This window comes from Schistocerca nitens, chromosome 7, assembly GCF_023898315.1.
Source record: "Schistocerca nitens isolate TAMUIC-IGC-003100 chromosome 7, iqSchNite1.1, whole genome shotgun sequence".
Classification (NCBI taxonomy): Eukaryota; Metazoa; Arthropoda; class Insecta; order Orthoptera; family Acrididae; genus Schistocerca; species Schistocerca nitens.
In genome coordinates this window covers 224,159,255-224,447,612 of record NC_064620.1, presented here as the reverse complement: position 1 = coordinate 224,447,612, position 288,358 = coordinate 224,159,255, and the positions used below count along the sequence as shown (strand labels likewise).

Sequence of the window (288,358 nt, the reverse complement as noted above, 5' to 3'; positions counted from 1 at the left end):
CGTAGGCCAAAATCACGGAAACCAGCGGGTTGTCATCAACTGGCTCTTGAACAACACCAACAGTTCCTGTCCCGTATCGTTACTGTGAGATACGGTGTCTTTATGCTAACACAAGGAAAAGAAAAGAATGTTTGAGATCAAAGAAAGCAGTAACTCTCCAAACAAAGATGTGCGTGTATTCCACAAAATATAATGTTATGCATCAGGTGGAACAGCGAAGGTGTGGTGTACTACGGATTGCTTCCCAGAGGTGTAGCCGTCACTGCTGTCATTTACTGTCAACAACTGAGACATCTTGTAGATGAAATCCGAGGACGACGACCAGGAAGACTGCAGTGAAGTCTACTACTCCATGATACCGATCGAGTTGGCGCATTGGTTAGCACACTGGACTCGCATTCTGGAGGTCGACGGTTCAAACCTTTACCCAGCCATCCTGATTTAGGTTTTTCGTGATTTCCCTAAATCGCTTCGGCACATGCCGGAATGGTTCCTTTGAAAGGGCACGGTCGACTTCCTTCCGTATCCTTCCCTAATCCGATGCGACTGAGGACCTCTCTGTTTTGTAGCTTCCTCCTCGATCAACCAACCAACGCACGGTAACGCCCGCCCCCGTTCTGCCAGACCGACAAAAAACACTATACAGTATAGGAGTTGTGTTGAGAAGTCATTCCGCATCCACCTGATTCAGCGCCCTTAGATTTTCACATTCTCCATGAAACGTCCCCTTTGAACAATTATACACTTTAATGATGTGTTTTGTACCTTTGTAATTGTATTCTTATGTTATAAAATTGTAATTGACACCAGTTCATCAAACTAAGTAACTTGTAAGTTCCATTTCACTGCACACGTTTCTGTTGGTCATAGTATATGGACAATATGTGAGAAGTAGGGGCTGTTAGTGTTTGCACGTGTGTTAATAATTCAGCAAGGGACTGGATTACAGCATTGCTGGTTCTAAGGACAATTCCAAAAACTTTGTGAGTGCAAGGGGTGGTTATGGACTTGCTATATTATCCGCAAGACTCTTCAATGGTGATTGTGCACCTGCACAGTCACAACAGATGGCTGCTGGCGACATTAACATAGCATTGAAAATAATATCTAGTTAATTGCAAGTGCAGCTGCGAAATACTTGGTGTAAATCTACATGCATGCCACAACTGTGTACAACAATGAAAAACTACAACTACAAAGGAAATTCTCTCTATAATTATGTGCTAGCAATAAACAATAGCTACACTAATTACACAAACTACAAGAAAAAAATCAGAAGATTCCAGGTTCATATCCTGGCAGGGTCGCCATATGAAATGTCCCCTTTGAACAATTATACATGACTGTGCTTAAACTGACACACAATATTCTTTAGCGCAACGCAGTCTGACTTTCAATAATCCCTACAAAAGAATGGCCCTGACTAACATTAACCTATACCTTTCACAAATCACTTACCTCACAAAAATCTTCGTTACTCGAACTACTGCAATACAGCGAGCGCCACTATTGCCAGCTAAATAAAAGATTCAAACTACGGAAGGCACTAACTACTGATAGGCATAGTTAGCAAATGAAAGATTTTAATAGAGAACAAACAATGTATTTACCTTAATAGTCATAATATATATAGGCGTTCATGACATCCAGTCTTACAAATTTCAAAACTCCGCCATCTCTCTCCCCACATCCACCACTGCTGGCGGCTCACCTCCAACTGCGCAACGCTACGCGCTGTTCGCATCCAGCTGCCCAACACTACAATGGCAGACAACAATGCAAACTAGCCACAGACTGCACGCAGCACAGCTAGTGATTTTCATACAGAGCGCTACATGGCGTTACCAATATAAAAACCTAAACAGCCTACTTACATCCACTCTCTATCGAACAACAATCAAGGAATTTCTTTTCCGGTAAAAATGCGTTCCGAACCTGGCTCTATGGGTTTTTCGCCTCGGAACCACATGATTTCTACAATCGTGGAATTAAAAAGGTACCCCAGCATTGGCATATTGTTGTAAATAGACAAGGAGAATATTGTTGACTAAAGCCTGTGTTATGTATATCTGTAGTGTTTATTAAAATTACGGACAAACGCTACGAACTTGTGCACCAACCCAGTAGATAGTCACCATTTGGTCAAAAGTGTCCAGACACCTATTAGTGGATATTAATATGGGCTGTGTTCACCCTTTGGCTTTATCTCTGCTGGGGACACTATCAATAAAATGTCTGTGGAGAAATGGTAGTCCATTCTTCCTCAAGAGCCGAAACCAGAGAAGATAGTGATGTGGATACCCGGGTTTGGAGCAAAGTAGGCGTCCTAACTCATGCCAAACGCATTTATTTGGGCTCAGGGCTGGACTCTCTGGATGCCAATCCATTTGAGGAATATTATTGTCCACAACCCATCCTCTGCCAGATGCTAATTTATGACAGGTTGCCTTGTCATGCTCATACAAACAATACAATCTCCGAACATTTCCCCTACTATATATAGTACACAATGCTATAAAATGTGTTTCTAAACTAAACTTCACCCAATCTGACCTCGGAAGGCCCAATGGCACCGACCGACCACCGTGTCATCCTTAGTGAGTAGGGCGTGAGGGTGGATGCGGATATGGGGGAGGGGAGGGGGCACATGGTCAGCATACTGCTCCCCGGTCGTTGTGTTTTCGTGATCAGCTCTTCAATTGGCCTCACAACGCTGAGCGCACCTCACTTCCCAACAGCGCTCGGCAGACCCAGGCGCTCCAAAGAACTACTGCAACTGACATCCTTCTTATTGTATTCGTCTCTTGATCTCCCTCTACCATTTTTACCCTCCCCCACACACTTCCCTGCAATACCAAATTGGTGATCCCTTGGTGTTTCAGAATGTGTCCTATCAACGATCTCTTCATCTAGTCAGATGGTGCCACAAATTTATTTTCTCTCCATTTCTATTCAGTAGTGCCTTGATATCGACGGAACCTCTTTAACGTGTCCAGAAGTTTTTGTACCAACGAATGCAAATGTCCCATTCTTTTGTGGCTTCCTTTTTGTCGCTCTTGCTGACGTACGAGAGTTGGAACTTCAGTAGTGGCAACTATTTATTTAAAACTAAACTAAACTCCTCCCGAAGAGGCGCAACGGTAGCGACCGGCCGCCGTGTATCCTCAGCCCGCAGACGTCACTGGACGTGGATATGGAGGGACATGTGATCAGCACACCGCTCTCCCGGCCGTAAATCAGTCTACGAGACCAGAGCCGCTACTTCTCTGCAAGTAGCTCCTCAGTGTTGACTCACAAGGGCTGAGTGCACCCCGCTTGCCAACAGCACTTGGTAGACCGTACGGTCACCCATCCAAGTGCTAGCCCAGCCCGACAGCGCTTAACTTCGGTGATCTGACGGGAACTGCGGCAAGGCCGCTGGATATTCATTTAAAACTTATACAAAATAGATATACGAGGATCACTTCGAACGTCTTGCACACTGAACATGGACGGCCGTTATGGTTGTGTGGGCAAGTTGAAATTCATGTCAGTTGTAAGCGAGACTTTAGGCGCTCCGTCGTATATGTGTTTGCTGGTTTGCGTGGCTCTGTCGTGAGTTAATTCAGTTTTAAAATGGAAGCTGAAACTGAGTCAGGTCGGATTACACGTAGTGACCAGCGTTCCTTCATGAAAATCGAATCCCTGCATGGAGAGAACCTAACAAAGCTTTGAGAGAGGTGTGTGGGAGTAGTTTAGCGGATCACAGCACAGTAGCGCAGAGATCTGCTCGTTTCCGTGTAGATCGAGTAAGCACTGAGGACAACCCAAGAAGAGGAAGGCCATCAATTGTAACATACAACTTATGGGTTATTGATAATGACACTCAGAGAGGATCGATGAAAAACATGTGAGGAAATTGTGTATGTCTGTCACTTCAATTTACCGAGACACAAGTGAGAAGTTAATGATGAGAAAAGTTGCCACTAGATGGGCTTCGCATGATCTGAGTGAAGAGCAGAAAGCAGGTCACGAAAGAATCACAGAAGACTCGAACAGGAGGACAACCGTTCCTGATGAAGCCTGGATACGAGATACTGAGACACAACTGCAGTCTCAGTCACCACAATGGAAAAGTTCCAACTCTTCATGCCTGAAAAAAAGGCCTGACGTGCTTGCAGTTGGTGTTCTCATTTTGCGCGATAATGCTACCGCAAGCTGCCCTACCAGTGACAGAAACATGTGACAAATATGGATGGGAAATACTTCCCTAAACACCGTATAGTGCTGATATGAGCCCATCAGACTTTGTTTCCCAAATTAAAGGAATTACTCCGTGGAAAACATTTTGGTACAACTTATGAAGCTTCTAGTGAAATGACCTGAGTAATCAGACAGCTCAACAATGAAGGTGCTCCATCCGGAATACAGTAATAATGAAGGCCTCTAAAGGTATTTTGTAAAATAAATTATTATTTTCAATTGTATCGTAGAGCGAGCAGAACTTTTCAAATGACCCTCATATCTTTCAAAGATTTACTATCCTTCTAAGTAGTCACCAGCGATACGGAAGTCGTAGGTCGCCCTTATCAGTGCCAGTTGAGTTGATAGTTTTAGTGGAGCAGTCTATTGCCCAATGAATATCTGTAGCTGCTCTGGAGAATAGTCGAACATAATAGGTAACGCAGCTAATATCATTTACCAACACGAAAAAGATTATTATGTCATGATACGACATTTATAAAAACCTTTCCACATAACATTGTCATAGAATCGCGAATGTGAATGATGACGTGTTATCGTGTGCATTTAGTATTGTGAAAGAAGTGAACGCGAGTCATGTGTTAGAAAACATACGTGTGGAACCAAGATCACAGCGGCACACCTGGCAGACCCCGCATTAGCCCCACGCCGGCACGACGCCCTGTGCCACCTAGCACCAGCGAGGAGTAATTACACGTCGGACGGAGGCAGGGGTGTGCTGTTGATGCAGTATGGATGATAGAATTATTCTTCTTGGTGGTAACAATGAGGAAATTGACACATTAGCTACAAATCTGAGCAGCATGCAAAAATACATTAAATTACCACTGAGGAATGTAATTCCCCTCCCCCCTCCCCCTCCTTCCTACTTCCATCTATTGTCTACATTAAACAAAGCCTAGTCCAAGTAATTAATAAGGAAAGTCTTTTATGAAGATTTGAGAGGATCGAAGATTACATCAAACTTTCAAGTTAACTTACCTTATTACGTTGAGATGTCTCGAGTTCTTCTTGTCTAGGGATCTGATTCATGAAGCTGAAGCTGAAAATCTAACATCAGGTTCTTGCGGTTGGTTTGAACTAAATAAATTGGAAGAGTGTTGTTGCAGAATTTTTTATGCTTCCCGTTGCCAACTGAATCCCACTGTCTTCCTTATATCTCTGTCCCATCTGTTTGGTGGGCTTCCTCTAGGTCATTTTTGGTAAATTGGGCTTCAGTCTAGGACTTGTTTAGACCATCTACCATCTTTTGCTCGATAAATATGAGCATCCCTCTGCCATTTCAATGTATTCACTCTCTCCATTATGTCGGTGACCTTCGTTGTTCGTCCTATTTCAACTACTCTCTTCCTGTCTTTTTTCGTGTACCGGTAACCCAACATTGATCTTTCCATTCCTCTTTGGGCTACTGTTAGCTTCCTAACCATGAACACATCTTATGTCCATGTTTCGCAGCCATAAGTAATTACTGGCAATATACATTGGTCAAAAATAGATTTATTCAGCTCAACCGACTTCTTAGATTTCAAAATTGAAGAGTGCCTCCCATAAGTTTGCCAGCCCAATTCAATTCGTAGGAATATTTCTGGTTTTAAATCTCCATTCATGTTTATCAGTTGACCCAGATGGATATATTCTGTGACTCTTTGGACTTGTGTACTTCCAACTGATATACTTCCCTCAGGTGTCCATTCATTGACCATTACCTTGGTTTTACCAATCTTCATTTTTAGTCCACCTTCAGAGCACACTAATGCAAGTTCATTAACTAATACCTGAAATTCTTGTGTATCATTTGCAAATAGTATAATATAATGGTCTGTAAAACTTAAAGACGAAAGTAACTTTTGCATGCCGGCCGGTGTGGCCGAGCGGTTCTAGGCGCTTCAGTCTGGAATCGCGCGACCGCTACGGTCGCAGGTTCGAATCCTGCCTCGGGCATGGATGTGTGTGATGTCCTTAGGTTAGTTAGGTTTAAGTAGTTCTAAGTTCTAGGGGACTGATGACCTCAGATGTTGAGTCCCATAGTGCTCAGAGCCATTTGAATTTGAACCTTTGCATGATGTGTAACTGCTAAGTAACACAGCTCGATTAAACTTGGACCGTAAATAGAAAAAAAAAACTGCTAAAGTGTAGCACAGAAGGCAACTGACAGAAACACGAAATGAGTCGAACAGAAATGACACTTTCATTCAATGACAATAATTACACTGAAGTCACCACGATTTATGATGGTCCCCTGGCTCTTCAAAAAGGCGGAACATGGTTCCTAATAGGGTGTCTGACCACCACTGACGACAGCGCATGCTCTGCAAAGCGTACCAACGATAGCCACAGACTGCCTATTGGCTTCTGTCTCGGGTTCTTCGGCCGACGTTCATCTAATGATTTTTCTGACGTTTCGCCAGCACGAGTGGCTGCCATTGTCAAAGCTTCACCCTCCATTGCCGGTGGTGAACTGGAGGCGAGCTAAAAAAAACAAGAAATGGGGCCCCTCCACGCCCGCACCAACGTGGTGACCAAACCAAAAGTTCTACTGTCACCTCCGTAAAACATGTTAGTTATCTAGTAAGTGGGTCACAGGATGCTGGGCTGTGATGTTGTCCGTGCGTCTGGGTAAGGCTACGCATTAACACGGTCCATCAGGTGATAGATAGTGGACGAAACGCGAGTGAGGGTAGCGATTTGAAGAGCAGAGGGAAAAAAGTGCCATGGCTCGTGCCGTGGGAATAAAACCTCTGCGACAGTGGGATGGGTAGTAAGAGCAGTAGTGGCTTACTAGCTGCGATAGCTCATGCAAGGTTGGATTTGTTAGTATGGGTATCATGCATCATTACCGTGACAAGCGATGGCGATGTATCCCAGTGGCTGCAGCTGCTACATTCCTGGGACATTCAAGATCGTTATACAGTAGTGGGAGATCGGCCATAGATCGTCTCACTGTGTGGGGGATGTGTGGAGCTTGTTTGCATGCGGTGTACGGTACGGCTTCCCTGTGTGGTGCCAGTTATTCGGCAGTGTATTTCAGCTGGATATCCAGTAATAGCGTCTGATTAACAGGGGCTCGCCTGTGCCGTTATGTTTGCGTATGCTTGGCCATAGATGTTATGCCCTTACAAGTATGTCTTTTGGTCTTTTATGTTTCCATCTATGGTTATGGTCGTAGTTCCCCAGATTCAGAATAAACGGGTTCTGCGAATGTCTGGAGTTTCTGTATAGTCTTGTGGTGAGTTTGTGGATTACCTCCGTGAGAGTCTCAAGTCGGTATTCCCGGTGAAGGTCCGCGATGCGTGTGTATCGTGGAGCATTGCTTATGATTTTGAGTACTTTGTTTTCTATGAGCTGCAGACGGCGCAGGCGTGTAGGCGCAGCGTATCCCCAGACAGGAGCTGCGTACGTCATCAGGGGTCGGATAAGTGTCATGTACATGGACCTCGACACCCTTCTGTTCAGTGTGCTACGCCTGTTGAGCATAGGATAGAGCTGTTTGAGCCTCGCGCTAGCTCGGTTGGTCATGTGTTGTATGTGGTCCCCCCAGAGTAATTTCCGGTCCAGCCAGACACCGAGGTATTTGACTTTCTCGCGGAAACGTATTGGACGTGCATGTAGGGTTATTGGTCTGCAGTAACGGTGTTTGCGCAGTTGCTTCGGTCTTCTAGTGAGCAGAACGGCTTCGCACTTGTCGACGTTTACTCTAACACGCCATTTCTCCAACCAAGGCTCGGCCACTCTGAGTGCAGTCTGTAGGCGTGACGTAATGTTTGATGGTTTCCAATCTTGCGCAAGGATGGCTGTGTCATCCGCGTAGATTGCCATCATTGTGTTGTGTGTGGTTGGGAGATCGTTTATGTAGAGGTTAAACAGTAGGGGCCCTAGGATGCTTCCCTGGGGGTACTCCCGCGTGTATACCGTGTCGTGTTGATTGTTTTCCCTGCATATCAGTGTTGAAACTCCTGTCTGTGAGGTATGAGTGTATTAGACGCAGCAGCCCGTCGGGGAATCCCGCGTCGCTGAGTTTGCGGATGAGGCCGTTGTGCCATAGACGGTCGAAAGCCTTTTCGATGTCCAGGAACACTGCCCCTGTAGCTTTGTTTATGTTGAAACCATGTGTTATATGTTCAACGACCCGTAGGAGTTGTTGTGTTGTGGAGTGGTGATTCCTGAAGCCGAATTGCTCCGGTCTCAGGATGTCATTTGTTATGCAGTGCCTAGTGATGCGTTTGAGAATCACCTTCTCAACAATCTTACTGAGCGAGCTCAGAAGGCTGATGGGTCGGTAATTTTGTGGGAGGCTGTGGTCTTTCCCCGGCTTCCTGAACATCAGGACCTTGGCCGTCTTCCAAAAGGCGGGGAAGTGTTGGTCGCGGCCGCAGACTATATGTACCTGGCGCGCCAACGTCCGAGGGCTTCTCCGCGGTCATTTCCGGTGCGGTTCTCCTCTTGCTACCTGCGACGGTCGTTCGCTGCAGTACGGGCAGCCAGGATCCGTTTACCTTAAGGCTTTCCTCTTTCTTGTTGAAACTGTTCGCGTGTTTTTGGATTTCTACAGCTTCTCTGAACAAGCGCGTGTGATAGTGCTTCTCTACAACCAGAATTTCCGTGTCGGCGAATTTTATTACGTGGTCGGTCTCATTCAGTGCGTGCTCTGCCACGGCCGATTTCTCCACCTGCCCCAACCTGCAATGTCGCTTATGCTCTTTGATCCTGGTGTTGATTGATCGTCCAGTCATTCCGACATAAACTTTTCCGCATGTGCATGGTATACGGTATATTCCCGACATTGCAAGTGGGTCTCTTTTCTCCTTCGCCGATCTTGAACGTCGGCCGAAGAACCCGAGACAGAAGCCAATAGGCAGTTTGTCAACAAGTGGCCACGAAAGCCTTAACAATTTTGGATAGCCACAGAGTTGGTAAGGAGTTCTTGTAAAAGGGCGTTCCATTCCTCCATGAAAGCGGCTGACAACTGCTGACTGGTGTTTGGTGGATACGGACGTGCTACAGTATGTCTTCCCATCGCATCCACACATGGTCGACGGGTTTAAGTCGAGGGAACTTTCAAGCCAGTCCTTTCAGCGAATAATCTCTCATTCCAAGTGCGCAGTTCATAGTGCTTGTACATATTGTCACCCACAAAAATGAAGTCACGGCCGAACATAACCGTAAAAAGACGCAAGTGGGGAAGAAGTACAATGTCACAATAACGTTGACCAGTGAATCTCCCCACACTGTAACTCCTGGAGGGCCAGAACGATCATGTTCGACAATGGAGGACGTACCCTCATATGGGGAAAGGTGGGAACACGTAATGAAGAAGTTTTCAAGGGACAATTAAGTACCAGAAACTTAAGACGAAGTACTGTAAACATGATTTTCCAACTCTGTCAACATATGGTGAAAGAACGTTGCTTATGGTTCAGGGAGACACCAAGGTAACAATAAAACATTATAGACAGGTTCTTTATTTTATTTAATATCATTCTACAAGTACCCACTTCTCGAATTTGCGTTGTTATTTCGGAGTCCCTGACCTGTGGGCGTGTTCTGGGCATGTTTTACAATGGCAAGAAAAAAATGAAATGAGCGAATGAGCGTTTGACATTGTTGGCCGCAATGCCCCATCCGGTGAAGTCCGGCTGCCGTGTTTCAAGTCTTATTTCAGGTGACGCCACGTTGAGCGACTTGCGGGTCGGTGGTGATGATGATGACAACACAACACCTAGTCCACGGACGGAGAAAATCTCCGACACGGCCGGAAATCGAACCCGAGCACGCTGCATGGTAGGCTACTCACCTAAGCAGGCGGACACGACGTCAAGAAATTTCCACAGCATAAGTTATTCATATCAGTGAAAAGTGTTGCAGCACACTCTTGTTAGAGGTCCAATACAAATTCTCGACTATTATTTCACAGTGATTTCTTAGGTGACCATATCTTGCTTCAAAGACTTTTCAGAATGTCCGCGTGTCACACATTACGCATCGATCGGCTTAGTGTAAACGGCAGACGCTGCGTGGCGCCCGTAACTCAGAGACTAATCGATACATAAGCGGGGCAACAGCTCCAAACACGATGATAAATCATGGGAGCGTTTCCCACGTTCATACAAAGGCACCTCTGACTATTTCTCTCCGCATCGTCAAACGGATGTTAGGATAGGGCTTCCGAGCTGTTTGGTAAAAAAACGCAAACAAATACCAGAAGAAAGAAGCGTGTGTGTAGATTCAATCTGTAATCGTTAACGTACCGATTATATGACAAATCCTTTTATTTCAAACTAATTTCGATGGTTTTAATTATTATTTGTTGTTTACGCTTCCATGATTTGTAGCTCGTCATGCTTAACTCTCCCGTGCATCCAATACCACGCTTAATATTTATGGATAACTTGCGAGCGTAAACATGGAAACCTTCTACATCTACATCTACATCCATACTCCGCAAGCCACCTGACGGTGTGTGATGGAGGATACCTTGAGTACCTATATCGGTTCTCCCTTATATTCCAGTCTCGTATTGTTCGTGGAAAGAAAGATTGTCGGTATGCCTCTGTGTGGGCTCTAATCTCTCTGATTTTATCCTCATGGTCTCTTCGCGAGATATACGTAGGAGGCAGCAATATATTGCTTGACTCTTTAGTGAAGGTAAGTTCTCAAAACTTCAACAAAAGCCCGTACCGAGCTACTGAGCGTCTCTCTTGCAGAAGCCGGCCGCGGTGGCCGTGCGGTTCTGGCGCTGCAGTCCGGAACCGCGAGACCGCTACGGTCGCAGGTTCGAATCCTGCCTCGGGCATGGATGTTTGTGATGTCCTTAGGTTAGTTAGGTTTAAGTAGTTCTAAGTTCTAGGGGACTTATGACCTAAGATGTTGAGTCCCATAGTGCTCAGAGCCATTTGAACCATCTCTTGCAGAGTCTTCCACTGGAGTTTATCTATCATCTCCGTAACGCTTTCGCGATTACTAAATGATCCTGTAACGAAGCGCGCTGCTCTCAGTTGGATCTTCTCTATCTTTTCTATCAACCCTATCTGGTACGGATCCCACACTGGTGAGCAGTATTCAAGTAGTGGGCGAACAAGTGTACTGTAACCTACTTCCTTTGTTCTCAGACTGCATTTCCTTTGGAGTCTTCCAATGAATCTCAGTCTGGCATCTGCTTTACCGACGATTAATGTTATATGGTTATTCCATTTTAAATCACTCCTAATGCCTACTCCCAGATAATTTTTGGAATTAACTGCTTCCAGTTGCTGACCTGCTATATTGTAGCTTGTCTACATTGAGATTCAATTGCCATTCCCTGCACCATGCGTCAATTCGCTGCAGATCCTCCTGCATTTCAGTACAATTTTCCATTGTTACAACCTCTCGATATACTACAGCATCATCCCTAAAAAGCCTCAGTGAACTTCCGATGTTATCCACAAGGTCATTTATGTATATTGTGAATAGCAACGGTCCTACGACACTCCCCTGCGGCACACCTGAAATCATCCTTACTTCGGAAGACTTCTCTCCATTGAGAATGACATGCTGCATTCTGCTATCTATTATCTCTTCAAACCAATCACACAATTGGTCTGATAGTCCATATGCTCTTACTTTGTTCATTAAAGGACTGTGGGGAACTGTATCAAAAGCCTTGCGGAAGTCAAGAATCACGGCATCTACCTGGGAACCCGTGTCTATGGCCCTCTGAGTCTCGTGGACGAATATCGCGAGCTGGGTTTCGCACGATCGTCTTTTTCGAAACCAATGCTGATTCCTACAGAATAGATTTCTAGTCTCCAGAAAAGCCATTATACTCGAACATGGCTCTGAGCACTATGCGACTTAACTTCTGAGGTCATCAGTCGCCTAGAACTTAGAACTAATTAAACCTAACTAACCTAAGGATATCACACACATCCATGCCCGAGGCAGGATTCGAACCTGCGACCGTAGCGGTCGCTCGGCCCCAGACTGTAGCGCCTAGAACCGCACGGCCACTCCGGCCGGCTATACTCGAATATAATACGTTCCAAAATTCTACAACTGATCGACGTTAGAGATGTAGGTCTATAGTGCTGCACATTTGTTCGACATCCCTTCTTGAAAATGGGGATGATCTGTGCCCTTTTCCAAACTTTTGGAACGCTACGCTCTTTTAGAGACCAACGCTACACCGCTGCGAGAAGGGGGGCTAGTTCCTGCGCGTACTCTGTGTAAAACCGAACTGGTAGCCCATCAGATCCAGCGACGTTTCCTCTTTTGAGCGATTTTAATTGTTTTTCTATCCCTCTGACATCTATTTCGATATCTACCATTTTTTAATCTGTGCGACAATTTAGAGAAGGAACTACAGTGCAGTTTTTCTCTATGAAACAGCTTTGGAGAAAGAGATTTAGTATTTCGGACTTTAGTCTGTCATCCTCTGTTTCAGTATCATTTTGGTCACAGAGTGTATGGACATTTTGTTTTAATCCACCTACCACTTTGACATAAGATCAAAATTTCTTAGGATTTTCTGCTAAGTCAGTACATAGAACTTTACTTTCGAATTCGCTGAACGCCTCTCGCATAGCCCTCCTCACACTACATTTCGTTTCGTGTAATTTTTGTTTGTCTGCAATGCTTTGGCTATATTTATGTTTGCTATGAAGTTCCCTTTGCTTCCGTAGCAGTTTTCTAACTCGGCTGTTGTATCACGATGGCTAATTTCCATCTCTTACGATCTTGCTTGGCACATACATCTAATGTATATTGTACAATGGTTTTGAACTTTGTCCACTGATCCTCAACACTATCTGTACTTGAGATAAAACTTTTCTGTTGAGCCGTCAAGTACTCTGAAATCTGCTTTTCGTCACTTTTGCTAAACTGAAAAATCTTCCTACCTTTTTTAATATTTCTGCTTATGGCTGAAATCACCGATGCTGTTAATGTTACCACTAGCTGGCCGAATAGGAAGATTACACGCTTCCGCAACTTTTCCTGCCTTTACGAACATAAACTGGATAACTGAACTCTCGAAACTCGATATGATCCGCGCGACGTTTCTCGGATGTGTTACGGAGCAGCATGGGGTCAGCGCGCCACCTTCCCTGCCTCTATCGGCTTTTCAAACATTAGAGCCTCTGCTTTTCATTCAAGTAGGTTCACAAACTGCTTCACCAGGCTCTGTCGATTCTATTCCAGTCCTCCCGCCGATGTAAAAAGTGCCTCCAGTACCAGGAGTTGAACCCAGGTCCTCTGCATGGCAATAACGTTGATCTTCGTATATAAAGACAAAAAAGGAACTTGTTTATATGTTACTTTTAGCGTAAGTAAAGATGAAGAATTTCTCATTTGCAATTTGATTTGACGTAGCTAAAAAACTCCATTAATTTCAAAAAGAAATGTCTCTTCTTCACATTTTAAAATTAATGAAGGCAACAAAATTCTATCCAGAACGAAAGGTCTCTTCATAATATTTTAAAAGGAATTCAAAACGTGGAAGATCTCTTTGTCAGCTTTCATAAAGGGCAACTTTTTATTAAATAAAACGAAAATGAGGAAAAATAAATCTTAGTTTATTCAGAGCGTTTTCTCCATATACATATAACTTTTATTAAGATTACGTATAGTCTCCATTGGCGCCTTGCTCCATGTGAGAGTAAGAGTTATCTTCTTGAAACTCTGCGATTGCAGTCGGACATCTGAAATTAATTTAAAATCTGGATTCGCAATTTCTCTGTGGAGACGTAATAATCAATTGTCTGTGGAGAAGTAAGAGTCAATTTGGAATAAGAACGTTTTGAGAATGTTAGACGATATTTTTCACATAATTGTCTTATTTACGAAGTTGCCAAATCTCTTGATATAATTTTTAGTTTGTGGTATGGTGCTGCGATGTTATCTAGCACGTGAAATCTTCGTTACTTTTGCTTTCTTCTGTTAGAACGTAATAGGTTGTATGACGCGAGCCGGCCGGAGTGGCCGTGCGGTTCTAGGCGCTACAGTCTGGAGCCGAGCGACCGCTACGGTCGCAGGTTCGAATCCTGCCTCGGGCATATATGTGTGTGATGTTCTTAGGTTAGTTAGGTTTAATTAGTTCTAAGTTCTAGGCGACTGATGACCTCAGAAGTTAAGTCGCATAATGCTCAGAGCCATTTTTGTATGACGCATTACGCTTTTCGCAGTTCCTGCTTTAATTGGCATAGGGTTTAACTTCCGGAGCTAAGAAGCCCGATGGCGTGGTGCTATTGGGCGAAAGTTCTACTTATCGTCGCTAATATTCCAGACGGTGTCGCAGATTCATTTGACGTTGCTACAGACGAATCTGTGCTCTTCACTGTCTGTCCTATCGCAGGTAATGCACTTGCGAGTCTGTGCAAGGTGTGTTCCATTCAACTTTAAATTAGTTGAGATTATTGTGCTGACAGCGCAGTACCAGAGAGTTCCGACTTGAATTGGAACGTCTCGATTGCTTACGTTCACCTATATTGCCCGGGGGACGGAGGTTTTATATTTCCATTAGAGATTGTTCCCTTGTCATCCTTTTATTAAAATTCCATGTACGTCTATCCCCTTCAGTATGTTCTTTTCCTGGATTCGTAAATGTATACAGCTATATTCGATAGAAAAATGTTTCTGGTGTGTAAATTCGTTTGGGATGTGGTGCACATCGACTTCTGCCTACAGACAGGCGCGAATTATTTTGTTCAATAGATGGGCTGTGGGGCTGCTGAGTTGTAGTGACCGAATCATACAGGTGTTGGTCACGTATGACATTCTTGTTTATCGATTAAATCGGCGAGGTTCAGTTCTCTTCCTTTGCCTGAAAGCGATAATGTTTCATATTTTACTTTGGTGTACGCTGTCGGACAAAGTTAAACACCCAGAAGTAGAGGAGGAAACGAAACCAAACTTGAGGTATTTAAAGGGTATGTGACGTTATTTGGGTGATTACAAAGTGTAGAAAAGTGTTAGTTAATTCAGATGAGTAGGAAAAACAGTCCTGTAGCGTTCGAATACAGCATTAGTAATGTGCTGCTTGCCACATCGATTAAATATCTATGTATAACGCCGCAAAGCAATATGAAATGGAACAAGTAACTGGTTGTTGTAACTGATCCTTGATATTCTGGGATGGAGTTGACATCCGAGCTTGTACCACACACGTCCGCTCGGGAACAGAACTGGTGAACTTGCTCGTCACGGACCTCAACAGCAGCTCATACAGACAAGCACTGTCGTATGACGTAACACGTGAGGATGCAAGATGTCTGTGACGTACCGTTGGGCCTTCGGAGTTTCTTCAGTCACTACGAATCCTGACGTGAAGTCATATCGGATGGCAACCCACACCACAACGCCAGGAGTAATACTGCTGTGTTTCGACGCCATACTCGCCGACGATTGTCGTCCCCGTTAGTACAGGTGTTTCCAGTGGATGAGAGATCTAGAGACCGTGCTGGCAAGGGTAGCTGTCTGCCAACCTCTGTAGCGACAGGTCACGACAGCATGGGCAATATGCAGTCTGGTTGAAAGACAACATGGCAGGAACACAACGCCAGCTGTGCGAATAACCAGCCCCCCCCCCCCCCTCCCCACCGAGGGGTAATCTGAAATTTTCTAACGGGTCAAAATTAAACGATTCGATTCCGTTTCAATCACAAAACTAAATTATTTTCAAAAGGATGTTACTATTATCCACAATTTTGTAAGACTGATACTGATTATACAAGGCGAGTCACTACCTATTGCCACCTGGAATAACTCCGAAAGTAGGATAGTAGCTGAAAAGTTGGTGGGACAAAAGTTGCATGGGACAACGGGGACCATAATATGACGTTGGTTTTTTGTTGCTAGGTGGCGTTGCGTCAGAGATATGAAGACCAACTTTGTTTTTTTAAATGGGATGCTATAGTTGGGTACTTATTTTATGATAGCGGCTATCGAGACGAATCCAATGATGTGTAACAGTAAGGTCTTTGAAGGTCAACGAAGGTCACAAAGGTGGCATGAACGTCCATTTACAGAAGGTGTTCGAAGTGATGACCATTGGTATCAATGCAGTGCCGCAATGTTCTTATCATGGATTGAGTGGTATTCCTTATCACTTCGGTACTTATCGAATCACATGCTCTGACAATTCTCTCTACATATATTGTGCAAACAGTAAATATTCGCCGAATACGACGTATCCATCTAACGTGCCACTGGCATGCAAACACCATTCGACAGTTCCGGAATACAACACTAATTGGGAGGTAAGACTAGTATCGAATCAAGCGAATGTGAATGATGTATTCCTTCGAAGAACAAGCCGATCTGCTTCTCATTTACAGAGAATGCCAACGAAATTCAGTGGGAGCTAGAGACGTATATGCTGAAAGATATCCTCAATGTACTCACCCTACACGTCGTACATTTAAATATGTGTATGATATATTGAGAACAACAGGATCTTTAACGCGTCGGAAGGACATCCAGCAAAGGAAAGTTACTAACGAGGAAGCGAAAATTGGTTTTCTTGCCACTGTGGTTCGAGATCCTTGTGTTAGTTCGCGTCAAATTGCAAGGGAGTAGTGTTGTTCGTGTTCTGCATCGCCATAAATATCATCCTAACCGTATCAGTCTCCACAAGACTCATCTGTACGGATTGTATGCGTCGCTTTGAATTCTGCCGACGGGCTCAACTTCAGATTCAGAGGGATGACACATTTATTAATTTGATTTTATTTACTGACGAGGCTACATTCACGAACCATGGAAATGTTAATTTGCATGACATGCATTACTGGGCAACTGAAAATCCTTGTTGGCTGCTGCAAGTTGCACACCAAAAACGTGGTCGGTGAATGTATGGTATGGGATTGTGGAGGACAGAATTATAGCCCCCTATTTCATCGAAGGAAGTCTTAATGGTAGGAAGTACACCATATTCCTGCATGAAGCATTAGGCCTGTTATTGGAAGAAATCCCTTTAGGAACAAGGAACAGAATGTGGTATCAACACAATGGGGTCCGGCACACTTTTCGCTGATGGCTAGAAATGAGTTGCAGAGACAATTCCCAAATCGTGGGATTGGACGCGAAGTGTTTCTTGGCCGGCTCTTTCGCCAGATTTGACCCCTCTGGATTTTTTCTTGTGGGGATTCGTAAAAGAGTGTTTATAAAGACGTTCCAACTACTTCTGAAGACATGTGAGAGAGAATTGTCAGAGCATGTGCTTCGATACGTGCCGATGTGATAAGGAATACCACTCAGTCCATGATAAGAAGATTGCAGCACTGCATTGATACCAATGGTCATCACTTCAAACACCTTCTGTAAATGGACCTTCATGCCACCTTTGTGGCCTTCCCCATCGGAGGTTCGAATCCTCCCTTGGGCATGGGTGTGTGTGTTGTCCTTAGTGTAAGTTAGTTTAAGTTAGATTAAGTAGTATGTAAGCCTAGGGACTGATGACCTCAGCAGTTTGGTCCCATAGTACTTACCACAAATTTCCATTGTGACCTTCGTTGACCTTACTGTTACACATTATTGGATTCGTGTCGATAGCCGCTATCAAAAAGTAAGTCCCAAACTATAGCATCCCATTTAAAAAAACAAAGTTGACCTTCATATCTCTAAAGAGACTCCCAGCTAGCAACAACGACCAAAGTCATATTATGGCCCCCGTTGTCTCATGCAACTTCTTTCCCATAAACTTCTCAGCTCGTATCATACTTTCGGAGTTATTCTTGGTGGCATAGTGACCCAACTTGTATCAGTTATCAATAATAATTTCTTCTGAGCTGGTAGCATTAATGCAATGGAGGTTACAGGTTCCTCACATAGTCTACCTATTACACACATATGTGTGCTCTGTCCCATACATTTCTGATGGTAAGAATGAGATATATACGTAACAAATGCTAAATATCTCATGAAAATGTCTTCTCCAAGTTGAAGATAGTTCCTGCAGCAGTCCAGAAATTGCTTCATTACTTGCTTCGAAACAGGTATATGAATTAATTGAGAGGACGATACAGCAGTGATTACATAAGGCGTACTATAGTGCTGTACACAGTATTATTATTATTATTATTATTATTATTAGTATTAGTATTAGTGGCTGTGGTCAGACAAAAAGCATTAACAGCCTGAAGTCTACTAATTTTTGCCAGTGCAGAAGTAAGGAGTGCAACAATCAAGTGATTTACGAACAGTAAGTACAGTGCACATCTTTTTTATATGATTGATTTTAAGTGGGGTTGCAGTATACAGTTCAAGCAGGTGCCACATTTGGAAGAAGCAATGCAGTGGAAGTATGTCTGTAACAAATGTCAAAAAATGGTTCAAATGGCTCCGAACACTATGGGACTCAACATCTTAGGTCATAAGTCCCCTAGACCTTAGAACTACTTAAACCTAACTAACCTAAGGACATCACACACACCCATGCCCGAGGCAGGATTCGAACCTGCGACCGTAGCAGTCCCGCGGTTCCGGACTGCAGCGCCAGAACCGCGCGGCCACCGCGGCCGGCAACAAATGTCTATCCTCATTGTGGATATTTAGCTTTCTTGCACACACACACACACAGACACACACACACACACACACACACACACACACACACACACATCACGCACGCACAAATCAAATACCATCCATCTTTCATCATTTTAAAAATAAAAGTGTTCCAAGAAAAGTCTTTCATTCTACAGTTTAGTTAGGTGCTAAAGTTGGTAATAATGTGTGTAGGGAGGGCAGGGTGAAGGGGGGGGGGACAGAAGACAACAGGATGGGGACAGGGGGTGGGGGGTGGGCATTAACTAAAGTCTGATTGCACTCACGGGTAATGGCTTAAGAAACGTCAGGAACCACTGGGGTAAGTGAACCAGAGACGATCATATTGTCTACCCGATTGCGTCTCATAACATCACGCTAGATGCTGGATCCACATGAAGATGACAAAGAAAAATCAGGGAATGTTTGTTATCCTAGGAGCCTCCACATACAGCTGCATCCATCGTTACGCTATGTCCGCAACTCAGGGCCTAGTGGCTGGCGTTGCTGCCTCTGGATCACGGGCTTCCGGGTTCGAATGGCGACCGAGTTGGGGATTTTATTTGCCCGGGAACTGGGTGTTTGCATTGTCCTCATCATTTCATCATCGTCATCATTCGTGGAAGCGGCTACATTGGTCTGTGTAAAGAGTGGGACTTTGTACGGGTGCTGATGACTGCGCAGTTGAGCGCCCCACAAACCAATCATCATCATGAAATTTCCTGGTAGATTAAAACTGTGTGCCAGACCGAGACTCGAAATCTGGACCTTTGCCTTTCGCGGGCAACTGGTCTAACCTGAGTTCGAGTCTCGGTTCGGGACACAGTTTTAATGTGCCAGGGAGTTTCATATCGGTGCACAGTCTGCTGCAGAGTGAAAATTTCATTCTGGAAACATTATCAGCGCCTTTACGCTGTACGTTGAACAGGAACTCCTCTGAAAATTGACGGGTGCTATTCCCCTGTCCGGTATTGTCGCTGGATGCACCGCTGTCGGTTCACCTCGCTATGTTCCGTGCTGCGCCAGGAGTCGTCACACCCTCTCCGTGTGGATACTCCTCTTGCAGCAAGAAAAGCTCATTTCCTTACTCGGGGTATGTGACACACAGAAAACAAAAAGCAGCAGCAAAATGCCATACGGGCAGAGAATAGTGGCACTGTCACAATGAAAAAGCGTTAGAGAGAAGAAGGAAAACGTTTTTGAAAGGTTGAAATCCAAAGCTTTTAGAAAATAAAAGCAAACGGCTATTATCGATAAAAGGAAGTGGCTGAATATTAAACAAAGCATTTCTGGCAGTAGCCTATGGGGCAGGCCTGATTAGTGGATGGGAGGAGAAACATAGTGTTAACTTGATGGAAGAATGATAAAGCAGAAATGAAATTCCTGGCTTGGTCTCATGTGGTTATAAGAAATAACTTTTACATTACCTAGCATCCCACAAATAGTGTGCAATGGTTTATCACACACTGACACACCTTCTTGTTGGGATAAAGTACATCTGCACAAATTGGAACTCTTAATAGTTTTACAGTGCAATACCGAAATTCAAATGTCACCCCTCTGTCTCTAGCTTGTTTCACAGTAAGTTGATGGACGAAAAATCACCTTACTCTTCTACTTCGTGACTTTGATCCGCAGTCTTGTCCTTAAACTCTGACCAACCAAGAGAATATATTGAGGTGACAAAAGCCATGGGATGGCGATACGCACATATATAGATGCCGGTAGTGTTGCGTACAAAGGTATAAAAGGACAGAAAACCCAAAGAGATTCTGGTTATATATAAAGCACAGCAGAGGCAAGACGCAATCAATACCTACACTGCGCGATAACAACGGTGAAGTCACTGATGACAGTGCCTCTAAAGCAGAGTTATTAAACACGGTTTTCCGAAACTCCTTCACCAAAGAAGACGAAGTAAATATTTCTGAATTGCAATCAAGAGCAACTGCCAAGATGAGAAACATAGAAGTAGATATCCTCGGAGTAACGAAACAGCTTAAATCACTTAAAAAAGGCAAGGCCTCCGGTCCAGATTGTATACCAGTCAGGTTCCCCTCAGAGAATGCTGATAAAATAGCTCCATATTTAGCAATTATATACAACCACTCGCTCACAGAAAAATCCGTACCTAAAGACTGGAAAATTGCTGAAGTCACACCAATACCCAAAAAGGGAAGTAGGAGTCATCCGCTGAATTACAGGCCTATATCACTAACGTCGATTTGCAGTAGGCTTTTGGAACATATACCGTATTCGAACAATGTGAAGTACCTCGAAGAAAACGATTTATTGACACATAGTCAGCACGGTTTCAGAAAATATCATTCTTGTGAAACACAACTAGCTCTTTATACTCATGAAGTAATAAGTGCTATCGACAGGAGATGTCAAATTGATTCCATGTATTTAGATTTCCAGAAGGCTTTCGACACCGTTCCTCACAAGCGTCTTCTAACCAAACAGCTTGCCTACGGAGTATCGCTTCATTTGCGCGACTAAATTCATGATTTCCTGTCAGAAAGGTCACAGTTCGTAGTAATAGACGCAAAGCCATCGAGTAAAACAGAAGTAATATCCGGCGTTCCCCAAGGAAGTGTTATAGGCCCTCTATTGTTCCTGATCTATATTAACGACATAGGAGACAATCTCAGTAGCTGTCTTAGATTATTTGCAGATGATGCTATCATTTACCGTCTTGTAAAGTCATCAGATGACCAAAGCGAATTGCAAAATGATTTAGATAAGATATCTGTATGGTGCGAAAAGTGGCAGTTGACCCTGAATAAAGAAAAGTGTGAAGTTATTCACATGAGTACTAAAAGAAATCAGCTAAATTTCGATTACGCGATAAGTCACACAAATCTGAAGTCTGTAAATTCAACTAAATACTTAGGGATTACAATTACAAATTACCTAAATTGGAACGATCACATAGATAATCTTGTGGGTAGAGCAAACCAAAGACTGCGATTCATTGGCAGAACACTTAGAAAGTGCAACAGGTCTACTAAAGAGACTGCTTACACCACGCTTGTCCTCCCTATTCTGGAGTATTGCTGTGCGGTGTGGGATACGCATCAGGTGGAAGTGACGGATGACATCGAAAAAGTACAAAGAAGGGCAGCTCATTTTGTATTATCACGAAATAGGGGAGATAGTGTCACAGACATGATACGTGAATTGGAGTGGCAATCATTAAAACCAAGACGTTTTCGGTTGCGACGTTATATTCTCATGAAATTTCAGTCACCAGTTTTCTCCTCCGATTGCGAAAACGTTCTGTTGGCACCCACCTACTTAGGGAGAAATGATCATCACGATGAAATAAGAGAAATCAGGGCTCGCACAGAAAAATTTAAGTGCTCGTTTTTCCCGCGTGCCGTTCGAGAGTGGAACGGTAGAGAGACAGCTTGAAGGTGGTTCGTTGAACCCACTGCCAGGCACTTTAGTGTGAATAGCAGAGTAATGAGGTAGATTTACATGTAGAGGCAGTGCATAAGGGAGCTGTCACTTGTACTCAGGTCTCTGATGTGAAAAGGTTTCCGACGGGGTTGTGGCCGCACGATGGGAATCAACACACTTTGAACGCGCAATGGTAGTTGGAGCTAGACGCATGGGACTTTTAACTTTGGATATAGTTAGGAACTTCAATATTCCGAGATCCACAGTGTTAAGGGAGTATCGGGAATACCACAATTCAAGCATTACGTCTGACTACGGACAACGCAGTGGCCTACGGTCTTCGCGTGATGACCGATAGCAGCGGTGTTTCTGACGTAGGGTTGTCAGAGCTAACAGACGATCAACACTGCGTGAAATAACCGCAGAAATCAATGTGGGACGTACGACCAACGTTTTCGTTACGGCAATGCGGCGAAATTTGGCGTTACTGGGCTATAGCAGCAGACGACAGACGCTAGAGCGTTTTCTGACAGCACATCGCCTGCAGCGTCTCTCCTGGGCTCGTGACCATATCGGTTGGACCCTAGACGATTCGAAAAGCGTGACCTCGTCAGATGAGTTCCGATGTCAGTTGATAAGATCTGATGGTACGGTTAAAGTGTGGCGCAGACCCCATGAAGCCACGGATCCAAGTTGTCAACAAGGCACTGTCAAAGCTCCATAATGGGAGGGCCATTTGCAGCCATTCGTGGACTTCATGTTCCCAAACAACGATGGAATTTTTATGGATGAAAATGCACCATGTCGCCGGGCCACAATTGTTCGCAACTGATTCGAAGAACATAGTGGATTTTTCGAGCGAATGAGCTGATCACTCAAGTCTCCCGACATCAATCCCATCGAACATTTATGGGACATACTCGAGAGGTCAGTTCAAGAACAAAATCCTGCTCTGGAAACACTTTCGCAATTTATTTATTTATTTAGTGAATGGCAGAGCACATCTTTTTACGCTTCTTACAAGTATTTAAACAAAGATATACATAAAAAACACAATACAATATGCTATACAAGAAGTATAAACACACAGATAATGGGAAATACAATTAGATAGAGACATCAAGATTATGTATGGTCAATACAATTAAATACAAACATCAATATTATATATAAAGTCTTTTGCGGCGTCTGTTGCCATCAGAAAATCACTGAAATTGCTACAGTGTGCTCTTCAGTCGCACTCTTGGATGATGTGGCGGATGGTGTGTCTGTTGGCTCCGCAGTCACAGTTGGAAGTTGGTGTTATTCCCTATTTGTAATGAGTATCTGCATATCTTCCGCGATTTGTGCGTATTCTGTTAAGGGATGACCATATTTTACGTCGTAGTTCATATACGGGCGGTCTCTCAGTGATGCAGGGGAGGGCTGGACAATGCTCAGGGCACACCTGTCGCCATTGTTCCCTCCAGGTCTTTATTGCATCAAAGTTTGTACTTTGCAATTCCTTGGCTGTTATCATTGTTGGATGTCTAGATCGAAGTCTGTTTTTTTCCATGTCAGGCATGTCGCAGTGTATAGGGAGCTGGGCGTTGTCGAGTATCTTCCTATATTCCCGGAGAAGAGCATTTTTCCGACGTAGGTCCGCAGGTATTCTGTGGCTTAGAGTTGGCAGCCAATGTGTTGGGGTTGCTCTCATAGGTCCGCTGACAATTCGCATCGTGCTATTCAGCTGCACGTCGACTTGTGTGTGTGTGTGTGTGTGTGTGTGTGTGTGTGTGTGTGTGTGTGAACACTGTTCATCCAGACCGGAGCGCAGTACTCCGCGGACGAGTAGACCAGTCCGAGTGCCTTTCGCAATTATTGACGTCGATAAGAGACAGCGTGGCTCAATATTTTTGCAGAGGACTTCCAATGATCTGTTGTGTCCATGACACGTCGAGCTGCTGCACCACGCCGCGCAAAAGGAGGTCCGACACGATGTTTGGAGGTATCCCGTGACTTTTGTCACCTCAGTGTGTGTGTGGAAGAAATAGTGCCAAAAAATTTTAAAATGTGTTTCACAGACACGGATAGCTTAATAAGTCTTGTAACTGCCTCAGATATTTACAATGTTATTTATTGGCGGCTCCTGCAAAATTTTGCCAGTGTGCTACAATGTGATCGCTAATAGTCTTTTGACATACAAGGGTAGTAACCATAACCAAATTGAATAAATTCATTTTACGTATATAAATGACACAGTTTAAATGTATTTAGTTTTTATAATATATGAATCCTTTAACATTGCGAGGAATAAAATAACTGTGATGGCAGCAGCAAAAATCCGATCCAAGACGACAGACTACCTTTTCGAGACCTGGTCACGGCGCCTCTCACTGTAGAGGTCCTTCACATGGACATGGTATTAGGGATTATTATTTCATTTTTATATATTTTATTTGTTCTTTTTTATTTTGTATGAAAATAAAACTTGATAGACATACATTTAACTATTCTGGGACTCAAAATAAAACAAATTATTTCTCTAGCTAGAATACAATGAGAAAAGATTCCAGAACAAGGAAAACAGAAAAAAAAGGTATCCAATTCCTTGACGATTAAGGACAAGGTCAAACATATTTGGAAATAAAGCACAACAATTTGGAAGCATCTGCAATTTCCAATGCGCATTCACCATTTATGGGCGAAGAACACGGGCGAGGTAAGTAGTCACAGCCAACTACATATTGGGTGTAGTGTCCGAGGAGCCATAAGATCGAATTAGTCTTCATCCGAGGGAAAAGGGAGAAGTCCGAACAGAGAAGAAGTTCAGCTGAGAAAGCAGCTTCAGTTGATGGGGTAAGGAAAGCAGCTTGTCGACGAATTCAGTGACTGTGTTCTCGTCCGCGAGAGACAAGCTTGTGTGGTAAAACATCAGGTCGATGACATGGTTGGTATAGACCAGTCGGACAAACATCAGTGCGATGGAGGCATTCGTTGCACGGGATCAGAGCTGAATGACATGTACCACGATGAGGCCACTTCCAACGCGAGTATAAGAAGAGTAACGTGAAACCACACTGCTTACCAGGATATCAACGGCGCGGCCATTCCAACTGGGGAGAGGGATTGTTGTACTCCCCAACGACAAAGCAAAGATCTGGTGATAAGGTGTGTCACTGATGAAATTTCGGCTAGCAGAAAATACATTCATGTACGTGTCGCACTTTAGAGTTGATCCGCCCAACAAAAGCAGGAGAAGCCAGATTGGCCGGTCGAAGACACCTGAATAATTGACACATAATGGCATGACTATCTCGAGTACATGTTAAAACATTACACCGTGAAAACAGTATTGAAGCCAAAAGAAATGAAACAATTTCAGAGACATTACTTGTCACATACAGGTATTACTTTAGGTATACAGACTGAAGCGCCGAGTGAAAAAGTGGAAGGGGCGGCAACTTGGAAGCTTAACCGACAGAGTCCCTACGCATGGTTAATGGCAGAAATTCTCTAGGGCTATCAAACAATGGCTCACGTTGTCCCTTAAGAACTTGGTTAGCACAATGGCTGTCACCTGGGGAACTAAAGCCGCTGAAATTAGCCTTTTACGATGTTCATAAGTGGATTTTAATACTGTGACACGATGCGGGCAATTTGTGTGGAAGTGTCCACTCTCGTTATATATAAAACAGATCCCTACTTGCCCTGTGTAAATTACATGTACCCAATATCCACACAGCTGCAAATGAGAGGGGATATTTCGTTTTGGGACCATGTCCACGGATCGGAAACATTTACAAATTTGTAAATGATGTTGAGCGGATCATCGTTCCCGCTGTATTTTCGTGTGTTCCCAAACGGAAACAAGACGATCTTGAAAAATTTGTCATCAACTTCAGGCAGAAGGTTAAACACATTGAAATTCGTATATTCCACCTCTGTGTTCACATTCTGTGTTCAGAATTCTTCTGTAGCACCACATTTCGAAAGCTTCTATTCTCTTCTTGTCCAAACTACTTATCGTCCATGTTTCACTTCCATACATGGCTACACTCCATACAAATACTTTCAGAAAGGACTTCCTGACCCGTAAATCTATACTTGATGTTAACAAAATTCTGCCAACACCTGCTTTCTTTAGGATTGCAGTTATTATATTCTTCTTGAAGTTTGAGGGTATTTCGCCTGTCTCATGCATCTTGCTCACCAGATGGTAGAGGTTTGTCAGTGCTCGCTCTCCCAAGACTGTCAGCAGTTCTAATGGAATATTGTCTACTCCTGCCGCCTTTTTTTCAACTTAGGTCTTTCAGTGCTCTGTCAAACTTTTCACGCAGTATCATATCTCCCATTTCATCTTCATCTACATCCTCTTCCATTTCCATAATATTGTCCTCAAGTATAGTGGCCTTGTCTAGATACTCTATATAATCCTTCCACCTTTCTGCTTTCTCTTCTTTGCTTATAACTGGGTTTCCATCTGAGCTCTTGATATTCATACAAGTGGTTCTCTTTTCTCCAAAGGTCTCTTTAATTTTCCTGTAGGCATTATCTATCTGTGTTCATAAGTTTTGTTAGCCGGCCGAGGTGGGCGAGTGGTTCTAGGCGCTACAGTCTGGAACCGTGCGACCGCTACGGACGCAGGTTCGAATCCGGCCTCGGGCATGGCTGTGTGTGATGTCCTTAGGTTAGTTAGGTTTAAGTGGTTGTAAGTTCTAGGGGACTGATGACCTCAGAAGTTGAGTCCCATAGTGTTCAGAGCCATTTCAACCATACGTTTTGTTATTGTTGATGTTTATTAATGAACGTTGTTGTGTTTTGTTGCAGGATCCCTGAGAATACCTTGAGCGTCCGTAGCATCTTCTTACGTTGAACGACGAGATGGTAGAAAAGCTGACTTTGCAAGAAAGCGCCCAGGTTGCTTCGCGATTTGAAGTGTGGGGATCTGTAGTCCTTGTTCAGCGATGGTGGTGGGGTGTTCATGGCCCTTACGTCACAACTGATGCTGAAACCGTTAGGAGTTGTCACACCAAGCTAATGACAACTAGGTCAGTTGTGGACAAACCACGAGGAGGATGACCTCTGGTGGCGCGATCCCCATCAAATGCAGCGACAGTGAATGGCATCTTCTTGCACAGTCCTGGTAAATCAACACGCCAGGCAGCTCGTGAGAGTGGTGTGAGCACGCACAGGGTGCGTGTTTTGTTAAAGGAGGATCTGATCTGAAAACCCTGGAAATCCCATTATGTCCATGAGCTATCTTCGGAAGATTGCTTTAGGTGGGTAGAGTATGGGGAAATCATGCTGTCGTGGCATAAAATTGGCCAGACTTGTTCAAGAACATTATTTGGAACGATGAGGCGGTTTTTCGAATAATTTTTTTCGAATAATTTTATATCAAAATGGGACAATGTTTCGATTATCCTTTTTCAGCAAGGCGGAGCACCACCCCATTTTGCCTGCATCATTTGTGACTGCATGGACGGACACTTTCCAGGAAGTTGGCTGGGACGGCGAGGACCCACGAATGGCCCCCGAGAAGTCCCGACTTCACCCCTTGTGACATCTTCTTGTGGTTCAAATGGCTCTGAGCACTATGGGACTTAACATCTTTGGTCATCAGTCCCCTAGAACTTAGAACTACTTAAACCTAACTAACCTAAGGACATCACACAACACCCAGTCATCACGAGGCATCTTCTTGTGGGATTGTGCCAAAGAAGAGGAGTACCGAATAAATCAACGTACTCTGGACGAAATAGAGGAGAGCATTACAGTTGTCCCGGAAATGGTACCTCTGACTTTCCAGCAGAAATCATTTGATGACGTTCCTATATTTTTACGTCGTATCGTCGACAACGCAGGAGCATATGTGGAATTTTTATGTAGTACACACATTCTCATGCGCCTGAGAACCGACTACAACTTGTTTCGTGTGAAAATATTCATTAATAAACATTAATTAATAAACTAGGGAGCGACTTCTCACCCACCCTGTATATTTTTTTTAAAAATGAAGTCCGATTATTATTATGCAAACTATTTTTCTGCATTCATAATTAACGACAACACGGTTTCAAGTCACCAAGCTCGATGTATTCCAACAACGACTTCTTAATCTGCAGCTAATTGTTCCATGAGAATCGGCACACACGCTACGGCATGCACAACGTAATATGTTCCAAATCACAGTGCATAAAAACGGAATTCTTCTGTGGCGCACACCTCGGGCTCTATTGGTATAGATTATACATTTCCTCTTGCTTAGCCGGCCAAGTGGCCGAGCGGTTCTAGGCGCTTCAGTCTGGAACCGCGCGACCGCTACGGTCGCAGGTTCGAATCCTGCCTCGGGCATGGATGTGTGTGATGTCCTTAGGTTAGTTAGGTTTAAGTAGTTCTAAGTTCTAGGGGACTGATGACCTCAGCTGTTAAGTCCCATAGTGCTCAGAGCCATTTGAACCTCCTGCTTAGGCAAGTGGAACAAATCGGTTGATTCATTTTGCTTTTGATATAGTCTACGATGAATCTGATGGAGGCATCATTAGTTCATGGGTGGTTTCTTAGAAAATCCCAAGAAAAGATTTATTACCATTTTCCGTAACAAAACGGAGCCGCGGATTCCGAGACGGGCATGTACAGCAAATAGCTGTAATTTTTGCTATATATTTTTTTAGGATTCCGATCTCTAACAACCTTGAAAATTGTCTTGATATTTTTATCCATTTGCGAGATACAGAGGTCGAGAATTATTAGTTCATGGGAAGTTCCTTAGGGAAACTAAAAGCGTTGTTTTATCATTTTGTCGTAAGAAAACCGCGCCGTGGATGCCAAGGAGGCTATGGACAATAAATAGCTGAAATTTTTACGACATATTCCTAAGATCCTGATATCGAATAGCCTTGCAAATTTTCTTGATATCTGTATAAGTTTCGAAATACAGAGATTCATAGTTATCCATTTTGAAACCTTGACATATGGCGTAGAATCCAATGTGAGGAGTTAGTTTGAAGTGACGTAGCAGGGAGGAATATGCTTTAGCAAAGCGTCTCCGTTTTCATCAGAATTGTTGTGGGAACCCAGTGTTGTAGTACTGACGCACATGCAAAATTTTTGTGATTGTAAATTCCAGTCTGAGGTGAAAAATCTCATAGTTTTGCTTTATTTCAGTTTCACATAAGTAGGCTATCAAAATTCTGACCAATTAATTTTCGTATCAGCAGCTGCTATAGCAGGGAAAAGATGGGAACCAGCGGAAAAATACTCCTATCGCAGCAGAAAAGAGGTGTATATGCTTCTGTTTAAAAGACTCTGACTGAAAAGTGGAGTACCAGCTGCCTCAAGCAATCTTCTTCGGCACTTTTAAAAAATTTTCCAAAAATTTTGGCAAGCGAACACATTCGCGCATTTTTGTACTCTGAGAGAAGGAGACAGTGGCAGAGTGGAAGAGACAGAAAAGTAATAAATACTTGAAGATAGTAGACAGTGGTTGTGGTATGAAAGAGCGAAGAAGAAAATGGCAATATGAGAGAAAGAGAGGGACACAGTGGCAGTGGAACACAATTGACTGTGACAGAACAGTGGTAGGAAAATTGTGAAGGAAACTTTGCCAGTAGGAGATAAATAAAGAGAAGGAGAAAGTTGGAATGGGTAAGAGTCAGTCATATAATCTGACACAAAGTCTGCCAACGAGGTGAGGCAGAAGCAATTGGAAGGAATGAATGGGATAGTGGCAGCAATAGAGAACAAGATGGGGACAATGAGAGGAGACAGTAGTAGGACAGAACGAAGGAGACTGCGGCTGTGTGACAGGGACAGAGACACACATCGGGATAATGACAGTGAGCAGGGGTGAATGAGTGAGTGAGAATGGGCAAGGGGGAGTCAATGGGTATGAGAGATTTACAACGGTGGACTAGTGGGTGTGAGCGAGTAACAGATAGGAGAGCTTGTGGGAGTGACAGGGGAGCTGCATGATAAAAAAGAGCGCGAATTTGTTCGCATGCCAAAACTTTTGGGAACATTTTTAAAAGTGCTGAGGAAGGTAGAATGAGCTAGCTGGTAACCTAGTATCCAGTCAGAGTCGAGTGTTGAGAATTAATTGTTTTTCTACGTTTTGTTGTTGTATATTGTGCCAGATTTTTGTACTCGTATGTTCTATGAATCGTTTTGATAAGGCTGTATTAATTACTCTTTTCTCAGACAGTTGTTTCCTTTCCAACCATGGTGTTGTGAATAAAACAAATGTTAAAGTATACTTTCTTAAATATTTTCAAATAGCGTATCATTAAAACTAGAATCTTTCAAAACCATTTTCGGATCCTTTTTACATTTTTTCAGAGGCTTGTTTGGTTCTTATTCTGCGCTGTATGTTCTGTATGTCTCTATAACTATTGGAGCCTAATAAAGGGATGGCGGTTATTGCCGAAACGACCTATTTTCGGTTACACCGGTTCTTTTCGTTTCCAGTTTAACCCGATTATTGAAACCGCTCAAAATACCGATTTCTGAGATAACAGATTTTCAGTTTTTTATTGCTGTCACATCAAATAATAAACGTAGACTTCGAACAAAGATGGAAAATGAGAGCTGATTCTCAAGATGGGGCAGGATAAGGTTACGATTGTGGATGGGGCCCTAATCAGTTACTCTCGGTTGCACAACAAATGCGTAAACTTTATTTAAAGAAATTAAAATTTTAAAACAATCTCTTAAAAAACACAACTGACTGTACAATGGCTGAAGACCTTATCACAGAAAAAAATCCACAATTTTAGGGCCGAAGGCCACCAACAATAACCTCAAACAACAAATGGCTGAAGGTCTCAATTAGAAGTCAGAAGAACAATTCTAAATAGAACTTTTAAAATAAATACCGTGCTTTTAAAACAAGTTTGCTTAAAAAACTTACTGTAACACGGCTGAAGGTCTTATCACCAAGAAGTGAAATTATTGCTCGGCTGAAGGTCACATCAACAATAATTAGAAAATTACAAATATCCTTAAAACAAACATCACAATCCAAGGAATCAGGACAAGCGGTTCTCAACAAGTGTTCCAAGGGTCTGACTGGGAAGGTAACTCAAACATAAGGTAAGGTGAGACAGACAGCCAAGAGCTGTACCCACGTAACAGGATGGCAACTCAAACTAGGGGCAGCTTGAGCGCCGACCGTCCGACTAACCAATCCACCTTACGTCCGATCACCGGTACAACGATGGTATATTTTTAGGCCAGGGCGAAGATTGGTTGGTTTGTGGGATTAAAGGGACCAGACTGCTACGGTCATCGGTCCCTTTTTCCAAAACTTAAAAACACAAACACAAAGTAAGAACGAACAATGGAAAAGACGACCGACGACACAGGACAAGAAAGACTTAGACACAGACCAGACAAAAGGAATTAAAATCACACAGAGTGTGACAGTGGTTGGCCGACCATAGAGACAAAAAAGGAAAAGCCAATCACCGAGAAACACACTAACAACTCAGACTAAAATCGTAGGCCAAAGGCCAGAATCGATACAAAAAAGACAAATACTTAGATTAAATGATAAAAGCCCCTGCCCGAATAAAACGCAAAACTAAGCCTGCCATAGCAGAGTCACCAGTTAAAATGGCAGGGAGCGTATCAGGCAGCGCAAACGTCTGCCTGAGCGCAGTTAAAAGTGGACAGGCCAACAAAATGTGGACCACCGTCAAAGCCGACCCGCAGCGACATAGAGGCGGGTCCGCATGGCGCAGTAAATGGCTGTGTGTCAAGTGAGTGTGGCCCACGCGGAGCTGACTAAGGACTACTGAGTCCCTGCGAGTGGCTCGCATGGACGACCGCCACACATCCGTCGTCTCCTTGATAGGACGGAGTTTCTTTGGTGTGGTCAGGTTGCGCCATTCAGTGTCTTAAAGTTCGAAAATTTTGCGACGTAAGATTGCTCGCAAATCAGTCGCCGGGGGGCCAATGTCCAGAGATGGTTTACTGGTGGCCTCTTTCGCCAGGTGGTCAACATTTTCATTGCCGGTTATCCCAACATGGCCTAGGGTCCACACAAAGACCACAGAGCGGCCGCAACAGTCAAGAGTATGGAGCGACTCCTGGATAGCTAGCACCAGACGAGAGCGAGGGAAACACTGGTCGATAGCTCGTAAACCGCTCAGGGAGTCGCTACAGATAACGAAGGACTCACCTGAGCAGGAGCGGATATACTCTAGGGCACGAAAGATGGCGACCAGCTCAGCAGTGAAAACGTTGCAGCCAGCCGGCAATGTATGTTGTTCGTAGTGGTCCCCTAGAGTGAGAGCATAACCGACACGACCAGCAACCATCGAACCGTCAGTGTAAACGACGTCAGAGCCCTGATACGTGGCAAGGATGGAAAGGAAGCGGCGGCGGAAGGCCTCCGGAGGGACTGAGTCCTTCGGGCCCTGAGCCAATTCGAGCTGAATGCAAGAGCGAGGCACACACCACGGGGGTGTATGCAGAGGGGCCCGGAAAGGAGGTGGAAGAGGGAAAACCCCAAGTCCGGAGAGAAGCTCTCTGACGAGGACCGCGATCGTACAACCCGACCGGGGCCGACGTTCTGGGAGATGGATGACCGACTGTGGGAACAGAAGACGATAATTAGGATGCCCGGGCAAGCTACAAATATGCGTAGCATAAGCGGCCAGTAAATGTTGGCGCCGTAACCGCAATGACGGGACACCTGCCTCCACAAGTATGCTGTCCTCAGGGCTGGTCCGGAAAGCAGCAGTGGCAAGTCGGATCCTGCTGTGACGGATTGGGTACAGCACCCGCAACGCAGATGGGGATGCTGAACCATAAGCCAGGTTCCCATAATCCAGACGGGACGGAATTAACGCCTGGTAGAGCCGTAAGAGGGTAGAGCAGTCGGCGCCCCAGCTGGTGTGGCTCAAGCATCGCAGGGCATTAAGATGCCGCCAACACATCTGTTTAAGCTGCCGGATATGTGGGAGCCAAGTCAACTGGGCATCAAAAACCACACCTAAAAACCGACGTGTCTGCACCACGGCAAGAAGTTCGCCAGCAAGATAAAGCCGTGGCCCAGGGTGAACTGTTCGTCGCCGGCAGAAATGCATAACGTAGGTCTTGGCAGCCGAAAACTGGAAGCCATGCGCTACAGCCCAAGACTGCGCCTTGCGGATAGCGCCCTACAGCTGACGTTCGGCAGCTGCAATGCCAATGGAGCTATAGTAGAGGCAGAAGTCGTCAGCATACAAGGAAGCCGAGACAGACGTTCCCATCGCCGCAGCGAGCCCGTTAATTGCAATTAAAAACAGGCAGACACTTAGGACTGATCCCTGTGGTACCCCGTTCTCCTGAACTCGGGAGGAACTATGGTAGGCCGCGACTTGCACGCGGAAGGTACGATGCGACAGAAAATTTCGAAGGAAAATCGGCAGTGGACACCGAAGACCCCAACCATGAAGTGTAGAGAGGATATGATGACGCCATGTCGTACCGTACGCCTTCCGCATGTCGAAAAAGACAGCAACGAGGTGCTGTCAGAGGGCAAAGGCCGTACAGATGGCTGACTCCAGGCTCACCAGATTGTCGGCGGCAGAGCGGCCTTGACGGAACCCACCCTGAGACGGAGCCAGAAGGCCCCGAGACTCAAATACCCAACTCAACCGTCGGCTCACCATGCATTCGAGCAACTTGCAAAGAATGTTGGTTAGGCTAATGGGGTGGTAGCTGTCCACCTCCAATGGGTTCTTGCCAGGGTTCAAAATGGGGATAACAATGCTTTCCCTCCATTGCGACAGAAACTCACCCTTGACCGAAATACGGTTGTAAAGGTCGAGGAGGCGTCGCTGGCAGTCCACTGAGAGGTGTTTCAGCATCTGACAGTGGATGTGATCTGGCCCGGGAGCTGTATCAGGGCAAGTGGCTAGGGCACTGTGAAATTCCCACTCACTGAATGGAACATTGTAGGATTCGGGAAGGCGGGTGTGAAATGAAAGGCTCCGACGTTCCACCCGCTCTTTAATGGAGCGGAAGGCCAGCGGGTAATTCACAGAAGCGGAACTGAGGCCAATGGTGGAGACATATCGTTCCCAGCAGTCCTGCTTGCGTTGGCGGATAAGGCGGCGGGCCCCCACACGCCGCCGTTTGAAGGCGATGAGGTGTTCTATGGACGGATGTCGCTTGTGGCGGTGGAGCGCCCGCCGGCGATCTTTAATCGCCTCAGCGATCTCAGACGACCACCAAGGCACCGTCCTCCGCCGAGGGGACCCAGAAGAACGGGGAATGCCAGATTCTGCGACAGTAACGATGCCGTTGGTGACCGAGTGAACCACCGCATCAACGGCGTCATTAGAAAGAGGCGCAATAGCGGCCATGGAGGAGAACAAGTCCCAGTCAGCCTTATGCATAGCCCATCTGCAAGGGCGCCCAGAAGAGTGACGCTGTGGCAGTGACAGAAAGATCGGAAAGTGGTCACTACCACACAGGTCGTCAAGCACACTCCATTGAACAGAAGGTGAGAGGCTAGGGCTGCAGACCGAAAGGTCGATGGTGGAGTACGTGCCATGCGCCACACTGAAATGTGTGAAGGCACCATCATTTAAAATCGAAAGGTCGAGCTGTGTCAATACATTCTCAACGGTGGCGCCTCGACCTGTTGCCACTGACCCACCCCACAGAGGGTTATGGGCGTTGAAGTCGCCCAGTAACAGGAAAGGCGGCGGCAATTGGGCTATCAGCGCAGCCAGGACATGCTGCGGGACATCACCATCCGATGGAAGATAAAGACTGCAGACGGTAACAGCCTGTGGCGTCCACACCCAAACAGCGACAGTCTCTAAAGGTGTTTGCAGAGGGACAGACTCGCTGTGAAGAGAGTGAAGGACATAGATGCAGACGCCACCGGATACCCTTTCATAAGCGGCCCGGTTCCTATAATAACCCCAATAGCCACGGAGGGCGGGGATTCGCAGTGCCAGAAACGAAGTTTCTTGTAGAACAATAGAGACGAAAGGGTGAAGGCTGAGAAGTGGTCGGAGCTCAGCCAGATGGTGAAAAAAACCGCTGCAGTTCCACTAGAGGATGGTATTGTCCATGGCTGAGAAAGGCGTGAAGGGACTGGGGAGGCAGTTTACGCCACCAGGTCATTTGCTGCCACTGATTCAGTACCCGTATGAGCGACATCCATTGGGTCTGAGGGTCCGGCGAGATCCAGGTCTTCAGCAGACGCCAGAATCTCAACCTCATCCTCAGACGCTGAGCTTGTGGGAAGCGGTGGGATGGGTTCCACCGCAATGTCGGAATTCTTGGGAACCTTTTTCTTCTTCTATTTCTCTCGCTTTGCCTTCGGTGGTTCAGGCTGGCAGGGCTACCCTGGGTCAGTCTCAGGGACGGACGACGACCGTGAGGCCCTACGACCAGCGACTGATGGTTGTTTCAGCCACTTGCGGGTATCCGCTTTACCGCTGGTCTGAACTTGTGAAGGGAGGGAAGGGAGGTCCTCAAGGGACCGCTTCCTGGCGAGAAGAGCCGAAGAAGTCTGATGCTTCTCCAGCTGGGAAGGGGGAACAGATGTCCCCGATGGGGTGGTGTTGCTCCTGAAGGAGATGAAGCAGGAGCAACAGGGAGTGAAGTACCCCCACCATCAAGGGGGGAGGTGTGGTCCTTTGACTCTGAGAGCTGACTGGATGTATTGCAGCTGATGTAACTGTAGCATAAGAAAACATCATGCGCACGGGATGAAGCCGGTCAAATTTCCGCTTAGCCTCCGTGTAGGTCAGTCGGTCCAGGGTCTCGATTTCCATTATTTTCCTTTTCTTCTGTAGAATCGGGCAGTCCAGCGAGCAAGGGGGATGGTGCTCTCCGCAGTTGACACAGATGGGAGGCGGGGCACATGGAGTATCAGGATGGGATGGACCACCACAATCGCGACACATCGGGCTGGAAGCACAGCGTGAAGACATATGGCCGAACTTCCAACACTTGAAGCACCGCATTGGGGGAGGGATATATGGCTTTACATCACAGCGGTAAACCGTCACCTTGACCTTCTCAGGTAATGTGTTACCCTCGAAGGCCAAGATGAAGGCACCAGTGGGAACTTGATGATCCCTCGGACCCCAGTGGACGCGCCGGACGAAATGGACACCTCGTCGCTCTAAGTTGGCGCGCTGCTCGTCATCGGACTGTAAAAGGAGATCCCTGCGGAAAATAATGCCCTGGACCATATTTAAGCTATTATGGGGCGTGACAGTAACTGAAACATCCCCAGCTTCTTACAAGTGAGCAAGGCCCGTGACTGCGCAGAGGATGCTGTTTTTATCAAGACTGAACCGGACCGCATTTTGGACAAGCCCTCCACCTCCCCGAACTTGTCCTCTAAATGCTCTACAAAGAACTGAGGCTTCACAGATACAAAGGATTCACCATCAGCTGTGGTACAGACGAGATATCGGGGCGAATACGTTTCACTGTCATTCATAGACTTTCGTTCCTCCCATGGTGTGGCCAGGGAGGGGAACGATTTGGGGTCATACACATTAGCTTTAAAATGAGCCCTCGAACACTTAGAGACTGCTGATGGCTGGCCACCAGCAAGAGATGATGTGCCACGCTTCATTGCATGTTATCCACCCTGATGCCACCTACTCCGACCAAGGGCCCTCCCCATGGGCGCCACCCAGCCACAGCAAGGGCCACATGGCAGGATGGCCATTGTCGGGAGTCCTGATGCCCCAGGGAGATGGGCATCTACTCCTTGGCATACATGAGGAGTAAATGGCGCAGGCATCAGTAGAGCGATCCCTGTGTTGTCAGGGGGCTACAACCAACAGGGTACATGGCGGCCCCACCACAACGGACTGGCTACCGTGCTGGATTTTAGGTGACATGTAGTCCATGGTCGTCGTCAGTACAGAAAGTGGCACTGCACATCACATGGTGGAAAGTGAACGCAGGAACGTATCCACGCCCAAGAGATGGAGAGCGGGCAGGACTGCAATGCAACGACGAATAAGCTGGCGAAAGGTCTGACCACAAGATGGACCCAATGCACCAAGTAAGGCGCCCTTCCCCAATCGGCTCGCTCTTCAGAAGAATTTTGAGATATGGAGGTCAAACCCGACAGGGGACCATCACAAGGCCGAAACTTTTGAGACTCCTTTTAGTCGCCTCTTACGACAGGCAGGAATACCGCGGGCCTATTCTTACCCCCGAACCTGCAGGGGGAGCAAGGGCGAAGAGACAGACAGCACTACATCTTCAGAAAATACCTATCGCCGAAGGAAACACTAGAACCAAGGTAGACCTCCCAAAAAATATATGCACAGTACAACACAAGAGGCTGTCGAACTATACGCCGTGTCAGACAGCATCAACATGACGAGGAAAGGTACACTGCCGGAAAAGTACGCTAACCTCCAGGACAGGTAACTGGGGCGTTAGTGGCCACAAGGCAGAAAATCCCGCTGGTTGCACTTCACTAATAAGAATAATACTAAATTCAATGATGAATAACAAATAAAAGAAGGATGCAATATTTCACTGCCTCGAAACACTTCACTCGTTGCCGCCAGGCTCAGTGCCCTGGGAGCAACAGCCCGCCGACCAAAGGCGAGATCTCAGAATAGTCGAGGTTGCTTTAGCAGTTAACTCTTCACTCAAACGTCCAGTGTGCAACGAAGTCGTCGCTCTCGCAGCTACCCCTCCTCGGTCCGGCAGTGGCAGCACGCGACCAGCGGCCTCGTCTTGCCCTCTCGCTGCACGGACCTGCTCGCTGCTGCGCCCCCAACCGCCCTGATGTCCATTCGCCACTCCCCAATAAATCCAGTATGCAGACAGCATTAAAATAACTGCTCATTCAAAACGACAAGATACACACGGATCCGGGAAAACAATTCACCAACAACTCAATACTAAAACCAGTCGCTGTGAAACAACACAGACGAACTATAAGTCGGCACAAACACAAAGAAGGCAGAAGCGGTCGGAAGACCAAATGCACGTCGTCCGCTGCGACGACCGACCGAACGACCAACCAACGGTCGTCCCCACTCGAGTCAGGCACGGGAAAGATCCCAGTATAAATTGTCGACTGACAACTTATTGCCATGAGGGCACTTGGACGTGCGGACACACACACACACACAGGGTTAGATTAGGTTAGTGTTGTTTAACTTCCCGTCGACAACGAGGTCATTAGAAACGGAGCACAAGCACGGGTTAGGGAAGGATGGGGAAGGAAATCGGCCGTGCCCTTTGAAAGGAACCATCCCGGCATTTGCCTGAAACGATTTAGGAAAATCACGGAAAACCTAAATCAGGATGGCTGGAGACGGGATTGAACCGTCACACACACACACACACACACACACACACACACACACACACAAGTGAAAAGTTGCACTACTCGAATATCACGGTCCATTCAACTAAAACTCGCTGAACCCTGTCCTTGACGTGGTCGTGCACTCTCGAGACCACATCCTTCCCTCGGACAATGCATGTGTGTCGCCAGCGATCGGGCGAGTACTGGCTGTCTGGACTTCACTTCTGCTCCGTCTGATCTCCACTCAACTCTACACACGACGACCCGGAAAACTAGAGGCCGCTCCAAAGATGGTACCACAGTACGCGCAATCGATAAGCGCTGCTGCTGCCAGACAAGGAGAGCAAACGTAATGGCGCCAGTGGACACACTAAGAAAACGAGACACCACTATCGCTATTACAAGATGCCGAGCTATGAACGGCATCAACGCGACCCTCACACGGCTCATAAAATTTTACTGAAGGTGAAACAGTAGGTGACCACTACCGATATGTGGTTGAGGTTGTGGCAGAAATCGGTCTCATTTGTCTCCAGGAAAGACAATGAAGGTGAAGGGGATGGTTGCGGAGACGGCGTAAGAGAAAGGTCACACGTTGCCGACTTCTGTGCATCGTCAGTTTTGGTTGGTATCATTTTCTCACTCTGAAGCAACCACAACACTAAGCGCTCAATTATTATCCCTTGTTTATAGCGCGCAAATAAAATTACATGTGTAGCAATCAGATTTACCTGTTCTTCCAAGTAACGCTGTGGATGTTTTCTCCTTGTATGATCTCGCGAGTTCGTTATGCCTCCTCACGCTTTTAACGTATTAAAGCAAGTTCCTTGCTAACGCACTTTGTAAAATACACACATCAAAAAAAGTTTTGCATCACCCCGATTCCCAGAACTCCTGAAGACAGATGTTGACTGTGGATATTCTATAACAGACACAGTCCCTTTGACTGTTCAGGGAAGTCACTAAACACGCCCAAAGATGTAAACAACCATGCATGAGCAGCGTCAATTGGACGGAGGTGGTCCGACAGCCGTTCAGTTCCAGTCATTCCATCAGGAAGGAGGTACACGGCTCGTGTTGTCTGTATTTCAACTATGCCTAGACGGTCAATACCGCGGTTCGATCGCGTCTGATTGTTACTTTGTGCCAGAAAGGGCTCTCAACAAGGGAGGTGTCCAGGCGTCTCGGAGTGAGCCAAAGCGATGTTGTTCGGACATGGAGGAGATACAGAGAGACAAGAACTGTCGATGACATGCCTCTCTCTGGCCGCCCAAGAGCTAATACTGCAGTGGATGACCGCTACCTACGGTTATGGCTCGGAGGAACCCTTACAGCTACGCCACCATATTGAATAATGCTTTTCGTGCAGCCACACGACGTCGTGTTACGACTCAAACTGAGCGCAAAAGGCTGTATGATGCGCAACATCACTCGAGACGTCCATGGCGAGGTCCGTCTTTGCAACCACGACAACACACAGCGCGGAACAGATGGGCCCAGCAACATGCCGAATGGACAGCTCAGGATTGGCATCACGTTCTCTTCACCGATGAGTGTCGCGTATGCCTTCAACCAGACGCAACCCAGCCAGGCTGAACGCCTTAGACACACAGTCCAGCGAGTGCAGCAAGGTGGAGGTTTCCTGCTGTTTTGGGGTGGTATCATGTGGGGCCGACATACATCACTGGTGATCATGGAAGACGCTGTAACGGCTGTACGACGCGTGAATGCCATTCTCCGATCGATAGTGCAACCATATCGGCAGCATATTGGCGAGGCATTCGTCTTCATGGACGATAATTCACGCCCCCATCGTGCACATCTTGTGAATGACTTCCTTCAGGATAGCGACATCGCTCGACTAGAGTGGCCAGCTTGTTCTCCGGACATGAACCGTATCGAAAATACCTGGGATAGATGACAAAGGGCTGTTTATGGACAACATGGCCCACCAACCACTCCGAGGGATCTACGCCGAGTCGCCGTTGAGGAGTGGGACAATCTGGGCCAACAGTGCCTTGATGAACTTGTGGATAGTATGCCACGGCATGTACATTCATGCATCAATGCAAGACGACGCGATATTGGGTATTAGAGGTATCTGTGTGTACAGCAATCTGGACCACCACCTCTGAAGGTCTCGCTGTATGGTGGTACAACATGCAATGTGTGGTTTTGGTGAGCAATAAAAAGGGCGTAAATGATGTTTATGTTGATCACTATTCCAACTTTCTGTACAGGTTCCGGAACTTTCGGAACCGAGGTGATGTAATACTTTTTTTGATGTATGTACTTCCAAACTAGGTCTGCTGCCATTCTCCAATACAGCTGATGTCCGAGGACGACAGCAAGAAACTACCTTCCAGACCATGTGGGGGCAAGTCTTGCACACTGCACATACACGGGTACCATCTAATAGGACATGCAACACGTCAACAGTTACGAAATTTCAAACAGGTTCTAATGAGATGTGGTTGTTGCTGTAGGCGTTGTTATTAAAACAGTGCTGACTGCTTTTCCCAATTTCTACAATAACCCAGTATTGCGAAGCAATGGAAATTTTTATTTAAAAACCAAAAATTTTGACACTGCTGCTGTGACACGTTGATATGACGGGTTGCAATCTGTTATTGTTAAAAAATGAAATGAACCTGTTACGTCCGAGATCACAGAAATACCGAAAAATATTGGTTATTAAGAACTAAAATAGCAGTATCGGTTTTAACCGATCGGTTTTTCCATCTCTAAGCATATATCCATTTGAACCTTCTAGCTGTCGTCAAGCCTTATTTCTCCTCTACATTTTTTTCCTCTGACTATTCCATTACCAAACTGACCTTTCCGTGATGCCTCAGGTTGTATCCTATCAACGGATCTCTTCCTTCAGTAAGGCTAAGCCATAAATTTCTTTTCTCTCCATTACAATGTTACGGACAAACCATCAACTTTGCCGGCCTCTGTGACCGAAAGGTACTAGGCGCTTCAGTCCGGAGGCGCGCTGCTGCTACGGTCGCAGGTTCGAAACCTGCCTCGGGCATGGATGTGTGTGATGTCCTTAGGTTAGTTAGGGTTAGGTAGTTCTAAGTTCTAGGGGACTGATGACCTCAGATGTTAAGTCCCATAGTGCTTAGAGCCATTTGAACCATTTTGAACCATCAAGTTTCTGTTTCTTCTTTCCAAACCTCTGCTTACTTCCTTTCCCGCTTGCCGAGCATACAGACTGAATAACGTAGGGCGTGGTTAACAATCGTGTCTCACTCGCTTCAAACGCTTTTCTAAATCTATAAATGCGATTATGTCTACGTTCACTTTATCTTCCACGATAAGTTGTAGCGTTCGTACCCTTCTCTGTAACCCAGATTTATAATTTTCGAGGTTGGCTTCAACCAACATTTCCATTTTTCTGTAATTCGTTACTACTGCGTTTTGCGAGTACGACCTACCAAACCGACGGTTGTCAACAAAAAATAATTCAAAGTAAACATCTTTACGAAACATTTTGACAATAAGCTGGCGAAAGGTCTGACCACAAGATGGACCCAATGCACCAAGTAAGGCGCCCTTCCCCAATCGGCTCGCTCTTCAGAAGAATTTTGAGATATGGAGGTCAAACCCGACAGGGGACCATCACAAGGCCGAAACTTTTGAGACTCCTTTTAGTCGCCTCTTACGACAGGCAGGAATACCGCGGGCCTATTCTTACCCCCGAACCTGCAGGGGGAGCAAGGGCGAAGAGACAGACAGCACTACATCTTCAGAAAATACCTATCGCCGAAGGAAACACTAGAACCAAGGTAGACCTCCCAAAAAATATATGCACAGTACAACACAAGAGGCTGTCGAACTATACGCCGTGTCAGACAGCATCAACATGACGAGGAAAGGTACACTGCCGGAAAAGTACGCTAACCTCCAGGACAGGTAACTGGGGCGTTAGTGGCCACAAGGCAGAAAATCCCGCTGGTTGCACTTCACTAATAAGAATAATACTAAATTCAATGATGAATAACAAATAAAAGAAGGATGCAATATTTCACTGCCTCGAAACACTTCACTCGTTGCCGCCAGGCTCAGTGCCCTGGGAGCAACAGCCCGCCGACCAAAGGCGAGATCTCAGAATAGTCGAGGTTGCTTTAGCAGTTAACTCTTCACTCAAACGTCCAGTGTGCAACGAAGTCGTCGCTCTCGCAGCTACCCCTCCTCGGTCCGGCAGTGGCAGCACGCGACCAGCGGCCTCGTCTTGCCCTCTCGCTGCACGGACCTGCTCGCTGCTGCGCCCCCAACCGCCCTGATGTCCATTCGCCACTCCCCAATAAATCCAGTATGCAGACAGCATTAAAATAACTGCTCATTCAAAACGACAAGATACACACGGATCCGGGAAAACAATTCACCAACAACTCAATACTAAAACCAGTCGCTGTGAAACAACACAGACGAACTATAAGTCGGCACAAACACAAAGAAGGCAGAAGCGGTCGGAAGACCAAATGCACGTCGTCCGCTGCGACGACCGACCGAACGACCAACCAACGGTCGTCCCCACTCGAGTCAGGCACGGGAAAGATCCCAGTATAAATTGTCGACTGACAACTTATTGCCATGAGGGCACTTGGACGTGCGGACACACACACACACACAGGGTTAGATTAGGTTAGTGTTGTTTAACTTCCCGTCGACAACGAGGTCATTAGAAACGGAGCACAAGCACGGGTTAGGGAAGGATGGGGAAGGAAATCGGCCGTGCCCTTTGAAAGGAACCATCCCGGCATTTGCCTGAAACGATTTAGGAAAATCACGGAAAACCTAAATCAGGATGGCTGGAGACGGGATTGAACCGTCACACACACACACACACACACACACACACACACACACACACAAGTGAAAAGTTGCACTACTCGAATATCACGGTCCATTCAACTAAAACTCGCTGAACCCTGTCCTTGACGTGGTCGTGCACTCTCGAGACCACATCCTTCCCTCGGACAATGCATGTGTGTCGCCAGCGATCGGGCGAGTACTGGCTGTCTGGACTTCACTTCTGCTCCGTCTGATCTCCACTCAACTCTACACACGACGACCCGGAAAACTAGAGGCCGCTCCAAAGATGGTACCACAGTACGCGCAATCGATAAGCGCTGCTGCTGCCAGACAAGGAGAGCAAACGTAATGGCGCCAGTGGACACACTAAGAAAACGAGACACCACTATCGCTATTACAAGATGCCGAGCTATGAACGGCATCAACGCGACCCTCACACGGCTCATAAAATTTTACTGAAGGTGAAACGGTAGGTGACCACTACCGATATGTGGTTGAGGTTGTGGCAGAAATCGGTCTCATTTGTCTCCAGGAAAGACAATGAAGGTGAAGGGGATGGTTGCGGAGACGGCGTAAGAGAAAGGTCACACGTTGCCGACTTCTGTGCATCGTCAGTTTTGGTTGGTATCATTTTCTCACTCTGAAGCAACCACAACACTAAGCGCTCAATTATTATCCCTTGTTTATAGCGCGCAAATAAAATTACATGTGTAGCAATCAGATTTACCTGTTCTTCCAAGTAACGCTGTGGATGTTTTCTCCTTGTATGATCTCGCGAGTTCGTTATGCCTCCTCACGCTTTTAACGTATTAAAGCAAGTTCCTTGCTAACGCACTTTGTAAAATACACACATCAAAAAAAGTTTTGCATCACCCCGATTCCCAGAACTCCTGAAGACAGATGTTGACTGTGGATATTCTATAACAGACACAGTCCCTTTGACTGTTCAGGGAAGTCACTAAACACGCCCAAAGATGTAAACAACCATGCATGAGCAGCGTCAATTGGACGGAGGTGGTCCGACAGCCGTTCAGTTCCAGTCATTCCATCAGGAAGGAGGTACACGGCTCGTGTTGTCTGTATTTCAACTATGCCTAGACGGTCAATACCGCGGTTCGATCGCGTCTGATTGTTACTTTGTGCCAGAAAGGGCTCTCAACAAGGGAGGTGTCCAGGCGTCTCGGAGTGAGCCAAAGCGATGTTGTTCGGACATGGAGGAGATACAGAGAGACAAGAACTGTCGATGACATGCCTCTCTCTGGCCGCCCAAGAGCTAATACTGCAGTGGATGACCGCTACCTACGGTTATGGCTCGGAGGAACCCTTACAGCTACGCCACCATATTGAATAATGCTTTTCGTGCAGCCACACGACGTCGTGTTACGACTCAAACTGAGCGCAAAAGGCTGTATGATGCGCAACATCACTCGAGACGTCCATGGCGAGGTCCGTCTTTGCAACCACGACAACACACAGCGCGGAACAGATGGGCCCAGCAACATGCCGAATGGACAGCTCAGGATTGGCATCACGTTCTCTTCACCGATGAGTGTCGCGTATGCCTTCAACCAGACGCAACCCAGCCAGGCTGAACGCCTTAGACACACAGTCCAGCGAGTGCAGCAAGGTGGAGGTTTCCTGCTGTTTTGGGGTGGTATCATGTGGGGCCGACATACATCACTGGTGATCATGGAAGACGCTGTAACGGCTGTACGACGCGTGAATGCCATTCTCCGATCGATAGTGCAACCATATCGGCAGCATATTGGCGAGGCATTCGTCTTCATGGACGATAATTCACGCCCCCATCGTGCACATCTTGTGAATGACTTCCTTCAGGATAGCGACATCGCTCGACTAGAGTGGCCAGCTTGTTCTCCGGACATGAACCGTATCGAAAATACCTGGGATAGATGACAAAGGGCTGTTTATGGACAACATGGCCCACCAACCACTCCGAGGGATCTACGCCGAGTCGCCGTTGAGGAGTGGGACAATCTGGGCCAACAGTGCCTTGATGAACTTGTGGATAGTATGCCACGGCATGTACATTCATGCATCAATGCAAGACGACGCGATATTGGGTATTAGAGGTATCTGTGTGTACAGCAATCTGGACCACCACCTCTGAAGGTCTCGCTGTATGGTGGTACAACATGCAATGTGTGGTTTTGGTGAGCAATAAAAAGGGCGTAAATGATGTTTATGTTGATCACTATTCCAACTTTCTGTACAGGTTCCGGAACTTTCGGAACCGAGGTGATGTAATACTTTTTTTGATGTATGTACTTCCAAACTAGGTCTGCTGCCATTCTCCAATACAGCTGATGTCCGAGGACGACAGCAAGAAACTACCTTCCAGACCATGTGGGGGCAAGTCTTGCACACTGCACATACACGGGTACCATCTAATAGGACATGCAACACGTCAACAGTTACGAAATTTCAAACAGGTTCTAATGAGATGTGGTTGTTGCTGTAGGCGTTGTTATTAAAACAGTGCTGACTGCTTTTCCCAATTTCTACAATAACCCAGTATTGCGAAGCAATGGAAATTTTTATTTAAAAACCAAAAATTTTGACACTGCTGCTGTGACACGTTGATATGACGGGTTGCAATCTGTTATTGTTAAAAAATGAAATGAACCTGTTACGTCCGAGATCACAGAAATACCGAAAAATATTGGTTATTAAGAACTAAAATAGCAGTATCGGTTTTAACCGATCGGTTTTTCCATCTCTAAGCATATATCCATTTGAACCTTCTAGCTGTCGTCAAGCCTTATTTCTCCTCTACATTTTTTTCCTCTGACTATTCCATTACCAAACTGACCTTTCCGTGATGCCTCAGGTTGTATCCTATCAACGGATCTCTTCCTTCAGTAAGGCTAAGCCATAAATTTCTTTTCTCTCCATTACAATGTTACGGACAAACCATCAACTTTGCCGGCCTCTGTGACCGAAAGGTACTAGGCGCTTCAGTCCGGAGGCGCGCTGCTGCTACGGTCGCAGGTTCGAAACCTGCCTCGGGCATGGATGTGTGTGATGTCCTTAGGTTAGTTAGGGTTAGGTAGTTCTAAGTTCTAGGGGACTGATGACCTCAGATGTTAAGTCCCATAGTGCTTAGAGCCATTTGAACCATTTTGAACCATCAAGTTTCTGTTTCTTCTTTCCAAACCTCTGCTTACTTCCTTTCCCGCTTGCCGAGCATACAGACTGAATAACGTAGGGCGTGGTTAACAATCGTGTCTCACTCGCTTCAAACGCTTTTCTAAATCTATAAATGCGATTATGTCTACGTTCACTTTATCTTCCACGATAAGTTGTAGCGTTCGTACCCTTCTCTGTAACCCAGATTTATAATTTTCGAGGTTGGCTTCAACCAACATTTCCATTTTTCTGTAATTCGTTACTACTGCGTTTTGCGAGTACGACCTACCAAACCGACGGTTGTCAACAAAAAATAATTCAAAGTAAACATCTTTACGAAACATTTTGACAATAAGCTGGCGAAAGGTCTGACCACAAGATGGACCCAATGCACCAAGTAAGGCGCCCTTCCCCAATCGGCTCGCTCTTCAGAAGAATTTTGAGATATGGAGGTCAAACCCGACAGGGGACCATCACAAGGCCGAAACTTTTGAGACTCCTTTTAGTCGCCTCTTACGACAGGCAGGAATACCGCGGGCCTATTCTTACCCCCGAACCTGCAGGGGGAGCAAGGGCGAAGAGACAGACAGCACTACATCTTCAGAAAATACCTATCGCCGAAGGAAACACTAGAACCAAGGTAGACCTCCCAAAAAATATATGCACAGTACAACACAAGAGGCTGTCGAACTATACGCCGTGTCAGACAGCATCAACATGACGAGGAAAGGTACACTGCCGGAAAAGTACGCTAACCTCCAGGACAGGTAACTGGGGCGTTAGTGGCCACAAGGCAGAAAATCCCGCTGGTTGCACTTCACTAATAAGAATAATACTAAATTCAATGATGAATAACAAATAAAAGAAGGATGCAATATTTCACTGCCTCGAAACACTTCACTCGTTGCCGCCAGGCTCAGTGCCCTGGGAGCAACAGCCCGCCGACCAAAGGCGAGATCTCAGAATAGTCGAGGTTGCTTTAGCAGTTAACTCTTCACTCAAACGTCCAGTGTGCAACGAAGTCGTCGCTCTCGCAGCTACCCCTCCTCGGTCCGGCAGTGGCAGCACGCGACCAGCGGCCTCGTCTTGCCCTCTCGCTGCACGGACCTGCTCGCTGCTGCGCCCCCAACCGCCCTGATGTCCATTCGCCACTCCCCAATAAATCCAGTATGCAGACAGCATTAAAATAACTGCTCATTCAAAACGACAAGATACACACGGATCCGGGAAAACAATTCACCAACAACTCAATACTAAAACCAGTCGCTGTGAAACAACACAGACGAACTATAAGTCGGCACAAACACAAAGAAGGCAGAAGCGGTCGGAAGACCAAATGCACGTCGTCCGCTGCGACGACCGACCGAACGACCAACCAACGGTCGTCCCCACTCGAGTCAGGCACGGGAAAGATCCCAGTATAAATTGTCGACTGACAACTTATTGCCATGAGGGCACTTGGACGTGCGGACACACACACACACACAGGGTTAGATTAGGTTAGTGTTGTTTAACTTCCCGTCGACAACGAGGTCATTAGAAACGGAGCACAAGCACGGGTTAGGGAAGGATGGGGAAGGAAATCGGCCGTGCCCTTTGAAAGGAACCATCCCGGCATTTGCCTGAAACGATTTAGGAAAATCACGGAAAACCTAAATCAGGATGGCTGGAGACGGGATTGAACCGTCACACACACACACACACACACACACACACAAGTGAAAAGTTGCACTACTCGAATATCACGGTCCATTCAACTAAAACTCGCTGAACCCTGTCCTTGACGTGGTCGTGCACTCTCGAGACCACATCCTTCCCTCGGACAATGCATGTGTGTCGCCAGCGATCGGGCGAGTACTGGCTGTCTGGACTTCACTTCTGCTCCGTCTGATCTCCACTCAACTCTACACACGACGACCCGGAAAACTAGAGGCCGCTCCAAAGATGGTACCACAGTACGCGCAATCGATAAGCGCTGCTGCTGCCAGACAAGGAGAGCAAACGTAATGGCGCCAGTGGACACACTAAGAAAACGAGACACCACTATCGCTATTACAAGATGCCGAGCTATGAACGGCATCAACGCGACCCTCACACGGCTCATAAAATTTTACTGAAGGTGAAACAGTAGGTGACCACTACCGATATGTGGTTGAGGTTGTGGCAGAAATCGGTCTCATTTGTCTCCAGGAAAGACAATGAAGGTGAAGGGGATGGTTGCGGAGACGGCGTAAGAGAAAGGTCACACGTTGCCGACTTCTGTGCATCGTCAGTTTTGGTTGGTATCATTTTCTCACTCTGAAGCAACCACAACACTAAGCGCTCAATTATTATCCCTTGTTTATAGCGCGCAAATAAAATTACATGTGTAGCAATCAGATTTACCTGTTCTTCCAAGTAACGCTGTGGATGTTTTCTCCTTGTATGATCTCGCGAGTTCGTTATGCCTCCTCACGCTTTTAACGTATTAAAGCAAGTTCCTTGCTAACGCACTTTGTAAAATACACACATCAAAAAAAGTTTTGCATCACCCCGATTCCCAGAACTCCTGAAGACAGATGTTGACTGTGGATATTCTATAACAGACACAGTCCCTTTGACTGTTCAGGGAAGTCACTAAACACGCCCAAAGATGTAAACAACCATGCATGAGCAGCGTCAATTGGACGGAGGTGGTCCGACAGCCGTTCAGTTCCAGTCATTCCATCAGGAAGGAGGTACACGGCTCGTGTTGTCTGTATTTCAACTATGCCTAGACGGTCAATACCGCGGTTCGATCGCGTCTGATTGTTACTTTGTGCCAGAAAGGGCTCTCAACAAGGGAGGTGTCCAGGCGTCTCGGAGTGAGCCAAAGCGATGTTGTTCGGACATGGAGGAGATACAGAGAGACAAGAACTGTCGATGACATGCCTCTCTCTGGCCGCCCAAGAGCTAATACTGCAGTGGATGACCGCTACCTACGGTTATGGCTCGGAGGAACCCTTACAGCTACGCCACCATATTGAATAATGCTTTTCGTGCAGCCACACGACGTCGTGTTACGACTCAAACTGAGCGCAAAAGGCTGTATGATGCGCAACATCACTCGAGACGTCCATGGCGAGGTCCGTCTTTGCAACCACGACAACACACAGCGCGGAACAGATGGGCCCAGCAACATGCCGAATGGACAGCTCAGGATTGGCATCACGTTCTCTTCACCGATGAGTGTCGCGTATGCCTTCAACCAGACGCAACCCAGCCAGGCTGAACGCCTTAGACACACAGTCCAGCGAGTGCAGCAAGGTGGAGGTTTCCTGCTGTTTTGGGGTGGTATCATGTGGGGCCGACATACATCACTGGTGATCATGGAAGACGCTGTAACGGCTGTACGACGCGTGAATGCCATTCTCCGATCGATAGTGCAACCATATCGGCAGCATATTGGCGAGGCATTCGTCTTCATGGACGATAATTCACGCCCCCATCGTGCACATCTTGTGAATGACTTCCTTCAGGATAGCGACATCGCTCGACTAGAGTGGCCAGCTTGTTCTCCGGACATGAACCGTATCGAAAATACCTGGGATAGATGACAAAGGGCTGTTTATGGACAACATGGCCCACCAACCACTCCGAGGGATCTACGCCGAGTCGCCGTTGAGGAGTGGGACAATCTGGGCCAACAGTGCCTTGATGAACTTGTGGATAGTATGCCACGGCATGTACATTCATGCATCAATGCAAGACGACGCGATATTGGGTATTAGAGGTATCTGTGTGTACAGCAATCTGGACCACCACCTCTGAAGGTCTCGCTGTATGGTGGTACAACATGCAATGTGTGGTTTTGGTGAGCAATAAAAAGGGCGTAAATGATGTTTATGTTGATCACTATTCCAACTTTCTGTACAGGTTCCGGAACTTTCGGAACCGAGGTGATGTAATACTTTTTTTGATGTATGTACTTCCAAACTAGGTCTGCTGCCATTCTCCAATACAGCTGATGTCCGAGGACGACAGCAAGAAACTACCTTCCAGACCATGTGGGGGCAAGTCTTGCACACTGCACATACACGGGTACCATCTAATAGGACATGCAACACGTCAACAGTTACGAAATTTCAAACAGGTTCTAATGAGATGTGGTTGTTGCTGTAGGCGTTGTTATTAAAACAGTGCTGACTGCTTTTCCCAATTTCTACAATAACCCAGTATTGCGAAGCAATGGAAATTTTTATTTAAAAACCAAAAATTTTGACACTGCTGCTGTGACACGTTGATATGACGGGTTGCAATCTGTTATTGTTAAAAAATGAAATGAACCTGTTACGTCCGAGATCACAGAAATACCGAAAAATATTGGTTATTAAGAACTAAAATAGCAGTATCGGTTTTAACCGATCGGTTTTTCCATCTCTAAGCATATATCCATTTGAACCTTCTAGCTGTCGTCAAGCCTTATTTCTCCTCTACATTTTTTTCCTCTGACTATTCCATTACCAAACTGACCTTTCCGTGATGCCTCAGGTTGTATCCTATCAACGGATCTCTTCCTTCAGTAAGGCTAAGCCATAAATTTCTTTTCTCTCCATTACAATGTTACGGACAAACCATCAACTTTGCCGGCCTCTGTGACCGAAAGGTACTAGGCGCTTCAGTCCGGAGGCGCGCTGCTGCTACGGTCGCAGGTTCGAAACCTGCCTCGGGCATGGATGTGTGTGATGTCCTTAGGTTAGTTAGGGTTAGGTAGTTCTAAGTTCTAGGGGACTGATGACCTCAGATGTTAAGTCCCATAGTGCTTAGAGCCATTTGAACCATTTTGAACCATCAAGTTTCTGTTTCTTCTTTCCAAACCTCTGCTTACTTCCTTTCCCGCTTGCCGAGCATACAGACTGAATAACGTAGGGCGTGGTTAACAATCGTGTCTCACTCGCTTCAAACGCTTTTCTAAATCTATAAATGCGATTATGTCTACGTTCACTTTATCTTCCACGATAAGTTGTAGCGTTCGTACCCTTCTCTGTAACCCAGATTTATAATTTTCGAGGTTGGCTTCAACCAACATTTCCATTTTTCTGTAATTCGTTACTACTGCGTTTTGCGAGTACGACCTACCAAACCGACGGTTGTCAACAAAAAATAATTCAAAGTAAACATCTTTACGAAACATTTTGACAATGGTAGCTGAAATGAATGTTCTTGAAAGTTGATAGGCGTAACTGAGTTTGTTGAAAATGATAAACGTTCATTAGAACTTACTTCTTTTCACTGCTTCGCTGCAGTTGATGTTCCCTGTAGGTAGTAAAAACGGGTCAGAGAACACCATGGCTCTCAAAAGACCCGAAACTTCAGTTATTGTTTCAGGTGTACAATTTATTGCGTCACAGAGTTCTGATCAAGATCTTACATCGTGCTAAACCTCCCACACATTTACTAGCGGGTCTATTTGCTAACAACTGGTGTATTGTTGCGTATTGTTAATTCGCTAACCAGTATTACAGAAGTTGTTGATAATTACAAAAAGTGTTATCATCCGGTGGCTACAACTGAAATGTACGGAATGTGATACAAAGACGTTTACATATCTACGGTATTCATTATCGTATTTATCTGCCGATACCGGCCAAGCGACTTTCAAGTACTACGTCTGCCTGTACCGGAATCTACGTAATGGATGCACGAATGAAGGTTGTAGGCGCACAGTTGAGACATATGGAAGTTTGGGTGTGGCCGTGAGTCATGCACGGATAGCCAAATGGTATGACGACCGTTCGTAATAAGCAAGAAAACCGCGTTCCAATCCCCGTCCGGCACTAACATTCATTGTTGTCTTTCCATTCTACAGCTGATGCTTGTCCTTATTAGCAACTGCGAATGCGTTTAATCGATTACATATCTCTTGTTCTCTTGGAAAAATAAGTGAAATGGTAGGAATAAACCATGCTAATTGCATGTTTGTTAATTACACTGAAATTAAATTATACCAAGCATTTTTACCGTGTGACTTTTCATGCCTTTTCGACGGATTTGTTGCAAATACATTTCTCGGGTTTGCCGTCAGATCGTATTGTGTAGCTCGCACAATATTGCATCGATGCAACTGCTCGACGTCATCAGGTGGTGATACACTATATGATCAAAAGTATCCGGACACCTGGCTGAAAATGACTTACAAGTTCATGGCGCCCACCATCGGTAAAGCTGGAATTCAGTATGGTGTTGGCCTACCCTTAGCCTTGATAACAGCTTTCGCGCTCGCAGGCCAATCGGGTGCTGGAAGGTTTCTTGGGGAATGGCAACCCATTCTTCACGGAGTGTTGCAATGAGGAGAGGTATCTATCTCAGTCGATGAGGCCTGGCACTAAGTCGGCGTTCGAAAACATCCCAAAGGTGTTCTATAAGATTCAGGTCAGGACTCTGTGCAGGCCAGGCTATTGCAGGGATGTTATTGTCGTGTAACCACTCCGCCACAGCCATTGGGTTATGAACAGGTGCTCGATTGCAATCGCCATTCACGAACTGCTCTTCAACAGTGGGAAGCAAGATGGTGCTTAAGACATCAATGTAAGCCTGTGCTATGATAGTGCCATGCAAAGCAACAAGGGGTGCAAGCCCCCTCCGTGAAAAACACGACCACACCATAACGCCACCGCCTCCGAATTCTACTGTTGGCACTACATACGCTGACAGATGACGTTCACCGGGCATTCACCATATCCACACCCTGCCATCGAATTGCCACATTGTGTACCGTGATTCGTCAACCCACACAACGTTTTTCCACTGTTCAATCGTCCAATGTTTACGCTTCTTACATCAACCAAGACGTTGTTTGGCATTTACCGACATGATGTGTGGCTTATGAGCAGCCTTTCGACCATGAAGTCCAAGTTTCCTCACCTCCTAGCTGTCATAGTACTTGCAGTGGATCCTGATGCAGTTTGGAATTTCTGTGTGATGGTCTTGATATATGTCTGGCTATTACACATTAAGACCCTCTTCAACTGTCGGCTGTCTCTGTCAGTCAGCAGAAGAGGTCGGCCTGTACACTTTTGTGCTGTACGTGTCCCTTCACGTTTCCACTTCACTATCACATCGGAAACAGTGGACCTAGTGATGTTTAGGAGTGTGGAAATCTCGCGTACAGACGTATTACGCAAGTGACACCCAATCACCTGACCACGTCCGTGAGTTCCACGGAGCGCCCCATTCTGTTCTCTCACGACATCTAATGACTACTGAGACCGCTGATATGGAGTACCTGGCAGTAGGTGGCAGCACAATGCACCTAATACGAAAAATATGTCTTTAGGAGTGTCCGGATACTTTTGATCACATAGTGTAGCTGCTGCTGTCACTGTTGCATGGCCCGAGGCACGATCTGGCGGCAGTCCAGAGAAGCGTATTTGCATTTTACCATGTTTCCTGTTTCAAATATGAGTACATTAATTTTGAGTTTGAACCGAATTTCAGTATGCAGGGTGTCACGTAAGATGTAACACCCGTTTTATTTCCTGAATGGTTACTCATATCGAAACGCGGTTTTCGGATAATGTTAAAGCGTCGAGGCCACGTACTTTTTTTTGTTTGTTTGGTTTTAGCCGTGGTATCAACGGAGACACTGAAATAAGTACTTTAAAAAAAATGAAACCGTATACTTTTTATAACTGCGTTCGATAGCTCTTGAGAAGACAGTTTCAGTGATACAGCGTTTGATAATGTTGATATTGAAAACTGTCGTAAAAAATTCGTGAAACTTTCTAGAATTTGAGGGCACTGTGGCCGGAATCGGCATTAGCGTTGCAAAATTCGCCAAGCAGAGCTCTCGTGTTACACTGTGTCAAATTCTCAACACATTTTCCTGTTTACTTGTCTGCATTGCAGGCTGCTCATTTCTGCTTCGACATTCGTTGCGTGCAGACATGTACACCAATGAGGAGAAGTTGGATATACTACTTTTATATGATGATGTAAGAGAAATATTGTAAAAAATGAAACGTCCCCTTAGAAAAATTATACATGACTGTGCTTAAACTGACACACAATATTTTTAGCGCAACACAATCTGACTTTCAAAAATCCCTACAAAAAAAAAATGGCCCTGACTAACATTAACCTATACGTTTCACAAATCGCTTACCTCACAAAAATCTTGGTTACTCGAACTACTGCAATACAGCGAGCACCACTACTGCCAGCTAAATAAAAGATTCAAACTACGGAAGGCACTAACTACTGATAGGGATAGTTAGCAAATGAAAGATTTTAATAGAGAACAAACAATGTATTTACCCTAATAGTCATAATATATATAGCAGTTCATGACATCCAGTCTTACAAATTTCAAAAATTCCGCCATCTCTCTCCCCACATCCACCACTGCTGGCGGCTCACCTCCAACTGCGCAACACTACGCGCTGTTAACATCCAGCTGCCGCTGCCCAACACAACAATGGCAGACAAGAATGCAAACTAGCCACAGACTGCACACAGCACAGCCAGTGATTTTTATACAGAGCGCTACGTGGCGTTACCAATGTAAGAACCTAAACAGCCTACTTATATAGCCCCCATGCTCCCCACAAAAAATTTTACAAATTGTTTTGGGCAGTGGCCAGTAATGATTTGATAAAATTTTTCATAATTACAATAACAAAGATATCAAATGCACACACTTATTGATACAATGTTGGTCAAAAGCTAAAATTTTCTCACAGTCCCATAAAGACAGTCCTGATCATTCATCACAGTAAAATTACATTGTTTTTTTTTTCAATGTCTGAGCAGTAAAAGAGAATGCACACGGAAGTGGTGGATTTACATGCAATCTTGAAGAAGTAGTGTTGTCCTCCCAACGGAAAGACAGTGATGACTCTTGACATGCAGACAGGTAATGGGCCACAACAGAGCAAACCAGCCGCAGAGTCAGTCGAAGTTTTGAAGAATATTGGTAGGTAGGTCATCACAGAGTAGACCCACTGTAGTCCTGGTAGAGATTATGGTATTGGTGGGCCACCAGAGGTGCAGACCCACTGCAATCCTTGTAGAGACGGCCAGCAGCCATCTGTTGTGACTGTGCAGGTGCACAATCACCATCGACGAGTCTTGCGGACAAATTAGCAAGTCCATAAACCACCACTTGTGCACGCACAAAGTTTTTCAATTGTCCTTAGAAGTCTTGCAGACAATATAGCAAGTCCATAAACCACCACTTGTGCACTGACAAAGTTTTTGGAATTGTCCTTAGAACCAGCAATGCTGTTATCCAGTCCCTTGCTGAATTATCAACACACGTGCAAGCACTAACAGTCCCAACTTCTCACATACTGTGCATATATTATGACCAACAGAAACTTGTGCAGTGAAATGATACTTAATTTGAAGAACTGGTAACAATTACAATTTGATAACATAAAAATACAATAACAAAGATACAAAAAAATCATTAAATAACATAACAATACAGATAACATTTGTGGTAATGCAGGCTTTACAGAAGAATCGAAATAACATATACATCAGTGTTACAGGAATTATGACATAAGTAAATACATAAAAGATCAGAATAACTTTCGAAACAACAACTTCACACATGAGCATTAAAACAGAACAGAATAAATAATATCTAAACATCTTTACAAAGAAAATAACATATTATCAGAAAAATTCTACAACATAACTCTTATTAGCCAAACACATTAAGACAGGAAAAACACTAATATACAAGAGTACACAAATACATAGCAGAATAACACAAGAGGAAAGGGCAGGGTTTGTTTTCAGTGTAACATTTGGTACTGCAGTCCAACCGAAAACTTCATTCCATAGATCTTTCGTCTTATTTCAACCTTTGTTTCCACCAAAAAAATTCTATCCAAGCATGCTTTCTGTATTTATATGTTCACACATTCCTTACCTCATTATTTATTTTCCATTATCTTACCTCATCATTTATTTCCAAGAAAATCCTACCTAAACCTGTTGTCCCTAAACCCTACTTTTTTGGTTCATATCCTCTTTCAAAATACGTTTTTGGCCAAACCATTTTCTTATATCTCCTCACTGCATTTCTTCCAATTCATCACAACTTGTTCTCTTATATGGCCTACCCCATCTTAAGCTAACTTAAATCTACTGAGCTCAGATGCTAAACTAAGGGATGAGGCAATGCAGCAGCACAAAACAATTAACACAAAGAGCAATGACAAAAAAATGCAAATTGCAAAGGAAGCAGCATTATAGAAATTAGCAAAAGAAATTCCAATATTACAACTAATATAAGGCAATGTGCAGCAAACAAGAAAAATAAATCTGGCTTAGCAGAGTAACACAAATTAAAATTCAGTAGCACTATGCCTGGTAAGCAGCAGCAAATGCAATAACTAATATCTAAACATGACAAAGCTCAAGCAGAAAAAATACTACACTAAAGGCAACAATTCAGATAAGGGAAATGTATATTCACATCTTAATGTCTATGTAATTAAAGTGGTGCACCACAAAAACTAATTCTACAAAAAATTACCAAGTACTTGAAAAGAAAATTATATATGCAGTTACTGTTATTAGTCCCTTCTTATTGTTCTTTCCATTCCAAGAGCTCCTTTTTCGAAGAATGTGGATCAGAAAATAATTATTTAATAGATCTGTTGACAGAAAGTGTTCACATTAGCAAATGCATTTAATTTTATTTTATGAAACCAGTGCTGCAAGACAGCTGGAAACCAGATATCAAATGAAATAAGCAACTATGCAAACCAAAGCATAAAAACATCATTTAATAGCTATGTGGCATTTCGTAAGTCAGTAGCTCGCAACTCTCGTAGAAAGACACTTGTCATAATCAGATTTGCAGATGTAAGAATATTTCCCATCAATTCATAAGCATTTCAGTAAGTAGCACAAAGTACGATATGTTTCCATATAATGAGCGTGTCGTATTTGCGATGCTTTCTACAATGGAATGTCAATAGCGAGGATAATGGCCTCCTTTTTTCTCCACCTGTGCCTCTGAAAGGCACACACTAATGGCTTTTTTTCCAGGCGTCTGTCGCGCAGCTGGTTGCCCACGACGCATTACGTGAAGGTGGTCACTTAACTTTCTTACCGCAATATTTACGACAGCAGTTTCCGCTACAGTGACAGTCTCATATAAAAATATTTCACAGGTCAAGAATTTGCGTTACAAATCTGTAGAAACAAAATCCTATTGATATAACAGTGTCCAAAAATTTTTCGTGGGCATTGTAATACATTCACGCATTTACATACATTTCATAACTCTTAAAGTACGATTCTTGTTTTCCAACAACCTTTTTCACAAACCAGAGTCCCTAACCACTACTCATTATTCCTTACCTTATTCGTCGACACTTCTTCAATATTTCATCATAACAGATACGTAGCATAATCAAATGGTTCAAATGGCTCTGAGCACTATGGGACTCAACTGCTGTGGTCATAAGTCCGTAGCATAATCAAATAACTCATATAGCATCAGCATATTGATCATAAACATACCGCAACAGCATAATACACATAGTCATCGTAATAATAACATCATAACACCTCAGTCAAATCTCAAAAACGTTGTAGCTTTCTGCAATAATGTCAAAACCTAAAAAAAATTCTCTGCTCATTTCAATAGTGTCATCTACCTCAAACGTAATTTAAAATCATGCTCCCTTACCAAATACAACATTCAAAGCTCTCATAGTATCACAATGGTTCCGAAAAAATATTAACAGTTCACAAAGTACAGACAAAATACAATTTCATAAGTGTGAAGTTACCCAACTGTGTAATTGCGTAAACATCTGTCACTGATGTAGTAAAATAAATATTTGTCTCTCTCCGTTAAATGATCAGATAGCTGTGTAATTCTGTGTTAGAGAAATATGGTACCGATGTGTAAAGTTGTATAAGCAAATACCATATTAGCTAGAGCTCCTTGTGCTTGCCAGACACATGTACACAAAGTAGGCGTGTACCCCCAGAGGATTAATGTAATTATACCCTCAGGTGTTACAGGTTACAGCAATGGAATGAAATGTATCACGGAAAACCTTTGTAATTCAAAAATCTTGAAAAATAAATGGTTCAAGCACAAAATTAATCACCCAAATGCGTGTCCTGTAGCACTAAATGTGCGTCTTGTTGTAAGATAATTCTGTGGAAGTGTCGTAGTTGTCGTCCTCTGTAAGCAAAGTTCTGCTGAAGGCAATGTACTTACCTCGTAATAAACGAAGTGAATTGCTTTGCGTATAGATATCTTAGTTATTACGCTTATTGCCGTGATGAAGGAAGTACTGTGCTGTAACGTATTGTTGTGCTACGGAAAAGGCTGTCTCATTGTAGCTATACCACAAAAGTTACTACTAAAACATGTTTTACTTTCCAGAATAATTCAGAAAAATTGTGCAGATATAAGACAGATACACCGCAAAAGCAACATTGTAAATTGTCACTCATTAGTAGCGTCGTGATAAAATCGTGTAGTTGTCACATAAACTAACCACTGTGTCATCTGGTATCTCACAGAAAGTACTTTAAATCCAGAATGTATTTTCAAGTAAACCAAAATGTTGCATTAAAATCTCATTAGCAGTACTGGTAAATGTTCTAAGTATGTGAGCCTTATAGTCGTTACGTGATCGTGCAACTAACAAGCAAGAATGTACACACACAGTAACACTGTGTCGTCTGTTCACTATAACAATGCACTCATAACTACTGTATAAATATGTATCCTAGGTTCTAGATTGGATAGTTAACTTCAAACACTGTTGCATGTTAACAGTTTCCAAGTCTAACAAAGCATACTAGTAATGTAAAGTGAAAAATTTTATGGCAAAGACTAAGTTAAAAAGCAGATTATCTCTCAGTAAGCGGCTTTATATGTGAAGTGTGGTGAAACCCTTCACTCTTCATAGTACTCAGAGTTTTAACATGAATGCTATTGTCATGCGGTATACGTCGGTAAAGAATACTGGAATTTTTCTCAAGGTTAGCGTCTATGTTATTTTTCTCTGAGCCAGCCAGCACACGTGGGTGCCTGCTGTCCGGATCATTGTCTGTTTCTTTGTTGGCGCGTGTCGTTATTGGGATTAGGAGACCTAACTTCTACAAATTCACCTTGACGAGAAGGCCCTGCCCTGTTGGAAGCTCGCCAGTTCTGATGGAATTCAGGTCTGTCGTTTTGTAGGTAGTTTACATAGTTTCTTGTTTGTCGGTCATGTGGTGGAGAATTTCTCCCGGAATCGTAACTGCGTGGTGGACTGTTGCGTCTGAAGTTATTCTGTCTCCCTTGATAATAATTATTTTGGTTCCCATATTGTCTGATTATATGATTGTCTCTGTCATATTCATTACTACGGAAATGCGATCTTTCTCTGTAACTATTACTTTGCCAGTGGTTGTCATACAGGTGGTGTCTCTTTTGGTCACGATTTACATTGTGAGAATAGCCTTGTCGTGTCCAGTTATTATTTCTTTCATCGCGGAATTGCGACGGATGTGACCTGTAATTGTTGTGTTCCTGTTTTCGCGTTCCGCAATTGTCAGTGTCAATTTATAATTCTTGTAAGAGTCCCTGAAAAGCTTCAATGTCGTCTTTGCAACGTCCTGCCAAAATAATGTGTCGTAAATGTTCAGGTAATTTGATTAAGCAAATGCGGATGAGTTCTGAGGGGCTGCATGGGTTTGACAGGTACTGATTCTTGTGCAACATGTCTTCAAAATATTTCACAAGACTGGAGAATTCAGATTGTTCGAAATGTTTCATCATTATGATGCTATGTTTTACTCGGTCTTCTGTAGCTTGAGACCAATATGCTGAGAGGAAGGCATGATAAAATTCTCCTTCACTGTGGCAATCGTGAATGACCGATCGCATTCTTACAGCTGGTTCATTCTCTAAATAGCCACACATAAATTCTAATCTGTGCTCTAATGACCAGTTGGGAGGAAACCAATGAGAGAATTGATGGAGCCATGCTTGTGGATGAATGTCGTTGCCAGAATTCTTAAATGTTTTGAATTTACGTGTAGTAATGAACAGCTTATAGTCAAAATCATCATGTCGGCGAGTCGCATGTCGGTCATTTTTACGTCGTTTCGGCGGTTCCATCTCAAAATTCGGTGTACCTTGCCAATTTCTTTCATAATTTCCAATGTGCCCTGAGTTATTATTTTGTGGCTGTTCCGTATTTCTATGTCCCTCTTCCCGTATTGGAATGCGAGTGTCCTCTGAAATACGTAATTCTTGTATTACCTGTGTCAGCTGATCTTGTACTTCCCGGATTTCTCTTTGGTGTTGCGTATTAATTTGATTCAGATTTTGTTTGAATTTCTTAATTTGTTCGCACTCTACTGTGTCATTCAGATTGTCATCTACCTTCGTAGATAATTATTTAGCTGATCCGAAAGTTCAACTACTTTCTCTGATAATGAACTAAATTCCTCCATGTGTCTTTCTGAACCAATTTTCAGAGTATCTACTGTGTCCTTTAAGTTTTCTTGAGTTTTTGCAAGTTGCGTAACCGAATCGGTAGATGCAACTGAGTCAATTTTAGCTTGCATGGTCTCATGATTTTGATGAACAATAGTTTGCAGTTCTTTTATGGCTCCTTCGTGATTCTGTAATGCATTTTCATGCCGCGAAAAAATAGGTTGGAAATGCTCAAAAATCTGTGTTTTTACGTCATTACAGACTTTTTGACATTTCGATTCAATGTTATGTAACTCAGTAGTTAAATCTTCACATGTTTGTTCAAGTGAGGTCTCTAACTTTTGAAGCTTTTGCTGTGTTTGTCTCTGATTTTGTTCCATTGTGTCTAACTTTTGAAGCTTTTGTCCCATTTGTTGCATTAATTGTAATAACAATGCAATGGTGTCTGAAACATGTTCCTCAGTGCTATTCGGCAATGCATTTGAACCGGCAATATTCGCAGTTTGAAAAGCAGAAAATGTGTCTTGACTTATTTGAGAAAACGGTGAGGACGCAAAACCTGTATCTACAGTATTTGCAAGATTGTGTCCTGTCATTTCGGATTCCTGAGGCAAGCTGTTGACGACCGATCGATCGATAATGCTTCCCTGTTCACTAATTGTTTCACTGTCTACACCATTGTTTGCAGACCGCTCCATTTCCCTATGTACAATTACCAAATTACTACATTGAACATTAGTTAATTCATTACTCGGTGGCGCTAACACACTGCTTTCGTCTTCACTGTCATTTCTCAGTTTACTTTGGAGCCTAGTATTACGTTTTTCACACGCCATTATTGTCACAATATTTCACACGATAACACAGAAGAGCACAATTTGAAGAGCAAAAATAAGAGAACACATTAACGTAGCACTGAAAATAATATCTCGTTAATTGCAAGCACAGCTGCGAAATACTTTATGCAGATCTACATGCATGCCACAACTGTTTTACTGTACAACAATGAAAAACTACAACTACAAAGGAAATTCTCTCTACAATTACGCGCTAGCAATAAACAAAAGCTACACTAATTACACAAACTACAGGAAAAAAATCAGAAGATTCCAGTGAGGTATCCTCGACTAAGGGTCGACATATGAAACGTCCCCATAGAAAAATTATACATGACTGTGCTTAAACTGACACACAATATTTTTAGCGCAACACAATCTGACTTTCAAAAATCCCTACAAAAAAAATGGCCCTGACTAACATTAACCTATACTTTTCACAAATCGCTTACCTCACAAAAATCTTGGTTACTCGAACTACTGCAATACAGCGAGCGCCACTACTGCCAGCTAAATAAAAGATTCAAACTACGGAAGGCACTAACTACTGTTAGGGATAGTTAGCAAATGAAAGATTTTAATAGAGAACAAACAATGTATTTACCCTAATAGTCATAATATATATAGCAGTTCATGACATCCAGTCTTACAAATTTCAAAAATTCCGCCATCTCTCTCCCCACATCCACCACTGCTGGCGGCTCACCTCCAACTGCGCAACGCTACGCGCTGTTAACATCCAGCTGCCGCTGCCCAACACAACAATGGCAGACAACAATGCAAACTAGCCACAGACTGCACACAGAACAGCCAGTGATTTTCATACAGAGCGCTGCATGGCGTTACCAATATAAGAACCTAAACAGCCTACTTACAAAAAGTACAGCGGTCTAGGGCCATCTATGTTGATCGCCAGTGTCCGACGCCCCACACAGTTGCACGAATTATTAAGACGCTAGTGCGGACAGGCTGCTTGAACGTCAAAAAGAGGACAAGAAAGAAGCCTGCAACTGACAGGGGATCAAGACGAAGAGGGTCCTAACTACGACGCTAAATTATTCCGCATCGTGGAAGAGACTTATTGCCAAGGAATGTGTAATCAATCAGACGAGTCTCATTCAAATCCTGCATCGACAGAATTTTCATCCCTATCATCTTTCACTACAACAGGCACTCGAAGACCATGATTTCGAACGTCGTACAGAATTTTGATAGTTTGTCCTTCAGCAATGGAGAGATCTAAGGTACGTATGTAGAACTGTAAGAGGATCCTAGCCAAGGCTCGACATACTTTACGTACCATGAATAATGGAGATGTAACCCTTGTGCGCAATTTCTGGTTAAGCCACCTCACAAGGACAATTATAAACTGAAAAATTATAGGGTCGCCACCAAGTCAAGCCCTTCCTAACAATTAAGAAAAGTCCGACCTGGAAATTATCAGTTTAATTAAATTAACAATTTAATTATAAGAATGCAGTTTTTCAAAGAAACTAACAAGTTGAAGAGCGTTGTATGTCGTATATCAATGAGCTTAATTAAATGTGATAATTTCTTAATTTTGAGACAGTACACCGTTCACTTAGATTTTTTTCCATTTTTGATGATTACAAGCAAGCAGATTAACTTAAAAATCAGGGAATAGACAATTAATTTGAAAACTGGCATCAATGAGAAATATAAAGGACGCAGAGATAATCTTTTGCGTAGCATATTTATTTCATTGCTGAATTTGATGCACATCCTATGAATACACACGACTGGTGCCTGACTAAAAAAGTTTAATTAAATAATTCGCAAAAAATTCTAGAATCGCGCAATTAAAAAGGAAAAACGCACAAAAGGGAAGTGGAACACAATAATTTAATCATTCAATCTACATACCCACGATTGTCCGAAAGGAACAAAGCAACTTCCACACTTTTAATTTCAACCACCCTCATCGCCGATTTTTAACTAAATATGCCACATTCCGAAAATACGTAACTACACACGCTTCAGTTCAGCTGAAGTACTTAAATGTGCCATGAATTTAACATTGGGAGGTTCTAATTCGACCTACTTCCTATCAGCAGAAACCTTCTCTAGGAGCTACGTACTCACCAACCGCTAGCTGCAGAGTCTCTTTCTCCACCGAGCTTCGCCTAACTACCGGTGCAACTGAAGCTACCAGAGGGCTAGGCTTCCGCCACCAACCTGACAGACAATCCAACCTCAGATTAAAAGGGGCAAATCTCTCTGTCCAGGTACTGGGATCCTAAGTTGGTCATCTTCTGCTACCCTCCAAACGAGAAGCAAACATCACCTGCTCCTAGCAGACGACAACCAACTAAGCGTCCCCCACAAAAGAAACCCGAAACCACTCGCAAAAACATTCAGTCACATCTACACACACATAGGGTATGATGAAGGGAAAAACGTAATAAATACAGGTCGTGATTTCCTATGGAACACAAAAAAATTAAACATAATATCATTTAATAAGCCTTAGTTTGATTGCTCAGTCTTTTTGGAAGGGTTAATAAATTAAACCGCCATCAGGCGGTGGACAGAATTGGATGCACAGAATCCAGTGAGACGAGCGTCTATGAAACGACTCCACAGAGACGTTTCCGAGGCGACCCAACTTTTTTTTTTTTTCAAACGTTTTCTGTTTACCTATGAAGCAAAGTTTACTAATCACGCTAATGTAAATTTTCATATATGCGCTATTGAGCGGGTGAAAATCCACGCTGACTTTGTCATGTGCGACACCAACGTCCGTGGAGCGTAAACGTTCGGTAAGACATCATACGAAATTACACTGTGGGACCTTACTTCATCTCAGGCGTCCTAAATGGACATTCAAAAGGATATTTTCTGAGAACATTCTGCCGGTTCTTCTGGAAGAGGTACCACTTGATATTCGGCAGTGCATGTGGATTCAACGCGACGGTTGCCTAGCTCACTCGTCCCGAGTTGCAACGCAAATACGGAGTGAGAACTTTCGTGGAGGTTAGATAGGACAAAATTCTATTGTCAAATGGCCTACGAGGTTCCCCGATTCGATTCCTCTTAATTTCTGTCTTTGGAAGCAATCAAAAATGTAGACTGTGACGAAGCACCAACTACGCAAGATGAAATGTGTCGTTGAATCGCCAGTGCATGCCCTACCATATCATCCACTGTAATTACATCTGTTCATTGTCCTTTCGAACACGTTCTTAAATAAACGATAAAGCCATTTTTGTGAAAAATAAATTTATGTTATGCGATTTGAGTGATTACGAATTCGCTGTTAGTAAATTATTTATTTCATTTACATGTGCACGAGACTTCATTGCAATGTCAAATAAGTCGACAGAGTGTATTGTGCGTAACTGGTAACACAGTCATTAGGCTCTTACGTTCAACATGAAACGACATTTCGTTAAGAAGAATATGTACACTCCTGGAAATTGAAATAAGAACACCGTGAATTCATTGTCCCAGGAAGGGGAAACTTTAGTGACACATTCCTGGGGTCAGATACATCACATGATCACACCGACAGAACCACAGGCACATAGACACAGGCAACAGAGCATGCACAATGTCGGCACTAGTACAGTGTATATCCACCTTTCGCAGCAATGCAGGCTGCTATTCTCCCATGGAGACGATCGTAGAGATGCTGGATGTAGTCCTGTGGAACGTCTTGCCATGCCATTTCCACCTGGCGCCTCAGTTGGACCAGCGTTCGTGCTGGACGTGCAGACCGCGTGAGACGACGCTTCATCCAGTCCCAAACATGCTCAATGGGGGACAGATCCGGAGATCTTGCTGGCTAGGGTAGTTGACTTACACCTTCTAGAGCACGTTGGGTGGCACGGGATACATGCGGACGTGCATTGTCCTGTTGGAACAGCAAGTTCCCTTGCCGGTCTAGGAATGGTAGAACGATGGGTTCGATGACGGTTTGGATGTACCGTGCACTATTCAGTGTCCCCTCGACGATCACCAATGGTGTTCGGCCAGTGTAGGAGATCGCTCCCCACACCATGATGCCGGGTGTTGGCCCTGTGTGCCTCGGTCGTATGCAGTCCTGATTGTGGCGCTCACCTGCACGGCGCCAAACACGCATACGACCATCGTTGGCACCAAGGCAGAAGCGACTCTTATCGCTGAAGACGACACGTCTCCATTCGTCCCTCCATTCACGCCTGTCGCGACACCACTGGAGGCGGGCTGCACGATGTTGGGGCGTGAGCGGAAGACGGCCTAACGGTGTGCGGGACCGTAGCCCAGCTTCATGGAGACGGTTGCGAATGGTCCTCGCCGATACCCCAGGAGCAACAGTGTCCCTAATTTGCTGGGAAGTGGCGGTGCGGTCCCCTACGGCACTGCGTAGGATCCTACGGTCTTGGCGTGCATCCGTGCGTCGCTGCGGTCCGGTCCCAGGTCGACGGGCACGTACACCTTCCGCCGACCACTGGCGACAACATCGATGTACTGTGGAGACCTCACGCCCCACGTGTTGAGCAATTCGGCGGTACGTCCACCCGGCCTCCCGCATGCCCACTATACGCCCTCGCTCAAAGTCCGTCAACTGCACATACGGTTCACGTCCACGCTGTCGCGGCATGCTACCAATGTTAAAGACTGCGATGGAGCTCCGTATGCCGCGGCAAACTGGCTGACACTGACGGCGGCGGTGCACAAATGCTGCGCAGCTAGCGCCATTCGACGGCCAACACCGCGGTTCCTGGTGTGTCCGCTGTGCCGTGCGTGTGATCATTGCTTGTACAGCCCTCTCGCAGTGTCCGGAGCAAGTATGGTGGGTCTGACACACCGGTGTCAATGTGTTCTTTTTTCCATTTCCAGGAGTGTATTTTGCAATGTGCAGGTAGTCACCAAAGTATTTTTGGTAAAACGTACAGTTCAGTGAATGTATCCCATATGATATAATTTAGAGCAGTGTAGATAAGAGTCAGCTGTCCGACAGCATGTATTTTACTTCCAAGCACACAGCCACATACAGGAAAAGATAGGTCAAATCTTCCTTCTAACATTCAGATATTTCAGACAGTGGTTGCTTTTTGTAGCATATAAGACCTCATTATTTTTTAATAATGAGCAGTTGGTTTCTCTGTTTCAGTTCACATAAATCTGGGAGGATACACAAATGTAAAATTGGTTTCCCCAGCCCTTTGTGAAACGCTAGAGTCTAGCCTATATCGCATTTCCATATATAACATTCGTAGGTGAACCTGAATCTAGGGCATAAATTGGTTCAAGGGGGAATAAAGCTTTATTCTCGTAATGCGGTGCTACCTTACGGTATACAACTGCGCAGCCTGGCCCGAGATGCCTGCTTGGCAGGGTTTGCACCGAAAATGCCGTTTCCGGCCACCGCACTCTTACATTCTAGGGTAATTCTCGAATTTTTGTTAAAGGTTTCAACGGCAACATTAATAAATGCTACAGCATTGTAATTTTGTCTTCTAAAGAGATATCCCCCCCCCCCCCCCCATGAACCATGGACCTTGCCGTTGGTGGGGAGGCTTGCGTGCCTCAGCGATACAGATGGCCGTACCGTAGGTGCAACCACAACGGAGGGGTATCTGTTGAGAGGCCAGACAAACGTGTGGTTCCTGAAGAGGGGCAGCAGCCTTTTCAGTAGTTGCAGGGGCAACAGTCTGGATGATTGACTGATCTGGCCTTGTAACATTAACCAAAACGGCCTTGCTGTGCTGGTACTGCGAACGGCTGAAAGCAAGGGGAAACTACAGCCGTAATTTTTCCCGAGGACATGCAGCTTTACTGTATGATTAAATGATGATGGCGTCCTCTTGGGTAAAATATTCCGGAGGTAAAATAGTCCCCCATTCGGATCTCCGGGCGGGGACTACTCTAGAGGACGTCGTTATCAGGAGAAAGAAAACTGGCGTTCTACGGATCGGAGCGTGGAATGTCAGATCCCTTAATCGGGCAGGTAGGTTAGAAAATTTAAAAAGGGAAATGGAGAGGTTAAAGTTAGATATAGTGGGAATTAGTGAAGTTCGGTGGCAGGAGGAACAAGACTTTTGGTCAGGTGAATACAGGGTTATAAATACAAATTCAAATAGAGGTAATGCAGGAGTAGGTTTAATAATGAATAAAAAAATAGGCGTGCGGGTAAGCTACTACAAACAGCATAGTGAACGCATTATTGTGGCCAAGACAGACACAAAGCCCATGCCTACTACAGTAGTACAAGTTTATATGCCAACTAGCTCTGCAGATGATGAAGAAATTGATGAAATGTATGACGAGATAAAAGAAATTATTCAGGTAGTGAAGGGAGACGAAAATTTAATAGTCATGGGTGACTGGAATTCGTCAGTAGGAAAAGGGAGAGAAGGAAACATAGTAGGTGAATATGGATTGGGGGGAAGAAATGAAAGAGGAAGCCGCCTTGTAGAATTTTTCACAGAGCATAACTTAATCATAGCTAACACTTGGTTCAAGAATCATAAAAGAAGGTTGTGTACCTGGAAGAATCCTGGAGGTACTAAAAGGTATCAGATAGATTATATAATGGTAAGACAGAGATTTAGGAACCAGGTTTTAAATTGTAAGACATTTCCATGGGCAGATGTGGATTCTGACCACAATCTATTGGTTATGAACTGCAGATTGAAACTGAAGAAACTGCAAAAAGGTGGGAATTTAAGGAGATGGGACCTGGATAAACTGAAAGAACCAGAGGTTGTAGAGAGTTTCAGGGAGAGCATAAGGGAACAATTGACAGGAATGGGGGAAAGAAATACAGTAGAAGAAGAATGGGTAGCTCTGAGGGATGAAGTAGTGAAGGCAGCAGAGGATCAAGTAGGTAAAAAGACGAGGGCTAATAGAAATCCTTGGGTAACAGAAGAAATATTGAATTTAATTGATGAAAGGAGAAAATATAAAAATGCAGTAAATGAAGCAGGCAAAAAGGAATACAAACGTCTCAAAAATGAGATCGACAGGAAGTGCAAAATGGCTAAGCAGGGATGGCTAGAGGAGAAATGTAAGGATGTAGAGGCTTGTCTCACTAGGGGTAAGATAGATACTGCCTATAGGAAAATTAAAGCGACCTTTGGAGAGAAGAGAACCACTTGTATGAATATCAAGAGCTTTGATGGCAACCCAGTTCTAAGCAAAGAAGGGAAGGCAGAAAAGTGGAAGGAGTATATAAAGGGTTTATACAAGGGCGATGTACTTGAGGACAATATTATGGAAATGGAAGAGGAGGTAGATGAAGATGAAATGGGAGATAAGATACTGCGTGAAGAGTTTGACAGAGCACTGAAAGACCTGAGTCGAAACAAGGCCCCGGGAGTAGACAACATTCCATTAGAACTACTGATGGCCTTGGGAGAGCCAGTCATGACAAAACTCTACCATCTGGTGAGCAAGATGTATGAGACAGGCGAAATACCCACAGACTTCAAGAAGAATATAATAATTCCAATCCCAAAGAAAGCAGGTGTTGACAGATGTGAAAATTACCGAACTATCAGTTTAATAAGTCACAGCTGCAAAATACTAACGCGAATTCTTTACAGACGAATGGAAAAACTAGTAGAAGCGGACCTCGGGGAAGATCAGTTTGGATTCCGTAGAAATGTTGGAACACGTGAGGCAATACTAACCTTACGACTTATCTTAGAAGAAAGATTAAGAAAAGGCAAACCTACGTTTCTAGCATTTGTAGACTTAGAGAAAGCTTTTGACAACGTTAACTGGAATACTCTCTTTCAAATTCTGAAGGTGGTAGGGGTAAAATACAGGGAGCGAAAGGCTATTTACAATTTGTACAGAAACCAGATGGCAGTTATAAGAGTCGAGGGGCATGAAAGGGAAGCAGTGGTTGGGAAGGGAGTGAGACAGGGTTGTAGCCTCTCCCCGATGCTATTCAATCTGTATATTGAGCAAGCAGTAAAGGAAACAAAAGAAAAGTTCGGAGTAGGTATTAAAATTCATGGAGAAGAAGTAAAAACTTTGAGGTTCGCCGATGACATTGTAATTCTGTCAGAGACAGCAAAGGACTTGGAAGAGCAGTTGAACGGAATGGACAGTGTCTTGAAAGGAGGATCTAAGATTATCATCAACAAAAGCAAAACGAGGATAATGGAATGTAGTCAAATTAAATCGGGTGATGCTGAGGGGTTTAGATTAGGAAATGAGACACTTAAAGTAGTAAAGGAGTTTTGCTATTTAGGGAGTAAAATAACTGATGATGGTCGAAGTAGAGAGGATATAAAATGTAGACTGGCAATAGCAAGGAAATCGTTTCTGAAGAAGAGAAATTTGTTAACACCGAGTATAGATGTGAGGAAGTCGTTTCTGAAAGTATTTGTATGGAGTGTAGCCATGTATGGAAGTGAAACATGGACGATAACCAGTTTGGACAAGAAGAGAATAGAAGTTTTCGAAATGTGGTGCTACAGCTGAATGCTGAAGATAAGGTGGGTAGATCACGTAACTAATGAGGAGGTATTGAATAGGATTGGGGAGAAGAGGAGTTTGTGGCACAACTTGACTAGAAGAAGGGATCGGTTGGTAGGACATGTTTTGAGGCATCAAGGAATCACAAATTTAGCGTTGGAGGGCAGCGTGGAGGGTAAAAATCGTAGAGGGAGACCAAGAGATGAATACACTAAGCAGATTCAGAAGGATGTAGGTTGCAGTTGGTACTGGGAGATGAAGAAGCTTGCACAGGATAGAGTAGCATGGAGAGCTGCATCAAACCAGCCTCAGGACTGAAGACCACAACAACAACAACAAGAGATATCGAATGCAGTTATAAAGAGTTTACGGTTCCATTTAAAAAACGTACTTGCGTCAATATCTCCGCTGACAACAGCGCTAAAAACATAAACCAAACAAAAACATACGTGCCCCTCCACGCTCTAACATTTGCGGAAAACCGCGTTTCGATGTGTGTTACCGTTCACGAAATAAAAGGGATGTTACGTGTTACGTGTAATACAGTAGCACAAATAAACATTTTGTTTACATTGTTAATCTGGTTTCGTTTTCTGAATTACAGTAATTACTACGTAATTAGATGCTGTTATGTTAGCAACAGTACTTTAGCGACAGTATGATAAACATAGTTGTTACAGGTTTCAAACATAATACACTGAAGAGCCAGAGAAACTGTTACACCTGCGTAATATCGTGTAGGACCCCGCAGTATCCTGCAGGGATGTCCATAAATGCCGGACGGAGTGGCCGATCGGTTCTAGGCGCTATAGTCTGGAGCCGCGCGACTGCTACGGTCGCAGGTTCGAATCCTGCCTCGGGCATGGATGTGTGTGATGTCCTTAGGTTAGTTGGGTTTAAGTAGTTCTAAGTTATAGGGGACTGATGACCTCAGCTGTTAAGTCTCATAGTGCTCAGAGCCATTTGAACCTTTTTGTCCATAAATCCGTAAGAGTACGAGGAGGTGGAGATCTCATCTGAATAGCACGTTGCAAGGCATCCCAGGTATGCTCAATAATGTTCATGTCTGCGTAGTTTGGTGGCCAGTGGAAGGGTTTCAACTCAGAATAGAGTTCCTGGAGCCACTTCGTACCAACTCTGGACGTGTGGGGTGTCGTATTGTTCTGCTGGAATTGCTCAAGTCCGTCGGAATGCACAATGGACATGAATGGGTGCACTTGATCAGACAGGGTGCTTACGTACGTGTCACCTGTCAGAGTCGTACGTAGACATATCAGGTGTCCCATATCACTCCAACTACACACGCCCCACACCATTACGGAGCCTCCACCAGCTTGAACAGTCCGCTGCTGACATGCAGGGTCCATGGAGTCTTGAGTTTGTCTCCATGCCCGTACAAGTCTGTCCTCTCGACACAATCTGAAACGAGACTCGTTCGATCTGGCAACATGTTTCCAGTCGTCAACAGTTGAATGTCGGTGTTGACAGGCCCAGGCCCGGCGGGGTCAGAGATTTTCTCTGCCTCGTGATGACTGGGTGTTGTGTGACGTCCTTAGGTTAGTTAGGTTTAAGTAGTTCTAAGTTCTAGGGGACTGATAACCATAGCTGTTAAGTCCCATAGTGCTCAGAGCCATTTGAACCATCTGACATGCCCAGGCGAGACGTAAAGCTTTGTGTCGTGCAGTCATCAAGAGTATACGAGTGGGCCTCCGGATCCGAAAGTCCATATCGATGGTTTTTCGTTGAATGGTTCGCACGCTGACATTTGTTGATGGCCCAGCATTGCGATTTGCGGAAGGATTGCACTTCTGTGACGTTGAACGATTCTCTTCAGTCGTTCCTGCAGAATCTTTTTCCGGGCGCAGTGATGTCGGAGATTTGATGTTTTACCGGATTCCTGATATTTACAGTACACTCGTGAAATGGTCATATGTGAAAATCCCCACTTCATCGCCGATTATAACACGTTCAAACTCACTTAAATCTTGAGAATCTGCCATTATACCAGCAGTAACCGATCTAACAACTGCGCCGGACACTTGTTGTCTTATTCTGTATAGGCGTTGCCAACCGCAGCGCCGTATTCTGCATGTTTACACGTCTCTGTATTTGAATACGCATGCCTATACCAGTTTCTTTGGCGCCATTACAGTATATTTATTATCTCTTTTGTTACTCGATTGTTCGTAAATGAAAAGTTGCAATTGCAACTAAATGAATCGACAATACGTGTTCCTTCCAATGGATGGAAGTAATATTAGCGAGTATTTCGACATGAAGTTGTTGAAAATTAAAGTAAAGAGCTCAAAAGGCGAAATTACATGTATGAGTCCTACGTAACTACATAACAGTTAATCGTGCAATCCAAATTAGCTTCGAAATCGTATGAAAAATGAGCTGTTAAGCTTCATACTGTTTCCTAAGAATGTCAATACTTCTGAGGGGATCCCATGTAATCATGGCCGGTTCGCGGGATTTTACTGCCAACCCCCCCCCCCCCCCCCCCCCCTCCTCCGGCCAGACCGCTCCTTGCTCTTTACACACAGTCAACTTTTTTCTCAATGTCATTCATACATGGTGTCTTATTTTCACGTGTCACACTTACTCATCCGTCTTTTTGGCTTGAATACGTATTTAAGACCAGAGCCAAGTAAGGGGCACCAGTCACTGAAACAGAAATGAAACGTGTGCAGTGTAACACATTTTGATTTATAACATCAAAATCAATTATTCAACCAAAATTATTTATGTCACTCTCAGAACATATAACTAAAATGTGTTCACTCTTTCTCGTTCCCTGAGCAGGGGTGAGCGTGCGTGGCGAATCTGTGATAGATAAGATCTTTCAACATCGCAGCGCGTCAGCAATCGTTGATTAATACATTAAAAAACTAGAAACCCGAGGTGGGTTTCTAGTTTTTTAATAAACTTGTGATAGATCTTATTTTGATTTTGCCACGAAGTATACAGGGTGATATTTCGCACCATGTAGAAATTCTAAGGACTGATCGATGAGAGGATACGGAGCAAGAAAGGTCTAATGAACTTATGTCCGTAAATGCATGGTTTCCATGCTAGAGGCCATTTAATCACTCATACGTTGTTACTTCTGCCAGTACCGCGAAAGGCAAAGGTCCCGAGTTCGAGTCTCGGTCCGGCACACTATTTCAATCTGCCAGGAAGATTCGTATCAGCGCACACTCCGCTGCGGAGTGAAAATCTCATTCTGGAAACATCTCCCAGGCTGTGGCTAAGCCATGTTTCCGCAATATCCTTTCTTTCAGGAGTGCTAGTTCTGCAAGGTTCACAGGAGAGCTTCTGTAAAGTTTGGAAGGTAGGAGATGAGGTACTGGCAGGAGTTAAGCTGTGAAGATGGGGCGTGAGTCGTGTTTAGGTAGCTCAGATGGTAGAGCACTTGCCCGCGAAAGGCAAAGGTCCCGAGTTCGAGTCTCGGTCCGGCACACAGTTTTAATCTGCCAGGAAGTTTCATATCAGCGCACACTCCGCTGCAGAGTGAAAATCTCATTCTGGTATACAATTAATAGTTTCGTCCGATTGTCAAGTATGACCTCTACTCATACTATTAAGCAGGAACTATCTAATTCAGTTTCACTGCAAGGTAAACTACATCTGACAGCAATAAATACTCCCCCACCAACTGTATTTATTCTATCCTTTCTGAACACTGTTAGGTCGTTTGAAAAAATTTCAGCTGAACTTATTTTCGCCTTTGCCAGCTTTCTGTACCTATAACTATTTGAGATTCAGTGCTTTCTATTTCTGTCAAACCGTCTTCGCAAATATAAAAGAGACTCTCCACAATGCAAATATATGAGTTATCACAAGAGTTTTGTTTAAGCACTGACTGGTCGTGCGGTAGCGTTCTCGCTTCCCGCGCCCGGGTTCCCGGGTTCGATTCCCGGCGGGGTCAGGGATTTTCTCTGCCTCGTGATGACTGGGTGTTGTGTGATGTCCTTAGGTTAGTTAGGTTTAAGTAGTTCTAAGTTCTAGGGGACTGATGACCACAGATGTTAAGTCCCATAGTGCTCAGAGCCATTTGAACCATTTAGCACTGATGCATCTTTGCAGGATCTGAGGGAAAGCCTATTCCAAATCACTGAGACAGATGGACAACAAAAACCCAAGATTGTTCTTTTTACGAGTAGAACTCTTACTGAATGTGAGCGATCATATTCAGTAAGAGAGCTTGGGGCTCACCCCATAGTCTGGGCTTTTAAGAAACTCGGATATTATTTGTGGGGAAAACACACCAAAGTTTTCTGTGACCATGAAGTGCTTTCTTTTCCCTTGACATGAAAACTGCTGTCCAGAAAATAGCTAGATGGTGTTTTTATTTGCCAGAATTTAGTTTCAAGGTAGTGTACGTCGAAGGTACACAGAACGTAATTGCTGACACCTTTTCGAGGCTACCCCAAGGGTTAAATAAATTTTTAAAACTCACCAAACAAAACTCTGAACTCCGCATCCCACTTATGCAAGACAAAACATAACAACTCCATCACGTAAAAATTTGCAATAGCCTGGAGCAATTGCAATATCCACGCTGGAAAAAGGTATGACTCAAACTACGTGAAGCAGATGAGGATAATAACTTAAAAATTTTTATGCTATTTATAAAGGAGTACTGTTTCACTGAAGTACATCTATTTTTACCTGCAAAGTTTGTAAATGAATTCATTATTTACACTCAGGATGTATGGGATCATTATGGTGTTTTTAAATGCACCGATAAGATAAACATGTACTGCTACTTACTCAACAAGCGGCGCCGAATTCTCCACCTAATTCGAAAATGTACTACATGTCAGAAGACCAAACACTCCAACAAATCAAAATTAACTGAACTACATCCAATAGTTCCCACAACACCTTTAAAATTAGTATCATACGATGCTGCCGGTCCTTATACAAAAGCAAAAGAGAGCCCTAAGTGTGTAATTGGCTAATATGATTATATATGACGGTAGTATCTGTTCCCGAAAGAACAGTTACCGTGGATGACCATGCAGCTTTGCTAGAAATGAAATGATAATTAAATGGACACCCTAGCTGCAAACAGGCGTTGATGTACTTCATTGGGGACCTCCTGCTTACATGGCAGACGCTCTATCCATCTGAGCCACCGCGGGCACAGAGGATAGTGCGGACTTATCACTTGCACGCTCCCCGTGAGATCCACATTCCCAACATGTCCACACCACTACATCTATTAGGCGCACTACGAATGTAGTGGTGTGGACATGTTGGGAATGTGGATCTCACGGGGAGCGTGCAAGGGATAGGTCCCTGCAGACGCACTATCCTCTGTGCCCGCGGTGACAGATGGCGCCGGCACGGTAGCTCAGCGTGTTCGGTCAGAGAGCCGGTTGGCCTCTGTAATAAAAAACTGAGTGGAAGGATCAACCACCGAACTTGAACAGGATGACTTGCGACGTCCACAACGAAAAAATAAATAAATAAATAAAAAAAGAAGAAAAAAAAATAAAAAAGAAAAAAAATGGATAGAGCGTCTGCCATGTAAACAGGAGATCCCGGGTTCGAGTCCCGGTCGGGGCACACATTTTCAACATGTCCCCAATGAAGTACATCAACGCCTGTTTGCAGCTAGGGTGTCCATTTAATTATCATTTCGTGACTAATATGATGTTTTTTTTTCTAAGTGTGTTAAGTTGTATGCAGTGAGGCCAGTGACCACAGTTTCTGTTATTAGAAAAATTACAGATGACTATCTCCCGAGAGTAGGGAAGCCGCAGATACAGTTTAACTGGTAATGCATCGTACTTCACAGGTAACAGATGGGAGGAATTCACGACCGCTAATAAAATAAAACACATACTCGCATCACGATTTCATACCATAGCAAACCCCATAATAAGGGTGTTTAAGGAATCTATTAGATCTGTACGCTGCTACACACTAAAGAAACATACAAAATGGCTCGAATTCGTCTCACCATTTCAGCAAATAATTAATAACTTACCACATAATTCGACAGGTTTTATACCAGCTGAGTTAATGTTTAAGAAATGAGAAATGGACGAGTGGGAGAGACCACTATCTAAAGTACCCAAGGAAGATATGTCATTTGAATAAAAAATATGCCAAGCCTTGATTAATCCCAGAGAAAAGCCCGAGTATAAAGACAAAAGTCTTCCCACAAAAGACTATGGTGTACTGTACAATTCCATATAGGACAAGAAGTAGTGTTGTGAATGAATCCAAAGCCTTCCAAAGACGGAAAACTTAACCGCAAATGGCAACTTTTATACACTGGCCCATTTGCAATTACACTAATCCCTCATCCAGGATCATGTAAACTAGCTCACCCTATAAATGAGAAATACAAGGGTCATTATCCACACAATGATCTAAAGGAATATGTACATGGAATGGAGCTGACAAAAGGTTAAACCGACTCATGAAGTTATTGTACTACGTTATTGTGCTCAAGCGCAGTGAAAATATTTCACTATAAATTATGAAAAATGTTCACTTGGTTCTGGGATAAGTTTCTCTATTGTTACTTATATTTGTGTAAACAGAAATACGGTAAGCCATTCGTTATTTAAAATTTTGTTTCTGGACAACGCTGATGTGAAATACGTAATAAGCTGAATTTAATCACCGTGATGCGAATTCACTACTAAAATGTATACACCTTCAACCACAAACTGATAAATGTGTCAGGGAAAAATTTATGATGTAGCATTGTGAGAGACGCAACGTGTAACTGCAGTAGAAAGCTCTGTCACAGGACGGGGTTAACGGCGCATGCGTGTAGGCAAAACGAGTCCAACACACTACTCAACACGCCAGACAGCTAACACCAAGAAGAATATACCCGAAAGTTTATGAATATAAACTGATTACTGAAATAAATATTAAGATCTATACTGTAATAATAAAATAAATATAAGGAAAGAGAACTGAGATAAGGAAATATTTGCATGGAAGAAAGAAACATGAACTACATATATACATATAATAGTACACAGGAGCTATATCCCGCAGTGAAAAGCATACATTAAGTACAATTATAACAGGGACTTTTAAGCAAATGACCTTAATAAATTTGTATGACGCAACGATGTTAAAATTTTATCTATAGTGCTGCAAACACTGGGCAAATAGTTTGTTACAAAACACAAGGAAGTGTTCACAGAGTAATGGTGCCTTTACTGCATCATATCTCAAAGCTACCCAATCGTCTTTTATTGTGTTCCTTTCTCCTGTTTCACTCAATATCTGTCTAATGCCCCCTTTGACACCTTCAGCAACTTCTGTTTCTTTCAATTTATCTAAATCTCACCTTCTTAATTTCCTACACGTTTGCAATTTCTTCAGTTGTAATATGCAATAATTGTGTGTAGAGTCCACATCCATTTCTGGAAATGTTTTGCAGCTTAAAATCTTGTTTCGAAATATCTGTCTTACGATTATATAATCTATCTGAAACCTTACGATGTTTACAGTTCTCTTCCACATACACAACTTCTCTCATGATTCTTGAACCAAGTTTTAGCAATGATGTGCAAAATTCTGTCAGGCTGCTTCCCATTAGGGCTACATTCCTTTCCCACAGTCGACGTTCTCTTACCACTTTTCCTTCTCTTCATTTTCCTGCTGTCGAATTCCTGTGCTTCACCACAATTAAATTTTCGTAATGACTCGAAGTTCTTCAAATTCTAACTGAAAGTGACGGCGTTTCTGAACCGATTCCCATCAACTGAATGACATAGCGATCGAAATTGTTTAATTATTCAACAAAATTGACTTTAATCTGTTAACAGGTCATGTACTTCTACTGACAACTGTGACATAGTCGGAACTACCCTCTGTAAAGCATTTCAGAATGGTCTGCAAAGCTTGGGTGTAGATGTTGACACTACTCTGTGTGGACAGCTACAGGCAAAGTCCAAAGGATTCATACCTTTAACAGCTGCCCAACTAATTAAATAAATTTCATCCACTTTTTTGCGGGACGTAAGTCCTTAGCAAGCATTTCCTAAGGAATCTCTTACATGTGTCATGACGAAGGTTAGAGTACCGCACTATTACTGTGAGTGCCTAATAAGGGCGATGGATTAGTTTCTCTTCACGTGGACTTTTAACTAACATGTAGTCTAGTTCCCCACAATCCGCCTATCCACGCAAGGCTATGTAGTTGTAGATTACTGAAAAACCCAACTGCAGCTTGAGCGTGAGCATTTGTCATATTATTCTGCACAGAGTGAGTTGCGCATAACTATGACCAAGTAAACCTGCTCTAGTGGCGGATCAATCTCGTGGCAGTCATAGTGATGCATTCACTGTGACAATCCTTAACTAGTTTTAAAGACATGACACGCATTTTCAGTTGTATTGGATTTTATTGATGTAATTATCGCAGTTACATAACACACATACGAACGTAATGAGAGTAAGGTCATCGCTATCACTAGTGTGTCCAACTTCGTCACTTCATGGGCACCTTATCGCTACGACAGAAGACTATGTTTGAATTACGCTAATGAAGACTATTTGTTTGCAATATGCCAATGAAGTTATCCGAAATTGAAAAACTAAGAGAACTGATCAGTTACGACGATACTTCGTCTCGAGAAACGGAAAGTATCTAATTTGGTTATTTCAAACTCATATGCACTTAAGAACGAACAATGGAAACTGTGAAGTGTGGGTAATAACCAGTTGTCTATCATTGCGAAACATTTACATGTATATGCATTTCCCTTTATACCACACAGTTAAATGTGTAACAAACTGCCTCAATTATAGTTCCCGGCAAACTATAAATTATTGATTAAAGACCACGGGCAATTTCCCACTTTGTTGTGGTATGACTGTAATCACGTCTATCACTGCTGACAAATGTGATCTGTGATTTTGCAATGAAAACACAACCAGAGATACTGTACTCGATGCGACATCTATGAACTGAAAGTCGAAGTATCAGAGTGGTCAGAGACTCGCTCTAACTGCAAATGGGTGTATCAGTTGAATGAGTTTTGCTAGTTGGCGAACCTATTTCCCAGGTCCTTGTATATGACGTCACAATCTAAACATTGCTCAGCTGTAGGAAGGTGTAGTGCTGTCGGAAGAGTGGTTGACGTTGGATTCACACTAGATTTCTTCGGGAAACTGAGTGTGTCTCCACAAATTTCACCACGGCGACCCGTTAGCAAGCCTGGCCTCGAGCGGAGAGTCGGACGACGGTGGACTTGCTCCGCCACCGCGAAAGAAATCGCGTACTTTGGACGCTACAATGCAGCAAGCAGCTAATGGCTGTGCGCAACGCAATGGAGTGTCCGAAGACCATTCAGATACTTTCAATCAACAAAACGGTGCCGAGATCTCGCCCGATGACATCGCTGTTAATGGAGGACCAAATGAGGAAATTACTCCGAAGATAATGGACAAGACCACTCAGGACATTGTGCGACTTATTGGGCAGCATTTGAAAACAATCGGGCTTGAGTATGTTTCACTCGAATTTATTTATTTAGGCGTTTCTTAATTGCTGTGGTTGTAGTAACAGTTTAGAAATATGTTTATATAAGAAGGAGTTGGTAGTGGAGAATCTTCATTACACATGTTTATTAGCTGACCTATAAGTGACCTTATTTAGGCAAGGTGTACGGTGCATTCAACACAGCTGTTCGCCCAAGGTTTAGCTGTCAGCCTGCCTTTGTGTTGTCATCACACTATTGGTTGACCCACCCTTACGTTTGTTTACTGTGTTAATGTTTTTCACTGTTAGCAAGAAAGCCATTAAATGACTAGTGCATGAACTACATCAAGAAGAAAGAAAAAAATAGTATTACTAAATGTTGTAAACAGACAATTAGCCACCAGTGTTAGCGAAAGATAACATCATCGACTTTTTTGTTTGACCAAATCTGGTGATACTTTGCGAAGTATTCCGTTGCATTTTGCTCGTTTTGCGCAAATAAGTTCAACGGACTGTTTATAATGTGGTGAAATTAAAAAAAAAAATCGTTCCACGTAATGACGTTGCAGACTCTTATCCAAGATTGAGGATTTTTTTACAAAATTAACTTTACAGATCAATCGTTTCTAAATGACAGCGTAATAAATAGTTTGAAAGGTTATGAAAAGTATGATATTGTGAAAACGGCATAAATTTCATAGGCTGTGTAAGACGGACGAGACAGGAGGGAATACATAATTACGTCCATGGAAGACAGTACATCAACGAAGACAGGTTATTTCATAGTAACTGTAAAAAAGAAAAATGTTACGTCCAGTTCTTGAAATTATTGTCATTCTTTATTAAATGTTTCGAAGTTAAAGCGGAAATATTGTTCAGGAATCAGCGTTTATTTGTGCCATTTTTCCAACCTCAAAGATAGAATAAACTTTTGTATTGTAATTTACGAAGAGATTTAATTTTTGAACACACTTTTTAAGCCAAATAAAACATTGCTTTTTTTAATGTTTTGCATTTGAAATATTTAACTTGAAGAAAATTTTCTGCTTTGTATTGTTTTATTGTGTGAGGAGATTGACAGGCACTACTTTTCAGTATTGTTTCAAATCTGGCATTCTTGTAAACACTGTACAAAACAGCAGCAAACAGGCAGGTTTACAATTTTATACTGTACCTGATATCAAAATTATATTGCATTTATCATCCATGTGTAATAATTATGCCTCATTTCTTGTTCAAGCTCAATCATTCTCCAACAGTCTTGAACAATTATAAATTTTATGAAGAAACAGATGTCTCTCATCAAATAATATGATACTTGGTTTTTGGTGAGGCTTAAGAAATAAATAGATGGATTTATCCTCACGCACTAAAACTATTAAAACATTGTCTTAAAGTATCGGACATGAGTGTCAGTATGAATATTTTTGAACACTTCTTTGAAGATAAATTAAACATCATTGTGTAATATTTTTGTAGTTATCTCTCATTACACCCTTTTTGTTTGGAAGCTGCTGGAAATGCAAAAATCATCTATACCCTCACACTGGCTTTGGTCAAATGTCCCTTATTGACTGACATATTCCTGGTGCCCTGTAAAATTCGTTTGAGGTGCTAGCCCAAGTAATGTCCATGAAGAGGAATGTGTTTGGAAAGCTGTGTAACTTTACTGTTTCCCAATTCTTTACAAAAAAAGATATTACTTTGGCTTATACAAAAGTTAATTGAATTTGTTACTTAAGGGACATAGTTGCAGTCCATTACCATTGGGTGTCAGTTACTTGTTATTTTTGGGTGTTTTGTGTGTAACTTTAACTCCTTGAATAATTCACTACACTCATGGTACCAATACTGTACAGTGTACTTCTGAAGACACAGTTCAGTGGTTGGTTTGTGAGATTCTCTTTATTACCATACTGGCCACAAAGCATAAATAAAAACAAATTTGCTCTAGTGCCAGTTGCATACATTCATTGGCTGCCTACTACAAATGATTCTTTACAGAGTATTAACTATTGTTATTTGGTGAATTGCAGTACAAAGAAGTGTGGAGTACTGCTGATAAATAGAGAGAATTTCAAATGAACAGCTTTTTTAATCTATAAAAGTGTCTAAGCTTCTATATGTTTAAAAAAATGTATATTGAAGCTATGATTTTGCAGCAACAACATAACCACCACCATGAAAAATATAGAAAAGCTTTAGAATTTTAAGCTCGGTTCATTTATTGTTTCTCATTGATGCATATGCCAAATGGAAAAAAATAAGGGCTATTCCTGCTGTTAAATTATGAAAGCACCAACAAATTCATTGGCTGATAAGCATTTGTTAGTCAATATAATACTGAAAAATCTGTTTCAGAATGGTGTTTTCCTATAAAATTTTGTTGTTGTAACATGCCATATCCCTCATATGGTTCAGACGCAAATTATTCGGAAAGATCGGTCTCCAAGTTAACAAATTATGGACATAAATATTTTTTTTAGATGGACCGTTATTGTTGCCCATGTTTGGTTCTACTTTCAGAAGAAAACATTTGAGAAAGTAATGAACATTGTGTGAATGACTAAGAGTTATAGCCTGGCACATGTTGGTATTCATTGTTATTTTCATCATTCACATTCTTCAACGAATCCCATACCGAATGTGAACCATCATGGATGTGGAATGAGTCAGAATGTAGCTTACCACACAGGTGGGATTTTTGATTAACTGCTGCTGTTTTCAAAATAAACAACTATGGTTGACAAGCAGGCTTGGCTCCTTATTAGACACTTTAGCCACACACCTTAAAAAGTTACAAATTAACATGTTATATAATTAGCAGAAGAGACATTATTTTGTAAAACATGCTTCAGAAAACCACTGTAACTACACTTTCATAAGTTTGTGTTGATTGCTAGTAGTATAGACTAGTTTTTGAAAACATTTAATAGTTGATCCAGAAGCTAACGGTTTCAATAAAATATGAAAAATTTGTTGACTTATGTATTCTCAACTACATTATTCCCTTGTGCAGTATATCCATATACTCCACAGCATACTATTTTAGTGCTAGTGGGTATTAAAAATGGATTTATATTGTTAGAAAGGGCCTACAGGATGAATTTTTCGTTTCCTTTGTGGTGAAATGTGTTAGTTGTTAAATGTCAGTAGAGCTGAGGGCAGAAACAAATGGTGATGTTATGAGAGAGAAAGAGAATTGATGATGAGGAACAACAGTCATAATCCCCAGAGCTAATCTATTTAGAAGTTACAAATTGTGGTCAAAGATCATAAGAATTTTTCAGTTTTGTTTGGATGCTGCTATGTAGAAGTATAACAACTATATTTCTACACTGTATTCATGGGCTAGTATCAGTGGAGACAAATGTTTTGTATGTGGTTGGCCGTATCTTGTGTGCGCTTGAAATTTGATTTTTTTAAAAAAGGAAGCTTGAAGATGTAGTTTTCTGCAGGCATAAATTGCTCTGTAGGTGTTGGAGGAAACGATGACATGTGAACTGTTGTTGGATTGCAAGGGAAATGTTTTCAAAAAGAAATGTATTGTTTTCACAATACTTTCTGTTCACAGTTTAGGATAATATAAAGTAACAGCTGTTAATTTTTATGTATCATGTGATACAGATGTCACGGGGAACAATGTTCTTTCCTGTGTACTAGTATGTTGTTCACTGATTTGAACAATGTATATTTCTCTACCTGCCAGCTACTGAGCCACTTTTGAGGAACATTTAAAGTGAGGGAAAATTTAATATTAGACTAATGTTGGGAAATAGTAGACATAAAGGCTTTTTTTCTGGGTGTGATCTCCATAATACTCTGTCCTTTGCTAGAAGTTATTCACCCAAAAACAAAAGAACTGAGGTGATAAGCACATTTCATTTACTGTTTCCATCAGTTGTCAAAAATTCGTGGTTAAAATGAAGTTAATACTGCATGTTGCTAAAAATAAAATAACAGTATAGACGAGGCATTGAATCACAGGCAGGCACAATAGAAAAGACATCTAAAGTATTAAAGCTTTCGGTCAAAGTCGTTCTCCTGCTGCAGCAGAAAGAAAACACACACCCGCATGACCCCCCCCCCCCCCTCTCTCTCTCTCTCTCTCTCTCTCTCTCTCTCTCTCTCTCTCTCTCTTTTGGACTTTCCATTGTTGGGGGGGAAAAAAAATTATTTCTGTGGCAAGCAATTTTCTTTCACATTTTTATAACTGTGTTTGTAGACATATTTCTGTAATGTCCAAGGCTTTTATTTATTCATCTTTGTATCCAGACTCATGACAACGTATACTGACACCTATCAATTTTCTGTTCCTTTCCATATGAGACAAAAGATTAAATGCACTGTAAAGTGTTTTGCCGTGGCACAATAATCAGTTCTGTTGTTAGTTTTTCATCAAATAGATTAGTTAGATGTCAAGAAATTGAGGACATAATGTCAGTTGTATTGCTATAGATAGAGAACCATAAATTATAGGTATTCTACAGTTGATTATTTTCTTGTAACAGATTATTTGTTATTTTCTTTTCTATACATTTCTCCATCTGTTGTTTTTCCATAAGAAACCTTTCTCATTAGCTGACTTTTTTGTCACCAAGCAAGTGTAGCATAGTGGGGGTAGTAGCACTACTGCCTGTTCTAACAGAATCTTAAGCTGAGAGAGAGAAAGAGAGAGCAAGAACTGTATGATGATGACCAATACGTTAAAATTCTTTTAGGGTTAGTTCTTTTGAAAAAGACTTAGCCAGTGTTGTTTCCCACTTGTGTTCTGTCTGAGCTTACACTCAATTTCTAGAGACCTTATGGTTGACTGGATATTAAACCCTTTTTTAAAGCTTTTTTTCTGTGTGTGATTTGCGCAATAGAGGTGGATTAGTGCCAGAGTGGTGGAGCGTAACATATTCACTATGAGGGCTGATGGATATAGCTCAGCATTGCAGTCCTCCATCCTTCTAAAATTCGTAAAATTTACTAGCTTTATGGGAAGGTTTATAATTTTGTGTACATGAGCCGTAGTATGTAATATGGCCAATAACAAAAGCTGTAAATTAGTGTTTAAGATTCCCTTAAGTCATGTAAAGTGCACAATGCAATGGTTTCTTCTATAAGCTGTTAGCCAGCTCTTCATTCCGTGCACGTGAGCTGTTGCTCTTACTCTTGATAATGATTTTTCAGTTGCTGCTTCTTTTTTGTGAGGAACACGGAAAAAATGATTATGTAAATAGTATCTGAAATCAAATGCCATGCGTTTACTGTTAGGAACCTACTAATATTTTTTTCAATATCTGTTTATGTTAGATCATTAGAAGCACAATATGATTTGCAGGTGTTACTGAATGTGGGTATTTTTATTTTCATACCGTTCATTACAATATGGAATACACTTTACTTGGTTTCTGTTTCTAAAATAGTACATTTTGTGGAAATGTATGTCTTTCTTTTAATGTTATACTGTGGTGGATATACTGTGAAGCAAAGTAAAGATTTCAGCATTTTAAGAGACAGAATGTATCTTTTACAAAAAGTTTCAGAATACTTGGTTTCAGGAATTTGTAAGTATAACACACATTTTGTTACTTCAGGTGCATATTTCTTAAAAACCTATGTTATTTTCATCTGTCATGGGTAGATTGTCTCATTTACAGTTATTCAGTCCATTATTTCTCATTAAATGGAATCACCTGTTTAAGGTATCAGCGTAGGCTATAATTGTCTCATAATGAGATGGTGTTCTGTCTGTAATGACAACGTTGTTAAGCTTACAACATATTCATTGCCTGGTAATGGTGACTTAATGCGTCTGCACCTGAACAACAAGTTGATGTATTCTGAGTGTCTTATATAAAAAGACAAACTGTGAGTGTGAGTTACTCAATTTGAAATAGTTAATCACAAATGTTCCCATTGGGATTGTTTTTAACATAAACCAGTGGTATCCATATGAATTGAAGTTAATGAAAGCTAAAAAAGATTTGGGGCTAGATAGTGATAATCCAGAGGATTGTAAGTGACAGAATATTTTTGTCTAGTCAGTTGTCTGCAGCCTTATTTGTCAAGGAGAATCCAGTCAACACCAAAAGTTTAGGGGGAGAATCTTCAGTGGTCTTATAAGAAGAATGATCAACAATGTCTTATATAATATGAGGACAATGTGGCAATTGTAAATCTTTGATCCCATGTACTGCAGCATATAAGGGTGAGGAAGAAACTCAACCATGGCCTTATCAAAGGAACAATCTCAATATTTCTGAGGTGATTTAAAGAAAACGTAGAAAACCCAAACCTGAACTGCATGATAGGGACTACTACTTACCTCCCAAATGTTACTATAGTGCTATAAACAATGTGTCAGCAAGCATTATAACCAGAACTTAAGATACATTGGAAACATTATGTGGAAGACTCCTTAAATGGATCTCATTTTGAACATTGAAGATGTAGTTGTGGTGAAATTGTCTTGTGTTCAAGAGACAGATGACTGTCATTTGATAATGTAAGACTCAAATTTCAATACGTGTCATTTTAATGCAAATTAAACATAGCACCTATTTTATTGTAAATTTTTGGTTGCTATGAAATCAGATGGAAACATGTTCCTTTAGAGCTAGGACAAATATGGAGAGTTGTTTAATACTGTATACATGGTTTTTATTGGACCAATGACATATCTTGTTTAGTAACACAAGTGCCTATGATGGTTTATTGTCAGCTATTTTACTGCTATTTTTATTTGAATAAAGGTAGTTGTGGTTAAGTTTAATCAGCATACCACAGGGACAACAAAATTTCAATTGTTCTGGTATATGTTGCTTTTGATTGTGTGTACTTGGATAGTAGATTTTAACAATTTAACAGAAGCTATAAAGTGTCTTTGGTTACATGAACTAATAAATGCATGCATTCTTTCCTACAGCCGGACTGCGGACTTACTGATGCAGGAGTCTGGGTGTCGCCTTGACCATCCGGCTGCTGCCAAATTCCGACAACATGTTATGGATGGAGACTGGAATAAGGTTTTTTGTTATTAAATTGGTTTACTTGACAAGTGGAACTGGTATAAAGTTCTTGGGTTTCCAAGTGGTGTCATCAAATAGATGTGACAGTCTAAGATTCACTGCCTTTATTTTTTGACAAAATGTCAGTGACATCCCTTTCCTCTTTGTGTAACTATCACTGTGGAGTGACATGCCCCCTACCCCACCACAAGGTCGTTGCATGTGGTGGTGGGGTTATGTGGGTAGCATTAAAGTCACACCACTAGCATTGTGCTTCTGATACATCATCGAGATACAGGGTGTTTCAAAAATGACCGGTATATTTGAAACGGCAATAAAAACTAAATGAGCAGCGATAGAAATACACCGTTTGTTGCAATATGCTTGGGACAACAGTACATTTTCAGGCAGACAAACTTTCGAAATTACAGTAGTTACAATTTTCAACAACAGATGGCGCCGCGGTCTGGGAAACTCTATAGTACGATATTTTCCACATATCCACCATGCGTAGCAATAATATGGCATAGTCTCTGAATGAAATTACCCGAAACCTTTGACAACGTGTCTGGCAGAATGGCTTCACATGCAGATGAGATGTACTGCTTCAGCTGTTCAATTGTTTCTGGATTCTGGTGGTACACCTGGTCTTTCAAGTGTCCCCACAGAAAGAAGTCACAGGGGTTCATGTCTGGTGAATAGGGAGGCCAATCCACGCCACCTCCTGTATGTTTCGGATAGACCAAAGCAATCACACGATCATCGAAATATTCATCCAGGAAATTAAAGACGTCGGCCGTGCGATGTGGCCGGGCACCATCTTGCATAAACCACGAGGTGTTCGCAGTGTCGTCTAAGGCAGTTTGTACCGCCACAAATTCACGAAGAATGTCCAGATAGCGTGATGCAGTAATCATTTCGGATCTGAAAAATGGGCCAATGATTCCTTTGGAAGAAATGGCGGCCCAGACCAGTACTTTTTGAGGATGCAGGGACAATGGGACTGCAACATGGGGCTTTTCGGTTCCCCATATGCGCCAGTTCTGTTTATTGACGAAGCCGTCCAGGTAAAAATAAGCTTCGTCAGTAAACCAAATGCTGCCCACATGCATATCGCCGTCATCAATCCTGTGCACTATATCGTTAGCGAATGTCTCTCGTGCAGCAATGGTAGCGGCGCTGAGGGGTTGCCGCGTTTGAATTTTGTATGGATAGAGGTGTAAACTCTGGCGCATGAGACGATACGTGGACGTTGGCGTCATTTGGACCGCAGCTGCAACACGGTGAACGGAAACCCGAGGCTGCTGTTGGATCACCTGCTGCATTAGCTGCGCGTTGCCCTCTGTGGTTGCCGTACGCGGTCGCCCTACCTTTCCAGCATGTTCATCCGTCACGTTCCCAGTCCGTTAAAATTTTTCAAACAGATCCTTTATTGTATCGCTTTTCGGTCCTTTGGTTACATTAAACCTCCGTTGAAAACTTCGTCTTGTTGCAACAACACTGTGTTCTAGGCGGTGGAATTCCAACACCAGAAAAATCCTCTGTTCTAAGGAATAAACCATATTGTCCACAGCACACTTGCACGTTGTGAACAGCACACGCTTACAGCAGAAAGACGACGTACAGAATGGCGCACCCACAGACTGCGTTGTCGTCTATATCTTTCACATCACTTGCAGCACCATCTGTTGTTGACAATTGTAACTACTGTAATTTCGAAAGTTGTCCGCCTGAAAATGTACTGTTGTCCCAAGCATATTGCAACAAACGGTGTATTTCTATCGCTGCTCGTTTAGTTTTTATTGCCGTTTCAAATATACTGGTCATTTTTGAAACACCCTGTATATGTCTCTCAAGAAACACTCTCTTGGTATATGGTTGCCACTATGAATTTCATGCATTGAGTTGGTTCATAAGTTCATAGCATTTTTCCATAAGTTTATTAAACACAGGAGACATACATAGACTTTAGTGATCAGTAATGTATTATACTTCACTATTTACAATAGTCTACCAATGCTGGGATAACTTTTCAATTCTGCAACATACAAATCATGTGGTTTGGAGGTGCAGAATTCATCAAGCCATGTTCAGAGCTCTTTTTCATCTGGAGAGGAAGTTCCTTAAAGGATGCTGAATAGAGAGTGGAAAATGCGAAAATCTGAGGACAGATGAATAAGATGGGTGTGGAATGACTTCCCGACCCAACTCCTGTGTTGTGTTTTTTATCAGTCTAGCAGAATGTGGGTGGGCGTTAGCATAGAGCAACATCACTTAGTCTTCCTGGCCATTGTTCTTATATTGTGTTTGCAAGATGTCTCCGTTGTTCATAATAAATGTCAGCAGTGATGGTTACACCTCAGGAAAGCAAATTGTAGTACATAGTACACGAAACCATTGCTGTTCTACCAGATGCATAACATTATCTTTTGTGGATGCATGCAGGCTTTTGTATGGGGAGTTTTGGACTTGTTTGGGCTCAGCCATTCATTTCTCTCCCTCATGTTAGCATAAAGACACCATTTGTCATCACCAATAACAATACAGAATAGGAGTAGTCAGTTGTTTGAGCCAGTTGATGAGCAAGCAGAGATGCACATATGACCACCTAATGATTTTTGTGATTTTGGCTTAGAGCATGCAGTACCCATTTTTGAACCTTGCCCATTGCCTGAAAATGTGGCACAATGGTGGAAGGATCACAGTTCATCACATTTGCCAGTTTTTTAGTACACTGACATGGATCATTGTTGATTAAAGCATTAAATGATCATCAAACCCCGAAGTGCTCCTGGACGTGGAGAGTCACAAATGTGAAAACAATCCTCTTTAAAATGAGAAAACCATTTTCTTGGAATGCTCTGTCCATTGCTGTTATCCCCAGACAATGTGTAAATGTTTCTGGCTTCCTCCACTGCTGTCACTCGGAAATGTTCAGATTTTTGCACTTGGCATTTTCTAGCATCCACAGCTCCACTCACTATCTCCAAATGACAAAATGACTGTATGTAAACTCAAATAGCAACAGTTAACTACAAATATAAAATGACAATTGATAAATAAACCCATAGCAACTGAAATATCAAAATGCGAAACAAAAATGCTACGAACTTAAGCACCAACCTAATACATAGCCTTAACCTTGAAGATGGCAAAAGGCAATCACATTAAACAAGATGTGTATTGTGAACATTAAGTTCAATTTGGATCATTTCCAGTGACAGTACTCCAAAACTGCATCAAACCGAGACATATACAGTTGAGCCGTGGATTGGAACCTGAATGACGTCAAGATTTGAATGTAGTCCCTTGCCATGCCAACATCAGTGAAAGGTGGTAGTGGTATAGGAGGTGAGCCACTTCATGCCAACAATCTAAACAGGGATCAGGCTCCTGATCAGCAATATGCCAGAAAATGAAAGGAGTGAATTTCGTGGAAACATTACACATCTTTCACAGATGCACATGTTTGGAAGTTGAAGAATATTATATCATTGTTTACATTACTGTGTCCACATGACAGATCTGCATGAAATTGCACATGTGGTCTTTCAGCTGTGAATGGAAGCATTATCATACTGAAAACTAAATGAAAAGAGTAACAGATAATCTCAACTGGAATATGATGCTTAATGGGTATTGCTTGCAGAAGGCTAGGGTTAGAGATCAAATTCAAATTTCCTGCACAATTTTAATGTGCCAGCAAGTTAAACAGGAGCATAACACTGCTTTAGTGTGGGAATCAGTAGACTGATATGGTCTTGATCATGTGCTTCCTCCAAATGCTGGTCAAGTGAGGTATGCCTGACAGCTTACATGGAGTTCAGACAGAAGGATCAGAGGGATATTGGGAAATTGAAATTGTGGAACAGGCAGTGAGATGTAATACATTACTTGCAGAAATTCGGCAACCAGCTACTAACTAAACCCCCCTCCCCTCCCTTGCCATCATCTCCTGAAGTCTCGGGTGTGGTGACAGACTGATCTATTGCTCAGTCCGAGGTCTACGTTAGGTTGGAAGGTGACAGTTTTGTAGTGAGTTGGCGAAGCCAATAAATGTGAAAGTAAAAACTGTGCTTATGATAACAAATTGACTGGTGATGAAGTCTGATGTTTACGTCTGTGCTATATTGAAAGAATCAAAGGGGTACAATACATATCTTTTACCCCAGCTACTCATTATATAGCTTTATTTATGTCGAAATACCTTTTGTTCTTTCAGCCATCTTCAGTTGATATGAAAATTTATGTCTTCATGAGTCCAAAGTTTTTTGGTGGATGCATTTTGATTTCTACAGCTGCCCTGTGAAAAATAGCAGTGCGTTTGGGTACCATGCTCCCGAGTTGTATTTTTTATGTTTAAGCAACATTTAGGTGCACTTATTTTTGTTTTGTAATTTATAGCTCATATTTCCATATAAATACAAAAAAGGAGCTACAAGTACAGAATAAAAATAAGAACACCTACACTGACAGAAAAAAATCATAACACCAAAAAATAATTAATGTAGAGTAATGAAAATTCTGGAATACATTTGTCTGGGTAACATATTTAAGTGATTAACATTGCAGGATCAGAGATTAATGTAAACACAAGATAAGCCATTGCAAATGTAATATGCTGTACATTAATTGTCAGTGTAACTGCCAGAAAGCATTGTGTTGTCAGGTGCTGGATGTTAGTTTGTGGGATGAAGCTCCACGTGTGGTGCACTTTGTTGGTCAATACAGAGACAGTTAATGCTGTTTGTGCATGACTCTGGAGTTGTTGTCCAGTGATGTCCCATATGTGCTTGATTGGAAATGGATCTGGCAATTTAGCAAGTCAAGGCAACATGCTGACTGTCTGTAGAGCATGTTGGGCTATAGCAGCAGTATGTGGACAAGCGTAACCCAATTGGAAAACAGCCGCTGGTATGCTGTTCACGAATGGCAGCACAACAGATTGAATCACCAAACTGATGTACAGATCTGCAGCCAGGGTGCAGGGGATAACCATGAGAGTACTCCTGCTGTTATATGAAATTGCACCCCAAACTATAACTCCAGATGTAGGTCATGTGTGCCTAGTGTGCAGACAGGTTGGTTGCAGGTCCCCAACTGGCCATCATAAGAAAAAACAATAGACCTCCACCCTGCCCTCCAATGAGCTCTCGCTTGACACTGCTGAAATTGCAAATGATGGTAATTTGGGGTCAGTGGAATGTATTGTATGCTACAGGGTGTCTGTCTCAGATCTGTTCTTGAAATAACCATTTGTAACAGTTTGTTCTATCACTGTGGTGCCAACTGCTGCTCATATTGCTTCTGCAGATGCAGTACAGGGGCCAGAGTCATACGCCGAACACTACGGTGTTCCCTCTTGGTAGTGCCACGGGTCTGGAGCCCAGTCTTCTTGTGACCATACATTCTCCTGACCACCACTGTCAGCAGTAATGTACATTGGGTACATATCTGCCACATCTCTTAGCACTATAACAGAAGGAAATGCCAGCTTCTTGTAACCCTGTTACACGACCTCGTTCAAATTCAGTGAGATGTGGAGAATGGTGTCTTTGTCACTTTTATTGCATTTTGACTAACATCAACTCACCCTATCCAATCTCAAAGGTAACTAATGCCCACGACCATTACAGTGTGTATTTAAAGCAAACTCGATATGCATCCTCATACCTGCACCACAAGTGCCACTCTCATCCGACTGGTGTGAAATTGGAATAGACATCATCTTTCAGATGTAGAAATACACTTACCAAGTTCTGTTGGCGTCATACAACTCCTTCTTGGTGCCGTAATATTTTTTTCTGTCAGTGTAACTATTAATAAACATGATTCTAATAGAGGGAAACATTCCACGTAGGAAAAATATATCTAAAAACAAAGATGATGTGACTTACCAAATGAAAGTGCTGGCAGGTCGACAGACACACAAACAAACACAAACATACACACAAAATTCAAGCTTTCGCAACAAACTGTTGCCTCATCAGGAAAGAGGGAAGGAGAGGGAAAGACAAAAGGATGTGGGTTTTAAGGGAGAGGATAAGGAGTCATTCCAATCCCGGGAGCGGAAAGACTTACCTTAGTCTGCTTGTGTCTGTATATGTGTGGATGGATATGTGTGTGTGTGCGCGCGAGTGTATACCTGTCCTTTTTTCCCCCTAAGGTAAGTCTTTCCGCTCCCGGGATTGGAATGACTCCTTACCCTCTCCCTTAAAACCAACATCCTTTCGTCTTTCCCTCTCCTTCCCTCTTTCCCAATGAGGCAACAGTTTGTTGCGAAAGCTTGAATTTTGTGTGTATGTTTGTGTTTGTTTGTGTGTCTGTCGACCTGCCAGCACTTTCATTTGGTAAGTCACATCATCTTTGTTTTTAGATATATTAATAAACATGAAAATATACAAATTGAGAAATATGATAACTAAATGAAATGTTACTTTGCACACTGTAGCTGCAGCCTTCAATATGCAGTCAACGAAAACATTATATTGATAAAGAGATAAATGTATTATGCCAACTGAAGATGGGTAAAAGCTTGAAGTACATCTTAATAGAAATAAGTACTAAAAAAAAGTGTCTAGTTGCTGTATTTCTTCAAGTAATTTAATCCATAGCCACGGAGCTCAATCACCATTATGATGTGTAAAAATCAAACAATGGAAAATCCAGGATGGAATGTAACAATACCAGAGAAGGAAAGTTGCCACTTACCATATAGTGGAGATGTTGAGTCGCGATAGGCACAACAAAAAGATTCACACAATTATAGCTTTCAGCCATTAAGGCCTTTGTCAGCAGTACACACACACACACACACACACACACACACACACACACACACAAATGCAAACGCAACTTGCACACATGTCTGCAGTCTCTTCAGCTCTCTGATACACACACAAATGCAACTTGCACACGTGTCTGCAGTCTCTTCAGCTCTCTGAGACTGCAGACGTGTGTGTAAGTTGCGGGTGTGTGTGTGTGTGTGTGGGGGGGGGGGGGGGGAGCTCAGCATCTCCGCTATATTATGATGGGTAAATTAGATATGATACTAGTCTGGGCAGTTTTTGTTGTTGGAGCATTACCTGTGATAGGCAACAGTTTCAGTTTAACTCGTGGTCTGGCCTACTCTTAAAAAGTTACATGAAATCTTCTGAAATATGAGAGTTTCATTGTAGAATCATTGTTCTGTTGGTGTATGGTAGCAGTAATACATAGAACTATTCATTCATTTATCATGCCCATAGTTCCCATCAAGGAGGAGAACCTTTGGGGATGTGGAATGAGTCAAGATATACATTACCAAAAGACACTCATACATTACCAAAAGACACTCATATTGTAGAAACTTAAACTGTACATTGTATCAAAGATAAGCTATCTCAGTGCTACTTAGTACTATTTGTGCTTACAACAGCTAAATTTAATGTAGTAGATTAGGAAGAAAGATGCTGCTACCTTTGTTGTATTATATATCTTATGTTTACCTCCTATTAATAGCATATGTGCTTGATGGTGCTACAGAAGAATGCTGAAGATTAGATGGGTAGATCACATAACTAATGAGGAAGTATTGAATAGGATTGGGGAGAAGAGAAGCTTATGGCACAACTTGACTAGAAGAAGAGATTGGTTGGTAGGACATGTGTTGAGGCATCAAGGGATCACCAATTTAGTATTGGACGGCAGTGTGGAGGGTAAAAATCATAGAGGGAGACCAAGAGATGAATACACTAAGCAATTTCAGAAGGATGTAGGTTGCAGTAGGTACTGGGAGATGAAGCTTGCACAGGATAGAGTAGCATGGAGAGCTGCATCAAACCAGTCTCAGGACTGAAGACCACAACAACAACAACAACAACAACAACATGTGCTTGATTACATTGGTATCTTTATTCTTCGTAGCAAATACTTATCTAGGACTTTAAATACTAAGTCCTATTTACAGTACGTTACTACTTGTCATGCAACTTTACAGCAAGCATGGAACTACTTTCCATGTGACCAACAGAAATTTCCAATCCTTGAATCCAGATAATTTATAGAAGGAAAGAAGTGTGCTTATAATTTTCTTTTGAATTACTCAGGATTGGAAACTCCTTTTTTTATGTTAGATGGGAATTTGTTGAATATCTTTGCACTAGAGTACATAATCCACTCCGAACCGTAGGCAAAGAGGCAGAGCCTGGATGAAAATTATGTTTGTGTCTTAGATTGAGTATTCGTGTTTCACAGTTCAACTGAAATTGATTTTTATCATCGGCAACAAAAATCATGAAGGACTAAATGAATTGCTAATTGAATTAAGAATTCCTGGATCCTTAAAATGGCCTTTGTGAGATGTGTGATTATTTAATTTACACAATATTCTTTCTGCTCATTTCTGCTGAATGAATGTTTTATTTACTTCAGGTGCTTGACCCCATAAGGTAATTTCATAAGACAATAGGGAATGAAACTATAAAAAATAAGTTATCAGGCCAAACAATGAGAGAGACTTCTAAGTGCAAAACACACTGAACTAAGCTTGATTACCTTCATGTTGGCTCCATTTTAATTTGTTATCCTACTGGATCCTGAGGAATTCTACGCAGTGTGTTTCATTTAATGCATAACCAATCTTTCCTTACTTGTGCTGCAATGTCTGAAATTGAATAAATGAATCTTTACCAGATTAAGGTTAAAGTACAAACTTTATATTGCACTCCGTATTATTATTATGTGCTATTATTTTCCAAGATTCTTCCCCAAAGATCCTAAATCACAGATAACATTGTTGAGCCCTGCACTTCTCTAAAAATCACTATAGTTTAAAAACAAAGATGATGTGACTTACCATACGAAAGCGCTGGCAGGTCGATAGACACACAAACAAACACAATCATACACACAAAATTCTGGCTTTCGCAACCAACAGTTGCTTCATCAGGAAAGAGGGAAGGAGAGGGAAAGACGAAAGGAAGTGGGTTTTAAGGGAGAGGGTAAGGAGTCATTCCAATCCCGGGAGTGGAAAGACTTACCTTAGGGGGAAAAAAGGACGGGTATACACTCGCGCACACACCCCCATATCCAACCACACATACACAGACACAAGCAGACATTTGTAAAGGCAAAGAGATTCGGCAGAGATGTCAGTCGAGGCAGAAGTACAGAGGCAAAGATGTTATTGAAACACAGGTGAGGTATGAGCGGCGGCAACTTGAAATTAGCGGAGGTTGAGGCCTGGTGGATAACGAGAAGAGAGGATATACTGAAGGGCAAGTTCCCATCTCCGGAGTTCTGACATGTTGGTGTTAGTGGGAAGTATCCAGATAACCCGGACTGTGTAACACTGTGCCAAGGTGTGCTGGCCGTGCATCAAGGCATGTTTAGCCACAGGGTGATCCTCATTACTAACAAACACTGTCTGCCTGTGTCCATTCATGCGAATGGACAATTTGTTGCTGGTCATTCCCACATAGAAAGCTTCACAGTGTAGGCAGGTCAGTTGGTAAATCACGTGGGTGCTTTCACACGTGGCTCTGCCTTTGATCGTGTACACCTTCCGAGTTACAGGACTGGAGTAGGTGGTGGGAGGGTGCATGGGACAGGTTTTACACCAGGGGCGGTTACAAGGATAGGAGCCAGAGGGTAGGGAAGGTGGTTTGGGGATTTCATAGGGATGAACTAACAGGTTACGAAGGTTAGGTGGACGGCGGACAGACACTCTTGGTGGAGTGGGGAGGATTTCATGACGGATGGATCTCATTTCAGGGCAGGATTTGAGGAAGTTGTATCCCTGCTGGAGAGCCACATTCAGAGTCTGATTCAGTCCCGGAAAGTATCCTGTTACAAGTGGGGCACTTTTGTGGTGGTTCTGTGGGAGGTTCTGGGTTTGAGGAGATGAGGAAGTGGCTCTGGTTATTTGCTTCTGTACCAGGTCGGGAGGGTAGTTGTGGGATGCGAAAGTTGTTTTCAGGTTGTTGGTGTAATGGTTCAGGAATTCCGGACTGGAGCAGATTCATTGGCCATGAAGACCTAGGCTGTAGGGAAGGGTCCGTTTGATGTGGAATGGGTGGCAGCTGTCATAATGGAGGTACTGTTGCTTGTTGGTGGGTTTGATGTGGACGGACGTGTGAAGCTGGTCATTGGACAGATGGAGGTCAACGTCAAGGAAAGTGGCATGGGATTTGGAGTAGGACCAGGTGAATCTGATGGAACCAAAGGGGTTGAGGTTGGAGAAGAAATTCTGGAGTTCTTCTTCACTGTGAGTCCAGATCATGAAGATGTCATCAATAAATCTGTACCAAACTTTGGGTTGGCATGCCTGGGTAACCAAGAAGGCTTCCTCTAAGCGACCCATGAATAGGTTGGCGTACGAGGGGGCCATCCTGGTACCCATGGCTGTTCCCTTTAATTGTTGGTATGTCTGGCCTTCAAAAGTGAAGAAGTTGTGGGTCAGGATGAAGCTGGCTAAGGTAATGAGGAAAGAGGTTTTAGGTAGGGTGGCAGGTGATTGGCGTGAAAGGAAGTGCTCCATCGCAGCGAGGCCCTGGACGTGCAGAATATTTGTGTATAATGAAGTGGCAGCAATGGTTACAAGGATGGTTTCCGGGGGTAACAGATTGGGTAAGGATTCCAGGCGTTCGAGAAAGTGGTTGGTGTCTTTGATGAAGGATGGGAGTCTGCATGTAATCACCACTGCTGAAGCCCAAGCTATCCGTGATCTGAAGGCTGACCGATCCATCGTCATTCTTCCGGCTGACAAGGCTTCCACGACCGTGGTACTTGATCGTCTTTAGTATGTGGCTGAGGGACTGCGTCAGCTTTCAGACAACACCACATACAAAGTTTGCTAAGGTAATCCCATTCCTGATGTCCAGGCGGAGCTTCAAGGAATCCTCAGAACCTTAGGCCCCCAACAAAACCTTTCACCTGACTCCATCAACCTCCTGACCCCACAGACACCCCGCACCCCTACCTTCTACCTTCTTCCTAAAATTCACAAACCCAATCATCCCGGCCGCCCCATTGGAGCTGGTTACCAAGCCCCCACAGAACATCTCTGCATACGTAGATCAACAACTTCAACCCATTACATGCAGTCTCCCATCCTTCATCAAAGACACCGACCACTTTCTCGAACGTGTGGAATCCTTACCCAGTTTGTTACCCCCAGAAACCATCCTTGTAACAATTGATGCCACTTCCTTTTTTTTTTTTTTTTTTTTTTTTTGTCATTAGTCTACTGACTGGTTTGATGCGGCCCAGCACGAATTCCTTTCCTGTGCTAACCTCTTCATCTCAGAGTAGCACTTGCAACCTACGTCCTCAGTTATTTGCTTGACGTATTCCAATCTCTGTCTTCCTCTACAGTTTTTGCCCTCTACAGCCCCCTCTAGTACCATGGAAGTCATTCCCTCATGTTTTAGCAGATGTCCTATCATCCTGTCCCTTCTCCTTATCAGTGTTTTCCACATATTCCTTTCCTCTCCGATTCTGCGTAGAACCTCCTCATTCCTTACCTTATCAGTCCACCTAATTTTCAACATTCATCTATAGCACCACATCTCAAATACTTCGATTCTCTTCTGTTCCGGTTTTCCCACAGTCCATGTTTCACTACCATACAATGCTGTACTCCAGACGTACATCCTCAGAAATTTCTTCCTCAAATTAAGGCCGGTATTTGATATTAGTAGACTTCTCTTGGCCAGAAATGCCTTTTTTGCCATAGCGAGTCTGCTTTTGATGTCCTCCTTGCTCCGTCTGTCATTGGTTATTTTACTGCCTAGGTAGCAGAATTCCTTAACTTCATTGACTTCGTGACCATCAATCCTGATGTTAAGTTTCTCGCTGTTCTCATTTCTACTACTCCTCATTACCTTCGTCTTTCTCCGATTTACTCTCAAACCATACTGTGTACTCATTAGACTGTACATTCCGTTCAGCAGATCATTTAATTCTTCTTCACTTTCACTCAGGATAGCAATGTCATCAGCGAATCGTATCATTGATATCCTTTCACCTTGTATTTTAATTCCACTACTGAACATTTCTTTTATTTCCATCATTGCTTCCTCGATGTACAGATTGAAGAGTAGGGGCGAAAGGCTACAGCCTTGTCTTACACCCTTCTTAATATGAGCACTTCGTTCTTGATCATCCACTCTTATTATTCCCTCTTGGTTGTTGTACATATTGTATATGACCCATCTCTCCCTATAACTTACCCCTACTTTTTTCAGAATCTCGAACAGCTTGCACCATTTTATATTTTCGAACGCTTTTTCCAGGTCGACAAATCCTATGAAAGTGTCTTGATTTTTCTTTAGCCTTGCTTCCATTATTAGCCGTAAGATTAAATTGCCTCTCTCGTCCCTTTACTTTTCCTAAAGCCAAACTGATCGTCACCTAGCGCATTCTCAATTTTCTTTTCCGTTCTTCTGTATATTATTCTTGTAAGCAGCTTTGATGCATGAGCTGTTAAGCTGATTGTGCGATAATTCTCACACTTGTCAGCTCTTACTGTCTTCGGAATTGTGTAGATGATGCTTTTCCGAAAGTCAGATGGTATGTCGCCAGACTCATATATTCTACACACCAACGTGAATAGTCGTTTTGTTGCCACTTCCCCCAATGATTTTAGAAATTCTGATGGAATGTTATCTATCCCTTCTGCCTTATTTGACTGTAAGTCCTCCAAAGCTCTTTTAAATTTCGATTCTAATACTGGATCCCCTATCTCTTCTAAATCGACTCCTGTTTCTTCTTCTATCACATCAGACAAATCTTCACCCTCATAGAGGCTTTCAATGTATTCTTTCCACCTATCTGCTCTCTCCTCTGCATTTAACAGTGGAATTCCCATTGCACTCTTAATGTTACCACCATTGCTTTTAATGTCAGCAAAGGTTGTTTTGACTTTCCTGTATGCTGAGTCTGTCTTTCCGACAATCATATCTTTTTCGATGTCTTCACATTTTTCCTGCAGCCATTTCTTCTTAGCTTCCCTGCACTTCCTATTTATTTCATTCCTCAGTGACTTGTACTTCTGTATTCCTGATTTTCCCGGAACATGTTTGTACTTCCTCCTTTCATCAATCAACTGAAGTATTTCTTCTGTTACCCATGGTTTCTTTGCAGCTACCTTCTTTGTACCTATGTTTTCCTTCCCATCTTCTGTGATGGCCCTTTTTAGAGATGTCCATTCCTCTTCAACTGTACTGCCTACTGCGCTATTCCTTATTGCTGTATCTATAGCGTTAGAGAACTTCAAATGTATCTCGTCATTCCTTAGTACTTCCGTATCCCACTTCTTTGCATATTGATTCTTCCTGACTAATGTCTCGAACTTCAGCCTACTCTTCATCACTACTATATTGTGATCTGAGTCTATATCTGCTCCTGGGTACGCCTTACAATCCAGTATCTGATTTCGGAATCTCTGTCTGACCATGATGTAATCTAATTGAAATCTTCCCGTATCTCCCGGCCTTTTCCAAATATACCTCCTCCTCTTGTGATTCTTGAACCGAGTATTCACTATTACTTGCTGAAACTTGTTACAGAACTCAATTAGTCTTTCTCCTCTTTCATTCCTTGTCCCAAGCCCATGTTCTCCTGTAATGTTTTCTTCTACTCCTTCCCCTACAACTGCATTCCAGTCGCCCATGACTATTAGATTTTCGTCCCCCTTTACATATTGCATTACCCTTTCAATATCCTCATACACTTTCTGTATCTGTTCATCTTCAGCTTGCGACGTCGGCATGTATACCTGAACTATCGTTGTCGGTGTTGGTCTGCTGTCAATTCTGATTAGAACAACCCGGTCACTGAACTGTTCACAGTAACACACCCTCTGCCCTACCTTCCTATTCATAACGAATCCTACACCTGTTATACCATTTTCTGCTGCTGTTGATATTACCCGATACTCATCTGACCAGAAATCCTTGTCTTCCTTCCACTTCACTTCACTGACCCCTACTATATCTAGATTGAGCCTTTGCATTTCCCTTTTCAGATTTTCTAGTTTCCCTACCACATTCAAGCTTCTGACATTTCACTACCCGACTCGTAGAACGTTATCCGTTTGTTGATTATTCAATCTTTTTCTCATGGTAACCTCCCCCTTGGCAGTCCCCTCCCGGAGATCCGAATGGGGTACTATTCCGGAATCTTTTGCCAATGGAGAGATCATCATGACACTTCTTCAATTACAGTACACATGTCCTGTGGATACACGTTACGTGTCTTTAATGCAGTGGTTTCCATTGCCTTCTGCATCCTCATGTCGTTGGTCATTGCTGATTCTTCCGCCTTTAGGGGCAATTTCCCACCCCTAGGACAAGAGAGTGCCCTGAACCTCTATCCGCTCCTCCGCCCTCTTTGACAAGGCCGTTGGCAGAATGAGGCTGACTTCTTATGCCGGAAGTCTTAGGCCGCCAGTGCTGATTATTTATCAAAATTTAGGCAGTGGCGGGGATCGAACCCAGGACCGAAGACATTTTGATTATGAATCAAAGATGCTACCCCTAGACCACTTCCTAATACACAAATATTCCGCACGTCCAGGGCCTCGCTGCGATTGAGCACTTCCTTTCACGCCGATCAACTGCCATCCTACCTAAAACCTCTTTCCTCATTACCACAACTTCTTCACTTTTGAAGGCCAGACATACCAACAATTAAAGGGAACAGCCATGGGTACCAGGATGGCCCCCTCGTACGCCAACCTATTCATGGGTCGCTTAGAGGAAGCCTTCTTGGTTACCCAGGCATGCCAACCCAAAGTTTGGTACAGATTTATTGATGACATCTTCATGATCTGGACTCACAGTGAAGAAGAACTCCAGAATTTCCTCTCCAACCTCAACTCCTTTGGTTCCATCAGATTCACCTGGTCCTACTCCAAATCCCATGCCACTTTCCTTGATGTTGACCTCCATCTGTCCAATGGCCAGCTTCACACGTTCGTCCACATCAAACCCACCAACAAGCAACAGTACCTCCATTATGACAGCTGCCACCCATTCCACATCAAACGGACCCTTCCCTACAGCCTAGGTCTTCATGGCAAACGAATTTGCTCCAGTCCGGAATCCCTGAACCATTGCACCAACAACCTGAAAATAGCTTTCGCATCCCGCAACTACCCTCCCGACCTGGTACAGAAGCAAATAACCAGAGCCACTTCCTCATCTCCTCAAACCCAGAACCTCCCACAGAACCACCACAAAAGTGCCCCACTTGTAACAGGATACTTTCCGGGACTGAATCAGACTCTGAATGTGGCTCTCCAGCAGGGATACAACTTCCTCAAATCCTGCCCTGAAATGAGATCCATCCGTCATGAAATCCTCCCCACTCCACCAAGAGTGTCTGTCCGCCGTCCACCTAACCTTCGTAACCTGTTAGTTCATCCCTATGAAATCCCCAAACCACCTTCCCTATCCTCTGGCTCCTATCCTTGTAACCGCCCCTGGTGTAAAACCTGTCCCATGCACCCTCCCACCACCTACTCCAGTCCTGTAACTCGGAAGGTGTACACGATCAAAGGCAGAGCCACGTGTGAAAGCACCCACGTGATTTACCAACTGACCTGCCTACACTGTGAAGCTTTCTATGTGGGAATGACCAGCAACAAATTGTCCATTCGCATGAATGGACACAGGCAGACAGTGTTTGTTGGTAATGAGGATCACCCTGTGGCTAAACATGCCTTGGTGCAAGGCCAGCACATCTTGGCACAGTGTTACACAGTCCGGGTTATCTGGATACTTCCCACTAACACCAACCTGTCAGAACTCCGGAGATGGGAACTTGCCCTTCAGTATATCCTCTCTTCTCGTTATCCACCAGGCCTCAACCTCCGCTAATTTCAAGTTGCCGCCGCTCATACCTCACCTGTGTTTCAACAACATCTTTGCCTCTGTACTTCTGCCTCGACTGACATCTCTGCCGAATCTCTTTGCCTTTACAAATGTCTGCTTGTGTCTGTGTATGTGTGGTTGGATATGGGTGTGTGTCCTTTTTTCCCCCTAAGGTAAGTCTTTCCGCTCCCGGGATTGGAATGACTCCTTACCCTCTCCCTTAAAACCCACATCCTTTCGTCTTTCCCTCTCCTTCCCTCTTTCCTGATGAAGCAACCGTTGGTTGCGAAAGCTGGAATTTTGTGTGTATGATTGTGTTTGTTTGTGTGTCTGTCGAGCTGCCAGCGCTTTCGTATGGTAAGCCACATCATCTTTGTTTTTAGATATATTTTTCCTGCGTGGAATGTTTCCCTCTATTATATTCATATCATTAATTACTATAGTTTGCATCACAGCAGAAGGCAGCTAAGTTTTTAAATGTTCTGCGCATCCCTGCTCTCCCCTCCCCTCTCTATTAATGCCTGGCAGCCACTGTGATTTACCCTCCATCGGATTTCTTTGCCCTGAACATTGCTGGACAATGATTAATCCTCTTATTGAGACCGCAGTATGACCATCTTTCACTGGCAGTGAAATTTTATTAACTGTTGTATGCGGTAACACTTTGTAATTCTTGGCAACATGGAAGACATTTTCCTTCCTCTTTACTGTTGTAACTCTTCTTTATTACAGTACTACTTTGCGCAGAGGTGGCTTTCAGTGTGACGTGTGCTGTAGTTGTGTTGTAATCACTTCCAAAAAGGTCTGTACAGGCCCTGACAGTTGCCGTTCGTGACTTGAACAAAGTATTACAATGTCTTCATGGTCTTCTTAAAACTTTTTGGGTTGTTTAAATGCTTTTGTTTCATCAGAGTGTTGATGTTATTGGAGACTGGTAGACAGAGACTATCATATTTGCAGCATTTCCTGTTTCTTTTCACTGATTTGGAAGGCTTCACTGTAAGTCAGTCTTCTGATTTAGCTGTAAAATTACAAAAACTAACTTAGCTGTTCTTTTTCCTGTATCTCATAGCAGTAGTGTCAGTCATTGCATGTCTAGAAGAGGCTAGTGACATTCCTTTTGTTATGTGTTTCACAACATCTAATTTGAAAACAATGATGACATTATTCACACTGATTTCTATATCTGACAACTCTGTGGCCGTTTGCACTTTGTCTGTCAAGTTTTGCTGAAGCTATTTGGTTAAAACTCTTTGGGATAGTGAATTCACGTATACAGATGGTGGCAGTATCAGGTAAATGAGGTTTAAAAGGGCAGTGCATTGGCGGGTCTCTCATTTGTACTCGGGTGATTCATGTGAAAGGTTTCTGATGTGATTATGGTTGCTCAACAGGAACTGACAGACTTTGAATATGGATTGGTAGTTGGAACTAGACACATGGGACATTCCATTTTGGAAATCGTTGGGGATTTCAGTATTCTAAGGTCCACAGTGTCAAGAGTGTGCCGAGAATACCACATTTCAGGCATTACGTTTCACCACAGACAACGCATTGGCCAATGACCTTCATTTAAGGATTGAGAGCAGCAGCATTTGCATAGAGTTGATAACAGACAAGAGACACTGACTGAAATAACCTTATAAAATAGTGTGGGTTGTGTGACGAACATATGCGTTTGGACAGAGCTGCAAAGTTTGGCATTAATGGGCTATGGCAGCAGGTGACTGCAAGTGCCTTTGCCAACAGCATGGCATCATGTTCAGTGCCTATACTGGGCTTGTGACCATATCAGTTGGACCCTAAGTGACTGGAAAACTGTGGAATGGTGAGATGAGTCCCAATTTCAGGTGGTAAGAACTGATGGTAAGGTTTGAGTGTAGCGCAGACCCCCCCCCCCCCCCCCCACACACACACACACACAAAGCCATCAACCTGAGTTGTTAACAAGGCACTGTGTATTTTGGTGGTGGCTCTATAATGGTGTGGGATGTGTTTACATGGACTGGTACAACTGAGCACATCATTAGCAGGAAATGGTTATGTTTGCCTACTAGGAGAAAATTTGCAGCAGTTCATGGATTCCATGTTACCAAACAATGATGGAATTTTTATGGATGAAAATGCGCCATGTTACCGGGCCACAGTCGGTTTGAAGAACATTCTGGACAATTGGAGTGAATGATATGGCCACCCAGAGTGCTAGACATGAATACCATCGAACATTTATGTGACATAACCGATAGGTCAGCTTGTGCATAAAATCTTGCACTGGCAACATTTCCACAATTATGGATGGTTATAGGAGCAGCATGGCTCAGTATTTGTGCAAGGTATTTCCAACGACTTGTTGAGTCCATGCCACATCACGTTTCTGCACTACCCTGGGCAAAAGGAGGTCTGACACAACGTTAGGACCTTTGTCACATCAGTGTAGGTTTGTAAATGAGAATTATTTAGCAATAGTTCTTTTATGTAATTTAAATGTAGCCTTTAAACTGAAATATTTTGTGTAATGAAATTTACTTGTGCAAGTCCATGAAAATTATTCATGAAGAGTTAATTTATATATGAAAGAGGATTTGAATTATTTATTATAAAAAATTTATGTATGAAGACATTTAAGTATTTACAAAGAAGCAACATTTCCAGTGGAATTTACCATCTGGAAGAAAATAAACAGCATAATATTGTAGACTTGTGTAAATTATAAAATTTTCATATGAATATAATAGAGGGAAACATTCCAAGTGGGAAAAATATATCTAAAAAACAAAGATGATGTAACTTACCAAACAAAAGCGTTGGTACGTTGATAGAGACAATAACGAACACACACACAAAATTCAAGCTTTCGCAATCCACAGTTGCTTCATCAGAAAAGAGGGAAAGATGAAAGGATGTGGGTTTTAAGGGAGAGGGTAAGGAGTCATTCCAGTCCTGGGAGCGGAAAGACTTGCCTTAGGGGGAAAAAAGGACAGGTATACACTCGCGCGCACACACACACATATCCATCCGCACATATACAGACACAGGCAGACTTATGTAAAGACAAAGAGGTTGGGCCCTCTTTGTCTTTACATATGTCTGCCTGTGTCTGTATATGTGCGGATGGATATGTGTGTGTGTGCCCGAGTGTATACTTATCCTTTTTTCCCCTTAAGGTAAGTCTTTCCACTCCCGGGATTGGAATGACTCCTTACCCTCTCCCTTAAAACCCACATCCTTTCGTCTTTCCCTCTCCTTCCCTCTTTCCTGATGAAGCAATCGTGGGTTGCGAAAGCTTGAATTTTGTGTGTGTGTTTGTGTTTGTTATTGTCTCTATCAACGTACCAACGCTTTCGTTTGGTAAGTTACATCATCTTGGTTTTTAGATATATTATAAAATTTTCATGTAGTCATATCACTTTATAAAGGGACACCATGAGGTATAGTTCTAGGCAACTCGGAGGTTGTGTGGACTGTATGCCAAGTTAAGGAAAGGAGTGAGTTTTATGAGGAAGACATTGTGGAGCAGATTATTATAAGTATCCATAAAGAGTTCCAGTAAGGCCGAAAAATATACTGCCTGCTTGCAGGTTCAGAGGTCAGGTGAAGCAAAGTTTCTCACATATAAGAAGATTGCAAGAAGTGCCCTTTCTCCTATATAGTAACGAAGGACGCTTTGATTCCAAAAATGGAGAATACAAGAACACCTTCTTCTCAGTAATTTTGGGATTTCCCCAGTGTGATTAATGGTGTGGTGCTGAGTGTTCAGTCATGTTATTGTTTCCATGTTTCACATAAAATAGAAACAACTACTCAGCTGAACACATGGAAGTACACCATTGCAGAAACATTTAATAATTAAACTTCACGAATCACATTTTTCTGATGTTGCTTCTTATGTCATGGAATTTTGTTGTTAATTGATTTTTCTTTGTGTCCAGGTTCTGTGTTAAATGCTAAATTTTGTTGTTGTTCCATAATTTTTTTTTCCTTGTAGGCTGACAATGACCTGAACGAGCTCAAACCTCTTTTGGAAGGCTCTTCTCAGTGTCTTGTGGTGAGTAAATGTGCCTTTACATCCTAATAATTTTAAATTAATTTTGAAATTTTGTATGTTCATTTACCTGTGGTATGTTTGGATGTGAAAAGTAAATCAGTATGTTAAAAAAGGAGCAGTTTTAATATATTTGAGCTAAGGGATATACTAAAATGAGATGAAACATTTTTCTTGTGGAGCGTGGAAGACTAGATATAATGTATTTGGAATGGCAGATGAGATGGTAAAAGTCAGAAAAGCAAGAATTACTTGTACTATTGATGTGCAAGGAAGGAAGAAAGGAAGAGTAAAGAAGAAATGATACTATGAGAGGTTTTAAAGAAAAGAGAATAGAGGATTGTTTAAAAACAGTTGTTAGAAAACAAGAGGATTTGAAGAGAAATTAGTATATGAAAGAACTGGTACTTAACAGAAAAAAAGTGGAGAAAGTTTTATGGGTGACCAAAGCTGCTCATGAACTTTGGGTTGTGTGATAAGTACATTGCCCAATAAAACAAGTTAAGCACCCAGAAGGGGAGGAGGAAATGATATGAAACTTCACAAGTTGAGAGGGTATGTGACATTATTTCAGTGATTACATTGTTGAAAAAATTTACGAATAACTTGGCCGTATAAGACCACTTATCAGTATGACGTTGCATCTCCTGTGGCTGGAATGCCTACACTGATTCACTTAGGAAGCTGTTGTATTCTCTTGTGAGGCAAAGTGGTTCATAGTTGTAAATGCCCCTTGATATCCTGGATATTGGCATTTGGTTGGAGTTGACGTCTGAGCTGATTCCACAAATGTTTTATTAGGAACAGATATAGGGATCTTGCTGACCACGGAAGTACTTCACCACACCTGCCAGGTGTGAACGAGTATGGTCCTGCCGAAAAATGACACCAGAAAACTGTCATATGAGAGGTAACCCATGGAGATGCAGCATGTCCCTCACATACTGTTTTGCCATCAGAGGTCCCTCAATCGCTACCAGTTGTGACCTGTGCCTCTCCAAAACATTGGAAGATTGGTACTTCTCCCCATGTCATCACCACACTCACCAACAGTGGTCAACCGATGTAGAGCAGAATCTTGCTGTATCACTGAATACATTGCAGTGCCATTCGTTAGCAGTCCACGCTTCTTAGTCAACACACCATTCTAAACACAGCCATTTGTGTTGTGGTGTTATTGGCAGCATAGGTTTTTGAGGTAGTTCTCTAGTCCAGCTACTGCTAGTCTCTGACCAGTTGCGTGGGATGATACAGAATGTTGCATGGAGTTTATTACTTGGTCTTGGATTGCAGGTGCAGATGTGAAGGAAAGGATTATGATGTGCTTGGTGCACAATATGGCGATCGCACTTGTGGCAGTCAGATGTGGTTGACTGGAACTTTGATGATGAGTATGCCTGCCCTCACATTCCCATGCAGTCCATCAGCTGACTTTCAAATCCAAATGCTCCACAGATCTCTATAATGTTCAATTCAACCAACCGTCCAAGTGGAGACCCCACAGTGAGGCACCTTTCAAACTCCTTCAGGTGCTGATAATGTTGTCCCACAGGAGCATATAGTGTTTTCATGTTTTTCACAGTGATCACTCAACATATAATGCTGTTCATACCCTCTACATACTCTACCAGACCTGGTAACAATACTAAACATCAAAAACACTAATGTACTCTGGTGGCTATTCTGCCTGTAACTGAGAACTACAAACTTTCATCATTTGCATCTCCGCCAGTCATCATTTACATATCTGTCAGCGGTTTGTTCGTGTGCAAAGTTACATTGACATCTGACCGTGTCTTGGGTGCTTCACTTTTTTTTTTTTCTCTGTATATGCCTTGGCAAACATATCCATTATCCAGGAAGGCTACCAGAATATGAATATATCTAATACAAAACACCATTTGCCAAATACTTGGTGATTTTTAGGGTATACATTTAAATTGGGGTTCTTTTAATGTAAGCCATGTTAGCAACAGTAAACAGTATGAATGACATCTCAGATCTCTCTGTCTATTTTAGAGTATTCTTTTTTGTACTTTTCAAAGAGCCTTTCTTATTTTTGTTGCATCTTTTTAAAACTGATAAATGTTTCAATATACAGGCAAAATAAATTGTGTTTTTGAAAGAAAAGTAAGATGAAAATATTATAAGAGATGTGAATTTTTGTTTTTCTTAAAGAATCTGTATTTATTAATCAACTTCAATTTTTTACCCTTTAAAGTAATCCATCTCAGATATAATACACTTTTGGTGGAAGCACTTCTGGCACTAACTTTTCGTTATGGTGTTCAGCTTCTTCAGCAATTCTGTTTTTATTTCAACGGTGGTGGCAACCTATGTCCAGTGGAACAATGGACGAGTCAACATAACCCTTTTTTTGTCAAATTTGTGAACAAGAGTTGAGGTGTGAGCAGGAACATTATCGAGTTACAGTTACCACTAATGGTTTTGCCACTATTCTGGTCATTTTCTTCATGTAAAGGGTGCATAATTTCCAGGTAGTATTCCTCATTGACCATACAACCATAAGGCAGGAATTCATGATACACTGTCTCTTTGTAATTGAAGAAAACAAGAGAACAACTTTCACTTGTGAGCAAACTTGTCAAATTTCTAAGAGTCTTGCTCTTAGGGCAGTTTCAATTGGGATGATTGGGCCTTTGTTTTGACATCATACCTGTATACCAATGTTTCATGACCTTCTGTTGAAGCTCTGTATTGTTGTCAGCTTTATTCAGCAATTGCTGAGCAGTGTTTATCTGACATTTAACAATATCAGAAGAAACTTTGCTATTACATGTTTCATGTCCAAAACATCCAAAAAAATTGCTTGGCATTGTGCCAAAGGATATGCTGGGATCAGCAGCAGCCCCTCTGATGGTGATTTTTTGGAACCATTTTCTTCACATGTTCCACATTCTCGATGGTAATTGATGTGCTAGGCCGTCCAGGGTTGTCGTTGTCTTCAAAGTCTTCTCAATCCTCTTCGAAATGTTTATACCACTCGTAAACTCTTGTCTTATTCATAGTAGATTGCCAAAAGCCACAGTCAACATTTAAAATGCAGTGCTGCCTTTTATTCCACTTTTCTAGCAAAATTTAATGTGAATTCTTTGATCCATCTTTTTCAAATGTAATAATTTGCTGATCACTTGAAAACATATAACCTATTTGATTGTCAACAATAAACTAAATATTCAAAATAGCTGCAAATGCAAACCTATATCAGGAACGTGTCTACCAACAATATGATAAAAATTGAAAATTGGATGTATAAAGCCTGCAATCACACCTTGTATATGATTATAACCAAGTGAATAGTGAAAAGTGGACACTTCTAAAGACACGATGCAAAATACTGTCATTATGTGGGTTGACAGTAGACATCAGTAAATGCAGTCTTCAAAAGGTACTATGCTGTGAACTGATAAGCTACCACATATTGACCATGAAAGGTCCGAGTCCATAGCACTTGTATTTGATGTTATAAAGCCTTGTTCTGTTGTTAAATATCATATAAGATTGTAACACATTGTAGACATGACAGGATTACGTTGATGACCACAGTGTATGCAATTAATTGCATATCAGTGACGTACTGTATGCAATATGTGCATTTTCTATGTTAGATATCACTACTAATGCTGCCATCTCTTCACACTTGTATGCCAACAGTTGATGCAGCAACCTTCTGCAGCCCTGTCTACTATGATCTCTTAATAAATGTCTTTTGTGACATAGGTTTGAAATTAGCGTTATATGAGCTGGAAAGTCAAAAGGTATAAGCTGCTTTCCTGCGTTGGTGGAAGGCGTCCAATGAAGGTGCTCTCGCTCATCACCCTGTGCCACCATATTAACTGAGTAATCTTTGACAATCACTGCGAGACTGTAACTTATGTTAGGGTCACATGATGCACACAGGACGATAGGTAGGACCATCAGGAACTTTGCTGTTAGCTTGGCTCTGAACAAGGACGCCACTTGCCAGGCTTCCTGCCATCCTCCTCAGCTGTACAGTCCACTTCCAGTTAGCAATGGGACATCCTACTGGTTTTAAAAATTGATTGACAAGTTGATTGTTTTTTGTTCCATTGGTTTTTCTCTGTCAGATAAAACTACTGAGTGAAATTAGTCTGTTAAGCCATGTCAGCTATATGAATGTTTTCACTCACTCTCTGGGTTTGAGTGGCTACACTTAATGTGAGACAACTGAGTGTCACAATTCTCTGACAGTTACATCAGTTATACAAATGTTTTCACCCACTCTGTAATTTTTAATGTTTCCATTTGCGTACTTTTCCAGCCTTGTCAATTATACATGTACCATGTCTAGGGTTGTTAACTTTTTTAGAGTGACAAATAATACTATTATTTCAACGAGAGAGGAATAAAAATTATATTTTTCTAAAAAAAATTAGTATTTTCAAAATTTGTGTTTTCTTACTTAATTACAATTTATTTGTACTTCTGGCATTGGTTGATTTCAAAATGTTAATAACTTATGCTTCATTATAAATTTGTGTTTAAATAAATGAACAGTTACTTTTTTATTTAAATTTATTGAAGCTTTCTCTGTGTGCCCACTGGTTTGCTCGCATCACCAATACTTCTATTTGGTTAATGCTGAGGTGACGTAAACAGAAGGCATATAAAATACGATTTCTTTAATTGTTTCGTGACTTAATCACTTGCATTTTAAGCACATATTTTCACTCGTCGGGATATTTTAATGAGAAATTTGTGTCATCATGTGTCAATTTTTTTGTAATTTCTTTAATTAACACAATTTCAGAATATGAATCATTCATACAGATACTGTGTATCGTGTAGAATTTATCTGGATGGTAACTTTTTATACAGTCATATGATTTCTTCCATTTCTATGCCTCTGAGCATTTCAGGACTTTGATGCAAACACGAAGTTCACTGTTACACTAATGCCTATTTAGACACAGGAACTTAAAGCTATTTATTGGTACTTAATAAAAAACAAATATTGGAACAATAATAACAGTGATGACAGGCAATAATAAAGTTCTGTCAAAAATAATGATCTAACAGTACCAAAACAATCAAAAGGTTCCACCTCAGAACTGAATGCGCCATGGAGACTCCAGGTGTCACTCAAAGTGGTTCACATTGATGACTAGAGATAGGCTTAACTATGAAATTGAAGTACAAATGCGTGAATGTCAGCAGTACTTCTTCTTGGCCATGAAATGCTATACATGCTATTTTTCAAAGGTCATAAAATATAAACATGTTTGTGTGTGCGGGTATGATTTTTATCTATACAGCCAGTAATGTAACTTTCCCCATAATGTTATTTACCTTTCATACAAATAAATTGCTGAATGAATGTGAGGCTGGATGCAAATGATTTTTAATTAATAGACATGTTTCAGTAAAACAGATTACTAGCAATTGCTAAAATTTAACAATGTTCCTTTCATCTTCACATATACCTAAGGGAACTTTCATACTCAACTTTGTACTCCTAATAACACACCAGCTTAACAAGTTACGTGTTAATTGCATCTGGAACAACTTAATCCACAACAGTATATTAATCATATGAATATAATAGAAAGAAACATTCCACATGGGGAAAATATATATAAAAATCAAAGATGCTGTGACTTACTAAACGGGAAAGCGCTGGTAAATAGACACAATAAAACACACACACACACACACACACACACACACGCACGTTTCAAGCTTTCACAACCCAAGGTTGCTTCATCAGGAAAGAGGGAAGGAGAGGGAAAGACGAAAGGATGTAGGTTTTAAGGGAGAGGGTAAGGAGTCATTCCAATCCCGGGAGCGGAAAGACTTAACCTCAGGGGGAAAAAAGGACAGGTACACACACACACACACACACACACACACACACATCCATCTGCACATATACGTGGTGTTATATGTGCGGATGGATATGTGTGTGTATACCCTTCCTTTTTTTCCCCCTGAGGTAAGTCTTTCCACTCCTGGGATTGGAATGATTCCTTACCCTCTCCCTTAAAATCCACATTCTTTCGTCTTTCCCTCTCCTTCCCTCTTTCCTGATGAAGCAACCTTGGGTTGCGTAAGCTTGAAATTTGTGTGTGTGTTTTTTATTGTGTCTATCTATCAGTGCTTCCCTGTTTGGTAAGTCACAGCATCTTTGTTTTTCTTTTATACAGTATATTAATCAGTTTTAAATGATGAAAAGATGAATTAATATATTTTATATTTAGTTAAATGAATAAGTATAACACATATATTAACCTTTGCATATCCCCTGAGATGCCTTCGTGTCCCCAAGAGTAGAGCTATGCTCTAGGGGTGTGTATATCCCAGTTTTATCTCAGTCCTTTATTTAAACTAATGAAAATACTAAAGACTGGTGCACTCAGAGCAGTGAATGGACAGCTCAGTCAACCAAAATACTAAAGAGTGGTTTCAGTTGAAAGAACGAATACATGGTTCAACTGACAAGAAAACTATAGACTGGTTTTACCTGAAAAGAAAAAAAAATGAATAATTCAGTTAATATGGACTGTGTGCACTGTTTTCTTTCAGTTGCCCCATAGGCTGCTTTCACTCAGGAAAACTGAATGAATGATGATCCAATGATATGTAAAACTACAACTGCCTAAATCAGTTGTTTTCATTTGGTTGGTCCTGTAGATGTGTCTCACTCAAAAGAATGAAAGAAAAATTCAACCAGTATGTAAACTATAATTGAATGAGTTGATAGTTTTTCAGCAGCTGACTGAATTGGTAAATCTCATTCAGTTGTCACTCCCACTACCCATGGTGGTATAGCAAAATATTCAGCTGTTGACAGTATAATGTAACTGTATAGATTAAAAACCTACACACCAAGTGAGGGCAGGAGAAAACACACACACAAAAAGGTTTAACTCATGCAAGCCTTCAGAGCTAGTGGCACCTTCTTCCGGCAGAAGAGTTGCAGGGGAAAGAAAAGAGGTGAAGAAAAAGAACTGGAGAGCTTTAGGAAAAGTGTACAGTTCAGAGAAGTCAACCAGAACCCCAGGTCATGAACCCCAGGTCGTGGAAGTCTTAGCGGACAGGATGAGAAGGAAAGACTGATTGTTGTGGACTAATAGGGACAACTTTCAGAGTTTTCTTTGAAACTCCATCAACCTTATAATAGCTTTTTTCATTTTTTATTTTTTAATATAATTGTATTATTGTCATGACCACCTCTGATTCACATAGCCGGTTATTTGGACAGCAGATGTTACATTTCTGTCATGTTAAGGCTGGTGGCTGTGCTCTGTCTTCGCGGTCTTCAGGACATTTTCTTTAAACAAGATGATGAGAGGTTACATGTTAGCTGTGGTCTCTTGACCCATCTTGATACAGTGTGTGTTTCATTGTTGGCCCGGCCATTACGTTTTCCAGATATCTCACCCACTGAAAACAGGTAATCATGGATTGCCAAGAGACTGGCATGACATCACTTGTCAGCCGTTACAGTTGATGGAGTTGGAGCAGTTTGGAATGATGTATCCATGTATGTCATCTAAGCTCAGTTTGATGTGATACCTACATCTGCATCTACATCTATACTTGGCAAATCCCCATAGAGTGCATGGCAGAGGGTACATCACATTGTACCAGTTACTACAGTTTCTTCCTGTTCCGTTCACATGTGGACTGTGGGAAGAATGATTGTTTAAATGAATCTGTGCATTCTTTAGTTAATCTATCCTTGTCCTCATGATCCCTCTGTAAGCACTACATAGAGGTTTGTAGTAGATTCCTAGACTCATCATTTAAAGCCGGTTCTTGAACTTTTGAAGTAGGTTTTCTCAGGAGAGAAAAGAGCCTGCCAGTTTAGTTTCTTCAGCATCTCTGTGATACTCTCCCATAGGTAAAACAAACTTGCGAGAATTTGTGCTACTCTTCTCTGTCTACATTCAATATCCCCTGTTAGACCTATTTGGTATGGGTGCCACACACTTGAACAGTATTCTAGAATTGGTCCACGAGTGATTTGTAAGCAGTCTCTTTTGTAAACTGATTGCATTTTCCCGGTATTCCACCAGTAAACCAAAGTCTGGTACCTGCTTTACCCATGACTAAGCCAACGCGATCATTCCCTATAAAGTGTTACACCCAGGTTTTTGTACAAGTTGGACGATTCCAGCTGCGACTCATTGATATTATCATTATGCGATACTATGTTTTTGCATTTTATGAAGTGTAAAATTTTACATTTCTGAAAATTTAAAGCAAGTTGCCAATCTTTGTACCAGTTTGAAATCTTATTGATATGTGACTAATTATTTATACAGCTTCTTTCAGACAGTACTTCCTTATAGATGATTGTATCATTTGCAAAAGCTTGAGGCTACTATTAATATTGTCCACAAAGTCATTAATATACAACATGAGGAGTAAGGGTCTACATCTGATGCTGACTCTCCATACAGGATAACATGTTGCATTGTTCCTACCAAAAAATCCTCAATTCAGACACCAGTTTCACTTGATATCCTACATGATCATACTTTGGACAACCCAGCTGAGATATAGCCTTGTTTATGCCAGAGATGACAAATATTCGGGTGATACAATACATTAGTATGATGTGCAGCCTATGATACATTGTTGCCATTTTCATTAGTGTTAAAGGCTTGGCATTAAATGTAAAGAATGCAAATTTGATTTTGTGTCAAAACATAAAAATATGGTTCTTGCATATTTTTATGTCAATTAAGTCCATTATTGATTTAACTGTGAAGAGAAAACATGTCACAATGTATGCTTCATCAGAGTTGAACATAAATGTACGATGGTTTTATACTATTTGTTACTGTCCGATACATTGTTTTCTCCTCAGAATTAGTTTGGGAATTTCACAGCCCATACTATCCAATATGATTGATACTCTCTACTGTGAACTATATCCTTTTGATTCTACAGGAGATGAAATTCCTACTGCTGGAGCAGAAGTATTTGGAGTTCCTCGAAGATGGCCGTGTCTTGGATGCATTGCACGTATTGCGCAATGAGCTCACCCCACTAAACCACAATACAGCACGTGTACACAAGCTCAGCAGGTGTGGCATTCTATACATGTTACATATTGAATATTATATTTACAATTGAATAAGTAAAATATTTTTGTGATTGGGTTAGAAAATATTATGTGCAGGATGATAAGGAGTAAAAAAGTCTTTAATTAGAGAGAAATTTTGCATAGGCTTGTGCACAGATTTACTTGATTTTAATTTTTACAGTCAGCTGTGCTTACACAAGACCTTATGACACCATGCCTCTCTTAATTTTGAATATAGGCTTTGTAATTTATATGCCCTAGGAGGTGCTTCACAACAATCTTCCAACACTTGTCAGTTCTGTTTTGTGACGTTACCTGCTACCTCCTCAATTTCCATACGGGGTTGAAATAGTAATGTATGAATGAAGTTTTTCAATACATTGTAGTAAGAGAATAATATTGTTTTTCATTAACATTGAATTTCCACTTTTGAAAATAAAAATTTTGTAGAACCAAAAGGAACCCCGTATTCTATCTTTTCCATGGATTGCTTAGAGAAGGCTTACTTGGAGGCTAGGAACCTATGGCATTATGCCTGGTCACAATATTTTGAGTTTCGTTTTATTACCTGTAAACAATGTGAAGTTAATTTAACTTCCTAGAGCACCTGATTTCATTTTTCATGTAATATTTTTCCAAATTCAAACAATGGAAACTCCAGATTGGAATATCAACTGTATTAGGAAAAAGATAGGTTGGTACTCACTGTAAAGATGACCCATTGAGTTACAGACAGGCATAACAAAAAGATTGCTATGCATTATCGCTTACGGCCAAAGACTTCTTCAGCAAAGAAAACATATACACATTCACACAAGCAAGCACACCTCAGGCACACATGACTGCAACTATCAGCAGCTTCGACTGGAATCTTTTTCGAAATTCCTCAGTGTAGCTTATAGCTATCTCTGTACTTTCGTGTAGGTCTAATCCACTAACAGAAATGCTTTCATTTTTGTTGACGTCAATAATTCCATGTTCATATGCTGATTCAGTCAGTCCACTGCTACCTACACTTCTCACACTGCATCAAACCATGAACTCTATCTCAAGTATGGAATACTTCAAGAAAGGAAGAAATATTGTGAGGCAAGAAATGTCATATCCATGTTAATGTGGAACCACAGTTGAGCTTTTTATTTCAGCTTGACTTCTGCTGTCAGTGAGAATAAGTGGGCACATAAATCATGTCTCTGCAGAAAATATACAATACCATTGGGTGTATCAGACGTCATTACAGATCAATCATAATCTAGATTCCTGTGTCAGTTTGTGGTTGCACTGGCATCTCCACAGATTCCATAACTTATTTTAACATAATGCAGATGGGATTTAATAATGTTGGAAAAGATAGAATGCTACTTACCCTAAAGAAGATGCTTTAAGTTGCAGACAAACACAGTTAAGAGACACTTGTATAAAGCTTTCAGCCACAGCCTCCATTAGCAAAAGAGAAAAACACATCAATCACACACATAAGCAAGCCCGCCTCTTGCACACACGGCCGCCAACTCTAGCATCTTTTGCTGATGAAGGCTGTGGCTGAAAGCTTTATGTAAATGTCTTTTAATTGTGCCTGTCTGCAACTTAATGTGTCTTCTTTACTGTAAGTAGCATAAGTAGCAATCTGTCTTTTCCTACCTGGAGTTTCTGTTGTTGCAAACGGGATTTAGCTACACAGCATGTGTTTGGCTCTCATGCCATGTCATAAATTAACTACTCTTCTTTTTCTGTCTCTTTAATCACTACTCCACCGCCCCCCCCCCTCCCCCACCCCCCTCCAAATCCACTTCATTTCTGCCATGTTCCACATCATAGTGTCTGTAAAATGTGTACCTAACCAACAGAGCCATAATTTTCCTATTATTCCCATTTAAATGATTTTTTCTTTTGTTTTTTTTCCATCTTTTATGACTTTTGCATTAATTGCTTCCTATTTTTTTTTGCCATTTCATCATCAGTGTTTGTTCCATCTTTGCATCTATTTTCAGTGTGTCCTTCTCTTGTATTTCTTTGACTCTTCTAAGTTCTCCAATTTTTAAATATCATTTGTTGCTAACATTTCATAGCTAATTTCCCTTGCGGCCCTTCCTTCTCTGTATCCCCTTCTTGGTTCTAATCACAAACTACCATGACTGAATATGTTGATTGACCATGTCAAGTATGTTTACTGTGCTAACAATAACCTTGTTTCTTTCCAGGTGTATAAAGTATGCTGCTTCATCTTTTGCTTTTCATGTAACAGGATTTCTGCAGAATTATAACAAAATACACGCTTGCCATGAACACAAAAGTTAATATATGAAACAACATTAAAGGTGGAAATAACAATATCATAACTGCAAACACTAATACTAATTACTGAAAGTCATTCAATTGCTGTAGTACTTTTTTATGATTTTCTCACTGTACAAGTGTTGCAGTTTTATTTTAAACAGGTACTTAGAAAATAATTGTAGCTTCTGCTTCTTTTGTTTGCTACAGAAGGAGCAGACTGGTCTGTTGCAGTCAGTATTTTAGTGTAAAGCTACTTCATTATACTTTTTATGTAACTTTTCACAAACATAGACATTTTCTACTTCTAGAAAGGCATGAAGTTTTTGGAGTTTTAAAAAATTGTTGAAATAGTTATATTGCCAGAATATTACAGCATTATTTGTTCACAGTATTTTAGTTACGATTGAGCAGTATAGCTATTAATTTGAAGAAAAAAGGCCAGAATTTGTGTTTCCTACATTAGACAAGGAAGTAAAAATACAATGTGTGTGTTTTTGTCGGAGAGTGCTTATAACACTATTTCTTTTCAGCTATATGATGTGTAGTGGCCGAGATGACCTGATGCAGAGGGCAGAATGGGATGGGAAAGGAATGAAGTCACGCCAACAGCTAATGGACAAGCTTCAAGGGTTCCTGCCTCCATCAATAATGCTGCCACCACGGAGGTAAAATGCTTGATCTCTTTATTGAACTGCCTTGAAACTGCATTGTAGTTTTGTGTAACAAATCACTGTTTCCCATCATTTCCTTACTAAATACCTGCATGCACACTAATATTGAGCATGAAATGTTGCTTTTTGCGTGAGTTTCTGCTCCAAATGACGATAAGCAAAACAAACTATCATAACCAAAAATGCCTAATGATGCGTAATGCTTCACAAACCAGTATAAGCAACCAAACTTCAAAGATTAGTGATGTCAGCTGAAGTAGTTAGACCTGTTGACATTCCACTTAACTTAATGCTGCTGTGATGTGATTTATCATCAATTCTAATGTGTATTAAAAAAAAAAAAAAACTAGGCATTTTAGTTATGAGCTTTTATGATCTCGTACTTGATGGAAATGAGTGAGTAGTTGCTAAAAGCCTAAATAAATAAATAAAACTCATATACTCTTTGTATATGATCTGTGGAATATATATTTTCATCAAGGGGATTTAAATTACAGTTTATTTGCATATTTAGTTTTTGATTTTTATTGTATTTTACCATCATCTCCTATGACACACACACACACACACACACACACACACACACCATCCACAATATTTTAATATTATAATGACAAGGTAGCTACTGGGTGAGGATGCAGGGCAGAAAGGAATATATATCATCATCTGTGCTTGTCATAATTTTTCTGATTTTTTTTTTCTTACTCTGTATTGTTGTTTACATTTCATTATTCTTTTATTAGTTATACCTTCATTGATTGCTGTTACCTTAAGGGAACGGACTAAATATGAATATCTACATCTCAATCCTCATCTTAAAAAAGATACATTATTAGGCAAAAAAAAAAAAAAATAATTTTGGTGGTGTGGCTTATCTAACCACCAACAGATGCAACACTTAATTTGATTGTCATAAAAACAGAAAACCTACATCTTCCATCTGTTTATCATTTGTTGAGATTACTGGATGTCATATAAATTGAAGTATTATTTTGAAATGACAATTGTATCCATGTGGCAATTTTCATTATTTTTCTTAGTTTCAGTCTGTGATATGGTACCAACATAAGTGGTGGTGTGGCAGCAAATGCTTTATCCTTGGTCTCACTTTTTTTTTTAATTCCCTGTAGTTAGGACTAGTTGCTGAGGATCCGATTTCTTATGTTTTGAATAAATAGTCATTACAAAAAAGATTTCTATCATTAAAGTACTTCCACATTATTCCTCCAGAATCAAAAGTAATTAATGAAACAATCAGGAAACTTCACACTAAATACTGTCTTAGGCTTTTCCATTACTCCATGCTCCTCAAAACGTGTATTATTACCATTTTTCTTTTAGCCTTAAATTAATGTTCATTGTGATAATACAAACTGTATAACATTAGAGTACTTATTACTAAAAATGAGAACTGGTCTTAATGTTTTGTGATGTTAGAACAGTGACTTGTATTTTCATGAAAAATTTCTTTCTATAGTGAACCATTCAATATTAGTATCACTGTACAAATGAAGCTGTGATTGACGTACCTGCAAATTCTCAATGGACACATTGTAGTGATGCAGGTCACCTCCTGGTCATCTGAAATAATTCTGATTGCAATGAGGTAACAGAATAACTTTGGTATTTTTGGTACAGTACAATTCTCAAACTTCTCAGTGAATTTAACTTGGTTCCAATATGCAACCAAAAATGAATCATTATAGTCAATCATTGGATGGTCTTGGCACATGATTGCACCTGACTTCTCCAAGGCCCTGTACTACAAATGCATTTGCATAGGTACTTTTATAAAGACTGGCTTCTTTAAATGGTTCGTAGTATACTACATAGGTAACTGCCCATTGCACTGTTTTAAGATGTTGAACAAGCCAGAGAAAAACGAAACTGAAATTTCGTACACAGGCAATATAAAAACAGAAACTTCATGGTAGGTTAAACACTATGCCTGACCGGGACTCAAATATTACATTATTGCCTTTTGCTGTCAAGTGCTGTACTGACTGAGTTATCCAAGCATGACTCATGACCTTCTCTCACAGCCCTACTTCAGCCAGTATCTCTTTGCTACCTTCCAGACTTGATGGAAGTTCTACTTTATACCTTGCAGGATTGGAACTCCTGGAAGAAAGGAAAAGTTCAGCAAGGTCATCCACATAAATAATAGAGTAATGGGCTCAGTATTGAACTCTGAGGAACTCTGCATTTTATCAGTAACTCTACTGGGGGGGATGCTGTCTCTGATTTTGTCGTCATTTGAGTCATATTTGAGAGATACCTTCCACCTGCAGTTCCGCATATGTGAACATAACTTCCTGTGTACTATGTCTCTTCATATCCCGTCTTTGTAATTTTGCAAACAGAGTTTTATGATCCAAGATATTGAAGACTTTTGAAAGGTCAAGAAAAATTCCTGCAGTGACACCATGCTGAGGGAGTTTAAATCAAGATTTAAAAACTCAGATTGCTGAGCGGGTAGACTTAGATTTCCAGCAGCCAGACTATTCAACGATGAGTGTCTGTCATGGAAAAGTTTTTTTGGGGGGGGGGGGGACAGGTCTGTAGTTGAGCACTGTATCCAATTGAACCTTTCTTGAACTATATCAAGTTGAACCTTTCTTCAGTAATGGTGAAATTTTTTCTGTTTTGAGAACTTTCAGAAAAAATGTGTTTATAGTGACATGTTGGAAATATTTGACAATGGCATTGCTATGTGCTGAACACATGCTTTTAATATGAAGTCTGCTCTTTCATCAATACCACTTCAGATTTTATTACTTACATCTTTTATTTTAAACCATAATTTCATTCTGGTTTGTTTTGCACACATACATACAATGACCTGTTGCCATTTATTTTCTGGAGGAGAATGTGTGTGATTCTTTAAAATGTACTTGAATGATTTCTTCAGTTAATTATATGAAGTACTGCATTTTTCACAACTAATTTAGGGTCTGTCACATTGACATTGACTCCATCTGATGAGAAATATCATTATATATTCTTTTTTAGCAGTGCACTAGAAGTTTCTCTTTTGATAACATTCCATATGGGTACCATTTTGTTTCCAGATTATCTTTGTACATAATATTTGCTTACTTGTTCATCATACTGCATATCTTTTGCTCAGATTTTGGAGTAGTCATCAAATTCTGGGGAAACTATATCTTTTACAACAATATTGCGGAGATTTGTTTCTCTCGGAGGAAGTTTTGGTGCTTTTGTTACCTGCCACCCTCTTTTTTTTTCTTCTTAAAAACTAATATTTTGCTTTGAAGTAGAGAACTGTATTAAGGTAGTAAAGGAAGATATTTTGGAAACACATTTACGTACTTTTAGTATTTTCCCAAAGAAAATGTTTTCCCTATTTTGTTCTTGCTTGTTTATATCTCTGTGCATAACTGTACTACAGGAAGAAAGAGATAATATTGTTGCATTCCAGCTTGTATTTTCCAGTGTTTGAAGGACAAATATAATGTAGATACAGTAGGGTAGTATATGTATCTTACAGTGCCTTCATAGTTCGATGAATGTGTACATGTCCAGAGGAGCAGACACTGCTGATTATTCACAGCATTATTAAATTATGAAATGCATTCACAACTTGTGAATACAATTGTATAATGGATGTATGATTTACAAGTGACGTATGAAAATTTGTGCGGGGCTGGGACTCAAACCATACTTCCATACATCCAAGTGTCTACATCCTATTCTGCTCACATGGAAATCGTATGTTTCCCACACAGAGAGAGACATTGTTTTGTCATCATATTGCCTTGCTTTGGCATGAAACACAGTAGGGTAGCCTCTGTATTTTACAGTATCTGTATATTTTTATTAATGATGTGGCGCCATTTGACTTTAACAAATTTTATTGTTACACAATCCAGATTTCAGGCTTAGGTCATTTTCGAGTACAAAAACTGTAAAAAATGTTAGAAGTATAAATCACAAAAGCAAAAAACAGGGCAGCCATGAGAAATAATGTATACATACTGCAATTCTTTATCTTATTCAACAGACATCAGACTGGTATGAAACAAAAGTCCTTGTTGTTGTTGTGGTCTTCAGTCCTGAGACTGGTTTGATGCAGCTCTCCATACTACTCTATCCTGTGCAAGCTTCTTCATCTCCCAGTACCTACTGCAACCTACATCCTTCTGAATCTGCTTAGTGTATTGATCTCTTGGTCTCCCTCTACGATTTTTACCCTCCACGCTGCCCTCCAATGCTAAATTTGTGATCCCTTGATGCCTCAAAACATGTCCTACCAACCGATCCCTTCTTCTAGTCAAGTTGTGCCACAAACTTCTCTTCTCCCCAATCCTATTCAATACCTCCTCATTAGTTATGTGATCTACCTATCTAATCTTCAGCATTCTTCTGTAGCACCACATTTCGAAAGCTTCTATTCTCTTCTTGTCCAAACTAGTTATCGTCCATGTTTCACTTCCATACGTGGCTACACTCCATACAAATACTTTCAGAAATGACTTCCTGACACTTAAATCTATACTCGATGTTAACAAATTTCTCTTCTTCAGAAACAATTTCCTTGCCATTGCCAGTCTACATTTTATATCCTCTCTACTTCGACCATCATCAGTTATTTTGCTCCCTAAATAGCAAAACTCCTTTACTACTTTAAGTGTCTCATTTCCTAATCTAATCCCCTCAGCATCACCCGATTTAATTTGACTACATTCCATTATCCTCGTTTTGCTTTTGTTGATGTTCATCTTATATCCTCCTTTCAAGACACTGTCCATTCCGTTCAACTGCTCTTCCAAGTCCTTTGCTGTCTCTGACAGAATTACAATGTCATCGGCGAACCTCAAAGTTTTTACTTCTTCTCCATGAATTTTAATACCTACTCCAAATTTTTCTTTTGTTTCCTTTACTGCTAGCTCAGTATACAGATTGAATAACATCGGGGAGAGGCTACAACCCTGTCTCACTCCTTTCTCAACCACTGCTTCCCTTTCATGCCCCTCGACTCTTATAACTGCCATCTGGTTTCTGTACAAATTGTAAATAGCCTTTCGCTCCCTGTATTGTACCCCTGCCACCTTTAGAATGTGAAAGAGAATATTCTAGTTAACATTGTCAAAAGCTTTCTCTAAGTCTACAAATGCTAGAAACGTAGGTTTGCCTTTTCTTAATCTTTCTTCTAAGATAAGTCGTAAGGTTAGTATTGCCTCACGTGTTCCAACCTTTCTGTGGAATCCAAACTGATCTTCCCCGAGGTCCGCTTCTACCAGTTTTTCCATTCGTCTGTAAAGAATTCGCGTTAGTATTTTGCAGCTGTGACTTATTAAACTGATAGTTCGGTAATTTTCACATCTGTCAACACCTGCTTTCTTTGGGATTGGAATTATTATATTCTTCTTGAAGTCTGTGGGTATTTCACCCGTCTCATACATCTTGCTCACCAGATGGTAGAGTTTTGTCATGACTGGCTCTCCCAAGGCCATCAGTAGTTCTAATGGAATGTTGTCTACTCCCGGGGCCTTGTTTCGACTCAGGTCTTTCAGTGCTCTGTCAAACTCTTCACGCAGTATCTTATCTCCCATTTCATCTACATCCGCTTCCATTTCCATAATATTGTCCTCAAGTACATCGCCCTTGTATAAACCCTCTATATACTGCTTCCACCTTTCTGCCTTCCCTTCTTTGCTTAGAACTGGGTTGCCATCTGAGCTCTTGATATTCATACAAGTGGTTCTCTTCTCTCCAAAGGTCTCTTTAATTTTCCTGTAGGCAGTATCTATCTTACCCCTAGTGAGACAAGCCTCTACATCCTTACATTTGTCCTCTAGCCATCCCTGCTTAGCCATTTTGCACTTCCTGTCGATCTCATTTTTGAGACGTTTGTATTCCTTTTTGCCTGCTTCATTTACTGCATTTTTATATTTTCTCCTTTCATCAATTAAATTCAATATTTCTTCTGTTACCCAAGGATTTCTATTAGCCCTCGTCTTTTTACCTACTTGATCCTCTGCTGCCTTCACTACTTCATCCCTCAGAGCTACCCATTCTTCTTCTACTGTATTTCTTTCCCCCATTCCTGTCAATTGTTCCCTTATGCTCTCCCTGAAACTCTCTACAACCTCTGGTTCTTTCAGTTTATCCAGGTCCCATCTCCTTAAATTCCCACCTTTTTGCAGTTTCTTCAGTTTCAATCTGCAGTTCATAACCAATAGATTGTGGTCAGAATCCACATCTGCCCATGGAAATGTCTTACAATTTAAAACCTGGTTCCTAAATCTCTGTCTTACCATTGTATAATCTATCTGATACCTTTTAGTATCTCCAGGATTCTTCCAGGTATATATCCTTCTTTTATGATTCTTGAACCAAGTGTTAGCTATGATTAAGTTATGCTCTGTGCAAAATTCTACAAGGCGGCTTCCTCTTTCATTTCTTCCCCCCAATCCATATTCACCTACTATGTTTCCTTCTCTCCCTTTTCCTACTGACGAATTCCAGTCACCCATGACTATTAAATTTTCATCTCCCTTCACTACCTGAATAATTTCTTTTATCTCGTCATACATTTCATCAATTTCTTCATCATCTGCAGAGCTAGTTGGCACATAAACTTGTACTACTGTAGTAGGCATGGGCTTTGTGTCTATCTTGGCCACAATAAAATGTGTTCACTATGCTGTTTGTAGTAGCTAACCCGCACTCCTATTTTTTTATTCATTATTAAACCTACTCCTGCATTACCCCTATTTGATTTTGTATTTATAACCCTGTAATCACCTGACCAAAGGTCTTGTTCCTCCTGCCACCGAACTTCACTAATTCCCACTATATCTAACTTTAACCTATCCATTTCCCTTTTTAAATTTTCTAACCTACCTGCCCGATTAAGGGATCTGACATTCCACGCTCCGATCCTTAGAATGCCAGTTTTCTTTCTCCTGATAACGATGTCCTCTTGAGTAGTCCCTGCCCGGAGATCCGAATGGGGGACTATTTTATCTTCGGAATATTTTACCCAAGAGGACGCCATCATCATTTAATCATACAGTAAAGCTGCATGTCCTCGGGAAAAATTACGGCTGTAGTTTCCCCTTGCTTTCAGCCGTTCGCAGTACCAGCACAGCAAGGCCGTTTTGGTTAATGTTACAAGGTCAGATCAGTCAATCATCCAGACTGTTGCCTCTGCAACTACTGAAAAGGCTGCTGCCCCTCTTCAGGAACCACATGTTTGTCTGGCCTCTCAACAGATACCCCTCCGTTGTGGTTGCACCTACGGTACGGCCATCTGTATCGCTGAGGCACGCAAGCCTCCCCACCAACGGCAAGGTCCATGGTTCATGGGGGGGACAAAAGTCCTTGCCAAGAAAAAAGCGTATCTGGTCATACAGACCAGATCTGTCATTAGTAAAAGTGAGAACATCTCTAAAATGCAGAAATAAATTACTCACTTTAGTTTCTGGACTCTATAGCAGAGCTGTTACATGAAACTGCTATACAATGAACAGATGTGTGCCACACTGTTACTTCTGGACAACAACTGGAATGGACAGGGACAAAATAATCTTCCAAAGATCACCTGAGAAACATCACACAGTGCACAACACAGTCAGCATGTGTGTGTATGTTAGGGGACAAGTTGGCTGAAATATTTATTTTGTGTGATAAATACATTATCTTTGCATACATTGGTATGTAAGTGTTAACAGTATGTGACATGGAGGCCCACTACTACAGCTCACATGTAAGTATAGTGCATCAACCACAAATAAAACTGTTTTGCACCGTTCCATTGTTGTTTCACAATTTCAAGCCCATACTTATTTCCTCGTTATAGCTTCAGCTAAATTGTGTAGTTATACGTCCAAGTGAGCGGCAGTAATACAAAACGAGCAGTGAGCTAGGTGACAAAAAAAATTTATATTGAATGCAAGAAAGTGACCCAGATTATGAGCTAGCAGCACAATCCCACAATAAGGCAGTTGTCTATGAGATAATTAGCAGTCAGATAAGCGATTAGCTGGGTTCTGTTGCAACAGTGCTGTTTAATGCTTCAAATGGGTTGTTACTGTGAGGTATTACCAGCTCGTGGCTACAGAGTGACACAACAAAAGTTTATTTCATTATCGTTTGGTTAAACTGGGTTTTAGCTCATATTATGCAATTTATATTGCCATTGTTTAATTAAACTAAGATTAAACAGTGATTTTGCTCATACCTCTTTACCTTGGTAACATAAAGACAGCTATTCTTTACATGTGTACAAAGTACACTGCACACGTGCTCGTGTTATGAAAAGTGGGTCACCTGCTCGAGGGTTAACAATAGCTATAAATTCAGTGGTTAAATCAGTATGTTATTCTTTAAATAAGTGACATATGAGGGAAGCTATATGATGTAGCAATACTAAATACTTTCTGTCGATTTTGTTTTGTATCTATAAAATCAAATCTTATATGTATGTAATAATTGATTTTTTTTTTTTTTTTTTTTTGGGGGGGGGGGGGGTGTTGATGGAGGGTGGATTGGAATGATAGAAGCTGTAGGTGGAAAAGGAGCTAGATAGTTTGAGGTCACAGAAAATTTGGGGGAAGGGGGGGGGGGTTTGGAGAGGTAAACAAATATTCACAAAATATTTGAAACACATTTACATACCCAAACACTTTAAGTAACAATTATAAATGTGTGGGTTATTCAAGTATTTATAAACGTATTGGAGAATATAACCACATTTTAAAGACACATTTAAGTAACCATTAGAAATATATGCATCTTTGTCTACATGTGTTTGTCTACACAGCTGCATCCACATTTTTCCCCCTCCCCATCATTTTGTCTCCATTGCATCTTGGGCCTTCCTGGATGATTGTGCTGGCATGAGGAAATTTAGGGAGCATTTGGGAGTGCTGTTGCAATTTGTAATGATACATACTACTACTTGCCTATATAGTGCACCTTGTTTTACCTAATTAACTGCTCGACCTTTTACATCTGCATGACCATCACCCAGTTATCAGTCAGGGTGAATGGGCATAGGCAGAGGGTGTATACACACAACACACAATATCCTGTTGAAGAGCATGCTGTACTACATGACTGCCAGGACCTTGGTGCCTGTTTCACCACAGCTCCAGACATTACTGTCTCAGAACTCCACAGGTGGGAACTAGCACTACAACATGTCCGTGGTTCTCGCCACCCACCTATCCTTAATTTACAGTAATTCCTTTCATCTCAGCTTTTATTCACAGCAACTACTCCTTTCCTCACTCCATGTTAGTTTTCTACATCTTTCATTTTCTGAATTGTCTATTTTTCGCCACTGCCCCCCTCCCACCTCTGTTACATTCAATGCACTTAGCTTTTCACTCTTATCAGCTCATGCACGATGTTTTAGTAGTAATCTCTGTCTTGCTTATTATGCTTTCTTCCACCTTTAAGCTCTTGGGTTTTCAAATCTTGCCTGGTGCACTACTCAACAATCAGTCTTTCCTTCTCAGCCCGTACGGGAAGTCTCCCCTGAACCAGAGTTCTTAGTGACTTTTCTGAACACTATCCCTTTCCCTAAATCTCTCCAGTCTTTTTCCTTCACTCCTCTTTCTTCCCCTTCAACTCTTCTGCCAGGAGGAGGAGCCACTGGCTCTGAAAGCTTGTAAAAGTTAAATCCTTTTGTGTGTGTGTGTGTGTGTGTGTGTGTGTGTGTGTTCGTGTGTTCGTGTGTTCGTGTTCGTGTTCCCCTGCTGCTGCCTGGTGTGTAGATTTTTTACCTGTCCATTTATATTATATTATCAATAACTTTATTTCAAGATAGAAACAACATGTTTGTCACAAATATATTATGATAAGACGCTTCATAATGTTTACATGTGAACTGTAATACTGGCCTTCAGAGTCGTACTGTATATACTGTTGTGTACCAATGTATGCAAGGATAATGTATTTATCATGCAAAATAAACATTTCAGCCACCTTGTTCCCTAAACCTTTGTTCACACTCATGGATTTCTGGTGGAGATTTGTGCAAGTATCTCGGCACATGTACATCTGACTTAGTTCAGGGACATGTGCCGGGCACATGTAGCCAGTGCGAGTGTTCTCAGTGGCAACATGTAGCCTATCAGTTTCACAGAACATGGCGTCTGAAGCAGAACGTTTATTTATTTGTGCTAGTGCTGTGAATATAATTGTGGAAAGGGAGAATAAAAGGAGAAAGAAACATAGCTGGTGGGTGCGTAAGTTTCTCAGTAAACTGTGTAGTCATGGAGCTTACAGTTCAGTGATGAGTGATGTAAAGGTTCAAGACACACACAGTTTCAAAAATTTTGTTAGTATGTCAATGACGGACTTTGAAGTTTTACTACATATGACAGCACAACACTACACATCGAAGGATACAAATTTTTGAGAAGCTGTAAGCCCTGCTGAACAACTTGCCATTACATTAAACTTTTTAGCTACTGGAGATTCGTACAGCTCTTTGGAGTATACGCGTAGGATTTTCAAATCTAAAATCAGTGAAATAATACCAAAAGTTGTGAGACTATAGGAACAGTATCTGTATCGATCTTTTTTTTTTTTTTTTAATTAGAAGCGCTATATCATGCATTACATAACATTGGTATCCTCTGTTAAAATATAAAAATTTTCTGACTGTAATTAAAGTCCCCCCTGGGGGCTCGCTGCTCTTTGCCGGGTTTGTGCTTGGCTATCATGGCGCCCCAGCCGTTGCAGCATCTTTTCCCTTCCGTGCTGCATGTCTATCCTCATGCTATTCTTTTTCCCCTCCCTTGGAGAACATATCTGGGATGTTTTTGGAAATGTGTTCTGTATTTTCAATAGCTGATATCAGAAGAGTCTCTCCATTGGTTTTTGTTCCCTTTTCCTTTCTTCAGTTCCCTTCTCCTACCTTCCCTCTGCTTCGGCATCTTAGGTCCCCCTTTTTCTTCTTCCTCCCTGTGGACTCCTGAACAGACATAACAGGAGACTGGGTAAGGCATAATTCTCAGCCCCAGGTCAACAGATAAGGTTCGCATGTATCCCCTTGTAGGCCAGGTGCAGGGAGGGGCAAAGCCTGAGCTGCTATCTTCCCAAATTGCCAAATGGTCCCTCTGTCAGGTGTTTGGGAGGTGTGACCTGAGGTGTGAACAGTCATATAAGGTGGATATTCCCCCAGTTGGAAGGAGCGCATCATCGGAGATGCTGGAAGTCATGAGGGATTTTCTCGCAGTGATCCCATCATAATCTTCACAGTCAATGTCAACTAAACATAAATGGAATGAGGCTAACTATTCAAAGACCAGCTGCACCACAGTTCCTTGTGGTTTCACATACTGAAGACGGCCAGTCCTTTGCTATGATAAATCCATTTATTAGCTGGAAAGGTGATGATGCAATTGCCGGCCCTGTGAAATCCTGCTCTCATTTACATAACGGCACTTTGCTTTTGGAGAAAACTTCTGATTCTCAAGCACAACAACTGCTTACAGCTTCCCTCCTTCATGGCTATCCTGTTCATTTTGAGGTCAATCGAACGCTGAAGTCTTCCCATGGTGTTATTTACATGAGGCTGCTTGACGGTCTGACTGAGGCAGAAATCCAAATGTACTTCTCTGATCAGGATGCCATTGCAGTCCGTTGGGCAATTAAAAAGATAGATGCTTCCTTAGTGACCCCACACACTTTTTTTCTCACTTTTGATAGAGTGGTGCTTCCATCAATGATCAAAACAGGGTATGAAGTTATCACACTCTGACCGTACATCCGAACCCAATGCGCTGCTACCAGTGTCATCGTTACAACCACACTTGAATGTCCTGTCGACAGCTGGCCAAATCTGTAACCTGTGGTAGTGATGCTCACGAGCGTGAGCCACCTTCTCCCCACTCCATCAATTATGTGGCCTCCTCCCAAGATTGTCCAGTGTACCTCAGTGAGTGGGCTGCCCACGAGATCTGGGTGAAGGAAAAAGTGCCTTTCCCAGTCGCTCTCGCGTTGTGGGCTAGTCGGAAACCCTGCGTTCTACTTCTGGCACTTACACTGCTGTTCTTGCTACATCTCACTCTACGAAGGACATGGCCACTTAGACATACAACCTCAAATTCAGCACTGTGGTTGTAAAATCACCCAGTATCATGATAGTATCTCTATCACCTTCTCCAGCTTTGCAACAGGCTACCAAACTTTTGCGTCACGGGGCAAAGTCACCTGATATACAACTGGCTGCCTGGAAAGGACAGAAGGAATACTTCCATGTGGATTTCTTACATCCCTCCAGCCAACAAACATTTGAGTCTTACTTTGCCAACCAGAAAGGCTCCAAAAAACCAAACAAAGGCAAACAGTCTTCTCCTTGGCCAACTCAGAGGTCACCTTTGACAGTGTCGCCATGTGACCCCCTTGTCTGGCCGACCTCTATGTCACCGGTGTGCACTGCCAACTGTATTTTTTTTTGCTCTGGACTCCGTAGACCGACAGAAGGAGAATGCCGACGCCTCTGTAGATGTCGTGGAGCAGGATCTTTCAGCCATGGCACCTTGTAGTAGTGAATCTCTGAAAGCTGGTACTCAGCAGCCACTGAGGTGACATCCCTTCATGTTTTTCCTCCTTCCCTTTCCTTGTCATGACTCTCCTCTAATGGAAGGTTCACAGCCTTTGATCCAACAAAGTGGACTTACAGCTGCTGTTGGAATCACAGCGTACACTTGTTCTCTGCCTCCAGGAAACAAAATTGCGTCTTTACGACCGCTTTGGGCTCTCGCATTTCTTCCCAGTCTGCTTTGATCTTCCCCCTGAGGATGGCATTCCATCTCATCAGAAAGTCATGCTACTCATCCAGGATGACGTTCATAGCGAACCCATCTCCCTGACTACCCGGCTTCAAGCTATTGCAATCCACATTTTCCTTCCTCACTTGACCTTTTCCCATTGTACCGTTTACATCCGTCTGTCATTCGGTGTCACCAGATTCTGACTTCCTCCATCTTATTGGGCAACTCTGTCACCCCTTTCTGCTGCTTGGTGACTTTAATGTGCACCATCTCCTTTGGGGTTCTCCCAGAACCTGTCAGAGAGGTGCCCCCATGGCAAAATTTTCTCAATCAACTTAACCTTATCTGCCTTAACAAGAGAGCACCCATGTTCCTGTCAGACACCATGCACACCTTTTCCCATTTGGACCTCTTCTACTGCATTGCCCAGCTTGCCCATCGTCTCTATTGTTCCATTCTCTCTGACACATACTCAAGCAACCATTTCCCATGTACTATCCATTTGCTGACTCCTACCTCACCTACACACACACACACACACACACACACACACACACACACACACACACACACACACACCCAAAAAGTGGCTTTCTAAGGCTGTTTGGAAGGTTAATTCCTCTCCGGCGACCTTTGACGAACTTAATTGCCCCAGTTGCGATGACCAGGTAGAATATCTTACAAATGCTATCCTTACCGCCGCAGAATGTTCCATTCCTTGCACTTCCTCTTCACCGTACCATGTCCCGGTCCTGTGGTGGACTGAGGCGTGCCACAACACAATTCACTCACAGATACATGTTCTCTGCATTTTTAACCATCATCCTACAATGGCAAACTGCATTTGTTGTAAACAGTTGCATGCACAGTGTCATCACATTCTTTAGGATAGCAAAACAGCTAGCTGGATTTCCTTTACTAGTTCTTTGAACAGTTCCACTCCTTCTTCCATCACATGGACCAGCTTCCGACAGCACTCTAGGACCAAGGTCAATTCCCCAATTTCCGGCCTGACCATAGCATATGATCTCGTAGCAGTCTGTATTGCTATCTCCAACACCTTGGGCCAGTTTCGTGTGGAGATTTCGAGCTCCACCCACTATCACACTGCCTTCCTCCATCGGAAATGACTGGAAGAGGCTCAGGCAATACCCTTCTCTTCTCAGAATTGTAAGTGCAGCAATGCCACCTTTACATTGAAGGAGCTAGATCATGCTCTCACTTCATCCTGATCCTCCACTGCCATGCCATACAATATTCACATCCAAATGTCGCAGAACCTTTATTTTGTGGGTAAGCACTTTCTCCTTCATACGTACAATCGCATCTGGCTAGAGGGCATGTTTCCCAGATGCTGGCGTGAAGCCAGTGTCATGCTCATATCTGAACCCGGTAAGGATAAAGACCTTCCTTATCAGCCCATTACTCTCACCAGCTTTGTTTGTTATGTGGTAGAATGTATGACTCATGCCAGGCTGGTAAGATGGCTTGAGTCTCCCATTTACTAACCATTGTGCAATGTGGATTTTGAGCACGTTGTTCTGTAGTTGAACATGTTATCACTTTATCAGCCCATGTCATGAATGGTTTTCTGTGGAAATACCGATTGTGGCTGTGTTTTTCTATTTGGAGAAAGCCTATGACACCTACTGAAGGATTGGTATCCTCTGTACTCTACAAGTGGCGTTTCTGTGGCTGCATGCCTCATTTCCTTCAGTAGTTTTTAAAAGAGCGAGTTTTCAAGGTATGTGTGGATTCTGCCTTTTCGGACACCTTTATCCAGGAAAACAATGTGCCTCAGGTTTCTATCCTGAGTGTTGTCCTCTTTGCTATCATCGTTCATCCTATTATGGCCGGTCTCCCACCAGGCATCTCCGGCTCCCTTTTCGTTGACAATTTTGTGATCTATTGCAGTTCTCAACAGACATGTCTCCTTGAGTGGTGTCTTCAGCAATGTCTCGATTGTCCTTACTTGTGGAGCATCGACAATGGCTTTCGCTTTTCCACTGACAAAACCATTTGTATGAATTTCTGGTAGCACAGTTGGTTTCTTCCATCGCCTTTACATCTTGGGCCTGTTGCTCTTCCATTCATTGAAAGTACGAAATTCCTGGGGCTCATGCTCGATAGGAAACTTTCTTGATTCTTCCTTAGGGTTTACCTGGCTGCCCACTGTACACGGTCACTCAGTGTCCTACGTGTCATCAGCAGTACTTCCTGGGGAGTGGATTGGACCACCCTCCTCCATTGTACCGGTTCCTTGTCTGTTTGAAATTAGATTAGGAGTGTTTTGTTTATGCATATACACGTTCTTTCCTCTTATGCTATCTCAATACTATCCACCATTGAGGCATCTGTTTGGCCACTGGTGCCTAGTACACTAGCCTTGTTGAGCTTCCATATGCAGAAGCTGCCGAACTGTCACTGTTGTACCGCCGTGACTTTCTTCTCAGCGGATATGTATGCCATTTATTTGCCATGCCTTGCCACCCGTCCTATGCCTCCTCCTTCAATGAGTCCTTTGGTAGCCAGTATGGGGTGTGTCCCTCTTCTCTGTTACCTCCTGGAATATGCTGTCAGCACTTGCTCCGATAGCTTAACTTCACGTTGCCTGCCACTGATAGCTGTGAACATTTCACCACTTTGGCTTTGTGCGGTGGCCCATGTTCACCTTGAGCTTCATTCGCTTCCTGAGGACACTACTACAGCCTCACTCTATCACCGTAAGTTTCATGATCTTCACATGGAACTTCGCAATAGTACCTTTCTGTACACTGATGGCTCTCGGACTGAGTGTGGTGTTTGGTGTGCCTTTGTCATGAACACTGACAATTTTCAGTATCGGCTTCCAGAACATTGCCCAGTATTTACAGCAGGACTCTTTGTCCTGTATCAGGCCACACAGTACATCTGGAGACACAGGCTTTTCAGTTGTCGTCTGCTCCGACACTCTCTGTGCCCTTCAGAGCCTCTGTGTGCTGTATGCCATCCCTTAGTGCAATGGGTCCAGGAAAGCTGTCACTTGCTCACTCTTGATGGAGCTACTGTGATGTTTATGTGGGTTCCTGCTCACTTTGGAATGATGAGAAAAGAGGCCACTTATGATGCTGCCAAGGCCCACTAGTTCTTCCATTCCCTCTGATGATCTCTGTGTTGCCGTCTGTCAGCAGGTGGTGTCACTTTGGCATGACCAATGGTCCTCCTTCATGGGAATGAGCTCTGGGAATTAGGCCTCCCCAGCGGCTTGGATGACCACCTTTTAGCCCTCTCACTGTGAGGAGATCATTTTAGTTAGGTTGCATGTTGGGCACTGCCTTGTTAGCCATCACAATTTGTTAAGTGGTGCTTCGCCACATCTTTGTGCCCATTGTCCTCAACCTTTGACGCTTCACCATTTCCTGATGGAATGTCCTTTTTTTAACCACTTATGTTTTCATTCATGTTTGCTGTATGGATTATTGGCCGTTTTAGTGAACGAAGCACAAGCTGCCAAACCCATTTCACGTTTTTATCCATCGTAGCAATGTGGCGGACATTCAATCTTTAGTTCAAGGCCTCTGTTTCTCTGTGTCGTATTTTATGGACCTTTTGCCAAGTTCCTGTTGTTAGCTGCCTTTTCTTTCATCAGCTGGGCTTAACGTGTCTTTAGTTTCGTCAGTTGGGGTTAACCTGTAGTGGCTTTTAACTCCTTTTTCTTTTCTTCATGTTCTACGGTTCTGACATGGGTACCCTGAAACAAAACAAAACAAAACAAACCTAATGAAAGTTTAATTAAGTCGCTGTACTGGAAGACTCACTTTCAAATTCATCAAGCTCCGCAGTTTTAGCGGCAAAAATGAAGTCTCTTATCCTCATTTTTAGAATAGCAAGACTTTTTTTGGGAATTTCTTGAAATTCACATTCTACGTAGTTCTAAAACAAACTGAACTTGTACTCCTTTTTCCTGAGAATGTATTCTCTGCCTCGTGATGACTGGGTGTTGTGTGCTCTTCATCATCATTTCATCATCATTGACTTGCAAGTCGCCGAAGTGGTGTCAACTAAAAAGGACTTGCAATACGGCGGCCGAACTTCCCCGCATGGGGCCTCCCGGCCAACAATGCCATATGATCATTTCATTTCATTTATTCACTAGTATGTTTCAAAACTTCGAATGTGTGTGTTACTTTAGCCTTCTTTTGTGGAGGATTAGTAAAAGGCTCTGAATTAGTATTTGAAGTACTTTGTCTGTCTTCCAGTGATGTTGATGGCTCTTCACATCTCTCTTTCCATATACACTAAAAAAAAAAAAAAAAAAAAAAGGGAAAACTTCCTTCAGATTTTTTGTTTATCATTTTTCAGGTACTGAATTCTGAAGCACAATGGGAGGAAATTGCACGAGAATTTGAGGTTTGCTGGAACTTTCCTCTCTGCATTGGGGCTTTAGATGGAAAACACGTGCAAATTGTTAATCCTGCTCATGTTGAAAGCGCATATTACAACTATAAAGACACTTCCAGCACTGTGTTAATGGCATTAGTGGATGCAGATTATCAGTTTCTATATGCAGATGTGGGAGTGAAAGGATGTATTTCAGATGGAGGTGTATTGAATCGTACAACCTTCAACAAAGTCCTTCAAGCAGACGAGTTGCACACACACCAGAACCGGAACCTCTGTGTGGAAGAGATGTGCCCACCCCCTATGTAATTGTTGCCAACAATGCCTTTGTACTACAAGGACATGTCATGTAACCCTTCCCATGTAGTCATTACAAAGGCAGCAAAGAAATACTATTTAATTATAGGCTCAGTAGAGCCCGATGAATTGTTGAAAGTGCCTGTGGCATACTGTCGTTTGTTTTTCGTGTTCTGCAAAAACAAGTTCACCTTGATTTGCATAAGGCAACTATTGTTAGTTTATGCTGTGTTTCCTTTCACAATTTCCTAAGAAAAAATTGAGAAACTTGCCTAATTTATTCACTGCCTGGCAGTTTTGATTCTGAAAACATAGAAAGAGGGACTGAGAACCTGGGAGATGGAGAGACCACCCACCACTTCCATCGCTATCAAGAATTGGCAGAAGTACTGCCAAAGATGCTAACCAAATGAGAAGTGAATTGGCAGCATATTTTGTTACTGATGAAGACAAGTGGAGAGGCAGTATTTGTATGTTCAGTATCAAGGATAGTTCAGTGATAATAATCAAGTTCATAGAAAATGTTTTCTTTTTCTTTCTCATGCACAACTGTAAACAACAAATTTACATTTTTATTGTTACGTAAATAAATATTTGTGTTGAAAATCATGTAAAATAAATATGCTTGAGCTTACCTCAAACGTGAATGAACTCATTCTTGGCTTGTTTATATCCTTCAGGAAGAACAACAATTCATAGGCATACCATTTAGGAATATACACATCTTTTCTATTTGATATTGATGTCTTCGACGAAGCTCGTTTATTGAACTCATGGAGGAATTGTGACCTCAGGTTATGTAGTTTGCTGTCCAATTCTTTCTCAGAAACACTGAATAAACATGCTACCTGGTGAACTGCATCCCGTTTTGTGTTGCAGTTTTTATAATTGTGGAATGTGGGATCCCTCAATGAACACCTTTAGTGAAGTTCTTCAATTAATTTTATGGTATTAATTTTTGACCACTCCGTCTTCGCAAACTGCTACTAAAAGGACTGCTAGCACATTGAATGTAAACAACAATTGTAACCTCCTTGTACACATCCCCAAGCTGTAGGATGAGTCAGCCCATGAACTGCACATGTGCAGTGGAAAATGTATCTGGGATTTGTGCTGTGTTTTCGGTGAGCACATGGACACAAGCTCATGTGCCAGAAGAGAGTATTTCTTGGAATTCTAGCGCTGATGTTGAAGGAACTTGCAACTTGTGCCACACCGTATTGGCTACGTGTGCTGGGCACAAATTTCTGCGACAAATCCCTCAGTGTGAATGTAGCTTAACACACCACAGATTGTGTTGTGCAGGCTCTGATGTGCTTCAGGTGATCTTTGGAAGATCATTCTGTCTATGTGCACTACAGTTGTTCGGATACAGTAGTGTGGTGCGTACCTGTTTCATATAATAGCTGTGGTATAAGGTCCAGAAATTAAAGCCAGTAACTTATTTAGATGTTTTAGAGATGTTCTCACTTTTTCTAATGATAGATCTGGACTATACGACCAGATATGCTTATGTGACATGGGCTTTTATTTCATACCAGTCTTGATGTCTGTTGTAATATAAATAAGATTAAGAATTCCTGTATTTATACATTATTTCTCAAGGTTGCCCTGTTTCTTGCTTTTGTGATTTATGCTTCTGTTGTTTATTCCAGTTTTTGTACTTGAAAATGGTGTAACCCTGAAATCTGGATTGTATAAGAATGAAATAAAAACTATTACAGGTGTGGTAGTAACAATCAAAAAATTTACCATGACTGTGGCTCCAGGCACCATGAAAATTATCAAGTGTTATTTTCAAAGGAACATACACTCCCTGATCATTGACAGCCGATTAAATTATGAAATACATTCACAAAGTATGAATACAATTGTGCAATGGCTATAGATTATACTAGTAACATATGATACTAGGACATAACTGAAGTTTGGGTCAGTCCTGGAGGCACGTTTGGATAATTGAAGTGGTTAAGACGACTGCTCACATAAAGCATGAAACCCAGTGCGACACAAATTTTCACATGTTACTAGTAAATCCTATAGCTGTTGTACAGTCACATTTGTAATTTGTAAATGCATTTCATAATGTAGGTAATTACCAGCAAATTTCTTTGCTATCAGTGCTTTTTTCAAAAGTTGTTGAGAACACATTGTATAATGCATGTAATTTGCTGCTACACTTACAGTTTGGTTTCAGGAGAGGAGTATTCATAGGAAGTGCAGTGTTATTCTTTTTTATATGATGGACTAGCAGGGCTAAATGACAGGCTGAGGACCGTCACGTTTTCCTTGATTGAACAAAAGCATTTGATTATGTGGAAAATGCAATACCTTACATAAGTTGGAACATATGGGTTTAGGGAAAAAGATCAACAATGATTCACTTCATATTTGCCAAATAGGAAGCAGAAAGTTGTAATCTATTGTAATTAAACAGAGACATGACTGGCATAAAGTAAAGTGATGTGTGCCACAGGATTCTGTTCTGGGCTATTGCTTTTGTTGACGTATATCAGTAATCTACCAGTAAACGTGACAGAAGATTCAAAAATGGTTTTCTTTGCAGATGGCACAAGTGTTATTGTGAAAGACGCAGAACATGATGCAAATGATCTAGCTGATAAAGTTGCCATTAACATCAGCATGTAGTTTTGAGAGATAAGATTAATACTCGACTGCTCTTAATGCTTAATGCAACAAAATGCAATGTGTGCAGTTTCTGATATGGCACTGTTGTAAAAGCAAAATTTTATTGTGTAGTGGTGGGTGTGACAGTCAGTGATCTCAACAATTTTAAATCCTTAGGACTGGGGGTGGATTAAAGATTTCTTGGAAGTATCATGCTGAAGATCTTGTGCGGACATCTATCCAGACCGTCACACAGGAATTCCAAGCTACATCAGGATCCACTGCAAGTACTGTGACAGGTAGGAGGAGAGAGAACTTGGATTTTGTGGTCAAGCAGCCGCTAATAAGCTGTACGTCATGCTGGAAAATGCCAAATGACGCCTTGCTTGGTGTAAGGAGAGTAAACATTGGATGATTTAACTGTGAAAAAATGGTGTGTGGAGTGACGAATCATGGTCCACATTGCGCCAAGCAGATGGCATGGTGTGGGTATGGCAAATGTCCAGTGAACGTCATTTGCCAGTGTGCATAGTGCCAACAGTAAAATTCGGAGGTGGTGGTGTTATGGTGTGGTCGTGTTTTTCAGGGACGGTGCTTGCACCCCTTGTTGTTTTGCGTGGCACTATCACAGCACAGACCTACATTGATGTTTTAAGCACCTTCTTGCTTCTCACTGTTGAAGAGCAATTCAGGGATGGTGATTGCATCTTTTAACACGATCGAGCACATGTCCATATTGCACAGCTTGTGGCAGAGTGGTTACAGGACAATAACATCCCTGTAATGGACTGACCTTCACACAGTCCTGATTTGAATCTTATTGTCCTTACTTTTAAAGACACAGTGAGGTTTCTGTGCCTCATAATTGACTCTAAGCTTATATGTTTACCGCATCTTACGGACATGAAAAAATGGTCACTTAAGGCTTCAGTTATTTTAAAATGTCTTAGTTACAGTACATGGGAAGTGGACAGGACTTGTCTGCTCCAGTTTTACAAGGCATTTGTGTGATCTTGGCTCAATTATGAGTGCACGGTGTATGGGTCTGTGAGACTCTCTTAAAGATGTTGGATGTGGTGCACCATGAAAGGATTCGGTTGTCCAATGGGGCATTCAGAACAAGCCCCATACCAAGTCTCTGTGCAGACAGCTTTTTAGGGTGTGTCAGGCCTGTAAAACACTGTCCACACCATTCACACATACCTACCATACCATTACTTGGCTTCCACGGGCAAGGCTTTTCTGTAACCAGCAACGGGCAATGAGGCCCTATGGGATTCATGCACGGGATTGCCTTCTAGAGATGTGTGGGGCTGATCTTCATGTTTTACATTGCGGTGGGAGCAGATTTCCGCCTTGCTTTCTCCGAAGGCCCAAACTTATTTTAGACTTGACGAATTTTAAGAAAGCTCGTACATCAGACTTTACAGTTAAATCTCTGTCTTTTAGCCTTTTAGATATGCATCACAGTTTCACAATACTGTGCACTGATGGCTCCAAGTAAGGGAATTCCCTTGGCTGCTCTGCCGTGTTCCCTGATCATGTCACCAGGATTCGCCTTCCTGATGAGTATACCGTTTTCTCGGCAGAGCTCCATGCGATCCTGAAGGCTCTGGAGCAGATGCATTGTATTCGGGGCAAACTGTTTCTCATTTGCCCTGATTCCCGTAGTGCCTTACAATCGTTACAGAACCTGTACCCAGATGAGGAATTGGTCCAGCTGATATATGACCAACTGTTCTTGCTCCAACGGCAAGGTAAGCAGATGTAATTTGGCTTTGTGCTAGGTCATGTAGGGATATGGGGAAATGAACAGGCCGATTGGACTGCCAAGGAGGCCTATGTAGCACAGTGTCCCATTCCCTTGCAGGCTGTTGTTTCTGCACCACACAGGAAGTGCATGCAGTTGTGGGATGAGGTATGGCTGGTGGTAACGGCCAGTAATCTGCAGTTGGTGAAGTCAACAGCCCGGCCTTGGTGTTCCTCCTGCCAGTTGCTCAGGTGGGATGAAGTCATACTCACGCATCTTAGAATTGGGTACTGCCCTCTCACACATAGCTTTTTAGTACGGCGAAAGGATCCCCCATTTTGTGGTGCTTGTGGTGTGTACATCTGTGTCCGCTATATTTTAACGAAATTCATTTTGTATCATGATGCAAGGGTGGAAACAGATATTGATGGGGATTAGTGCCCTATTTTAGCTGATGATGAGATGAGATGAGTGTGACTAAGGTTTTAAAGTTTTGTGATGTGTCTGGACTCTGGCCTAAGCTCCTTATACCACTTTCTTCCTGTGTCGTTAATGGTTTACTACTGATGCAATACTTTGTTCTGTGTTTCTGTGCGGGTACGCACATAGTTTTCCAGCTTTTGTTACCTGTGTTTTACATGCTATTTTATCTTCCTGTTTTGTGTATTTTTCTGACAATCGTGTCAGTCTGTTTTTGTGCGGGCACTAAAGACCTTGTTGTCGTGCACCCAAACAAACATGTTCATGTCCATGTCAGAAGGGATTGGTAATACCTGTTACCCAGTGTCAGTTCTGCTTTTGGTGAAATTCAGAACATGGGTGTAGGCTCCTGCCCTGCGAGACAGGGGCAGGACTTGCTTCCGTCTACCACTCCTCTCCCCTCTGGTGGTCATAATTTGTTTGTTTATGCTCATGGCTGCCTGCCAGTGTATAGTGTCAGCACTACAGTGATCGAAATAGAAAACCTTTCCACGTATTTTGATTGCACAGAAATTCTATCTCTAACGTGTAAATAAGTTATTTTCAGTTCTACATCTATGCTAAATGCTTTCTCAGTTCTGTTTGTAGTATTTTCAAGTGTGAGTTGCATATCTATGAATGCTCACAAAAGGTCAAAATTTTTTGTGGACTTTGTAATTATAGAACTGGATGCAAAAAGAAAAATAATGTTGAGAAACACCTTAAATCAGCTAAGTGCTCAGTTCACCAGCGGGAGAATGCTGCTGCTTGACAGAAACAGTTGTTTGTTGAGAACCTAAGTAAATCCAAAACGGAAAATAACCAAACACCATTTCAGAAAAGAAACTGTTGATGTTTTTGCAAAAGCAAACATTCCAGTCAGAGACTCCCCAATCACCAGAAAGTTACTGCATAACATTAAGGCTTCATCTTCATGTAATGTGACAACCTTTTAAATTTGTTTGTCTAATCATTAAAAAAAAGGCAAATTTTGCCAGAAACTGATTCTACATTTTCAAGTCCCTACTTATGGCACTCCTATTCTGTACAGGAGTGATTGAGAAATTTTCGCTATAATGTGTTATTCATTTGTATACTAGCTGACAATTTTTTCTTCATGTTTTATTTATTCTTTAGTTTGTTTGTTTATAAATTTTTGTTGGCATTTTGTCAGCTGTGCACCTACTTGTTTCATGACCACACTGCTTTGGCTCGCACTGTTCCATGGAACCTCATAAATAAATGAAAAAATAAAAACAGTAATTATGCCTCATGGTCACAGTATCCAAGGCACAATTCATTTCTAAGGAAGACATAGTTTATTCCTGAGATATATATTTGATCATTGATGAAATTTATATCTGCTCTTGATCTTTTTGGGAAGCATATTGTGGGGACCTGACATAATGCTTTTGTTATATTTGGTAAAGCATCCCTCTCAGTACTGGCCTTTTTTCCCCATGGGTGGAGGATCAGTGTTAAAAATGATCACAAAGCATCTGTCTTCATGTTTAATGGGTTGAGCCTGTTCAGTAGAACCTCCAGTTTGTTCATAAAAATAAACAAATTACAACTTGGTGTCCTATTTGTGTTAATGATTGTTGTTGTGAAGTAAATTTCTGGCAGTTAGGATGTAGATAATTCAGTTTTTTTTTCTGGGATTATGTAATGTTTATTCACCATCTTTAAATTTATCTGCTCATTCACAAAAATTGGGGTACCACCACATGTGAAGAATTCTCTAGTGTAAATCCAGGTATTGAGCTTAATTTTATTTTGTCATTTCATAACTAAGATTCAGTGAAACAAATTATATAAACATTTAGTTTATAATTGAGCATTTTTATTATTATTTTTATTAGAGAAACTGGACATTGTGATGTAATATAGTAAATGATGGGCTCTATGGACTTCAACTAATGCTGTTTCTGAAGGCATTTCTAATAAAGCAATTTTAGTGATGCATCACTGGTATCATCAAGGCAGACATGGATGCTAAACACTAGTCTGTTACTTGTGAGTGTGAGTCACTTTGAGACTAAAGATTATTATCTTTAGATTTGAGTATAAAATAGTGCATCAGCTGAACAAGAGCAATTATCAGTTATGATAAGAAAGACACACTTGTTTTGCAGTTATCTGTTCTCTAGTGTATAATGAATGTAATAGTTTAATATCTCATAGCATCTATTTTGTAATAGGTTATATTTTTACCCTTTTAAATTAGATATGAGAACTGCAGGCAATCATGTCAGTTTTACTGACTGCTGTTTGGATTATTTTTATTCTGTGCTATTCACTTGAGTGGGGGACACCTTCCTTCATGTGTACATTTGAGAGTGTTGCATAATTATCTTCTATAAAAATTATACTCCATTTTACAATGTGTTCTTTTATAGTTTTTTTATTTTTGTTTTGTGTAAACTGATGATAGCATGCAAGTTTTACAACTGCCAGCTTCAACAATGTTCTATATTGACAGTTCACATGGAAAATGGAATAACTCTAGTGTTTGTAGTCTAAAATTCAGTTCAATGTAAACCGACAATGACATGAAATCTACGCCTGCTGGTAGAATGACAGAAATTTCTTTATTTATTTTCTCCTAGTTTTGATACTGTTTAGTCAGCTAGAAATGGATAAGAATTGCTTGCAATTATACTTATTGTATTGACACTAACATAAAAATAAGAGATACGCAAAAGTAGATCACTGTCTCATATTTTTTCATGAACTTCAACAGGGCTGTTAAACACAAAACAGATTTCTTGTTTGACATTTTCCACGTGAGTAGCAACTTAAGAAATCGGCAATTTCCCTATCAAATTGGTCTCATTAATAAGAGAAATGTCTTTTTAACAGTATTATGAAAAAGAATGATTGCTACTCACCATAGAGATGAAACTTTTGAGCTGCAGACAGGCACAACAAAAAGACTGTTACAGATTGATATTTCAGCCAAATCCTCTTCAGAAAATAAAAACACACACATTCATAAAAACAAGGAAATCTCATGCACTCATGACTTTTATTTCTGGCCAGAATGCAACTGTTGCATGGGATGCAAGAAGCAATTCGGAGTGGGACGGGGTAGGGCTAGCATACTATGGGTGGGGAGAGAGGAGATAGAGCTACTTGCCGGAGTGTGCAACTAAAGAGTAGCAGGGCGAAGCTATCAGGTGCAGTCTCAGAAGGTTGTAAGGACAGGGGAATGGGGTGTGGGGCAATGGGGAGCAGGAAAGGAGAGGAGTAAATGCAGGTAGGTGTGTTGACAGAGTGTGGCACACAATGAGGGTGAGGGAATGTAAATCGGGAGGTGGTGATAGGATTGGGGAGGGGGGGGGGGGGGCAGAAACTGTTGGGTGGAGGGTGTGTGGTCAGTGGGTTACCATAGCTTGAGTCTGGGATGATTTTGGGAGTGGAGAATGTGTTGTAAGGATAACTTCCATTTGCACAGCTCAGAAAAACTGCTGATGGAGGGGAGGATCCAGATGGCCTAGGTTGTGAAGCAGCGATTTAGATCAAGCATGTTATGTTCATCTACATGTTGTGCCACAGGGTGTTTCACTTTAGTCTTGGCCATAGTTTGGCATTGGTCATTCTTCCTGGTGGACAGCTTGTTGATAGTCATACAGACATAAAAACTGTGCAGTGGTTGCAGCAGAGCTGGGATGTGACATGGCTGCTGTCAGAGGTGGCTCGACCTCTGGTGGGATAGGATAAGTATGTGTCAGGACTGGAATAGGAAATGTTGGGTGAATGGATTGTGCACATATTGCACCTGGTCTTCTCCAGGAATATTATCCCTGTGGTGAGGGGTTGGGATTGGGAGTAGCATAGGGGGATGGACTAGGATGTTGTGGAGGTTGGGTGGGGAAGAGGACACCATTTTAGGAAGAGAGGTAAGTATCTTAGGTATGATGTCTTTCACTTTAGGGGATGATGATAGATAATAAAAGCCATGACAAAAGGATGTGGCTCAGTTGTTTAGCTGGTTCTTGGAGGTGGTGGTAGGATTGGGGGTGTGTGCGGGATATGGCACAGGAAATATGTTTGTAGACTAGGTCTGAGGGATAGTTCCTGTCTGTGAAGGCCTTTGTGAGACCTTCAGTGTACTGGGCAGTGGAGTTCTTGTCCCCAGGTGACCAGGTTGTATGGGAGGGATTTTTTTGCTGCAGATGAGATGGTAGCTGTTGAAATACAGGTATTGTTGGGGGATTTAATGTGGATGGAGGTATGGACGGAACCATCAGAGAAGAGTAGGTCAACGTCCAAGAAAGTGTCACACTGTGTTTAGCAGGACCATGTGAAGTGGATGGGAGGTTTTGAAGGAATGAGGAAAGGGTGTCTTGGCCTCGAGTCCAGACCATGAAGGTATTATCAGTGAAACTGCACCAGACAAGGGGTTTGGGAGGCTACGAAGATGTGGCCCTTACACATGTTGGCACAGGAGGGTTCCATGTTAGTGCCAGCAACTGTGTTGCAGATTTGTTTGTATACTGTTCCATCAAAGGAATAGTAGTTTTGTGTTAGGATGGAGTTAGTAAGGTGTGTGGGCAATGAGGCAATGGCTTTGGAGTCTGAAGGATGTTTGTAGAGATAGTGTTCAAGAACGGCAGGACCATGAGGAGTATCTTTGTACAGGGAAGTGGAATCAACAGTGTTGAAGGGGTGCGGATTGTGAAGAGTCAGTGAAGGAAGCAATTGATATCTTTGATTTGAGAGGCTAGATTTTTGACAGTTGGTTGAAAGTGTTGGTCAGTCAAGGCTGAAATTCTTTCAGTGGGGGCCTAATAACCAGCTACAATGTGGTTTCCAGGATTGTTGTGTGTGTTGGTATTTTGGAGCCCCAGAAAGTGGGTGTGCAGGTTGTCTTTGGGATGAGGAGGGAAATGGATTTAGGGGAGAGGTTATCTTCCAACCTTCCATTGTTGGAAAGGTCTTTTTCATTTAAATGAAAAATTATTTTGTTATTTTCTGTTGAGACATAACTAACAGGTCATTTTCCAGTACTGTTTGTATGATACAAACATATCTTTAGCTGCATGGATTCCTCTTTCCTGCTTGAAATGTAGCCAATATATAATCTTCTACATCTACACGTGCTGGATCTTTCATTGCAATAGGATCTAGTGGTGATTTATTGCTGTCATCACTCTTCAAAGAGATGTTGGGATCAGAATCAGTCTCCCCAGTTTGCTTCTTCTTTTATGTACTTAACACAGCTTTGGTAACAGCCGTAGCTTTCTGGCTCTTCTGATTTTGGCCTACTTCTTTCTTGTTTTGAGGCTTTTCTTTTTCAGCTGTGGGTTTGCTGCTGGAGATATGATGTCTCCCCACAGTTACGTTGCTGGTGTATGGGAAGGGCAGACCGCAGTACACCCATGTGTAACTGGTGGCTGGGCCGTAGGCAACCACTGTATCACGTTTGGGAATTGACTGTATCATATTTTGGAATGGAGTGTATCATGTTTAAGGATTATATTGACTGCTTGATAATTAGCATTATATAATAAATGCGAGAATAATTAATAATTCAGCAGATAGAACACAGAAAATTGTGTATGTAACACAAATTTGGTGGATATATAATCAGTATTTGCAAAAGTGTGGCAGTATTCTAGAGGTGTGTGCACATTTATTTTCAGTCTGAAAGTGCTGTTCCTCAAAATGATTTTTTGCCTCCCAAGTGAAGTTTCTAAAGAAAAAACAAATTATGACTGATTATTCCTAAATGGTTGCAGCATAACAAACAGTAGAAACATTTTTGAGAGATATTATCATGGGCTGGGTGTATCAGTTTTTGGAAAGTTCTATCAGTTTTAGGATATCTTACCCTAGTACCTTTACTGAATCTAAATTATCAGGGATGCCATCACTTTAAAAAAAACTTTAATTGTTGTTTCTGGTACTATTCACTTGAGTTCATAATAATAACTGTAACACTTGAATAGCAGCTAAGTACTCATTGTCTGAAAATACACAGATACATTAAAATCAGGTAGTTTTGCTCTTGGTGTTGTTGTGTACACTATCTTAGTATTAGTGTGTGCTGTGTTGTGTGCAGACTCCATACGCTGCTGTGCCAAGCAGTGGAACACCAGAAGCATAGTTGCCCCTACCACAACACCTTAACAGAAGAAGGGCTTGCGGGTGTCTCGCTTCTTGTTGACCACCATTGTTCCAGGCAAGTAATGTTTGCTATTGTTTATGATAGCAACAAAGGGACAATAATTCTTGCTGAAATGTCACTAACACTATTAACCTCTTAACATAAAACACCATGATATCTCTTTTTTCTTATTTTGACAGTAACTTAAAATCCCAAGCATACTCGGGCAACTTAAGAACATACCTTAAAGAAAAAACAATAAAACCCCGCTTATACCCGTTTCAGCACTGACAGTTAAGTGTTCAGCCACTAGAGAGCATCTGGTCGTATGTTTGTATCCCAGCTGCTGTGATTTGGTTGAGGTGGTTGCCACTAGATATCATCTTTGCTGTGTGCAGCTTTGGGTACTCGACAACAAAACACACACTTTCAGCCTCTCTCCTGTATGTTCATTAGGCAATGTTTTCAAAAAAGGATGGCTAGAGTGATCCTGAGTTTGACATTGTATTTTGCAGATCAGAAAGTGAAGAATGTGATGTTACTTCATTAGAGGCCGAAAGTGATGACAATTCATCAGCTGAGTGACAAGTGATCACCAGTGGTGTGAGATAAATGCAGACACTGTGCTCCAGTCAGCTCCTCCACGATTTATGTTCACAGGAAACTGTTGTGAAATATATGGTTAGACTTCATACCTGCACAGAAACTAAAAAATGACTTCAAGTTTCAGGATATTTTAGCTAAAATTCCAGTGCACGAGTATACTTGGGGTTTTATTGTTGGTGGTCTCCAAAATTTTTAACTCATTATTTTGAGCTTTAAGAACTATCTCTGTATTTCTATATGTAATGTCATTCATTATGGTATGCTTTTTTTTAAAAAAAATCAGTTTTTGTAACATAATTTGAAAACAAAATCAGTATGTTAAGGGGTTAATGATTATAACTTGTTTGATGCATAGTGAGCTTTGTTTGCATTTTTTTAATGTTGTTAGTTGGTAGTACCTATCTTCGTTGGCTACTGGTGAGAGATTTGATGTGGAAATTAAGTAGTAAAAGTACTTTTATTTCAGCAAGTATGGATTCAGTAGTTTTCTTCATGTGAAGTAAAATGATCTTTAGCTTTCCTAGAATTAGCGTGCCACATTTACAAAGAAAACAGTTCCTTACATGTCCTGTCAATGGTGTATTTATAACATTCTCTGCACACACATTTTCATGTTTTGGGGGATCTTTGTTTAAAATTTGGATCATACATAGCTAAGATCTGGGAAATATCTTTGTCACTGAGTGAGTTGCAATCTCTACTAGCCACTGGTCCAACTGCAAATTGATCTGCTAACAGATGAGGTGTTGCACTGTTTAAGGTGCTGGACTTTTATTGGGAGATGTAGGGCTCAGATCCCTGTTGAGCTCTTGTGGCTTTTGTTTTGTCTTGTTATTTCCTCAAATCACTTCAGGTGAATAAAACAATAGTTACTTTCAAGCACATGGTCAATTTCCTGTCTCATCCTCACCCAGTCAGAAAGATTTGCTCCATCACTAAATGACAGTAAAATTGTAACTTTTTTTCCCTTCCAGTTGATCTTTAATTTGCCATGCTTATTTACTTGCCTGCCAGACCATTAAGTCTTTCTAATAGGGGTTTCAACACCAGATGGGCATTATGTTTATCTACAGATAGAAAATGGTTATAAGAATAAGAGACTACTTTGAATGACTGGCCCGCACATAGAGAACATTTTGGTGTAAGCAAGGAAAGGTGCTGCTGTGGCTCTGCTTTACTGAATTCATGCTTGTGTGAAATGTGACCCAGCATGTGCTAGTTTTTCACTATTGTGAAACAGGAAAAATTAGGACTGAAATTTAAGAAAACACTTGGCCTTCCATTTTAGTAAAGAAGAATATTGTTTTATGATAGAGATAATAGTATTTTCAACATTATATTATGAGACGCTTAATTGGTTCATAGTTGTTATAATACCCATTTTAAGTGCTTTGCATAGTCCGCTGGTGCTGCATGTTTTGAAACTTTAAAAAAAATGTGTATTGCAATATGACATTAGTTTATGCAGAATTCAGTCATGGAGCAGCCTTGCATGGCACTTGTTGTAGAATGAGAGCTACTTTTGTTTAAATTTATGTTTTTTCGTTTGTGCTAATAATTAAATAACCATTAGAAATGTAATATCCGTTCAGCTGCTAGTCTGTCACTGTGTGAAATTTTAAATCAGACAGACACTTTTCGTTATATGTGTTGTGCTGGATAAACTAGAATTTTGACATCTGAAGTTCAGGGTCCTGTTATATTTCAAACCTCAGAAATCTACACTAGGTGTAGCGAATGTCATGATTATGAAAATTATTTTTTGATTCATATATATAATTTCTACAGGATATAATTCAGAATGTAGATGGAATTATTGTTTGTGGTAATTTAGCAGCTGTCTGCAGCATAGTCAAGTCCAGCGCTGAGATGATTCTTTGAAATATATGAAGACGTAGTGCTACTTCTATCGACAGCTGACAGGACAGATCTTTTGTAGCACGTTAAAAGGCAAACCTGTAGCATCTGTTCCTGTATAGTGCAAATTTTGTTCTTTGGGTCTGTCTGTCATCTTTCATATAGCATATTAGATTGTTTAAGGTAGGAAAATTCATAAGCATGTAGTTGTTTGCATCGAGTCTCCCTTTGGTATGATAACCAAAATATAATGTACTTCACATTATAACAGAAGGCAGCAATATGGAAAGTTGCCAGAAATTATGTACTGCCATCTTAAAGTGTATTATGGCAACTGTACTAAAAGAAATAAAAAAACACTCATGAGGTCTTTATTAATTATTAAAAAGTTGCTCATGTGTTTGAAGATACTTGTCTTGTATACAAAGTTATACATGACATAGTCTGTACTGTGTAGTAGATAGGGGACCATGGGCATGAACTTGTTTGCAAACCATCATATTTGTTGCCAAAGATCTATGGGGTGGTACATGATTATGGTGAATTTGGATTGCTTTCATATTATCTTGTGACCTCTTTCTCCTAATGCCCTCTAAGACTGTGAGGTGTCACAGTGTTACACTTGCTATTTACGGTATCATCTCATTCCACAAAATGAAGGAAATGACTCCATTGCCACTGTAAAGAGTCTCGATTACTTCCTGTGCTGATTGCTAGTTCATAAGCTCTTTGGCTTTGCAGTGAAGATGTCACCATTCTGTGAACCTATTCTTCACTCAGATAAAAAATACACACCCATCTTTTGTCTCTTGGTGCCACGTCATGAAAAAGGCGTTGAATACCTTAAGCAGATCGGAGCAGGCTTACTCCCGTCTGTAACTCAGATTGAATGCCAACTATTTAGACACACCTTGTGCGTATTTTCCTGTATTTTAAGGAAGAATCCCTCAAACTTGGTGCTCAGTTTACATGACCTACATCACTTAATAAAGAAATACTTACTGCTTTTCATGACTTTCAGTACTGTCGTATATATTCAGAAGTAGAGAAGTTATTTTCTCTATTTATCAATATAATTTTAAAAATCAGATTGCAATGAAAGATAACTGGGCCTACTCACATATTTTTTTTAAAAAAGAGAGATAATAAGTTTACCCAGATAGTTTGCACCCTAGTCAGTTATCAGGTAATTCTGCATAATGAATTGATCAGCACAAATTACAAAATAATCAAACAGATACAGATTTTTGTCGATGAAGAATCATTTACCTTTTTGTTGATGTAAACTCCAATTTTCCGTTTGCTTTTATTGCCCTATGTGGTATAGAATGTGAAATTCTGTGCAGTCAGCTGATGCACTTGTTGTATGACATTTCCATTCATTGAAACAAGAAACAAGGATATAGTTGTACCCTTTCCAATGTTATGGAAAGCTGAATCACTGCAAAGGATGTCATATGAAAACATATGAGGTTCACATGCCATTTATTCTGAAGTGTACATTTGAGGAATGGGTGAATTAACTGATGAGACTGTATGTCACAATACTTTGGAAGGTAATCATCTGTTACCGGCATAGTGAATAATTCAGGTGAATTCTTAACCTGTTTGTCCCAATGAATTCACTATCATGATGATGCATACTATATACATTCATAGATACCTTATCTTCAATTTATGTGGAAGTCTAGATATGCTACTGAAGTCAGGCTCTTCATTTCAGTTTATGATTACGTGTAAAAGGCCCACTGTTTGTATGCACTTTAGTAAGTTAAAAGATATTTTTGCTTGTTGGATTTGTGATCAGTGACCCAAATGCAAACTATACCATATTCCATTCAAAGTGAGAGGGTATGAATGAATGCTCAATAGAATATACAAATACAAATTGAAAACAGTATGTTTAGTTGAGAAAGATTAACACCTTTGTATATGCTCCACAGCAAAATAAAAATGCAGATTCCCTTGCTGATAAATGCTAAAACACTGATGAGTCAGAAAAGTTTTGAAATCAGCAGTTTAACAGCATGGTACCTACAGGAAGTAGTTTGAAATATGTGATATATTAAATACCCACATTTGTAAACTTATATATGTATAAAATAACTGTATACTTAAAAATGTAACTCTCATCACTAACCTTAATAAGTAGTTTTAATGGCTGTATTGTTTTCAGTAAAGAGCCAGTAAAATAATAAAATGAATTGCAGAAAACTGATAACAAATTATCAGACACCTAAAAGGGATAGATGTTTTGATTTTAGGATCCAATCCTTGTCATATTTTGGGAGTGGACACTGGAAAGGGAAAAAGTAAGATGAGAGGCACAAGTGGGTATAATTCTGTCTGGTATCGTTATCGTTCTTTTTCTTTGTTGTTGTTGTGAAAAATAGGAGAATTGCCCAAAATTAGATGGAAGGAGTCAGTAGAATCACTGCATTAGAGAAGCTGAGTTTCCTTAGTTACTTCCAGTTCCTCTTTTGTAGTTGATAATTATTTAGGACCAGTGGTCTTTATGGCTTTTCCCTCTGCATTTTTCTTGTTAACTCTCTTCCTACAGTTTGAAATGTTCCTTTGCTCTGTATGCCAAAGAAAAAATATTCTCAACAGCGATTCATGTTGTCCACGTAGTGTGTGGCACACATTCGATGTGTCATGCGTAACTGTTCCATGGTTTGACAAAGAAAAAGATTTATTAGGTGTAATTCAACGACTATGTTCTTTAAATGGTTTAAATTATGGTTACCAACTGTACTTCGATTTATGAGATGATGAGTAATTACTAACAATGAAATGAAATGATCGTATGGCATTGTTGGCCGGGAGGCACCTTGCGGGGAAGTTCGGCCAGTTTTCCACCGCTGATTAAATGCTATTGCTGTCTGAGTGTCTCCAGGAAACCCTCAAATCTGGTCACTGAAACATAAGTCAAACACTCCTTGTTGTCTCTACTTAGTGACCGATTGATGTTTATCAAAATGTTCTTGAATTATGGGTGGGATAGTTGACTGAGAAAAGATCAGCATTCACAGTTTCTCAAATGTAAACAGATTACATTCTGGAGGAGAAATACCATTTATTTAGTTTAATCTGTGTGAGCTAAGCATACTCCTTTAACTTTGTCTTCTCTGGCTCAGTATTAGCGTTGCAACCTCCCAGTTTTGTATTTTGGTAGTTTTCTGCCACCTCAAGTACTTTGTTTGTTTTGAACAATCTGTAAATAAATAATTTTATGTTAGTAAATTACAACACCTGTATGTATGATGTGACATGGAAAATTTGTCAATTTATTATCTTATGAAAGTTCATCAATCTTGTGGACATGGGACAGTAGCTGACAATAGAAGTAATGGAAATGGACCACCACAGCTGTATTTTAAAAGTATTTATTATTTAGATGTCCGGTTTGAATGTTACATTTGCATCATCTTCAGGTCCTATAATAGACCAAATAAATATTTCCAGCAATTGACTCATGTATCATAGGAACAATACAATAACAAGGCCCTGTGGACTAATATTCATCAGGAGTGTATATTCTGAATGTCTCACTGTCACAGTCACTTCGAAGTATTAAGCCCCAAGCTTTGTAACTGGAGTTAATAGACTTTTCCACTACATAATCTGAAGATTCGTGAAACATTGAAGTTCTTCCAATTTGTTCACATTGTTAACTGATTTTCATGTGCTTGTAGTTAGTCAAAGAGGATTGTTTCAGAAGTTATATCCAGGGTGTGTCTAGGGCAAACCTAATAACCAAAAGTATTATTTCTATATTAATATTAATAACAAACCGCCACAGCCGTATTGATACCCATTTATTGATTCACGGCTAGTTTTGTTCGAAAGAACATCATCAGATTACACTGCCAACATGACTTAAGAAGTCTAGCTATCAAATGTAATGTTAAAGGCAAATTCTGAAACATGACAATCATATAAACACTCCATCCATCACATGACAGTGGCATGGTGACCAGTGAGCGTAGGCAATTTGGCGTGCGATAGCACTCGCTACTCTGTGCTTCTGCCAGACAATCAATGGAGTGTTTATGTGAATGTCAAGTTCCAGAATTTGCCTTTAATTTATGAGAGATAACTAAGTCATAATACTGTCACAACTCTGTGGGGATTTGTTATGAAGACTGAAGACTGTTGGCAGTGTACCTAGATGATGATCTTTTGAATGAAGTCGGTCATGACGTATTGAATGTATAACAATTAAGCTGTGGTGCTTTTATATTAATATTAACTAAAATCAGCTATGGAGATCAAGATGATGAAAATCATTTCATTTTATTTTAATGTACTACAGTTTGCTCCAGAGTAAAGTGCTTCTTAACTCAACATCAGTGGTATCATAGACCTTCAAACGATGACAACTTCTTCAAAATTTAAACTTCTGGAAAGGTGAAATATAATAATTTTTCAAAAGTAGTTCAGTATTAAGGGATTTTTCTGTGGTTGCCTTGGCCAGTAACTGATATCTGAAAGGCACTGTAAAATTTAAATCAGTTTTGAAAATAACATGATATTTTGCATTACCTCTTTAATGCTCTTGCTTGTTTTCTTAAGCTGTAGAATTGGCACAGATGAGTAAATTGTTGAGGTACATTTGTTTACTAGATTGTTTGTAATTTCTATTGTTTATGCAATTCATAATTAAAGATGTGTTTTCTGCAGGGATCAATTTCCATGTGAAACAGTGCAAATACTCAACGATCATTGTGATGAGGTGTGGTTTTGTCGCTTCTCCCCAGATGGTCTCAAACTTGCCACTGGATCGAAAGACACTACAATTGTGATATGGGATGTCAACCCAGTGAGTACAGCTCAGGACATTATTGTGAATTTTATTTCAGTTAAAATGTTTAAATTTTTTTTGTAATAGGCACAAAGATAGCCTGGGATAAAATATGTAAAAATATGAAGGCATTTGAGATAAACAATAAAAAGTTTATTAATAAAGGTAATATTAATTGTAGCACTGTTTGTCAAACAATGAAAAATACAGGATGGAATAATGACAATATTATGAAAAGGTTAGATTGCCACTCACCATATAGTAAAGATGTTGAGTTACGGACAGGCACAATAAAAAGACTACTAAACATATAGTCTAGCCTCGGCAGCCAGAGACAGTGGTCATGTATGTGTGAGTTGCATTAAGCTTATGTATTGTCTGTGACTCAGCACTCTGTTATATGGTGAGTAGCAATCTATCCTTTCCATAATATTGTCATTATAGCATTGTCTGTAATATATGACTGAAATTGTGTGTTGTGTGCAGCCTGATGATTCAACATGTCTATGGCCTGTTCTGCATAATCATCATACACTTGACTTGTTCAGTATTACTGGTCTTGAAGACAGTATAGCTTTCACTCAGAATGTCACCATTGTGTTCATCAGCAACTTGGTGAAATCATTCAATTTATGTCATGAGGCAGTGCGCCAAGGAGTTTGTAATTGGTGGTAATCAAAGTTCAGTGGAACATTCTCACATGTCCCAGCTCAGCATTGGCAACGTTTAATGTTCATCGAAGCAATACTGGCCAAAATATAGTCGCTTGTTTGACTCCACGTGTGGCTTTGTGCAGAGCAAGCGTGTTTCTACCGACTCTGAGCTATTATCTCTCGGGCAATATTCAGTTGAAAGAAATGCAGTTTGACAAGTTCATGCATTCTCTTAAGAATAATAATGAAAAGAGTTTTATGAGCCATATCCAGCCAAAAACTTTTAGGCAGAACCTTCCAAAATAACTACGCGCGTGCGTATGCGTGTCTGTGGTACTCAAGCTCGACAAAGAGTTTATTCTGAAAGCTAACAAGTTTTCTTTCTCTTTTCTGTGCCTGTCTGTGACTCAGTGGTTCTGCTATTCGGCTCGTGGTCTCCTTTACTCCTAAGTTAATATATATTAATATTAGGTTTTGTGAGATTACTGCTGTGAACCAGTTGCAGGTGTGTTCCAATATCGCCTATACTGTGTGATAATTGTGCTTGTGCCATCACCATACATTACAGGTTTTCAACATTCATTTAGTCATTTTTAGTCATTCATGTAGGTTGAAAACAAGAGTAGTCCAGTATTAATCCTTGTGGAATCCCATTCTGACATTAGTTTCGTGCCTTTGACACAGTCTACCAATGTGACCCTCTGCTTTCTGGTAAACTTGGTCCAGATGTTGGATTTCTCAGTAGTCCGATAACAGTATTGTTTTGTTATAACAATGATTTAATTTTGCCGTATGTGTGTAGACAATAAAAAAAAAAAATCAGCCAATAATAAAATCAAACAATGGAAAATCCAGGATGGAATGTAACAATATTATAAGGAAAGTTGCTACTCACCATATAGCAGAGATGCTGAGTCGCAGATAGGCACACCAAAAAGGCTGTCACAATTATAGCTTTCGGCTGCTAAGGCCTTTGTCAACAATAGACAGACATACACAAGTGCGCGCATATGCCCCCCCCCCCACTCACTCACACACACACACACACACACACACACACACACACACACACACACACACACACACACACGCTACTGCAGTCTCAGGCAACTGAAACCACACTGCGAGCAGCAGCACCAATGTGTGATGGGATGGCGACTGGGTGGGGGTAAGGAGGATGCTGGGGTGGGGAGGGGAAGGAATAGTATAGTGGGGATGGGAGACAGTGAAGTGCTGCAGGTTAGACGGAGGGCTGGGAAGGGGGGGGAGGAGTAGCGGAAAAGGAGAGAAATAAAAAGACTGGGTGTGATGGTGGAATGGTGGCTGTGTAGTGTTGTAATGTGAACAGGTAAGGGGCTGGATGGGTGAGGACAGTGACTAATGGAGGTTGAGGCCAGGAGGGTATTGCAAGGAAAGTTCCCACCTGCGCAGTTCAGAAAAGATGGTGTTGGTGGGAAGGACAGGCTGTGAAGCAGTCATTGAAAGAAAGGATATCATGTTTGGCAGCATGTTCAGCAACAGGGGGGGTCCATTTGTTTTTTGGTCATAGTTTGTCTGTGGTCATTCATGCAGACAGACGGCTTGCTGGTTGTCATGCCTACATAGAATTCAGCACATTGGTTGCAGCTTAGCCTGTAGGCCACATGACTGGTTTCACAGGTAGCCCTGCCTTTGATGGGATAGGTGATGTTAGTGAGTGGACTGGAGTAGGTGGTGATGGGTGGATGTGTTGGACAGGTCTTGCATCTAGGTCTATTACAGGGGTATGAGCCATGAGGTCAGGGATTGGGAGCAGGGGTTGTGTAAAGGTGGACGAGTGTATTGTGTAGGTTCGGTGGATGGCGGAATACCACGGTAGGAGGGGTGGGAAGGATAGTGGCCAGACATTTCTCATTTCAGGGCATGACGAGAGGTAATCGAAATCATTGCGAAGAGTGTAATTCAGTTGCTCCAGTCCTGGGTGGTACTGAGTTACAGCAGGAATGTTCCTCTGTGGCTGGACGGTGGAACTTTGGGAGGTGGTAGGAAACTGGAAAGATGAGACACGGGAGATTTGTTTTTGTACAAGGTTAGGAGGATAATTACAGTCAGTGAAGGGTTCACTGAGACCCTCGGTATATTTCGAGAGGGACTGCTCGTCACTGCAGATGCAATGACCATGGGTGGCTAGGCTGTACAGAAGGGACTACTTTGTATGGAACAGGTGACAGCTGTCGAAGTGGAGATACTGCTGGTGGTTAGTAGGTTTGATATGGACGGATCCCCCCCCCCCTCCTCCTCCTCCTCCTCCCCCCTCCTCCTCCCCCTCCATCTAACCTGCAGCACTTCACTGTCTGCCACCCCTACTATACTATCCCTCCCCCTCCCTGCCCCAGCCTCCTCCTCGCCCCCACTCTGTCGCCACTCCCATCATGCACTGGTGCTGCTGCTGCTTGCAGTGTGGTTTCAGTTGCCTGAGACTGCAGTCGTGTGTGGGTCACGTTTGTGTGTGCACATGTGTGGGTGTGTGCGTATATCTGTCTATTGTTGATGAAGGCCTTAATGGTCGAAAGCTATAATTGTGAGAGTCTTTTTGTTGAGCCTGTCTTTGACTCAGCATCCCCACTATGTGGTGAGTAGCAACTTTCCTTCTCATAATATAGCCAATAATAAAAGCAAGACACAAAATCATCGGCTCATCGTCATTGGCCAAGGGATCACGTATACAGTTTTGCATATATGGCTGCACATTTATTGCCTGAAGCTAGCCAATAAAATTAAGTTTCATGGAAACAATATATGAGAAGAATGATGAATGTTTCAAATTTCTAATAAATAAAACGTAGTTGCTGATATTTGTTTTATGGGCATAAGGCCGTAGTCAAAAACATAATTTTCTCTCCAGTGTTCCATATTCCAGTGCTGGAGACATCATCAGAGGCTTTAATACAAGCAACTGTTGATTTTTGACGTCGTCAGATCTCTGCCTAAGATTGCAGAGTCGCACTGACTTATGATATGGAGCTTGTAGTGGGGGAAGATTTGGTACTGTTCATTTGATTTAGTACTAAGGCCCACAACTTGTCTAATTTCAATTGATTTTCTTTTCTTTTAAAGTTTTTTTTTGTGGTTGACACAATCAAAGCATGTATCAAAATTACAAAATATACTAACGGATGTTGTAACTGAATGTTACTATCAATTCAGCCCAGAAATCCATGGAAGCAGAAAAGTTATTATGTACTGTTGGTCTGTAAAAGGTGGCGCTATGCGTGCTTGTAATAACTATCGGGGGAGATCAAAAAGTTGCCATTCAGAGGCCTTACAATCCAGAATTGGTATGCCAACTGGATAAAATTGCTTTGAGCATAAGGACAATGATCCCACTGACACCAGGTTGAAGATACCTGTTTGGTAAAACACTGTGTTCTGCTGTGTGAAAGGGACTGAAGGCATGACAATCTCATGGGGAGAAATGAGGACTACAGGACAGGTGCTAGAGTGTCTCCCATTTTAGATGGCGTAACTTCTGCCTTACGACATTTGCAATATGGGAATGTGCATTATCATGAAGCAGCAGCACCCCTTCTTGCACCATTCCACGGCAGTGGTTTTCGACAGATAAGTTTCCCCGTACACATTCTTCATTTGCTGATTATCTTTCGGCAGCCAAGAGAGGAATAATGGTACATTGGTCCTCTTAGATGCATTTGGTAGTAACATCACCACAGTTGACATTTCTTCATTTACTGCATATTAGTCAGAAAACTGTGAATGCCACACTAATCCCTTGCCTTCAATTTGGTGCTTATATACCTGCATCAGAGTCTCACTACATTGCTTACATGCTGTAGCAATGCCCTCAAACAGAAACATTTTGATGGCCCCATATACATACGCATTTGCTCAGCAGTACAGCACTAGAAGAGAAATGTGACAACACAATAAGAATTAACCAGTAACATTTGTTAACAATGATTGTGTACAATTTACTTAACTTCTGGTAACAGTTTGATGCTTGGCACTTGAGATCCTATACCTAATCCTATGAAATTCTAAATAACTGTGCTCTCTCTTGTCAGTCTGTGATTTAGTTGCTATGATTGAATGTATTATGCAAACCCTCCTAGTCAACTGTCTTGTTGCTCAATAAATAGCGACTGCTACATCAGAACCGTATTCTTCTGAACAGAACTGCCAGAACTCATGTTCTGTGTAACTGTAGGAATTGTAGCAACAGCTGGAGCCACAAGAACTGAGTGTCAGTGGCAGAAGGATTTCCATCTTCACCAGTACTAAGCATAAGCGAAGTAGTCCAGGATTGACAGTGCTGTCTCTGGAATTGGGCAACATTGTGTGCAGATGTATTTGGTATCCTATTGCTTGTTAAATAGCAACTGCTAAGTCAAAACTGTATTCTTCTGAACAGATCTTGTGAACTGTATAGCTGCAGGAACTGTAGGGACTGCCAGAGCTGCAGGAACTAAGTGATCATCGGCGGCCCATCATCTGATGTGCCTGTTGGCAGAAGGATCCCCATCTGCACCAGTAGTAGGCTGAACCAAAGTAGTCCTACCTTCCAAACTTTACAGAAGCTCTCCTGCGAACCATGCAGGAGAGCTTCTGTAAAGTTTGGAAGGTAGGAGACGAGATACTGGCAGAAGTAAAGCTGTGAGGACCGGGCGTGAGTCGTGCTTCGGTGGCTCAGTTGGTGGAGCACTTGCCCGCGAAAGACGAAGGTCCCGAGTTCGAGTCTCGGTCGGGCACACAGTTTTAATCTGCCAGGAAGTTTCAATTATTTATTAGTTTGTGATACACGAGTTTTTCATATGATCTGAAAATAATGGGCTAGCATATTTTAGTATGTCTGTCTCTGTAACTGGGTGGTCAGTGTAAATGTCCTCCAAGCGGAGGGCCCAGATTCGATTCCTGGTACTGCTGGGGTTATTTCCTTGGTTGGAGGACTGGAGCCGGGTGCTCTCAGCCTCATGAGGCCATCTGAGGGGCTGCATGATTGAGAGGTCTAAACATCGACAGTGGCTGACCCCATGCCCCTCCCCACCAAATTCAGATGATGCCGTACAGTGGAGCATGTCACTGCAGCAGGTTTAAGTGCTCGTTTTTCCCACATGCCGTTTGAGAGTGGAAGGTAGAGGGACAGCATGAAGGTGTTTCATTGAACCCTCTTCCAGGCACTTGATTGTGAATAGCAGAGTAATCACGTAGATGTAGATGTACATCACATGGTCTTTGAGGCCTGAGAAGGGCCTGATCGCGGTGTTTTTATTATTATTATTATAATTATTGTTATTATTATTATTATTAATATTTGTTCTTCATGGTCAGGTACACTATCAACTATTGGTTTGTGAAATTTAAAATTTTCCTGGTGAATTAAATGTTGGAAGAGATTTTGGGATTGCAGTCAGTTGTCGTAAATGTCACTCAATGATATTTTGACTGGCAGGTGTCCAGACAAAGTATCGTGGAGTGGAGTTTATGACTGACTGACTGCAATCCCGAAATCTTGTCAAACTATTGTGTTTACATCTGAACCACTGAAGGTTATTGGGCCTGAAGGCAAGTTGTCAGTGGCTTTTGCACTGTGTCCTTCAGTTCTCATAGTGAATAGTTCTCTAGTCAAGTCTGCATAACCTTATTAAAACTTAATAAACGCAAACATGGTCCATAGTACATTGTAATGCGATGTTTATTTAATTTTATTTTCAACTATGTGTCTTTGTCAAGCACCTGTAAAACGAACATCGAAAAGCACTAAATGGTCTGCATACATCATCATGTATAAATAACACTTTACATACCTCACACTAAGAAAAAACATTGCTGTACAAACTCTTTACTTACATTTGTAACATCTGTATCTCATGTCATTTTCAAATCACTCTTAATTGCAAGTAAAAAGTAGCCACATTCTGTCATTTTAGAAAAGGATCCACACTACAGTGAGACCTTTCAAGACCGTATTCTGAATGTTGCTCTATGTACAACAATGTGGTAACTGACAGCAGCTGGTAATTAGCTATCATAGATATATATTAATCCAAAAACTAGACTCTCGGTAGCACATGTCATAGGCATGTTTCATATATTGCTGGCGTGCCAGACTCAGTTGTCATGTATAAAAAGAGTCAGCGACCAAACAATACATTAAGTGTATACAAATGACATAAAACATTGTATACAGGCGTATCACCGGGCAAACTACATTATTATAAAGGTAATATTAACAAGAATATGTATGAGGTATGTACACAATTCAATAAATAATTGAAATAGAATACTCCGCAAATTGCTGGCTTGCCAGGTATAATGACTGCCTTATATTGTAAGTCATCAGGGTCTGAAAGCTATTTCTAGACAGAGGCCATACTTGCTATCTGTACAGAAAGAAAACCCACAGGATTTTTTAAAAATGTTAAATAACAAACAATTTACAATTATTTAATTGGATAGATAAAAAATCTACTCGCCAAGTGGCAGCAGAACACACACAGAAAAGACTGTTGTGATTGGCCAGCTTTTGGAGCCAGTGGCCGTTCAGGCAGAAGGGTTGAAGGAGAAAGAAGCAGCATGAAGGAGAAGGACTGGAGAGGTCTAGGAAAAGGGGTAGATTTTGGGAAAGTCACTGAGAACTGTGGGTCAGGGGATACTTACCGTACGGGATGAGAAGGAAAGACTTATTGTTGGGGAGTGCATCAGACGAGATTTGAAAACCTGAGAGCTTAAAGGTGGAAGAGAGCGTAATATGCAAGACAGAGATTACTACTAAAACATTGTGCACAAGAGTGAAAAGCTAAGTGACTGTACTTAACAGAGGTGAGAGAGGGGCAGTGAACAATAGACGGGAAAGTCAATGAAAGATGTAGAAAACTAAACTAGAGTGAAGCAAAGAGCAGTTACAGTGAAGAAACGTTTAAGTGGATTCCAGTTCCTCCATCTCATCTTTTCTTCACTGTAACTACTCTCTGCTTCACTCCGTTTTAGTTTTCTACAACTTTCATTGTCTTTCCCGTGTATTTTTCACTGCCCCCCCTCCCACATCTGCTAAGTACAATGCACTTAGCTTTTAACTCTTGTGCATAATGTTTTAGTAGTAAATCTCTGTCTTGCATATTACCCTGTTTTCTGCCTTTAAGCTTTCAGGTTTTCAAATCTCATCCGATGCATTCCCCAATAATCAATCTTTCCTTCTCATTCCATATGGTAAGTCTCTCCTGACCCGCAGTTCTGGGTGAGTTTCCCAAAGTCTACCCCTTTTCCTAGACCTCTCCAGTCTCCAGTCCTTTTCCTTCACCCTTCTTCCTTCCCCTTCAACACTTCTGCCTGGAGGAGGAGCCACTGGCTCTGAAAGCTTGCCAATCACAACAGTCTTTTATGCATGTGTACTGCCACCACTTGGTGAGTAGATTTTTTTTATCTATTCAATTAAATAATTTTATCAATAATTAAACAATATACAAGGTGTGGAAGTGTGGCAACCAAATGTCACCTGCGTTATAAAATGTATCAACCAGTATTTGGAACATCAAGTACTTTATGACTCACAGTGATTGATAGTATCATAAAATACATTTAAAAACCTTATAACAATGAAAACAATCAGTTTTTGACAAAATTATTTAATTAGGTAGATAAAAAATATACTCAGCAAGCGGTGGCTGAACACACATATTAAAGAAGGTTGTAATTAGGCAAGCTTTTGGAGCCAGTGGGTCCTGCTTCAGGTTATGCCCTGAGTTATCGGTCTTCAAATCACAGTCTGGCTCTACAGCTTCACTTCTGCCAGCACGTATCTCATAGTTTCCAAACTTGATCGAATTTTACTTGCATATTTTGCTCAACTAGGACTCTTGGAAGAAAGGATGTTACTAAGAAGTTCTGAGACAGTTCACACTTTGCTGCAGAATAAAAGATTCTTCCTTTAATAACCCCTAGGTTGCGCCTGAGCCATTTTCCATTGGATTCTTTCCTCCAAGAAAACTAGTTAAGAGGGATATGCAGTTCACCCTTCCCACATGAGATAGTGGAAGCTTTGGATTAAAGGAATCAGGTAGATGCAGTATCTGTTGATTTCTGAAAAGCATTTGACTCAGTACCACACCTACACTTGTTGTCAAAAGTATGATCGTATGGGGTATCAAGTGAAATTTGTGTCTGGACTGAGGAGTTTTTGGTAGGGAGGATGCAACTTGTTATCGTGGATGGAGAGTTATCATCAGGTGTACCCCAGGGAAGTGGGTTGGGACCTTTGCTGTTCATGTTGTATATTAATGACCTTGCAGACCATATTAGTAGTAAAATCAGATTTTTTTGTAGATGATGCAGTTATCTGTACTGAAGTACTATCTGAAAAAATCTGCATAAATATTCAGTCACATTTTGATAAGATTTCAAAGTGGTGCAGACGCTGGCAACATGCTTTAAATGTTCAGAGCTGTAAAATTGTGCACTTCACAATATTGCTCGAGTGTGTGGGACCCATACCACACAGGGCTAACAAGGGATATTGAATGTATACAGAGAAGGAGAGAAGTTTGGAAAGTAAGAGAAAGATAATAACTGAAATGGAGCTGTGAGTGTGGGTCGGGAATTGCCTGTACAGCTCAGTCAATAAAAGCACTATCCACAAAAGGGATACTCTAGGTTTGACTCTTGAACCAGAATACAGTTTTAATATGCTAAAAAGATTCAAGCTAATTTACTCTGTAGACCAAGTGAAACTGTTAGAATGTTGTTAGAGCCTTTTTATCTCATGAACTAATGAATTTGATGAATTTCTGGAACCTATGAAAAAATCTGTGCCACAAATAACAATTTCTGTGTCTAACAGGAAACACTGACATGCACACATCGCAAGACGCTTGAGGGACATTCTTATGGAGTTGCCTACATTGCATGGAGTCCGGATAGCACACACTTGGTGGCCTGTGGACCTGAAGACTGCCCAGAGCTGTGGATCTGGAACATCGAGTCAGACGAGTTACGTGTTAAGGTTTCGCATTCGCCTGAGGACTCCCTTACCTCCTGCTCATGGCATCGTGACGGCAAAAAATTTGTTACGGGTGGCATCCGTGGGCAGTTTTATCAGTGTGTGAGTACATTTGTAAGTCTCAATAACTGTTTTTAAGTCTGTAGTGATTTAATAGTAAGTAGCTTGTAGTTGTACAAATATATTGGTAACATGGCAGTAATTTATAATTATATAAAAAAAGAATATTGAATTCCAAAAATTGTTAAATTTATTAATGATAGAGAGGCTGCCCAGAGTCCAGAAATACACAAAAATAGATCAAAAGTACTCATAATTTTCAGACAATAGGCCTCATCTTATGGAAGCTGAAATAAGTTGGTTTGTGAAGGTTAGTGTGCTTTTTGGGGTACATGGTGGCAGATTACTTAAAATTCAGACCATTTTGTAAGGTAAGGGGGAGGAGACCGTCAAAGATGAAGGCAACGGCAACGGAAAGGGTAGGAGGTTAAAGACAGTTCTACTGTCTTCAGTTCAGAGATAACCTGAGGAATGGGTAGAGTGAGCAGTAAAGATAATTTGAAGAGGAAGAGAAAATTACAGGTAAAAGGAATAATGTTATTGACAAATAAATAATTAATGGAATGAAAGGGAAAGAAAAAGGTTGAGAAGAGAATGAGTATAAAGCAAGAGAAGTTAAACCAGAAAAAGTAACAAGAAGAAAAAAAGGAAGGGTTCCTGTGGAAGGAGAATAAAAAGGTAAGTAAATAAATAAAATAAGATTATATTCCAACAAGTATAGGAAAAAAAGTACAGTTTAGACTTTCAGAGGTTAAAACTAGAAGGTTGGTGGGATGAGAGGATATATTGGAGAGCAACTCTTATCCCTGCAGTTCAGGGAAACTGGCACTGATGAGAGGAGTGCAAGTGGTCTGTGTGATCAACCAGCAGAGCATGTTTGGCCTCTGGGCTCTGGACATCCCTAAAGCACACATTTCTTCTGTATCATTCACACATTCTGACAGTTAAGTGTGTGTGTGTGTGTGTGTGTGTGTGTGTGTGCGCGCACACGCGTGCTTGCATGCACGTATGCATATGCCTGCATATGTGTACATTTGAGTCTGTTAGCTATGAGGAAGGACGTTATTCGAAAGATAAATCTTGTTCATTTGCTTATGGCCTGTTCAGTGCCTCAGCAAGGAGAGTGGTTCGCTTTTTTCCATCCATTGTTCATATTCTTGCCAGTATTCTCCAGATAGTATTGAGGATTTGTGTAACTAGACAATACCAGTATATTTCTATGGGTGTCTTAATATCCATACCTCTATCTTCAACATTTCATGTGTATTTCCTACCATGGTATTTGCCTGACAGGGCTCCTGCTGTGGCACCTATTGTGGCATCCTGAAACTGTACTTGCTCATGACTTTCGTTGCATTGTGAAAACATTTAAATTACACTTCCAATCATCTCTAATTGGAACTCTGTCTTCACAGGATCTTGAAGGCAATGTACTTGACTCGTGGGAAGGAGTGCGTGTGAATTGCCTTTGGTGTCGCAGTGATGGAAAGACAGTCCTTGCAGCAGATACCCATCATCGTGTTCGTGCCTACAACTTTGATGAGCTTTCTGACTATAACATGTAAGTTTTTCAGTGCTCTAAAAATTTATATTGTTGCTGGATGATGAATGCCTAAGTACCTTCTCAGATTGCAGTTACAATGTAAGTGATTTGGTGAACAGATCTGGATGACAGAGAAGAAATTGATTTGGTAATACAATATAACTAACCAAATCATGACAGGAAGCACCTGTTGACATAATATACCAATATTATATTTTAGAGAAAATAATTTAACTACTGCCAGTTAATTTTTGACTTCTGATGAGTGTTTGTTGATGTGATGCTCTCATGGGATGAGAGTTTGTTACTGAGTATGCCAAAGGGTCTGTGGCAGTTTCAGATTTGCCATTGAGGATTTTAAAAAAATTAATGGTAAGACACATTGTATAAAATTGCTTGCTTTGTGTTGACATAAATCGGAGCAGAATTTATGGAAAGAAACTGTCAATACAGACATAACTTACACTGACTGGGCGTTGTGCCATGGAGGAACACAATGACCATCCTGTAAACAAAATTCTAACCTATGTCCCTCGTACTGATGCCCTTGTGGCTGTTGAACAATACCACTCCCAACATCCTTCTGACTCCAAACCCACAGCCTCATTCCTTCCCCCCAGGGGATCCACAACTCTTTTGTGGATACGTGCGTAGCGAGCACGGGATCCCGAGCTGATGTGGCCTTCCTTCCTTTCCGGGCTGCATACCTTCCCTTTCCGCATCCTTCCCCATCCCCCATCTTTGCCCCCCCCCCCCCCCCCTCACCTCTGGCTCTTTCCTTACCTTTCTCCCCCTCTGGGGGTCTGGTTTGTGCCTACGTCCGGAGACGGACCCTTGTAAATGTACCACACTCTTCGCCTTCCTTGCTTGTAAGTCTTCATCCTTCCTTTGTCCTTCTCTTTTCCTTACCTCTTCTCTCTACCCTTTTCTCCGCTGCGGCGTTTGAGACCTCTTCTTTCCTTTCCCTTTCTCTCTCTTCCTCCCTGTGCGTGTTTGAAGGCCGACCCACGCACTTCCATGCGTAGCCGGTGACGGGGTAACGCGTAATTCCCCACCCCGGGTAGACAGGTAGGACACGTATGTACCCCCTGGTAACGGCCAGGCCCAGGGAGGGGTGATTACCCGAGCTTGATACCTTCCAAAAGTGCCGATTGGTCCCTCCGTCCGTTTGTCGGGAGGTGTGACCTGAGGTGTGAACAATCACCTAAGGCGGGAGTGCCCTCAGAGAGGGCCCCCACAAGGGAGGAGCGTGTCATCGGAGACGCCGGTAATCATGGGGGATTCTTCCGCAATGGTTTCCTCACCTTTCACTATGTCTGCTCACAAATGTAAGTTCACTGAGTCTCAACCACAGTCAGTTCTTCCATCGTTGCCACAGTTCCTTGTTGTTTCTCGGTCTGACGAAGGTCACGACTTCTCCACGGTCAACCCTTTCATTATTCAGAAAGGTGTCGACGCAATTGCAGGTCCTGTAAAGTCTTGTACCAGATTACGGAATGGCACCCTGTTGTTAGAAACAGTCAGTGCCCTCCAGGCACAAAAATTGCTGCGTACCTCACTACTACACACCTTCCCTGTCCGGGTGGAACCGCACCGTACCTTAAATTCCTCGCGTGGAGTCGTTTATACACGCTCCCTCGATGGACTGTCTGACGAAGAAATTCAGCACTACCTGTCTGACCAGGGCGTAACGGCTGTTCATAGGGTTATGAAAAGGGTTGACACGAACATCATTCCAACCCGCACTGTCTTCTTGACATTTGACAAAGTTCAACTCCCATCGAAAATCAAAGCCGGCTATGAGATAATTTCCGTTCGCCCTTACGTCCCAAACCCTACGCGTTGCTATCGGTGCCAGCGGTTCAATCACACCAGCCAGTCCTGTTCCAATCCGGCCAAATGTGTTACGTGTGGCAGGGATGCCCATGAGGGTGCTTGTCCACCTCCATCCCCTCGCTGCATCAACTGTATGGGTGACCACGCCGCTTCCTCTCGAGATTGTCCCGTTTTTAAGGACGAAAAGCTCATCTAGGAAATTAAGAGTAAAGGAAAAGGTGTCGACCTTTGCTGCTCGAAAATTATTCGCCAGTCGACAGCCCACCGTGCCTCAGAAAGGAAAATACAGCACTGTCCTTGCTTCTCCTCGGCCAACAAAGGAGGCGGCCACGCAGACTTGCGACCTCACCTTTAGTGCCACGGTCGTCAGATCGGCCAGCGCAAAGATCGCCCGTTCAACCTCACCACTTTCGCCTGCCCACTCTCTGGCTCACCCTTCGTCGAGTTCTGCTAAATCTCGAGCCCAAAAGTCAGACACCAAGACTTCGAAAAAAGAGCATACTCGTGAAGAGTTTTTACGTACGGCAACTTCCCAACCATCGGTTCCTCCTTCCTCTAAACGTCATACTTCCAAGAAGGCTACAAAGAAACCCAGTTCCTCTCCTTCTCCGCCAAGGCGTGTCCCATCTACAGCACCACCTGGCGGAAGTCGCCCTCGGCCGTCTTCTGTGTCGCCAAGGCACACTGCTGGCGGCCGATCAACCGGCCGGTCGCTGGTGGCAGGAGCTGCTCCTGACCAACCTATGGATCAGGATCTTCTGCCTTCGGCTGAATGCCATTCCATGCTGTCGGTCGCAAGCTCCGAGCAGTCGTTGAGTTGACAGTGACCTTGGTCACATTCCTCCATTTTCTGTTCACCCTATGGCCATTATCCACTGGAATATCAGCGGTATTCGAGCCAATCGGGATGAATTGTCGATCCTCTTACAATCCTACTCGCCGGTCATCTTCTGTCTTCAGGAAACAAAGCTGCGTCCCCATGACCGCTTTATTCTCCCTCATTTTCAGTCCGTCCGATATGATCTCCCCTCTGTTGAAGGCACTCCAGCACATGGAGGACTCATGATTCTTCTCCATGAAACTCTCCATTATCACCCAATCCATTTAAACACTTCCTTCCAAGCTGTCGCCGTCCGTCTTTCCCTTTCCGGATACACGTTCTCTCTTTGTACTGTATACATTCCATCGTCCACACCAGTGGCACGAGCTGATGTCCTTCATCTTCTTGGTCAGCTTCCACCCCCATATTTGCTGGTTGGGGACTTCAATGCCCACCACCCGCTTTGGGGATCTCCACATCCTTGTCCACGTGGCTCACTATTGCTAGACGTCTTCCACCAAGCAGATCTAGTTTGCCTCAACACTGGGGTCCCTACGTTTTTGTCTGCCTCCACGACAAATTTATCTCATTTGGACCTTGCGGTAGGTACTGTTCCGCTAGCTCGGCGCTTCGAATGGTTCGCCCTTGATGATACACACTCGAGTGACCACTTTCCATGTGTCCTTAGACTGCAGCCTCAACAGCCATATATGCGCCCGCGATGCTGGAAGTTTGCCCAAGCCGATTGGACACTTTTTTCGTCTCTAGCGACATTCGATGACCGTCACTTTCCCAGCGTCGACGATGAGGTCACACATATTACCGACGTTATTCTTACAGCTGCGGAACATTCAATACCACGCACCTCCGAATTGCCCCGGCGCCCCGCAGTTCCTTGGTGGAACGAGGCATGCCGTGATGCACTCCGTGAGCGGCGACGTGCTCTCCGCGTTTTCCGCCACCATCCTACTTTGGCCAACTGTATCCGCTATAAGCAGCTCCGAGCGCGATGCCGTCGTGTCATCCGCGATAGCAAGAAGGCAAGCTGGAAATTCTTTATTAGCTCATTGAACACCTTCACTCCCTCCTCGGAAGTTTGGAGTCGGCTTCGACGGTTCTCAGGCGCGCCTAGTTTCTCCCCAGTCTCTGGGATCACTGTCGCGCATGATACATTAGTGGACCCCATCGCAATTTCTAACTCGTTGGGTCAGCACTTTGCCGAGATTTCAAGCTCTTCAAATTACCCGCCAGCGTTTCTCCCGAAGAAACGTTACTGCGGAAGTGCGACATCTTGCTTTCTCCTCTCAAAATCGCGAAAGCTACAATACTGTTTTCTCCTTGCAGGAACTCCAACATGCACTCTCTTCTTCTCGCTCCTCCGCCCCAGGACCGGATGGTATCCACGTCCAAATGTTGCTGCATTTATCAACCCATAGTCTGCGTTACCTCCTTCGCCTTTATAATCGAATTTGGACCGACAGTACTTTTCTCAGACGATGGCGGGAAGCTATCGTCGTTCCTGTTCCGAAACCTGGAAAGGACAAACATCTCCCCTCTAGCTATCGCCCCATTTCTCTCACGAGTAGTGTCTGTAAGGTTTTGGAGCGTATGGTGAATTACCGTTTAGCGTGGTGGCTGGAATCCCGCAGTCTTTTAACACCTGCCCAATGTGGATTCCGAAAGCATCGTTCTGCAGTTGACCATCTTGTTGCTCTCTCCACTTATATCATGAACAATTTTCTCTGGAAACGCCAAACAGTAGCAATATTTTTTGATCTGGAGAGAGCATACGATACCTGTTGGAGGACAGGCATCCTCCGCACACTGTTCTCTTGGGGGCTTTCGAGGCCGGCTGCCCCTTTTTCTTCGCGAATTTATGGCAGAGCGCACATTTAGGGTGCGGGTGAACACTACTCTCTCCCGTACTTTCTCCAAAGAAAACGGGGTACCCCAGGGCTCCGTGCTGAGTGTTGTACTGTTTGCCATCGCTATAAATCCAATTATGGATTGTCTCCTTCCTGATGTCTCGGGCTCCCTCTTTGTGGATAATTTTGCGATCTACTACAGCTCTCAACGGACCAGCCTTGTTGAACGACGTCTTCAAGGATGTCTCGATCGCCTCCACTCTTGGAGCATCGAAACAGGCTTCCGTTTCTCTCCCAGTAAGACCGTTTGTGTTAATTTTTGGCGACGTAAGGAGTTTCTTCCGCCCTCCTTACATCTAGGACCTGTCAACCTTCCGTTTTCAGACGTCGCTAAATTCTTGGGTCTTATGTTTGACAGAAAACTGTGCTGGTCCTCCGACGTTTCCTATCTTTCGGCTCGCTGTCTGCGATCGCTTAACACCCTCCGTGTCCTGAATGGTACCTCCTGGGGAGCGGACCGAGTGGTCCTTCTCCGCCTCTATCGCGCCTTAGTGCGCTCGAAATTGGATTATGGAAGCATAGTCTACTCCTCTGCTCAGCCGTCTATTCTTCGGCGTCTCGACTCTATCCACCACCGTGGATTACGTTTAGTGTCTGGAGCTTTTTACACTAGCCCTGTGGAAAGCCTTTATGCTGGGACTGCTGAACCTCCGCTGTCCAATCGGCGAGCAGTCCTTCTAAGTCGTTATGCTAGCCATCTGTCTTCCATGCCTGCTAATCCAGCCCATGACCTTTTTTTCGACGCCTCCCTTGATGTAGGGTATGTAGGCCGCTCCTCCTCCCTACTACCCCCGGGAGTCCGCTTCCGTCAACTGTTCAATTCTCTTTCCTTCCGCTTTCCTAAAACCTTCTTGACAACTTGGGGTACAGCACCGCCTTGGCTCCGTCCCCGGATCTGCCTGCTCCGTGACCTTTGTCGATTTCCCAAGGATGGTACCCCTACACTTGTTTATCGTCGGGCATTTGCTGCTCTATGTGCACAAATGACGGACGCCACATTTATTTACACCGACGGCTCGAAAACATCGTTAGGTGTAGGGAGTGCCTATATTGTTGGCGACACCCCAAATCAATTTCGGCTTCCCGACCAGTGTTCGGTGTATACTGCGGAGCTTTACGCTGTTCTCCAGGCTGTCCACTACATCTGCCGCCATCGGCGGATACAGTACGTTATCTGCTCAGATTCTCTCAGCTCTCTCCTCAGTCTCCAAGCTCTTTACCCTGTGCACCCTCTGGTCCACCGGATTCAGGACTGTCTGCGCTTGCTCCACCTGGGGGACGTCTCGGTGGCGTTCCTCTGGCTCCCGGGACACGCTGGTATCTGTGGGAATGAGGCGGCCGATATAGCGGCCAAGGCTGCAGTCTCTCTTCCTCGGCCAGCTATTCAGTCGCTTCCCTTCACCGATCTACGGAGCGGTTTATGTCGCAAAGTTGCTCATTTATGGCATGCGCATTGGTCAACACTTCCCCATAATAAATTGCGGGAAGTGAAAGCCCTTCCTTGCGCTTGGACCTCTTCCTCCCGAACGCGTCGTCGGGAGGAGGTAATTTTAGCTAGACTCCGGATAGGGCACTGTCTTTTTAGCCATCGACATCTTTTAATCGGCGATCCTCCCCCACTCTGTCCCCACTGCTCTCAGCTGTGGACGGTAAGACACCTTTTAATTGAATGCCCCTATTTTAATCCGTTATGCTCCCGTCTACAGCTATCGCCTGATCTATCGTCGATTTTAGCAGATGACACGCGCTCAGCCGACCGCGTTCTCCAGTTTATTAGTGACAGTGAAATGACGTCAGTCATTTGAAGCTTTTTTTGGGGTCAACCAACCCCTTTCTGTAGTGGATTTTTAAGCATTCCTTCTGCTTTTAGTTTCTCCAATTTTATGACTTTGTTCCCATTGCTGCTGGTTTTCATTTCGGTTTTTTACTGTTTCCTAAGTCACGGGCTGGGCGCTAATGACCATAGAAGTTTTGCGCCCTAAAACCTAAAACCAAAAATTAAACCAGCCTCATTCCTTACACATCTCACCAATTACATCCTCACATGCAACTTCTTCTCCTTTGAGAAGAAGACACATAAACAAATCCATGGCTCAACCATGGGCACTCGCATGGCAACGTCCTATGCCAACCTCTTTATGGGCCATCAGGAGGAAACCCTCCTAGGCTCCCAAAACCCCAAGCCCCCTTGTCTGGTACAGGATCATTGATGATATCTTGACCCGAGGGCAAGACACCCTACGCTCATTTCTCCACAAGCTCAACCCCCTTTTCCATCCGCTTCATCTGGTCCTCCTCAGCCCAGTGTGCCCCCTTCTTCCTTATCACTCAAACCATACATCTGTCCATTTCAAACCCATTAACACTCACAGAACGTACTTTTGACAGCTGTCACCCTTTCCAAACAAAAATGTTGCTCCCATTCAGCTTAGCCACCCATGGAAGGTGTATCTTGTGGACTGATGAGAATTTCTGTGCCCTGTATACTGAAGGTACCAAAATACCTTCACAAACAGGAATTCTCCCCCCCCCCCACCCCCCACCACCACCACCACTCCCTCCCAACCCCCACCCACACCCACCTACCCACCAAAATTTCCCAAAAACATAGTCTGCAAACTGATTTCTCTTATCATATCCTCAGACACACTTAATGATTCCACCACCCCTCAAAATCAACTGTAAAGGAGCATTCCCTTAAATCACCCAGTATCGCCCCTGACTGCAGCAACTGAACCATGTTCTTCACCATGGCTTGAACTATCATTATACCCAGAAATGAGGGATATGAAACCCATGACCCTTCCCACCCCTCGTTAAGTGGTATTCTGTGCCCATCCAACCTACACGTCATTCTGGTTCATCCCTATGCCACTCCCATTCCCAACTCCTTGCGCTACAAATGTCACATTCCTGTGGATGATCAAAATGTGGAAACTGCTGCATACACCCACCTAGCACATCCTACTCTTAGTTCTGTCATAGCTTATCCTATCCTGTCAGAGGTAGGAGTCTATGATGTATCTACTGCAATTTCTGCACAGTATTTTATGTGGACGTGACCACTAACCAGCTGTCAACTTTGATGAATGCCCTCCACCACACTGTGACCATGAATATAGTGGTGAACATGCTGCTGAGGACAACAGGCTCAATTTCAGTGGGCTGCTTCACAGTCTGTGCCCTCTTTATCTTCCCCTCCAGCACCAGATTTTCTGGACTTCACATATCGATGGGAACTATCCTTGCAACACATCCTTCACTCTAGTAATCGTCCTGGCCTCAATCTTCAGAAACTCACTGCACTCACACCCTCTACCCAGTTGCCTCCTGCTAGTGTGTCGCATTACTATCCTGCACACCTGTTGCCACCCTCCAAACCATCAGCTACCCCTCCCCAACCTCTCCTTCTGCTACTTTACTCCTAAAGTACTTTTCTTACCAAATTCCTTTATGGCATTTTTCAACCTTAAGTCACACAAATAATATGATAATCGGTTTTGACTTCATAGCTGACCATCATCAGAAGAGTGGTGAGGTACTATGTAACATACTCGGAAGTGCAGCTGAGACACCCTGGGATAGTAACTCCCCACTGTTTTAATACTGTCCCCTGTGTAATAAATTCACATCAACTGATGACTTTCTAAGAAGTTAGAACTGGTTATGATACCATTAGTGAGATGTAATACTGAGAAATACAGTAACATAAACTGTTATTTCCTTAGATTGACTTTCTTGATGTTTATTAAGCATAGTCATATTCTGCGTCCTTGTTTCTGAGTGAAATGGTATGCCAGTTGTAACCACACCCTGTGGAATAAATGCTAATTACTTACTATTTTAATGCAGTTGAACCTTGCAAATCTGTTCTTGGATCGTCCGACTCCCAGCTTAGCCCATCTATCTCATTCCCACTGTTTATTAGGACTCGTTAATGACCCATCATCTATGCTATTGATCAGTAGACATATGGGTACTGATAGGTGTTGTTGTTGGATCAGTTTTATTATGAAATAACTTGTGTCTAAGTCGATCAATAAGCTTTTTGTGCACACATTTGTCTTGTAAATCAGTAATAGTATTCTTGTCACTTATTAAAGTGTTTAAAACTAAATTATGGTCTGAATTAAATGTAAGCATGTGATGATGTCTTTGGTGGAGAAACTGAAAGTGCTTGAAAAGTTTTTAAAGTCATACAGTGACGATTGATGATGTGAAAGGACTGGAAATGTGCAAGACTTTGAAAAACCTATGAGTGAAATTGTAGACAGTGCTTTGTAGGTGTATTTTGAGCAGGAGAGGAGGAAAGGGAATCTGTTGTCAATCAGAAAGAAAAGGCACTGATTTCATATGAAAAATTACAGGAAACTGAAAGGTTTATGGCCATTGAAGACTGGTTAGACATGGCATTCAAAATGTAATTATTCAGAGTGAGAAGCTGTCTGCTGATGAAACAGCTGCCAATGATTTTTTTCTGAAATTTGAAAACTTATTTATAGAGCTTAACCTGACCCCTGATCAGGCATATATAAAATTGACGAGTCTGTCTCGAACTACAAAATGCTCACTACAAGACCTCTTGCTACACAAAATCAGTCTGTAACAGTTACAAAACTTGCCAATTACTATTGCTCTTTGTATTACTGCTAATGACAGTCACAAGATGCCATTGTGATCAAAAAAGTGAATAAAGGGGGGAGGGGGGTTCAAAAACATTATTATTGTATCACTACTTGTATATTATTGAAACCAAAAGTGAACATAGATGGAATCCAGCCCATTTAAGGTATGGTTTTGTGACCAGTTAGTTCCTGTTGCTACAAGATACATAAAATAGAAAAACTCCCTAAATGTACCATATTGATACTTGACGATGCAACACCTCATCTGTCTGAAGATGAACTTTAAAAGAAGAAATAAAAGCTTTTTTTCTTCCTGCCAATGCAACATGTCTAATCCAACCCATGGACCAGGGATTCAGTGAGTGGCTGAAGAAGCAATATTGTCAAAAATACATTTGATCAACTTTAGAGAGGACCCAGGAAGGCAGGAGTTTGTTTCAAGTGATGCGACGGCAGCAGCTTGTTTAAAGCGATGAAATCAATAAATATAAAAGTTTTGATCTATACATTTGCCGTAGTTTGGGAAGAAATGTCAGCATCAATGCTAGAAAATCTTGTTGTAAATGAGGCAAAAATGAATGAAATTATAGGTGAAACATCAAAACGAGTGAAGAGAATTAAGATGAAACAGACAGTGCAACAATTGACGAAAGTAAAAAATAGAAACTCCAGCAATTTTGAGGCATTTGTGAACTTTACAGCTGGGTGTTGAGCCCAGTGATGTAAGTGAATGGAGCAGTACAGCTGACATTGACTGCACAATGGAAGAAGAATAACGGACAATCAAATCATTGACCCTGTAATTCAAAGAACCAATGAGAATGAGAAAGATCATGATAGCAACAAAGACAATGGCCTTTCAGCTCGAATATCAACTTACAGATGATCAAATTGTATTTGATGTAATGCTTCAGTACATTGAACAAAGCTCTACATCTACCCCAAAAGACATTTTGTGGATAGGTAATGGCAGAACATCGTGGCAAAATAAAGTTTGTTGTTTCCTAAGTGAAAGCTTATTACAGACCTGTTTTGAACTGCTTAAGAACAGAACATTTTTTACTGTGTGATCTCATGTTTTAAGCAGTTAATTGAAAAACAGTTGCGTGTCACTGCGGTACTGTAATAAGGTATGTACAGCTGTTAAACTTTCTCTCAAAGCAGCAATATCTTGCCATGTGATACACACATTTTTTAGAATACAGGCAGTATTTTACGTTACACTTGTGAATAAGAATTTTTAGTATGTTGGCATTTTCATTACGGTTTTAACATGGCACCCAATATTTCAGACAGTATTTCTCAGTCCCATAGGTGACGAGTTAGTGAGGTTCTACTGTAGTAACTTAATGTGGACTTTTTCTTTTCTTCACTGTAGATGATTGATGTTATAACGTCATTTTTTATTCTTTCAGAAGCAGCAAGAATGTTATTATTGTCAGGTCCTAACAAAAATAACATAAACCATTCAGAAATAACTGCAACTATTCGTCTTTTGTGATGCTTCAATTTTTATTTATTTATGACGACATGTTTTGAATCATCTAGTGACTCATCTTTATCTGGTGCATGCTTTTAATAAATGTAGGGAGCATTGTCGGGGTTGTGTAGCTGTGTCAAAATATAAAAATGAAACAAGCAAGCACTGAATGTGAATGTGGCGAAAATTATTTACATTGTTATACTGACTTAAAGGCATTACTTACAGTCATTAGCATTCACATTCAACATGGGAATAGTCCACAGTACATGTTGTTAGCATCATTTATCCAGTGAGCTTGAGATTTCATCATACTTAAAACAGGCACTTTGCTTCCATGATTACTGATGCCTCTCACGTATGTCCTGGGTGATGTTCAGTGTGACATTGGGCCCTCCCTTCAATATTTTGTAACAGGAAGTAATAGTGTAATTCTCATTGTGGTTGTATAAACTAAGAGAACACCAAGTAATGAACTGTGGTATAAGGTTTACAGGAAACTGAAGCACACTTCATCATTCATCACAAAATCTTATACTGGTGCCTCAAAAAACCCTACTGCTGCTAACAACTTCAGATGTGAATTAAACGAGCTCTGAACAACATTTGATAGAAACACATGCAGAAATAAGTGTATGTAATGAGCTATGAGGAGTGGCAGTAAAAGGCTAGATAAAGAAACAGAACAAATTCCTGTTGTCTGCAAAATGCATTTCAGAAGTGTTAGTAAACATGTAGTCTAGGTGCTTTGTTGCAGAGGTATAAAGAAAATATTTCACAGTAGGCCTAAGAACCATCATTTTTTGAGGCCCACAAAGGATTCATAGATTTGTAGGTGCTCTGAGACTTCAGGGAAGTTCAGCTTTCAGATGAGTTGTGCGAAGTCTGTGTACAGGAAACTAAGAGACTAGTAAACCCAATTGTGCATTTTCCTTTCCTTTCTTTTCTCTTTTCTTTGCCATTGTTTTCCTGTCATACATATACTAATGTGAAAATGGAGTGACGTAAACATTGTGGATATATTTTTATTATTGAAATGAATGAATTATACTGTGCAGTGCAGCAACTTGTCTGCCAGCGTGCAGTGATTTAGTGTCAGTGTAAGTCTCAGTGTACTAGCTTGCATTCATGTTTTTAACAAGTTTTGATGTACAAATGCTTGTCTATAAGACAATAGATCTTGTTTTTTATTAGTATTTTCATTCTTTGTGACTTGTAGTTTTCGGAATGTAGCTTAGCGTTACCTGCACCACGCTGATGTGTAGTTTTGAACGTAGTAACTTAACAACCTGTATCCATGCTTGTTTTTGCCAGCATGCGGTGAACTGGTGTAGGAACACTCGGAGTTTCAAATAAATTGTTTTTGTGTTTTTAACAAGCTTGGCACTGCAAATCCTTGTCTAAAAGACATCAGTGCTATTTTTCACTATTGTTTTCATTTGAAGTTTATTAGTAGAATGGATAGGGAGTGTACATGCTGTGTGCAGATACAGGAGAAGCAGGCTGCAGTTCATGAAGAGCTGAGGAATCTGTTGGCTACGGCAGCCATCTGCAGGCTGTTGCTTTGGGGTGTAGCAGCAGTGGAAAAACGGTCATGTCACATGGGATACTTCAGGTATCGCTTGTTTTGCCCGTGGGGTATGCTGCCAACACACTTTTCCAGGGTACATGACATGGGGGACTGTGCTCACCACAGAATGAGTGGCAGGTTATAACACGTTTTTGTTGCATGAGGCAGAGGGTGACTACTGGCCAATTGTTTTCACCCATTCACCCTTATCTTGATTGAAGCAGGCACACAAAATTTGGGGGGGGGGGGGGCTGGTAGTGACAGTTTACTAGTTACTATTTTCAGTATTGTCCTCAGAGTTGATAGTGGTACTTTGGTTTGGGACTGACAGGAATACGAGTATCTTAACCAGTGGCTCTGTCAATCCTTGACAGTTTTAGCTGCTGGTTTTTGGATCTGCAGTATGGGTTGGAGAAGTGTAGAATTCACCTTGATAAGTTAAGGTTGCACTACACAGAGTAAGCAGCTATTCAGGTAGTAGGGTACATGTAGAATCCACATGGTTTTTTTTAGGGTAGGATAGTTTGAGGGCTTGTGACGAACACTCGTGACAATATGCAAAGCGAAATCAGATAGCTTACAAAACAGATGGAGGTGACTTCAACCTACTGTATAGATACTGGGATGTCTGTGGAGTCATTGCAAATGATATGGGCAGACAGTTTTATGAAGTAATTCAGAACACATTTTCTGAAACCTGTCTTGAGCAGCTAGTTCGAAATAGAAGTATTTTAGACCTTGTAGCTACAGCTACAGTCGGGCCTGATCTTGTTAACAGTATCAGTGTAGAAATGGGGTTAGTAATCATGGTGTCATCATTGTGACAATGTTTACTGAAATTAATAAATCCATCAAGAAGCCTAGCAGAGTTTTTATGCTGCAAAGAACAGTTAAGCAGTTGTTAGCATCCTACTTCGACAATCAATAGGAACCATTTAGTTCCATTATGATGGACATAGAGCAGTTATGGGCAAACTTTAAACTGATTGTAAATCATGCTCTGAAAAAATGTGTGTCAAGTATGTGGATTAAGGACATAAAAGAGATTGTTGCATTCTCACAAGTGGGAGGTGCAGGACTGGTCTCACCAATTTGGCAAGTACATAACCCTTTGAAGTTGCTAAAATATTTTGTTTGAGTAGGCTGTAGGAAAAGAGCAAAGTCCTCGAAAGTTTTTTAATTATATTATGAATGATGTTTGAATAACAATTGCACAGTTAGTGGCAAGGCACAGTTGGTAAGCATACAGAGTGATAATTCAGTGGCTTAAGTTGAATTCACACTGCTAGCCAGTTTTTTTATTCATTGTATTTTATTCCTTGCAGTGTTAAACTATCAGTTCTAAAATATAAATATAATTTAACAATTCAATTTATATAGGTAAAATTAATATTTGCTATTTATAGTTTGTTACGCTTACTTTAATTTGAATAATGAAAACAGTTAAACAGTGAATTTTCATAACTGCATGAAGTTCTGTATGAAAGTAGTATTTACAAAAATTCTAGTGAGGAATTATAAGCCTTTTATTTATTACAGGCAGTTGCATTACATTTTTTTGGGCGATAGTCATCAAAGAAACATTTAAAACCTAAATATTATTTTCACCATACAGATTTTATGAATGCATTTTTGAGCAAGAACATTTTTCCGAAATATGCTTCAGTGGAAAATATAATGCATTCATGTTTTAAATGGTCTTCCCTCTGTCAGTTTCAATGCATACCAAGAATATCAAATCATCGGGGTGAAAACAGGAGCAATGAATTGATGTAGCGTGATCAGATGTATTTTAATTGCATCTTTCCTTGATGATAATTCTTGCTGTTCTTGTTACACTTTTTGTAATCTTTTAACTAGATTTTTGATTTGGCAATAGAAATATACATCACAGGGTTGAGCAAGATGAGTACATTTGGGTGGAGTGATCTTCACTGTACACTTTACTTTGCCTTCCCCATTGCCAAATCTTTCTGTATACACAGTCAAATCTATCTGGCCACTCCCATGAACCCACCAATAGAAGGAATTTGTTGTTAGCAACATATGGTTTTAATGTTGTTTTCAAAAATTTTGCAGAAAGCTCTTTTGTTAGTTTTCCTGACTTGGAGCAAGTAATGACGACATTCTTGTGTTCTTCTTCTAATTTCTTTGTGGTGCCAGCTGCTTGAGGATCAGATTTATTGCCAGCCTCTTGCATAAATAAAAATGCAGGGGGGGGGGTGTTAACAGTTTCCCTGAAGTGGTTAAACCGTACTACACTGTAAGAGTGGGTGGTGTTGGAGAGATTGATTTTTTTACCAAAATAGTCTTAACACCCTTGTAATCCAGGTCCTGTTATAGATTAATTCATACTGGCATCCAGTCTAGTCAATGTTACTGCATAATCAAGGTTCAAGTTTGTGATTCTATGTTTTGTCTGTATACAAAACTTCTCTGATGCTTCCACCGCTTCTTCCACACTTGCAACGTCATTTTTACAGACAAATTTGGCGATTTTTCACTTTCTTATTGAATCTTTACATTTATGGGTTTTTACCCAGGTATCACTAGCAATAAACTGAAATTTTTCTGATAAATATGGGTATGTGACAGCCATTGCCCATTCTTGTAATATTCTCTGCATCACTTGTTCGTAACAGTCTCGTGCATCCTGAAATATTTCCCATGTTGCAGAGTTGATGAATGATATTTTGTTGTTTCTAGGGCCACCTTGTTCTGTTGATCCCTCCAAATCTGAAGATGATCTTTTTTTTTTTTTCCGCGTAATTGGGAATCACATTTTAGTGATGAGGACTTCCGTTTTGGATGAGCGTCAGCAAAACCAATCACTTTCTTATCAGCCAGGGACACCAGAGTATGAGAAGAATATTTGTCTGGATCATAATCATTACCATTTGCATCTGTCCTTGGAAACTGTTACAAATAAAACTGGGCTGCATACAGCAAGAGGCTATGTGGGCATAGATAGACAGAGAGAATGAGAGAATCCACAATCTCTTTATGAAGATTTTGTTCATCAGGTTCGGAGTATAATATTAAATCTTCATCATTTACCATGAAATTATCAGTCATAATTTCGATAACCTTCTCTGCAGTTGCTTCACCTACAGCTATTGCTGCAGGACCCACAGGTATGTGAGGTTTTTTTTGGTTATCATGTCTTTTTCTTTACAAACTGAATAAGCTTAATGAAGAGCACTGCTTTTTAGATCTTCATCAAATTTTAAATTTTCACTTCACTGGCAGGAAATTCTTGCTTGGGTTTCATTTTCCAATAAGATAAGTATTTCTGAAAAATCACTGCAGACACTTGGTGAAATGCTATTCACAACTGTAGAGACTGTTGCAATATCTCAGAAAATGGTTAAATCAGACATGAATCATTTAAAACGATCCCTTTAAAAACAGTCCTCATTTAACTATATTGCTTATTCAAATAAAGTAATTGTAACTAATTGTAAATGGCATATATTAATTTTACATATATAAATTGAACTATTAAACTATATTTAAATTTTGTAATTGATAGTTTAACATTGCGAGGAATAAAATACAACCATAAAAAAAATTGGATAGCAGTGGGAATCGAACTCAAGCCATTGAACTATCACTCAATACACTTACCGATTGCACCACACCACTAACTGTGCAATTGTTGTTCAAACATTGCTCACAATGTAATCAAAAAACTTTTGAGTGTGTTTTCTCTTATCCTAGGACCCAGGAACTTCAGAGGATTATAGACTTGTTTCACAGAGAGCAATGGTAGTAAGAAACTCAGTTTACCCTTTTCTTGCATGATTTCCTGTGAACCATGGATGGAGGACAGCAGGCAGATTCCACATTCTTAGATTTCCGGAAAGTGTTTGGCATAGTGCGACATTGCAGACTGTTAATGAAAGTCCAGACACATGACATAAGTTCTCCATGGTACGTGTATGGCTTGAAGACTTTAAGTTATAGAACTCAGTATGTTGTTCTGGACAGTGAGTGCTCATCAGAGACAAATGTATCATCAGGTATGCCCCAGAAAAGTGTGAGAGGACTGCTCTTGTTCTCTATATACATAAATAATCTAATAGATAGAGCGCCCAGCAATCTGCAAATGTTTTCTGTCAAAGCTGTATGTTAGAGACAGTGTTGTCGTTGACTGACTCTTAAGAGATTACCGGCTTGCTCTAAATGTGAAACAATGTAAGTTAATGAAGATGAGAAGGAAAAACAGTCATATAATTTTTGAATGCAGTATTAGTTGTGTGTTGATTGACACAGTCATGTTGATTAAATATCCAGGCACAATGTTGCGAAGTGACATTAAGTGGAACAAGCATATAAGGTCGGTAGTAGAGAAGGTTAATAGCTGACTCTAGTTGAATTCTAGGAAATCTTAGCTCATCTGCACAGAACTTGTGTGAGACCCATTCTTGAGCACAGCTTGAGTGTTCGGCATCCCCACCAGGTTTGATTCAAGGAAGACATTGTCACAATATGAAGGCATGCTGCAAAATTTATTACTAGTAGGTCTGACTAGCATGCAAGTGTTACAGAAATACTCCAGGCACCGTTGGGAAAGTTTAGAGAACAGTCATTTGTGATACAGCACTGAATGATTCTACTGCCACCAATGTGCATGTCACATAGAAACTCTAAAGACAAGATGAGAGGTATGGGGGTTTATATGGAAGCATATAGACAGTTACTTTCCCCTCATTCTGTTTGTCGGTGGAACAGGAAAGGAAATGACATAGCAGTGGTAGAATGTACTCTCTGCCATGCATCATATGATGGCTTATGGACTATGTACGTAGATGTAGAAAACTAATGTTTAGTTTGGATGTCTGCCTGACAACTGACTATTTTCTTCCTGTGTCAAGCACTGTGTGTGTGTGTGTGTGTGTGTGTGTGTGTGTGTGTGTGTGCGTGCATGCATTTTGTCCACTCTGGAGAATGATGTTATCAGGAGGTGTATCAGTCTACCATCCATATGCTCTCATATACATAATTATTTTTCTTCCTGAATTTTCCGTTTATGTTTGTTACTGTGCAAATATGTTGTCAAAATTTTAGATGTGGAATAAAATAAAGATGCACTGATGCTGGTACAGATATAAGAAGAGCATTTGAAAAGTCCGTGCAAAGTCTGAGAGATGGCACCACAGGCGCGTATCGAGGTCATGTTTAGTTAGTAGCATCTTTGGAAAGAACGCACACCAAGTTTCAGCCGTATTGGTCTATTTCTTTGTGTTTGGCATTCGTGTTAATCAAGGAAGTTGAGTGATGGTCAAAAAATGGACGAAAAAGAACTTCGTGTGGTGATTAAACATTATTTTATGAAGGGTGAAACACCTCAGGAGACTAAAGAGAAGCTTGGTAAACATTACGGTGACTCTGCACCTTCGATTAGAACAGTTTATAAGTGGTTTCAAAATTTTCGGAGTGACCATATGGGTCCAAGTGATGCTGAACTTTCTGGACGCCCCGTGCAGGTTAAAACTCCAGAAATCATTGATAAAATCCATGATATGGTGATGGATGGCAGAAGAGTTAAGGTGTGTGAGATTGTTAGTGCTGTGGGCATCTCAAATGAATGGGTACATAATATTTTGCATAACATTTGGACATTAGAAAGTTATCTGCAAGATGGGTTCTGCGATTGCTCACGCTTGACCAAAAACGGAATCGTGTGAATTGTTGCAAGGATGGTTTGCAGCTGTTCAGGAAGAATCTGCAGGTCTGTAAGCATTGTTTCATCACTGTGGATGAAACATGGATACATTACTATACTTCTGAGACCAAACAACAATCCAAAAAATGGGTTACCAAGGGATAATCTGCACTAAAAAACGCGAAGACCATTCCTTCGGCCGGAAAAGTTATGGCGACTGTCTTTTGGGATTCGCAAGGGATAATCCTCATTGACTATCTGGAAAAGGGTAAAACTATTACAGGTGCATATTACTCATCGTTATTGGACTACTTGAAAGCCGAGCTGCAAGAAAAACTCTGGCGATTGGACCACAAAAAGTCCTTTTCTATCACGACAATGCACCAACACACACCTCAGCAGTTGTGGTCACAAAATTAATGGAAATAGGATTCCAACTCATTTCACATCCCCCCCTATTCTCCAGACTTGGCTCCCTCGGACTACTATTTGTTCCCCAATTTGAAGAAATGGCTGGCGGGACAAATATTTTATTCAAACGAGGAGGTGATTGCAGCAACTAATAGCTATTTTGCAGACTTGGACAATTCCTATTATTCGGAAGGTATCAACAAATTAGAACAGCGTTGGACGAAGTGTTTAAGTCTAAAAGGAGACTATTCTGAAAAATAAAAAAAGGTTTACCCCAAATACGTAAGTAGTTTTTATTTTTGCACGGACTTTTCAAACAGCCCTCATATTTTTGCGGGTGTGGGTAAACCAATCAAGAAAAAAATCATTTGGAAAATCTGTCAGTTTTCATATTATCATTGCAGAATGTGTTGTTAATCTTGCTGTAAGTTGACTAATGGACTAACTTTAAAACACCGAGATTAGTGAGGCCTGCCAGTTATTTGTAGTGTCCATCTGATACAGTATAGAAGGTATAACAACAAAAACAGTCAATTTTTAACAAAATAATTTTTGACAAAAGTCAAGAGTATAAAAGGTATCATTCATGTGCGATGTATACAAGGAAAAAAGTATGACTTTTGATTCTTTGTAAGAGTTATTGACAAATATGGATTTCCATGCTGTAGATAAGACAAAGTCCTTTTATGTGTTTTATTGTGTGAAATTTTAGTGGGTTAGAATGACATGAGGAAACCAATGAGATTTATGATTAGTGAAGTTAGCTGTAATGACTTTGTTTAGAGGAGTGTAATTTATGTCCTCATTGGGATCAGGTGGCAGAGAGTGTGAAACACATTAGATACTTAACATGTGTTGCCATCTGGAAGAATCTTGCATATGACCTGTGCGCAAGTATTCAAGTACTCAAGATAATGCAGAAGAGGGAGGGATCCAGAGTTAAGTGTAATACAGGGGCAAGGGACTGACTTTAACTAGGAATGTGGTAAGATGAAGGATATCTTTGGAGGACAATTATCATAATCCTAACTCACAGAAAGTAGTGGGAGGGGAGGGATGGGAATGGATAGGCAGTTCGAACAGGCTGATAAAATGAATATGAAACATAACAATATTCTCGGATGGGACTTTTTGAAAGCTTCTCAAGTGATTATAGGTTGTGGTCGCTCAAAGATTATGCTAGATGAGATGAGATACTGTGGACATGAAGATGCGCATCCGAGTGTGTGGAGACTGAGTGTGCTGGATGAAGTGATCATTCCTGCAGTCAGCACTAGAAAGGTAACTGTCATGTGTCAAGCCATGCATCAACCCATGGATCTTGTAGTGGAATGTAAGAGAAGCATACCACTGGAGAATGACTCGATCATCACTGCCTCTGTCATCTCATTTAAGAACGGATTCGGTGAATTGTGGATAGTTAACTATCGCCGAGAACCATAGATCCTTCCAAGAAGCATGTGCGTAGCAAACACTGAGCCGTTACTTGAAGAACAGCTGAGCATCATCGAAATCTCCCATGCCAAGTCTGTGGGTGAAATTAGCGCTACCACTACGAGACAAGATCTTCTTGCTCGACTATCACCAGATCTCACAAAGTAACTTGCCATTCTTCAAGAGTTCTCTGAATGCTTCAATCCACAGGTGAAGAGCAAATTAGACAAATCGACGGTGAAGCACCGGATTAGCACCGGAGACCATCAACTAATAAGCCGGAGAGCGTATAGTGTGTCAGCAACGGAATGTCTAATAATTCGCGATGAGGTAGAGAAAATGATGAAGAATGACATCATTCGGCCTTCACAGAGAGCCCATCGTCATCACCAGTGGTCCTCGTCAGGAAGAAGCATGGCAGTTGGCACTTTTGTGTTGATTACAGGAAGCTTAATAAGATAACTAAAAGGGACATTTACCCTCATCCATGAACTGTTGATACACTAGATTGTCTGAAGGGGACTAAGTTTTTCTCAACCATGGACATGTACTCGGGTTACTGGCAAATCGAAATAGATGAGGCTGATCGTGAGAAAACTGCATTCATCACCCTTGAGGGCCTTTATGAGTTCAAGGTAATGCCATTTGGTTTGTGTAATGCACCAGCAACTTTTGAATGGATGGTGGATGATCATCTAAGGCACCTGAAGTGGACAATGTGTCTTTGTTATTTATATGACATTATAGTGTTCTCACAGACATTTGATGAACATATAAAAAGACTGAGGGCCATTCTTAAGTGTCTCCAACTAGACGGACTGAAACTTAATCCAAGGAAGTGTCTCTTTGGAGCAAAAGAAATCAGAATACTTGGACACCTTGTGTCAAACAAAGGTGTGTGTGGCCAGACCCAGAAAAGTTGAGATCTATAACGGAATATCCTATTCCTAAAAGTATTAGAGATGTGAGAAGCTTCCTCGGATTATGTTCTTATTACCATCGTTTTATCAAAGACTTTTGTATCAAAGCCAGGCCACTCCAAGAGTTGTTAAAAGCTGATGCTAAATTTATCTGGGGTGGTGCTCAACAGATTCTTTCGATGTGCTGCGAAAAGCTCTGATGACAGACCCTGTACTTCGTCTGTATGATGAGAGAGCACTTACAGACCTACACACAGATGGCAGTGGGTATGGGATCAGTGCTGTTCTGGTGCAAATTTCTGATGGAAAAGAGAAGGTTATAGCCCATGCTTCTAGGACACTTACAAAAGCCGAGAGAACTACTCAACTACAGAAAAAGAATGTCTTGCTGTGATCTGGGCCTTGTGAAAATTTCGACAGTATCTCTATGGAAGGCCATTCACAGTTGTTACAGTCCATCATTCACTTTGTTGGTTGACAGGTCTTAAGGATTCAACAGGACGACTTGCCAGGTGGGCACTACATCTTCAAGAGTATGACATTACCACAGTGTACAAAAATGGAAGAAAACACCAAGATGCCGACTGTCTCTCAAGAAACCCTGTGCAAGACCATCAAGACCTTGATGAAGATAGTGACTGTCTCGCTGCACTCCAGGATCTCTCTTCTGATCAGAAGAAGGACGCCAAGATCTCTCAAATTATGCTTGCCTTAAGTTGGTCAGAGGATGGGAAAGGACAATTTAAGGTAGTTAATGGATTACTTTACAAGAAAAACTTTGATCCATGTGGAAAGAGGTGGCTACCTGTGATTCCTAAACACATGCGCTTAGATGTTCTACAGAGATTCCATGACACACCTGAGGACAGACATTTAGGATTTATTAAGACATACGATAGAATCTACAAGAGATTTTTCTGGCCAGGTTTATTTAGGAGTGTCGGTCACTATGTGTCGCACTTTCGAGAGTGCCAGAGGAGAAAGGCAGTTCCTCAGAAACCACCTGGCCGACTCATACGAATTCCACTAGCCGAAAAGCCTTTGCAGTGTGTTGGGAATGACCTTCTCGGATGATTTCCAATGTCTGCTAGTGGCAATAGATGGATTATTGTTAGCACTGATTATCTGACACGCTATGCCATTACAAAAGCCATGAAAACAGCCGAAGCATCTGAGGTAGCCAAATTCATCGTGGAAGACATTGTATTAAAACACGGTGCTCCAAGGTCGTTAATTACGAATCGAGGGAAAGTTTTCCAATCGAATCGTGTGACAGAGATAACCCGTCGGTGCAACATTACTCATCACAAGACGACTGCCTACCATCCGCAAATTAATGGGCTTACTGAACACCTTAATAAGACCTTGGCAGACATGCTATCAGTGTTTGTCATTCATCTAATTACACCTTCCTCTACGTGACAATATTATGAAAAGGAAATTTGCCACTCACCGTACAGTGGAGATGCTGAGTCACAGATAGGTACAACAAAAAGACTATCACAAATTACCTTTTGGGCAGTGTGGCCACACTGAAGTTTGTGTTTGTGTTTGTGTGTGTGTGTGTGTGTGTGTGTGTGTGTGTGTGTGTCTTTGTTTTCTCTTCCTTGAGTTTCTAGTGCTGTTTCATTTGCTTAGAGTTAACTCCTCCTCCTTCTTCTTTCTAGACTATATCCTGTGTCTTCACAGGGTCGGCATGTTAATTATCGGCTTTGGCAATGTTAGTGGTAGATGGTGAGATAATGGCTGGATGCCCTTCCCCCTTCCTGTCGCTCTGCCGTTTCCGTAGATTGTTTATATCAGTGAGATTAGTTCCCCAAAATTCTCTTCCATGTTCCGTATCCATTGTTTGTTATAGCCTTGTAGGCAATTGAAATTACTAGGGTGGTGCATAAATTTGTTGCAATTTTGTTTTTCATGTTGGTATTCTGGTTGCTATGGGTTTACATATCGATTTGTCATTTTTTATTTGTAATGCTATATTGCTATTTGAGTTTACATATTTTCATTTGGAGATAGAGAGTGGAGCTGTGGGCACTAGGAAATGGAGTGCTAAGTGGAGAAATCTGAACCTTTTTGAAATATTCTTCTGTTTGAGTTCAGTACGGGGGTGACAGCAGCAGAGGCAGCCAGGAACATTTGCACCATGTATGGGGGTCATGCCATTGGACAGAAAATAGCAAGAAAATGGTTTTCTCCTTTTAAGGAGGACTGTTTTCACATTAGTGACTCAACACATTCAGGAAGGCCCTCGGGGTTTGATAAAGATAATTGAAACATGTTAGTACACAATGATCCATGTCAGTGTACACGAGAACTAGCAAACATGATGAACTGTGATCACTCCACCATCGTGTGACATATGCATTCAGTGAGGTAGGTTAAAAAATTGGGTATTACCGCATGTTCCAAGCCAAAATATGAAAATTGCCAGGTGGCCATTAGTACATCTGTGGTTGCTTGTCATCCACAGGCTTGTGAACAATACTGACCATTCCTACCCTGTATCGTTACTGGTGATGAGAAATGGTGACTCTGTGTGCAAAGACCTGCACACATCCACAAAAAATAACATTATGCACCTGGTGGAACAGCTATGTTGTAATGTTCTACAAATTTCTTCCCAGAGGTGTAACCATCACTGCTGACATTTATTGCCAATAATTGAGATGTCTTGCAGATGCAGTCCAATAATGACAACCAGGAATACTGCGTGAAGCGATGCTATTCCACCATAACACCCGCCTGCATTCTACTAGATTGACAAAAAACACTATACAGGAATTGGATTGGGAATTCATCCTGCACCCACATTATTCACCTGATCTTGCATCTTCAGGTCTTTCACATTTTCTGACTCTATCAAACAACCTTTCCAGATGAAAATGTGCTCTGAATGTGGCTCAGCGTGTTCTTCACCTCAAAACCACATGTTTCTAGAGTCACGGAATCAAAAAGCTGCCTCAGCATTAGCAAGCTGTTGTAAATACTGAAGGAGAATATATTATTAATGACTAAAGTCTCTGTTATGTGTATTTGTTGCATTTATTAGACTTACGGAAAAATGCTATGAACTTGTGCACCACCCCAATAATTTCTGTGGAATGTTACTCCTTTCGTAAACCTCTACCCTATTTGTTTTTCTTTCTTTCCTGCTTCCCCAGTTTTTGAAATCTATGGAATGTGATGATTCAGCTGCTTTTTTCGTATGACAGTCTGTCCAATGAAACTTCCAGCAGATTAAAAGTGTGTGCCGATCCAAGACTCGAACTTGGAACCTTTGCCTTTCATGGGCAAGTGCACTACCAACTGAACTAGCCAAGCTCAAATCGCGATCCATCCTGGCAGTTTTACTTCTGCCAGTACCTCATCTGCTACCTTCCAAAGTTCATAGATGCTCTCCTTCAAAACTTGCAAGACTAGCACTCGTGGAAAAAAAGGATACTGTGGAGACATGGCTTAGATACAGCCTGTGTGATGTTTCCAGAATGAAATTTTCACCCTGCAGGGGCGTGTATGCTGATATGAAGCTTTCTGGCAGATTAAAACTGTGTACCGGACCGAGACCTGAACTCGGGGCCTTTGCCTTTCATGGGCAAGTGCTCTTCTGACTGAATTACCCAAGCGTGACTCATGACCCTTCCTCATGGCTTTACTTCTGCCAGGTCCGGAGTTACAGTCTCGGTATGGCACAAAGTTTTAATCTGCCAGGAAGTTCGATATCAGTGCACACTCCTCTGCAGAGTAAATATATCATTCTGGAAGTGTGTCTGATGATTCTGCAGTTTTGTTAATGCCATAATATCTCTCTCACTTGGCTTGATACCAAGTGTACAGTCTAACAGAGTTTTGCATATTTTGATTGTTTTCTTTGTCTTCTGGTCCACTGTTTTCACTAGGCAGTACTGTTGCACAATGTGACACATTTTATTGCTTTATCCTGCTAATCATGATAGATTTCCCAGTGACACCATATGCTTCAAGGTCTTGTTTTATTGCAATATTCTCCCAATCATCTCAGTGTTCTTTTATGGTGACACATTTTTGGTAAATACACTTAATTGAATTCTAGCTCACAAATTATTCCCAATCTTTTTGTTTTGTTTTTTATTGGTATGAAGGGGCACTAGTGGTAACATAGCCCCATTGCCCATTCATGTTCTTTGATAATGGAAACTCTTTGTTAGTATTGATTTAGTGAATGGTTTTGAGAATATTTCTTTAATGGAACAGTGGAAACTCAAGGATGGAACAATGAGAATAAAACATTTACGTGTTACAGACTGTTTCTTAGTAACAGCTTTCCTTTCCTGTCACAAATCAATTCCGGTATATGGGTTCTAGGGTTCTGTACCAAAGTTGGTAAGAATGGAGCCCTTTTAGAATCACTTTTTGTCTGTCTGTCCATGTGTTAAAATCCCTTTTTTTCAAGAACAAGTAGATGTATCAAGCTAAAATTTAGGTCACATGTTAAGGTCTATGGTCCTATGAGAGTATAATAAATGTTGTCTTCTAAGTTAATGCAGTCAAAAGATACAACCATTTATGTTACATATTTTGATATTTGCAAACTCATTCTTTAAAACCTATACACTATGGGATCAAAAGTATCCGGACCCCCCCCCCCCCCCCCCCCAAAAAAAAAAAAAAAAAAAAAAAAAAACAAAGAAAACAAACTACTTTTCTCATATTAGGTGCATTGTGTAGCCATCTACTGCCAGGTACTCCATTTCAGCGACCTCAGTAGTCATTAGACATCGTGAGAGAGCATAATGGGGTGCTCTGTGGAACTCACGGACTTCAAACATGGTCAGGTGATTGGGTGTCACTTGTATCATACATATGTAAGCGAGATTTCCACACTCCTAAACATCCCTAGGTCCGCTGTTTCCAATATGATAATGAAGTGGAAACGTGAAGGGACACATACAGCACAAAAGCGTACAGGCCGACCTCACCAACAGGCTGAGACCGCTGACAGTTGAAGAGGGTCGTAATATGTAATAGGTAGACATCTATCCAGACCATCACACAGGAATTACAACTGCATCAGGATCCATTGCAAGTGCTATGACAGTTAGGTGAGTTGTGAGAAAACTTGGATTTCATGGTCGAGCGGCTGCTCATAAGCCACATATCACACCAGTCAATGCCAAACGATGCCTAGCTTGGTGTAAGGAGTGTAAAAATTGGATGATTGAACAGTGGAAAAAGTTGTGTGGAGTGACAAATCAGAGTACACAATGTGGTGATCCGATGGCGTGGTGTGGATATGGTGAATGTCCGGTGAACGTCATCTTCCAGCGTGTGTAATGCCAGCAGTAAAATTCGGAGGCAGTGGCATTATGGTGTGGTCTTGTTTTTTACAGAGGGTTCTTGCACCACTTGTTGTTTTGCATGGCACTAACGCAGCACAGGCCTACATTGATGTTTTAAGCACCTTCTTGTTTCTCGCTATTGAAGAGCAATTCAGGGATGGCGATTACTTCTTTCAACACAATCGTGCACCTGTTCATAATGCATGGCCTGTGGCAGAATGGTTACATGACAATAACATCCCTGTAGTGGGAGTCCTGACCTGAATCCTACAGAACACCTTTGGGATGTTTTGGAATGCCAACTTTGTGCCAGGCCTCACCAACCGACATCGATAGCTCTCCTCAGTTCAACACTCCGTGAAGAGTGGGCTGCTATTCTGCAAGAAACCTTCCGGCACCTGATTGTGCGTGAATGGAAGCTGTCATCAAGGCTAAGGGTGGGCCAACACCACATTGAATTCCAGCATTACCGATGGAGGGCACCACAAACTTGTAAGTCATTTTCAGCCAGGTGTCCAGATACTTTTGATCACGTAGTGTAGGTCCTTTCCCTTGTAGAATTGTGAAATTTGGGAAGAAGGGTTTCACTGTACAAGGACAGGAAATGAATTATAAAATTGTTAATTTGTAATTATATCACATGAAAAAAATATTTCATTTGTTATCTGACTTGTAACTTGAAATTAAAACATTCTCAAAAGTCTTGGAATCCCTGGGACCAATATCTTGCTAGTATCAATGTTGATAGCAGGCAAAAATCTTAGAGATCCTCAATTCCTGGAATGGATGAACTGGCTGTATACATAATTGAATTTGTACGGAACCTGCAGTGCTCAAGTCATACTCGCACGTGACCTTTTTTAAGTGAACTGCACACTGAACATTATCTTTCCAATTAAATTTTATAAATGAGTGATACAAATCTGATTCTCTCAGTTATTAATTTATCTTGCTATTATTGTATTCATATTATATTTGATGTTAAAGCAAATTTAATTTTAATTATTAGTTCTGGCTTTCTCTTGTTGTAAAAGATGTAATAAAGTTCATTACTTTTGCCGTATATGTTTATGAGTGGCAGTCAAATGAAAACCAAATCCCTGCCCCCCCCCCCCTTCCCTCTCCCCCCCTCTAAATGGTACCACGGAATGGTTCTGTTCAAAAGTAATCATTGCACATGCTACGATATTTATCTCAGTGGGAGATGAGATGATCAATTTCTGTTTTGTGGAACATGATTGGCAGCTGCCAGATCCACAACTACATCTGGTCTTGCACCTCCCAATGGTACCACAGAATGGTTCCGTTCAAAAGTAATCATTGCACATGTTACGATATTTATCTCAGTGGGAGATGAGATGATCAATTTCTGTTTTGTGGAACATGGTTGGCAGCTGCCAGATCCACAACTACATCTGCTCTTGCACTTCCTCGTCAGACTGAAACCAACATCCATTCATGTCTTTCTTCAGGTGACCAGTAATGTGAGAATCACACAGTGAATGATCTGGGCTGTGCAGAGGATGTTGCATTGTTTTCCAAACAAATCACTGAAGCGTAGCTGTTGTCAGATTGACAGTGTGGGGCAGTCATTATCGTGCAACTTCAACTGCAGGGACCCTCTGCTCATCAGGTTCCTTGAATGTAGAATCACAGTCAATGCTCAGTGCTATGAAGACACTCTGCAGAAACTGTGATGTGCTATGAAGTCAAAATGCCCAAGAATGCTGTCGGGCGGAATCATCCTGTTGCATGATAATGCCTGCTTTTACACTGCCAATCGGATGAAGGCTATCCTTGAGTGATTTGGTTGGGAAACATTGCAGCATCTTCTGTACAGTCTAGATCGCTCACCATGTGATTCACACATTGTTGGTGACTTGAAGACCCACATGTGTGGACGTCCATTTGAGTCGGACAAGGAAGTGCAGGAGTGGATGCAGTTGTGGATCCATCAGTGGTCGATCACATTCTACAAAACAGGAATTGATCATGTCATTTCCCAGTGGAATAACTTTCTTAATGTGTGTTGTGATTATTTTTGAATGGACTGATTCCATGGTAGTGTTGTGGCAGCTGTTTGGTTTTCCTTAGACTGCTCCTAATGATTAAGCTTCTTTATTGTTTGTTTCTAAATCACAGTCATTCACATAATTGTCATCTTATATGTTCTCTGATTTAAGCTATTATTGTTTGCATAAAGAACAGTTAATACTACATTTATTTCTCACAAGAAGAAATAATTAAACCAACATAAAGAGTTTATTCATAACTATGAGGATAGTCACAAAGTTTTAATTGTCACCAATTTAAAATATAATTTATTTCATGACATTTTTGTAAATGCATTTGAAAACTGCTTCCCCAAGAAAATAGTTAAATATACTCGTAAGAAACCTTGTAAGAAACCATGGCTTACTAAGGGTATAAAAATATCTTGTAACCGCAAAAGGGAAATGTATCTGACAGCAAGAAAGAGTAGTGACCCAGAAACTATCAAAAATTATAAAAACTACTGTGTTATATTAAGAAAAGTTATTAAAAAATCCAGGAGTATGTGTATCATGTCTGAAATCAGCAACTCTGATAATAAAATTAAAACAATTTGGAATATTATTAAAAGAGAAACAGGTCAACCAAGAGCAGAGGAAGACAGTATTACCATCAAATTGAATGAAAACTTTACGAACAAAAAGTCAGAAGTTGAAAATATTTTTAATAATCATTTTCTAAATGTTGTGGATATAGTAGGATCCAGGTGTTCATTAGAAGATGCTAGGCTGTTAATGGAAGAGGCCATACCTATGCAATTTGATACAATTGAAATCTCACCCACTTCTCCCTTTGAAATTAGGAAAATAATAAACTTGCTTAAAAGCAAAAACTCACATGGAATTGATGGCATTTCCAGCAAAATACTAAAAGCTTGTTCTCAACAGATAAGTAAGATTCTCAGCCACCTGTGTAATAGCTCTCTGGAACAGGGCATTTTCCCTGATAGACTGAAATATGCTATTGTTATACCTTTGCATAAAAAGGGGGATAGATCTGATGTCAACAATTACCGTCCAATCTCCCTTCTAACAGCTTTATCCAAAATTTTTGAGAAAGTAATGTATTCAAGAGTAGCTTCACATATCTGTAAAAATGAAGTTCTAACAAAATGTCAGTTTGGTTTTCAGAAAGGTTTTTCAACAGAAAATGCCATATATGCTTTCACCAGTAAAATTTTGAATGATCTGAATAACCGAACACCACCCATTGGGATTTTTTGTGATCTCTCAAAGGCTTTTGATTGTGTAAATCATGAAATTCTGCTAGACAAGCTCAAGTATTGTGGCATGAGTGGGACAGTGCACAAATGGTTTAATTCGTACCTAACTGGAAGAGTGCAGAAAGTTGAAATAAGTAGTTCTCGTAACATGCAAAGATCAGCACATTCCTCAAACTGGGGAACTATCAAGAATGGGGTTCCACAAGGGTCAGTCTTGGGTCCTTTGTTGTTCTTATTATATATTAATGACTTGCCATTCTATATTCATGAAGAGGCAAAGTTAGTTCTCTTTGCTGATGATACAAGTATAGTAATCACACCTGACAAACAAGAATTAACTGATGAAATTGTCAATACTGTCTTTCAGAAAATTACTAAGTGGTTCCTTGTAAACAGACTCTCACTGAATTTTGATAAGACACAGTACATACAGTTCCGTACAGTGAATGGTATGACGCCATTAATAAATATAGACCTTAATCAGAAGCATATAGCTAAGGTAGAATATTCCAAATTTTTAGGTGTGTCCATTGATGAGAGATTAAATTGGAAGAAACACATTGATGATCTGCTGAAACGTTTGAGTTCAGCTACTTATGCAATAAGGGTCATTGCAAATTTTGGTGATAAACATCTTAGTAAATTAGCTTACTACGCCTATTTTCACTCATTGCTTTCATATGGCATCATATTTTGGGGTAATTCATCACTGAGGAATAAAGTATTTATTGCACAAAAGTGTGTAATCAGAATAATAGCTGGAGTCCACCCAAGATCATCCTGCAGACATTTATTTAAGGATCTAGGGATATTCACAGTAGCTTCTCAGTATATATACTCTCTTATGAAATTTGTTATTAACAACCAAACCCAATTCAAAAGTAATAGCAGTGTGCATAACTACAATACTAGGAGAAAGGATGATCTTCACTATTCAAGATTAAATCTAACTTTGGCACAGAAAGGGGTGAATTATACTGGCACTAAAGTCTTTGGTCACTTACCAAATAGTATCAAAAGTCTGACAGATAACCAACAAGTATTTAAGAAGAAATTAAAAGAATTTCTGAATGACAACTCCTTCTACTCCATAGAGGAATTTTTAGATATAAATTAAGAAAAAAAAGAAAAAAATATTAAAAAAATAAAAATAAAAAATAAAGAAAAACAAAAAACACAAAAAAAAAATAAAGTTGTTATATTAACTTAAGTATGTTGTTAAATGAACCTAATTATGTCATGTATTGGAAAATTCGACTCGTTCCACATCATTACGAAATATCGTATTCATGATCCATGGAACTAGTATTAATCTAATCTAATCTAATCTAATCTAATCTAATCTAATCGCAAAATTTGTTTACCTGTAGAGGCAACATGTTTGAGAATGGTACTGTGCAGAATGACTAGGATGTCATCATTGAGCAATAAATCACCCTTGGACAGCTTTCTCAAACATTTCCTGTTGACAACCTCCTGTAACCTTGTAAGGAGATATCAGTAGTGCTAATGTGACAGTTTGTCCCAACAAGCACCACACCACCATATCAGTCCCAATAAACAGTCATCACCACCTTGGATAATGATAATTGAGTCTCCACCTTTTTCGGCAGTGGTGAATCCACATTTCCACTGCTTGCACTGCTGTTTTGTCTCCTTTGTCTGGGTGATACATCCAGCACTCAACCAGGGGTATTAGGTGGCTACAGACGTCATCTTCTGGATTAGCCTGACACTGTTGCAACATTTTTGTTGCAGCCTCTGTTTGGCAGGCTTTTTTAATGGGTATGAGCAGTTGCAGAACCCTGTAGGCAGAAACCTTTGTCCTGTTCAGAATGTCATGCAAGATGCTGAAAAGTGATCTGAGACTGACTTTTACTTTTTTCGCTGCCATTTTAACTGCGGTACATGGTCCTTGAGCACCACAGCCTCAGCTTCTGTTGTGATTCATGGTTCTTCGCAGAGAGATGGTGTGCCAGTTCATTATTTGTCAAACAGACTTGATTGACCTCACCGTAAACATCTGTGCCGCCTAATCAGTGTCATACAATTCATTTGATGATGTGCTGTCACTGTACTCTTCCACCAACACCAAATGGATTGTTGCACTGTTGTTCCCCTACAAATGCAGAAAATGAGTTATCTCACTAGGCCCCACTTTATCAATGTGCTCTGCCCTTTTATTTTTGCTCCGGCAGTGGCACGCTTTGGTACTGTGACATGGAAATTTCAATGTGTATCAGGACTACACACATGTACCAGAAGAATTACATAACTTTATTTTTTTGATGTGATAATTGAAACTTTAGGACTGCCCCTTTGTATCTTCAGGATTCCAAAATTCGACTGCAAGTTATCATTGAGAGATGCTCCAAGAAGATGTAGACAGAGATGACAGGGGGATCGCTGCCTAGCCATATTATTAGAGTGGGTAACTAAGAGGGACTAGAGTAAGAAGATCGTGAGCTGAACAACTGTGTGTTCCTTGTTTGTGTTCACTGTTTATTCCTCTCCACTGCAGCTTCATGCTTCTCTTCAAGGTACACTTATGAGGAGAGAAAACACCTTGAGATCAGTCTAATCAAATTGCTGGAGAGTGCAAGATGAATTCTTACCAAAATAAGAGTCTAAATGTAGCTTTTAGCAAAATAGTGGAGCACAAACAAACCATCAAATCTTGTGTATCACAAAGTGCTAATGCATAAGCCAATTGCCTTGCTGCATTGTCAGATCTTGTGAGGTCTTTCCAGAAATGTTTTTGATGTTGATTCTGAATCATTATAGGTGAATACTCCTTCAGCTTTTTTACAGTTAGTTTGTACTCATTTGTCAGCCAGCTCTCCATCTATAATAAATTCACTGATGTGGGATCTTGCAATATAAAAGCTTTGGTTCAAGATAGAGGTCTTGCACTCCTCCCCTCCACCCCCCTCCCCCTCCCCCTCCCCCTCCCCAAACACACATACAGACTGATTCTCTTTTTCTTCTTAGAATTTCTTAGCCAGAAGTGTTTCAGTTTAGACACATCTACAGTAGGAAAATATCTGAGGTGAACAGCTTCTCTTATTCTTATGAACTAATACTGTGTGAGGTATAAGGTCCTTTCTCACTGCCATAATGATGGAAAGGTGTAAATTTTACTGTGGTATTAGGTGGTCATGATGAATGAATTGTTTTGGAAACAAGGGAATACAAAAGTTAAATTTCATTTTTTGTTTGTATTAGTTGGTTGTAAAAATACCTTGGAATGTTTAAAATAAATTCATAAGTAAGTTTGAATATTGGTGTCCTTAGGTAGAAATGAGACATGTCACTTTTATACTTTCCTTAATATGAAACAAAAATTTAATTCCAAGTGTCAGTGTGCCCCATGACTCATGCACAGCAACAAATTTGTGGGATTAGGTATACTTTCCCTTATTGTTAGTGTTAAACATGTGCTGGAAAGTAATCTTGGGAGTTTGCAGGTAATGATACTACCAAGGAAAGCTGAAGCATACTACTGTGCTACTAATGAATTGGTTATTGTAAGTTGCTGTATAATAAATGGAAACAAAAATAGCACCTCAAGTTCAGATTTTCCAGTCACAATAGATCTAACTATGTTTGTGTTTGCTTTTGTGATAACTGGCACTTTTAAGCTTCAACACTTGGTTTTTTAAATATTTTTGTTAATAATTCTCCATTCAGATAGGAAATATTTTTAAAACTGATTCTGCGCCTCCAGACATAGGACAGCTTTTATACACTTTCTTTTTTCTCTATAATACAAGGTAGCAATGGGAAAATTGTTTATACTTCTACATTACCAATGATGGCACCATTGCTGCCCCTCTTGAAAGTGGCCTTCATCTCAACCAGCCTATAATAGCCCCCAGTGCCACAGATGTTCCTCTTATCTACTCTCATCTGGGGTGACTTTCTCTATCTCCTTATTGCCAGCCTCTGTGGAACACATGTTACGTCTTTGCTGCAAGTGAGTTTCTTATTTAGTACATTTCTCTTTATATTGGTATTGTCATTTTTTAAAAATTAGGCATATCTGTTTCAAACACAAGTGTCTGCATTATAAATGACAACTTAATGAAAATATAATTGTTAGTAATGAGTTGGGTACACTAAACAGCACGGAAGTAGACACAAGAAATTGTAGTGAAAGATTCTTCTTCAGCTGTTTTGTTGGAATATGATACAAGTGTATGCCCTACAGCAGTGGCGGAGAAGACATCTTGAAGTTGGTGTCAGATTGACGATTATATTCTTGATTGGTAGCAAAATGACATTTTTTTAGAAATTGCTGATCAAGGGGGAAAGGAATGCTATAGTGGTACTGTGTGTACATTTTCTGATTGATTGATTTACATAGCACCTTTTGCAGAGAAAGAACTCTCTCGATTTCACTCAGTATGTTCTTTTTTTATTATTATTTGTAACCTCCTCTTAATGAACTGTGGTATATCATTCTTACAGTTGTGTATATTATCTCAGTTTCATTGTCAGGACATGATAAGTTAGAATTTCAATGTTAGTTGTGTCCAATTAATTTTGCACTACAGTGGTGGTACGTAATATTAACAAAGTTGTAAATAGCAACAATCTGCAAAATATGATGGAGTTGTCACCAGTGGAAGTAAGTGCCTCCTTCACAATGTGGGATGTGATTGGAAGAAAGAGAAATACATAGAAAATATCAGAAAGCACTGAAGGAACAGATTAACCGTTGAGTGAATTGGCTCTAGATGAATTTAGAGGGTGGGGTGGGGGAGGGTGGGGGGATGTCACTATTTAAGCTTTTTGGATGCAACAAAACTTAATCTAATTAGCACATACACTGATGCATCAAAGAAACTGGTATAGACATGCGTATTCGAATATAAATATCTATTTAAACAGGCAGAATATGGCGCTGAGGTCAGCAACACTTATATAAGACAACTACTTCTGGCACAGTTGTTTGATGAGTTAGTGCTGCTACAATGGCAGGTTATCAAGATTTGAGTGAGTTTGAACTTTGCGTTATAGTCGGTGCACAAGCAGTGGGACACAGCATCTCCGAGATAGTGATGAAGTGAGGATTTTCCTGTATGATCATTTCATGAGTGTATCGTGGATATCAGGAACCCGGTGAAACATCAGATCTCTGACATCGCTGCGGCCAGAAAAAGAACCTGCAAGAATGTGACCAACGACAACTGAAGAGAATCGTTCAACATGACAGAAGTGCAACCCTTCTGCAAATTGTTGCAGATTTCAATGCGGGAGCATCAACAAGTGTCAGTGTGTGAACCATTCAACAAAACATCATCGATATGGGCTTTCTGAGCTGAAAGACCACTCGTGTACCTTTGATGAATGCACGACACAAAGCTTTAAGCCTCGTCTGGGCCTGTCAACACTGACATTGGACTGTTGATGACTGGAAACATGTTGCCTGGTTGGATGAATCTCATTTCAAATTGTATCAAGCAGATGGACATGAACGGGTATGGAGACAACCTCATGAATGCATGGGCCCTGCATGTCAGCGGGGGACTGTTCAAGCTTGTGGAGGCTCTGTAATTATGTGGGGTGTGTGCATTTGGAGTCATATGGGACCCCTGATACATCTAGATACGACTCTGACAGGTGATACATACATAAGCATCCTGTCTGATCACCTGCATCCATTCATGTCCATTGTGCATGCCGACAGACTTAGGCAATTCCAGCAGGACAGTGCAACACCACACATCCAGAACTGCCACAGAGTCACTCCAGGAACACTTTTCTGAGTGTAAACACTTCCACTGGCCACCAATCTCCCAAGACATGAAGACTATTGAGCATATCTGGGATGCCTTGCAGCATGCTCTACTCATATGGATTTGTGGACAGCCCTGCAGGATTCATGGTGTCAATTCCCTCCAGCACTATTTCAGACATTTTTCAAGTCCATGCCACATCTTGTTGCAGCACTTCTGTGTGCTTGCAGGGACCCTACATGGTATTATGCAGCTGCACCAGTTTCTGTGGCCCTTCAGTGTGTATGCCATTATACAACTGTGTTTTATTGCTTTTCATTGTTGTTCACTAGCATTGGCAAGTAAATTTTCTCACTGACTGCACTGATAATTTTGTGACAGAGAGGTATGGACAAACACTTTTGCTTTGGTAGTGAATGGAATGAGAATTATTAGCATTATAACTTTTCCTTTTCATTGATGTTTGATGAAATTTATTTCTTTGTAGCTGTGTTGCAGAAGGTCATTACTTGTACACTACACTCAGTGGATTAACATGTTCACTCTTACTGATTTATTAGCACACACAATTTCCAATAGTCTATGAGGATGGAACTTTCACCCTGTGGTAAAGTGTACTTAGAAGCAAATATTCCTTACAGTTGCCTTCTACAGCAAATTTCTGCTAACTGGACACATGTGGTAGGGCATTACATGTGAAAGCCAAAGGATAGACTGTTTTTTTCTCCAGCCTTACATACACTAACATTTGTGGATCTTATGGCACTATAAAAACACTCAGAGGACAGGAAGGGGAAGTTTGGTGAACAGATAGAAGTGTGTCATAATGGAGATATCTAGGTATGCCAGTATATTCTGTATATTTTTATGAAAAGTTTTACAGAATGTATCCAAATAATGTATATTTTTCAGTGTGTTTTAAATTGCTGTAACAAAGATCACCCCTCTTGTAATCCTCATACGCCACTTCATAAGCAAATTGTACAGCCTGAATGGAGATAAGGGCTCAGCCATTTTGAAGATTCATTCAAAATTGACATCACTACTTATACAGGTTTCAGTGCCGTCATTGAACATGACGTTTCATAACAGTGATGATTCAGTAGCATCAGACCAATCAAAACTCTGGCAGTTGAACTCAATGTCAAATGGTGCAGCTGATCAACGTCCTTCTCAACAACAGCATTGATGAACCATGCAGGATTTTCCAGTTGTTAGCAAATCATTGAACATTGTTATCAATATGGCATTTAATGATTCTATAATTAGTGATATTGTTTTGGAATGAGTACCATTAGGAAGAGATTACTTTGCATAATTGAGTAAAACAGCACACATTTATTTAGCTCGTAATGCACATCTCACACACACACACACACACACACACACACACACACACACGGCCTGTAATTCTTATGAACAGCCAGTTTAAATTGTCCTAGCAGAATGCTTCTACAGTATGCATGCGTCTGCCATTGTACACATGGATATTTCTATTGAATGGGCAGGTGTAGGTTTAAGACTCTCAGTTGGAAGGACTGCAGTTCAGATTCGTGATGAGACATTCAGATTTAAGTTTTCTGTAGGTTCCCCAATAACTGAAGCAAATGCCAGAATGATTCTTTTCGTAAGTATATGGCCAATTTCATTCCCTGGCCTTTCAAAATATGAGCTTGTGATTTGCTTCTAGTGTTCTCATTGTCGGTAGGATGTTAAACTCTATAATCTTCCTTCTTCTTTTTTGTTTCTCCTGAATGAAGAATATATAATGAAAGAAAGAAATTACACAGTAAAGCCATCTGATTATAACAGCTTTACATGTGAACCATACTCAGGGTAAAATAAGAATGTTAGGAACATTTTTCTCTTAGTGGTTTATTTCATCAGTTGCTATACTCACAAAGCATTTCCATGTGAATGAAGTACCTAGTAGTCTTTACTGCAGTTCAGAACCACTTACCTGATGGGTCCAACAGTTGCCACGCTCATTATGCTGTATTACATTTTAGCTTATACTGCAGACTACATAACACAGCACATTAGTACTATCCCAGATAGTTTGATTGCCTCTTGTAATCATCCACAAATATATTTCCATTACATTGATGTACCATATATTTCTCCACAGCAGCTTTACTTACCTGTTATAATATCAGAATCAAACTTTAAACAGTCCAGTAGTATTCATAAATGGAAATTTGTTATTTACAGGCACATTGAGCACAATTAGTTGAAAATTTCTATGATATTTCATGAAATTCTTGTTGCCGTAGACGAATACATTGTCAAAAATGAAAAATACTTGCTTAATTTTTTTAATGACTTCCAGTAACAAGGGAGTCTATACCATCATTACTTTCTTCATGGCCTTAAAATGATCCTCTCCTTTAGCTGAGCAGGTTAATATTCAGCCAAGAATTCTCTCTGTATTCTGTGTTGAACAGGTAATTTAAATAGAGTAAGACGGCAGTAGTCCAGAACTCGATAATCTGGTAGACCCACTAGACTGGCATGGCATGCATATTTTTAGCTCAGTGCTATTGACATTATAATGGACAGCTTTGAGAAACATCAGAACCATTTAGCATGGTGCCTTATCAGTATCAATTGTCTGCCTCACTTGGCAGTTACCTTCTCGCCAAGATAAGCTGGTTGCATTGTTAGCTTTGTGCTAGTATAAATGATTCTGAGCCATCACTGGCAGATACCAGTCCGATGTATTTCATGCCCTTGACAGTATTAGGTATGTGTGCTATTCCTGAAGACAGTGATTCCAATTAAACTGTACAAAATTCTTGTTAGCAGTTTTATTAATAACCTTGTTCTTGTTCTTTTCAAATCTGTGGTACATATTTTATTTTGTAACTAGTGTACAAAATATTATTTATGCACGGTACATTGAACTTTTCTAAAACTTGGAGCATTAAACTGATTCAATAGAAGAGTACCATATTTGCCTTCTACTAAAGCTGTATTTTTATAGAAAAAGTACGGCATAATTTTGATTTTTTTTTTATACTGCAATCTTTTCTGTTGTGTTTAATAAATAAAAGTTCATTGATTTTGTATGTTAAAACTAGAGGTTTTGCTTATATACCTTTTTTTAAACCAAGTTTCTAAAAATGGTGTTGATAATTGGGCACATTTTATAATCTGGCATTGACAGAGCCCTGAATGTCCTACTGTATTTGTTTTCATAGTGGGCTAGTGAAAAATTATATTTTGCTAAGTGAGATAAATATCATTTCTCTGCTTGCTAATTACTCAAAATAGGGCAACCAGAGTGGTATTGACAGACACAGAAACAGAATCAGCAATGTTAGTTTAGGAAATTTTAGAGCATTAGAGGATAGCTGCTTCATCAAAATTAATATTTGATTTATTACCTACAGCTGCTATCTTGTTCCTTCAGAGCTACTTTTGCACACCTCTTTTATGTCTACATCTTTTTCATGGTTTCTCCTATTTTCAGGCTGTACCTCTTTGCCAAGAGGGAATTAATATCAAATTTCTTAAAAACTAAGATTTTACACCATTTTTTTGATCTACATACCTATAAACTATGCTCTTGTTGCTCCTGACTGTGCTGGTGGTAAGTAAGTGTTCCTTTCAATTTCCCATTTTTATTTGTTTTATTTTTTAAGAAAGAGAGATTGTGATTTTTGGTCTGATGGTATTGATTGCCAATTCTTTTTAAGACTTAAATTTTTAGTGACTAAGTTTTTGGTTTGTTCTTATTTATTTGCAACAGATAATTCCTCTGTTGGCTGTTTTTTGAGTATGAAAGTTAAGTGGAGGCCATTTTTCCCATTTTTCTTATTTCTTAAATGTACACACAGCTGTGAACATGTCACTTTTCTCAGTCTCTGTACAGATGGAAAAAATTATCCCCATTTGTATATTATCAATGATTCATTTTCTTCTTGTTCTTCTGTCCCATTTCCTCCTTGTCCCGCTCCACGTCCCCCTCCTAATATTTTACAATTTCAACTGGATCTTGTTCTTCTGATCACCAAACACTATTCTTCTTTATCTCTTGTGGCGTTTGGGCATAGTCCAATGGTTGTTGCCCCTCTGTTAATGACATTTTGTCAACATTGAGTCAATCATCCACATGTTAGTCTGTCATTGTTTTCTCGGTGTTGTGCACAGTTTAAGATGTTTTAAGGGATCTAATGCTGTCATAAATAGACTGCTTTTATTCTAATTCTTTCATCACTAATATGTTCCTATTAGTCTGTAGATGAGATCCAAGACAAGATCCAAGATACTGGAATCAGCTTGCCATCTTTATTCTGCCTTTAAGATTCACTACTGAAAGATTAGGACCAGTTTACAAATACTCAGTTTTAGTGATATTTAATTGTGGTCCAGATATTTGATTGTGGTCCGGATCAACTGAGGTGATCATATCATGCAATTTTTCTGTTTCTTTGTTTGTTGTGAAATAATAGAATTAATGATGATGTCTGGTGGAGGCATTAAAAAAAATTCACATCTCAACCACTTATTTATAATTGTGACAAATTCTTGAATAGAGGTGTATCTAAATGTTGTTTTGAGAGTTTAATCAGTCCACTGAAGTACTGAATGTAGTCTGCGCACTTGAGAAAAATCTATCACTGTACTCTTAGTTGGATGCTGATTGTAGTCCTAATCTTTCTCCTGTGGCCAAAAACTTTATTTTCTGTGATGAATCACGTTTTGCTTGTGTGGACGTAGTCTCACTTCATTGTCATGTATGTGCCAGTTATCACTTCTGCCATTTGCTATCTATGTATTCCATTAATAATGACCAAATATGCAAATAATTATGCTTAACATAGCTACTACTATAACTTATGATTAATTTTTTTTAACAGTTTATGTTTATATGACCTCACTTAACAACTAACTCACAACTAATACTATAAAGAAAAGCACCAAAATTTTACAAATGGACTCTTCTCTTTTAACTCTGCCCCTAAGATTATTATTACTATTATTACTATCTTACTGAAAATAAAATGCTCTAATCACATGCTTTCATTATTTTTATTGATTTTTTCCATTGTGAGGCCACATTCTGAAATGCAACCTCAAAGCTAATTCTACAGTGTTGTGGTGGTAAATAGTTAATGTTTTTGTACATTCATTCAAGGAGGAGAACCAACACAGAAGCTTGCAAATGTCTTAGTAGTAAGTGTTATGCTCTTATTCACGCCAATCAGTTGACATTTTCTTTACTTGGTTTTGATTTAGATACAGTCACAGAATTTTATTGGAGTAATAACTAGTTTCAGCCATACATTATCTGAAGATGGGGAATGTATGCTGGAACCAGTTATGATTGTAGTAATATTCTGTAACTGTGACTAAAAAGAAGTATATAATGTGTTAGTCACTCAGTGTGGAGTTTATTGAGCTGATTAAGTCATTCACTAATTAGTGTATGCATTCCCACTTAAGCATTGCTAAAGAGTAGAGTTTTAGTGTGCATTTAATGTCACCTGCAGGATGAGTTGATTTGAAAAGATGTCACTGTTTGTGTTGTTAGCCTGAAAATTTGTTTTCCCTAATAGCTTTAGAGAGATCATGGCTGGCTATAACCATTCTTTATAGTACATTGGAATAAGAACAAGTTTCAATGTCAACATCACAAGCTAGTCATTAATTACTACGATTTTTGAGGATGCTGATATTATGAAATAAAATATTATGTGCCTGTTGGGTAATAAAATTACTGGTTGTAACTAGTGAAATTATTAATAGAAAATGGTTGTCAGTATTCAGTAAATCCTGTAATTCATTATATTGTCTGTAACTTGTGTTATGATGTGACATATGTGTCTGTGTGTTCATTTCTGAACTCACTTAGAAAAATGAGTTAATAAAGTAATCAGAAATTAGTTCCACAGTCATCAGCAACATATTTTGATACCAGTTTGCAGGAAGATCACCCTGTGATGGCATTTTCCGTAAATGCCACAGATCGCCTTGCATTGTTAAATGTTGCCACCCAGGGTGTACACTTATGGGACCTACAAGATCGTTGCCTTGTGCGGAAATTCCAGGGAGTTACACAAGGACATTTCACTATACACAGTTGCTTTGGTGGAGTCAACCAGGACTTCGTTGCCAGTGGAAGTGAAGGTAGGTAGTACTTACTTATGGAGTCCCTACTGTTAGACATTTGAGGTGCAGCTGTCACTCAAATGATATGCATGTATGCCACAAAAAAGTCAGCATATTGCTGTATGCCTGTGTCAATTCAATAATGGTTTGTACTGTTAGTGCACATTTTTATTTACAAGTTTCAGAGAACTACATTTGTCATCAGCCAAAAAATTGTCTTTTGAGGAGTCATTGTGGATGCTTCTGTGATTAGGCAAGAAGTGCTAACTGTAATAATCAAGTAATACACAAAACTGATCCAAGTGATGCAATATAGCTTTATTCATAAACTTTTGAACAGTAATGGAAATAAGCCTTTCATGACTTCACATATAATGAGACAAGAAAATCATACAGAAGTTGCAACATAAGGGATACACAGAGCAACTGATATGAGCAGCACAAACTAAAAGAACATACTGAGCGTGAGTCAGTGGATAGTGAGCGTGAGTCAGTGCTGTTCTGTGCATAAAGAGGCGCGAGTTGCCAGTAGACAGTACAGTGGAGACTGAGCTGTGTACATGCTCCCTACAGGTGGCCTCTAGGGGCTGGTCTGCACTGATAACATTGACGGTTGATTTAAGTACATATGCATGGTGACACTACACTGGGCACGCACACACCCTCACTCAAATGCACTAGTAGCAGTATACAGCACACCTCTGCCTTGTGTGAAGATGGTGCCCAGGTGACGGAGGAGATGTCAGCGGTCCTATGAGACACACATCCGTCGGATCTGGAATGCCAACTGCAGAGAGTGGGATGATGTGCTGGGAGGGTACTGGTACATAGGACCAGAACGTGTGGAGACATGGGCGTGCCCGAGGGCAGTGGGCCCAGACAGTGCATGACAAAAGCACTGCGGAGGAGGGTGCCTTTGTCATATCTGTGTCGTCATCAGCAAGCAGTTCCTAGGGGGGCTGGAACCAATGATGATGATGATGATGATGATGATGATGATGGCTGAAGCAATTATGGTGAGGTGGCCAGTGGATGTGGCCCGATGGAACAGCAGGGTGTGATAATGGACCCAATGTCAGAGACAGACTGAGGTCTGCTGCCGGGAAGTTGGAACCCCAGGGCACTGCACATGGAGGAGGCAGCCAAGGGGCTTGGGGTGGAGGGCAGCGGGGCGGGTTGTGGTGACGGGTGCTGCATCCACAACTGGTAGCTTCTGGCAGTGAACAGGACACAACTGTTCAAAGTGGTGTGCCATCAGCCTGTCGGCTGTACGGCATCGTGAACTTCGCATCCTGGTGACAGACAACAGTGGCCAGTATCCATTTGGGCTAGTGACCAAATCCTTGTGCCCACACCGGTGATCCCAGTGCAAAGCAATGGGATGAACCTGACTACGGCAGGTGCAGCACAGACTGCAGAATGTGGAGGAGCATGTGTGACTGCCAGTCATGAAGAAACTTAGCCAGGCTCTGTTCCCCCAGAGGTGTGAAGTGATATATGGTCAGAAAACGGATAAAGGCATCGTCTGGTGAAGAACACACTACAGACTTTTTCATTTGAGACTTGAACATACACATGAGTTGTTCTGTCTCGTCATTTGATTAAGGGTGGAATGGCAGAGCAGTAACATGATGAATAGCGTGATGGGAAAAAAGCAATTGAGAGGTGTGAGAAATGAACTGGGGCCCTTATCAGAAACTGAGGTACGAGACGAACCCTCGATAGAGAAAACCCTCAAAAGTGTTTGAATTGTGACGTCAGCCAATGTCGACACACAGCGGAGAATGTAAGGAAACCAGGAAAATGCATCTACAATCAAGAGCCAATAGAAATTCAAGGAGACCCACGAAGTCTACATGAATGCATTCCCATGGTTGGCATGGAGTGGGACAGGGGGAACAGAGATGCCTTGAGAGCTGCTTATTGTTGGGCACATTGCTCTCAAGCCACAACAAAAATGGACAATTCCGCCATCAATCGCCTGCCAATGAAAATGTCTCCTAGTAAACAGTTTAGTTCGCAAAACTCCCCAATGGCCCTGGTCGAGAAGGTATAGAACCTTACACTGTAATTTATAATATCTCACTTACTACATGACATTTTAACATCTTTATTCCTCCAAGATACTGCAAATATATGCCATTTGAGTGACATAAAAAGGAAAAAATATATATATTTAATGTGTCCCATACATCATTCCACCACCACCTACTCCAGTCCAATCACAAGCATCAACTATCTCATCAAAGGCAGGGCTATCTGTGAAACCAGTCATGTGATCTACAAGCTAAGCAGCAACCACTGCACGTCATTCTACGTGGACATGACAACCAACAAGCTGCCTGTTAGTATGAACGGCCACTAACAAACTGTGGCAAGAAACAGCTGGTTTGCTCAGTTGCTGGACACGCTGCCCAATACCACATTCCTTGTTCTAATGACTGTTTCATAGCCCATGCTGTCTTCATCCTTCCTACCAATATCAGCTTTTTTGAATTGTGTAGGTGGGAACTCGACCTCCAATATATCCAATGTTCCTGTAATCCTCCTAGACTCAACCTTCATTAGCCATTGTCCTTCACCCACCTATCCCCTTGCTTGTTCCCACTCCAGCACTACACAGCCATCTAATTCCACAAGCACACCCACAGTCTTTTTACTTCTGAGCCCCCCCCCCCCTCCAGTCTTTTTACTTGTCTTCCCCCCCCACACTCACAGTCTTTTTGCTCCTATCATCCTTACCCCCACCCCCAATCTAATCTCCAGACTACACATCAATGCTCTCTACCCTCTCTCCACCTCATCCCTTTATTATGCTCCCACAAACAACACTTTTCTGTTCCCAACCCAGACCCTGCTCTCCCTCCCCTTCCCTGCCCCAGCCTCGCCCCAGCCTCCTCCTTAGCCCCACCACCTAAATTGCTTCTCTCATCATGCGCAATTGCTTGCAGTCTGGCCTTGGCAGCCATAGACAGTGATCATGTGTGTGTGAGCTGCGTTTGCTTGAATTTGTGTGTGTGTGTGTGTGTGTGTGTGTGTGTGTGTGTGTGTGTGTGTATTTCAGAAGGCCTTCTGGCCAAAAGCTTGTGTTTAGTAGCCTTTGTTGTGCCTGCTTCTGACTCAGCATGTCTGTTATATGGTAAGTAGCAATCTATCTTTTTCATAATATTGAAATCTATAAAAGAAAGGCTGATGATGTGAAAATGACATCACCACTTTGCACTATGCACTAGTACTCTTAGTCTGCAGCTGAGAAGTACACACCCCCAACACTTGATTGATATGGAAGAGATTTTCTGCTGAATTCTTCATGATTTGTTTACGTACACACTCAATTTAAGTAACTAACTAAAAAATCATGTACCCCATCAGTTCAAAAAGTTTCAAGACTAGTGTAATAAAACAAGAGAAGTGATAAGATGTTGGTATGGTGGTTTTAAAGCTTCAGCTGTTCTTTGTAGTCTCCATCCACTTTAGTACATTGTACAGAACATTTGTACAGCCATGTGAAACTGCCAGAAAAGTATTTTTTTGAGATTTCATTCAACTTGTGTGTCACACTGGCTTGAACAATGTAATTGGATAGATAAAAAATCTACTCACCAAACAATGGCAGGAAAACACACTTATAAAAGGTATTTCGTATGCAAGCTTTTGAAGTCAGTGGCTCCTTCTGACAGAAGGTCTGAAGGGGAAGTAAGACAGGTGAAGGAAAAGGACTGGTGAATTTTAGAAAAGGGGTAAAGCTCGGGAAAATCACCAGAACCCGGCATCAGGGAAGACTTACCGGACGCGATGAGAAGGAAAGACTGGTTGTTGGGGACTGCACCAGATGAGATAACTCATAATCACAAGAACCAGTCACAACAGTACAATGTTCTCATCCTCTTGTCAAAACCACTCTCCCTCCTGAATTATCTGTATTATCTAAGGGTCTCACTTTCAGCCCTAAATCGGCTTTTAATCTTGCTGCTTGGGTGAAGGACCTACTTTCCTTCACACACAATTTCTCCAACAATCACTGTTTCCTTCTCATCTCATCCTGTATGTCTCCCCTGACCTGGAGTTCTGGGTGTCATCCATCTTCTTCAGTCCTCCTGTCAGAAGAAAAATCTACTGCCTCCAAAAGCTTCCATACTTAATACCTTTCATGTGTGTTCTCCTGCTGCCACTTGGTGAGTAGATTTTTTTATCCAGCCAATTACATTATATTTTCAAATAATTGATTATTTAGACTGGCTTGAATGTTTGGTTATAGTCTCAAAGCATTGACCCTTCATATGAATTTCTACACTTACTACTCGCTTTTTGGTATGTTTGTATTGGCAACACCAAGTGTCATCGTCTGTAATAATTTTCCCCAGAAAAGATTTGTCAGTTTTTGTATTTCAGTCAAGCTGTGGCAGGCATCTACATGTCATTGTTTCTGTTCAGGACGCGTGGTATCTGGGACAAACTTTGCACATGCTATGCTGTTCTTCAAAACATTTTGAAAACTGTCTTGAATAGTTGATTTAGAGATGTGGCACCATTGCAGTCTGTGACACGACAGTGTTGACACGCTATGGTCACACATCTGCTGTTTAACACAGCTTGCTTGCAACAGACTGGTCAAATGCACATTTGTTGTTTACAGTTGTTAGTTCAGGCTGCCATTGTAGTTACTGCTTTTCTGTGACTTGTATGCCAGGAATAAAATGTCTTGAACTTTTGGGATGGACAGTGTATGCTGAGATTTGGGGAATGTGTGGGCTAAGCTACTGTACGTCACCATTGTGGGAAACTAAGTTAGCTGGGAATTTAACCCTTTAAAGAATTCATCACAGTGTTACCCATGTCAGAAGTTGCTCCATCTTGCTGGAAACGTGACCATTTACAATTTAGGTGCATTTTGTTTGGATGCTAGAGCATTTTCAGACATTGACAGGTAACTTTGTCCATCAGTCCACTTAAAGAAGTATGGTCCAATTACAGATGTCTTCATAACTTCGCACCACATTCTCACTTTGTTGCTGTGAAGAAGACATTCATGCATGTCTTTAGGGTTTTTATCTGACCAGTAACAGAAGTTTTGATTATTAACGTAACCATATAAATGGAAATGAGCATAGTTGCCCATCATAAGAACAAAACTATCTGTCAACTTTTCAAACATTTTTTTTTTTTTTTTTTTTGTAAATGTTATGCATTTTGTATAATCTTAAGACGTTAGCTGCTGAACCACAGCAATTTTGGTTTTGTAACAATGGAAGTATAAGTTATAATGAAGTGCCTTGCAAAACGATCAAAGAGCTGCAAAATAGGAAGGTGTTTACAAGCTGGTGTTGTTGCATGTTGTGTCTCCACAGTGTTTTCTGGTGTTCTGACTTGGATGACTTGACAACATTTTGCTGTAGGATGGAATACATCCTCTTCAATCCATATTGATGTACATAGTGGTTTTACAGCAAGAAATTTATTAAAAGAATGTGAATTTTTCCACTTCTGCCTTTTGGTCATCATCTTTGCAAATGAGAGCACACTACAATCTCTCGATGAATAGAAATGTGATGATATGAATGTAACTTATTAGAAAGATGTTACCTGCAGTAGTACATGCCATACACATTAAAATTGCAGCATCATTAAATTTATCTGTTCTGTTTGTGTTGATTGACATATATGCTGAACAACAAACATACATCTAAAAACATTAATAAAAAGCTCCAGATTCTGTATTAAGTTAGCAAGATACACTTCTCAGTGAACATCTACAAAAAAGAGAGTTTCTCCATAACTTCAGTCACTGAAACAAAATTTAAAATTTAGTCTTACCTCACTATGTATGATTAATATTTTTTATTTTAATATTTGTATTTCTTTCTATTTATTAATTTTCCACAAATATACACGCAAATGGTCATAGTTATTTCTAATTGTGGCTTTTTAGTTTATCGATATAGATAATTGCACATAGTGTTAGAACCACGAGAATTAACTTTTTATTCTTCATAAATGCATTCAAGAATGTTAAATTATTATGGAAAAAATAATAAAACTAAGCATGTCAGAGAGTTCACATATACATCATAATATTCTCACAACACACTATTTCAGATATATATTGCTGCCACACAGCCCCCATTCTCACTCCTTCCAATAGTGTGGAGCACCTGGAATGCCATGGTAGTTAAATTGGATTTGCTGACCTGATCTTTTGTGGGTTGGATGACAGGGTGATGATGATGCTTTTGACTGTAGTGCAGGTGTGCCCAAAAGTTGAGAGAGATACTTGGTCAGTGTCCGGTAAGTATGACCCAGTAACTATGGACCATTTGTGGTGTTATGTGTTGGCAGGGTATCCGGTACCATTGAGGGTAAAATTCATGTCAGTTTGACACATTTCGTGGATAGTTTCAAGGGTGTCATTATATAGGATGCCCATAGTAATGATTCCCTTTACTCAGCACTTGGAAAGAACTAATGTATGGTGGCTGTAGTGACAATCTGAGTGAGTCCGTGGGCAGCATCACATGTGAACAGGTGTGAAAGCCTATGTGCACAAACACCTGATGGTTGCCTTGGCGAGAAACGGGTGGACAGCGGATACAGATGTAATTGTCTTTTAAATGTGCAAATGTGCAAGTTCCACCATGTCAGGTAGAGGTGCTAACCCTAAGTAGTCCGCTGGAATGCGTAGAAGCTTACTATAAACAATTATGGCCAATGACAAGTTTGTACGGAGTTGGGAGGCCTAAGAGGGCTAAGGGAAGTGCCTGTATCCACCCTTCTTGGTGATACATGAGTGATGCTTTGAAGGTTCTGTGCCACCATTCCACCATACCATTACTTGTGGTGTGGTAACTGGGTAGTATGTGGTGTCACCAAATGCCACACAGTATAGCTAGTTCTTGGAAGAGAGTGGATTCAAACTGGCAACCATGATCAGTTGTAATTCAGAGAGGACAGTGGAAACCATCAGTCTATGTTAAATGAATGTCTTTGCTGTAGTTTCAGCTGAGATATCAGTGATAAGTATTGTCTCCACCCACCTTATACATTTGTCCATGGCGGTGAATGTGGATCTGGTATATTCAACCAGGTTGACATGAACATGCACAGTGAAAGTTACTGATGTCAGCATATATGTGACAAGCTACTCTATTATGTTGCCATGGGACACAGGAACATGCTCATGTGAGTGCATCTATCTTCTGAAAGACCACAGAAAGCAATCTGTAAGCGGTCTGACCGTAGTGTTGGCCTCTGGATCAGGTAAGCCATGGACATATTTGAAGGCTGTCTAGCAGAACTTCTGGGAAATTTATGGGCACCATTTGTTCAGAGAGATGTCACATCACCGTTTCAACTTGGAGTTGGGCCAGGAGTCTGATTAGCCTTGTAGATGTATCATTCAACAACTGTTGTAACTGCGGATCTGTGGCCTGATCCACGGTGACTCTGTGGTCTATAATCTCTGCCACACCACAAATCTCTGCCACACCACAAATACAAAAAAAATTTTCAGCACCTCTTATGTGCCAAATGTCTGTCATAAGCTGGCTTATGAACTCAGTATGTCGAAACTGCCTACATGAAAATGCTTGTCACCTTCTTGAACACCGAGATAATGGATTTATGATTTGTAAAATTAGTCACTGGTCACACTTCTATTTGAGGTCAAAAGTATCTGACTGTCTTTTGTATGCAGTTTGTGTGTATTAAGTGTTAAAGTGCAATCATACATTCACTAATTGCGCTATCCTCCACAGGCTTCTGTGTTGTAGTTGTGCCATATTTACTAGAGGTGCAAGTGTTGTCAGTTCTGTGTAACACACTTTAAACAGTGTGGCCTTTAGTACTTGAGACTGTACTGTTGTCAACTGAGCTCAGTAACACTGTTCCCTGTGGGTCAACTGTTAGTGCAAAATGTGCCAGAAGGTGTGCACCTAATATGGGTTCAGAGATGTCAGTTACTTGCAAGTGATCATGTGAGAAGCTTGGGGAAACCAACACTTTTGTGTCCATAAATATTGATCACAGTGTTGTTGCCTGCATTAAACCATGCTGGAACATCCTGTTTGTTGTCTGGCGTGTGGCTGACAGCCAGCATGTTGATCTTGAAATCAGTGTCTGTGAGGAACATCATGCCTGTATGCTTGTGTGATATGTACAGTCTTTTTGATGCAGTTGAATATTCATGTGGAGGTGGCTGCTGCCAGCAGTGTGCAGACACTGCTCCGCTACTGTGGACTCACTGACTATTCAAGTAATGGCATAGAGAGCTGCACTTGGCAGCACGTTCGCCAAAATATTTGTGGTATCAGCATACCCCAAGAGAGCTCTTCTGTTGATCCTGAGTTCATGTATTAGCGCATTATTGCTATTGCGTGCTCTATCACTACCTTCTTATAACCCAAAGGTGATTCATTATGTTTATTTTGAAGTAAATCTAAATTTTGGTGCCTGGTCACAATTTCAGAGCACTTGGCATGCTGAGATAGTGACACACTACAGAGAGAGGTAGCAAAGGCAGAATTTAAATTAACATTTCTCATAGTACTCATCTGTTATTGTTCCTTGTTGTTGTCGAAAGTTGGAGGCTTCTAATCCACTAGAGTCTGAAAAGCAACTTCATATACTTGTCTGGAAGATGCTTGGCTTCATTGTCTTAAATTATATGAGCATTGGTTGAGTTTCTGTTGTAGAACAGATATATTTTCAGTTATTTCACTTCACAATACAATTAAGTTCAACCTCTATGCTAACTCAACACAGTGCAGTTTATCTCACATAACTTGTACTACATACTCGTACTGAACAAGAACAAAGATTTACCTATAATAACATATAGCAAAGAAAATACTATCATATATTGATCTATTCATGCACAATCATCTTTGGAACATACATTGCAATAAACAAAGTATAAATAATTGTTTATTATTGCCTATCTTTCTAAGAAATCCATAGTAATTACATAAACTGTTTATATGTGTTGACAATTACACATTTTCATATAGCTATTTGGTAGTGGATTTCTGGGTTTTGAGTCTTTAACTTGGGAATCAGTCATTTCATATTATTCAAGAATGGTTAGTGCAGTTTATCTCACCATAACCAGTTTTATTACAGCGCACATCTGTGTTGCCAGTGATTCCACAGTGGTTCTTAAACTTTGGATTTCATTGGAAACACTCAATGGGCATTAAGACTTGACAGCAATGCAGTCTGGAATCTTTGCCTGAGGTGAACTTGGTTGGCTATGGTCCACTGGTGTCGTGGGAATTGTAACCATTGACTCGAGTGTTTCATAGACCCTATCAGCAAACTGCAGTAATATGTTGGATGACTTATCATTGTATATTACCAATACTATCCGTACCTACCAGCAGTTGTTGCTGCCAAATGCTTAATGACAAATCATTGGACACTGTGGAGCTGTTCACTAAATTATGTAAATGTCACTAGAACTCTGTTGGAGTCTTGACACCACGTTTTTCTTGATGTAATACTTACCTGACTCAGAGTTCGGTGGACTTTATGCAGCAAGATATGAGCTTGTCTTTCAGTTTTTATAAGCTGCTTCTGGTGGCATCAGTGTTGTGGTTTGTTGGTCCAAATTCCTAATCATCAGAGTGAATTATTAGTGACCATTTATCACATGTTTCAGCTGAAATATTTTCTCCACTGCTGCTAAACATGTTTGCAGCTGGGTGGGTGTAATTGCAGATGCAGTATGGACAAACTGCTGGAACAGACGGATGGGTACCTCATTGCTTCAAACTATGGTCACGGCTCTGTTACAGGGCTTGTCATTGCACATATTTGTAACCTGGGAGTGCTTATTTGAACCGAGAGTCTTTAAGTCTGACTTGACATCCCTCTCAACAGAAATGATCACTGTGATGTGACATTCGGGCATTGCAGAATGAATACCATTTTTGGTATACTGCGTGGGCTTCATGCTCATACGAGATGGGAGAGCGACTTCCAAAACCTTTGTCGTCACATAGTTTCCCAATTTTGTCAGTGATGGCATGGAATAATCTGCTGTTGTTGCTCGTTGTCTTCATGTGTATTTCCACTGTTTGTCAAAAATGCCATTTGTGGAAAGGCACAAAAGTTCTTAGATCGGGTCACCTGTTATGTGGTCTCTTAGTTTATAAGCACAGATAATTGCACATAGCTTTATTACGTAAAAAATCATGATTCTTGATGAATGCTGAGAACAACATATTGGAGGGGGTGGGACTATAAGGAAACACAGTGAATTTAAATGACAACAACCAAGATAACAAAACTAAGCATGTCAGAGATTAATACTCTCATGAGATGCAAGTGCAAAAAATGTATCACTGCCACAAAATTAGTAATCCATGCTTAGCTTATTCATTGGCCAGTGTAATATACCTTATTACAATATCAAAATGTCAAACCAACAAGACAGAATATATGTGATCGAACATCAATAGAACACACAAATTTAAAGATGCTGCTTTTTTTTTTTTTTTTTTTTTTTTTTTTTTGTATAAGGCACACTCTTCTACTTAAGTTTCTAATAAGCTACATTCACATCATCATGTTTTTATTAATGGAGATAATGCAGTGTGCTCTCTTTTATTAAGAAAACCAGTTGAAAATGGGATAAAAGAAGAAACTTGTCTTGTACCAAAAAATAAGCACAGCAGAACCGAAAAACTGCAGCTTTCTTCCACATTAAAATGCTGAGTTGTAATGCAAGAATCATTGCTGAAAGAAAGAAATGAATTGTTTAGGCAACAATGAGTCACATGGAGAGAAATTCTGCCGTGTGCAAAACATCTTTGTAGTTTTGTTTTCATCCAGACACGTTTCAACACTTTTTGCGCTTTTGTCAGTGGGTTTGTTTATTTTGCTTTTCACATGGAGCTGCTGGACATTTATGCTTGTAGCTTTAGGTCTAATGCCCAATCTGTTGCATTTAATAGATTTTTGATGCTGCTTTTGTTTTTTGCCAAATTTGGCAAGACATCATATAAAATGAATATGTAATGACAAAAACAAAAGAAATGCATGTGTTATCTCGGCACAAGAAAGTAAAAGCTCTGCAGCATAAAAGAAAACTATGACAAGCTGTAGATTGCATAGTAGACCTAAAGGTACTAGCATAAATGCCAAGTAGCACCACTGAGAAGGAAAGAGACAAAACCACTGAAGAAAACACAAAAAGCACTGGAACATGTCTGGGTGAAAACAAAGCTACAAAGTTGTATTGCATAAGACGCAATTCCTCTCCAATTTTCTTAGCAAGCACTGAAATAAGAACTGCAGCATTCACAAGATGATTAGTGAATCATGATTCAACAATGAAAATGTTGTGTAGTACTGTCAATCATTTTGGCACAAACTGTACAATTATGTTCTTATAAAAAGAATTAGAATCTTCAGTAACTTTGGGAGAGACAGGGGAGGGGGCATGGGGTGTGTGTGTGTGTGTGTGTGTGTGTGTGTGTGTGTGCGTGTGTGTGTGCGTGTGTGTGTGTGTGTGTGTCAGCAAAAGACTTCAGAGCAGCCGTCACAATACCTGCTAAAAACTAGCTCATCCATCTCAATGTTAGAATGATGAAGTTCTCATTCCTTACAAGTATCCTGTTTTTACAGCTTATAATATTCTTTAAATACATTTTATGAAGGTGTTCAACAAGCCACTAGCGAAACTGTCACATACTGCTACATGTGCACAGTGCGGTTTGATCATAGGTGATTATAAAGATAAAACAGTCTTAAGTTTCTGTTATGTAATTAAGAAATTGTACTTGACCAGAGTCATTGTGATAAACTGAGTCTGATACCAACTGATAAAATAATGGCTCTGAATCTTATCATCATAGTAAAAAACCTAGATGGAATGTAAAGAATGGTATTAGTGAAAAAGAGATTGCATTAAGCAGTGCATAGACACACAGTGTGTACATATTTAATGTAGGAAAAATGAGTAGTCTCATATTTAAAAAATTATGATTGATCTGGGTGAACTTACTCATCGGTCTCTTTAGCAGTTTTAGAAACATTTTGTATCTTATGAATTGTGATCAAAAAGTAATGGGAATTTTGTAATTACACACACTTTAGACCTCCAACTTTTAATTTTTTTTATCTTAATGGTACATGTGCTCCTGATGTATATTTGCATTTTCAGCTGTTTTCAATATTAAGTTTATTGTTATAAGTAGTTATAAGTGTTCTCGAGTGCTCGGTGAATTTTTACTTTCAAAAAATGTGGAGCAGACAATTTGCATTAAATTTTGTTTGAAAAATGGAATAAAGTGCAACACCACATGTGAAATATTGACTGTGGTTGTTGGTGAATTTCCCATAGGAGTTTACAAGTGGTATAAACATTTCACCGAGGGTCAAGAAGATGTTGAAGACAACAACTGCCATAAAATTATTTTTTATATGAAAACTTTTAAAGCTTTTGAAACGAAACAAATTTTGTTAACGTTCTACATCTATATTCTTCATGTTTACATATTTGCAGCTGTCTGACTTTAAAGTGCTTTCAATTGTAGTGTGTAAAATAGCGTTGTATAATAATGTAACTATGTTGGTGCATGAGAAACAGCTTGCTGTAATAGAGTTTAAAATTCAGAGAGTTCTTCCACACATGGCGCATACCCCCCTCCCCCGAGCATGACAATGCCAGACAACACATGAGCACTGCAACATCTGCAACAATCAGGCATCTTGGGTTCACTGTCATCGATAATCCTTCATACAGTCCTGACTTTGCCCCATTAAATTTTCATCTGTTTCCAGAATTTAAGGGAAATAAATTTGTACATGCAACACACATGTCCCGATGGTCTCAAAAGGGTTAATACTCTTATCTACAAAAAGAGCATTGTATCATATTCATGAGTGACTGCTCAGACATTTAGTGAATGGTAAAATAATGCTCAAATGATGGTGCATATTTACTAGTAAAAATAACTGATATTCAGATAGGAAAATAGTATCACTTTGTCTTTCCAAAGGAAATAAAAGAAAAGAAACATTAGGATTTAACATCCCATCAGTGATTAGGTCGATAGAGACAGAGTACAACCTATCTTAAATACTTGTTTATCTTGATTATGCTTTTCCTTAAACATACAAAACATTGTGTCTTCATGTATAAGGGGCAGTCAAATGAAAATGCGACAAATGGAGGGAAAAAAAGAAAAAAAATTGCCTCTGTGTAAAAATGTTGTGGTTGCCTACAGCACCATAATTGTACTCGAGCATGAACAAATCATTGGCCACGGATGTCTATCTTCAGGGCTCCTGAGACATGGAAATTGCATTGGGAGAGATTGGGACTACATGGGGGCTGCGTAAGGTCTTTCCAGCGAAACTTCATCATAGTTGAAACAACCTGTCAAACAAAATGCGTGCCCACATGTTGCCAAGATTGTTTTGAATGTGCTGCAGAAGTTTTGCTGGAAAGCCCTTACACAACCTCCACACAGTTACAATCTCTCCCCATGCAATTTACATATTTGTGGGGTTCTGAAGAATAGGATTTGTGGCTGTCAGTTTGGTTCAGATGAAGAGGTGCATACCTAGCTACATTCATGGTTCCATAGGAGGCAACTGCAAAGATTTTCTATGAAGGTATTGACCATCTTGTCTCATAACGAGATAAATGTATTAAGAGTTAAGGCAGTTGCTTTTGAAATAATAAACAGTTTACTTACTTTTTTCCATCTGTCTTGTTTTCTTTTACTTATGCTTTTATGTACTGCCTTAGTTTCTTTCTCTTTGGCAGTGTGATACTGCTTGCACAACACTCCTGTTGTGAAGGGCATCCTAAATGTCAGAGGTTTCTTTTGTAGAACAGGACTAGTGAAAAGTCTGCATCATGGTCCTATAAAATTCATCCCATTTGCTTGGAGACCCTTTAGTCTGATAAATGGTGACCCACTTCTCCTCTGTTAGCTTATCTTTCAAGGTGCAAATGTTGACTCTACTCATACCTTGTAGTTGATATTGGTGCAGAAGTGCTTGGAAAATCCAGTATGGAATGTAACAATATGAAAAGGGCAGTTGCTACTCACCATATAGTGCAGATGCAGAGTCGCAGATAGGCGCACTGAAAAAGACTGTCGCACAATAAGCTTTCTGCCAACAAGGCCTTTGTCAAGAATAGTCTGTTGTCTATTTTTGACAAAGGTCTTGTTGACCAAAAGCTTATTGTGTGACAGTATATTTTTGTTGTGCCTATTTGCAACTCAGCAACTCCGTTATATGAAGAATATTGTTACAGACGTGCCTGAGTGTTCTAACAACTGACAATAGTGATCTGAACAATTAAAATCAACACTTCTGTAGTTAACCCTGTCTTATGCATATCTGTTGATTATCGCACAATCTATTCTACTCAAGTTTGACTCTGCTACCCTATTGTCAGAGCTTACTATATTTGTTAGACTAGCCTTTCACCGCAGCTTCATCCTCATATGTGTTCACTACATATACACTCCTGGAAATTGAAATAAGAACACCGTGAATTCATTGTCCCAGGAAGGGGAAACTTTATTGACACATTCCTGGGGTCAGATACATCACATGGTCACACTGACAGAACCACAGGCACATAGACACAGGCAACAGAGCATGCACAATGTCGGCACTAGTACAGTGTATATCCACCTTTCGCAGCAATGCAGGCTGCTATTCTCCCATGGAGACGATCGTAGAGATGCTGGATGTAGTCCTGTGGAACGGCTTGCCATGCCATTTCCACCTGGCGCCTCAGTTGGACCAGCGTTCGTGCTGGACGTGCAGACCGCGTGAGACGACGCTTCATCCAGTCCCAAACATGCTCAATGGGGGACAGATCCGGAGATCTTGCTGGCCAGGGTAGTTGACTTACACCTTCTAGAGCACATTGGGTGGCACGGGATACATGCGGACGTTCATTGTCCTGTTGGAACAGCAAGTTCCCTTGCCGGTCTAGGAATGGTAGAACGATGGGTTCGATGACGGTTTGGATGTACCGTGCACTATTCAGTGTCCCCTCGACGATCACCAGTGGTGTACGGCCAGTGTAGGAGATGGCTCCCCACACCATGATACCGGGTGTTGGCCCTGTGTGCCTCGGTCGTATGCAGTCCTGATTGTGGCGCTCACCTGCACGGCGCCAAACACGCATACGACCATCATTGGCACCAAGGCAGAAGCGACTCTCATCGCTAAAGACGACACGTCTCCATTCGTCCCTCCATTCACGCCTGTCGCGACATGACTGGAGGCGGGCTGCACGATGTTGGGGCGTGAGCGGAAGACGGCCTAACGGTGTGCGGGACCGTAGCCCAGCTTCATGGAGACGGTTGCGAATGGTCCTCGCCGATACCCCAGGAGCAACAGTGTCCCTAATTTGCTGGGAAGTGGTGGTGCGGTCCCCTACGGCACTGCGTAGGATCCTACGGTCTTGGCGTGCATCCGTGCGTCGCTGCGGTCCGGTCCCAGGTCGACGGGCACGTGCACCTTCCGCCGACCACTGGCGACAACATCGATGTACTGTGGAGACCTCACGCCCCACGTGTTGAGCAATTCGGCGGTACGTCCACCCGGCCTCCCGCATGCCCACTATACGCCCTCGCTCAAAGTCCGTCAACTGCACATACGGTTCACGTCCACGCTGTCGCGGCATGCTACCAGTGTTAAAGACTGCGATGGAGCTCCGTATGCCACGGCAAACTGGCTGACACTGACGGCGGCGGTGCACAAATGCTGCGCAGCTAGCGCCATTCGACGGCCAACACCGCGGTTCCTGGTGTGTCCGCTGTGCCGTGCGTGTGATCATTGCTTGTACAGCCCTCTCGCAGTGTCCGGAGCAAGTATGGTGGGTCTGACACACCGGTGTCAATGTGTTCTTTTTTCCATTTCCAGGAGTGTATTTCATGCATCTCCTCCTTCCCCCTCCCTCCATCTCTCTCTTCTTCCCCCTTTGCTCTGTGCAGGAGACGTGGAGTATTTATCTATTCCAACCTGTAATTGTAAATGAAATACTGTGAACTATCTTTGCAGTGCCATATCAAGAAAATGGTGCTATTTTGACAGCTATTGTTTTGATTTTGTAGTTAATAGTGCTTCGCAGTTGAAAGCTATCTGAAGCATCCTCAGCTGTGAAGATTTTCCTTAACTCTGTCTCAACAATTGGGGTGTCTTGTTGTCACGGTATGTGTATCCATGGTCCATGTAATATATGTACAGCTTGTCTATCCCCCACTTCCTCCTCCTCCTCCTCCTCCTCCTCCTCAACTATGTCCTCCTCCCCACTGCTCTGTGTTCATCTCCCTTATTTCTGTCCATCTCCTCTTCTCTCTACACAGCCGTGCATGTTGGCACATGTAGCCTCTGCAATTCATGCTGATACTACTTGCACAACACTCATGTTGAAGGGCATACTACATGTCAGAGATTTCACCTGTATCTCCGCCCCTAAGGGAGCTAGGTAATTCCACCCTTCAAAGTGTTCATTACCAGGTAGCAAGTGGTATGTGCACCATATTGGTTGAAATCGACCCAGTGGTTAGCAAGAGCATGTTGGACATGTTTGCAGAGACATCCACATACATTCATTTGTATATAATAGTTTGATGCATAAGTTCGTAGAACACCCCCCACCTCATGTTGGTTGCTATAGGCTTGTTTATTTATTGTCATTTTTTATTTGCAGTTCACTGTTGCTGTCTGAGTTTACATATTGTCATTTTGGGCTAGTGACTGGGCTGTGGATGCTAGGCAATGGAGTGCCAAGTGGAGAAATCTGAACACTTCTGACATACTCTTCTTTTTCATTTCAGTAGAGGAGTGAAAGCTATGGAGGCAGCCAGAAATATTTGTGCAATGTCTGGAGATAATGCCATTAGACAGAGCACAGCAAGAAAATGTTTTTCTCATTTTAAGGGGGCTGATTTTGCGTTACTGATGCTTCACATCCAGGAAGACCTTCAGGAGTATTGCATGTTCTGAGCCAAAATCACAAAAGTCAGAGGGTGGTCATATGCATATCTCTGGTTGCTCATCATTAATTGGCTTTTTACCATCACTGACCATTCCTATTCTGTATCATTATTGGTTCAGATGGCTCTGAGCACTATAGGACTTAACATCTGAGGTCATCAGTCCCCTAGAACTTAGAACTACTTAAACCTAACTAACCTGAGGACGTCACACACATCCATACCCAAGGCAGGATTCGAACCTGCGACCGTAGCGGTTCCAGACTGAAGTGCCTAGAACCGCTCGGCCACACCAGCATTATTGCTGATGAGAAATAGTGTCTTTACACTAGCATAAGGAAAAGGAAGGAATGGCTGAGCCCAAACAAATCAGCAACTCTCTGTACAAAGACCTGCAGGCATCTACAAAAGATACTGTTGTGCATCTGGTGGAACAGCGATGATGTGGTGTACTACGAATTGCTTCCCCGAGGTGTAATGGTCACTGCTGACATTTATTGATAACAACTGAGACATCTTGCAGAGACAATCCAAGGGTGATGACCAGGAAGACAGTGTGAAGTGATGTTACTCTATGATAATGCCCACCTGCTTTCTGATAGATTGACAAAAAACACTGCATGGGATTGGGTTGGGAAGTCATTCCACACCCACCTTATGCACCTGATCTTGCACCCTCGGATAGATTTCTACCGTCTTGGAATCGAAAAGTTACCTCAGTGTTGGCAGACTGTTGTAAACAGTGAAGGAGAATATATTATCGATGACTGAAGTCTCTGTTATGTGTACCTTTTTTGTTTATTAAACTTATGGAAAAATGCTGCGAACTTATGCACCAACCTAGTATGTTTACACTAGGCTTTTCCTCATGGCTTTGCTCATGTACACATTGGACACATATATTGCACACATCTCTTCCTCTATTATCTCTGTGTCTACCTCTTTCTCTCCCTATACCTCTGCCCACCTTATCGTACTCCCTCTTTCCGACCATATCTTCCCCCCTTTTTCTATCCATATCCTGCTCCTGCCTCTTCCTTTTCCACCTGCCTACTATCCCTCTATACCTCCCACCTACTCCCTGCATCTCCCTCCCCACCTCCTCTCTCTGTGTCCACTGTCTCCTCCCCCCTCTCAGTCTGTCCATCTCCTCCTTCCCCTTTCCATGTGCAACTCATCCTCTCCCTCTTTCACTATTCATTGTCTGCTCCCCCCTGTCTTTCTCCACTCAGCCGTGTACTTCTGTACAAATAGCCCCTGAAGGACATGCCAATACTACCCACATTACATATCTGTCATACAGGGCAGCTTATGTGTTAGGGGTAGAAAATGCATTTTTTTTCTATATATGTGCTCCTCTGGGCTCAAGGAGGTTCTAACCACCACAGCACTGATTTGTATATAGCAAGCAGTAGGCATATCGAGTTTGGTTGAAATTGATTAACCCTGTTAAGTTGATGACGACAGTACAGCACAAATATCTGTGCATGTCCACATACCATCCGTAAACCATTTGCAGGTGAGTAGATCCCATTTGTTTGTTTCTTTTAGAGTCTTTATTTGCCAATAAAAGTTTCTCAATTACTGTGATTGCAGATAACAAAGTGTACGTGTGGCACATAAAGAGAGAACTGCCAATAGCTACTCTAACTGGCCACACCCGGACAGTCAATTGTGTTACGTGGAATCCTGTCTACCACCAGATGTTGGCATCAGTATCTGATGACTGCACTGTCAGAATATGGGGTCCTGCTAACCAGCATCGTACCAACAAGACAGGTAAGCAAGAGAGACATGAAGCAGTAAGAACTAATAATACCTCTATTGTCAGCAGTATCTCAAGAAATGTGTATGGTTTATATAGCTTATATAGCTGAAGAGTAACAATCTAATGGCTTCATACTCCTCCCTTCCAAACTGTATTCTTAATTCCAGATAAATTTAAATTTACTGAATAGCAATTTTTCGTGCCAGTGACAAAATAATGCTCCCAATTTAATTGTTATCCTGTATATTATTGTAAGAAACCTGAAGACTTACATAAATGAGTTGGATAAAGTTAAGAAAAATGTATACTTACTTCATATTCACTGAGAACTTCATTGGCCAGGGATACAACTATTTTCTGTAAGATTCAAGTTCAGAAATTTCATCACCATTGGTAAATAAACTGTTGACACAGCTTCTTGTATTTCATCTTCTGATTTATTAGTTCAGATTGTATTCCTCCATTTTAACAAAAACTTATACTTACGCCAACCTCAGCAATTTCCTAAAAAATCATAATAAAATGGAGTACAAGAGAGACTTGCTGCATGAAAACTTTTAAGGCTTTAAAAAAAAACAACAACAAATGATGTCAACATTCTACATCTATTTTCTTCATGTTTACATATTTGCAGCTGCCTGCCTTTAAATTGCTTTGAACTGTAATGTGTAAAATAATGTAAGTATGTCAGTGTGTGAGGAACAGCTTAGATTAGATTAGATTAGTTTTTCGTTCCATAGATCCGTACTGAGGAGATCCTCGTGGATGTGGAACATGTCACTTTTTTTTTAAAGCTGAAATAACAATACTAATAGTATGAGTATATACAATACATCATTTGTTTCTATTAAAAAATTCATCAATGAAGTAGAAGGAGTTTGCCACTAGTAAGTCTTTCAGGCTTCTTTTAAACTGATCTTTATTTGTGACTAAATTTTTTATGTTTGCTGGCAAATTATTGAAGATGAGTGTTCCTGAGTAGTGGACCCCTTTTTGAACTAAAGTAAGTGCTTTTAAGTCCTTGTGCAGATCATTTTTATTCCTGGTATTGTATGTATGAACTGAGCTGTTTGTTGGAAAAAGAGATATATTATTTAGGACAAATTTCATTAAGGAGTAAATATACTGAGAGGCAGTAGTTAGTATACCCAGTTCTTTGAAGAGGTTTCTACAGGACGTCCGTGAATTTACTCCACAAATAATATGTATTACACGCTTTTGGACTCTGAAAACTTTTGTTTGACTTGAAGAGTTACCCCAAAAAATTATACCATTTGACATTATGGAATGAAAGTAGGCAAAGTATGCAAGTTTTTTGATTGTTATGTCGCCTATGTCTGTTAACACTTGAATTGCAAATACAGATTTGTTAAGGCGTTTCTGCAGTTCTGTGGTGTGCTCCTCCCAACTGAATTTATTATCAAGTTGTAATCCCAGAAATTTAAGACTGTCAACCTCTTCTATCTGATATTCTTTATACTTTATGCATATGCTGGGTGGAAACCTCTTACAAGTTCTGAATTGCGTATAATGAGTCTTTTCGAAGTTTAATGTCAGTGAGTTGGCTTTAAACCATTTATTAATATCCATGAAAATATCATTAGCAGATCTTTCTAGAACTACACTCGACATACTATTTATTGCAATACTTGTGTCATCTGCAAACAAAACGAACTCTGCTTCTGGCAGTGTAACTGATGAGAGATCATTAATGTACACAAGAAAAAGCAGTGGCCCTAAAATGGATCCTTGTGGGACACCACATGTAATTTCTTCCCATTCTGATGATTACTGATGACTTAATACACTAGTACCTTGCACTGACACCCTTTGTTTCCTGTTAGCGAGGTATGACTTGAACCATTTTGCAGCACTGCCCGTGACACCATAGAATTCTAGTTTATTTAAAAGGATGTTGTGGTTCACACAATCAAATGCCTTTGACAAATCACAGAAAATACCTGCTGCTTGTAATTTGTTATTTAATGAATTAAGTACATTTTCACTGTAGGTGTAAATAGCCTTCTCGATATCAGAACCCTTCATAAATCCAAACTGTGTTCTTGATAATATGTTATTTGTGGTCAGATGGTTGAGAAGCTGCTTGTACATTACTTTTTCTAAAATTTTTGAGAATGCTGGCAAAAGTGAAATCAGTCTGTAGTTCGATGGCATCTCTTTATCCCCTTTCTTAAATAGAGGCTTAACATCTGCATATTTTAGCCAGTCAGGAAATGTCCCAGTTATAATTGATTGGTTACACAAGTAACTTAGAATTGTACTAAACTCACAAGAACATACCTTAATTAACTCTGCTGATATTTCATCGTAACCACTAGAATGCTTTGTTTCTAGAGATTTTATTATGGAAGTTATTTCTTTTGGTGAAGTGAGTGACATATTCATGTACCTGAAGCTATTTGTAAAGGCTAGTTTCAGATATTCAAGGGAATTATTAACTGATCCTGACAATCCCATTCTATCAGTTACGGATATAAAGTACTTGTTAAATAGATTTGCCACACTAAGCCCATCGGTTAGTAATGTGTCATCTACCCTTAATGCTATTTGCTCCTGTTCCGTTCTGGTTCTACCAGTCTCCTCTTTCACTATATCCCATATTGTTTTTATTTTGTTCCCCGACAATGCTATCTTCTTCTCATAGTGCATTTGTTTAGATGTCTGAATTACTTTTTTAATATTTTACAGTATTCCTTGTATTTAGCTAAATCATCAGCATTGGAGCTATTCTTGGTCGACAGATACATTTTCCTATTTGTCTTACAGGAAACCTTTATTCCTTGTGTAATCCATGGTTTTATTATAGACTTCTGTTTAATTTGAGTAACTTTTGGAGCAAAACAGTTTTCAAACATGGTACTGACATTGTTCATGAATGTGTTATATTTTTCATTCATGTCATGAGCACTATAAACATCTTTCCAGTCATATCTTTGAGCAGTTTTCTAAAACACTCAATTTTTGGTTGATTGACTACTCTCCTGTACTCAGATTTAGCAGTCTTGATAATCTGCTTAGAATTTATATCTAAAACAAGGAGCTGCATGTCATGATCTGATAGTCCATTTATTGCAGGTTTTATAATATGATTTTGTTCCTTTGATTTGTCTATAAAAATATTATCAATGGCTGTCCTTGAGGATTTGGTGATCCTAGTTGGAAAGTTTACAGTGTGAGTTAGATTGAAAGACAACATTACTAACTGCAGTAAATGTTTACTGGAAGATTGCATTAGAAAATCTGTATTAAAGTCACCAGCAATCAAAATTTCTTTGTTTCTTCCTGTTAAATAACCCAAAATAGCTTCTAGATGATTTATGAATAGATTATAATTTCCTGAAGGTGCTTGGTAGATAGTTACTATTATATAGGATCTGTTGTGGAACTCTACTTCTGTTGCATATGCTTCTAGATGCTGCTCTAAACAGAATTTATTAATGTCAATGTTCTTGAGTTTATGGCAGTTTTTAATAAATGTGGCAACTCCTCCTCCATCCATATCTACTCTGCAGAAGTAGGAAGCTAGCTTAAATCCTGAAATGTCTAACATATCTATACCAGTGGTCACTTGATGTTCAGAGAGGCAGATTATGTCAATTTGGTTAGATGAATTCATTTCATCAATACAAATGAGTAGTTCATCAACTTTATTTCTGAGTCCCGGAATGTTCTGGTGTAATAAAGATAACTGATACTGCATACTAACGGGATTATAAATGCTTTGGCGAAGATGAACTGGCAGTTTTTGATTACTTTCTGTTAAACATTGTTTAAATGGAGGCTGTATGCTAAAATCTGACTCCTGTTCATCTGTTTTCTCAAACTGAGTGTGTCTGCCAATCTCTCTTAAAATTCGCTTCTTTCTTTCCCCCTTCCCTATTCTAAAAAAGGCATCCTTCTGACACCTGTGACCACTGGTATTTTACCACTTATGACATTGTCCCCCCCTTAAGTTTTCTGTAATAGAGTTTCGAATTCAAAGAGTTCTTCCACATATGGACCATCGTCTCCTTCAGCATGACAATGCCGCCAGAATACACATGACCACTGCAACATCTGCAACAATCAGGCATCTTGGGTTCACTGTCATCGGTAATCCTTCATTCAGTCCTAACTTTGCCCCATTTAATTTTAATCTCTTTCCAGAATTTAAGAAACACTTTAGAGTACTTCACTTTGATAGCGACGAAGCAGTGCAAGCAGAAGTGTGGTTATGGCTCTGTCAATGAAGTCAAACATTCTACAGTGACTGCATTAACAAACTGGCCTCTTGTTGGCAGAAATGTGTTCATCATGAGTGTGACTATGAAGAATAAAGATGTAGGGTGTTAATCACATTTGTTTTATTTAAAAAGCAGTAAGAAGTACGTAAAAAATTTCAACTTGTTACTTTTCAGCACGTGCTTGTGCAGTGGGTCAATAAATGAACTACTACACTACAGATGGTTAATGGATGTGCCTGAAAAGTGATGCTTGTGAACATTTAAGTGCCAGTTTTAATATGAGAGTAATTTCATATCAGTTTTACTGATTTGACTTCGGTTTGACCCATGCCAACTCTTTTATTAGAGAACAATGAAATCAATGTAATTTTAATTATTATGTTTAATATACAATAAATAAATCCAGCAGTTTTCAAAATGCTCAAAGAGTAAAGGGCTATCCACAAATGACATCACACAAATTTCATGATTTTTGGAGGACCCCCCACCCCTCTTAGTCACGTGGGTCAAATTTGTGTGATGCCCACTCCTCTGGTGTGACATAACATATTTTGCAGTTTTCAATTTAGAAATTATTAAATTAAAATGGCACTTCCAAAATTATTTGTATATATTTCTATACAAAATCATTTTACCTTGGCACATCTGCCTGCAATTTTTTGAGGATGACTCTTCATGGTGGCAAACTTTCTTATTGGCTCTTATGTGATTGCCTATGTTGGTTAGTGGCTTTGTATGATGAGAAATATGGGCTAAAGATGCCACATGATGGTTTAAACAAGTATGCCTCAACACTGGAGCAATAACCATTGTACAGAACTTCTTCAAATGTGATGGCACTTAGATCCAAATAGAGCAATAGTAACAGGGGAGCAAATTTATGTTCAGAGATGTCATTTCCTAAGGCTATATACCAGTCTGAAGTCTGTTTAATCAAAACAGGTCGTGGTAAAAGTAATAATTGCCACGGGCTGGATTGTCACACACTGCAACGTACAACCACCTTGGTTTTTACGATTTGCAAAAAATGTTGTGGTCCACATACATGGTTTGTATACCAAGAGGCATCATTTTTCAATGTCCTAGTTCATATGATACCCAGCCTGCTATCTGTTGGCGCAATGTATTCAGCAACCACAGGAAAATCATCAGTGACCAGTTGGCATCAAATATTAGCCAGCACAATGATGGCACTGTCAAAGTTCCGTTTTTGTAGCTCCAAGTCAGTAGTTCAATTACTGGAATTAAGATGTGAATGAAACATCACATCAGTTGGTTTTCAGCTAAAAGGAGCCATTCGTCACCCTGCTCTGTTAAATGCACTTCTTGCTGGAGTATTTGTGTCAACGTAAATAGCATTAAAGTCAAAATATTTGAAATGTTGTACAGCTGAAACTAAAACTCTCTCTTTGTGGATTTTCATGGGGACCACCATAGAAGTGAAAATAAACATGGGTTTTACAAAACCTTATTGTGTTCTCATTAACTTTTCGAAAGCTGGTAATTCAGAAAGTCTACATGTTTCTGTGGCGTGAGTCTCTGCATTAGAGGAAGAATGTTTTCCACTACGAATCACTATGAATGTAGGCCCATAGTGTGTCACAGCTTTAGGTTTCCTTTCACCATCTTTTTTTTTTTATTACAGTACTTGCATACACAGAGGTACGTTTTTCGACAGTCACAAAGTCATGATCCAGTAATTTTACATGGTAGTCAAGATCCATTCATAGTGGTGCTTGAGCATTTACTGCTGTAATACCTAATGGCACACTGCTTTCTCATGCATAGATAAAAATAATACTTGACCAGGGCCCAAAATTGAAGCTAAAGAGTCTAGGTTTCCTTTAGCAGCTTTACAGAATTTACCATCTTTATGCTTTGCATATCCTTGGGTAACAGAAGAAATATTGAATTTAATTGATGTTGTTTTGTTGTGGTCTTCAGTCCTGAGACTGGTTTGATGCAGCTCTCCATGCTACTCTATCCTGTGCAAGCTTCTTCACCTCCCAGTACCTACTGCAACCTACATCCTTCTGAATCTGCTTAGTGTATTCATCTCTTGGTCTCCCTCTACGATTTTTACCCTCCACGGTGCCCTCCAATGCTAAATTTGTGATCCCTTGAAGCCTCAAAACATGTCCTACCAACCGATCCCTCCTTCTAGTCAAGTTGTGCCACAAACTTCTCTTCTCCCCAATCCTATTCAATACCTCCTCATTAGTTACGTGATCTACCCACCTTATCTTCAGCATTCTTCTGTAGCACCACATTTCGAAAGCTTCTATTATCTTCTTGTCCAAACTAGTTAACGTCCATGTTTCACTTCCATACATGGCTACACTCCATACAAATACTTTCAGAAACGACTTCCTGACACTTAAGTCTATACTGGATGTTAACAGATTTCTCTTCTTCAGAAACGCTTTCCTTGCCATTGCCAGTCTACATTTTATATCCTCTCTACTTCGACCATCATCAGTTATTTTACTCCCTAAATAGCAAAACTCCTTTACTACTTTAAGTGTCTCATTTCCTAATCTAACTCCCTCAGCATCACCCGACTTAATTTGACTACATTCCATTATCCTCGTTTTGCTTTTGTTGATGTTCATCTTATATCCTACTTTCAAGACACTGTCCATTCTGTTCAACTGCTCTTCCAAGTCCTTTGCTGTCTCTGACAGAATTACAATGTCATCGGCGAACCTCAAAGTTTTTATTTCTTCTCCATGGATTTTAATACCTACTCTGAACATTTCTTTTGTTTCCTTCACTGCTTGCTCAATATACAGATTGAATAACATCGGGGAGAGGCTACAACCCTGTCTCACTCCTTTCCCAACCACTGCTTCCCTTTCAAGTCCCTCGACTCTTCTAACTGCCATCTGGTTTCTGTACAAATTGTAAATAGCCTTTCGCTCCCTGTATTTTACCCCTGCCACCTTCAGAATTTGAAAGAGAGTATTCCAGTTAACATTATCAAACGCTTTCTCTAAGTCTACAAATGATAGAAACGTAGGTTTGCCTTTTCTTAATCTTTCTTCTAAGATAAGTCGTAAGGTTAGTATTGCTTCACGTGTTCCAACATTTCTACGGAATCCAAACTGATCTTCCCCGAGGTCCGCTTCTACCAGTTTTTCCATTCGTCTGTAAAGAATTTGCGTTAGTATTTTGCAGCTGTGACTTATTAAACTGATAGTTCGGTAATTTTCACATCTGTCAACACCTGCTTTCTTTGGGATTGGAATTATTATATTCTTCTTGAAGTCTGAGGGTATTTCGCCTGCCTCGTACATCTTGCTCACCAGATGGTAGAGTTTTTTCGTGACTGGCTCTCCCTAGGCCATCAGTAGTTCTAATGGAATGTTGTCTACTCCCGGGGCCTTGTTCCGACTCAGGTCTTTCAGTGCTCTGTCAAACTCTTCACGCAGTATAATATCTCCCATTTTGTCTTCATCTACATTTTCTTCCATTTCCATAATATTGTCCTCAAGTACATCGCCCTTGTATAAACCCTCTATATACTGCTTCCACCTTTCTGCCTTCCCTTCTTTGCTTAGAACTGGGTTGCCATCTGAGCTCTTGATATTCATACAAGTGGTTCTCTTCTCTCCAAAGGTCTCTTTAATTTTCCTGTAGGCAGTATCTATCTTACCCCTAGTGAGACAAGCCTCTACATCCTTACATTTGTCCTCTAGCCATCCCTGCTTAGCCATTTTGCACTTCCTGTCAATCTCATTTTTGAGACGTTTGTATTCCTTTTTGCCTGCTTCATTTACTGCATTTTTATATTTTCTCCTTTCATCAATTAAATTCAATATTTCTTCTGTTACCCAAGGATTTCTATTAGCCGCCGCCGTTTTACCTACTTGATCGTCTGCTGCCTTCACTACTTCATCCCTCAGAGCAACCCATTCTTCTTCTACTGTATTTCTTTCCCCCATTCCTGTTAATTGTTCCCTTATGCTCTCCCTGAAACACTCTACAACCTCTGGTTCTTTCAGTTTATCCAGGTCCCATCTCCTTAAATTCCCACCTTTTTGCAGTTTCTTCAGTTTCAATCTGCAGTTAATAACCAATAGATTGTGGTCAGAAGCCACATCTGCCCCTGGAAATGTCTTACAATTTAAAACCTGGTTCCTAAATCTCTGTCTTACCATTATATAATCTATCTGATACCTTTTAGTATCTCCAGGATTCTTCCAGGTATACAACCTTCTTTTATGATTCTTGAACCAAGTGTTAGCTATGATTAAGTTATGCTCTGTGCAAAATTCTACAAGGCGGCTTCTTGTTTCATTTCTTCCCCCCAATCCATATTCACCTACTATGTTTCCTTCTCTCCCTTTTCCTACTGACGAATTCCAGAATTAATTGATGAAATGAGAAAATATAAAAATTCAGTAAATGAAGCAGGGAAAAAGGAATACAAACGTCTCAAAAATGAGATCGACAGGAAGTGCAAAATGGCTAAGCAGGCATGGCTAGGGGGCAAATGTAAGGATGTAGAGGCTTATCTCACTAGGGGTAAGATAGATACAGCCTACAGGAAAATTAAAGAGAGCTTTGGAGAAAAGTGAGCCACTTGTATGAATATCAAGAGCTCAGATGGAAACCCAGTTCTAAGCAAAGAGGGGAAAGCAGAAAGGTGGAAGGAGTATATAGAGGGTCTATAGAAGGGCAATGTACTTGAGGACAATATTATGGAAATGGAAGAGGATGTAGATGAAGATGAAATGGGAGATATAATACTGCGTGAAGAGTTTGACAGAGCACTGAAAGACCCGAGTCGAAACAAGGCCCCGGGAGTAGATAACATTCCATTAGAACTACTGACGGCCTTGGGAGAGTCAGTCCTGACAAAACTCTACCATATGGTGAGAAAGATGTACAAGACAGGCGAAATACCCTCAGACTTCAAGAAGAATATAATAATTCCAATCCCAAAGAAAGCAGGTGTTGACAGATGTGAAAATTACCGAACTATCAGATTAATAAGTCACAGCTGCAAAATACTAACGTGAATTATTGACAGATGAATGGAAAAACTGGTAGAAGCCGACCTCAGGGACGATCAGTTTGGATTCCGTAGAAATGTTGGAACACGTGAGGCAATACAGACCTTACGACTTACCGTAGAAGAAAGATTAAGGAAAGGCAAACCTACATTTCTATCATTTGTAGACTTAGAGAAAGCTTTTGACAATGTTGACTGGAATACTCTCCTTCAAATTCTGAAGGTGGCAGGGGTAAAATACAGGGAGCGAAAGGCTATTTACAATTTGTACAGAAACCAGATGGCAGTTAGAAGAGTCGAGGGACATGAAAGGGAAGCAGTGGTTGGGAAGGGAGTGAGACAGGGTTGTAGCCTCTCCCCGATGTTATTCAATCTGTATATTGAGCAAGCAGTAAAGGAAACAAAAGAAAAATTTGGAGTAGGTATTAAAATCCAGGGAGAAGAAATAAAAACTTTGAGATTGGCCGATAACATCGTAATTCTGTCAGAGACAGCAAAGGACTTGGAAGAGCAGTTGAACAGAATGGACAGTGTCATGAAAGGAGGGTATAAGATGAACATCAACAAAAGCAAAACGAGGATAATGGAATGTAGTCGAGTTAAGTCAGGTGATGCTGAGAGAATTATATTAGGAAATGAGACACTTAAAGTAGTAAAGGAGTTTTGCTATTTGGGGAGCAAAATAACTGATGATGGTAGAGTAGAGAGGACATAAAATGTAGACTGGCAATGGCAAGGAAAGCGTTTGTGAAGAAGAGAAATTTGTTAACATCGAGTATAGGCTTAAGTGTCAGGAAGTCGTTTCTGAAAGTATTTGTATGGAGTGTAGCCATGTATGGAAGTGAAACATGGACAGTAAATAGTTTAGACAAGAAGAGAATAGAAGCTTTCGAAATGTGGTGCTACAGAAGAATGTTGAAGATTAGATGGGTAGATCATGTAACTAATGAGGAGGTATTGAATAGGATTGGGGAAAAGAGAAGTTTGTGGCACAACTTGACTAGAAGAGGGGATCGGTTGGTAGGACATGTCCTGAGGCATCAAGGGATCACAAATTTAGCATTGCAGGGCAGCGTGGAGGGTAAAAATCATAGAGGGAGACCAAGAGATGAATACACTAAGCAGATTCAGAAGGCTGTAGGTTGCAGTAGGTACTGGGAGATGAAGGAGGTTGCACAGGATAGATTAGCATGGAGAGCTGCATCAAATCAGTCTCGGGACTGAAGACCACAACAACAACAACAACATGTTTTGCATGAAACATAGACCGAGCGAGGTGGCGCAGTGGTTAGACACTGGTCTCGCATTCGGGAGGACGACGGTTCAATCCCGCGTCCGGCCATCCTGATTTAGGTTTTCCGTGATTTCCCTAAATTGCTCCAGGCAAATGCCGGGATGGTTCCTCTCAAAGGGCATGGCTGACTTCCTTCCCCATCCTTCCCTAATCCGATGAGACCGATGACCTCGCTGTCTGGTCTCCTTCCCCAAAAACAACCAACAACAACAACAACCAACAACAACAACTAACATGAAACATAATCTGATTTGCACAATTTAACAGGAACAGTTACCATGTGTTATTTTGCTTCTTCTGTGCTGATTTGTCTGGGAAGAAGGAAATAACTCTGATCCACTGATAGTATACCCTTGTTTGCATAGTTCGGCTTGTAAGTCATCCAATGATGTGCAGCACCTTAGAATTTCGGTGTAACGTTGATCTGTCACCATGTGCCGACATTGCATGCTAACAACAAGCTACAGGGCTCAGATTCTAGTATTACAATTTTATTCCTGATTTCTGGATGTGTTTTGAATAGACATTGATTTAGGTGCTGTTTGAGGTAACTGGTTTCCATTTGGTTGCATGCCAATGTCTTTAGTGTCTTGTGGTATATCATGTTTGGTTTCTACCTGTAATTAAAGGTAAGCATGCAAAATGATGAATATGGGCATTTCATACAATATTTGTACTAAATCACCTTGAAGAATCCAGCTATACTATATTGAGAACTGTACCTTCTGAGATGATTACCTCCAACAGACAGACAGAAAGGTGTGGTTTGATTTTCAAATCCACGTCACCTTCAACATTGGCACTACTTTTCAGACTTCACACCAAGGTGTTAATTTTGTCTTTCACTTTTTTAAGGTTTTTAAATTTTTTAGACAAACTGAAAATCACAAAATAATAGACCCAAGAAAAACAAGTCCATCACTCAGCAAGTCATATTTCGACTGAATGATGTTGCCAGTTCAACATAGACAAAATGAGAGGGGTGGCAGTTTTGTCAAAGCCTCGAAACGCATATATCAAAGGCAGCTGAAGTATGACACCGTAGATACAGTGAGCATGAATGACAATCACTTCGCACAACCACCATGTGTCAGAAAGTGATACAAACAAATTAAAACCTTAATGAATAATAATGATAGAATTAGTAGTATTTTACAGTTTTTCATTAAAATTGGAGTGCAGAGTTCTCATAAAAAACCGAAACAAAACCATACAATTTAACACAAAAAAAAAAAAAAAATGGTTCAAATGGCTCTGAGCACTATGGGACTTAACGTCTATGGTCATCAGTCCCCTAGAACTTAGAACTACTTAAACCTAACTGATCTAAGGACATCACAAAACACCCAGTCATCACAATTTAACAACATGAAGCTTATGTCTCATACACCCCCCCCCCCCCCCCCCCACCCCATTCGCACAGTGTTGAGCCTTCCTCTTCTTCCTCCTCCTTAATGTGTGATGTAATTTATAGATGGGCCCACAAAATGGTGACATTATTTTACGTCAGATGGTCACAACATGTGGTTTACAATATCATGGGACAAAAAATACGGTGAAAAAATTTTCAGATACGAGCATGAAAGCAAACAAAAAAGGTAGTACCAGTAATTATTATTATATTGTTGTTATCCTGGCTTCTAAATTTCATAGAAATGTTCTTCTTGAAACTGCTACAATTTTAAATAATGTTTTGAAAGTAATAGTTGCTACTAACCATACAGCAGAGATGCTGAGTCGCAGATAGACACAACAAAAAGACTGGCACAAAATAAGCCTTCAGCCAGCAAGGCCTTTGCAAAAATACACACACACACACACACACACACACACACACACACACGACCAGTACTAAATTGGTGATCCCGGGATGCCTCAGAATGTGTCCTACCAACCGATCCCTTCTTCTAGTCAAGTTGTGCCACAAATTCCTCTTCTCCCCAATTCCATTCAGTATCTCCTCATTAGTTATGTGATTACCCATCTGATCTTCAGCATTCTCCTATAGCACCACGTTTCTAAAACCTCTATTCTCTTATTGTCTAAACTGTTTATCGTCCAAGTTTCACATCCATACATGGCTACACTACATACAAATACATTCAGAAAAGACTTCATGACTCTTAAATCTGTGCTTGATGCTAACAAATTTCTCCTCCTCAGAAACACATTCCTTGCATCGCCTGTCTATATTTTATATCCTTTCTACTTCAACCCCCCTTACTGTCCAAATAGCAAATCTCATTTAGTACTTTATGTGTCTCATTTCCTAATCTAATTCCCTCAGCATCACCTGATTTAATTTGAGTACATTCCATTATCCTTGTTTTGCTTTTGTTGATGTTCCTCTTATATCCTCGTTTCAAGATGCTGTCCATTCCATTTTTCTTTGGTTTCCTTAACTGCTTTTTAAGTGTATAGATTGAATAACACCGGGGATAGGCTACAACCCTGTCTCACTCCCTTCTTAACCATTGCTTCCCTTTCATGCCTCCCTGTAACTACCTTATGGCTACTGTACAGATTATAAATAGCCTTTCATTCCCTGTATTTTACCCCTGTCACTTTCAGACTTTGAAACAAAGTATTCCAGTGAACATTGTCAAAAACTTTCTCTAAGTCTACAAATACTGTAAACATAGGTTTGCCTTTCTGTAACCTAGCTTCTAAGGTAATGACATGCAGCTGGTTGTTATATAAATTATAAAGTTTCTAATTATACTATGGGCATGGTTCTCAGTATGTCAGCTTTCAGTAAGTTAGCATATACTGTATGTGTTATTCACACAAACCAAGTTGGCACTCAGCATGGTGGCTGCTGGAACTTACTGTAAATGAATAATGCCTTTGAGGTCACTCCTATGAGCTGCCGCACTGAGTATCAACTTAGTTTATGTGAATAGTAATGTTTTTGACACTGTTTCTTCACACTCCTCTGCCTTTGTTTTATGGTGTGTGGTTCATTATTTAACTGATTAGATATACTTGATGATGACAAGGTGGTGTAATAGGTCAATTACTATAATGAGTATTAATAAATACACCTCATTTTGGTTGTGGATACAAGTATGTGAAAGTTGCTAAGAATCTTTCATAGTGAGTGTGGGTCTTAGAACCATTTGCAGACTGTTAGAGTGGTTTGGCAATCTTCCAATGTAAATAAGGGGATATAAAAATATCTCATTCCAAACCGTACATGTGCAAAACATTTGCATTATGAAAATGTCATTATGTATGGTGATAATGACATACTTATATATAGTAGTACATTCACTGAGTGAATACTGAGTTGAAAACTCATTAATTTGCAATCTGTGGAACATCTTCTACATCAGTTATATTTGGCTAACTCAAACGTATGACACTTGATCTGAGTGACCTTCTGTACTGCTGGATATTGTTGGAACTGAAATGGATTCCTTAGCAGATAACAGGCTGCAAAGTAAGGTCCACAGATCATTGATAATGTCCATTCATTAACAACAGGATGATTTGTCGTGCTTCATGAGACATTCCCCTGGAAAAAAAATCATAATATTTTTTGTTTTGTGGATGTGGTAAGACCAAAAAAATAATGCCTGAAAAAGTACCCTTTTCTACATTTATAGTAAATTTAGAGGGGCTACCTAGATTATGTAATCAGTAAAGCACATTTAATATTGAATATTACTTGCTGAGACTGCAAGAGTTAATAAGCAGTCAGTCTCATAACCTCAAAAAAGTCATAAAATTGAAATTCCATTTGACTCTTAAATATAAGTTGTGTTTCATTCTGCAGAGAAATATAATCTCTCTTGTGTACTGAAACCCTTAAGTAGCCCATTTCAAAGATAATCAAAATGAAACTGTTGATCCATGTAAAGTCTATGCTTATAGATGTAGCTTTAGTACTCTGCTTAATCAAGACATCCTCTTATTTCATCAAACTTGAAGTTATTTCCAATGTAACCAATTCATTTTAAAGTTATACATGTTTTTTTTTTTTTTTTTTAGAAACATATGAATAAGTGCTCAAAAGAAAACAGTATTTGATACAGACAGTAGGGCTCATAAATAATGTTGATACTCATCAGATTTTAATTTAAATGGTTAATATGTAAAATAAGTAAATTCTACAAACTCTGTAAGCTGATTTTCCATTCGCGAAGCCAGAAGATTGTTAGTATTTCCTTGCGTGAAGCAGGAATATTGCACTTTCTGGGTTGCTTTTGTAGCAAACAATTAAGTATACAGCTGTTACCAATATAGTAAACTGTTGAAATATTGTAACTCTCGTGCAAATGTTTGATATGCTTTCACAATTATTTTAAAGCTCATTTTAATGGCATAAATTTTTGTTCCAGGTTATGCAAATTCAAGTAGTGAAGGAGGTGTCTTTTCATCGCCATCTTCGAATGGTAGTGTCTGGCATGACTTGGGTTCATAGTAGTAATGTGGTCCTCTGCTCCATTCTACTTCTCCCTCCTTCCCTTCTCTATTTCTCCCTCTGTCACACTGTAGCAACACATGGGCATCACATCAAAGAAGATTTCCATACCTGGAGCAGGTCCTGCTTGCATGTTGTCGTGCATATCAAGTAGGAAGAGAAGTGAATGAAACACCTGGTGGAATAGAGAATTCGTGCAATCATTTGTACAATGTTTCTGTGATTTATTTCTGTAAAAATTAAAATAAAAGTGAACATGTTTCTTCATATCAGTCTGTGTGGTACTGCATCAGTTCTCTTAGAAATGAACACTGGTATTGGTTTTCAAAAAATAAGAGGGCAGTATGGTCCATTGTGATAAATTGCATGGTTTTTCACTTGCTACTCTGCTGTGAGAATTATGTGATTTGTTTTGTCTTGAAACACATGAAGCCTTTCCTTTCTCTTAATCTTGATTATTGTTGAGTCAGCTGGAGAATATTTTAGAATGATAAATGTCAGAGAACAATCATCTAGGGGCATCACAACAGTGGATGTGAATTGTGAGAAGTCTTTTGTTATGAATACTGATAAGAGAAAAGGTCTGACATTTATTACTGCAGTTTGAAGTTTGGGTTTCCTTATTGGATTAGCTGAAGAAAGAACAGAAATGTCATAACTTTTTTTAGTCTTTTTTGTGTTAGGCTACATAGGACACAGAGCATCGGAGTGAACTTAATTATGCAGTCTATTCAAATTAAAATTTTTCTCGCAGTGACTAAACAGTTATACTTGTTAATGATTTGTAAGGCATACTGAATACAAACAAAGGATTGAGCTGATTGAGGGTGATGCTGTTTCATGTAAATACTGTTTGAATTAATGTGCTGTCAGTAACACTGTTTACTTTGAGATTTCATGCCATAAAACAAATCAGAATTATTTAATTGTACTTTGATCAAGTTCAAAGTACTCTCTAATGATGTTATTTATGCATGATTTTCATTTAATACCAGTGAAAATCTTAAGAATTTACTTGATTGTCCATACTATTGGAACAACTGTGCTGTGCACAAAAAATATAATTTCATTGGAAGACCTACATTGTGCACAAGAAATGTACAATTTACTGAAATGTATGTTATGGTCTTTTGGGCAAACTGCTGTGATAAATGAGTCCACAGTGCTCATATTTGTTACCTTGTCTGTCAGTGAAAAGTGACAGAGCAATAAGTTGTCTCCAGTTGTGAAGCGTATTTAACAATCCTTTATTGCTTTTGGAAACCATTTTCTATTTTTATGCACTGAATACTAATTCAACAAATTCAAATGCCTTCCATGTTTTCCGTATATTGGTATTGTCTTTGCATGTGAGGGTGTTTGTACTTGTCAGTCCTGGTGATAGCAGTCCTTTCTTTGTATTGTGGTTATCTCCTGCATCATAATTGTTAGTGACTGATACGACGATCAGTTGCACATTACATATTTTCATTAATGTACAGTTCTTTGAGAGTTGCCATGCTGATGTTTGTAGTGTTTAACAATCTGCACGTAATATAAGGTTTTTAATATTTATGCATGAATGAGAGTTCCTTAACAAAATACAAAATCTGCGGCAATACTTATAATTTATAGTAAAAATTCCGTTACTCATTAACAGATATTTTTCTGTATTTTTTTTATATGGTTCATGTTACACAGCCTATCTTTGATATTTATTATTATTTGCAGCAATAATCAGGAAGTTTTGTTGCTCTGTATGCTTAAAAAACAGCAGCGTTTGATTGCCAACTATCTCTTTGTTGATGTTATTATTGTTATTGTTGTTATTATTATTATTGTTAAGTGGTGTAAAACTGTACTAAATTGAGCTTTTCCAGTTTTTGTCCTGCGTTATATGAGTGTTCAATTTCTCTCTATTACTCAGAAATTTGGTCAAACTGAGTATGAAATGTGCCTTTGTTATCATTACCGGTCTTTGGAAGTATACCACTTCATATTTCTACACATTTATAGAATTGTGACACAAGAAGTGTATGCTGCAATAAATATAATAAGTAGGATTTTTTATACTAGGAGGGAGAGAGAAAAAAAAGAAGAAAATTTAATGTGATACCACAATTCAGCCCTTTAATAAATAAAATGACCCATAAACAAATTGCACAATTGGTGTAATGCTTTTAGGTTTGTTGAGATGAAATGAGTACTGTGATCACATATTGTATCATTCCAAAGTATTTATGTCATTTTTTGAAATTAATAACAAGGCCTTACTGATTATCAGTATCGTAGCAAAGACTGATGATTGTTTAGATGTTTCATTTTGAAACTGTAAGGGGAGACAGACAGAGAGAGAGGAGCAGAGACAGGAAAAGAGCTGTTTTTGCAGCAAAAGTGCCATCTAAACGGATTGAATGCTGTTCATAATTTGTATATAAGAATGCTAGTGTGTAATAATTTTTATACATTTGTATCGTACCTTCTCTTTTTTCGTGTTTATATTTCCAATGACATTTCAAGAAGGGGATGATGGAGATGTAAGACTCAGGCAATAGTAACAAGGTTATGTTGTTTATATTATAATTTTTTGTCGGCAGACAGTTCAAATTCTGCTTCCATATTTCTTGTGTACAGGAACATCAAAGTTTCGGTCACTGACACTAGTAGTAGTTACTGTGCAAGTGCCATTTCAATAGTTTTCACACTCTCTATTTTCCTCACAACTTTTCTTCACAGTAACTTTCTTAATACTTAAACTGTCTTGCGTCTCTATAGCTGAAAATATTACATCCTTTTATCTGAGACCATGTTCAATGCTCTAACTTTTATGCCACAGCAACCTCAGGAAATAATTTTGTTCCTATTAACCATATCAGCTCACATATTTGGTTATGTTAGACCTTGAGGAATTGGGGCTGTATTGATCATTTGCATTACATTTTCACCTCTGTGTTTCTGGGAATTTCAGTAACTAAAAAGCCACAGTTAATACTTTGTTTTGGAGAATATAGCTCACATTTGGAGTAAACTGTATCTTTCAAAATGTCATAAAACCAAATAGGTCTCTTTCTTTGAACCTCTGAAATAAGGAAAGTATTATTTTTTCCACTTAATTATCCAGTTGACAGTTTTGATTTTTCACATTTTTAATGCTCTCGGTTGCTTAAAAAAATTAATAAACTTTCAACTGTGGTTGTTTAGAGAAATGTGGTCTCTTGTAATGCATTATAGTTGCTCTGGATTTTGGTAATTTCTTATTTGTTTTGGTGGGATGTGAGCAACATGTGAGAGTTAATAACATAAATGCAGTTGATCTGTCAAAAACAGTTATGTAGGTAGGTAGTCATTTTACACAAAGACAACTAGAAATTACTGTTAGCTAACATGGTGATCTTCTGTATTTTCATTTAACTGCATTTTGATTAAAAATGTAGTGGTTAAGCACAATAGTTGCTGTTAATTGTAAGGGTTAATTTTTAATAATCCTCTGTTTATTTGTGAATTATTTGATTGATAAAATTATAAGTGAGAATAACGCAGAAAATTTCTGGTCATATAATGGAAGCACTAAATAATATACTTATTTTAACAAACTGAATATACAAAGTTGCAAGTGTCTAATGCACTCTGAGTGTTATAGCTCTCACTGAATGCCCCATTTGATGATGAATGGTGACCCCCTCTTCGCAAATCCTTTTACATCTGAATGTAAACATAGGTTTGTCGGCAATCTTTGCACGATGTACACATTCAGAAAAAACTCCATATTCATCTTCATTTATGTGCTTCCAATATGTTCTCTACTTACTATTATTTCTTTTGAAATGTGAATGCCAAAGAAATGTGTTTTAATAGATTTTAAGAATGTTCATTTCAAAATATACTTATTAAAAAGTTTACAGTTTACAGAAAATGCCAGTTTATAAACTTGACAGTACCCCTGGTGATACATAATATTTACAGTTAAATTATGAAAACAATAGGCCAGCAAACTGTTTCAGAAATATCCATTTGTGTCACAGATAATGGTGCTTCTCATACATTTGCACCTGGTTTCTCATGTGAAAATTATGGGGAAAATAAGTTCATATTCTGTATGGAGCCTTGGGTATTTGCTTTTTAGAGAGATTTCATTTTGCCTTTACATCATTTAATTTCCAACATGGTATATGAATCAAAATTTGTTGCACTGTCAAAATAAATCACATTGCATTTGGATAAATTTTAAGATAAAAGAGAGATCTGCATTTTTTAAGTCTGTTGCTCATTTGATGTTGTACTTACTTATTTTTATAGTACCCAATTGCTGTGCAGTTTCATATGCTGTTTATTGAAATATTCAGCCATGTGTTTCATAAAACTGCTGGGAAAGAGATTATGCAAACATATTTGTCCAAAATCAGTAAGTCTTTTTGGTCAAATTATGTGACCCTGTTAGTGTGGTCACTTTTCTTTCTACTTCACCCCTACTCCCACTCTCCATAAATTGGCTGCAAAAGTTTTAGTGCAGGTTTCATGTTGTTGGAAATCCTTCTTTATGTTACACTATCTTTTCAAGATTGGATGTATCTTGTGAAAGATTGGAAGCTGCTGAAGTGGACCATAGTACAATGGGAGAACCTGAACACATTACTTCACTTGAACAATGTTTCTCCCATCCTGAAATTTTGTCACATAGTGCCTGTACATAGCCTGTCAATGTTGGGCTTTTTCTCCGTCCTATGGAGGCACTTGTGCATCCCATAATGTTTTTGCTTGTTAGACTTCTTGGCATTACTTTTAATTTCTATGGTCTATACTCATCTTTTTCATAAATTTTATGGAAGTTTTATTACTGTTTACATCTCAGGAATTATCATTTATATTATCTTCCCATTGGAGAAAGAGGGTAACTAGGAACACGAGAACTTTATGTATTTTCCAGCATGTAAATCATTTTCTTGTCATTCATTGATTGGCACTGATAAATTAAGCAGTGCGTATGTGAAAGAAAAATATGACAATATTTTAAATATCTTTGCTAATAATTGTTTGCTTTGCTAATAATTGTCTTGCGCTTATTTTTGCTCTCGTATAAGAGAATGATTTTCATTTAAAGTACCTTATGTATCCCAAATTTTATATTAATGATTTATTTAATCCAGAAGTTCATTTTTCTTCTGTGTAGGAATATTTCATGTTTGGTGTCTGGGTTTTCCAGAGAGCCAGGGAGAACGTTTTGGAGATTGAAAGATTGAAGTAAGTCAAAAGTCAAAAGTCCTTAACATCTAACATAGCAGCAGTTGTGGAATGTATAACAATTTTTTTACTCACAGATGGCAAGGTACTGGTTTTCCTTATAGTGCCTCCAGATTTTAAGTGTATAAAACTTAACTGTTGTTATTGATTGTGTCTTAAGTGATCAATACAGTAAAGTTTGTAAAAATGGATAGAGATGTAGCTTCATATCCCTGATTACTGGCCAGTATTGTTGCTGCAAGTTGTGTGATATAGAGGCAGTGAATATGTCTTTATATCATATATCAGTTTATTAACAGTTATGGCATAGAATGAGTAATAAGATTGCCGCATTATGTAATACAGATACCCCACGTTGGGCATAGATTTGGTTAGGGCTCTGTCAGTTGCAAGGGTAACACTGCTGTGTTAAGTATTGAATCAATAAATTTCTAAGAGTACAAGATCATTTTGAATTAAATGTGCTTCATCTGTTAAATTCAGATTGTCTGGTGAGATTGAAGTGTGTAAAAATCCTAACTGTAGAGAGTACTAATGTGTTTGGTTTTCATGCTGGATTCTTCATTGTGATAAAATGCTTCTGCTTGCTGCAGGACACATTGTGAAATGCAGTAGAGTATACATAATGGTGTGAGAATTATGAATAAGATCTCCTTTGAGCACAGTAATAAAAGGAAACTGTTATATAATTTCCTTGTAGCTTTAATTCCATGTTTAATAACACATTTCTACAGTGTTTAGAGTAATGAATATGGAATAAATGATGAGATTTTGGACAAAGTGTGGTTAAGAAAATGTGTGATAAAAGTGCATTAAGACATAAAACATGTTTGCCTTTGTTTTTAAGAATAAATAATTTAATCTATAATACCTGATTTCTTTTTGAAATATATATAAAATATTATTATAACAGTTGAATTAAAAATGTAAAATTCAGATGTAGAAAGTTACTTTTGTACTGTGAATTTTATTATTTTTATTAAGTGAACCAAGTTCACATGAGTAAATAAAGGTTTATGTCCCTTTTACGAATTGATTAAAAAGAAGTGTATTTTCTGTGATATACTGGGACACTATACATTTGTCTTGTTTTATTTATTGTGCATCATTGCACACTTTGAGCAGCTTGGATTCAGATACCATCCATTGCAATTTACTTATCTTTTGAGCTGTCAGTCTGAAGAACATAAAAGGGTGCCGCTTTCTGTTTTGCAAGAGGAAAATTCATAACATACTTCTGTCAAAAGATTCTCACTTCCTCTATCCACCCCCCCTCCTCCCCCCTCCCCTCCTTCCTCCTTCCTCCACCCCTCCCCCCACACTCTCCCTCCCTCCCTCCCTGTCTGTTTACACACACACACACACACACACACACACACACACACACACACACACACAAATGGCCACCATTGTCTCTAACTGCCTCTGCATCTGAGGTGGGCAGCAATCTTTGCTGGGGCAGGTAGTGGGGTGCAAAGATACATCTTGTGGGGAGGGGGAAAAATGTAAGCAATAATGAAGTAAACTAGGCAAAAAAGTGCTGGTATGACATGACTGCTTTAATGAGGTATCATTGGTTATAGATATTACAGAAATAAATTGGGATGTCAGCTGTTATCAAAATTACAAAGGTTCAGATTACTGTAAAATTACAAGGAGACAGGAATGCCTGCCATCACTAGCTCTCAGGGGTTGAAATTCAAGTAGAGATGATACATGTTTACATAAGTAGAAGAAAGCTTTCCAGACTTCTAGCTTTCCTCCTTCTGGGAGAAAAGAGGGGTAGATTATTGAAAGCTGGAAAGATGGGACAGGTCACTCAGACCCTCATTGAGAGTGACCTAGCTTCTGTGAAGATGAGGGGAGACAAAGACTGATAAAAGTAGAGAGAGAAAGAAATTTCCTGAAGAAGGAAAGGTGAAGAGAAGTGGACTATAACTTTAAATTTGCATCTTGGAGTCACTTGTGTCTTAAGTTTCATGCTTATTTACCACCACTATAAAAAATGCTGCAAGTTTGCAACAAATTTATGAAAAATATATTCCTATCTTACCTCAATATTCTCAGCAAACTGGAAATTTTTATTTGTTCTCTCCATAAAGAATGAATAATCATGCCTTCAGCCAATTATGGAAAAAAATTCTGCTGTTTTGTCATTGTGAAATAGCAGTTCCCCCACTTCATTTTTAAGCAACCCAAACAATAGATAGTTACATCTAGGCAATTCTGCAATGAAATGTTATTTTCGAAAGGGTTTCCCATGAATATCACTTGCCACTTGTTGTTGGGTCATTGTGGTGCTCAGTATTACTAAGAAGAGTGGGATTGTGAGTTTTCATGTAGGAATACAGCACTTGCTGATAATGCCTAGTGGCTGGACATAGGGGTCCACAAAAATTTCCTTAAAGGGGAGGGGGGGGGGGGTGAGGAGAGGGCAAATTCCACTGTCATTGCCATTTGCAATATAATGATTTAGTGGGTTGGAGGATGTACTGCGATTCAAGAACTATATTTGTCTGGAGATACAGCAAATCACGGAGTGTTAAACATTCAATATACTTTTGAAAGTAGACAGCTTCAGTACCTAAAAGGTGAACACATTTTGTTAGTGTATGGCATTTATATAATTATGGAAACAACTTTTCTTGGTTAATGACCTGATGTTACATCTTCAATTGATTGAATTCAGAAGATTCAATGAGTTAGTAAATGAAGGTAGAATAATTCACAAAGATTATTTGTACACCAATAATGTTGGGTTGACTCAGAGAATTAAAAATCTGATATAGAAAAAGCAGAATAATACAGAAAATCTTGTTGGGCATTAACACAAATAAAGAGCAATAAAAACCATGACTAGTACTCTTCAACTTTGATGCCATTAATAATATTGTATTTGCTTACAAACCATGTTGTTGCATGTACTGTATTATTTTCATGTTGTCCATATTTTGATATTTACTGGACAATTGATGTTGAACACAAGTGTTTTGAAAGCTAAAGCTATTGGCTTGTCTGTGTGAAATATAATTCTGATCAAGCATTTGACTATATCAATATCTAATTGGTTGGTAGAGCCAACTAACTGGCTAGAACTGAACCAAAATGGCCCTTGTGTCCTTAGTTTGACAGGTTATTGTGCAGCAATGTCAACTATATTATAGAATTTGTAACTGTGACTACATGATACACTGTGTGTGAAATTTGAGAAAATTCCAGTCTTGAGGAAGATATATTTTGGGCCTTGAAATTTAACACTGTTTTTTCCTCTTTTAGCACAGAAAATTATGTGTACAAATTGAAGGCTGACGACTGTTATCATCAGGGTATGCGGCAGGAGGATGAGAGAATTGGGCACAGCTGTTGACCAGGTGTACACTACAGCCAAACTTAGGTTGTGCCAATGACAGTATAGGAGAGAGTTTTGGGAAATGGCAATGGGCACACTGCCAGAACATTGGTCCTGACCTTTTATGCAGATCGATATGGACTTTATGAGGAAGTGGCAGAGATTAGAATGGGAACTTTGTTTGACCCCTTTTCTCTAAACAGTCTCATCCATGTTGATAGAAGGATAACACCAGAACTGCTGCTGTACCAAGAAAATGGTGCAGTTCTCTGTTGACAAACACTCAAACATCTAGAGATTACTAAAGCCACAGTATGTAATAGGTTCGTCGATAATAATTTCTAGAAATGGATGAGAATTCTGTGGTGAATAAAAATTTTGTAATCCAGATTGCAGGAGGGGGCAAGTGCTCCCTCCTCATTTGTAGACCCCTTTGTGCATGAATATTTTTGCTTAGTAAAAAAGGTGATATTTATTCCTCATTGTTTATGTGCAAAGTCAGCCAACAATTGTAATTGTGTTACTGATCTTATATTTTGCTCAGAATGGAAATAATTTTTCTGTTTTATAAAAGATAATTTTTTTATAGTCTCACATTAACATATTTTGGCCTATGAACAATGTTAATGTTGTTGCTGTTGGATGTAGACTCAATGTGTTATATTGGAGCCAGGGTAAATATTTACTATTTCTTTGAATTTATGTAAAACAAGCCAGTACGTACTGACCGTGTAAGCAGAAGCAGACAGGATACTGCCTGCAGATTTGTTGAAGGTACAAATCAAGAAGTTAATTCTGTGGTGATATATGCCTTTCATAGATTGAAGTTAATGGGCTTAAGTTATTGGGATCAATGGAAATTGTATCCATTTTATCAGGAATCAAATCTTAACAATCTTCTGAAAAATGCTGCATAGCCGGCCGCGGTGGTCTAGCGGTTCTAGGCGCGCAGTCCGGAACCGCGCGACTGCTACGGTCGCAGGTTCGAATACTGCCTCGGGCATGGATGTGTGTGATGTCCTTAGGTTAGGTAGGTTTAAGTAGTTCTAAGTTCTAGGGGACTGATGACCTCAGATGTTAAGTCCCATAGTGCTCAGAGCCATTTGAACCATTTTGAACCAATGCTGCATAAACACACTGGGGAAATTAAGTTGCAGGGGTAATCTTTAAGAGAAAGGCTATTTCTTAAAACACGGAAGAGGAAATCTGAGTATGTTGGTGGATGATCTTAAGTTTCTATTGAAAAATTATCACAATATGAGGAGTGGAAAAATTGAGCAGTTCCTGCAACTATCAGAAATTTTATTTTTCTTGTGGCCATATAGCATCACACACAAAAACCCTGTGAATATTGGAATAAGTATATGTACTGATACTACATAAACATATTTTCTATTTTTCAACCCAATCACAATGCTGTTTAAGTATTTCAAAATATGTCATCCTGGTGCTCTACAGTTTTGCATATACCTCTACTGTTTTGGAAGTGACAGTAATAGTAAAAGGTTTGCCAGGCTGTGAAATCACATTTTAATGTTAAAACATTCTAATCAGTTACACTGAAATCAAGAAATAAAGGTATGAGATACTACCCAAAATTTTCAATGAGTTTGAATATTGCACCTAATGATCAGCAGTACAACTTTAAGCTGCTAGGTGCCTCTAGTTGTGTCTTTCTATTGCCACATTGCAGCAATGTGAGTGCATCGGCTTTAAGCTGCTTGGTGCCTCTAGTTGTGTCTTTCAATTGCAGCATTGTGAGTGCATCGGTGCAAAAGTTTATGCTGTATTCTACTGCATGTGTGAAATATGTAATGGCTGACTTGAAGGCACACAGGGTCTACTTTAAGTTTTGTTTTAAGCTCCACAAAACCAGCTTAAACGTAGTGCATGCAAAGGGAGACTTTTGGTGAGCAAGAAGCCAGAATGTTTGTGTGTGTGTGGGGGGGGGGGGAGGGGGGGGGGAATAGACATTGGGTGCACTGATGGGTCATAGAGTCCTGTGGGCCCAGTATTTCAGTGATAAAGACATGTTGTCATCGTTAGTTTTGCTGATGAACTGACCTAGTGGCGGCACGTGGCTGTCCTATGTCCCACCCACCATGGGCCATTTCATATGCACACGTTTGTTGCCAAAAAGGGGATTGCTTTAGTTTCTGTGGATGACGACACCCAGTGAGATGCCACAGCTGCAGCAGTGTGGATGTAGGGACACCGTCTGCCCTGATAACTAGCTCGTGTTTCCTGAATCTTTTCTTAATTAAATCTACTGCTGGTTCCCAAGCCTTGCTGGGTCTACAGCCACAGTCCCCATTTAAGAGATTGTCAGTGGTGCTATTTTGGTGGCCTCTCTAATGACGTTGTCGTAGTATTTTGACTTGTGCTGTAAAAACATAGTGCCTTGGTATTCCATCACAAGGGTCTCAAACAAGCAGTACTCTGTGACTGCCAACTTGGGATACTTTAGTCGAATGTGCTGTCAGTGTTCTTGGTATTGATCTTCAATAGTGCATGCAGTTTGTCCAATACATGCAGGATCTGTTGAAATAATTCCAGACATTTGTAATTTCATGCCAATGGTGTGTTGGAGCAAAATGTGGTTTGCATCACTGCACATGTCTCTGTTTCATGTATAACTGCCAGAAATTTCATCATTGCATGTGTGTTAGTTATTGCTCAGTGCTGTATTGAGCAAAGCATTCTGTTGCACAGTTTGTGAAATTGAAGATGGAAGAGTTGGAGGAACTTTGTGTCTTCATTAAATTTTGCATGAAACTCAAGAAAACCTTTACGGAGACACACAAAGCGATGCAGAAAGCATATGGTGATGAGTGCTTAAGCTGTACTCCGTGTTATGAATGGTTCACATGGTTTAAAAATGGTTGGACGGAAGGCCTCTCCAGTTTGTCTGACGAAACGGTTTCAGGCTCTGTCTCAGGCTGATACTGATCTTCGGCCTGACATGGCTGCTTGTCCTGTTGCAGAGGTTGCCCCTCAGTCTGCAAGATCCGGGCGGTCGCAGAGGGTGGGCTTACTGGTAGTTGGGAGCTCCAACGTCAGGCGCGTAATGGGGCCCCTTAGGGAAATGGCAGCAAGAGAGGGGAAGAAAACCAATGTGCACTCCGTGTGCATACCGGGGGGAGTCATTCCAGATGTGGAAAGGGTCCTTCCGGATGCCATGAAGGGTACAGGGTGCATCCATCTGCAAGTGGTCGCTCATGTCGGCTCCAATGATGTGTGTCGCTATGGATCGGAGGAAATCCTCTCTGGCTTCCGGCGGCTATCTGATTTGGTGAAGACTGCCAGTCTCGCTAGCGGGATGAAAGCAGAGCTCACCATCTGCAGCATCGTCGACAGGACTGACTGCGAACCTTTGGTACAGAGCCGAGTGGAGGGTCTGAATCAGAGGCTGAGACGGTTCTGCGACCATGTGGGCTGCAGATTCCTTGACTTGCGCCATAGGGTGGTGGGGTTTCGGGTTCCGCTGGATAGGTCAGGAGTCCACTACACGCAACAAGCGGCTACACGGGTAGCAGGGGTTGTGTGGCGTAGGCTGGGCGGTTTTTTAGGTTAGATGGCCTTGGGCAAGTACAGAAAGGGCAACAGCCTCAACGGGTGCGGGGCAAGGTCAGGACATGCGGGGACCAAGCAGCAATTGGTATTGTAATTGTCAACTGTCGAAGCTGCGTTGGTAAAGTACCGGAACTTCAAGCGCTAATAGAAAGCACCGAAGCTGAAATCGTTATAGGTACAGAATGCTGGCTGAAGCCAGAGATAAATTCTGCCGAAATTTTTACAAAGGTACAGACGGTGTTTAGAAAGGATAGATTGCATGCAACCGGTGGTGGAGTGTTCGTCGCTGTTAGTAGTAGTTTATCCTGTAGTGAAGTAGAAGTGGATAGTTCCTGTGAATTATTATGGGTGGAGGTTACACTCAACAACCGAGCTGGGTTAATAATTGGCTCCATGCTTAGGACGGGTGGTACGGACAGAGCATGGAGTGACATTATACTGAGTGCACTATCCGAAAATTACCTCGAGCAATTAAACAGAGAACCGACTCGTGGAGATAACATCTTCGACCTACTGATAACAAACAGACCCGAACTTTTCGACTCTGTATGTGCAGAACAGCGAATCAGTGATCATAAGGCTGTTGCAGCATCCCTGAATATGGAAGTTAATAGGAATACAAAAAAAGGGAGGAAGGTTTATCTGTTTAGCAAGAGTAATAGAAGGCAGATTTCAGACTACCTAACAGATCAAAATGAAAATTTCTGTTCCGACACTGACAATGTTGAATGTTTATGGAAAAAGTTTAAGGCAATTGTAAAATGCGTTTTAGACAGGTACGTGCCGAGTAAAACTGTGAGGGACGGGAAAAACCCACCGTGGTACAACAACAACAAAGTTAGGAAACTACTGCGAAAGCAAAGAGAGCTTCACTGCAAGTTTAAACGCAGCCAAAACCTCTCAGACAAACAGAAGCTAAACGATGTCAAAGTTAGGGTAAAGAGGGCTATGCGGGAAGCGTTCAGTGAATTCGAAAGTAAAATTCTATGTACCGACTTGACAGAAAATCCTAGGAAGTTCTGGTCTTACATTAAATCAGTAAGTGGCTCGAAACAGCATATCCAGACACTCCGGGATGATGATGGCATTGAAACAGAGGATGACACGCGTAAAGCTGAAATACTAAACACCTTTTTCCAAAGCTGTTTCACACAGGAAGACCGCACTGCAGTTCCTTCTCTAAATCCTCGCACAAACGAAAAAATGGCTGACATCGAAATAAGTGTCAAAGGAATAGAAAAGCAACTGGAATCACTCAACAGAGGAAAGTCCACTGGACCTGACGGGATACCAATTTGATTCTACACAGAGTACGCGAAAGAACTTGCCCCCCGTCTAACAGCCGTGTACCGCAAGTCTCTAGAGGAACGGAGGGTTCCAAATGATTGGAAAAGAGCACAGGTAGTCCCAGTCTTCAAGAAGGGTCGTCGAGCAGATGCGCAAAACTATAGACCTATATCTCTGACGTCGATCTGTTGTAGAATTTTAGAACATGTTTTTTGCTCGAGTATCATGTCGATTTTGGAAACCCAGAATCTACTCTGTAGGAATCAACATGGATTCCGGAAACAGCGATCGTGTGAGAGCCAACTCGCTTTATTTGTTCATGAGACCCAGAAAATATTAGATACAGGCTCCCAGGTAGATGCTATTTTTCTTGACTTCCGGAAGGCGTTCGATACAGTTCCGCACTGTCGCCTGATAAACAAAGTAAGAGCCTACGGAATATCAGACCAGCTGTGTGGCTGGATTGAAGAGTTTTTATCAAACAGAACAGAGCATGTTGTTATCAATGGAGAGACTCTACAGACGTTATAGTAACCTCTGGCGTGCCACAGGGGAGTGTTACGGGACCATTACTTTTCACAATATATATAAATGACCTATAGATAGTGTCGGAAGTTCCATGCGGCTTTTCGTGGATGATGCTGTAGTATACAGAGAAGTTGCAGCATTAGAAAATTGTAGCAAAATGCAGGAAGATCTGCAGCGGATAGGCACTTGGTGCAGGGAGTGGCAACTGACCCTGAACATAGACAAATGTAATGTATTGCGAATACATAGAAAGAAGGATCCTTTATTGTATGATTATATGATAGCGGAACAAACACTGGTAGCAGTTACTTCTGTAAAATATCTGGGAGTATGCGTGCGGAACAATTTGAAGTGGAATGATCATATAAAATTAATTGTTGGTAAGGCGGGTACCAGGTTGAGATTCATTGGGAGAGTGCTTAGAAAATGTAGTCCATCAACAAAGGAGGTGGCTTACAAAACACTAGTTCGACCTATACTTGAGTATTGCTCATCAGTGTGGGATCCGTACCAGATTGGGTTGACGGAGGAGATAGAGAAGATCCAAAGAAGAGCGGCGCGTTTCGTCACAGGGTTATTTGGTAACCGTGATAGCATTACGGAGATGTTTAATAAACTCAAGTGTAGCTTGCTCACCAGGTTTCGAGAGGGTGCGTTTCTGGATGAGGTATCGAATATATTGCTTCCCCCTACTTATACCTCCCGAGGAGATCACGAATGTAAAATTAGAGAGATTCGAGCGCGCACGGAGGCTTTCAGACAGTCGTTCTTCCCGCGAACCATACGCGACTGGAACAGGAAAGGGAGGTAATGACAGTGGCACGTAAAGTGCCCTCCGCCACACACCATTGGGTGGCTTGCGGAGTATAAATGTAGATGTAGAAGTTAAAGATGACCCTCGTTCATGATGCCCTTCGACATCTACCGACGACACTCATGTCAGGAATTACATTGAAATTGTGCATGACAATCGAAGACTGACTGTCCAAGAGATTGCGAAGAATGTAACATTTCAGTTGGATCATGTCATGAAATCCTGACACAGCATCTCAGAATGCATTGTGTTTCCACCAAGTTCATCCCATGGCTCATGAGTCAAGACCAGAAAGGCCTTCTCCTCGCAATCTCTGAAGAGCTTTCGGATTGCACAAATGAGAATGAGAAGTTTCTTAAGAGAATCATAACGGGTGATATGTGGGTCTATGGTTATGTTGTTGAGACCGAGGATCATTCTTCACAATGAGTAGGGAAGGGTTCTCAAAACCCAAAAAAGCTCATCAGGTCAGGTCAGGTCAGGTCAGAGCCATAATGACAGTTTTCTTTGACTTTGAAGGATTATTTCATCATGAATTCTGTGCTACAGGGACAAACTGTTAACCGATGGCAGAATCGGGGTGTGTTGCAACACCTGCAAGAAAATTTGAGAAGGAAACAGTTTGTAATTTGGTGAGACACTTACATGGCTCTTCTATCATGATAACACAACCACACATTCATTCCTGTTGGTGCATGACTATTGCACAAAAAACAAATTCACTGTGCTGCCTCATCCTCTGTACTCTCCAGAGACAGCACTTGGCGCACTCCGTGAAGAGGCATACCAGGACTGCTTCTGGAAGTGGAAATGGCATGTGAAGTGGTGTATCAATTGTGGAGGAGGGTATTTAGGAGATCATGCACAGTAAGTAAAAGGTAAATGTAGAAATGTTTTTGTGTATTTTTCGAACAGACCTTGTATCTTGCCATAGTGGCATGGAATCATATCTCAGCCATCTACAAACAGCAGTCATTTTTGACACTCCTCAATAACACCTGTGTTTTATTGGACAGACAAAAGACATTCTTACTTGTTGCTATTTCAGAATATGTCTGATTTTTTTCCCGTGGCACGAAGCTGTACAGTATAAAGGCAGTGGCTGCTTCTTCCTCCATAACCTTGTCCATTTCCGCAGGCTGTGCTGTAGTAGTGGGGCACAGAGAATGTGTAATCTGCCATTCTGAGAAACCATTCTTCCAGAACCCTATTCTGAGGTGTTCCATTGCCTAAGGGGTACACATTGCCTCTGGTGTGGTGCATGCCCTGTGTAGCATTTTGAGCACTCCATTCTTCAGCATAGGGTGGTGACAGCTATCTGTGTGCAAGTACAGATGAATGTGTGTTTTCTTCTGATACACGCCACGACCTAGGATGCCATTTGCTCTTTTCTTGGCCATGGCATCCAGGAATGGTAGGCTTCCTTCTGGTATGGGCTCTGATGTTGGGATTAATGTTGAGGAAGTTGTGGAGTTTCTCTCTTCCATGGGGTCAGATGTGTGTTCCACATTCACTATTCACCAGGATGCATCTATGAGAGTCAGTAGTGTCCATTCATCAGAAATGTGTCTGGGAAACCACGGGCCATTTCAAACACATCCTGACATCCACTTATTTTCTATTTAATGGAGGGAGTTTCGGTGGGCAGCCCACTCCCGCTTCTGGTTGAGAATCTGTATTTGGAGCATTATGCGGAAGAAGCCCTGAAGTCTTCCTTGTGGAACCCCAATTGCATTCTCCATTATGTGGCTGGCAATTCAATGAACTGAACGTTAAACTGATTACAGCAAAGTTCGTTCTTTGTCTTTTGAATGCCAGCCAATAAAACCATGGGATTAAGATAAGCACCAAACTGCTGACAACTGTTTGAGAAAATCCAAGACCATAATGGCTTGTGAAACATGACTGTGCAGTTATAACTCTGAAACAGAACAGCAGTCTTTGCTATGTAAGATGCTACATTCTCTGCAACCCAAAAAAGCGCACCAAGTTTGCTGCAGCATCAGTTCAATGGTAATTATTTCTGTTTGACATTCATGATATTGTCCATAAGGAGTTTCTTCCATGTAGTCAGACTGAGAGAAGTTGTTAGATGCAAGCAACCTGAGAAATTGGAGGTAAAAGAAAAAGACTGGTTGCTTCATCACGACATTGTACCTGCACACACCTCCCTCATTGTGAGGGGGGGGGGGGGATAGCATGGCTGCTGACCCTCACCCCAACCACTTGCCTGCTCTAGCCCCTTGCAATTTCTTCCTCAAGCAGAATTTTGATTCCATAGAAGAGGTTCAGTCAGAATCACAACTCATTTTGAACACTATTCAGCTGCCGGATTTCCAGCACTGCTTCCAACAATAGGAAAATCACTGGAAACATTGCAAAAAAAGGGCAAGGGAACAACTTTGAAGATGATTATGGAAATTAAGACATTAAAGGTAAGTTTCCTAATTTTTATGGGGATATTTATGGAAATTTTGGATAGCATACTGTTAGCAAAATCGTAACCAGAATCTTGGCCACAAAATTCAGAGATCTGAGAGAGGAGAAGGGTCATTTGTTCCACAGTATTATCATATTGTTTTGTATTCATATGATTCGTGCCCCATACCAGTTACAAATTATGGGACAGAATTTCTGACCAGTAGTTACCTTCAGGATGCAAAGTGTTTAGTGCTGCCAACAGACACACATAAAAGTAAAACTGATAGCAGTGGCACCATTAGTTTGTTCCTCAGTGGGAAGAGAGTGATGGTTTCAAGAAGGCTGAAAAGGAAGTTCACAGCCCTCAGAACCTTAGGTGTGTGAGACACACCAAAAGCTAGATAGTGCTGTTACTTTTTACTTTCATATGTGTGTGTTGGCAGTACTAAACATTTTGCCTCCTGTAGATAAGTAATGGCCAGCAATTCTGCCTCATAATTTATTAGCTTCCTCAATTGAATTTTCTTTTGGTATTCTGATAAACACTTTTCATCTGTTGACACTGCACTGGCTCTTTGATTATCCTGTATTGGTATTAGTAGTTTGTCCATTCACTTGTGAGAGTTTCTTACATTTTGATGAAAAATATTGAGTGGTCTGTCCTATCTAATGTTTTATTCAAGCTCTGGTGTCTTGTTTTGCCAATACCTTCTTCAACCATAACTGTATTTAATTTGTAGCCCTGTGTTTGGGGAAAATATGTGGTGGAAAAGGCCTATTGAAAACAGCAGACTGGATGTGTCTGTCAATGAGCCATGCAAGTTTCTCCTTCTTAGTAGTAGTCTTGAGGCATTCAGGTGCGGGCTGTGCTGCACAATTCAACAGATAGACCAGTGATACACAACCACAGCTGTGTGTAAATGGCCTGCTCTCATGAGCGAGTGAATCTGCAAGTTCTATATCAACACAAGCGATGGATTTAATTATTAATTATGAGGAATAGGTTGCAACATTACAGTTCTAACCAGGTAATAGGTTCCACAAACCTATTAATTATTTTATAGGTTCCACATAAACCCTTTAGTATGCTGAAATTTGTGAAGCAAGAAAGCAGAATACTAAAAGTGCATGAATGCCAAGTTGGGGTCTCCTTATACAAAGGAAGTGTCTGCTTGACCACAGATACAGGGGCGCCAAAAGTACTGAATGTACTGGGGCAGCACATTTCACAACAGGTAACTCACAATTATTTTTAAACATAATAGCTGACCACAATTTTGCAATGGTGATTTTGTCTCTCACAGGAAAATACTTCCACAAGTAACTAGAGCTCTCTCTTTTATTCTTGATAGATGACCACAAGCGGTGACGCACAAACTGAATGTGAAATTTCTGTGCTTCACTTTGCTACAACATTGCATCTGCATAATACTACTGGAATCAAGAATGAACTATGCATCTGGAAGATAACAATGTTTCATAGCTTCCATTTTGAAACAGCGGCACTGCTTGTGCAGTAGAGCACCTCTATAGGAACACTGGGTGGAATGGCAAACTTGATGCAGACACCTTGGACAGCATTGTATGCCTTGATAATCACAATTACAAGAGCACAAAATTAGAACATTACCAGAAAAAAACGCTAAAACCCAGAAGAACATAAAAAGTATGAAAGAGATGACACACTTCCTAGTTGAAGTTATTTGTTACAATTGATTGTTCGCCCCCCCCCCCCATCCCCTAGGCCCCACAATCTATTTAAAACCTGGAGCACCAACAGTGTTGGGGAAGTGGTGTTTCACCAACTCCTGTTTCACGATTTCTTGATGTTGACACTTCAATGGTTGTGGCTGGCATCCACTGCTTGGGCTGCTGTTGTCGGCAGTCGGCCGTGTGCGGACTGGTCGAAGGATCTGATTGCAATAAGAATGTTATCTGGTAGTCATATTCATCTCATCTATTTGCGCAAGTGCTTGGTTTAAGGCCCTCCATGCAGACCACTTCCTCCTGATCATTGTGTTGTATATCTTGAATGTGTGAGAGGCACATTGCACAACTGGAAATGGACCCGTATTAGATGGTGTAAGTGGAGGATATATTGAGTCATTATGAAGCCAACCATGGGAAGAATTGAATGAGGCCTTATGTATAAAAATGGGCCTATTCCCGTGTATCTTGGGTAGTGTCAGAGGGAGAAGTGCCCTAGTTTCTAATAGGGTCTTTAATCACTACAGTCCACACCACCTACCTCATTATCAGTCGAACTTTTGTAGTCCGTATGGAAGGGGGGCCAGGTGGGTCTGCTCCTGAAATCTGACAAAGAGGCCGAATGCAAGGAAGCGAGTAGGAGCAGGTGAGGTAAAGCTTTTGGTACTGTAAGTAAAGTAAAAGTGGTTTTATTATAGTATAAACATACGCAAAGATATTACGTAACTTTAGGTGATGAGCATGTAGGTGTGAAGCCAAAGTTCAGATAAGAAAGTCTCAATAGCAAGCTAAGCTAAATCGATGGTTCTCGGCCGTCTGGTCTTGATGAACTGGGGCGAAAGTTGAGCGTCGCTCATAGAGCTGCACAGCATTGGCTAGAGGGCGCTGTCGTCGGTGAAGATCTTCCGCTCTTGTAGTGCCAGCCTGCGCTGCGCCATCGGAACTATCGATACCACATCCCTCCCCCTGAAACGGCAGGTGGAGGGTTCAAGGGGCGGCGCAACTGAGGGGGCGACAGCAGAACTGCCGGGGCATGCTGCCCACCCCCATCCCCGAATTGCTCGCGAGGGGGCGAGGAAAACGCCCAGTTGAAAACCTGCCCAGGACGCACTGCCACTAGATATGCTCAGATGAGGAGGCAGAGCAACGACCTCCATGGGCGATGGTGGTGTGATGGCAGCCTCAGCGTCCATCAGTTGTGGCACCGTGGAGGAACACAGCAGTGACGGTGGTGGCCAGATCTGGGGCATGGCGGCAGTGAGAGGCTTCCGTGCAGCACAGGAAACCGGACTGGTGGCGGCAGCAGGAGCTTCCACGGCGGAGGCACCATCGGTGGAGTCGTGGGCTGAGGTGGCGGAAGCCGTGAGGCATCCAATTCTGCCGGAAAAGAACCAGCGGCAGAAAACCGAGGACGGCACAAATGGATCTAGTTCCGGTGTTGCTTGACAGTGCTGGAGGGACCAGAAATTGAAAACAAGGCGCGGCCAAGCGGGTGAAGAATGTGCCCCTGCTCCCAGTGCTGCCTGCCAGAGATAACTCGATAGAACACCAAAGTATGTGGCGCCAAGCCAGAACGAGCGTCAAAGGGTAACCGCAGCCGTGGTCTCCGAGCTGATAGTCCATGCTGCTGCAAACGTCGTCAAACTGTTCGTGCAGATGGTTGTCGTCTTGCAAACGTCCCCATCTGTTGACTCAGGGATCGCGACGTGGCTGCACGATCCGTTACAGCCATGTGGATAAGATGCCTGTCATCTCGACTGCTAGTGCTACGAGGCCGTTGGGATCAGCGGGAGCACACAGCACACAGCGGCGAGTGCAATAGCTGCAGGAGTGACTGATGGGCGCAGCCATGTAGCAATTCTTCAGGGGAACAGGTGGCGCATGGTTGGGAGCGATAGGAAGCAAGGAAATTTCATAGCGTGCACTCCCGAGAGTGTGGGGTGCACAACTTCTTCATCTGCGACTTAAACGTACGCACAAAGTGTTCAGCCTCGCCGTTCTTCGACTGAGGGTGGAATGGGGCTGAGGTCAGATGGTGAATGCCTTTAGCAGCACAGAATGCTTCAAACTCGGAGGACCCAAATTGGGGGCCATTGTCGGAGACAATAACTTCAGGAACCCTCAATGCAAAAACTAGACGTCAAAGTCCTAATAGTACTGGCAGATGTAGTAAAAGACATAGGGACAACAAAAGGAACCGTCGATCAATGGAAACGTGTCGGTTGTTCGGGTAATCACATCTTTGCTACACTAGGTCGATTTTCGTCTCCACAAACGCCGTCATTGAGGTGAATAGCGGCTCGAAACGTGCAGTGCGCCACGGATGCATCCTGGTGGGAGCAGTATTATGCTATGGTAGACATTCTCCTGCACTTGCATGGGGCCTGTGGTAGTAATCGAAGACACGTTGCCAGCAGTTAACCACCTGTATCCCTTCATGCTTGATGTCTTCCCCGACGGCTATGTCATCTTTCAGCAGTATAGCTGTCCGATCTCCGAGCCAGAACCGTGCTACAGTGGTTTGAGTAGCATTATAGGAAACTCACATTGATCCCTCGGCTTCCAAATTCGCCTGAAGTAAATCCTGTGGAACCCATCTGGCTCGCTATCGGGTGCCGTCACCGCAAGTCAGCAGCCCTTTATTTCCGGAATTTACATGACCTGTGCGTAGGCATCTAATGCCGCATACCTCCACAAACCTATCAACAAACTGTAGGATCCCTGATACGCGGAATCACAAATCAGTGATTTATTTCGTTACAAAGACGGACAAAGAAGCTATTACAATGTTTTGGGTCATCAGTGTAAGTCTTTGCGTTCTATAGCGTCACAACATCGACACGAAGGGATCGATTTCAGTGCCTATTTCTTATTTATTTGCTAACTTAATCAGAATTGTCGTGACGTGTGTTGAATGAAAGTTTGTTCAATCGTGTAAAGGTAATCTGCTAAACAGCGTGCAACAAAAATGTACGCCACAAATTGCAGGACACATTCCTCATACGTAGACGAAGAAATTATGCTATAGAACCATGGGTACGGAAACGTTTCGTTTCCATTTTACATCTCATTTTCTCCAATACATTCATCATGGGAAACACATAAGAAAAACGCTCCAGGATACCACATGCAAATCCTTCGCACAGGAAATGTTCAGTATGTCTTCGTGAGCAATGATATGTGCATCAACCCGCCATTGTAGTGAATCTCGTATGCGCTGATGTATTCCTGGATTATTGCGTATGGTTTCGCAGTCTTCCATAATACGGGCACGGGGACTCTGAACATCTTATACTGGGGCTACATACACAAGAGCTTACAAGTACCAGGCTTAAGCGCCCCATGTTCCCCTAGTCGACGATCGGTGGCTTCAAATGTATTCCTGTCGGGGCACCTTCAGCCTAGAAACCTCCCCTGGTACAAATGTTGAGCGTGAGCGCCTTTGCTATCAGTAATCCATACATCAAATGGGCGTCTGCCATCTCTGTATTTGTGTACACTACCATTGTACTAGCCAAGTCTGTCATTAGTTCCACGTTATAGCCAATGTGCTTGCAACGTTCGCACTGATCGCTGGAACAGTTGATATTACCTGTAAACAAGCAATGACGAACGCCGCATGGCAATAGGGACATGTAAAACGAAACAATGGGGGTGTAAGAGGACATGTTCCCCATGTTCCTAACGTTCTGTTCTTGCGTGTTTCCCATGAGTGATGAGTTGGAGAAAATGATTTGTGACATGGAAACAAAGCGTTTTCAGATCCATGTTCCTGTAACATAATTTCTTCGTCTATGTGTGAGGAATGCGTCCTGCAATTTGTGCCGTGCATTTTTGTTACATCCTATATAAAGTAAACAGTTTCCCGGCAGCAACACGCTGCCTAATCAATATGTGGTACATAATCTGATGTCATACCACAATGTAGATCTCAAAAATCTTTAAAACGAATTCTACGAGGACATATGTTTATCTCTTATGGTTCATCCATAATCACAATTTTTGTGATGTCTTTCGGAGTAGCTGCGCTATTTGGAATCAAAACACAAAAATTATTCTGGGTGAACCGTAAAAGCTAAGCATATGCTGTCGTGGACTTTTGTGTAAACCTTTCTGATATTTACATTTCCTACTTTCCAATTTGACGTAGCTCTTATCGTCTGCGTAACGTATTGTAAAAGAGTGCATTGCCAACAAAGATTTTTCTGCCTAGATTCACCATTGTCGACTATTATCAATGCTTCGTCCTGATTTAATTGTTTTTAAGTAACCTGTATTCTTTCTCATGGGTCAAGCTATCTGCTTCCCAGACTTCATCAAATTCGATTCAGTAGTTCTGCCGTGAGAAGGTAACAGGCAGACATGTCGTGAAAATGTGATAGAGACAGAGTTACTTTCACATTTGTAACATTGGTAACTTACGGGCTAGTCAATGTGCCTTTCATCAAGAAGTGAAGTGCTATACTATGACTGAAATACGCTCGTTCCTGATAAAAACAGCAAACAGAGCACAAGCTACCATTTGCCAACAAGAGGAACCTCAAGGCGCATAGAGCAACAAATATACTGACTGTAAGTAGCCTGACGATGATGGAAGCTTCAAATAAAACAGTAGCTTCAAATGAAGCTGCTTATAGCAGCAACTCGTGGTGAGTGCTACACTAAAGCTCCAAAGAAGCTGGTGTAAGCATGCGTATTCAAATATAGAGACATGGAGATAGGCAGAATACGGTGCTGCGGTCGGCAATGCCTCTATAAGACAAGTGTCTAGCGCAGTTGTTAAATCGGTTACTGCTGCTGCAATGGAATGTTATCAAGAGTTACGTCGGTTTGAACGTGATGTTACAGTCGGCGCCCGAGCGATGGGACACAGCATCTCCGAGGTAGCGATGAAGTGGGGATTTTCCCGTACGACCCTTTCACGAGTGTAGCGTGAATATCTGGAATCCGGTAAAACATCAGATCTCCGACATCGCTCCGGCCGGAAAAACATCCTGCAAGAACGTGACCAACGACGACTGAAGAGAATCGTTCAACGTAGCAGAAGTTCGACCCTTCCTCAAATTGCTGCATATTTCAAGGCTGGGCCATCAACAAGAGTCAGCGTGCGAACCGTTCTACAAAACATCATCGATTTGGGTTTTCGGAACCGAAGGCCAATTCGTCTACCCTTGACGACTGCACGACACAAAGCTTTACGCCTCTTCTGGGCCCGTCAACACCGTCATTGGACTGTTGATGACGGGAAACATGTTCCCTGGTCGGACGAGTCTCGTTTCAAATTGTATCAAGCAGATGCACGTGTACGGCTATGGAGACAACCTCATGAATCCAGGGTCCCTGCATGTCAGCAAGGGACCGTTCAAGCTGGTGGAGGCTCTGTAATGATGTGGGGCGTGTGCAGTTGGAGTGATATGGGACCCCTGATGAGTCTAGATACGACTCTGTCAGGTGACACGTATGGAAGCATCCCGTCTGATGACCTGCATCCATTCACGTTCATTGTATATTCCGACGGACTTGAGTAATTCCAGCAGGACAATGCGACACCCTACACGTTCAGAAATGCTACAGCGTGGCTCTACGAACACTCTTCTGAGTCTAAACACTTCCGCTGGCCAACAAAATCCCCAGACACGAACATTATTGAGCATATCTGGGATGCCTTGCAACGTGCTGTTAAGAAGAGATCTTCATTCCCTCGTACTCTTACGGATTTACGAACAGCCCTGCTGGATTGATGATGTCAGTTCCCTCCAGCATTACTTCAGACATTAGTCGAGTCCATGCCACTTCGTGTTGCAGCACTTCTGCGTGCTCGCGGTGGCCCAACACGACACTCAGTAGGTGTACCAGTTTCTTTGGCTCTTCCATGTATTTCTTACAAACTGGGAAAAAGAGTCCAGAGAGATCAAATATTTATCGAAAATACCTGAATATGTGAGCCTGAACGTAGCCCTACAAATTTACAAATTTTTCACGAAGTCAAAGATTTAACTTTACTTGTGTATCGAGTAAAACCTACATAGTAGCTCATCTATCTGCTATGCAATCATGAAACGATGAACGACCGTCGTGTTTTTATCGCAAATTCTGACAAAAGAAGAAACAAAATGCATAATGCAACAAATCACACTTAGGTTCCGTTAGTTCCAGACTTTCTGCATTTTTTAAACTCACAATTACATGTTGCCCGTAAGTAAAAATTGTGACTATGCCGAGATTCACGGTCTCTCTTCCCCCTCCCTCTCCCTCTTTTCTCCCTTTCTCTCTCGGATTGTCTGGGGGGGGGGGGGGGAGCGCCACATGCCCGCGTGCAGCCCCCCCCCCCTCCCTCCTGTATCCCACCTTGCGTACAAGTGCATCACCTGCCAGTCTCCTGTCTCTTCGAAAGTACATCCTTTCTAACAGCTGATTGCTTAGCTTGCCGTCGCATTTTTATCTGTGTTGACTTTTTGTGGTATGCGTTGTGGTGCTCAAGGACTTTTGACTTGCGAGAGCCAATTGGAGGTTTAACGCGAATTTCCGTTAGCGAGAGCATGATCTGTTGGAAGTGGAAGAGACACCGCTATGGGCTATGTTTTGATATTGTACAGACACTGAACTGCTGTTTCATCACGGTGCAGCGCTTACTTGATATTTTTTCATGGTTTAAACCGCTTTTGCACTCGTGCTCCACTTACCGTTTCTTGTATGATTATTAATTTTGATAGCTGTTTCTCGCGTTACGTGCTTGCTTAAATTCCAATGGAACACGGCATTCCTTTGTATTATGTACGGGAGCTTTGGCCCAGTAAGCAGGTTATGTTAGTCAGATGTGTAGTAAAATTGGACATTTTGTGTAACATTTGAGATGATTTGCAGTCATTCATGTAGGCTGCCTACTATGTAACCAAATGATTTGAATATTAAATCGTCTTTCCAACATGTATCGGCATTTGTCTGTTCACTAGACTATATTAAATTGTCCTTTGTATGAGCATGAAATTACGTAGCTCCGCTTATTCACGACCAGAAATGGTTTTTACCTGACTCACTGTCCCATTCAACGGCATTTATGCTGCAAATAATGCACACCTTTTGTATCGCTAACACTGTGCTTCATTTTACGTAATATTTTCAGCTCTGTGATAAATATTGCTATTGCATTTTGTCGCTGAATTCAGTTCTGCTTACAGCCAGAAGTAAGGTCAGCCTTCTACATCGATAATTGTTAGCGTTTAAAATTTCATTTTCTTGTGTACTTAGATTCAGAGACAACGAGACATCGTCTATGTGATGGAACTTATTACCTGAAGCATTCAGAATAACATGAAAAGAATAATCAATCACTTTCCATCACAAACATTATCTATGAAACCTACGTTGAGGTTGCAAAAGTTTAACGGTTTGTCGTTAAATCCTTTCAAGTCAGATACCGTCATCTCAGGGTTCTGCCTGTAACATGACCATAAATCTATATAAAGCATTATTGGGATATTTAAGAAAGCTTACAAGAGAACAGTTAGTTTCCAAGGTACTTCAGGAATCATATGAGGAATTATCTAAAAATCATAATGCATGATAGCATCTTGAAACATGAACATCAAGAAATCAAGAGAAGTGTACTAACAAATATGAGCTGTTTATGATAGAAGGAGTAACTCTGTGGGATAATTAATATTTATGGTAGCCGGGGAAAACTTAAGGTTCATAAGGTGATCGACGAAGTGCAAAACCACCAAAGGCCGTGGTTTCACATTCACAACAGATGACCCAAGACGAGCCACGGCGCGGCGAAACATCGGCCGGAAGCAAGCACGATGGAGTCAGTAATTCCTTTAGTTCCGAAAGAGATTTTCGTCAGTCACGTTTGGAAGAAGAAGAAGAAGAAGAAGAAGAAGAGGAAGAAGAAAGACTCAGATTTCTCTCACTCCGTAACTTTTGCGTATTTTATGATATACTAGCGGAGTACCTGGTGTCTGCGTATGCATTTATTCCAATGCTGCTATTCCACCCCTCCTTCCCTCTCTCTCGATCCATCCCCTCTGGCCTCCTCTCTGGCTGTCTCCTTCTCTCTCTTGTCTCTGCCTACTTCCTCCACCCCCACTATCTGTCCATCTCTTCCTTCCTCTCTCTCCCTCCATCTTCTACTACCCCTTCTCTTTTTGTATCTGCTCCTTCCCCCTTTGTCCTTCTCCTCCTCCCCCTCTGAGTCCACCCCCTCCTGCCCTCTCTATTCCTCCTCACTCCCTTTGTCTCCTCCTCCCATCTCACTCTGTTCATCTCCTCTTTCTTTTCTCTATCAATTTCCTCCTCCTCATTTCTCTGTCCATCTCTTCCTCTTTCCCTTTCTCTCCATCTCCTCTTCCCACATATCTGTGTCCATGTCCTCCTGCCTCTATCCATCCGTCCATCTCTTCCTTCCCGTTCTCTCTCCACATTATCTTCCCACACACCAATATGAGCTTGCCCTGCAGTATTTCGTTCCAGGCAGAAAGTAATATGTATACCTACTTCGGTTGAAATCGATCTAGAAGTTTAGGGGGAGCTTATTATCCGTGGTTTTGCACGCATATTTAACATGTTTCACACATATTTCGTCTATATTTTGTAGGACGCCTTGACTATAAATTATTATTTTTTTGTGATAAATTCTGTGTATGCTTGTGCAAAGGAAGATATAATTGATATATCGATAGATAAGCAAACATTTCATGTGGCAATAACTATTCTGTCTCTATAGATAAACGAGGGTTTGCCTTTGAAGTGTCTTCAAGGGAAGCTAGGAGATGCCTGGTTGTTCGCTTTTGTCTTTTACAATCCTGATCTGGTCATGTAAGCATTGATCTCTGTAGCTCTGTATAATTTCTTATATAGTGATCTAAATTTCATTGAAAATGTGTTCGAAAGCTTTATTATATTTCCTGTCCACATATTTATGTTAATGATCATTGTGGTGCTAGTTCCATTTTTCAGTTTTTTTTTGCGAGAGAGACGCATCACATCGACGTGATTTTGTTACTAATTTTCAATATCTTTTTCTCTTATCGTTCAACCTGAATTTGCAGTCATTCGAAGACGTCAGAGAATTTTAACTAATCACACAGCATAGTGCGGTTATCAGATCGCGATATGCAGTTTGTGTTTTCAAAAATTCCGTCGGCTCACATCTTTAGTTGCGCTGCTCCCAACACCAATTTAGGATAATTACCACGTACATTCTTAAACTGTTTCGGAATCCTTTTAGTGAGAGGAGGTGGAAGCTAACCCACAATCTCTGGTGAATTTCACGCTGCAGTTTCGTTTTCACACACCTCAGTGGTTATTAGGTGATACATCCCGAACTATGAGTCTTACAATGATATAATTTTATAGGTACATTCAGCGGCACATGCGGATACTGTCTACGAACTGTGTTGCGAATTGAGTTAGTAACAAAAAAGTAAAAAAAAAATTAAGCCTTATGCATGAAGCGGCAGTTTTACTGCGTGAAGACCGAAAATATAGTAAGCGATAAATCTTTTCAAAAATGGTTCAAATGGCTCTGAGCACTATGGGCATTAACATCTAAGGTCATCAGTCCCCTAGAACTTAGAACTATGTAAACGTAACTAACCTAAGGACATCACACATATTCATGTCCGAGGCAGGATTCGAACCTGTGACCGTAGCGGTCGCGCGGTTCCAGATTGAAGCGCCAAGAACCGCTCGGCCACACCGGCCGGCAAACCTTTTCATCTTCATCATTATGTGGCGGCTGTTAACGAGAAAAAGCTTAGCAAAAATTTAAAACTATGAGTAGACTTTGCTCCAAGTCATTCTCAAGTACTGGGTGAATAAAATATGGATATTTTTCACCTCCACCCCCACCCCATTGATATGTCGGTTGTTCTTAATCACACAGCGACTCTTTCCACATAGTAACTGATACGTGTGCCATGTTTGGTTGAAATCGATCCAGTCGTTTAGGAAGAGATGTGTAACATAAATACATACATGTTTATAATACGATGGTCAGTCCAAAAGAAATGCACACTATCTTTTTTAAAATCCATCTTTTATTCTACTTGTTTGAAAGTTTTACAGTGTGTAGATACATCCTTTAGGAACAATATTTTCATTTCTCCACATAATTTACATACCTCTCAACTGCCTTACGCCATCTTGGAACCATCGCCTGTATACCCGCACGGTAAAATTCTGGAACAACCTGTTGGAGCCACTGTTTGGCAGCGTGCACAAGGGAGTCATCATCTTCAAACCTTGTTCCACGAAGAGAGTCTTTCGGTTTGCCAAAGAGATGATGATCACATGGGGCCAGGTCAGGACTGTACGGCGGGTGTTTCAGTGTTGTCCATCCGAGTTTTGTGATCGTTTCCATGGTTTTTTGACTGACATGTGGCCGTGCATTATCGTGCAACATAAAACATCCTGCTTTTGCCGATGTGATCGAACACGACTTAGTCGAGCTTGAAGTTTCTTCAGTGTCGTCACATATGCATCACAATTTATGGTGGTTCTACTTGGCATGATGTCCACAAGCAAGAGTCCTTTGGAATCGAAAAACACCGTAGCCATAACTTTTCTAGCAGAAAGTGAGGTTTTGAATTTTTTTCTTGGGTGAATTTGCATGATGCCACTCCACTGATTGCCTCTTCGTCCCTGGTGAAAAATGATGGAGCCATGTTTCATCACCTGTCACAATTCTTCCAAGAAATTCATCTCCATCATTCTCGTACTGTTCCAAAAGTTCGCTGCATACCATTTTTCTTGTTTCTTTGTGAGCCACTGTCAACATCCTGGGAACCCACCTTGCACAAACCTTTTTTAACGCCAACACTTTCAGTATTCTGCAAACACTTCTTCCCCTATCCCAACGTAGCGTGACAATTCGTTTCACTGTGATGCGTCTGTCAGCAGTCACCAATTTGTTAACTCTCTGCACATTGTCTGGAGTGTGTGCAGTACGAGGACAATCCTCAATATTGCCGTGCCCGCTTTCATCACGTAACCTGCTTCCCCACCGACTAACTGTACTGCGATCGACAGCAGCATCTCCATACACCTTTTTCAACCTCTTGTGGATGCTTCCCACTGTCTCGTTTCCACAGCACAGGAATTCTATGACAGCACGTTGCTTCTGACGAACGTCAAGTGTAGCAGACATCCTGAAAACATGCTGTGACGGCGCCACTCACGGGAACAGGTTGAACTAAGTTTGGAAACAAGCGGGAAGGATGTATCTGCACATGCTGAATGAAAACTGTATTTTTACAAAAATAGTGTGCATTTCTTTTGGAGTGACCCTCGTATGTACGGATGCTATGACGTGTTACTGGCGCGAGTTCAGTTTTGATAAAAATTTAAATAAATAATTTATCTACTTCTTCTATAAGGACTAAACATGACTAAACCTTTACTCTCTTCAGTTTGAACGAGACGAAAAACATACCCAACGTCGTACAATGCGGCACGGCTGTATAACTGTAGAAAGGCAGATAAACATCGCGTGGGAGATATGAAAAACGATTCACTGTTGTGATTTCACGGTTTATTGTGCAGCTAGCTAAAGATTTAGTGTTTGCCGCCGAATAAGATATTTATTGCGCTCGTGGAGACAGACGTGTAAGGTAACCGCAGTGAGGACACTGCATAACATCTCGCCGATACCCTGTTTTCCAGGCGTTGTACATATCGCAGATGACGTCCCACTGGTACCTCTTCCTCAGGTGCAGCATAACCAAGTAGCCGAGAAAGACGACAGCGATCACGTTGGTCCACTTCGCCAGCATATAGGCGATCGCTTCCCCGGCCTCGACCGGTTCGCCGACGTCGAAGAGGAACTGAAGAAGCAACTTGCTGACCCACAAGACACTGAGAAGCAGGTGCACGGCGAGGGCCGCAAAGGCGTACACGAGCCACGAACCGAGGGCCACGAGGTCGGCGTGCAGCAGCGCCGCCAGTGTCACAAGCACTGCTATGGGCAGCGCCGTGCGGTACGTGGGCTGCACCATTGCCGCGGTGTCGATGTCAGCGTCGACGGTGCCGCGAAACTCTCGTTACTACGGCAACGACCTGGTTCATCCATAATGTCACAAGCCTTAAAACGTATTACGCAGGGTGAGTCATGCAAAACCTCCTATGCATGCACCGACCGACCGACAAATAGGACGTGTGTAAGCGCATTGGCCAACCGACCGATCAACTTTTTTTGTCGGAAGATCAATTAGGCCAGTATTACACTATCATATTTCTTTCTCAAAGTTGATACATCAAATATTTATCTCAAAGAAATTTGATGGTGTAATACAGAACTTTGTCAAATCTCGCCTGTCGTCAAATAAATATGATCAAATCTAGGGCCTCACCGTAAATTTGATCATAAAAGTCGTTTGTCTTACGTTCACTGCAATGTGGTCCGCCCCCCTGTAGCTGAGTGGTCAGCGCGACAGAATGTCAATCCTCAGGGCCTGGGTTCGATTCCTGGCTGGGTCGGAGATGTTCTCCGCTCAGGGCGTGGGTGCTGTCTTGTCCTGATCATACTCATTTAATCCCCATCGACGTGCACGTCGCCGAAGTGGCGTCAAATCGAAAGACTTGCACCCCAGCCGGCTGCTGTGGAAGAGCGATTCTAGGCGCTTCAGTCTGGAACCGCGCGACCGCTACGGTCGCAGGTTCGAATCCTGCATCGGGCATGGATGTGTGTGATGTCCTTAGGCTAGTTAGAATTATATTAATACCTTCAGATGCTAACGGGTGTTGATATATATGTACGGAGACAGGAGAAAATGTGTGTCCCGACCGGGATTCGAACCCGGAATCTCCTGCTTACATTCTCACCTTGTATTCGGACATGTCCGAAAGAACAGACACCATATCCATATAAGTATATACAGTAGTTCTGGCAACACCAGCCATGACCTTCTTCTTCTGTGCGAATGCACACATATTCTCCGAACTCTTACGGGACTTGGTAAGAATGTCTTCCAAGAGCAATGAGTGTGTTGGGGTGGGACACTACGAATGTAGCGTGTGGACATACAAGGTGAGAATGTGGGTGCCGCGGGAGGCGTGCGCGAGATAATCCCTGCAGTCGTGTCCTCTGTGCCCTCGGTGGCTCAGATGGGCAGCCGGCACGGTAGTTCAGCGTGCTCGGTCAGAGGGTTTAGCTACCCTCTGTAATAAAAAAGTGAGTGAACGGATCAACGAAGAATCTGAATGGGTGCCATCGGACGTCCGCCCAGAACAAATTCAACGAACAGTATAGAACAAAATGAGATGTAAAAAAAATAAAATAAAAAAGATGAATAGAGCATCTGCCATGTAAGCAGGAGATCCCGGGTTCGAGTCCCGGTCGGGGCACACATTTTCACCTGTCCCCGTTGATATATATCAACGCCCGTTAGCAACTGAAGGTATTAATATAATTCTAATTTCGTTCTAGACATGTCCGAAAGAACAGACACCATATCCATATAAATATTAGGTCAGTTAGGTCTAAGTAGTTCTAAGTCTAGGGGACTGATGACCTCAGATGTTAAGTCCCATAGTGCTCAGAACCATTTGAACTTGCACCCCGCTAACGGTCTACCCGACGGGAGGCCGTAGTCACGCGATATTTACATTTTTACTGCAATGTAAAATTTAACCGCTTGGAGCGCTGGCGCCGCTACAGCTATTTGACGTCTCTGTAGTGTATTAGTAAACTGGCTTCAGAGTTGGTGTGTTCCTTCGAGTCTCTCTCTCCTTTTTTTAATAAACTTGTTTCGACTAGAGTGGGGAGGTGAGCGAGGGGCACAGTGCAAGCTATTAATTGTTAGTTGACAGGAGGTGGAATATGCTGCAGGCGACTACAATCACAGCTATAGCCAACCACCTCTACATCTGGAAACATCCAGCGGCTTTTCAGCAAGCAGAAATAGAGGATGTGGTCACACTCTAAAATAATAAAAATTCTTTCTTAGCTTTGCATTGAACTCTGTCTATTTTTGAACTCTGAATGCCACAAGCACTTCATCTGTTTCGTACTTTTTATTAATTTTTGTAGTTGTTGGAACACTAATTCCATTAATTAAATTATTCAAAAATAAAAATTGTTCTTATTGCCCATATATTTAGTTACCTTCACATATTCCCTCTAGTGCTTTATAAGTCACTTCGAACATTTCTGGAATTATTTTGTTCACTGTATGATGTAACATTCGTGTGTTGTAAATTTGAGTAGCTCTCTCCTGTATCAAGAAATCGCAGCGTCACAGTTTGCCTGTCTTCTGCACATATAGCATTTCTCAAGAGACTATTCTGTTTTCTAATATGAGAAGGGCCGGCCATTGTGGCCGAACGGTTCTAGGCGCTTCAGTCCGGAACCGCGCTGCTGCTGCGGTCGCAGGTGCGAGTCCTGCCTCGGGCATGGATGTGTGTGATGTCCTTAGGTTAGCTAGGTTTAAGTAGTTCTAAGTTCTAGGAGACTGATGACATCAGATATTAAGTCCCACAGTGCTCAGAGCCATTTGAACCCATATGAGAAGGCACTTTACTGAGCAAATGCTGAGATACGCGCTCGTCCATTCGTAAGTAATTTAATACAAGACTTACATCCTCCACTTGCAGCTATCGTAACAAATTTTGCTGAACGCTTTTATTATCCCGACGTAATACCTATGGCTTCATCCAAGTATGTTTCCATTTTTCCGCCGCTTTTCTTCCAGATTCACAAACAGTGCAATTGTGGTACTACCAAATGCAGCGCAAAATAACAAGTTGTTGTCCGCCATATTGAAATTTTACGAAAAATACAACTACAGTGTAATACCCCTTTTAACCGCCACCTCAAAGATCTTTGTCAAAGAAATATGATAGTGTAATACCGGCCTTAGATATGAGCGCTTGACAGACGCCCCCCCCCCCCCCCCCCCCACACCCTTTCATGCCTCCGAACTTCAGTCATCAAACTACAGTGTGTAGTGTTGTCGTGCCAACCGTCCGACAAAAGTTCTTCTTCTATTACTGCGTGCGTGATTAAACGCTATTCAAATGTGGTTAACACGACAGAATGAGATGGACCCAACTTTGATGATTTCTGTAGAAATAGAAAGATTGCAGATGTTTGTGGGACACGTCGTGCGAGGTGTATAGCAACAGAGATGCATGGAACGAAGCACGTGTTTTATCTTTTAACGAATCCGTAATGGTTTCATGCAGCACACCGAGACGGTAAAATATATTTTTTATGAACAGAAGTCCGTCTACCGTCTGAATTTTTTTTTTAAGTTTTATTTCCGATACTTTTAGGGAATGAAATCTAAAAGCCGAAATAGAGGCAGACTAGATTTAGGTTTATCGGAAATGAAAATACCGAAACACAGACATATTACATTTTAGGTTTCATTTCCGATACGCTTCGGAAATAAAACGAAATACAGACAGTCGAAGGACTTTTATTCATAAAATACTGTATCCTTGCATCACTTTTAGAGCTGTTAATAGAAATACAGTCTATAGCCACGCCCTCTGCTATGAAGACCAAAGTGCAGGATTGTTTTTTTTTTTTTACAATTCTAACAGTTGCTAAATGCTTCATTTCTTATGTATTTGTCGTTGTACTTATAAGATGAATGTGCATTTCCACCTTTTTTAGTCTATTTCGTCTAATTTGAAATGAGTTTCTTATAGTTATAGGGGACATATTTTATGCTACACAAAAAATAAATTTAATAAAATTTGCATAAACATCATTTGTTTTATTTATTTTTATGTATTTCCTCGGGTAACTATGAATCACGTTGCAGGTTTCAATAACCATTTTAGATTGTACACTCCTGGAAATTGAAATAAGAACACCGTGAATTCATTGTCCCAGGAAGGGGAAACTTACTTGACACATTCCTGGGGTCAGATACATCACATGATCACACTGACAGAACCACAGGCACATAGACACAGGCAACAGAGCATGCACAATGTCGGCACTAGTACAGTGTATATCCACCTTTCGCAGCAATGCAGGCTGCTATTCTCCCATGGAGACGATCGTAGAGATGCTGGATGTAGTCCTGTGGAACGGCTTGCCATGCCATTTCCACCTGGCGCCTCAGTTGGACCAGCGTTCGTGCTGGACGTGCAGACCGCGTGAGACGACGCTTCATCCAGTCCCAAACATGCTCAATGGGGGACAGATCCGGAGATCTTGCTGGCCAGGGTAGTTGACTTACACCTTCTAGAGCACGTTGGGTGGCACGGGATACATGCGGACGTTCATTGTCCTGTTGGAACAGCAAGTTCCCTTGCCGGTCTAGGAATGGTAGAACGATGGGTTCGATGACGGTTTGGATGTACCGTGCACTATTCAGTGTCCCCTCGACGATCACCAGTGGTGTACGGCCAGTGTAGGAGATCGCTCCCCACACCATGATGTCGGGTGTTGGCCCTGTGTGCCTCGATCGTATGCAGTCCTGATTGTGGCGCTCACCTGCACGGCGCCAAACACGCATACGACCATCATTGGCACCAAGGCAGAAGCGACTCTCATCGCTGAAGACGACACGTCTCCATTCGTCCCTCCATTCACGCCTGTCGCGACACCACTGAAGGCGGGCTGCACGATGTTGGGGCGTGAGTGGAAGACGGCCTAACGGTGTGCGGGACCGTAGCCCAGCTTCATGGAGACGGTTGCGAATGGTACTCGCCGATACCCCAGGAGCAACAGTGTCCCTAATTTGCTGGGAAGTGGCGGTGCGGTCCCCTACGGCACTGCGTAGGATCCTACGGTCTTGGCGTGCATCCGTGCGTCGCTGCGGTCCGGTCCCAGGTCGACGGGCACGTGCACCTTCCGCCGACCACTGGCGACAACATCGATGTACTGTGGAGACCTCACGCCCCACGTGTTGAGCAATTCGGCGGTACGTCCACCCGGCCTCCCGCATGCCCACTATACGCCCTCGCTCAAAGTCCGTCAACTGCACATACGGTTCACGTCCATTGCATGGCATGCTACCAGTGTTAAAGACTGCGATGGAGCTCCGTATGCCACGGCAAACTGGCTGACACTGACGGCGGCGGTGCACAAATGCTGCGCAGCTAACGCCATTCGACGGCCAACACCGCGGTTCCTGGTGTGTCCGCTGTGCCGTGCGTGTGATCATTGCTTGTACAGCCCTCTCGCAGTGTCCGGAGCAAGTATGGTGGGTCTGACACACCGGTGTCAATGTGTTCTTTTTTCCATTTCCAGGAGTGTAGATGTGAGTATACAGCTACACTGAATTTGAGGTCATTGCATCTCCTGCCAGTGGCGTGAAACTGTAATGTAGCTAACATCCTCTCCCATCATGACTGCTTTCTTTTTCATTGAGAATGGTTTTATTCTGTTCAGCAGCTCCTAAAAGCATGTCTCATCCGTTCTAAGATAATTACGAAAATCATCGGCTCCCATCTCTGATGAAATTCTGTCTTCGCAATAGCCACTCCTTAGCCCACACCTTTTTCTTGGCTTTCCTTGGTCTTGTTTCTGTGTCAAACCGAGCGGCATTTGGTCGAACATAACCTCAATGAACTTACTATAAACTAATCGCAACCAGGAACGAGCCGTAATCGCTAAGTCGGTCGGAACATGTGTAGTCTACATGTGAAATTGGTAGGTCGGTATGGTACGTGTGTAAGGTTCTTGAGTCGTAACATCTGTCTTATTCCGTGAACAGTTCAAGACATCAAAACCAGATATTAGGCAAAAAATAGTACGAAAACTGGCACGTAATTTTGTAGCATGATTAATACTTACATCAGCCGACATATTGAAGAATATGCTTTCTTTTTAAATGGAAATTGTACTTTACCGGCATTCTAAAGTTCCGGTTTATGTGGGCATTTTATGCAACCAGTCATTATCTGTGTCATTCACTTGTTTACAAGCCATAGTAAGTTCATCATCAGTTAGAAGCGTTTGTAATGCCCCAAAATTGAAAAGTGGTGTGAGTGGTATACGTATGTGGCATTACATACGTAACTCGCCCCAACTTATTATCAAAGAGTCAATTTCGATAAAAAAAGGGGGTTGTTAATTTTATTTGTATTTGCTTCTGAAAATGTTGTCAAAATGATGTTGTAGAAAGAGCATATGCAACGGAGCCTGTCGCCGCTAGAGATGTCACACAACCGGGACGATAGCAGCAGCGTGGCGCGTGGCAAAGATATGGACTGATGCGCAGCTGGCCGCTATTGAAGAGGAACGAAAGCATCTTATAATGAAAGTTGTGAAAAGAGACAATTAACGTGACATGTTTGTTTGTTAAAAAATTCTGGTTCTTGGTTTTGTCCATTGTTTCAAGAGGGGTTACCGTTGAGATATTGTGTAGAGAGTTACATTTGAGGCATCGGGGAGTTAGTCACCATTGAGGTCACGGAGTAACGTCAGTCAGTTCGTGACACTCAGGAGGTGTAAGCCTATTTGGAGTTGGCGCTCGAGTGATTTAATGTCGGATTTGGGCTTTTAAAGTTATTAGTTGAACCCGTGATGATTGCTCAACACGTGGGGCGTGAGGTCTCCACAGTACATCGATGTTGTCGCCAGTGGTCGGCGGAAGGTGCACGTGCCCGTCGACCTGGGACCGGACCGCAGCGACGCACGGATGCACGCCAAGACCGTAGGATCCTACGCAGTGCCGTAGGGGACCGCACCGCCACTTCCCAGCAAATTAGGGACACTGTTGCTCCTGGGGTATCGGCGAGGACCATTCGCAACCGTCTCCATGAAGCTGGGCTACGGTCCCGCACACCGTTAGGCCGTCTTCCGCTCACGCCCCAACATCGTGCAGCCCGCCTCCAGTGGTGTCGCGACAGGCGTGAATGGAGGGACGAATGGAGACGTGTCGTCTTCAGCGATGAGAGTCGCTTCTGCCTTGGTGCCCATGATGGTCGTATGCGTGTTTGGCGCCGTGCAGGTGAGCGCCACAATCGGGACTGCATACGACCGAGGCACACAGGGCCAACACCCGGCATCATGGTGTGGGGAGCGATCTCCTACACTGGCCATACACCACTGGTGATCGTCGAGGGGACACTGAATAGTGCACGATACATCCAAACCGTCATCGAACCCATCGTTCTACCATTCCTAGACCGGCAAGGGAACTTGCTGTTCCAACAGGACAATGCACGTCCGCATGTATCCCGTGCCACCCAACGTGCTCTAGAAGGTGTAAGTCAACTACCCTGGCCAGCAAGATCTCCGGATCTGTCCCCCATTGAGCATGTTTGGGACTGGATGAAGCGTCGTCTCACGCGGTCTGCACGTCCAGCACGAACGCTGGTCCAACTGAGGCGCCAGGTGGAAATGGCATGGCAAGCCGTTCCACAGGACTACATCCAGCATCTCTACGATCGTCTCCATGGGAGAATAGCAGCCTGCATTGCTGCGAAATGTGGATATACACTGTACTAGTGCCGACATTGTGCATGCTCTGTTGCCTGTGTCTATGTGCCTGTGGTTCTGTCAGTGTGATCATGTGATGTATCTGACCCCAGGAATGTGTCAATAAAGTTTCCCCTTCCTGGGACAATGAATTCACGGTGTTCTTATTTCAATTTCCAGGAGTGTATATGTAATTATTGCGCGAGGTGTATTGTTCGCAATCGGTAGTGGGATGTGCGATGATATTTGGAGTTTGCTTTAGAAGAGTAACTCGCTGTGAGACACGCTAACAGATTGGTTTTTCTCGCGTTTTCATGTGATTAGTGATAGTGTAAAGTTTGGTCGAGCTAACCTTGGAGTTACTCGCAATCAGGCGTTTCGTATCTCGTGCTAAGGGGAGGTTCTTTTCAGTCTTGATGGCGTGTATTTGGTATCGCCTTCACGCGAAGACTTTGTGAGTGATTAGTTTAATAAGGATAAGCACAAAGGTACATGTGCCGTTGCCGCTTCTGTAATAAGGGTTTGCTAAAGCTTTGGCGTGAGTGTGCGACTGTACTGGTGGTAATTGTGGGGAAGTCCTAAGGTAATAGAATCCCCGGCTGAAAGAGCTCTCAAATTGAAGTGTGGCCTGTGATTGTCGTGTAATTATTGTGAGAACGGACATCCTATTCTGATTAATGTAAACGGGAGAACCAATCTGTGTTAGATACTTTGTGACACGCGCTAATTGGTGTAATAGTAATTTTCCATCCTACGAAACTGACAGAACCAAGACCTATTAACTGAGTAGAGCACAATAATTGTCTCCTTGAAATTGTGAGTGCTCAGTGTATTAAATTTGGTATACAGGGTGCGCGTATGTCAGCACCTGAAGAGGGAGAGATTTGCTGTGATTTGAGTGAATATTAATGATACTTTAAAGTGGCGCTCACGCTTAGAATTTTTGTTTCCTTTTTTTTTTTTTTTACTAGCTTCAGCTTAGTGGGGAAGTAGTTTACCACCAGCACTCACGCCTGACGGAACTTTGTGGAGACATTGAAAATTAAGAAAATGGCTAAATAAAATGATGCTCAGGCCCTGTGCATGATAAAGAAAAAATTGGTGTCTCGAGTTATCATTTCTACCCATATAACATAAATTGAAAATACAACAGAATCTTTGACTCTCAAAAAATAAAAAGGTTAAAGATTATGCAGTGAATCAAAACGGTAAAATACAAGCAGGACAAAGAATATTAAAGTGAAAGATAAGTCACACTGAGAGTTCGTTACGATAATTACGTAAAGTTCGGCTTAAAGTATATGAAAGAGGTTTTTGTCTCACTGTTTAAGTGATAAAAAGTGGAAAAGTTAAGTTATGGGGAATCAATAAGCTATGAACGTTGTAGCATAAACCATTATCTTTGATAGAGTGCAAATAGCATTATCCATTGTGTGTGTTCGTAAAAAGAAATAAGCAAGGATAGAGCTGCAGTGCAGTGACTGTATAGGATTAATAATCTCTGAGTAACAACGCTCAGTAAACACGTAAAATTATGTTGCTAGCGTGCTCTTACGAAAATTAAACTAACTGAAGCTGATAGCTAAGAAAGTTCAGTCTAGATTGATTGTTTCAGTGGGGTTCTGTTAAAAGGAACGCTTAAACTCCACGTTGGATAGTTTTCAAGCTGGGAAAAAGATAAGATAAATCCAAGGTATCAGAGTTGGGGCGTTGGGTTACGTAAGCGAGGTTTCCGATCACGTTGCTGTGAAGTGTGGCTCATCGCAGTGAGTTGGGTTTAATTGACTTAAGTAGCGCATCCTAATCAGACTTGCAGTTTCTGCTTGATTCCATCGACTAGTAGATTACTTTTGGTGTTAGCTTGCTGGTCGAACCTGTAAGTGATAGATGCGTTAACTAAAATTTTCAATCAGAAGCTAACACTAGCCGATAAAACCAGAACCCGTTTGTACTAGTGGTGGTCCAGTTGCATCTTCGGCGGTAGCTATTGTGCGAGTGATAAGCATTTGGTTAAACTTTCCATCCTGACAACTACTTGCAGATAGCTGATATAGTACACGGCGTTGATGAACTCTATGGTGTCGCTACGCGTTTTAATACACTTGTCATCTCTGTGTATCAGTGCCATCCCATCCAGGTCTGACACACTGATAAATAGTAATCGCTTTAGCAGGTGTTGTTGGCTAGCACAGTAAATATAATTTAGCAGACATACCACCACCGAGGAGCAGTACACGTTACAGATATACCCACAGTCCATGAACAGCTACATGCTATAATCGTCGTGCTGGGAGAAATAACGAAACTTTAGATATCGGTAACGAAAACTATCTTTTAGAACAAACTGAAACAACACGGAACTTTTTCTTCTAAAATGTCCAAGACATCTTCACACGAAATCATCTTCAAAAAGGACAATAATAAGATATAGAGTGTCTCAGGAAAAATAGTCAATACTCAGGGACATCACAGAAACAATCTTTTGAAATAGAGAAGTCTGGTAAATATGGGCTGTAGACTGAGTACCTTAAGAGCTATGAGCAATTACTCATCTTCGCTACTGTGGAACACTTATTTCCTGCTGTTTCGACTGTTTTTTCTTGTAACACACGGGAATATTCACCAGTCCTCCTGCGATCCCCCTGTATACTCATCCTCCTGCATAACATAATACCCTCTTTTTCACGTAACAACTATGTCACTCTGTTTACACATAATTGTTTTGCTCTTTATTATTTATGTTATCACATCTCTAGGAAGAAAAGTTCTATCACATACACTATGTGACCAAAAGTATCCGGACACCTTGCTGAAAATGACTCACAGGTTCGTGGCGCCCTCGATCGGTAATGCTGAAATTCAATATGGTGTTGGCCCATCCTTAGCCTTGATGACAGCTTCCACTCTCGCAGGCATACGTTCAGTCAGGTGCTGGAATGTTTCTTGGGGAATGGCAGCCCATTCTTCACGGAGTGCTGCACTGAGGAGTGGTATCGATGTTTGTCGGTAAGGGCTGGCACGAAGTCGGCGTTTCAAAACGTCCCAAACGTGTTTTGTATGATTCAGGTCAGGACTCAGTGCAGGCCAGTCCATTACAGGGATGTTACTGTCGTGTAATCACTCCGCCACAGGCCGTGCAGTATGAACAGGTGCTCGATCGTGTTGAAAGATTCAATCGTCATCCCCAAATTGCTCTTCAACAGTGGGAAGCAAGAAGGTGCTTAAAACATCAATGTAGGGCTGTGCTGTGATAGTGCCACGCACAACAAGGAGTGCAAGCTCCCTCCATGAAAAACACGACCACACCATAACACCACCGCCTTCGAATTTTACTGTTGGCACTACACACGCTAACAGATGATGTTTACCGAGCATTCGCCATACCCCGTCCCTGCCATCGGATCGCCACCTTGTGTACCGTGATTCGGCATTCCACACAACGTTTTTCCACTGTTCAGTCGTCCAAGGTTTACGCTTCTTACACCAAGTGAGGCGTCGTTTAGCATTTACCGGCGTGATGTGTGGCTTATGAGCAGCTGAAATCCAAGTTTTCTCACCTCTTCCTGTCATAGTACTTGCAGTTGATCCTGATGCAGTTGTGAATTCCTGTGTGATGGTCAGGATATATGTCTGCCTATTACACATTACGACCCTCTTCAACTGTCGGCGGTCTCTGTCAGTCAACAGACGAGACCGGCCTGTACGCTTTTGTGCTGTACGTGTCCCTTCACGTTTCCACTTCATTATCAGAACGGAAACAGGGGACCCAGGGATGTTTAGGAGCGTGGAAATTTCGCATACAGACGTACGGCACCCAATCTCCTGACCACGTTCAAAGTCCGTGAGTTCCGCGGAGCGCCCCATTCTGCTCTCTCACGATGTGTAATGACTACTGAGATCTCTGATATGGAGTACCTGGCAGTAGGTGGCAGCACAATGCACCTAATATGAAGAACGTATGTTTTTGGGGGTGTCCGGATACTTTTGATCACATAGTGTATGCTAGCAACGCACTCACTCTTTAATTATGTAGTAAAAATTTCATTATATTTGTTATCAGCAGTGAGACTAATGGTATAGAAAATAAAATGCACATTGTTAGTTTCTGAACACATCTACAGTTTGCAATGCTCACTCGCATCCATTACATATTTTTTTAAATATTTATTTCTTAATACAATGGATCTTAAGTTCAAGATAGAAATGTAGCATATTTCGAAATGCAGCGTATTTCTTGTACTTAAATTGAATGTTTACTTACCTGCGGTTGTGTGTGAAATTAAGTACAGCTGTACTGTGTTTGTGAGCGTAATCGGCTAAACGTACATTATCAGCCTGAATTTGTCGCGGATACCAAGAGACAGTGCAATGAAAGTATCCTGAAACGTAACAGTCTTTTCGTTTCATAAACATTTCGTTAGCAGTAGTAAAATATCCGTTATTTCCGTCACCATCACGACCATAACGTCTAGATGAATATGGTCCAGATAAACCGATCAGCCAGAACTTTGTGACCACCGATCTACCATTGAGATAAACCCGTCCAGGCAATAGCAGTGTTACCTGGCAAGGAATGATTGCTAGTCAGCCACACGCACTATGTATTTAGTATCAGTGAGCGTGCTGTCTGTGTGTGGAATGGGGAAGGCGCGCGATCTATCTGAGTCTGAACGAGGGCAGGATAGTGATGGCTCGGAGGCTCGGCACAAGCATTTCAAAAAATTCACGACTTGTCGGGTGTTCGAGGAGTACTGTGGCAAGTGTCTTCAACACGTGACGAAACCGAGGTAACCATGTCCAGACGTTGTAGTGTTGGGTGGCCACATCACATTACAGAGGTTCGACGTCATAGGTTGGGCAGATTGGTAAAACGGGACAGGCGGCGAACTGTGGCAGGACTAACATCAGACTTTAATGCTGGGCAGAGTACAAGTGAGTCTGAATACACAGTGCACCGAACACACCTACGATGGGCCCCTGCAGCCGACGACCCATGCATGTGCCAACGTCAACACCACGGCATCGACAACTAAGACAGAAATGCGCACGTGACCTTCGGCACTGGACGTTGGCGCCCCGTGATCGTTCCTGTCATGTCCCTGAGTATTTACTACTCTTCCTGGGACATCCTGTATCTTATTATTATCCTTTTTGAAGGTATTTTGGTGACAAGATGTCTTAGACATTTTAAAAGAAAAAGTTCCTTGTTGACCCAGTTTGTTCCAAAAGATAGCTTTCGTTACCGATATCTGAACTTCCGTTATTCCACGAGCAGACGTGATTCCAACTCCCCCCAACGACCTACCAAGGCCTCATTACTTTCATGCCACGATGCGTCGCTGCTGTCATCCGTGTCAAAGGTAGTCATAATGTTCTGGCTGATCATGGTGTGAAACTGGCGAATGGCTGCAGTACAATCTGTGGGTATGCTTTATATAGCTTGAGTACTCCTTGAACACCGTTTTAGATTGCCGCCTGTTACCTCAAATGTCTCTTCTTGATGACTTATTGGCATGCTACTTCGTTCTGGTGGTCCAGATCCTCCGAGCCCCGCTGTGCTCGAACATCCAACTCTTCTGGACTTCGTTCCGTCTTGCAGGGAATGCTAGATGAAAGACGGTAACTTCTACTCCGAACTACGAATTTACTTCGAATGAACTCTCGTTTCAACTCTTCTATATTTTAAAGCTAATTTCTTCTCATTGACATATACTGCCGTAGCTCCAATAGCCTATATCAATAACAACATACACTCCTGGCCATTAAAATTGCTGCACCAAGAAGAAATGGAGATGATAAACGGGTATTCATTGGACAAATATATTATACTAGAACTGACATGTGATTACACTTTCACGCAATTTGGATGCGTAGATCCCGAGAAATCAGTACCCAGAACAACCACCTCTGGCCTTAATAACGGCCGTGATACGCCTGGGCATTGAGTCAAACAGAGCTTGGATGGCGTGTACAGGTACAACTGCCCATGTAGCTTCAACACGATACCACAGTTCATCAAGAGTGGTGACTGGCGTTTTGTGACGAGCCAGTTGCTAGGCCACCATTGACCAGTCGTTTCCAATTGGCGAGAGATCTGGAGAATGTGCTGGCCAGGGCGGCAGTCGAACATTTTCTGTATCCAGAAAGGCCCGTACAGGACCTGCTACATGCGGCCGTGCATTATCCTCCTGAAATGTAGGGTTTCGCAGGGATTGAATGAAGGGTAGAGCCACGGGTCGTAACACATCTGAAATGTAATGTCCACTGTTCAAAGTGCCGTCAATGCGAATAAGAGTTGACCGAGACGTGTAACCAATGGCACCCCATACCATCACGCTGGGTGGTACGCCAGTATGGCGTTGACGAATACATGCTTCCAACGTGCGTTCAGCGCGATGTCGCCAGACACGGGTGCGAACATCGTGATACTGTAAACAGAACCTGGATTCATCCGAAAAAATGACTTTTGCCATTCGTGAACCCAGGTTCGTCGTTGAGTACACCATCGCAGGCACTCCTGTCTGTGATGCAGCATCAAGGGTAATCGCAGCCATATTCTCCGAGCTGATAGTCCATGCTGCTGCAAACGTCGTCGAACTGTTCGTGCAGATGGTGGTTCTCTTGCAAACGTCACCATCTGTTGACTCAGGGATCGAAGCGTGGCTGCACGATCCGTTACAGCCATGCGAATAAGATGCCTGTCATCTCGACTGCTAGTGATACGAGGCCGTGGGGATCCAGCACGGCGTTCCGTATTACCCTCCTGAACCCACCGATTCCATAGTCTGCTAACAGTGATTGGATCTCGACCAACGCGAGCAGCAATGTCGCGATGCGATAAAACGCAATCGTGATAGGCTACAATCCGACCTTTATCAAAGTCGGAAACGAGATGGTACGCATTTCTCCTCCTTACACGAGGCATCACAACAAAGTTTCACCAGGCAACGCCGGTCAACTGCTGTTTGTGTATGAGAAATCGGTTGGAAACTTTCCTCATGTCAGCACGTTGTAGGTGTCGCCACCGGCGCCAATCTTGTGTGAATGCTCTGAAAAGCTAATGATTTGCATATCACAGGATCTTCTTGCTGTCGGTTAAATTTTGCGTCTGTAGAACGTCGTTTTCGTGGTGTAGCAATTTTAATGGCCAGTAGTGTATATCGATCGTTAAAACACGTCTGACTTAAAGGTAGTACAGACAGTCAAGGGTATGTTATAATTCATCTGTCTTGATCATGACGTTGGTATTGTCTGTAAGCCTGCGTATTCCGGACAGCCAATTACACCTTGAGCTGGAGGCACCATGGTGTAAATACACGCGCATAGATGGTAGATGCTGCTCGTTTGCTGCCAACGTACCGCTTCCCTCCCATAGTTCCTGAGCAAAAATAAACCGGCACCGACAGCCTCTGATTTCGCCTTACGCACTATTTCTACCCATTTCCTCTATCCTCATAATGGACCAGGAGACCTGCTGAAACACCCTGACACACTACAAGATGAGAATGCAGTGGTTTGAAAACTAGTTAATGGTTGTTGTTGTTGTGGTCTTCAGTCCTGAGACTGGTTTGATGCAGCTCTCCATGCTACTCTATCCTGTGCAAGCTTCTTCATCTCCCAGTACCTACTGCAACCTACATCCTTCTGAATCTGCTTAGTGTATTCATCTCTTGGTCTCCCTCTACGATTTTTACCCTCCACGCTGCCCTCCAATGCTAAATTTGTGATCCCTTGATGCCTCAAAACATGTCCTACCAACCGATCCCTTCTTCTAGTCAAGTTGTGCCACAAACTTCTCTTCTCCCCAATCCTATTCAATACCTCCTCATTAGTTACGTGATCTACCCATCTTATCTTCAGCATTCTTCTGTAGCACCACATTTCGAAAGCTTCTATTCTCTTCTTGTCCAAACTAGTTATCGTCCATGTCTCACTTCCATACATGGCTACACTCCATACAAATACTTTCAGAAACGACTTCCTGACAACTAAATCTATACTCGATGTTAACAAATTTCTCTTCTTGAGAAACGCTTTCCTTGCCATTACCAGTCTACATTTTATATCCTCTCTACTTCGACCATCATCGGTTATTTTACTCCCTAAATAGCAAAACTCCTTTACTACTTTAAGTGTCTCATTTCCTAATCTAATTCCCTCAGCATCACCCGACTTAATTCGACCACATTCCATTATCCTTGTTTTGCTTTTGTTGATGTTCATCTTATATCCTCCTTTCAAGACACTGTCCATTCCGTTCAACTGCTCTTCCAAGTCCTTTGCTGTCTCTGACAGAATTACAATGTCATCGGCGAACCTCAAAGTTTTTACTTCTTCTCCATGAATTTTAATACCTACTCCGAATTTTTCTTTTGTTTCCTTTACTGCTTGCTCAATATACAGATTGAATAACATTGGGGAGAGGCTACAACCCTGTCTCACTCCTTTCCCAACCACTGCTTCCCTTTCATGCCCCTCGACTCTTATAACTGCCATCTGCTTTCTGTACAAATTGTAAATAGCCTTTCGCTCCCTGTATTTTACCCCTGCCACCTTCAGAATTTGAAAGAGAGTATTCCAGTCAACATTGTCAAAAGCTTTCTCTAAGTCTACAAATGCTAGAAACATAGGTTTGCCTTTTCTTAATCTTTCTTCCAAGATAAGTCGTAAGGTCAGTATTGCCTCACGTGTTCCAACATTTCTACGGAATCCAAACTGATCTTCCCCGAGGTCCGCTTCTACCAGTTTTTCCATTCGTCTGTAAAGAATTCGCGTTAGTATTTTGCAGCTGTGACTTATTAAACTGATAGTTCGGTAATTTTCACATCTGTCAACACCTGCTTTCTTTGGGATTGGAATTATTATATTCTTCTTGAAGTCTGAGGGTATTTCGCCTGCCTCGTACATCTTGCTCACCAGATGGTAGAGTTTTTTCGTGAATGGCTCTCCCAAGGCCATCAGTAGTTCTAATGGAATGTTGTCTACTCCCGGGGCCTTGTTCCGACTCAGGTCTTTCAGTGCTCTGTCAAACTCTTCACGCAGTATATCATCTCCCATTTTGTCTTCATCTACATCTTCTTCCATTTCCATAATATTGTCCTCAAGTACATCGCCCTTGTATAAACCCTCTATATACTCCTTCCACCTTTCTGCCTTCCCTTCTTTGCTTAGAACTGGGTTGCCATCTGAGCTCTTGATATTCATACAAGTGGCTCTCTTTTCTCCAAAGGTCTCTTTAATTTTCCTGTAGGCTGTATCTATCTTACCCCTAGTGAGATAAGCCTCTACATCCTTACATTTGCCCCCTAGCCATGCCTGCTTAGCCATTTTGCACTTCCTGTCGATTTCATTTTTGAGACGTTTGTATTCCTTTTTGCCTGCTTCATTTACTGCATTTTTATATTTTCTCCTTTCATCAATTAAATTCAATATTTCTTCTGTTACCCAAGTATTTCTATTAGCCCTCGTCTTTTTACCTACTTGATCATCTGCTGCCTTCACCACTTCATCCCTCAGAGCTACCCATTCTTCTTCTACTGTTATTTCTTTCCCCATTCCTGTCAATTGTTCCCTTATGCTCTCCCTGAAACTCTCTACAACCTCTGGTTCTTTCAGTTTATCCAGGTCCCATCTCCTTAAATTCCCACCTTTTTGCAGTTTCTTCAGTTTCAATCTGCAGTTCATAACCAATAGATTGTGGTCAGAATCCACATCTGCCCCAGGAAATGTCTTACAATTTAAAACCTGGTTCCTAAATCTCTGTCTTACCATTATATAATCTATCTGAAACCTGTCAGTATCTCCAGGCTTC

The 288,358-nt window shown here is 41.5% G+C and overlaps 1 protein-coding gene across 1 annotated transcript; it reads left to right on the top strand.

The window, feature by feature from the left end:
* The first annotated feature begins 79,203 nt into the window (after positions 1–79,203).
* On the top strand, positions 79,204–240,534 carry LOC126195399 (WD repeat-containing protein 26). The gene is made up of 12 exons (XM_049933993.1): positions 79,204–79,618; positions 86,509–86,608; positions 106,433–106,492; positions 115,430–115,566; positions 118,373–118,507; positions 146,853–146,972; positions 154,044–154,182; positions 163,648–163,908; positions 165,282–165,427; positions 206,355–206,563; positions 225,115–225,297; positions 240,185–240,534. The coding sequence occupies exons 1-12, from the start codon at positions 79,407–79,409 to the stop codon at positions 240,265–240,267; spliced, it is 1,785 nt and encodes a 594-aa protein (XP_049789950.1). The 5' UTR covers positions 79,204–79,406; the 3' UTR covers positions 240,268–240,534.
* Positions 240,535–288,358: the final 47,824 nt, after the last annotated feature.

Bases quoted from the DNA above. Each gene is read 5' to 3' on its own strand.
- LOC126195399 (XM_049933993.1), top strand. From the start codon at position 79,407: ATGCAGCAAGCAGCTAATGGCTGTGCGCAACGCAATGGAGTGTCCGAA. The intron at 106,493-115,429 runs GTGAGTAAATGT...TTGATTCTACAG, and splicing joins GCTCTTCTCAGTGTCTTGTG to GAGATGAAATTCCTACTGCT. The intron at 154,183-163,647 runs GTGAGTACAGCT...TGTGTCTAACAG, and splicing joins TGATATGGGATGTCAACCCA to GAAACACTGACATGCACACA.